Genomic DNA, 288,358 nt, shown 5'->3' on the forward strand with positions numbered 1-288,358 from the left:
TTTACAATAGGATTAGCAACACATTTTTGGTAAACAACAAGAAATCCTGTGGCACCTTATAGACTAACAGATATTTTGGAGCATAAGCTTTCATGGGCAAAGACCCGTTTTGTCAGATGTTGCAGGACTTCTGGTTGTTTTTGAAGATCCAGACTAACTTGGCTACCTCTCTGATACATTTTTTGGTGTGAGCCCTAAAGCACAACTGACTGAAGATACTTGACTGGCCCATGGGATTCATGGTAACCTGGTATTGCAATGTATCTTGGTGTAAGGAGCCATCTGTCATTGAGATATGCACAGCTGGGTGGCAAGACAAAGTGGAGTACCTAAGGAGATTGGTTGTCTGTTGTTCAGTGTTAAACTGGTCAAGTGCCTGAAGAATTTGCATTTAGTGCAGTTGATGGGTGAAGCCTAAGCTTAGAACTCATAACCAATTTGGTATTTGTGCCCTGTTTTTTTAAACACAGTCTGCCCTATAGTTGGAACTGATGTTTTGAGGTCCCCCCTCCCCTCGAGAAAGCAACAAATATTGCTTTAGTGGCTGGATCATAACAATCTACTGAAATGCCCTCCCCACCTCTCACAAATATGTTTTTTCTCTTCAATTTCCAGGCACTTACTCTGGATATTATATAGGTCATTGTTACTTTATGGATAGTGTCAGTACTATGGCTGGATACTACTGGAACGATGCTGCAAAAATGTATATTTTTCAGCAAAGAAATCTGAGTGAAGTTTTTTGGTCACTGGCAGTGAATGACAGAGACGCTAATGGCATACACCAATCAGCTTGCATTGTGGATGCCCTCATTCCATCTGTTTATGGTCTACTATATGTTAGCACTCAACATTGTTAGAGTTATTTAAGGGAGCAATGGAGTGGATGCTTGCTAAGAAAAATGTAACATTCTCCATAATTGACTAACCAAGCAGGTTAGGAAATGGATTTTTAAGGCCTGTAATACAGAAAGATCTAAATGTGGCTGGACGGACCATGAGAATCTAGAACAAATTTGTATTATGTATCCCAATTTTACACCCACTGTGAATTTGCCCACAATTTCAAATCTGAGAGATATTTGTGATTTTTCTAACAATTAACTGTGCAAATAAAAATTGTGAACACATTTTCACCCATAAAATAAAAGGCCCATTTGAAAATCAGCTGCATATATTTTTAGCAGTATTGTTGCTGAGATGATCCCAGGCTAGGAAAGGGTGAAAGAGAGGTGCTATGTCTACACTACATGATGAAGTGGAATTTAAAGCTGTTTGCTCAATTTTAAAATGTCACTGTATATACCATTTGGTCAATTTAAGGGAGCGCTCAGATTGATATTATAACATAGTCAAAGCAACTCGATGTAGCATTCAAGTTCAAATTTAAGAGTTCTAATTAAGCTAATGTGGAAATGCCACGTCTTGAAATCAACTTTATTAGCCTCCCCTGCATCCCATTAGGGCCATGTCATGGAGTTAGAGGGGGTTGTCACTTGAAGGGCCAGTTGAAACGATCCCTTCCGTTCAGTGACAGCAAGCCCCCAAAAATCCTTGCAGCAGAGGGAGAGTTCTCTGGAGACACCTCTGAAGATAGGACCTGTGTTCCCTGTGAGCTGAGTGCTTGGACAGCCAGACAAGAGGTCCAGGTAACACCAGAGCACCCAGAGCTACCCAAAGCCAGCAGCATGTGCTTGCATGGTACTACACATGGCTTGGTGCATGTAAAATTTATTCCACCAATAGATGGAAACAACAAGAGAGGACACTGGATAGGACCTGGGTATCAGGCCATGTCTTTTAGTGCCTACATGAAGATTGTACATGTCTATCTTCAGGCAGCATTGATTTAGCTGCATAAAAGGGATAACCTCAAAGTGTGTTGTGACCATTAGCCAAACATATTTCCAACACTGTGCAAGTATCAGGCAATTCTGAGTACATTCCTGTGCATCAGACAACTCAGAAGACGATAACAGTAGTACCAGTATTGTTTTAATGTATTTGATTCAGTTGTGCTTGCCACAACACTAGCCATGAACACAATTAATTGGGATTCCATAGTGATCTTCTCTTGCCAAGATTTATCCAGTAAATTCTGTTATGCTAGATACCAAGACTATTTATATTACAGATGTATCAACAGAAATGAAAATAATGTACAATCTTGAGGTGGGGTTTTTCAAAAAAGCTTTATTTTGGCCTTAATTCTAGTGGCAATGAGGTCAGTGGTAAAACTCCAAATCCCTTCAATAAGAGCAGACTTTGGCCACAGGTGAGTGCTTTTAAAATTCCCCTCTGCTATATATAAAGTTTATGGGACGTGCAGGGGCAGCAGTGTATTTTCGTAAACACTTTTAACCCAGTTAAGTCTCAAAATATTAACATGATCTTAAATTCTCACTCACAGTAGTAGTCCCAGCCATGAAAAGGGAAACATTGGGAGAGTAAGGACTGAATGTGCATAAAAATCTGTAGGATGAGCCTTATGATAGCAATCTATGACATTTTGCATCCCTTCCTATAGCTGCTCTGCAAAACACACCATTTCCATCTGCTTTTTACCCCCTGTTGAAATTGTGATGGATTGCGAGCTGCACTGTAATAATTTAAGACTAGTTATGACTAGACTATAATAATTGGCCTGGTTATTGGGATATTTGCTGCATTAATACTATTAGGCTTATTAAGACACAGTGGCAGAGCTATTAGCTGTGATGATTTTGCCTCCTCTTCAGACAACCTACAAAAAGGGTCCATGAAGAGAGAGGAGCAAAATAACTCTGGGGGACTAAAGGACAGAGGTCCTGGCCCCTCCTCCCAGAGAAGGGCAATAAGGCTGTGTCTACACAGGCACAAATCTTTGAAATAGCCATATTTCAAAGATTACTAATGAGGCACTGAATATTCAATTCAGTGCCTCATTAGCATTAGGATGTTTCCAGCTGCGGCTCTTCACAGGGGTCCTTTTTGAAAGGACCTGTGACGATGTGCCGACCTACTCCGGGTCCTGTGGGTGCGCGTGGGGTGTGATACAGTGGGGGGAGTCGGGTGGCCCGGGACCGACCACCCCACCTTTATAGCAGCCTGATATAGTGTAGCAGCAATATGTGATTCAGTGTATCTACTTTAAAACCTAGGTTTCCACAGTATTATGAGTACCAGGAACAATAACACTCCGATTGTGAACACCACAATGCCCTGTGGCTGTTCTAAGTCCCAATAATTCTCTATACAGCCCCAGCTAGTCCAGCTAGTGGTATTTACCGATAGTGATTTATTCATTTATTCGTAACTACAATTACTTAACACTTGTTTTATATATATATATATATATATATATATATATATATATATATATATTTATTTATTTATTTATTTGGCATAGGCTAAACACTAGGTTACATATAGCTGTATATAATTACATGTGACTTACCAATAACATCCAATGCTCCCACATCTCACCAACAACTACGTTACAGCGGCCCTTCAAGTCAGAGATACGGCTTGGTTGGGACCTTTCATGGTGGTGACGTCCAGGTGATCAGGCCGGGGTCTGCAGTCTGGACTGGAAGTTGCTAGCCTCCGCCTCATGTCCAGAAGCCCACACCCTTATTCCTGCTAAATCACCTTTTATACTGTTTCTTACTTGGGGGTTCAATACCTGGCCAATTAAAGCGTTTGTTACCTAATTTGGGCTTTCTATCCTCCCGGCCTGTCAGAACATGTTACAAGATTTCCTCTGTCCTTGGTCTTTTTCTGAACCTTCCCTGGGACCCTCTGATGTTGTACAACCAAGATGTTCTCTTTGGGGGGCTTCCAGCTACTAGCCCCAGCTGTTCTCTTTGGGGGCTTGCTATCTGCTTGTCAGGATGTTCTCTTTGGGGACTCTCCAACTACTTGTCAACTTTCTGATTTCTTTCTCCTGGCCTGACTTCAGACCTTCCCGCCGTTGTATGACAGCGTTCCAAGATGGAGCGTATGGTCATTCTGCCTTGCGAGTGAGGCCCGGCCACCAGGTGCTCGTGCTCCCACAACCCGCGCCTTTCAAAATCCCCTTATCCTGCTCAGTGAAGCATCCTAATGTTAATGAGGTGCTGAATATTCAATTAGTAATAGCATGGCCATTTCGAAGATTTGTGCCCATGCAGACACAGCCTAAGAGTTCAGGGGAACCAAACTCAGTCACAGGTACCAAGATGTAAGTTACAACCTGCAAGGTAGAAACAGCTGATACACAGGATATAGTAGCCCAGAATTGTGCCCAAGAGTGTGAGAATAGCAGTATTCTACTCCAGGATCAGTAATGGTACAGGACTCTCAGAGAGACCAGGTGAAGGAAGAGGTACAGCAAGCCCAAGTAACAGTGATAGAAATTTAATACCTATTTTATTTTTTCTATTACCCAGAAGTATTATCAAGAGTCAATCTACTGTGGTATAAAGTCTACATCTTTAGAGGTGGATTTTCTCTTACAAAGGAAGGTTATTGCCCAGTTAATCAGAGATTTATTCTCTCTGTTTGAACACACATGGTCTGATTGTGTGTACAGTCTTTGTTTTAATCCCTCCAATCCCTAGATATAAGATGTAAAATTGAATGACTTCAGCATTAAGTTATCCAAATTTATAAGCTCATGTTTTACAATTCCTTACCTCCATTTCAGGAAATAAAGGGGTAATTGAAAACAACATACATTATAAAATGACTGTAGTAGCCAGTCCCCAAACCCAACATAAAAACCCTTGGCTAGGAAAACAGTTAAGGAAAGTAGAAAACAGTTCATAAAAACCTTCTAAGTTTCTGTAGGTTGCTCAGGACCTCAAATCTGTCAGCTCATGTGGTGCCCTCAGAGAGGAATGATGAGTGATCCTGTGATATTGAGCCAAATGACTCAGAAGTGACAGGCTGCTGGCTGGAATGGAGTCTTCTGCTGGCTGGCTTGTTAATTGAGTCTGTGGTGTTCTTGAGTGAAGACCGGCACAACTCTGCCACTGGGATGGGCAGCTCCAAACTGATCTTACTGACACCTTATAAACATTTTAAGGTGGGAAAAACCCTGCTAGGAAGCCTGTATATTTTGTCCCTGGGGAAGAAACCCCACAGGATTCCTGACTGATCTGGTTATAACTGGAACATGTTCACTCCAGAAAAAGGTGGGAGGATTTAACAAACAGAAGGTCACCCGACCGGGCTACTATCTTATTTTACACAGTGGATTTCCTGCATTAACATATATTTAATTTATATTACAGAAAAACCTAGGGTTTTCAGCTTTAACATTGCAGCTGCCCTGCTGACCATTAAACTCACCTATCTGCCGCTACTCATCATGCACCACTGCTGCTCTGCTGGCCGCTAGTCACGCACTGCCATATCTCTCCACCAGCTGCCCCAGCGTTTGGGTGCTCACTCCTTCTGCCTTCTTGTGGTGGATTTGGCTTTGGGTAAAAGCCCAATGATTTCTACTCTCTCACTTAAGCTCTTGGCCAACAGTGCAGTTCAGCCACAAGAAATTTCAGCATCTGCTGGAGTAAATTTAAAATAACAAAAGAAATTCCGTACGCAGCTTATTTTATCTCTACCACTGAGACAATGGGGAGAAACAGGTTGAAGCAGTCTTACAACCAGCACCTGGTGGGCATGTAGCCTGGAGATTGAGAGTCCTGCTTGCTCCCCTCTTCCTCACAGAAGTCTGGCATGGAGCCCTTGTCTATCCAAGGTTCTACAAGCTGACAGTTGGGGTGGTGTGTGGAGAGTGCATGAGGGATCCTGTACCTCTCCCAATTCCCACCAGTCTCCCTGCACTCGTGGTCAGCACCACAGCAGCCAAAGCCTGTCCTGTGCCGCTTCTGGTGAGTGTGTGGGTGGATTCTTCTCTCCTCCAGAATGGCGCAGCACAAGGACAGTGTGAGCTAGAGCTGCTGTGCTCTAGCTTGTGCTGATCTGGGGCTGTACCACTCCATGGGAGGGGCAGGACCACCCCTGCAATCACTGGAAGTGGTGCAGTGCTCCCAGAGAAAGAGGAAGGCATGTGTGGGGCTTGGGGTGGTGGAGGATTGTCCCAGCCCTTCCCCACACAATGCCCCCCAACCGCCTCCCAGAGGTCCCCTCACCAGTCACCTCAGTGACATTGTCTTTGAAATAGGTTAAACAGTGTCTGTCTTTTCTGTATTCCCACAATAATTACAAGCATTGATGATCATACTTCACAATTCCTGCATTTACTATTCATATACTTTGTGACTCCACAGCAAGCTAATTGATTACAATGAACAAACACACCACTCCATCAGCTGAATATCTAGCAAATGTAAGCAAACAGGAGCAAACTGTATTTATGTGCACATGCCCAAAGTTTCATTCTTTAAACTGAGAGTGTTTCTCTCATTTGAGCCAGATTAAGCAAAATCTTCCTTTTCTGTAATTCCACAATAATTACTGACATTGCAATTAATATTAACACAATCTGAGACCCAACAGTCAAGCTGATCATGAGAAAAAGCACAACTCCATCAAGTTTCCATGTAACGAGTCTCAACACCAACACTAACTCCTCCCGCTCCCTTCCAATGCCACCTGAATGCAAAAATTTCAGCACACTGCAGGCAGGGTTCCTACTAGCCCTGGCTCTGCACCATTCCCAGCAGTGGACAGCAAATCCTTGCACCCCCAGGAAGGCCACCGGCTCTCTGAGTACTGCTCCCACTCTGAGCACAGACTCTGCAGCTACTGGTGGCTGGGAATTGTGGCCAGTCGGAGCTGTAGGAATGGACCTATGGTCAGTGATAGGACGCTGAGCCCCCTGGATATCTCCACCTAGAAGCTATTACTAGAGAGACCTGCCACTAGCTTTCAGGAGCCATGCAAGACCACACACAAGCTCCTCCCAGAGCCTGAACCCCATCTTGCACCCAAGCTCCCACCGGAACCTGCTTACAGTCCACCCTCTCCCACATGCCGATTCTCCCCACCCCAGCCCAGTGAAAGTGAGTGAGAGTAGGGGAGGGCAAGCAGGAAGAATGGAAGAAGGAGGGGATGTAGTGATTAGGGCAGGGCAAGGCTGGGACAAGAGCTTGGGGGTGAGGGCAGAGGGGAGTGTGCAGGTGTTTGAAAAAAAAATAAGTAAAAATGGGGGTCCTTGGGTTGCCAAAGTCTGAAATAGCTAAACCTCTTCTGGAGTACAAGTTCCACAGGCGTCTATCCTTTGGGTTAGTGTCTTCCTCCAGTCCTCCTCATCTCAATCTTTAAATGTTCCTACAGCCCTTTCTGGACTAGCCTTTAAACAGTCCCTCAATATTCAAACAATCCTATTTTTGTGATTTAGCTCCATGCAGCAGGGCTCACTCCCCAGAGACCCTTCACCTCTGTAGGCCTTCCTGGCCCCCATTCTCCAGCAAAGCCATTAAACATTTCAGTTCCCCTTCTGGAGGTGTATCACAGTTCAATAATCAGGCCACTTACCCAACAGCTAATGTGGGTAATCTGGGCCTACCCAGTACTCCACGTATAGGCAGGTGTCATCTGCCTTTAACTAAACAATCACTTCAGCTTCCCTCATCCACTTTTCTGCCCATCCCCAGTACATTCTTCACCTTTACCTCATGGCCTTGCCCTCGTGGTGTCTCAGCAGCCATCCAGTAACTCCTCCTTGTTGTCCTGGTCTCTGTCAGCAACTGCTCTGTCCAAGATCCTAGAGGTCCCTCTGCCAGCCAGAACCACAATCGTAACTCTGCTGACTCCAGGGAACAATTGCTCTCTGCTGTTTACTGCAGCTCCTTTTAAAGGAACCCTGCCAGGTCCAGATTGGCTATTCCCAGCCACCTATTTCTCTATAGCTGCATCCCACTTATCCTCTCTCAGTGACTTGAAGGACTTATTTCAGCTGTTCTCAACTACAGTGGGATGTGGTGGGACCCTGAGGCCTCAAGCAGTGGGCCAGGTTCAGCCTGTCACAGGAACCTTTATACAAGTCATATGAACTGGGTCAGGAGATATTGTTTCTGTTTCTTGATAGCCCCCTTATGATTCATGCCCTTCTTAGATGGAGAGAGAGATTCTGTGGTGAAATCCCAGCCATTAACTTCCACTCCACCATGAGGTTTTAGAAATCTGGGACAGCTCTGAAAGGCTTTTGACTGACGTGCTAAAATGACTTTTTCACACAAAGAATTTCATTGTGTAGGAGTCGTGTGAAAAACTAATGAACAGAACAAGTAGTAATGCCAGATCTTTTCAGTATTTTGGGCATCAGATTTTCTGCATTATCCTGAAATTATCAAAAGGTTGGAGACTGAAGATTTATCCACTACTCAGTGGTATGACATAATGAAAAGTCTGAGATCAATTAAGTTGACATCGGAAGAGATGCACAGTGGAAAGTGACTTCGAAAGATGCCAGATAGACAGGCTTCTAATTGATAAAGAACACAATCTAATTCTGAGGTAACTCAGCAACGAGAACACGAAGAAGTGGAATCACAAGACTTCCAAAAGAATTTTCTCAAATTTTCATATCTGTGGACATTGGGAAAGAGGAGGGGAGATACTCTTCTTAGACACCTCTCTGGCCCTCGTTATTATAGTATGTGAGTGCCTCACAGGCTCTCATATATTTATCCTGACAACCCTCCATAAGTGGAGAAGTGCTGTTACCTCCATTTACAAACTGGGGTGGAGGCACATTTGACTCTCTCTTGTAAGACTGAGATAAGGCAAGGAGCTGAAACCTGGTCTCTCAAGTTCCAGGCTAGTGCCCTAACCACTGGGCCATCCTCCTCTAGATCTTCAGCTAGGCAAAACTGTTGGGTTTGGTTTGTTGGACTTTGAAAAACATTCTTCTAGCTTTCATTAGTATGTCCCTCAGAGTTTTATTACAGAAAGGAGAAAGAACTCACTGATAAGTTCTGTTTCACTTGCATAAAGACCTTGAAAACCATCAGCCAGACCGTGAGCTGGATTGAATAGCATATTGCCAAATGACTTCCAAAAGCATGCAAAAAAAAGTCAATAGAGATGTGCCTATTTTTACCAACCAAAGCATACTGCAGAAAGAAATACAGGCAAAGACAGAAGGACAAAGCACTGTGGATTTTTCAAGTGATTTAGCAGTCTTAGTGAAACTAACTTTGATCTTTATATCCCTGTGGCACAACTTAAACATCTCTTACTTCTCCCTCAGTTTTGTCTTGAGTGTTTTTCCAGTTTGTCCACTCATGACAACGTGCAATGTTGAAAGAATTCTATCAAGCACATGCCTGCCTAAAGACCAGCACAGAGCAGGTCCTTAGCTCTTTTGTTTAATACTTCAGGATCCAAACACCCATGGCAGGCAAGCAGTAGATTGAATTCAAGAAGCTGGTGCTGACATACATGGACAATAAAGTCAATTAGTCCAGGTGTCTTAGTACACAGAGGCTACGTCTACACGTGCACCCAACTTCGAAATAGCTTATTTCGATGTTGCGACATCGAAATAGGCTATTTCGATGAATAACGTCTACACGTCCTCCAGGGCTGGCAACGTCGATGTTCAACTTCGACGTTGCTCAGCCCAACATCGAAATAGGCACAGCGAGGTAACGTCTACACGGCAAAGTAGCACACATCGAAATAAGGGAGCCAGGCACAGCTGCAGACAGGGTCATGGGGCGGACTCAACAGCAAGTCGCTCCCTTAAAGGGCCCCTCCCAGACACACTTTCATTAAACAGTGCAAGATACACAGAGCCAACAACTAGTTGCAGACCCTGTATATGCAGCACGGACCCCCAGCTGCAGCAGCAGCAGCCAGAAGCCCTGGGCTAAGGGCTGCTGCCCACGGTGACCACAGAGCCCCGCAAGGGCTGGAGAGAGAGTATCTCTCAACCCCCCAGCTGATGGCCGCCATGGAGGACCCCGCTATTTCGATGTTGCGGGACGCGGATCATCTACACGTCCCTACTTCGATGTTGAACGTCGAAGTAGGGCGCTATTCCCATCCCCTCATGGGGTTAGCGACTTCGACGTCTCGCCGCCTAACGTCGATTTCAACTTCGAAATAGCGCCCAACACGTGTAGACGTGACGGGCGCTATTTCGAAGTTAGTGCCGCTACTTCGAAGTAGCGTGCACGTGTAGACGCAGCCAGACAGATCTACCTTAAATGTCTCTGAAGAAACTCTACATCTGTTTATAGAGAAGACAAAGACACCACTGACCACAGAAGAATGTTTTTTTTTTCTTCCAGCTCTTTGCCTGGGACAATATTAGCCACACTGGATCAGAAACTAATCTACAAAAGGCAGAATATTACCTACACATTTTGTGGGAAGGTAAACTCCCTTGGACTTGTAGAATTAAGTACACTGTGTGCTGGGAAGAGAATCGCTTTCAAGCACTCTGGCACCCAGCTTAAATCCTAAGGTGCTCAATTTCATGACCTCTATTTCCATATGTGTATGTATGAACGTTCTACATTTTGCCATGCTATTATCCAGTCCTTTTCAAAATCCATCTACAGGCGCTCACAGCAACTTGAGATGGCAATGAGTTCCACAAGCTTACTGAACACTGTGTGAAGCAGTTTATTTTTTATTTGTTTTAAATTTACTTGTCATTAACTTTAAGGACTGACCCTTGGTTTTCTATTAGGCCGCGGCTACACTAGCACCCCCCTTTCGAAAGGGGAATGCTAATGAGCCACTTTGGCAGATGCTAATGAGGCGCTGCCATGCATATGCAGTGCTTCATTAGCATAATGGCAGTGGCGCGTTTTGAAAGTGCAGCTTTTGAAATGCACACCACCTATGTAAATGGGGGCCTTTGGAAAGGACCCCCTGGATTTTGAAAGCCCCTTCTTCCCATTTTGTTTTGGGAAGAAGGGGCTTTCGAAATCCGGGTGTCCTTTTGAAAGGCCCCCATTTACACCAGCAGCGTGCGTTTTGAAAGAGGAACTTTCGAAACGTGCAAGGCTGCCGTTATGCTAATGAGGCTCTGCATATGAATGACAGCACCTTATTAGCATCTGCCAAAGCAGCTCATTGGCATCCCCCTTTTGAAAGAGGGGTGCTAGCATAGCCATGTCCTTAGAGTTTAGTGTGCAAGGGGAGATGCCGCTCAGTTTGCATGAAGAATAATGGTGAAGGACTGCTGAGAGGTGCAACAGACCCTTGTTTTACATGGCTTCATGGTGCATGAAACTCACATTAATGAGTTTTGCACAATGTGAAGCTGCTTGGCTGTCAGCCTGCCTAGCTACCCGCAGCTGCGGGCAGCTGGACAGGTCAACAGCTCCTTCTCCTGCCTTCCCAGAGTGGAGCTAGGCATTGCTCTGGGAAGGTAGGGGGAAGGCTTTTAAGCTCAGCAACTGCCTGCCCCTGAGGGCAGCCAGGCAGGCTAAAACTCCCTGCCCCGGCCAAAGGCACTGCGAAAGCAGCTGCCATGGGCACTCCTGGCCCCTTAGCCCTGGGAAAGTGGCTGCTGTGGGCACTCCCGGCCCTGAAGCCCTGAGGAAGCAGTGGCCACGGGCGCTCCCTGCCTGGACCCATGGGGAAGTGGCAACTGCAGGCACCCCTTGACCCCCTCCCCAGGCCTGAACCCTTCCCCCAAGCCCACTCCAACTTATTCAAGGTACGCGAGGGTTGTGTGGAATGCAACCCTCGCGTACCTCAAGGGTTTACTGGAGTTAGTGCAACCTCAGGCAGTCATTTTCAGGTTACAGGTTCATGTACTGAACATTCAACCCACAAATAATCTGCATATTAGGCAGGCCTGCATACCAGTGACTTGAAGGTGTTTGTGTTTATGGATAACCAGAAATTCCCCAAGTGGCAACAATGCCCATCCCTTTAATCATCAAGTCAACAAGCAACTAATGAAAAGGAACTATGCTGCCTAAGTCCATAGCAGGTACACATACATCTCATAGAACTGGAAGGGACCTTGGCAGAACCAAGCACCATCCCGGACAGCCTTTTTTTTTTTTTTTAAATGACCCTTTGCCCCCCAGACTGCTAAATGGCCTCCTCAAGGATTGAACTCACATCCCTGGGTTTAGCAGGCTAATATTCAAACCACTGAGTTATCACCCTGCCCCCCACCCCAGAAAGGGCATTCATAACTACAAATGTGTTTATAATGCAAGGTCCGCTGTAACCCGTTTCTTAAGGACACACAGAGAGGAAGTCTCAGTCATTCCTGTTGTCTGACCAACCTACGTTAGATTTACATTGGAATAAAAAAATAAAATTGAAGATGTCAAGGAGGCACAAACTTGTATTTCTAGGACTCAGTACTGCCACAGACCCTGAAAAACACCCCATCATTGCCTGCTTCCTGTTAAAATGGGAAACCGTCAGCAGTGGTTTTAATGAGAATATCTATCATAACATTTCTGTAAAAAGTCTCATGATGGCAATAAATCCTAGCAGTGCTATTAAAAAGGAAATTAAATTTAAAATCCAAAATATTAATAAACTAATAAGTCCGAGACAAACGATTGAGAATATTGAGTCACTGGTGCCTTGGTGCCTTAATTTATCACTGTCTCCTGGTGGTGTGGTGGCTCAACTTACTCAGTGTTTAGCATCTCACAGAGGCAGGTGTTGTGAAATCACAGAAGCAGAGAATATTTTTTCTCCTTCTGCCCCTGTACACAGTTTGGAGGTGAGCATAATCTAGTCCTGTCAAAGAAAAGAAAACAAACTGATTCATTTCTCACCCTGTATTATCGGTACTGCTCTCCCTCTTGCCTAAAAATAAGGATTCACATTTTCTGAACTGTATGTGGTGCAGGACAGAGATGTAGGGATATTTGAATTTAGCAAATAGCTTGATTTCTGATGAATTTTACTGCTTCTTTCACCAAGGCAGGGATTTTGGGATTTACAGTTGTTTGTTCTACAGATCCGGATGGAAATGATAGGTATGAATGCTATGTAGAGCATCACTAAAGTGCAGTCCAGTTGACTGGCAGGAGAACCAATTAACTCATATTGGTAAGGGTAGAGCTCACCAGATCATTGGACCTTCCACAAAGGTTACTTACATATTTTCCGTAGAATTAAGACCACTATTTATACAACAGTGCCACAAAGGAGAAAAAGAAAAACTGTACCCTGGGAGTTATTTGTACATTGGCCATAAACCTCATAGCTTTATTGCTTCCAATACATCATGCATGAAAAAATTTTGCACTGCAGAAAGGGAAATGTATACTTTGTGTTATTGCCTTGGAAGCTAACTTTTCAAAGGGCACATTTGCGATAAAAAATAAAACAAAAATGATCAAGAGAAAACAGGAGCAAATAAATGATGGATAATATGACACGTAACAATGAGGGGTGGGATTTTCAACCATGCCTACCTCAGTTAGGAACTCAAATTCCTTAGAAATCAATGGGAGTTTTGCTCCTAATTCACTTGGGCACTTCTGAAAAGTCCCACCAGAAGAATATAGTTTCCTTTACCAACTGCAGGGAAGTCTATCCACAAATGTTAAATGAATAAAGATAATTTTATTTTACTTGAAACAAATACTAAAAGAGCAGCAAAAACACATGTTCAGAAGGCTCTCAAAAGCAAATATGTGTTTGAAATCAATTCAGCTTTCAGTTGGTAGATATAAAGCACAGAAATTTGAAACCCATCTAGTCTAAGCACAAGAGATGAAAAATGTTATTTATTTGTAACTATAACACAGATACCTGTGTACTTCCTACTTCTTATGTAGTAAGTGTTTGAACTCACCTGTTCTCATGCCTTAGGCAAGTCAGGTCTCACTTTGTCTTACATTTTCACTGCGGAGACATCACTCATTTTATATATCTATAGATTTATATACATATATAAATTGTTATTCTGGGGCCAGATTTACAGATAGCCTTATTCAAAAAACAGTTTTATCAAACTCAAAGCATTATGATACAGAATAAAAATACCAGAATCTGGTCCATCACTCAGGGAATATATGGATATAGATGGGGTCCTGCACATACAGGATCAAGAAACTGATAGGACCCAACTCCTTGTGGCTGCAAGTTTAATTTTGGTGCAGTGAACAAAAGAAATCATGTCAACTTCTTTACATGGTGATGAGAGAAAGAATTTTGCCAAGGAGTGCACTGGTTTGTTGTTCAGCCATCTATATTTTCCAGCATTTGGATCTTATGCAAAAGTATCTGGAAAATTAGAGTAAATATTTAACTGACATATTTTCTTTTCAATATGTTGGATTCTCTGGTTGCAGTGAGATGAGCCTATACCTGACCCTCACTTTGCAAATGTTTATGGAAAGATTAATATTTCATTATTAATATGGAGAAGTTACTTATCTTGTGCAGAAACTGGAGTTATTAAAGATGTTTGTCTCTGTGGTGTGTGTGCGTGTGCATGCATGCACCTCACCAGCCTTTTATCAGAAATTTTCAGTAGTAGAGCCCATTCAGGTTAGGTGTCCATTCCACACTTCCTGGTGCCACATCCTGAAGCCATATAGAGCTGCACAGGAAAGGTGTACTCACTTCTTTGTCTACTGCAAACTCCTGAGAGGCAAAACTCTGAAGTAGAGGGGAAGGAGGGCTGGTAGTTGAGCACCCATAAGGACAAACATCTGAAAGAACTCCAGTTACTAAGTCCATTCATTAACCTCTTCTTTGAGTAATGTTCCTAAGGACTGCTAAAGGTACTCCACTTCAGGTGACTCCCAAGCAGCACTCCTTGAAGGAAATGGGAGCTTTGGAGCTGGATCTAAAGCTGACAAAAGAACTGCAGATCTAACAGCAGCATCTGACATGAAAATGTGTAGCAAACCATAGGGTTTGATAAAAAAAATAATAGGAACTGAAGTCCAAGCTGAAGCCCTGCAAATTTCAGGAGGTGGTGTATTTTTTTTAAATACCATAGAAATAAACTGGAGTCTTATAAAAGTCCAGTTTGAAAATCTTTGGATGGAAATGGTGAATCCTCTGTAGGTGTATGCTAGCAAAACAGTCTGGGAAATTTTCAAGGTGGGTTTGGTTTTGCCCTGGTAGAAGGGTAACATCCAAACTACAGAGGCTAGTTTTCTCCCTGATCTGATGTGCTTTTTGGAAAAAGACTGGAAAGATGGATGAGCTGATTGATGTAAAAACTGGAGAATACATCAGGCGGAAACTTGGAATATGTTCATAATGATACTTTTTCCTAAAAGAAAAATGCAAAAGTGGGATGGGGAAAGGGGAGAGATCTGCCGTTAGCACTCCTAGCTCTCCAACTCTTCAGGCAGAGGTGATGTCCACCAAAAAGGCAGCTTTCCTGGACAAGTGTAGTAGAAGTTGTGTGGGGAAAAAAGACAGTTACTTACCATTCTGTTGTTTGTCAAGATGTGTTGATCATGTCCATTCCAAGTAGGTGTTCGCACAGTCATCGAAAGAGTTTTCTCCCAATAGCATCCATAGTTTGACTATGGAGACCCCTAGATTGGTGCTGATATGTCACTGTATCTAGACCGCCTCCCACTGACACTGCCCCGCTCAATTTCTTCTTGACGAAAATACTCAGAGAGGCCATTTCTACACATGCCACTTTCTCTGAAAGTGACATGCTAATAAATGGCCCAAAACATTGTAATGAGGTGCAGATGTAAATTCCCCATACCTCATCAGCATAAGGTTACATGATTTGGAGTCTGGAAGATACTCTTCCGGACTCCAAAACGTGTAGAAGAGCAGCCCCCAGGGGGCCTTCTAGAAGGAAATCCTCCTTCCAGAGGCCCCTTCTTCCCCAAAATTTTTGCTATTCATTAGCATATTTTGGGCCATTTATTAGCATGCCACTTTCTCCAAAAGTGGCTTGTGTAGAAACGGTCAGAGGGGGAAGCAGGAGGGCTCTTGGAATTGGCATGAACAACACATCTTGAAGAACAGTTACACTGGTAAGTAACCATCTTTGCTTCAAGTACTTGTTCATGTTGATTACAAGTGGGTGACTCCCAAGTAGCTACCTAGCAGAAGGGTTGGAGTTCACTGATCTGCCATCTGTAACACTGCTCTTCAGAAAGTGGCATTGTCCTGGGCATACTGATGGATTGCATAATGTGATATTCAGGTACATACAGAGGACCAGATGGCTGGTTAGCAAATATCTTGGATGGGGATATGAGCAAGGAATGCCATTGAAGAAGCTTGAATGTTAGTAGAATGAGCACACATTCCATTGGACCATTATTAAGCAGCTCATAACAGTTGTGGATACAAGCTGATTTATAAAGACTGAATGGCCTCCTGACCCTGGGTAGAATGCAGAAATTGCTGCCATATACATCTCCATGGAAGCTACTGAAAGTCTCTGCTGTTTCAAATGTAGAAGGTAGTCCAAAATTAAGAAATAACAACTGCTAATTATTTACATAATAAAGGAAGAATAAATGCTTGCTTGGGGCAAGAGTGAGGGAAGTTCCAACAACTATCACTGGTGGTAAGAAGGAATTGAGTGGAGAGGGGGGATGGCTAGCTGTGGTCTATATACAGTGACATAGCAGCGCCACTCTAGCGGTTTCCACAGCTGACCAACAGATGCTGCTGGGAGAAAAAAAATTCCAACAACTGTGCATACATTGCAGTCACCTAGCTGGAATCAACATGAGCGAGCACTCAAAAAACACTCAATCAGTTCATTCAAGAGATTAGAAAGGCATCTCCTGCGGGGCTGATAACTGATCCCACCTTTCTCCAGTGGAATCTTTTGCACTGTTGATGATGGTGGCATAAAGTTTAATTATGGAAAATCTGAGGTTAATTAATTATATTTGACAATCAGACAGTCTAGGTCCCACCCAGAATCTTGAGAGAAGGGTCCGCTCAAGTTGTCAACTATGGCATTTTGAGCATTTGGAAGTTAAGAAGCTGAGATGAGGATGTGATTGTTTATACATTGGGACCTAGTATTATTGCTTTGGCACAAAGATTAATGCAAAACATGTAGGGTTTGCTGTCTCAAGACTGACAGGTTGATCCCTGATTAACCCCACCAAAGCTCTCAAGTATTTTCTGTCACTGTTTCGCAAGGTAGAGTACCTCATCCTCTAAGTATGGCCAAAATTATGTGGCCACACACACACACACATCTATACAGTTAGCCATATATTCTTTCTTGTGTCCAATTTACAAAGTAATACAGATTGCTCTGACTCAGTCCTTCTCATTATTTACCACTTTTCCCAAATTCAGCTCATCTGCAAATTTAAATCAGTGATTTCATAAACATTAAATAAAAATATAGAGCAGAGGACCAACAACAAATTCCTGCAGGACCCTACCAAAATACACTCTTATTGTCAATTTCTCCATTAAAATTACATTTTTATATTTATTGAACATTGTGCCTTTACTGCATGATCATTGATAACACTACCATTTCCATCTAGTAATGGCTCAATTGTCAGGATTATTTTTGTTTCTAATATATTTTAGAAAGCATATTAGTGTCTTCAATGCCACTGGCCACAGAATTCAACTTTTATTCTTTTGCTTCTCTTATCAGTTTGCTACAGTTTCTAAACTCTGAAATATATTCATTAACATAAGCTTCTCATTTCTTCCATTTATTATATATTATTTTCCACAGCTGCCCTTGTTTCCTATCTAAACTACTCATTTTTGAAATCATTTTCACCTCATTTATTCAACTGTGACTTTTTGGGCCATCTAGTAAAGTGTTGTTAAATTTGGCTCATAATTGTTTTTGGTGTTGTGAAATTGGACCTATTTAAACACCAATACTGGCATGAACTTGATTTGTAACGTTCAGCCAGAATAATGAATCATGAGCACTTGTATCTAAGTTACCCTTTTATGTTATTTTTTTTTTTAGTTCTTGAGTAGGATGGAAAACGTGGAATATAATTTTACAATTTCTTTTTAGTGTTAGTGAAGTTGACACTTGACACTACAGTAGAAAGGCAAGGCTTAAGTTGACAGTTATGGGAAAGAATTATAGCTTCAAATACATGGGAGGTTTATGGAGGCTTCTTTGACAACTGCTCAAATTTCTGATAAACTGATTACGATATCACTCACCATTGTTTAACAGGATTCCATTATCCTTATTTTATGGAGCAACTGCTGTCTTGTCAGAAGAGAAAAAAATGGAAATCGTTTAGTTCATTTTGGTAATATTTCTGAAAGTTACTTGACTTGAGGTAGTGAAATATCCTGTACCAGGTGTTTGCTTCTTTGTTTGGCTTAATGAGCATAGCTGAAGGAAGAGATACATATCTTAGAAAAGCCTGAAAAACAGCATCTTGGGAAGCAAACAGCTTGGATTTATGCTGTTAAGATAGGAAAGATACTTTACATATGTACTGACAAACTGCACTACCAACTTGTTGAGTTAACAGCTGTTTTCTGCAAACGTCATGGGAAAAACAAAACAGAGACCTCTCCAAGTTGAGGATATGCCTGTAGGATGACAAGGAGAAAACAATACCCACAGCTTTAGGATCATGTTAATTATGCTATTTTAAGACTAGATTTTTGGAAACATTGATATGTCTTTGAATAGCTGCAGGCATGAATTGCTCTATTTCCAATGTGGATCTTTTTATTTCTCCGTGACAGCACTGACACTGCTCTCTTCTGCTTCCAGACAAGAACTTGAAAATCAGGGCACCAAGGGACTGAATTATCCCTAACAAACTTCAAGAATTAAAAATCAAGCTTTGTCAAAATTTCTTTACAAGTCTGGCTGCTCTAAGGGTACCAGAGCACAAAGCAGCTGTATTTTGTCATGTTAGCATTCTTCTGATCACTGAAGGCCATTAAAATTTCTTCTCTTCCAGAATACTGCCTTGTTGTCCAAAGAAGGATGCCACAAGGCTTTCCCCTATTCTTTTGGTTTGATTCAAAATCCTGCTGTCAGTTTGATAGAAGCAAAGTTCCATACATCCACCCAACGATGGATGAGCCCAAGTGGGTGCTACTAGCATGAGTGTGGCCCGGCCTACCTAGATCTTGTGTAAGACCTTGGGTATGAGCACTGTGGAGGGAAGGCACAGAAAAGAGCTCCCTTCCATTTGATACAAAATGTGTCACCCAGTGATTTGCTCCCTAATCCCTCCTTCAAGCAATAGTAACTGCACTTCTTGTTGCGACACATGGCAAAGAGGTCCACCAGCTCTGGAAGAGGAGATGGAGAACCCCATTCATGGACTGGGGCAAAATGCCTCCTCAGGGAATCTGCTGTGGTATTGTCTGTGCAAGGTTAAGTAAGATGTCACAAGTGTGATGTTTTGAATACACTAGATCCACGGTCTAATGGCTTCTGCACCTAGGGATCAAGATTGTGCTACGCCCTGACAATTGATATAGTACATTGTCACAATATTGCTGGTAGGTATCTTGATTGTGGTGTTGCAAATGTGCTCACGGAAGTGTTGGCGGGCATGGAAGGCCACTCTGAACTCTAATAGGTTTATATGCAATACGACTTCTTGGGCTGACCAATGGCTTTGAGCTGACTTGGTACCCATGTGAGCCCCCCAGTCTAGAAGGGAGGCATCTGTGGTGATATGTATCATAGGCTGTTCTTGGTGAAAGTGTACACCAGCCAGTAGGTTCTCTCTCTTTGTCCACTGTGTGAGAGAATGACAGACTTGCAGAGGAAGGGTTACTGATTTGTGCAAACTGTGTTTGGTGTGGTCGTAGATGGAGCTTATCCAGTGCTGCAGGCTGTGAAAATGAAACCTGGTGTGTTGTACTACATATGTGGTAGTTGCCATATGGCCCATCAATTTCAAGCACATGATTATGGGAATCGTGGGGCTGGAGGTGATGGCGTGTGTTAGATCTTGAATAACTTGAAATCTCTGCAGAGGCAGGTAGGCTCTGGCAGAAATTGTGCTGAGCCTGGATCCTATGAATTCAAAGTCTTATGAGGGATGCAACAGATTTTTTGGTCGTTGATCAATAGCCTGAGGTGATCAAATGGCTTCCTGGTGATGGCAACCATCCTGGATGTCTCTGATGGGCACTGGCCCTTGATGAGGGAGGGGATAGGGAAATATGACCCTTTTTCAACATAAATGGGCCATGACTAGGGCTAGGGTTTTAGAAAATACTCTGGGCATGGTAGGGGCTAAAGAGTAGCACCTAATACTGAAAATGTTCCATGCCCACTGTGAAATGGAGCAACTGCCTGTGTGCTGGATGGATTATTATGTGAAAGTATGCATCCTAAAGGTCAAGGGCATTGAACCAGTCATTCCATTCCAGTGCTGGTATTAGGGAAGCGAGTGTCACCATCTTCAAGTGTCATTTTTGAAGATATTGATTCAGGCCCCCAAGGTCTAGTATCAGTCTCCTCCTGCCTATTCTCTTCTGCATGAGGAAGTAGTGGGACAGGGTAAGTGGGGCGGTTCGTAGGATGGAGAAGAAGAGAATAGGGTAGGCTTTGGCTAAATTATCAGTTCGCTTTTTAAAGATGTTTACAAATTTATCAGGAAAAGTTAGTCTTCAGCTATGATATTGTTCTGAGAAAACACAGCACTCAGCCAAGCAATTCTCTGTCTTATTCTGACTGTTTTTGGGTCACCACCCACTGCCTCTCTTCGGAAAGGAATTGGTGCTCCAGCCACTCTGCCTTGGTTTCCCCAGTGGAGTTCTTGTGATCTGGTAGCTTATGACTCAGTCACCTGGCTAAGTCTCAACAGAAGTTTCACTTTCCACTGAAACACAATCCAAAGTCAAAATCTGAAGGAAATCACAAAGTAAAGGTGTTTTTATCCCTGGGATTAGTTCTCAGCTCACTTGAGGTTATTTATTCACCCACACTCTGAGCTCTGCTCTTAGACCACCCCCACCAACGCTTTGCTTAGCTCGAATGCTGTCAGCAGAACTCTATAAACACAATAGTCTGATGTCAGGCACTTTTTCCGTCTACAGAAGCTCTGTCTGGCCGCAGTTCTATTCAGTCAGGCTTCTCTCCCCAAGGAAGGGCACTGAGTGAGATGACCCCCTCTCTAAATATAAGGGATGGGACCGATGGAGTTTACAACAGTCCATTAACTCTTTTCAACGCATGTAGGGTTTGTAAACTCCCTTCTCACATGCATTTAAATGTATTCGCTACCTTGAACCCTCACCACAGAAATATAAACTGTTCTAAAATATAAATTTTCTTTTAATAACTTTCAAAAAAGCTCTCTGGGTTCTTAAAAACATGAACAGTGTGTGAACAAATGCAGGCTCTGGAACACACCACTGCAGACAGACAGAAATGGCACCTCAGAGGTGACAACTGCCCCGCTAGTGACAGAATCGGAAGTCCAAAGGTGACAGTTTAAATGTCAAACTTACTAATTATTTTGCTGATAATTTTAGCAGATTTAGCTAACATACATCTCTCATGATAACAAAATATTAATTTTGTACTCACGTCTCCACTCCTGATATGCTAACACATTCAGTTTCCTAAGTGGAACAACTTCTATGATGCAGTTAGCTATTTTCAATAAAAACAAAACAAAGCAAAAAACAAACAAAACAAAACACAAACAAAAGCCTAGAAACAGAGTGGGAGTCATGCTAGTCTATACACTATCAAAATAAAAAGCAGTCAAGTAGCACTTTAAAGACTAGCAAAATAATTTATTAGGTGTGCTTTAAAGTGCTACTTGACTGCTTTTTGTTTTAAACAAAAGCCTGTGATATAGTCAAAACCTGAAAATGTTAGGACAATATGAAACATTAAATTTAATATAAAGCTAACACATAACAGAAGCTACTGTACTGCATTTATTTTTCAATATCCTATTCAACAGTATGTGTACACATTCATGTTCCCCTCTAATTTAAAATGTAAATGCAATTTCTGCAGAATTTCCACTGTTGAACCAAAGTGCACTGGAATTTGATTTTGGTTTGTTGTTAAGTGGATGGGGCATGGTTCATAATAACTCAATTGCTTCTTAGTTTGTGGGTTCAAATTAGGATGCTAGTTTTGATTTTCGAGACCTAAATGGGCTGAGAGATTGCTACTTAATGCACCTCCCTTTTGTGACGCACTGCCAGTCAGCACAGGTGCCCAGTTTGAACCTATCAGTGTTAGAGGGCGGAGGGCAAGATGGCAAGGCAATCTCTAATAGGCCCACCAGGTGCCTTTGGCTTCATATCTTCCCATGGTTTGCAACAGCCTGGGTTTGTCAGCCTACAAGGAGGACTGTGAAGACCCACAGCCTCCTTCACTCCTTAGGATTTGAGTGCTGGGCAGTGTGTCTGGCGATGTCACGTCCACATGAATGTTCCAACCGCATTGTCATTCTGGGATGGGAGGACCTTTCTGTCTCAAAATTCAGAGGTAACTTCCTGACAAACACTGTGAAAATTAAATTTCTATGAAACACTGCAGTTCTGCCAAAATGGCATTTTAAACTAAGTTTTGTCAAAAAATTTTCAACCATCATAGGATGAAGAAATAAAAAAAAAAATCTCTTCAAACGAAATATCAAACCTTTTAAAAACTCTAAATTGGTTAAGGTTTGGATTTGTTTATTTGATCTGAACTGTCGCCCTTATTTATATGTAAACTAGGAAGAATTATTTTGGGCTACAGTCTATGTATAAGTAATCACAGAGTATTTATGGCTGTTACCCAGGGCTGAAGGATCATTTGATACACTAATATGTACTGCAGCAGTTTAATGAGGAGATAAATACTGCTTTTCAAGTTTTAACTTAGAGCATCCTTGCTTGTGTGGTTGCTTGAAACTCAAATCTTTTTTTAATTCATATAGTAAAAATTCGAAGCAGTGGGAGCAGAACAGTAGGCAGGCACTTTTGCTACTCCACCAGCAAATCTAAGTTTTGTCTCTCAAAAAGGGATTATATCAGTTATGCATACAAAATACATTATCTTCCCCACAATTAGATCAGATTGAGTAGAGGAATAACTTTTCTGATAATTTACATTAGAAGTTAAAATTTGTAGCAGTGCATGTTAGAATTTTTGGGGGAAGGAAGTGGGGTGGTCTGAAATGATCTTACTGACAGAGGAACTCACACCATACTAACATACCATAATATCTTCAAGCATCCAGATAAAGGACTCTATTAATTGGAAAGGAGGGTGTGTTGCAGGGTCCATGTGGACAAAGCATTTTGAATAATTCCATTTAGTTAACGTAAGGTAAATTACCTTAGTTTCTTTGAATATGCACTCACACTGATGGCAGTACAGGGAGCTGTAGCCTCACAAGAAAGTGGTTCGATTCCAGAAGTGGAAAAAGTACCCAAAATGTTACTTGAGTAGAAGTACGGCTGCTGGGGGGCAGGATGTACTTAAGTACAAGTCGCTGGTATCCCTGTGGAAACCTACCTGAGTAAAAATACATGCGCATGCACATGCATGTGCACAGATGTCACATGTTTATTGTACTCAAGTATCCAGAAAGTGAAAGCAGCTGCATTTTTACTCAAGTAACTGTTTGGGTACTTTTTCAACTTCTGGTGGATTCTCATCTAAAAATTGTAGGACAGCCCAATCAAATTGGGTATCTGATCTACGTGTAGCTACAATGGAGTACAGCTTAGTAGACACATGAACAGACCCTCAAATAGCTGCTCCACAAATCTGAAAAACAAGAACTCTGATACAAAAAGCTACAGATGTTAATGGATTCCTAATAGAATATGCCCTAACTCAAGAGGGGAGGGACAGTTTGTTCCATGCATAGGACACTTTAGTATATTATAAGATCACTTTGAGAGCTTCTGGAAGGAGCAGCCTAGCCATGGATACGTTACCAAAAGCTAAAAAACCAAAACAAACCCATGACCAGGTATAGGGAGACAAAACCAACCACCACAGGTGATTTTCCCCAATCTTTTTCCCCAAAGGTAAAAAAAAAAAAAATAGCTCTGGGGTAGAGGAACACCAAGGCTCAGGGCTTCCCCCCCAGAACCAGATAAACTATTCTGGGAGCCTGAGGCTAGTACATGTTATAGATCCCTAGAGTCTTAGGTGGGGCCAAAAATGAGTGCTTCATTGTGCAGGAGGGGCTGCCAGGGAGCAGGCTGTGGGTGGGAGTGCAGGGTTTGGGCAGGATATAGGGTGCAGCAGTGGGGTTGGGATGTGGATTAGAGGCAAGATGTAGGAACAGACTGAGGGTTGGGATGCGGGGTCTGGGTGGGATGAAGGGTGAATGAATGGGCTGGCCTGGTGAAAGTCTAGGTGTGAGGGAGGGTACAGGAGGGTTATGGTGGGGGAAGTGCCTGATCAGGAAGGAAGGTACAGGAAGGGTCTGAGGTGAGCGGTTTGGGTGGGACTGGGACCAACAGGGGTGGAGCCTGCAAGCCAGCACAGGCAGCAGCTCCCCTGCACTACTGTTAGGGTGCACAGCTGCTTCCTTCCCCTGCCAGGGAGCCTGCGGCTTGCTTTGATTCGGCCTGTGAGGCTCAGGGCTGTCCTCCACCCCCCACAGTGATCTACTCAAGGCACCTACCATCTTTGGAATCTTTCTGTTCCAGTTAATTCAGGCTATTTACAATAAGCCCCTGAGATACGCGCATACATGTGTGTGGGGCAGTGCAATGGGGGCAGGGGACAGGGCATGACCGTAAGGAGGGTAGAAACAACCTGGAAGTTTGGCATCATGCAGACTCTGCTAGGACAACAGCTCCTGAATGTGAAGATTGTCTAAATGGACACGCTAGCTTGGTTTGTATGCAGCTGCAACAAATCTTCAAAACGGTTGGTGAGTGAAACAATACCACTGCAGATGTTTCAAGGCAAACCAAACCAGGCAACTCTACTTTCAGAGGAACTTCTAGAGACAGGCCCCTGCTGTGTAAACTTATCTCAACAATTCCTGAATAGGTCAGTCATGTAAATACAGCTTCTCATGTGACCCTGCAAGCAGTGGCCATTTTTTCACAGAAATGTTTCATTCTCCGAGATCTCAAAAGTGATGGTTCATAATACAAAGCCTTCTTTGAGGAAGATATGCTGTTGCTGACCTAGAGTCCAAAATCACTCCTCTCAGCTCAATCAGTAGAGGTGAGAGTGTATTTGTTGCAAATGATTCAGAGGCTTAGGCAGGAAAACTGCGGGAGAACTTTGTGGAGTCTTTGAAGACCTGCTGAAATGGATGACCTTGAATCAACCACTCATGAAGATAAATGTGTGCGAAGAGCCTTGTTTCCTCAAGTAAACTGTTATCACAGGTAAGCATTTGGTAAATACTTGTGATGTCATAGACCAGTATTTATCAAACTTTTTTTTATTAAGTACCCCATTAAAAATAAGTACCCCCCAATTTCCAGTAATAATCTCCTGTGACTTTTTGTATGTTTTTGTAAGTCCCCCAGAATCCTCTCATGTACCCCTAAGGGTACGTGTACCACTGGTTGAGAAACATGGTCCCAAAGTAATCTGAGGTCTTGAAACAAGTGCCATTCAACCTTTCTCTGAAGTCAGATTTGTTTTGCATATCACCAAGTTACACCTCACTTAAAAATGACTTATGTAAAAATGTCACAGAAGACTACTACTGAAAACTTGCTGACTTTCTATTATCTTATTGTCAAATACTGTAGATGAATTAGAATAGAAATTAAAATTAGAATAGAAATATTGTATTTACATTTCAGTGTAAGGCGTATGAAGCAGAAGAAACAAGTCATTGCCTGAATGAGCTTTCAGGTTGTACTGACTTAACTAGTGTTCTTACGTAGCCTGCTGTAAAACCAGGGAAATATCAAGATGAGTTGATATACCCCTGGCAGACCTCTGTGTACCCCCAAAGTTACACGTATGCCTGGTTGAGAAGCACTGTCACAGACATACCATATGGTAGGACTGAGCTGGTAATGAAGCCACTGTCAATATCCGACTAGGATATGAAATTCCCCTAGACAAGAGATATTTTGTAGTAGTAGCAGCAACGAAGGGTCCTGTGGCACCTTATAGACTAACAGAAAAGTTTAGAGCATGAGCTTTCGTGAGTAAACTCACTTCTTCAGATGAGTTTACTCACGAAAGCTCATGCTCTAAACTTTTCTGTTAGTCTATAAGGTGCCACAGGACTCTTCGTTTCTGCTACAGATCCAGACTAACACGGCTACCCCTCTGATATTTGTAATAGTAGTCGTAGTAGTAGTAGTAGTAGTAGTCGTAGTAATCCTTCAGTCTGCATAGACTATGGATCGCGCCCTTTAAAGTTTCAATTGAGGACTTCATTTACAGCATCTATTGTGACTATGAAGACCCACACGAGAGTGACAGTCCTTGCTGCATCTCTTGCAGATGTAGTGGGTGTCTGGCAAGTCCTTATTGTGCTTTCTGTGCGCTCGCTTCTCCTCTGCTAGCTGTCTGATCTTCATCTCGCCCTTCTGAAGGCCCTTGTGTAACCCCTGCCTCCATCTGCTGTGGTTGTCTGCTAGTTCTTCCCAGTTGTCCAGCTCGATGTCTACCTCTCTGAGGTCTCTCTTGCAGACATCTTTGTAGCACAACTGGGGGCGTCCAGGAGGTCTTTTGCCAGAGGCTAGCTCACCATACAGGATGTCTTTTGGAATCCTTCCATCATTCATCCTGTGGACATGGCCACGCCAGCGGAGTCGATGCTGCCTGAGGAGGGTGTGCATGGTTGGGATTCCAGCTTGCTCGAGCACGGCGGTGTTGGTCACTCTGTCCTTCCATGATATTCCAAGGATGCGCCTGAGGCAGCGCAAGTGCAAGACATTCAGCCTCTTTTCCTGGCGAGCATACAGGGTCCAAATCTCACTGCCATAAAGGAGGGTGCTGAGGATGCAGGGTCTGTAGACTTGCATTTTGGTGTGAGTGTACAGATTGTTGTTATTCCACACTCTCTTGCTGAGTCTGGACAGAGTTGTGGCCGCTTTTCCGATCCTCCTATTTAGCTCAGTGTCCAATGACAGGGTGTCAGTGATGGTGGACCCGAGGTAAATGAACTCGTGGATGACCTCTAACGTATAGTTGTTAATGCTGATTGATGGGGATTCAGCAACATCCTGACCGAGTACGTTTGTCTTCTTTAGGCTGATGGTAAGCCCAAAGTCCTTGCACGCTTTGGAGAACTGATCCAGCAGTTTTTGAAGCTGGTCTTCTGTGTGAGACACTACAGCAGCATCATCTATGAACAGCACGTCTCTGATGAGGACTTCTCGCACCTTAGACTTAGCTTTCAGCCTTGCAAGGTTAAAGAGTTTCCCATCAGATCTTGTGTGCAGCAAGATGCCCTCTGTTGGAGATATAAAGGCATGCTTCAGGAGGAGTGCGAAGAGGATCCCGAACAATGTCAGAGGAAGCACGCATCCTTGTTTGACGCCGCTCCTGATTCTGAAAGCATCCGATAATGCACCGTCATATTGGATGGTTCCTCTCATGTCTTCATGAACGACTGGATCATCTTGAGTAACCGTGGAGGACAGCCTATCTTGTGGAGCAGTTTGAACAGACCATCCGTGCTGACCAAGTCAAAGGCCTTGGTGAGGTCGATGAAGGCTATGTAGAGTGGCTTTCTCTGCTCCCTGCACTTCTCCTGCAGCTGCCTTAGAGAGAAGACCATGTCAACGGTAGACCTCTCTGCGCGGAATCCGCACTGCAATTCGGGGTACACCCTCTCAGCAATCTTCTGGAGTCTGCCAATGCCCCTTACTTACATGCATAGCTGTCTTACAGGATGGGCAGGTTTCTGAGTTCAGCAGACTTACCAAGATAGAAAAAAGAGTTATACTCCTATTTCTATTTTTTTTCCCATCATGGGCTGAAAAAGAAGCCTAACAAAGAAATACGAAAAAGTACAAAACCCCAAAACTCTATTAGCAACTGTGAGAAAGCACAAGTACACTTTGTAACTCAATCTTGTTGCGATCGACAGTAAGAAGGAACTGTCCAGCAACTGGGGCTGGTCTGCATTTTATACCCTCTTGAAAAGCAGGGAGTGCAAAAATTAAGGATGCCTGTGCAGTAGAATAGATACAGAGGAGAGGAAATCGGATATGTGCACACGGGAATATTGTATCAAAAGAAATGTGGGGGTGTGTAAAGCAGAAGATAATTGGTTTACATTCTTGCTGCTTTCAGCTGCTCTGTTGAGTCCAGATGAAAAGGCCATTGTGCTTTGGCTGGTGTATACTGCTCAGGTGTCAGCTGGCCATTAGAGAGTACACCAGTAAATCTGGCAATAAAAACTTAAAAATCAATGGTTAATATTTCTAATGATTCAAAAATATGGAATATCTTGGTAACACTGTCTTTCCATTTCTTACTTAGTGGTCATACACTTAATTTGTAATTTAAGAAAAACCCTAAAAGAATTCTCATACAAAACCTACATTATGAATAAGTTAAGTACACATCATCAATTTAGAGTAAAATACATTACACAGATGTTAGAATTACTGTAGGTTGTCAAAAATTCATGAGGGTTTTGTATTCAGAACCTCATGAATGTTGAATTTCGTGAATGTGGGGGGGGATGAGTGGGACTTGGAGCCCTGGGAAGTGGCAGCTGCCAGTGCTTCCCACCTGGGGCCCTAGGGAAGCGGTGGTCACTGGTGCTCTGGCCCCGGAGGCCCAGCAGCTGCCAGCACTCCCACCTGGGGCTCCAGGGAAGCCATGGGCACTCCTGGCACTAGAGCCCATGGGATGCCGTGGCAGCCACCAGCACTCCTAGCTCTGGAGCCCAGGGAAATCACGGCAGCTGCCGGTGCTCCCGGCCCTGGAGCCCAGGGGAAGCTGCAACAGCCGCTGGTGCTCCTGGCCCCGGAGAAGTGAGGCCACTTGCAAATAATTGAATTTGTGAATGTCGAGACCCTACTGTATAGCCAAGTCAACTATTATAACCCCAAAAATTCAGAGTTTAATGTACTTAAAAGAAATCCTCACACGGTGAAGTCTGGGAATGCAGTTAGGGACACCACATAATTTTAATGCTTCTTTGTAGTGATAGTGTTGTAAAAACCAAAAAAGAATAGCCTAATTTAGGACCACAGTCACTAAAATCATGGCGCTCAATTATAATAAATGGATATTATATGATGTTACTAAAGTGAAGAATTAATGTTTGGATGCATTAGCCATGCACTTGTATATGTAATGGATAGAGAATTCTTTAAAGATTAACACCAACTCTGAAGTTCCTGTGTTTAGTATGCTTGGTTTTGGAATCATTTTAGTATTTGCAAAATATAGTTTATATTAAATTACTAACACTCAACTATAATTCCATTTTAATATCTCTATTGTCTCAGGGGAAGCATGTATAACACCTTAGAAATTTCTGACAAATTAACTTTTCAATTCTCCAGGTACAACTTTGAAAAGTTAATAATATATAAAATCAAGGGATTCTGACAAGTTACGACTTGCAATTCATCTCTGAGGGAGCATGGTTACACTATAATTTGAATTGAATAGTTGTGATGCTATAGGACTAGGTGCACTAGGCCCTTTGTGATGCCCTAGTGAAGGCTCCACAGTGCTACTACAATCTACCCCTCAAAAGGAGCCGTGAAGGTGCACCCATCAGGCCCACAAGAGGACAAAATCAAAGATTAAAAAATGGATTTTATTTAAAGTGTATTTTTTGATTTCGTAAAAAAAAAAAATCAGTGATAGTAAATGTCTCATTTCAAAGAAGTTACAATTAAATCTTATTACAAACACGCTACACCTACACCCCCAAGCTCTGTCTACGCTGAGCTGTAGCGTCAACAGCTTGATGCAAAGGAGGGCTCTCAAAAATGCAAATGGATGCTCATCGGCATATTCACATGGATAATTTGAATTTTTGCATGATCACCCTGCCAGCAAAACGCAAGCAGTGTAGATAAGGTTCTGCCGGCAAAAGCCCTCTTTGTCAGTGCCCCCTTATCCCTGATTTTCTAGGCATAAGGGGCTGCCAACAAAGAGGGGTTTAGCTGGAAGAACCATGTCTACACTGGTTGTTTTCAGCTGCAAATATGCAAATGAGCTACATGAATATGCAAATGAGTGGCCATTTGCAATGTTGTCAACCCTCATTTCCATCATGCTGCCAGCAGCTGGCCTGAATCTAGAAGCAGCCAGAATGTCATAAAAGTGAATTAATAGCCCTAATCTGTCCAGCCTAATAACCAACTCTTGCTTCTTGAAAATTCTGGGCTTTCACTTTCAATCTCTGCCGCACACTAATATACTGAAATACAGACACAAGCTGGAGAGAATTGTTTTTGTTCCGTGCTTATGTGGTGGTGGACCTGAGCTAAGCATGGCAGAGGAGTTAGTCAAGACACTATCGTCAGACAGCTAGACAACCAGCAGGAAAGGACAGAGACTGAACGAAAAGGAACAGTGGAATGCATTGGGAAGAAAAAGGGAAGACATTCAGCACACACATAGCTTCCTATATTCCCCTACATTTCTGCCACAGAAAAACTGTGATGGCTTCACGGTGTAAAAGCGACCCTCTGCAAGAATATTTTGATGAAATTGGTTCCCTGAGTAAAAGACGAAAACTTGTCAAGTGTAAGCCGTGCAAGAGGAAAATGCAGGACCTAGTTGCAAGAATAAAACGTTGTAACAAAACTGTTTCTTGGGGAAATATGGTGTGGATGAAGAACAAAGTGGATTATCTTTGCAATGAATCATTCTTCAAGATTCTCTCTATGCTTTTTAGCATAAGTATGATTTAATAAATTCCCAAGCTAGTTGCTATGCTGGATGTTGCTAGAAAAAAAGTTTAGCTCAGTTAATTCTTATGGCTTGTTTAATTAATATAAACAAGAAAAAAAGCTGCAATAAAACTAGAGTTGCCAGGTGCCTCTGAGTGTTTTTTAAATTTTGTATTACATAACAAATGCCTCATTTTTGGAATATTATGGTCACAGATATGCCATAACTCTACAACCACATTCACTTCAGCATAATTTATCTTAGCTAAAGGAACCCCATACTATACTTCTTTCCACTGAGGTGTATGCCAAAATCAAGTGTACTCTAAGCACACCCACTCAACTTTTCTGGTAACTTGGAACCAGATGTGCATCAAAATAAGAGTGGGAATGGGGGAGGTGAGAGCTGTTTGTGGAAGTTTTAAGTGTTCTGAAGACCTGACTGTTAGACTTAACAAAATCTGAACATTTTAAGAGTGTAAAAATGGCTGTCAGCAGGTAACTTAGGATACCACTGCAATTGTAAATGTGAAACATTTATGTAGCACTTAAGATTTAGATCAATAAAATCTAAGTGATACTGTGTTTGTGTGCATATTTTCTTTCTTACCATTCCTAATGTACTGCTGCTACATCTGCAGGGTGACACAGGTAATGAGTATTATGTACTATTTCATAAATAAATAAATAACTTACCTAAAAAAAATTACACAACGTGTACACTCTTAGATGATGTAAAATGCTGCACTAAGTTATAAATTAACATATTTTAGTGAACAGATTTATACCATTGTTTGAAGAAATGTGAAACAGTATCAGTGGGAAACTATTTAAATCAATAATGTTTGTTTTGGTGATTTCCACCATGATTTAAATGAAGCCACCCTGTCCAGCCGTGCTTACAGAAGCTGCACAGAAGCTACCAAGGAGGCTTATGTAAAAGGAAATGCAGGGCCTTAGCATATCAGTTTCTGGATGGGATCAGAGCAGCAAGGAAAGGTGCTCCTTTTTGGTTAAGGAGCTCAAGGGACTACCAGATTTGGTGGGAGAACATGAAAACTATAACCCCCAAAGTAAGGGATGAAGATAAGAGAGCAGGTGGGAAGAAGCCCAGAGAAATAACAGCAATGCATTGAAGTGAATGTCTGCTATTTATAAGGTCCCCGAGTTGGAACATGGAGTAGTGGGAGAGTCCAGACTCCCCAGTGGTCACTGGTGAAGTGGTGTAAATCCCAAGGAAAGGCACAGGCTTGATTGGAAATCTGAGTGAATGGCTGACTTTAAATTGTCCACAGGAATATCACAGACCCTATGGAGGGCAGAAAAAGAGTTCATTTATTGCAAGTATCATTTGACTTATTAAAGGAGGTTCATTTGGACTTTGTGACTTGGCTAGAATGCTAAAGACTTGCCCAGTGAAACTGACAATGTTCAAACCACCCCAAGAGCAGGAAGAGGCCTGCAGTACCCCACACATCAGCAGGTGCTGAAGAGGTGAGCACCTTCCTCAAATATATGCTAGTACTATACAACAGTTAAAAAAAACCTGCTAGCATATGAATTCAAATGGCTTTAGATACAGGCACATCAACCAACAAGTAATAAATAACAAACGACACTTCACATATATAGCTACAAAATCCTCAAAGAACCAAAAGAATAAGCTTCACAGATTAAAACTTACTGTCTCCTACTCTCCACAAACAACCAAAATGTAGAATGATTGTTGAGGCGTAATCAATATAAACAAAGTGAAGTACAGGAAACTAAATAAATACTTATTTACACTATCTGGCTTTTCTTTCATATTCTGCTTTACACCACGTTCATAAAAGCATGCAGTTCAATTTTTTAAAATTAACTCTGCATCATTGTGATAACTCAAATATTTTTGAAATCCTAGCCCAGATTAATAAAATTGAATTAAAAATGGGATTTTTCACCCAACTGTCATTTCTCCTCACATTGTTTTTAGTTCTTGTTAGATTGATTATGCTATCAAGGGCACTCCCTGCTTTACTAACTCTCATGTAAATTTGTAAAGTCAAAGAAGGAGGAAGCTACTATTGTCTTACACAGCTGCTGCTTAATATTAAATTAAAATGCTGCAAGGAAACTAGTGACAGGAGATTGCAGTGATATTAACTGAATTGCAGGGAATAGCAATCAGCATCTGATGGACCGGTGAATTCACAGGCTCTGATTTTGCTCTCCCATTGATGTAAAATCAAAATTGGAGAACAGAAGTGATAATTTTTCACTAAGATATTGCTATCACTCTTTCACAAGAAGGCAAAAGAATGTGTTTTCAACAGGAGATGCTGAGCTCTTCTGAAATCTAGCCCCAGTCGTGGGTGATGCGTACTTCTGGTTCCAATTCTACAAATGATAACCTCTAGAATAATTACAATTTAAAAATAGACATAATAGCTTGAGGAAATGGAAATGATGCAGTTTGCTATGTACAGATGTCAGTAGGCCAGTATAAGATAGAAACATTAAGGAAACATATAATTATGGATTTACTACATCACTCACTTTACTACATGAAAATGGAGCCACATGCATTTTGATGTCATTGTCCACTGAATGCCCAGTCAGACTGTTATGAAAACATAACCTCTTATGTAGCACTTACTAAAGTGAGTTTGGAATTCTGAAGTCACAAACCTTTTATTTTTAAAAAATGTTTTTCTATATCATTCAAACTTGAGGATTAATGCAATTAGCTGCATTACATGTGAAAGATCAGCACTTTCAGAAACATTTTTAGCAACTAAAAGCTGTGATAAAATTTCCAAAAACTGTAATTAAGTAGTAAGTCTAAAAACCACACACTACATCCAGTAATACTGACAAATAAACTTGCACTTTATATATTCCTTACTGGGAAAATACTCTTTAATATGAATTTTAATACACACTTGAAATGTGTTGTGGACACATCTAGAGAGTTAGCTGTAAGAATTTTTTTTTTAAAAAGTTCTGGTCTGCATCTCAAAACTGGACCTGATGCTTAAAATATATTCACAGAAGAGAAAGATTCATTATGAAAACAAGCAAACAAACAAAAAAATAAACCAAAGATATTCCCAAAATATTTAAAACAGTTTTCATGGCAGATTCTCTTGTCTTCTCCTTGCATGAAGTACCAATTGTTTGTAAACAGTTTTCAAAAGCATTAATAGCTTAAGGGAATGTTTGAATCACAGTTCAGAAAAAATTTCTCCCATGACGAGGTACCACATTGTTACACAGTAGTTTCATGTTTCCATAACCCAGTCCTAATGTTGCCTGTACTGTCTGCAGTGAGCAGGGATCCATCCTGTTCACTGCCTTTAAGTTGTCCATTCTGAATGGCTAAATTTAAGCCATATGATTTTTGCTGGCTTTCAAGTTCTACTACTATTGGTTTCCTCAAAACTTCCTTTCTGTTGTTTGCAGCAATGGGATTTTCAGAATTTTTATTGCTTTTCGGAAGTGTACTGCAAGCATCGCTACTATCGTGTTGGGACTGGTTATACTGGCGCTCTCTGTATGCTAAATAGGCTCTTCGACTTCTTGAATGTCCTTCACTATTGCTTTGTCGACTTTTAGACAAGCCATTCTGTGTACTTCCTTCCACGCTAGTGGGGACATCATATGCATACTCCCTCAGCACTGTGAGTCTGCTTGTGCGATGTCCCTTACTTCTGTTTTTATGATGCCGGCTTTGGTGTCCATTTGTCCGAAACTGTATTTCTAATGGAGCCACGTGCATTTTGATGTCATTGTCCACTGAATGCTCAGTCAGACTGTTATCAAGCTGAGGACCTGTATTTGCTGGTAAAGAAGTAGAATGGCACTGGGCTGCTGCAGCCTGTATATTAGTTAGCTTACAACCTTGAGAAGAATTTTTTAGACTTGATGCACTCTTATTAGTGCACGAAGATTCTGCACTGCTGTTGGTACACTTAGGAGTCTCTCCATTAGTCCCACTGGAATTGGAGGGCTGAACATTAACTTGTACTGAGTACGTGCTCCTTCCAGGACAGCAAGCTGTTATCCAAGCATGCCTGACATCTTCTCTATTAACACAATGATGCATCATAAGAAAGGCACTAAGGGTTAAACATGTAGCCCCGAAAAAGCAACTAAGAATCAAATCCATAGGATAATACAGAGAAACTGCCAAGGCCCCAAAAATCCACAAAGTAACGTACAAAAACAAAGTGAGGCTTGCTCCCAGAAGCTGAGCTTGAAAACTGTGTTCATTCTCCAAAGCTGATGTGGAAACTAGTGACACAGATACTGAATCTGGATGATTCAGCTCTCCATGTTCACTGCTTGCTAAACGCTGCTGTTCTTCAGCTTGCTCTTTAAGTTCAAATTTTCGTTCAGGGTGTCGTTTCAATTGTATAAATATGCTGAGAAAATACATGCAGTTTATGAAAATTATGAAGCTAGCTGGTCCATAAAAGGCTCCCAAGCTAGGCTCCCATGTCATCCAGCAACTGGAAAACAAAAACAAAAAGACAGCTCATCAAAATAGCTGCCATCTCAGAATTCAGAATTTTTAAGTATAATATTGAACAATTTAAATAAATCTTGGCTAGGTGGCATGTCTTCCAAAATAATTCAAATCTAATCTTGTTTGTTCAAATACCAACCAAAATCTTATAACAATTTATTACAATCAAATATCCAATACTTACTAGGGTGCATTAGGCCTGCTGCCATAATTCCTGATATTAGCTGCTGCTGTTATTCCACAAACTATGACAGGGATTCCTCCGCCAATAAGGTAGAATCTAACAGTAAAGACAAAGACATTAATGGTTCTTCCAACAGCTTAAAGAGACTATGTAAGTACCATAAGCTAAAGACCCTTAAGAAAAAAGCTAATAACTAGGTATCATCCACCTGAAAAATTAGACACATTCCCATGACCTTAGGGACATTAGATTGTGGTTTGCTGAGAAAGTAAGGTTAGTCACAGGTAGCTGGCTGGCAGATTGGGGCTTCCTCACAAACTTTAGGTTTCCCTCAATATTTCCTGTAAACTGAGCACCTGGAAGGCCATCCAGGAGATTAAAATGCCGCTCAGCTGACTAGCAGAATGACCACAACCAGCAGTTTTTGTTTCTACTGGTGGCCAACATAAAATTTATTCCAGGTATGGATGGAAAAAAAATGAGAGAGAACATTCGTTTCCTTCCTGCGTTCACTTGCTAACAATTGATGACATCTTTCAGACTGGGAAGAGTCAGGATTAAGTTACTTCAATACATCAGTCCCAGGAGGAATTGTCACAGAATCCAGTAGCAAACAAGACTACAGAGAGCCAAGGTGGTAAACTATCAACGTGGAGAAGCTGCTAATCTTTCATCTTTTCTTGCTTTTGGGGTGTTGTGTTCCATTTGTTACTGGCAGACCAACTGTATCTGACAAGGAAGTATATACTACTGTATATAAATTCTCAAGCATTTGCAATTTTGGCAAGTCTTGTTCTTCAGAAAAGGAAGAGCACCCACACGGAGTTTGTTTCTGGCACAAAAAATTGGTGAAATAGTTCAGTTAGCCGTGGGTATGCTGTGGGACTTCGAGGAGCTCTCTGGGAAGGAGCTCTCAAAGAAACAGGAAGGATAAGAGAATGGGTGGAAACAGGGAAGCTAATAAGGGAACAGACAGAGTAAAGGGGCTCACGGACTCTATAACTCCAACTCTTAAGCCATAAAGCGGTATTCTCTTGCTCAGCATTCTTCACTGGCTTCCTGTTTGAATTTGGTCCAAAGCAAAGCCAACTTTTTATATTACACGACTGTAAACAGTCTCATCAGGCTGTAGCCCTCTAAGAATGCATCTATACGACGATAAAAATTTGAATTTAAGGCAGTTAGCTCAATCTTACCATCTGACTGTCTTCACTGTAAATACCATTAGCTAGATTTAGGGAGCGCTATTACGGATATAATATCATTGGTAGCTGCTTAGTGTAGGGTCAAGCTCAAATTCTAAAGTTCGACTAAAGGCAAGTATGGAAGCACCACATCTTAAAATTGAATTTATTAGCCTCCAGAGGTGTCCTGTATGTGCTGGCTGCTGCTCTCCAGGTGCACAGGAAATAGGTAACAGGAAGACCAGGAATTTCAAATCAGGACCAGGGAGCCTGTGGCTCTGAGTCATGTTTGTATGAGAGGCCAGGAAATGTCTTTCTGTCTTTGCTATTAGCGCTGTGAGCACACCTACCCATTACAAATAGCCCCAGCATGGAGTTTGTGTTTCTGTCTTGATACTTGGTGTATTTTTCTGCACTGCCTGGTGCCAGAAGCCAGGCTGTTTTGGAGGCTGTGTGTGCATAAGTAGTCAGGAAACTTCAGCCGTTTACATCAGTGCACATTCCCTGTTCCTTCCCCGAAAGGTACCATGCACTCAGGGGTCCTTCCTCTGCTCAATCATATCATGCGGGTAGCCCTCGACCCAATAATTCAGTTGCAGAAGAAAGATTTCAGTCAACTTTGCTACCTGGGCTGATACCTTACCATTCCTTCTTTCCAACTGGAAAAATGGATGTTTGCTTAACATGGGAGGGGAATAAGGACAATGCAATGTGGGAAGATGATGTCAAAGACCAGCAAACATACCTGGACTGCCACACCGATGAGGGAACTGTGAGATAGGTTCCCACAATGCGCTACTGCAACAGTCGATGTTTGCCAATTGAGTGTGGGATCAATAAATTGACTTTGTGAGGAGCATTTCAGGAGGTAAAGATGGTCAAAATCAAATTTATAAATTCCAAAGTTACAAAATTGATATTATTAAATTTGATTGTATCTCATAATGCAGATGTAGCCTCAGACAGGCTCTCACTGACAGACTTGCTGGTGACAATGCCCCCGTAAAGATCGGTCATTGAATGAGCCCAACTTGACTACATTCGTCTAAGAAGTGAGAACCACCTCTTCAAAAAGCATCCCCCACAAAACACCACCATATTATAAATCTCACAATGTTGAGAAAAGTAAGGAGTCAGAGGCATAATAAAAAAAGACAGAAAGGAGAGGAAGATAAGAGAAAAAAGGAAGAAAATTGTGAGGAGATTCATTAGATCAAATGAGAACATTCCGAGTGCAAAATGTATTGATAAGTAGAGCCTTTAGTGATCATGATGCTAGAGGCTTTACAAACACTAGCTAATTTCTCATCTCAACATTCCTTGGAGTTAGGTATTACACTTGAACCTCCTTAATTTGGGTAACTGTAATCCAGGAAAACTTGTGGTTTGGAACCCTGCATGGCTGGAGCACCATAGTGACGACTTAAAAAAAAAAGTTTCAATACAGTGCAATAAAAATCAAACACACACACCATGCCGCCCAGCACAAATTTAATTTATGAACATGAGAAATGGCAAAGTGTTATACTATACAATTAGTGGTTCTCTACTTAATTACCTACTTTCAATAATAAAAACAAAATAATATAAATACAGTGCATGATGACATGTTATACATGTACATTCATCTATAAAAACAAAAAGCAGTCAAGTAGCACTTTAAAGACTAGCAAAATAGTTTATTAGGTGAGCTTTCGTGGGACAGACCCACTTCTTCAGACCATAGCCAGACCGTGGGTCTGTCCCATGAAAGCTCACCTAATAAACTATTTTGCTAGTCTTTAAAGTGCTACTTGACTGCTTTTTGTTTTGATAGTGTATAGACTAGCACGGCTTCCTCTCTGTTACTATTCATCTATAATAGTTTGTACATATAAAAACATTAGTAATACAGTTCTTTTTTAAGCCTTCATTTCCCAAGGTTGCCAGATTAAAAAGGTTCAAGAAGAGACATTTTAGTTAAGATTTTCAGAATTAGCTTCTAATTTGGGTTTCCAGGCTGTAAAGTAGCAGCCTGATTTGTAAAGTTGCTGAATGTCTGGGGACACAGAGATCATAGGGAATATGTATAGAGCGGAGAAGATCATGAATGCAGACACAGAGAAAGGCCTAGATAAGAGAGGTAAAGGGATAGCCATGGCAACAGGAGAGGTAATCGAACAGATGGTTCCAGAAGAACAGAAGATCAGTAAGTGGATTATGTAGGAGTTGCAGAAGTTGGTCCAAGAGGAGAGAGTGCTGAAGATCAGAAGGGATGTTTCCAAGAGGGCAGAACAGCAATACAGAATGAAATGCAACGAGGCAAGAAAAGTGGCCAGAACGGATAAGGAGGAGCAGTGTAAAGATACAGAGAGGTATTGCAGCGAGTGTTAAGACCAGGGAGGTCTATAAGATGATCAGAAATATTAACAGGAAGTGGCAGCCGAAGCAGATGGTGATCAAAGACGAGAATGATGAGGTGCTCATGAACAAGGAGAAGGTTGTGCAGTGCTGGATGAAATATTGCACCGATCTGTACAAAACTCAGTTGGACCCAAGTGTCTCAGAGAGGCTGATCAAAAAACACAAAGAGATATCACCACTAAGCAAGGAGAGTGAGACTGATATTTTGAAAGAAGCAGCAGAAAGAGTAGTGAAACGACTAAACAACAACAAGAGTCCTGGAAATGATAAGATCTCAGAAGACGTAGTCAAATATGGCAGCAAAAGTATGATTCAGGAAATACACCATGTAATATAGTGTGGAAAGAAGGTAAGGCACCTAAGGAATGGACAAGATTCACGCTAGTGACAATACACAAGAAAGGAAGTGTGTTGGAGTCCAAGAACTACAGAACAATTGCCCTAACAAGTCATTTAGGCAAGGTGCTGCTGCTGCTGATACTGAGAGAGAGACCCTGAGATTGCAGATAGGAGGACATCTAGGGGACGAGCAAGCGGGATTCAAGAAAGATAGAAGTAACATAAAGCAGATAGAGGCACTCAGATTGATAGTTGAGAAACCTGACAAAAGAACAGAAACATCTTCATTGATTTTCAGAAGGCAGTTGACAGCATAGATCAGACAGTGACTTACGCAGTGTTGGGGTTGTATGGAGTAGACAGCAGACTGATACAGTTATTGGAGGATATCAGCAACAATGCAGAGGCAGTGGTGAGAACATGCAGAAAGCTGGGAAGTTGGTTTAGCACGAGTAGAGGTATGAGACAAGGAGATCCGATATGGCTGAGTATCTTCATCATGCACCTACAGTGAGCGATGGATAAGATCAAGGAAGAGGTAGAAAGGATATAGGTGCATGGGATGAGAATTAACACCTTGAAATTTGTGGATGGTATAGGAAGATGAAGAAGATGAAGAAAACCTAGTGAAAATACTGCAGGTGTTAAATGAGGAAGGGAATTGGTTGGCCTGATTATGAACACCAATAAAATGGCATTTAGAGATAAGGAAACAGGAAGGAAGATAAATGTAGATGGGATCTAACTAGAGAAGATAGAGAAGTTCATGTACCTGGGGAGCAACATGACATATGGTCTAGATTGTAAGAACGAAACAGCGACTAGAACAGCGAAAGCAAGAATGAGTTTGAAGGTGATGGACAAGATCTGGAAAAGCAAAGCAATTAGCTTAGGAACAAAAGTGAGCATCTTGAAAATGTGTGTATTCAGCAGCATGTTGTATGATTGTATGGATGTAAGACATGGGTGATAATGACAGATTTGAAGAGAAGGCTATTGGCATTTGAGGGGAGTTATTATAGAAAGATACTGAGAACAGGATAGATGGAGAAAGTCACCAATGAAGGAATTATATAGGAAGATACAGCGAAAAGAGAACCCATTGTAGAAAGTTATACAACAGAAATTACAGCTATTCAGATGTATCTGCAGAATAAACAATGAGCAAAAAAGTCAAGACTGTGGTATTCAACATAATGGACGGTTTGAATAGGAGAGGCAGACCCCACAGAGAATGGGTAGTTGATATAGTAGATTGGTGTGGAGCTAGTCTGCAGAAACTAAGGTGCTCTACACTGGACAGAGGAAGAAGGAAGGAAATAGTGAGGGAGGCATCAGATACCAAGAGGCGCTGAGCCCATGGTTGCTGTTGTTGTTGTTGTTGATGATGAATGTCTACGGCTCTGACTGAAGTTACAAGTAGTCGGTCTTGGGTGCTCAGCATTTCTAGAAGCCAGGTCACTTATTTAGTTACTTAAGTATGGATTTGACTACCTAACTTCAGATAGCTGATCACTAGTCTAAATGCAGAGGACTCTTGGTGGTGTCAACAGAGCAGTTAGTTACCTCATGTCATACTAAGCCAGGGCTGGGCAAAATATAGGCCAAATGCTGCTGGATCTGGCTCATGGGCAGAGTGAGAGCCTCAGGCATGCTCCCTGCCTGCCCCACACCTGTGCACTGCAGAGAGCACCTGGCTGCAGGGACCTGTTTGTCTGTGAACAGCTGTGAGCTTGGGAGCAGAGGGGGAGAAGCTTCATGTGCTGCTCCCACACCCTACAAAAGTCGACCCCACTCTCAGGCTCACCGCTGTTCACAGACGCACATGGCCCCTGCAGGATAATCTGAGTAGTCTGCTGAAGCATGGCAGGCAGGAACCTACGGGGCTAATGGTTAGGAGTCACCCAGGTAAGCTTCTCCTAGCCACAGCCCATCTCTGGCATCCTAGCCCCAGGCCCCTCATCTATGCTCTTCCCCCCTTACACTCTGCACTCTAATCCACTAGCCCAGATCACAACCACCTTCCTGTGCTAGGGTCGTAACCCTTCATCCACTCCTGAACCCCAGTCCTCTGCTCCAGATCATAACTTCCTCTCTCACTCAAACTCTGTCCTACAGCCCACACCCTCTGTACTAATCCCTTAGCACAGGAAAGATTAGAATTTGGGACTAAGGCCATGTCTACATTAGCCAGAAGATCGACCCTCAGTGAGTCGATCTTCCTAGGTTTGATTTCATGTGCCTGGCAGGGACATGCAAAATTAACCTACTGGGGTTGTTAGTCAACCCCTGTGCTCTTCACTGCTGTGAGGAGTAAATGAGGCTGATGGGAGAAACTTTCCTGTCAACCTTCCTTAGCGAGGCTGGCCAGGTAAGTTGATTGCATGCAAGTAAGTCGATTCAAGCTATGCAATTGACATATATAAGAAATGGAAACTAGGACAAATTACAAAGGATGAATATAGGCAAACAACACGAGCATGCAGGAGCAAGATTAGAAAGGCTAAGGCACAAAATGAGCTCAAACTAGCTACAAGCATAAAGGGAAACAAGAAGGCTTTTTACAAATACATTGGTAACAAGAGGAAGACTAAGGAGAGGGTAGGGCCATTGGTCAGTGAGGAGGGAGGAACAGTAACAGGGAATTTTGAAATGGCAGAGATGTTTAATGATTTCTTTGTTTCGGTCTTCACTGAGAAATCTGAAGGAATGCCTGACATACAGAATGCTAGTGAAAAAGGGGTAGGTGTAGAAGTTGAAATAAGAAAAGAACAAATTAAAATTTACGTAGAAAAATTAGATGTCTGCAAATCACCAGAGCCTGATGAAATGCATCCTAGAATCCTCAAGGAGCTGATAGAAGAGGTATCTGAGCCTTTAACAATCATTTTTGGTAAATCGTGGGAGACGGGAGAGATTCCAGAAGACTGGAAAAGGGCAAATATAGTACCCATTTATAAAAAGGGGAACAAGAATAACCCGGAAAACTACAGGCCAGTCAGCTTAACTTCTGTGCCAGGAAAGATAATGGAGCAGGTAATTAAAGAAATCATCTGCAAGCAATTGGAAGGTGGTAAGGTGACAGGGAACAGCCAGCATGGTTTTGTTAAAAACAGATCATGTCAAACCAATCTAATAGCTTTCTTTGATAGAATAATGAGCCTTGTGGATAAGGGAGAAGCAGTGGATGTGGTATACCTAGACTTCAGTAAAGCATTTGACACGGTCTCACATAATATACTTATCAATAAACTACGCAAATACAACTTAGATGGGGCTACTATAAGGTGGGTGAACAACTGGCTAGATAACTGTACCCAGAGAGTAGTTATTAATGGTTTTCAATCCTGCTGGAAAAGTATAACTAGTGGGGTTCCGCAGGGGTGTGTTTTAGGACCGGTTCTGTTCAATATCTTCATTAACGATTTAGATATTGACATAGAAAGTACACTTATTAAATTTGCAGATGATACCAAGCTGGGAGGGGTTGCAACTTCTTTGGAGGATAGGATCATAATTCAAAAGGATCTGGATAAACTGGAGAAATGGGCTGAGGTAAACAGGATGAAGTTTAATAAGGACAAATGCAAGGTGCTTCACTTAGGAAGGAACAATCAGTGTCACACATACAGAATGGGAAAGGATTCCAGAAGGGGTTATAGTGGACCATAAGCTAAATATGAGTCAACAGTGTGACGCTGTTGCGAAAAAGACAAACATGATTCTAGGATGCATTAACAGGTCTGTTGTGAACAAGACACGAGAAGTCATTCTCCCGCTCTACTCTGCGCTGGTTAGGCCTCAGCTGGAGTACTGTGTCCAGTTCTGGGCACCGCAGTTCAGGAAGGATGTGGAGAAATTGGAGAGGGTCCAGAGGAGAGCAATGAGAATGATCAAAGGTCTAGAGAACATGACCTATGAAGAAAGGCTGAAAGAACTGGGCTTGTTTAGTTTGGAAAAGAGAAGATTGAGGGGGGACATGATAGCAGTTTTCAGGTATCTAAAAGGGTGTCATAAGGCAGAGGGAGGCAACTTGTTCTTCCTTGCCTCTGAGGATAGAAGAAGAGGCAATGGACTGAAATTGCAGCAGGGGAGTTTCAGGTTGGACATTAGGAAAAAGTTCCTAACTGTCAGGGTGATCAAACACTGGAACGAATTGCCAAGGGAGGTGGTAGAATCTCCATCACCGGAGATATTTAAGAAGCGGTTAGATAGATGGCTTTCAGGGATGGTCTAGAAAGTGCTTGGTCCTGGCATGAGGGCAGGGGGCTGGACTTGATGGCCTCTCGAGGTCCCTTCCAGTCCTACTCTTCTATGATTCTATGATAGTTAGAATCATGTATCTGCAATTGATTTACCTGCCGAGTGTAGGCCAAACCAGACTCCCAGTCCCATAATATTTGCAGCCTAATTAAATGAGGCACTATAGAAAAATCAGAAAAGATACAGTTCATGTCCCAAAGAGCCTCCAATCTAATACAGAAACTTGGAGCGATATGGAAAAGGAACAAACAATAAACAAGGTAGCCAGATGGCCATTGGCAAATATAGTATCACAGAAACATGGAGCTGAAAAGAAACTCAGGAGGTCATCTAGACCAGCTTCCTGACCAGAGGCATGACCAAATATACCTTTTCCATGTTTGAGATGCGTTTGTTCAACTTACTTTTAAAAATCTACGATGGTGGAGATATCACAACCTCCCTTGGAAGCCTATTCCAGCACTTCACTATCCTTGCAGTTAGAAAGTTTACCTAAGGGCTAACCCAAAGCTCCCTTGCTGAAGATCAAATCCTTTACTTCTTGTTCTACCTTTGTAAATCTGGAGAGCAACTGACCACAGTCCTCATTACAACAGCATTTAACGGCTACGTCTACATGTGAAGCCTACATCGAAGTAGCCTATTTCGATGTGGCGACATCGAAATAGGCTATTTCGATGAATAACGTCTACACGTCCTCCAGGGCTGGCAACGTCGATGTTCAACATCGACGTTGCGCAGCACCACATCGAAATAGGCGCTGCGAGGGAACGTCTACACGCCAAAGTAGCACACATCGAAATAAGGGTGCCAGGCACAGCTGCAGACAGGGTCACAGGGCGGACTCAACAGCAAGCCGCTCCCTTAAAGGGCCCCTCCCAGATACAGTTGCACTAAACAACACAAGATCCACAGAGCCGACAACTGGTTGCAGACCCTGTGCATGCAGCATGGATCCCCAGCTGCCGCAGCAGCAGCCAGAAGCCCTGGGCTAAGGGCTGCTGCACACGGTGACCATAGAGCCCCGCAGGGGCTGGAGAGAGCGCATCTCTCAACCCCTCAGCTGATGGCCGCCATGGCGGACCCCGCTATTTCGAAGTTGCGGGACGCGCAACGACTACACGGTCCCTACTTCGACGTTGAACGTCGAAGTAGGGCGCTATTCCTATCCCCTCATGGGGTTAGCGGCTTCGACGTCTCGCCGCCTAACGTCAATGTTAACATTGAAATAGCGCCCAACACGTGTAGCCGTGACGGGCGCTATTTCAAAGTTAGTGCCGCTACTTCGAAGTAGCGTGCACGTGTAGACACGGCTAACATGTACCACTTCCCTCTCTGTTTTCTTAAGACTCAATAAGCTCCATTTTTAACCTTTCCTTATACATCATAAGAACATAAGAATGGCCATACTGGGTCAGACCAAAGGTCCATCAAGCCCAGCATCCCATCTGCCGACGGTGGCCAATGCCAGGTGCCCCAGAGAAGGAGAACAGAAGACAAGTGATTTATCTCCTGCCATCCATCTCCTGCCCTTGTTATGAAGGCTAGGGCACCATACTTTATCCCTGGCTAATAGCCATTTATGGACCTGACCTGCAAAAATTTATCAAGCTCTTTTTTAAACCCTAATAGAGTCCTGGCCTTCACAGCCTCCTCGGGCAAGGAGTTCCACAGGTTGACTGTGCGCTGTGTGAAGAAAAATTTCCTTTTATTAGTTTTGAACCTACTACCCATCAATTTCATTTGGTGTCCCCTAGTTCTTGTATTATGGGAAAAGGTAAATAATTTTTCTATATTCACTTTCTCCACACCATTCATGATTTTATATACCTCTATCATATCGCCCCTCAATCGCCTTTTTTCCAAACTGAAAAGTCCCAGTCTCTCTAGCCTCTCCCCATATGGGACCCTTTCCAAGCCCCTAATCATCTTAGTCGCCCTTTTCTGAACCTTTTCTAATGCCAATATATCTTTTTTGAGGTGAGGAGACCACATCTGCACGCAGTACTCATGTTGTCTAGAACTTTAATAATTTATGCAGCTTTCATCTGAACTCTCTACAATTTGCCCTCATCCTTCAAGTGTTGTACACAGAACTTGACACAATTCTCCAGATGAAGCCTCATTAAGCAATTAGTTCTTTTGTCTTGTGCACTGCACTCATGTTAATATACTCCAGAGCATTAACTTTTCCTTGCAACTACACAAACTGCTGACTTGTGTTCAAGCTATGATTCACTACAACTCTGGGATCCTTTTTATGAGTAATACTACCTAGCTAGTTTTCTGTATTTTGTACTTGTGTAAAAATATAATCAGGAAGGCCAAAAAAGAATCTGAGGAACAGATAGAGAGTCATAACTAGCAATTTTTTTAAAGTACATCAGAAGCAGGAACACTGCTAAACAACCAGTTGGGCCACTCGATGATCGAGATGTTAAAGGAGCACTTAAGGATGATAAGGCCATTGCAGAGAAACTAAACGATTTCTTTGCATCAGCCGACATTCCCGAACCTGAGCAATTCTTTTCAGGTAACAAATATGATGAACTGTTTCAAATTGAGGTGTCATTAGAAGAAGTTTTGGAACAAACTGATAAACTAATCTGTAATAAGTCACCAGGACCAGATGGTGTTCATCCAAGAGTTCTGAAGGAACTCAAAAGTGAAACTGCAGAACTACTAACCATAGGTTGTAACCTGTAATTTAAAACAGCTTCTGTTCCAGATGACTGGAGGATAAATAATGTGACGCCAATCTTTTTAAAAAAGGGCTCCAGATGTGATCCTGGCAACTATAGGCCAGTCAGTCTGATTTCAGTACCGGGCAAACTGACTGAAACCCTAGTAAAGAACAGAATTGTCAGGCATGTTGATGAACATAATTTATTGGGGGAGAGTCAACACTGCTTTCGTAAAGGGAAGTTGTACCTCACCAACAGATCAGAATTTTTTGAAAGGGTCAACAAGCACGTGGACAAGGGGGATCCTGTGGATATGGTGTACTTAGATTTCCAGAAAGCCTTTGACAAGGTCCCTCACGAAAGGCTCTTAAGCAAAGTTACCTGTCATGGCATACGAGGGAAGGTCCTCTCTTGGATTGATAACTGGTTAAAAGATTGGAAACAAAGGGTAGGAATAAATGGTCATTTTCAGAACGGAGAGAGGAGAATAGTGGTATCCCTCAAGGGTCTGTGCTGGGACTAGTCCTATTCAATGTATTTATAAATGATCTGGAAAAAGGGATAAACAGTGAGGTGGCAAAATTTGCAGATGACACAAAACTTCTCCAAATAGTTAAGTCCCAAGCAGACTCTGAAGAGCTACAAAAGGGATCTCAATAAATTGGGTGATTGGGCAACAAAATGGCAAATGAAATTCACTGTTGATAAATGCAAAGTAATACACTTTGGAAAATATAATCCCAACTATACATATAAAATGATGGGGTCTGACTTAGCTGTTCCCACTCAAGAAAGAGATCTTGGAGTCATTGTGGATAGTTCTCTGATGACATCCACTCAGTGTGCAGTGGTAGTCAAAAAAGCTAACAAAATGTTGAGAATCATTAAGAAAGGAATATATAGTAAGACAGAAAATGTCATATTACCTTTATATAAATCCATGGTACGTCCACATCTGGAATACTATGAACAGATGTAGTCGCACCATCTCAAACAAGATCTACTGGAATCTGAAAACCTTCAGAAAAGGGCAACAAAAATGATTAAGGGTATGGAATGTCTGCCACATGAAGAGAGATTAATAAGACTGGAACTTTTTTGCTTGGAAAAAAGACAATTAAGGGGGGATATGATAGAGGTATATAAAATCATGACTGGTGTGCAGAAAATAAATAAGGAATTGTTATTTACTCCTTCTCACAACACAAGAACTAGGGGTCACCAAATGAAATGAATAGGCAGCAGGTTTAAAACAAACAATAGGAAATTTTTTTCCACAACGCACAGTTATTCTGTGGAACTCCTCGCCAGAGAATGTTGTGAAGACCAAGACTATAGCAGAGTTTTAAAGAGAACTAGATAAATTCATTGGGGATAGGTCCATCTATGACTATTAGCCATGATGGGCATGGACAATGTCCCTAGCCTCTGTGTGCAAGAGGCTGGAAATGGGGGACAGGGAATTGATCACTTGATGATTACCTGTTCTGTTCATTTCCTCTAAAGCATCTGGCTTTGGCCACTGTCAGAAGACAGGATACTGAGCTTGATGGACAGTCTGACCCAGTATGGCTGTCCGTATTTGATTATTCCTACCTAAATATATTACTTCACATTTGTCCTTACTGAATTCATTTAGCTAATTACAGATCAATTCTCCAATTTAAAGATAGGTTTAAAATTCAAAACAACCTTGACAAAGTGCTCCAACCCCTTATAGCTTGATGCAATCCACAAATTTTATAAGCACACTTTCTACTCAAAGAATTAACAAAAACATTGAATAGTACCACACCCAGGATTGATGCCTGCAGGACTCCAGTAAATATATCCTTCCAGTTTGACAATGAAACACTGATAACAGTAGATGAATCCACCTTACAGTAATTTAACTTAGACCACACTTCCATAGTTTGTTTATGAGTACATCAAGTTAGACTATGCCAAAAACCTTACTAAAAATCAAGACCACCATGTCTACTGCTTCCATGCTATCCATTACATCAGGAAGTCTGTCAAAAGTTGGTTTAGCATGATTTGTTCTTGACAAGTCCATGTTAGCTATTACTTATCATGTTACTATCCTCTGGATGCTCTCAAATTGATTATTTGATAAACTAGTACAGTATCTTTCCAGGAATTGATGTAAGACTGACTGGAACATAATTCCCTGTTGTTCTCCCCCGGCACCTCTCCATTCTTTCTTTTAATGAAGAAATTCTCCACTGACTCTATGCTCTCACCTAGCAGCATCCAAAAATAATGCTTTCTATCATCAATGGTTGGCTAGAGATGCGGGGTGTGCTGCTTCACCCCCTGGATTGAAGTGGTTTTTCATCATATACAGGGTTTACAATTTGGTAAAATGGTTGCCAGTACCTCCACTAGAAAAAACTGTTCCAGCACCCCGAACACAACCTCCACTTTCTGCTCTATATTCAACATTAATTGTTTGGCCTTGCTTTTTTCCAACATGTATATACATTTTTTAAAAAGTCCCCAAATGGGTACTCTACTGCACATACTTCTTCCTTTGTCAGAGGATGAGAGAACAGGACAGATGTTAGTTGCATTGCTTAATGCTGTACTTGAATGTGCTTGCATATTAGGATGAGATTTTTATTTACTGATTTTAAAAAAAATTTGCTTAACACATACTCCAGCAAAACGAACATTTGCCAACTCTAACATTAGTTACCTAATAACTGCCTCCTACATTCTCTCACTAAATACTTCTTGGTTAAAACTTTGCTGCTATTATCATATAGGACCTTATCCAAACTCAAACTAAATACAAAAACTATTCTGATATAAGCTGTTGACTTATCAAACAAATTTCTGGAATAAATGCTTCATCGGACTTTATATGGAAACTTACCCAATCAACTTCTGCCACCTTGTGGAGAATTCTGGGCTAGCAAAGTTTAATTAATATTGCTGAGTTCAGTCAGTATACCCCAGTAATAAAATATTTAAATATTAGATTAAAATAATACTTCCAGGTAAACAAGACAGTATAATTCACCCAAAGCAAAATTGTAGGTCAGTAATGTTAGATGACCTGAAGAAAATCTTAACTGAAATGAAGTCCTGTAATTTTCCCATTTACCAATACAGAGGATTTGCTGAAGAGTTTCTTCTTGAATTGATTTTTTTTTTAAGTGCAAGTGTTTAACACACAGGACTAGGAGTCAACTTCATGATTGCTTAGGGGCCTATATTAATAATTTGGAAACAGCTTTGAAAGCCTTGCAACAAAGTTATTGTAAGAATGGCTAATACAGCACTGGGTTAATGGAGGTTTCCCAAGGTATTTCCCCTTTCATTCAAAGCACCAAAAATGATGTGAAGCCTGCTACAGAATTTCTAACTGCAAGACATAAGCCAAAGCAGAGATTAAATAAAACAGTGGTCTCACCTGAGCATTGGCCTAGGTGGAGGAGGTGGCTCATCAGGATCTTGACACCTCTTTGCTTTTCTAGTAACTTGCTTGTAGATGTTCCGAGATGTCACCCCCAGCCACAGTACTGTGGCAAGAGTAGAATAATGCAGAATTATCCCAACCTTGAGAATAAATGTTAAACACACAGGCTTCACTAGTTCAGACAAAAGAAGCTTTTTATGATAAGTTATGTAAAATCCAATACACGTGAATTGTTAAAAAGTTTATTCTTCTAAAGAATATTTTTTATTATATTTTATCATGGCTTAGTCTTAAATGACTAACCAGTTAAAAAGACTACTCCTTACATAAATAGATTGCAGTAACATTTGTTATAAACCAAATGTATTTTTATACCTTATGCAACATACACATATTAAAATATTAATACAATGTTACAGTCACATATTTAAATACCAAAAAGTGATGGAAAACCAAAAGTAAGGTTTTCCTGGTAACTATATTTTATACATTGCATGTAGTGGGCCAAAAGTGGTTGGCTAAGAAGCTAACCCAATGCTTTTAATGCAAAGTACCCAAGAGCCACAGTAGATATATTTGGATAAGAATTCAATGGTCTTAATAATTCAACAACAGTTTCACTTAGAGTATGAATTACTATTGGGGAAAACAGCTTAATTCAGACTTTTTGTATTTTCAAATCTAACATTAAAGTTGTATTGTCTGTTTGCAATTCATAAAATTTAACTTCCTTGGGTGGTATTTAAGGAAGAGAAAAAGCTGCCTGCGCTCACAAACTTTGAAGTTCACACTTTTATTGAAATGAACAGAGTGAAAGGGAGCAGATTTCAGACATCATTTTAGTGACAGAAACAAAAAATAGGTGGAAATGTAATACGCATAATTTGCAGGAAAACTGGAGTGCGAGCATGTGCATGCACCTGCACAGCACCCTTTTTCTCAGTATGTAGTGTACATATACATGTAGTTCCCTTAGCACAGGTATAAGTAGCAGTGCAGACAGTGAGGCATAGCTTTGCTGAGTAAAGACATATGTAAAGAGTGTAGGTATGAAGCTAAGTATACACCCTATGTGGTTCTTTGCAGGTACATCTTTTTGTCCTACACTGCTTTTTTTGAAGCAGTCACACTGCTTCCTTATTGCTGGAGCCTTTTCCCACCACAGGAATAGACTATGGAAATAGGGAAAAGCGCTGGGAGATGGGAGGCAGTGGGTAACTGCTTCAGCAGGTTCCTGCTGTTGAAAGACTACCCCAGCCAGTGAGAGAGAAGGAAAGAGAGACTGCAGCAAGGCATGTGAGGCAGCAGCAGGTGAAGGCTGTTTTTTTTTGAAAACTGAACCTACACTGTCCTTTTGAATTGTCAACTTTATCTATAGGAAATTAAAAAGCAAATGCATTGTGAAAAGTAAGTAATTTCTTTAGCCACTCCAGGAGTCACCAGGAGCTGTCTAGGTAGTCAGAAAAAAACAATGAGAAGTCCTGTGGCACCTCAGAGACTAACAAATTTATTGGAGCATAAACTTTCGTCAGCAAAGACCCACTCCATCAGATGGATGGAGTGGAAATTTCAGAGGAAGGTATGAAAAAGAAGGGAGTACCAATCAAGAGAAAGGCCAGAGTTGTCAAGGTCAATTCTGTAATGGAAGATATGGCCCACTTCCAGCAGCCTATGTGGAGATGTGAACACGAAGAGAGGAAAAACTGTTTTTGCAGTTGTCCAGCTATCTCCAGTCTTTGTTCAATCCTAAATTATGGTGTCAAATTTGCAAATGAATTCTAGCTCTCCAGTTTCTCTTTGCAGTCTGTTTTTAAAATGTTTTTTTGTTGAAGGATGGCTACTTTTAAATCTTCTTATGCTTCAATAAATCTTTTAATCTATAAAGTGCCACAAGACTTCTTGTTGTTTTTGTGGATTCAGACTAACATGGCTACTCCTCTGATACTAGGCATTCAGAGTGAGCTTTAAAATCGATTTAAGAAACAGAAATGATTAAACAGAAAAAAAACAAGAAATACTCTGTTGACATGGATACAAGATGGCATGTTATTACAGCAGAAACCCTGAAACTGCCTTAGACATGACCTTGTGAGTTAGAAAAACTCAAAACCTATATAAAATGAACAGGTGAAAAATAGAGAATAGATTAAACTGGTTTCTTATTTATTAAAAAAAAAAACGGTCTTGGAGTGGAAAAAAGATTAAAAAAAAGGGAAGGAATGAGAAGTTACTTTTTTATTCACAGTAGAAAAATAGAACTGTAGGGCTGGAAGGAACCTGATCATTTAGTAGAAAAAGGTAAAATATTCCACTACTTTTTCTATGTGGCATAAGAAATATATGCGGTTCTTGAAACAACTTATTTTAGAATTGATAGCCTTTAGAAATAAAACCACTACATTAAGGAACTCAAGAGACTATCCCCAAAACTTAAAAAAAAAACTAATATGTACTTCTCTTTCCCCTGACCCATTCCTGGTAGGTAATCTTCCATTTTTCAAATTGGCTCAAGTTCTCGCTCTCTTATGAGTGGATGAAGATATACAAAATTCTATTCAAAGCCAAGATTTATTGCTGTTCTGCAAATCATACACAGGAATGATGAAGCTGGTAATGTCTTTGTTCAAATGGAATCAGGCACACATCTAAAAAAATCCATGCTTTGAATATATAACACAAAATTTAAATATTTTCCATTTCCTCTTGCTAATTAAATTTTCCCTTTGTCCTAGCATTCTTAGCAGAAATCCGGGGGAAATCAGAGAATATTTGTATTAAGATGATTGTAATTCATTATTAATAAAGCTATGAATTGTGTATTTACATTTATTCACAGTTTCTTACACTACTAATCTTACTTGTGTATTTACTTACTGCTTGACAGATGCTGGTGCTTTTGGTCTGAGTTATACCTCCAATAAACATCACACAAGTCAGGAAAATATGGAAGCTCAGGTTAACCAACATATGCCAACTTTTAATACTGATCCTGATCACACTGTTAAAGAAAAGTATGTTAATTTATATCATGTAAAGCTGCTTGCTTATCTTTCAGAATCACAGTCTTGGCTCCAAAGTATATAATCTTTTCTGAACATTACCTAGGTATGGCTATACACAGTGCTGCAACACGTAAATACTTTTAAAAACTGGGCCTCAGTTCTAAATATGAGTTTATTTCTTTATGTACAAGGAGGAAAGAAATGTAGGCATACATGGTAGTAAGGGCTTAGTTGTCAAATCTATTTCCATTTAATCAGATATTTGCACCAACAATTTGTATGTAGGAGCAAAATATGGAGATAGAATTTTGTGATACAAAGTATGCAATCAAAAAGGAGGCATGGCTGCAAATATGAACTTTAGTATACAAAACACTATTTGTGATAAAGGTATGTATGAAAGGCATATATGAGATACATTTTCTAATAAGTTAAAAGATAATACAGGACTATACTCTGACCTGTGTACGAGTCTGAAGCAGGCCTTTTAAAACAGATTTTGATGGGGGTCTATATCATATGCACCTGGGCTAAGTAATTCTTAACTTTAACATATTCATAGGCTTCCCAGAATTCAATAATTTTTATACTATTACTCATTTTTAAGCATGTTTTTCAATTTTTTTCTCTATTTACACATTCACATTTGTGGGAAATTATGGTGATTGTCAGATTAATACTCAAGGATAAGAGCCACAGATTAAAGCAGATAAAGTTTTATAACCATTAAAACAAATGTGTCAACAGCGCATCAAAATATATAAAATAAATATTGAAATGCTACCTTAAATCAAAACGTCAACTTCTTAAGTAATATTTTTCTGACTGTGCCTATTGACAAACTTTCATCATCAAATGGAAATACTTTTGTTTGTTTCTTTGTATGTGTGGGTACCATAAAATTGACTCGTACTGCAAAAAATCAAATCCTTCCAAGCCTATTTATATTAATGTGTTCTTGCGTTTCCATCTAGTAAGTCTAAATGTAAATGTAACTTGAGATCTGCATTAGATAAGTCTCCATTGCTATTACTTCTTACCTATGGTGGTATATATAGCTGACTATGATCACCAGGAGGCACATTAGCAGTACAACAGAAGTAGCATAAACAACTGGATGCAAAAGAGCAGCTGGTTCGGTATACAATTCACCGCTTGCTAAATCCTGAAAGGAAAAAAAAAAGGTGGCATTAGTTAGATTTTTTTTCTCCCACTTTGGTGATGGGCAAAAAAGATAACTGGGACATTCATTTTAAAATCCAATATATATTTCAAGTCATATAATAAACACATAGTCAAGTCTGAAAGTCACTGGCAGTTCAGTATGAATGAAACCATAAAAACATTAACACTTTAATTAAGTACGCAAATTACAACGGAGCTGTTAGAAATTTATTATTTTTTTGGTAAAATACACAATGATATTCAACAAGGTAAATGGAAAAAGGACTTAAGACTTTCAGACCAGCAAGACACCTGATCAGAGATTAACATTCTTAATTCCCTGGAAATGTTAACCATGGGCTATACTGGCCTGACCCATTTCCCAATACCCAAAGATCCTGGTTGCATGATGTACCACAACAGCTACTTCATTGCCTGATCCTTTGACTGTGTTTATAATTCCCATGTCATATGAGTCTTGCAGCCATGAGAACTAAAAGTTTTAACTCCTTTTTATCTTTTTTCCCCCCTCTTATTTTTTGTCATGTATTTATTAGCTGGAAGATGACCTGGTCTTTTTTTTTATTTTAGGGTGAGACTGAGTGCACATATGTACTGATGAATGTAAAGATTCCAGGAGAAAGCATCAGAAAGAACAGTCCCCAAATGTAATCAGCACCAAAATGCTGTGTTGTACAATCTTTGAATATGGTGCTACATGTAAATATCCACAGAAGACAGGTTGTTACCTAGCGTTAAAGAATTATTAAGTATTCACTTTTCAGGGTACCTTGTTAAGTCTATTTTTGGGTTGTTGTTTTATTTTTTAGAGGGGTGGGGGTGAGTAGACTAGCTTATCCATTACAAATGAGAGAAGGCTGGTTAATTTACTGAAACCGTACATTTGAAACACATGGTTGAGATACTGTATTCTAGTGTGGATACGTGTGTACACATGTGCACAGGGCCCAAACATTCTGAAAGTAGTATCTGTAAACTCCGATGTTTATCTAAATCAAATCCTTGATATCTGTCCATCACCATTACAGCCTTAAATAATGGCACTAACACAAACAACTAATTTAAGAGAAGAAAAAAAAAATCACACAATCCTTCTTCCTAAAAAAGAAAGGCAGAGCTGCAAGGTAACTCTGAACAAATTAATGCCAATTTTGAGAAATACCCCGTACCATCAAAATACAAAATTACAACAAAGCTCATTGTAATATTTCCTTATTAAGTTGTGCTCAGGCACTAAGGCTCAAATTCATAAATGTCATTTTCTAGCTTTGTCACCTTAAAACTTTTGCAAATATTTTTCCAATAGAACCTTAATTTTGTGTATGTACCTAATAGCAACAGTGTTCCAATTAATCTTAATTTGTGAATTCAGAAATCTAATCAGATTAATGGTCTATGCAAATATACACACTGTTTATCTCCTTAATTTCATATTCTCCAGTTGGCAGAACGATATTAAACTTTGAGAAAAATCCCTCTTTGAACATAAACAGAAAAAGCCTAAATAACACATTTCAGGTTTGAAGAAGAGTCCATTATATTTTACGGGACTAAATAAAAGTTTTAAAAAAAAGAATATTCAATTCTAGGATTATAACAAATAAAGCTGAAAACAATACCTTCAATGGTTCAAAAATAGCAACTTTTCATTTAAAATCTCTCTCATTTAAAGGGCATCACATACAATTGCATTATGCCAAATCCTACTGAGTTCCCCTGCACTCTTTAAAATTTTGTATTCCACTACATAATTGTAGCCAGACAAAGTCTCCCCCTTACAAGCCAGCTTGCTCGCTGCCCCCCGCACTGAGGAGCACACAGGGCATGGAAACGGCTGCTGACAGCCCAGTCTTTGATGCCCTCATTGAGGCCCAGATGTGCTAGCTTATCGTGACCCTGAGAAACAGAAAGTACAGATAGAAGGCTAACAGGCCAAATTGTCAACAAGAGGGGGAGGGGGGACCCTCAAGAAATCACCCCAGCTGGCACTGATGAATTTGATGACCACACAACCATCCCAGAAGGGGAAATCTCCGCCCACACAAAAAGAATGTCCTGTACTCTCAAATTGCTTATCTCCTGTCTTACAAGTACAAATTAAGTAAGAATTGCCCTTGTAACAAACTGGCGTCACAAAGACAGACCAGTATGATCCGGCACCATAGATAAGAAAGAGAATACGTAACCCAAAGGGGTATAAAAGATGGGTCCAGCAGAACTCTAACTTTGAGTGCATTCCACCAACTACCTGCTGGTCGGGTCAGGTGATTGCCTCCCGAGGTCCACAACTGGGGATGCCCAACCTCGTATTCATCTTTCCGCGGAATTGAGTGACCGATCCGGGTTGGCTACGCTGGTATCGAGAGACGCAGAGAGGGTAAGATATACCCAAGCTAGGTTTCCGTTTTTTTGTGCACAGCTAAAGAATTAGAGCTCTGTAACTAGACGTCGTTGTATCAAGATATCATTGTGTTAGATGTTAACAGATATCTTTGTATTGGATTGTAACGTAACTTGTTAACACATGTACTTTGCTAGCATATAAGAAGTAGACAATAGCCTTTTGTAACCACACGCTTATAACTGTAGCTTAATAAACTTGTAACCAGTTAAGATCCAAGCCTGATCCTGTTATCCTTTTGTCACTGCAACACAGCCGGCACAACAAGAAGAACTTTAACCGTTTGGTTACTACAGCCTGGCCATAGGAGTGCTAGCAGCTCCCTGCTCTAACAGTAAAAAACTGGGTTGTTTAGGACCCAGGGGAGTACCTCACCGCACATTACCCGGCCACCAGCTAATAATAATCCTCTAAAATATTTAATAAAAGAAAGTTTAACTCTTTTAAAACAGAGTAATAAAAAGCCACCACATATTTTCATGCACTATTTACCTAAATGATCCCTTTTCCTTCAAAATATGGTCTGGAATGTCTGACATTCCAGACCCATATGGAACATCTCATATGTAATAAATACTGAAGACACCGCTATGCAATTTTATTTTATAAGTGTAACTTCTAAATGTTATTTATTAGTGACACTTCACCTGATTTCCTCTTATATTGATGTTCTCAATTTTATATTCCAATCTATACTGTCAATTGTTAGAGAATTGCTCTTCTGACTGGCAGGAACCAACAGAGCAACACAAGGAAGCAGATAAGTAGCATCCCTGATGCTCTGTCAGAAACAAAATTTATTATTTCACCTTGCCCTCCCCCCCATAAAGTGATATCTTGGGATAGGCACATTTAGGAAACATAGTAACTGCTTGCTAAGTTTCTGAGAAGGAGCCTTCTGAGAACAAGCAGTTACAAAAAGCCTATGAACAGGAACCTCCCTCAACTCACTGTTTCATTCCTGTCATTGTATTTCAGAATCAGTGTGATCATTTTCCTGAGCTCAATACATGAAACACATTCAAATTAAAATATGTGTAGGAATGTCTTTAACTAACACTGTACTGCAACTTGTTTAGTAATTGTGAAACAATTACTTCTCTGTATTTTTCCTGAGAATTTTTGATACCTGATGAAACTAAAAACCTATATATTTTAGAGAGCATCTGTCTATCTGTGGTGCCACATTTGTTCAAGCACTCCACTCAAACCGTAAGAGCTATGACCGCAAAAATTTGGTATACAGATTCCTATTATCCTAGCTTAAACCAAGATAAGGGTTTGGTTGTGCCTGGAAAGTGGGAAATGCCTGTAAAAGCCAGGATTGTTCAGAACATGGAAAAGGAGGGGCATTGACAGGAGGAACAACATACTTCAGACTCAACATTGGGGGTAGCAAGCACAGGGAACAGCAATACTGCAGTGTGACTGCTAGGGGCAGCCACAGGAGGAAAACAGTGGACACATGGAGATGGAGTTCTCAGCCCTGCCTGCCTTCACAAGGGTTAGGTGCTCACTTTGCATCCCATGGGGGGAGCCCTGCTGCTCCCCCAGACCCACCTCACCAGTGGCACCTCCTCCTGACATGCTTGAGCCAGGAAACCTGGCCTTGTCCCCACCGCTCAAGCTCACACCATGGCTGGTGAAAGTGGCGCAACCCAGCCCCACCCCTCTGCTCTCACTGGGCCTCAGCCCCCAACCTCTCCTGCCTACCACTCTGGCCTCTGCTGCCAAGACTGGGAAAAGAGACGTGTCCCAAGACTGCCCCCCCAACATTCTGTTGGGGGACAAGCACAAGACCTGAGAGGCTACAGAGCTCACCCCAGAACTCAGGCCATGCCCAGGCCCAATACTGCAGCATGGCTCCAGTCCCCATTGTCCCCCTTGTCCACCTCTCCCCAACCCCAGAACTATGGCCCAGCTCTGGCCCCCACAAACACCACTCCACCAAGCTCATGCTGGGCCAGGGAAAGCAGCCCAGCCTTGGCCCCTCCAGCTCAGGCTGGGGCTGCCATGGCCTAGGTCTGCTGGATCTCATGCTGGGAGCCAGGGCCTGACTTTGGAACACCCCTCTTGGGATAGGTGGGGAAGCTGGAAGCCACTGACCAAACTGGCCCCCATCTGAAGTCAGGTAGGAGGAGTAGGAGCTGCGGCCCAAATCAGTCCCCCCAACCCAGGGACAAGTGGGGGGAAACTGTGGGCCAATCTTCCCACCTCTCCCAAGAATAGGCAAAGGGCTGGGATTCACGGCAATCACCAGGGTCCCAGTCCAGAGACAGGTGAGAGGGGGTCTGGGAGCTGTGGCCTGACCTGCCTCACAACCCAAACTGGCCCCCAAGGAGGGGGCCTGGGAGTCACACTGCAAACCTGCCCCCAACTTCTGAGGACGGGCATAGTGGGGCTGGGATTTTCAGCCTGACCCACCACCCCCATGTCCCAGAGATAGGCAAGGTGGGCACAGCAGCAGAAAAATAAAACCTTCAGTTAAGGACCAAGTAAAGCTGGGTCCATCTTCTAGTCTGTAATAAATATCTTACCATCAAGACGGCATAGTTACTGAGGGAGTAGCACTGAATGGTGGTAATGTTTTCATCTGAAGAGATAATGTGACATCCATCAGACTTCCATCCTCCCTGTCCATTGAGTAGATCAAAGTCCCACTGTGCTGCTACAGCATCTGCTCCATGAGCAATACGTCGCAGTGTCACATTAATAGCAATGTGGCGACTGGCTAGACTTAAACCATCTGTTTGGGGGAAAAAATAAAAATATGAAACTGATTTTATATAAAAATATTTAAATGTTAAATTAAACACACTACAAATATTAATTCTGGGTAACATCTGGTTCTTAGAGGTGTGCTAACAAACAACATTAGTATACCACTTGAATAGAATTTCAGGGATTGGGTCTCTAAAGCTTTACTTTTTTTCAAAGGTCAATAAAATGTAAGAATTACTAAACACAAACCTATCTTGGTGAGAATTACTGGTGTTACTACTGTACGTCGTTTCCCATTATCTGCCAGATTTGTTGAATTTCCTGTTGCTGGGAAAAGTTTTCCATTGCGAAATGCAATAAGTTGAAGCTTGTAGATGGACTCATTTGCAGGCCTGATTTCTCTTTTCTGCTTTTGTGTAAAAAGGGAGGGTGGCAGCTGAATAGATGCTTCAACAATAGTGTTCTATAAAAAACAGATGATTTTTAGTATTATTAATCTCTGAATGAAAAAGGTTTTTTTTTCTTGTCTTATTTTGCTGCTCCTCTAATTCAGTGTTGTTTCCCTTTCCTCTGACCAGTGTCTGAAGCAGTTTGTCCAGAGCTCAGGATTGTAAATTTTATGCTTAATTATATTTTATTTTTTTATAAGAGAAGTGTGTCCAATAATCCACCAAAACATGCTTTAAAAATCTTAACACACTCTTTAATCTGGAATTATTTGCTAATAATTTTTAAGATGGTAACAGACTTTGTGTACGGTTACCTTACTGCTAGCCAGTAAAGCTCCCATTTTTAATATGCATCAACCCTGTCTAACCTGGCAGTTGAACAACTCTCTACCAACCTCTGCCCTAGACCGCAACACCCAGCTTGTCCCCTATCTGTTCTCGTCCTCCCCCCAAGTGCACCCCATCCTCTCTCTTTCCTTCCCTCCTAGCGCCTCCTGCACGCTGATTAATGGCTGATCCACACCTAGTGAGATGTGCTGGGAGAAACTGAAAGAACTGATAAGAGGGCCCCTCAGTGGGCAAGAGGCACTGAGGGTTGGGGAAGGGCAGGTGGTAGTAGGCACAGCAAGTCAATAGAGAACACAGGGGGGAAACTGGACCAAAAAGCAAACAGGTATAAGTGGTAATAGAGAGGATGTAGAAGAAGTGCTGTGATGGGTGCAATGGGGAGCATCTGAAACGGGGAGAAGAGGGTAGGACAAGGCGCAAGGTAATCAGAGAGTTATGGGTGAGGTAGTGGTGAGAGAGGCAGGAGAAGAAGGCAGGGTTTAAATGATAAGAGATGTGAGGGCCGACTGGGAATGGAAAGCAGCGAGGCAGAGGGGTCTGAGAGTCTAGCACAAAGGGGAGAAGACTCAGCTTGGCACAGCAGAGAATAATCGGTACAAGAGTCAGTTATAGAACACTCTGGCATCTTGCTCTGTGTTTCTTAAAGGATTGCCCATATTCATTAAGAGGTCCCCCTACAGCCTTCCCCATCCCTCATAATTCAAGCACTGGGCATTACCTGAAATTCTGTACATTAGGTATTGGTATAGTACATATCTACAGTGAAGCTCTAATATGTTAAGTAAAAACGGCAAATTTATAAGCTACAATGGTGTTTAATCACAAATGTATTTTTCCATGGTGTGAGTGTTAAGTACTTTACTCTGTAGATAGATGAATTAGTCTGTCAATCTTATTTTCTAGTTTGTACTCCTTCACACTGCCAGCACTGATCTAGATGCGTATATGTCCTCAATCACCATGATTTGAGACATGCTTGTTTAACTAAAATTTTTGGCACGCAGTTTAAGTCAATGCATCTTAAGGTAACTTATTTTAACTTGAAAAATTAAGCATAGCATGAAGATAGCATACCAAAAGCAAATCTACTGAACTTTAAAAGAGGTCATGGGGTAATTCAATTTCCACACTGGTGAAATACAGTACAAAGCCTTGTCTGCACTACATAGTTTTGTTAAAAAAAGGCCAGCTAAAGCAACAAAGCAGCAGTTTGGACACTGTCATTCTTCATGTCGACGTAATTGGATCCCCCAATAACCCACATGCCCACGATGACAGTTCTGCTCACTGTTTTGAAACTGGCTTCCTCATCAGCATGTGCCCTTTCCCTTTCAAAGCTTTGATATTCCTTAGCGTTGAGAGCTCACAGAGCTGCTGAGGATGCTGCTCCCAGTACTGAAGCAGCTTGGGGAAATCTCAGAGGGAATCACAGGACCATTAATATGGAAACTGCAGAATGCTGCATTGGAAGGAGGTAGGGAAAGACTGCTGCGCTGTGCAAGCTCAGGGACTGCTGCTGCAGGGTGGTGTCACTCTTCCCCAGGATTTTTCTCAGGCTGGTGTTTGAACTTAAAGATACAGCATACTAACACACACTTCCCCAACAGACACACTGCCTCCCTCACCCGCTTCTTGTCACAAACTCCTCCGCAGCTCCACCTACTAGTTGAAAAGTGATTGGCTACATAATATGATGCCCATGGGATGACAGAATTGAGAAACCTGAATCATGTGATGTTGCACTCATCTCAGGAAGCATCACAAACTCTTCCATCAAAGCAGACTGTGGCCAGCTGCACAGTGGGATAGCCACCCACACCGCACTGCTATCTTTGTCATGTGGATGTGTTCTACTGACACAAAAAACATAGTGTGGGCACACAACAGTGCCATATCTTATATCAGCAAAACTATATAGTGCAGACATAGCTTCAAAGTATGATTTCTTTTAAAAGCAGACATCTGGCCATTAAGGATTGTTCTTGACCATTTAACCAAGAACACAAAACCAACTTCTTTATTCCTCTTACAGCTTTTCTAACATTTTTCTTAAACTTTTCTGTATTACAACACAGTAAGAATATTTTAACATTAGAAACTTAAATTTAAATTGGCTTCCATAGAAATTAATCTCAAATAAGTCTTCTAAGTCAATACAGAAACAATGAGTGTCAGACCTTTAGTGCCAAACTTGATAGTGTATTTGAAACATTGCACTTAAAGCTTAGTTGCTTATCTAGGTTTCCATCAAGATCTCTTCTCCCAAAGTCAGTAAGTCCTATACGATCTGATGTAGCCACTTTCTGAAACACAGTGCATGTCATCCCAGTGAAGCCAGTTGCCTTTATTACATATGCCTCCAGAGCAATATTTGGAGAGTACTGTGACAAGAAAAATCATGTAGACATTAAACAACTTTGTTTATATGTAGTATAACCTTTAAGGATTCTGCACATTAATTTTATACAAATACCAAAAAAGCATTCTGTGTAACTGTCAGAGTAATTTCACCAGAATTTTTTTTTTTCCTTTTAGGAATCCCAAATATTCTATACCTCAAAGCACAAATTAGACAATATCAAAATCTATCTACGCACAAAATTTCAAAAAATCCAGAAATGTTTACTTCAAAATAATGGAACTTTATGCTTACTGTTGAGTAAACTTGAGCCCCATTTGCTAGTCGATACATAGCAACTCTCTGTAAACACTGCACAATTCTAGTGCAAGATTTGGCTTCTCTCTGTGACATCCACAAAACACGTTCATCAGCTAACATAATGTTACTGGCAATGTCTACCATCACATCACCAAGCTAAGAAGGAGAAGAAATAAGAAAACACCATGTCAGTTTGGGTCATTCATCTTTTGGCACATCAATAAGAAGCATAAGATCCTTTTTGGGCCAAAGTTATTGGAAAACCAATATTACTGTCAGCATCATTAAAAAAAGTTGCTTCCACAACAACCATTATTTGTTGAGTATGAGTTACTGGAGCAGTCTTCAAGAGTTAGATACTTATTTCAAAATTGTTAGTGTGAATATGTTTTGTTTCCCCCTTCTGTCAGTTAAATATAAGACTATATTCCAAATGAAAAACAGCATGAGACGTTTAATAGGGAAGGCATCAACATGAATCTAGTCAATTAATGAAAAGTAGTTTTGGGAGTTACTCCTGATCCCCCAGCCACTGCTAGTTTTTGAAGTTTTTTCTCTCTCTTGCGACAACCTCCTTGCCACTTCATCCCCAGGGGCCTGGAAATTTTACTAATGTCAAACATATTTCTTATGTTTACTACTTCTAATCCATACCCACACATAAACATATACCATTCTTAACTATGAACATTGCAAACAACTCTAAATTTACAGGTACAGGCAGCTGTGTGATTCAAAGGAAACAGCGACACAGCCTATATACAAAGTGCTGTCAGACGAACAAAACAAAAAAAATGACCTCTTTCAGTTACTGTAATCTCAGGCGTTACTTGTACAACAGCAGGTAAGATGACAGCAGTGTGATGTTTAATCTTTTCAACAAGACAGACATTACTTGGAAGTGACAATTTGCAGCACCTTTTCCACTGCTGTGCTAGGGTATTATGCTGCAAGGTGCTGACCACCCTCAACAGCCAGTGAAGTCAGAGGCAAGACGGTGGAACTCAATACTTAGCAGGATATAGGCCTTATTTAATAAATATTTCTGAAATCAATTAAAACTAAGCCAAATGGATAAAACGCTTACTAATTTCATTGTAAAAGACACCACTTCTTATACCATTGTTGTTAAACTGATAATTTATTGTAAAAGTCAACAAGAAATTCCTACAATTACAGGAATCAAACTTCTTCTCTGCATAAATCATGATTTTTTATTATAAATCACACTCATCTGCTCTTTCGGCAATATCACAAAGAATTTGCTTGAAATGTTTCTAAGCTCTGATTGCAATGCACAGGTTTAAAAACGAAAAAACAACACATTTTCATTTATACAGACCTCTCCAGTGTTTCTCCTCCTAGCAGACACATGGCACTGAAGAAGCTATTAATCTTACAATTCATGTATTCTACATCTTTCAGATTATTCTGACTGCATGTTGAAAAACCACTTGAAGCACATTTCTGATATTTAACAGATCAATATTTTAATTAAAACCACATAAGCATTGTGTAGTAACAGCTGATTGATTTAAAATTTTGTTCTAATTTAAAATAAAAAAGATTATTAAACATATTGACTACTCATGACAAAGAATCACTTGCACCCTTACAACATACTAACAAATCAAGCACAAGTTTTACTAAATATGGTTACAAAGCAAAAGAAACAATACATCATCTAACACTAGAACCTCAGCTAGTATTAAAACACTACCTATGAATTTAATGTTGACGGTTTTATCACTTTCAGTGCCTTCAAGTAGTGGCAGAGTGACACCAGACTAATAATAAATCATTGCTGAAAAACAATACCCTTATAAAATAATAGATCACACACAAATCCATATTTTAGGTTAGGTACCTAAGCAAGCCATTTTATGAATTACTATTTTAGTGATTTTACAAAAATATGGAAAAATTAAATTTAGGATAACTTAAGAGAGCTATCAATACAAAACGCAGTCAAGTAGCACTTTAAAGACTAGCAAAATAGTTTACTAGGTGAGCTTTTGTGGGACAGAGCCACTTCCTCAGACCACAGCCAGACCAGAACAGACTCAATATTTAAGGCACAGAGAACCAAAAACAGTAAACAAGGAGGACATTCTGTCAATGACCTAAAGGTATGTGTGTTACTGAAGAAGAATTATCGCACCGTTCTGGAAAGGGAAGCAGCCGAGCTGGCTTTTATATTCAAATTTGGCACATTAACACATGATTTAAATCGTGATGGGAACTTTGAGTCACTATAGGGGCTCGTCTGCATACCTGGATCAATCTAATTCTTGACCTTCCCCCCCCCACCCCTCCACTCTCTGATTTGCTCACCTTGATTATCTTTTTCTGATTTGTCCTCCTTGCTTACTGTTTTTGGTTCTCTGTGGCTTAAATATTGAGTCTGTTCTGGTCTGGCTATGGTGTGAAGAAGTGGCTCTGTCCCACGAAAGCTCACCTAATAAACTATTTTGCTAGTCTTTAAAGTGCTACTTGACTGCTTTTTGTTTTGACAGTGTATAGACTAGCACGGCTTCCTCTCTGTTACTATTTAAGTGAGCTATGTATTTAAAAAGGAACTGCAGTAGGAAAATCCTCCTAAGAGTTTTATTGGGAATTTTTAGACTGCATTATTTGTTTGGAGTGTACATGAGATCGGAGTTCAGTTTTGGCCAAGTTCCAAACTGTTGCACTATGGGCTCCAACCTCCTAACATGCACTGAAAAGTTAGATCGAAACCACAGTTTAGCAGCGAAACATAGAGAGCTTCTACTCATTCTCCCTTTTACAATGAGCACTTTCCAAGCTATTAATCTCTTATATCCCATAAGATACAATATGATTGAAAAACCTTAGCAACAAAGCTCAGTATTGAATAAAGCAAGGACTATCATAGGGGAGAAAGATAAGTCTTGTTTTATTCATTACTGAGAGGATCTCTGAGGTTTTCATTATTCATCTTTTATATAAAAATCTGATGAAAACCTGGGTGACCCCACTCAATATTAAATAAAACCAAACTTACAATACCTATCTCTCTACTCCTCTGCTGACCACAGACATTGTAGGTCCAATGAATGCTGCAGGATTTCAGCATGAACACAAAGTCTGACCATGGGTGAGCAATTTCAGGAATCTATTAAGCAAAGGAAAAGAACTGGAAATCTGAGCTCTGCAACCTAACGTTTAGAATATTTACTATTTATTACAGGTATTTCTAATAAAGCAAATATTTCATCCACTTATCCTGCAAATGGCATCAAATATTAAGTGTACCTCTTTGTACTTTTCCGCAAATCTTCCAAATTTTTCAATCATTTCAGCCACAAAAATAATATCCATTTTATCAGAAAAATTTGCTGCTTCAACAGTGTAAGCCAAAAGCTGTCTTGCTGTTGCAACTGCATTAGTAAGGTTGAGTGGCATCTGTAAAAAGAACACATACAAGAACTTTAAAGTTTTTTTTTTCCAATATAAATAAAACTTAGGAGAATAGTCACGTTTCAAATTCTAGACTACTGTAAAACAAAAACTTATTTTTACATAAAGCACAATTAATAAATTCACTTACTTTGCTCATTTCATGTGTTTATAGACACAGTTTTCCAAAGTTCTTAGTGCATGAAAGCTATGTTTCACAGTTTGACAAGTTAACAGAAAGCTATTATATAAAAACAACAGAAAGTGCACTTCAAATTAACGAGAAGCTCTTCCTAAAATAGAAGGTGAAGATCCCAGTCCATGCAGGCAGACTCCAGCATCCTCCCAGAGTTCTACGGACTTTCTGTAGCATTGAACAGTGTCTCACCTGCACTGTTCTCCTTGCAGCATTGATGCCTGTACAAGTAGACTGGGAAGCAGTTCACAAGCAAAAAACAGCGTAGTTTTAGAACATAACAACAGATATCTTTAGGTATCAGCTGCCATAATGCATGATCCAAAAAAAAAAAAAAAAAAAGTTTGAAGTTCAAATACTGAATAAAATCTCTGGGATTTTCTTTTGTACATCAATACATTGTTTTTTACATTAAAAGACCACATTCATGATATGCAAATCACAGTACAATGTATATCTATGGATAACTCAATATTTCCATATTTTTCTTAAGATAAATTCTCTAACACAAAACTAGATGTAGCAGTCATATCTGGACATTCCATTTCATTCAGCACTTCCTTCTGTTTCACAGCCACACCAATATTTGATCTGGCATTTGAGGTGGCTAAAATCAGGAGGCACTTCACAAAAGGTGGGAGTGGAGCTAAGATGCTGGTGTGTGGCAAGGACACTGGGAGGCACTGGGGGCTGTAGTGAGTGGGATGTATATCAAGGCTCCTGGAATGCATAAGGGACCTCTCACTGCAAGTGCAAGCTGATGGAAGACTGCTGTACATATGGTGTGAGAGGCATCTGTTTCTGTGTATAGCAAATGTCTGGAGTAGAAGCTGCTTTGCTAAATAGTCACTGTCCATCCTGTGCAGGACTAGCAGCAGTGGCTGCCCAATTAAATTGGGGTCACAGTGCCACTCAGGCGTGCCCCATTCTGCCCTCTTTCATCATGGGGGCAGCTAGGCCAAATTAGAATGAAGGTATGGGGGAGACCCACATTTGCAGAGGGAACAGGAACCCAGAACTATTTAATCTTGCATTGAACATCTTCCCTACATTTCACTTCGGTTTTAGATACTAAAATTAACAGTCTTGGCAGAGCCAAATTATTTTGTGCAAAAAATGACCAGCAAGTTTGGCTGACCTACTTAAATTCTCTTACACAGAAAAAGATGATAACGTTTAGACTATTTCTTCTGTAGGCATAACTAAATCAAAGGGCGAAGTTAATCACCTCAGTGCAGTGACTGTCATTCTTCGTTTGCATAAGTGGCTTAATCTAATTCCTGACTCCTCCCCCCTGCCCCTCTACTCTCTGATTTGTTCACCTTGATAATTATTTTTTCTCATTTGTCCCTGTTACGTAATGATAGCACTGCTACTACAAGAGAAGTACCCCATGTCCATTGGTGTTCAATTGTATAATGTTCCATGAGCGTGTCGTGAGAAGACCAGGTAGCTGCTCTGCAAATGTCATGGAAGGGGACCTCTTGAAGGAAGGCTGCTGATGTTGCCACAGCCATTGTGGAGTGTGTCCTCGGTGGTACTGGGAGTAGTACCCCTCTGGAGGAGTAGAGCCAAACCATACACTAAGTTATTAATTTTGCTATTTGCTGGGACGATAATGGCTCACCATTGGACTGATCAGTGAGAGACATGAGAAGTCTATCAGGTTTCTCAAATGATTTTGTTCTGTCTGTATAAAGGACCAGCACCCTCTGCACATCCAGGGTGCAAAATGATGCTTCCTGAGGCGAGGTGTGCGGTTTAGGGTAATAGGAGGACAAGACAATAGGCTCATTTACGTGAAAATTTGTGCATATTTTGGGAATGAAAGTGGAGTGGGCCTCAGAATCACCACTTACTTATCACCATAGAGCCGAAATTTCACTGACTGTGCATGCAGAGGTTATGGCAAAAAGAAAGGCAATCTTCCTACTCGTGATTTGTAGAGGTACAGTTGCTAATGGCTCAAACAGTGGTGCCATAAAAGCACTATGAAGGAGAGGTCCAGGTCCCAGTTGACAACGATGGTGCAAAACGGCAAGGCCTTTAAGGAATTTCTTAAACTGTGTTGACACTACAAAATTTTATCTACAGAAGAGACCTTCTGTTGACAAAATTAGGGAGTGTCCACACTACAAATGCATTCTGTTGAGAATCTGTCAACAAAACACAACCGTTTTCCGCGACAGTTACGTCTTGAAAAAGATTGAGGCATAGCACTCTGTAGACAGAAAAATAGTGTAGATGCACCAGGGAACCCTCTGTGCACAGAAAGGACTTTCAGTTCACTTGGCAGCCCTGTCTATAGAGCTTCCTGTTGACTGTTCTGTTGACAGAAGGCTGAGCAGTTTGGCTGCTCTCTGTTGACAGAGGTCATCAACTGGGAGAGCCCCTGTTAGTCGTGGACGTTTTCTGAAGGCAAAACACTGTTGACAGTAACTTCTCTAGACAGAACTTTGTAGTGTAGACCCAACTTTAATGGTGGGATGTGCACAGAGAGAATCCTTCAATGGGCTGAATGAAGGCAGTGAGGGCGGCGAGATGCACTCAACACCACCTGCGCCGGTCTCAAGTCTTTTAAACGTAAGATATAATCAAAAATTCCATGCAAAGGAGCTGATTGTGGTTCTAGGTGATGCAAGGAACACCAAAAAGCTAACCTGTGCCATTTGGATAGGTAAGTGGCTCGAGTATTCTGTCGATGACTGCGTATCAAAACCTCTTTAACTTGGATAGTAACAGAGAGGAAGCCGAGCTAGTCTATACACTATCAAAACAAAAAGCAGTCAACTAGCACTTTAAAGACTAGCAAACTAGTTTATTGGGTGAGCTTTTGTGAGACAGACCCACTTCTTCAGACCACAGCCAGACCAGAACAGACTCAATATTTAAGGCACAGAGAACCAAAAACAGTAAGCAAGGAGGACAAATCAGAAAAAGATAATCAAGGTGAGCAAATCGGCAGTCTCCAATATGGTTTTGTCCAGAGGGACAGCAATACTTGAGAGCTTTGCGCAGGAAGATTTTTGAGGAGGCGATGCCACTTCTGTTCTACTTCAGCTATTTTAACCTCTTGGCTGAGGGTGACATGTTTGAATAATTCATTGAATTGTTTAGTATCATTGGGTGGGGAAGCATCTCCTGGTATGGCAGCCTTGTCTGGGAAGGAAGAGGATTGATTGGTCTGGGAAACAGACACTTGCTGATTGTCATTGTCCGAAACTTGCCACTCCCCCAGCTCAGAGTGTTGTTGCAGGGAGGTAGGACGGTGAATTGATGATGATGGAGCAGGAACAGGTGACTGCGTAGATGAAATAGAGGCACAGCGCATTTCCCCTTAAAGGTGACCTCTGGTGATATGATGAACTATATGGAGAGTAAGAATGGTGACAGTCCTGGTAAAAATAAGATCTGGCAGGGGAAGAGTATGTGTGGTAATGTACTCTTCTATAGTGATCCCCAGAAGATATGGATGAGGAGATTTCGAGCGCACAAAAGGAAACCTGGGCAAAGGAGAAGCTGAAAAGTGGTGTTGATGATGCAACATCTGCGGTCTGGGTGGGCTTAGAAATGGTGAAGGCAGCCTACCAGGTGGAGAGTGACATGGTATGTATTGAGGCGGTATGAATGAATGCTGTCCTGGAGATAGAGAGGTTGCCAGTGAGAAACTTAAAGAGGGTGAATGAGGGGAAGGGTTACTGGGTCTGGTCTTAAAAGTGGCTTTGCAGTGTTCTGTAGGAGGACATGCAGCCACTCTTGTCGCCAGCCATAGAGTGGGATTGGCATCAGCATGGTCTTTGGCACTGGCGGTTCCTGTGGTGTGGCTGAGTCTCTCGGCGCCTTGTACTTTGATGCTGCTGGTGCTGATCCCAGTGCTAATGCCTCTGGGGACAGCACCGTGGTAGATTTCTTTCTGGCTTTCATGGCCGAAGCTGATTTCGATGGAGCCAAGTCAGAGCCTTCTTATGGGACTTCTCTGAGCTTTCTGATCTGCTCTGCATAACTGCAGGCAAGGATCTCTTTGGCGATGCCAGGATTTTCTTGGGTGAGATCTCCAGAGCTGATGATGCCAGTCTTTTATGCAAGGGACCCTCCAGGGAAGTCACAGCCTCAGAGGAGGGCTTTGCCAATAACATATGCAGCCTCATTTCCTGGTCATGGCGGGCTCTCAGTTTAAAACACGGTGTACATTTTTGGGGCACACGTGCGCCATCCAAACATCAAATACAAGAGGGTGTCCATCCAATACTGGCATCGTCTCATGACAGGTCTCACATTTCTTGAAGACGGGAGATCTGCATATAGCAGTAATTGAACAGCAATTAATGCTTACAAACAAAGAACTATATCTTTTCTTTTTTTTTTCCCTTTAGTGAATGAATGGAAACTTAACGGTAGATAAGAAATGTTGACTAAGCTGCAACTAGTAACTTTTTGCTTTCAACTTTTTTTTTTAATACGAAGGGGGAAGAACTAAAAACATCTAAATGAAGACAATAACTATCAACAAGGCTCTAAACGAACAGTATCGCTCTGAAGGATCCCCGTGACGAGAGAGGAGAATGTTCCATCTGCAGCCTGGGGCAGCTGAAGAGAAACTGGTGGGAGCCAGACCATGTCACTAAAAGGGCACAAATGGCAAGAGGCGGCAGATGCGCATCTGCACTCCAGCTGACTAAGCGCTGGAAAGTCCTTCGTACTGCGGTGCCGGGACAAGCCCAGCACCTGATGCGGAGCACCCATGGGGACCATTAGAAGAAGAACTGAATATTAAGGTAACATTTTTCAATATTCCTTTAAATTTTGATAGAACAGAGAAAATCATACATTTTAAACATGGAGAAATTTGATTAGTAATCCTGCTTTTCTTAAGATATCCCTGACAATCCTTTTCACTCTGGATTTCAAGTTTTCTAACATGAGACTGGTAAGACTCTCACAAATCATGAAAACATATTGCCTTCAAAGAGCAATAGTAGTAGAGTGGATTATAAACCAGGATCCCTACCCACATATATGTGCCACCCACTTAGTTTACTCGCTGTCCTTGGAACTTGTAGACTGAGGTCAGCAACCTTCCAAGGCAGAATGCTGAAATTTGACCTTGTGACCTCTATGTGCGATCCAAGTGTCGGTGACACTTTTTAAAGACACTAGTAGTCCTACTTACAACAGCTTCATTAATAAATAAATTAAGATGAAGATATTGATCACTTAGGTGTTGATTGGTAGCATTAAGCTAGTCTTTTGCTTATCCATGTGTGGCCTGGCTCTTGGTTGCATGGGGAAGGAGGGACGGGACTGAAGTTTTTGCTTCTCATGCTGATGAAAATTGGCTCGCGTGCCACCTTTAGCATGCACGCCAGAGTTTGCCGACTCCTGTTCTAGGCAATTACTTCTTTACTTATGCAAGCAAAAAAGAGTTAAATTGCTAGGTAATGTACTATTTTTTTCTATAAAGGTAGCTCCTTAAAAGCCCATCTACAAGAACTGGTACCCCAGTATCCTAAGCACTGTATAAGCAGTCTGAAGCTGTCCAGATCCTTACAGCTCATAATCTAAACAGATTATTAAAGAAAAAAAAAGGGGGAGGAGAAAGAGGTATTATCATCCCCATATTACACAGGGGAAATGAAGCCAAAGCCACACAACCATTAAGTAATTTTTTCCCCAAAGTCACACACAGGAAGTAGGTAGTAAAGCAAGAACTTGAACTCTAACATCCAGAATTCCAGAAAGTGGTTTGTTGCTAATTTTCTCATACCACAGTATTGGTAACACCCTTGAACTACAGTTACAGATTGTGCATGAGTTATCACATAATATTTGTAGAAGATTTGTAGCAGACACGACCGGAGTGCCATGCAGCATACTCTGGATGGCTCTGAGGGCTGTCAGTGGGAGGGGAAGAACAATGTAATACAACACACATCAGGCAACGTTGAGGAAGGCTGCTGTCAGCCCCGCCACTTCCACCCAAGGCACTGCCCCTTGTGGGAGCATGGAGCTGCATCCCCTACTCCTCCTCTCTCCCGCACCCAGCAAGTCTGCTGGCACCATGGCCATCTATAAATGTTTATAATTCATCAATATTCATGCAGTGATATTCCAAAGTTTCAGTATGTCTTTTGAGTGTTAGGCATAATCAGTTACAACATTCTTACAAAACACTGGTAACAAACAGAGAGAGTATGTAAAGAGAACCATATTAACTCCTGATTAGAAGTTGCAAATTCCTGATGGCTACTGTCATTTAGCACTGTTTTTCCTAACAAAGTGCCACCAGTTTTGCGTGGAATCACTGTCATTTAACTAAATATGAGTGACACTTCACAAACATTTACAATGGTGTTAGTTAACTCTCAAGAATTGTCAAATCAACTCAACTACCATAGAACAAAACACTGCATTGTATACAGGGCTTGAAAGAGTCTCAAAATCTTTATAAATAAATAAATAAATAAATGAGCAAACAAATTAATAAATAAATAATAGCCTTTTTTTCAAACAGTGATATTCCAAAAGCCCATGTGATTAAATTGGAGACAAGAGCCACAAGAGTAACTCAGAATTCTGTAAGCCTGACCTAGAGCTATGCTAAAATTGACAGATCTTACAATCTGGGGAGAGAAGTTGTGACAGGATGAATTAGGCCCAGAGGCCCGTTGCTGGAGGCATCAGAATCCTTGAACACTCATCTCAGGAAAGGAGCAGAAGAAAGGTCCTCCAAGAAGACTAAAGTGACTTGCAAGGGAGGCAGCAGGGAGCTGCCAATCAGACTCAGCAGACACACACAAAAGGAACAGAGGGATAGTGTGAGTTCAGTGTGCTGGTTGGGACTGGGGGAGCAAGAAATGCTCCTTAAATGGCTGCAAGTACTCAAAGGGATGGACAGATCAGTTGCAAGCAGGGACAGGGGGAGCCCAAGAATAGCTTCTACCCAGCTAGCTGTTGGGAGTAAGTAAGCAGTTATTAGTAGGAGCCAAAGGAGACAGAAGGTGGAGGTGGAGCTTGGTGTGGACCCAGAGAAGTGGATGGGACTGTTTCCCCCTGTCACCAGCCACTAAGAGGAAGTAACTACACCTAAGGAAAAGCATTAGAATTGTAGCACCACAGAGATGGGGAGCTGTAATGAGAGTGACTCAGCAGGAGCTGTGGTCAGTGAACTGAGTCCAAGATGAATGGCTCATCAGGAAAGCTGGTGTCACTGAAGACTCTACTAGAAGTAAGGAATCCCAGAGAAGAAGCCCTCAGGGAGATTCTGAAATCTGGAGTAGGAGCCTTGCAATCTAACCAGGTCAAGGCAGACCTCAATGGATTGGTTAAAGAGTGATCCCAGAGAAGGCTTCAGGACACTGGGGACATTCTGAATCATTTACCCTGGAGGGGATTTGTTTAGTTTTGCTTATCAACTGTACGTGACTCAGTCACAGGGATGAGTCACTAAAGTGCTAGATGAGTGCCGCAGCTGACAGAAGGAGGAAACTGAGAAAAATGGCAGGAATGCACACACTCAATGACCAGGGGTGCTTAAAAAGGTGAGTGTGAGTGCACCCAATAACAGATGCTGCCCAAATTCTCCAAGTTACAAAAAAAAAATCCTATGGCCTCTGAAAGGAAAGTTAAACCAAATTCTTGCATAATCCCACAGGCTCCAGTTTTAAGCTCCTAAAAAAGACATGATCAGACAAACGGTGTATACGTTGATCCAGAAAACAACAGATATCCATTGGCAGGTGGAAGACAGATACATGTAAACTTTATTTTCATTGAAGATCTTGACTGAATTTATTTTAAAAGTTTCACAAACAATAGAGAAATACAAATTACCTGATTAAACATATACAGGACTCGAGTAACATCATTTGCATATTGGCACCGAGAATAGTCCTCTTCTGCCCAGAATCCTCCTCTGTCACATCTGCGCCAAGCTCTTCTCTCATCCTGAGAGTTGCCAGGATATATCCCACTGCCAGCAGAGTAACGAGTACACAGTAGGTATGCAGTAATGCCTGCCAATGTTCTAGGCCACCTACAGAGATGAAGGCAAAAGATTAAACAAATTTACATGACAAGTGGAAAAAATTGAGTATATAAAAGAACTAAGCACTATGGCACCAAATAAAAAGGACACTTCAGAATTAAATATCTGCAAATTATTTAAAAGGGCGTATTGGCTAGCCTTCAGTATTTTTAGGCATTCTGTGTTTGAATTTATTAACAAAAATGAGTTCTAATGTTAGTATTCTACTGCTTTTATTCTTTTAATCAATCTGCACACTGGAAAGAAAGAAAGTGTGATACAAAACCTCATTAGAAAAGATGGTAATTTTGCTCCAAAAGAGAATTTGCTCAATTTTTGTGGCAAGATTTCTAGGTTAATTGGACATTACGTATACTTGGAGATGCTCTGCAATTTTTCCATTTCCCTGATCATACGTCCACATAACTTTCAGATTTACTCCATCTTTCTGCTGATATAACAAATGGGGTTTAACAGGAACCTGTTTTGGGACTGGTTCTCTTCAGTATCTTCATCAGCTATTTAGATATTGGCATAGAGAGAGTACACTTATTAAATCTGCAAATGATACCAAGCTGGGAGACGGCTGCAACTGCTCTGGAGGATAGGGTCAAATTCAAAATGAACTGGACAAACTGAAGAAATGGTCTGCAGAAGATAGGATGAAATTTAATAAGGACAAATGCTAAGTACTCTACTTTGGAAGGAACAATCAGTTTCACACAAAGAGAATGAGAAGTGACTGTACAGGAAGAAGGACTACAGAAAGGGATCTAGGAGTGATAGCGGAACCCAGGCTAAATATGAGACAACAGCATGAAGCTGCTGCAAACAAGCAAATATGTTTCTGGGATGCAGTAACAGGAGTTTTGCAAGCAAGACACAAGAAGTCATTCCTCCACTACACTCTGTGATGATTAGGCCCCAGTTCTGGGCACCATATTTCAAGAAAGATGTGGAGAAACTGGAGAAGGTCCAGAGAAGAGCAACAATGATTAAAGGTCTTGAGAACATGATCTATGAGGGAAGACTGAAAAGAACTGGGCTTGCTTAGTTTAGAAACGAGAAGACAGAGGGTACATAATAGTGGTTTACAAGTACCTAAAAGAGTGTTACAATGAGGAGGGAGAAAAACTGTTCTCCTTGGCCTCTGAGGATAGGACAAAAAAACAAGGAGCTTAAACTGCAGCAAGGGAGGTTTAGGTTGGACATTAGTCATCCTGATAGTCAGGAAGTTTCTCCTAAACACAGAAATAAATGGCCTAGGGAGGTTGTGGAATCTCCATCACTGGAGATATTTAAGAGCAGGCAAGACAGACATCTACTGGGGAAGAGGGTGCTTGGTCCTGACATGAGGGCAGGGAATTGAACTCTATAACCTCTTGAGGTCCCTTCCAGTTTTAGTGTTCTATGATTCTCAGCTGCAGCTATAGACAGAAAATTCAAAGTAAGCAGATAAGCAAGTGGAGCAATACTGTGTATCTACACTTTTTATATTCTATAATCATGCCAATTTTTGCTGTCACAGTGAACAGAAACATTTTTAATGTGAGAACCACTTCATCTACATTGACAATGAAAAAGAAAAAGAAAAAGAAAAAGAAAAGGCTTCCTTGGAAACAAACATGTTCCATACCTATAAATTATTTGTGATCATGCCCCACCCACACAAAACTTCCTCCAATCTTTACTTTTTCAAAGCATAAAACAAATCAGATAACACAGAAAAATTAAAGGGCAACATTTTATTGCACTGTTCATTCACTCACCGTATCAAAAAAGGGAGTCCAAATCATGAAATACACAGTTCGACAGTCAGCCTAATTAACATTTCCATCAATACTAACAAGGGAAGATTTAAAAACCATGAAAAATACCTGGCATGTCAATATCTGAAGGCCATCAATCCAACAAATAAACTCAATTACAACATGGCCCTCTTGTAGCCATGTTCTGCACGACCTCTTTGCTCTATAGGAGAAATGTATTATCAAAAGCCAGATACATATTATTTAAAATAACTGGCTAATTTCAGGGAAGCTCAATAAATCATCAGACAGAAGATCCAGGAAACTCCCTGCTAGTGCTCAAACTGCACACAGGATTTGGGATAAATACTAAAGAAATTATTTCAAATTCACAGAAGCTACAAGTCTACAAAGTTCTGAAGTTTAAATTCAGTTGGAGAGTACAGAGAAAAGTCACAATAAGATGAAATGGCATTTCCCACTCTGTGTGTGAAAAATATGCTGCTAATTTGTAGATAGGGATGACTCAGCTGCAGCAAAGCTAGCAAGGCCAGTAAGTGTTCCATAACCAGAAACGAAAGTTTTAATGCACCTTTAATAACCTGGGGAATAGGCATATCTTTCTCTATTTATCCTACAGCTAACAAGAAGACTGGAAAACCTATACTGCTTGATTTTAACAAGATTCCTAAAATATCATTTATTGATAAAATAGAGAACAATATAAACGTCAAAATTATGAGTTTTTAAAATGTGACAGATCACAAAACAGAATTTAAAGTAGGAAAAGTGGACTCTGTTTTCTGAGTTTATGTCTTCTTTCCCAGAAACGAAATTAAAATATTTACGAGTGTAAAATAAAATATGCTCACACACACAAACACCAATGTAAAAAAAAAAATAAACAAACAAAAAAACCCCCAAACTCTTAACATTTGTTTATAAATAATACATTGTGCTTTAAAGATGACCTAACATTTAGGTACTTTTTGAAAAAGGTATATTTAGATTACCTTCTTTGAAATCCATTAGGCCAGTCAGTCTTCAGATTTATCATCTTTAGCACATAATAATTTTCAAACCAAATTATCTTTTATATTCCAGATATATGAATGCTGTCATCTTAAAACTATTTTGAACAGATGAAGGTTTTACTGACACATAAAAGCTGGTATATATTTTGATATACCAAAAACTGGTATACGATTTACATTAAATAGCCATGTGTAATAACTTAATTCAAAGTTGTTATTTGAATAAAACACACTAAGTAGCATTTATTTATGTAAAAGTTGTATTTATGAAGATAATATTGACCTAGTTGTTACAAAATCACAGGTCAACCAAACTACCCCTAAGGCTATGTCTAGATCACAGCGCTTTGTTAACAGGAATTTTTACTGGAAGATATCTTCTGATAAAACTTCTGTTGACAGATTGCAACCCAACAGCCAAGTGGATCGCAAGTGCGGATCTCAAAGAAGTAGCCAACTAGAAGCACAGCAGACAGGGCTGCCTGATGTCTTGGAAGACCTGTCTGTTGACTCCCCCGACCCGAAATGTCCAAACCAGCTTTCTGTCAAAAGAGCTCTGTCAACAGAGGTGTTATGCATCATGGGAAGTGGGATAAGACTGTCAGCAAAGTGCTGCATTCTGTTGATTTACTCTTGACAGAACGCCTTGGAAACCTGGATGCTCTCCAGGTTTTGTCGACAAAACCCTCTAGCACAGGTAAGTAGGTAGGCATCCGTAAGTCCCAGAGGACTATGGTGTGCTGTTGCACCTGGGGTTGGATCGAAGGCAGCAGCTAGTGTGGCTGTAAAGTCCGATTCATGAGTGACAGTCTTTTCTGCACAGGGTACAGGAGAACCTTTCCCCATGACTAGGTATCGCCGCAAGGCAGAGGAGGTTTTAAATCAGAGTTTCCTTCTCCTAGGTGGGCGGCCTTCCCAGGCTAACGAGTCCCATCTGCCCAAAGCAGCTGGTTTTAAGGCGCCAGTCACCCGCCTTCGCCCCTTCTCCTGTCAGTGCAAACAGTTTTGCCAGGTTCAGAAACTAAGCCACACGTGAAGGCCAGGAGCTGGACTTCGGTTGTCAGAGGCTATTGGAGATGCACACCATGGGAGCATTTTATAGATAGTGGGAGCTTATCCCCGCTACCACCCCTGGCTATGACAACCCTTGAAACTAGTCATGGGAAAGGCTTCGGGAGTAAACCCCAAGGAAAAATCCAGAGATGGAGCCCCTAAGGCAGTTTGAGGTTGTGCTCAATCTCACTCTGGCAGCTCCTGTGACGACATTGGTGCCAAGCTGTACTGGCTTTCGCCTTTCCCTTGGAGTACATCAGTGGCGTGGAGAGAGGGAACCTGCTGCTGGGCATCAGCTGGTTCTTCAAACTTACTTGCCCAGGCCTGCGCCCTGGAGAGGACACTCCGGCATCGCTTTCTGAGAGGTGACACAACATGGCAAGAAGCAGTTACTGGTATTAAGACACTGCACTCGACTGACGTAGAGTGAGGCGCCAAGGGTTGCTTCCGACGGTGGGAGAGGTCTTCGGATCTCACTGGGCAGCTACCGCCTGCCTCAAGCTGGGCAGCCCCCAGCCAAGTAGGTGCTGCCTCGCCACAGTCCACTTGCTCCACTGGGTGTGTGAGGCTTAGGGAATCACCAACAGGTGGCTCATTAACCTTACACCAGGCGAAACAAACAAGCAACAAAATAATCCAGCCTTCAGCCTGGGCACGTGGAGTGTAAGGACCATGACTCTGGGCCTTACAGAAGACCTACAGAGCATTAGTAACCCCTGGAAGACAGCAATCATTAACAACGAGCTGAGAAGACTGCGGATGGACATTGTGGCCCTCCAGGAAACAAGGCTATCATCCTCTGGATGTCTCAGGGAGAAGGACTTTTCCTTTTTCTGGCATGGGAAGCCTCCAGAAGAGACCAGGGAACATGGTGTTGCCTTCGCAATCAGAAACAGCCTAGTTGGCTCAGTCATACCACCAAATGTGGGAACTGAGAGAATGCTGAAAATCCAGCTTCAAACACCAGTGGGCATGGTCGACATCTTCAGCGTCTGTGAGCCTACTTTAACTTCTGCCCAGGAAGTTAAGGACAAGTTCTATGATGAGGTTAGCATTGCCATCAGTGAGGTACCTTCCCATGAGCCGCTATTCATCCTTGGCGACTTCAATGCCAGAGTTGGCAGCAACCACCACAGCTGGCCATCCTGTCTGGGACAGTTTGGAACTGGGAGGATGAATGAAAACGGACAGCTCCTCCTTGAACTCTGCTCCCAACATGACCTCTGCATAACCAATACCTTCTTCAATGTCAAACCCCAGCACAAAGTTTCGTGGCGACGCCCAAGATCAAAACATTGGCACCAGCTTGACCTCGTCCTCACCAAACGCAGCTGTTTAGGTAATGTCAGGGTGACACGTAGCTACCACAGCGCAGACTGTGACACTGACCATTTGCTCGTGTGTAGTAAGGTGTGTGTCCAGCTGCAAAGATTCTTTCACTCCAAAAAGGAAGGGAGGCTGCGCATTGACACTGGCAAGACTCGTGACCCTTCAAAAGTATGCAAGTTTGCCCAAGCACTTGAAGAGGCCTTGCCCCGCCCGGAAGACACTAATATCAGCAAGAGATGGGAACAACTACGGGACACTATCTATAATACTGAGATATCTACCTTTGGGAAGAAGACAGTCAACTCTGCTGATTGGTTTGAAGCCCACACTGAAGTGCTGATGCCCCTGATTGAGAAGAAGAGACAGGCACTGGCTGCATACAGGTCCTCTCCCAGTGAGGTGAACCTGCAGGCGCTCTGGTCTGCTTGGAGTCAAGTGCAGTAGGTTGCTCGGTGGTGTGCCAACGATTACTGGCTCCAACTCTGCTCCAAGATTCAGCAGGCCGCAGACACTGGTAACATGCGAGGAATGTATGATGGGATCAAGCAGGCCATTGGTCCATCACAAAGAAAGACTGCCCCACTTAAGTTGGCTACAGGTGAGTTCTTGAAGGACAGAACCAAGCAGATGGAACGCTGGGTGGAACGCTACTCACAGTTGTACGCCAGAGAGACTGTAGTTACAGAGAGAGCCCTGAATGCCATTGAGCCTCTGCCCACCGTGACTGAACTCGATGCTGAGCCCACCTTGGAGGAACTCAGCGACGCGCTAAAAGCACTCTCTTCTGGAAAATCCCCAGGGAAAGATGGCATTCCCTCAGAAATCCTCAAATGTGCCAATGGAACCCTAGTTTCAGAGCTGCATGGAATACTGTGCCAATGCTGGAGAGAAGATATGAGGGATGCTAATGTTGTTACTGTCTACAAGAACAAGGGTGACAAAAGCGATTGTAACAACTATCACAGCATCTCCCTTCTCAGTACAGTGGGGAAGCTATTTGCATGTGTTGTTCTCAAGAGGCTCAATGTTCTTGTGGAGAGAGTCTACCCTGAGTCTCAGTGTGGGTTCAGAGCTGAACGGTCCACCATAGACATGGTTTTCTCTGTTAGGCAACTACAAGAAAAGCGCAGGGAGCAGAACAAACCTCTGTATATTGCCTTCATCGATCTGACCAAGGCATTTGACCTCTTAGCAGAAAAGGTCTGTTCACGATTCTGGCTAAGATCGGCTGTTCACCAACTCTGCTCAGCATTATTATGGCCTTCCATGAAGGCATGAAGGGTACCGTCGTATACGACGGATCCACATCCGAACCCTTTGAGAATCTCAGCGGAGTGAAGCAGGGGTGTGTGCTGGCTCCAACACTGTTCGGCGGCATCTTTGCAGTTTTGCGCAAATATGCCTTCGGAACTGCTACAGAGGGCATCTCTCTCCGCACGAGAACAGACGGCAACCTCTTCAAACTGTTGAGGCTTAGAGTGAAGACCAGGGTGCTTACGAAGTGTCTAAGGGAGTTCCTTTTTGCTGACGATGCAGCTATTGCTGCTCACACTCAGCCGGAACTGCAGTCACTCATAACTCGCTTTGCGGATGCATGTATGGAATCTGGCCTCACAATCAGCTTCAAGAAGACCCAGGTGATGGGCCAAAACGTGGGTAACGAGCCATCTATCAACGTGTTAGACTACGAAATGGAAGTCGGCCATGAGTTTGTGTACCTAAGCTCAACTATCTCGGACAACTTGTCACTTGACAGCGAGATCAACAAGCTCATTGGAAAAGCTGCCACAATGTCCTCCAGGCTAATGAAGAGAGTATGGGCTAACAATAAGCTCACTGTACACACCAAGGTGCAGGTCTACACAGCCTGTGTTTTGAGCACACTGCTGTACGTCAGTGAAACATGGACTTTGTGCTCAAAACAAGAGCAGTGGCTCAACACATTCCACATGCACTGCCTTAGGCGCATACTCGGTATCTCATGGCAGGACAAGGTCCCCAATAGCGCAGTGCTTGAGAGGGCAGGCACCGCCTCCATGTTCACCCTTCTCAAACAGAGACGTATGTGCTGGCTGGGGCATGTTTCACTCATGATGGATGGCCGAATACCGAAGGACCTCCTCTTCGGTGAACTGGCATCTGGAAAGAAGCCGAAAGGGCGACCTAAATTGCTCTACAAGGACACATGCAAGCGTGACCTCAGCGCTCTCTCTATCAGTGCGAACACCTGGCATTCGCTCGCCTCAGACAGGCATGCCTGGAAACGGAGTGAAGGAAGCTCTTGTTATGTATGAAACTACCTTGGTGAAGGAAGCGGAAGACAGGAGAGCCCTCAGGAAGATCCATGCCCGTGATACCAGAGCAACGTCAGCCTACTGTTGCTCAGAGCGTGGAAAGGACTGCCACTCCCGGATTGGATTGCCCAGCCACAGAAGACGCTGCTCGAATCAGTCCAACTGGGGCGCAAACCCATGATCCCTCGGGATCGAAGGATGCCTACTATCTACAGGAGAACACTGAGTCCTGGTTGATGGACTGGGGGCGGGACTTCCTCAGGGTTCTTTTCTCGTCTGCTTGTTGCCTGAGGTTGTCTTCATACTGAGACAGTCCTTTTTTCACCCGTTGCTTCCACAGGCATCGATCGGTGGCAAGCGTCTCCCAGGTGGCAGTGCTGATGTTAGCAGCCTTCAAGTCACGCTTGCACACATCTTTGTGGCAGAGATGAGGTCTTCCAACAGGCCTGGTCCCTGTCGCCAGTTCACCGTAGAGGAAATCATTAGGTATGCAACCGTCCTGCATACAGGAGATGTGACCTAGCCATCGCAGGCATCTCTGCTTGATCAAGTGTGCATGGTGGCAGTCCCTGCTCGTTTGAGCACCGTGTTGCTGGTCACCTTGCCCCGCCAGGAGATTCCCAGGATGCATTTCAGGAAATGCATATGAAATGAGTTGAGCTCTTTTCATACTTGGAGCTCAGCGTCCAAGTTTCGCAGCTGTACAGGAGGGTACTCAGCATGCAGGCGCTATAGACTTGTGCTCTGGTGTGCTCTGTGAGTTTCCTGTTGGACCATACTCTTTTTGTTAGCCTGGATAGTGTGGTGGCAGCCATTCCAATACGTTTGTTAATCTCCTTTCAAGGGAGAGGTTGTCGGATATTGTGGAGCCCAGGTAAACAAACTCATGGACAACTTCCAGCTGGTGATCGTTGATGCTTATGGCAAGCGGATGGTTAGTGTCCTGATTCATCACTTGTGTTTTCTTGGTATCGATGATAAGCCTGAACTCTGTGCAGGCATCCGCAAAGCGATTCATGAGGTGCTGCAGTTCCTCCTGTGTATGAGTTGTAACAGCTGCATCATCTGCAAAGAGGAAGTCTCATAAGCACCTTGTTTGCCCTTTGGTCCTTGCTTTTAGCCTAGACAGCTGGAAGAGCTTGCCATCAGATCTCGTGTGAAGGTAAATGCCTGTTGTGGCTGAACCAAAGACATATTTGAGCAGGATGGAAAAATATTCCAAAAAGTGTAGGGGCCAGAACGCAACCCTGCTTCACTCCACTGTGGATACTGAAAGGTTTGGAAGTGGATGCATCATAGACAATGACTCTCTTCATGTCCTCGTGGAAAGATTTGATGGGTGAGCAGGGTGAGGGGACAGCCAATCTCTTCCAGAATTTGAAAAAGACCATTTCTGCTAACAAGGTCAAAAGCCTTGGTTAGGTCGATGAATGCAATGCATAGTGGCGTTTGCTGTTCCCTGCACTTTTCCTGCAGCTGCCTAAGGGAAAATATCATATCGATGGTAGATCTTTTAGCTCTAAACCCACACTGTGACTCAGGATAGACTTGTCCTGCAAGGACTTGCAGCCTTTTTAATACTACCCAGACACAGAGCTTTCCAACAGTATTAAGGAGGGATATACCACGATAGTTGTTACAGTCGCTCCTGTCACCCTTGTTCTTGTAAAGAGTGACTATGTTGGCATCTCACATGTCTTGTGGTACCTTCCGCTCCTTCCAACACTGACACAGCAGCCTATACAGTTCTGGAATCAGGCTGCTCTTAGCACACTTGAGAATTTCTGATGGAATGCCGTCTTTACCTGGGGCTTTCACAACTGCCAGTGCATCAAGTTCCTGGCTGACCTTCAGCGCTGTTGGTACATTGTTGAGCTCTGACAAAGTTCCAAGGCACCTAATGACGTTCAGTGCTGCTTCTGTGACAGTGCTCTCCGAAGCATACAACTCTGAGTAATGCTCCACCCACCTTTCCATCTGTTTGGAGCGGTCCTTAAGGATCTCTCCATTGAGTGCCTTCAGGGAAGCAATCTTATTTTGAATTGGTCCAATGGCTTCCCTGATTCCACCATATATGCCCTTTATGTTGCCATTGTCTGCACAGGTGTGGATTCTGGAGCAGAGCTGAAGCCTGTAGTCATTAGCACAGCGCCTGGCTGTCCTTTGGACTGTACCACCAGTGGCCCTGAGTATCTGCAAGTTCCTCTCACTAGGGGATGTCTTGTATGTTGTCACTGTGAGCCGCTTCTCCTCAACGATGGGCAGCAGCTCTTCTGAGTGTGCAGTCAGCTGACTTCGTCTGCTTCTTACCAAAAGTCGACATCGCTGTGTTGTAGATGGTATCCCTAAGGTATGCCCACCTTCCGCTGGCATCTGCACTGGTTGGGCTAGGAAGGGCCGCATCGAGGGCACGGGTAAACTGTGCAACCCTCTCGGGGTCTTTGGTCATACAGAAGTTGATTCGTGGCCTACCTGCATTCTTTGTTCGATACAGACTCCGAGGTTGAAGCCTGATCTTGCTGGCAACGAGTGAATGGTTGGAGTCGCAGTCTGCACTATGATAGCTGCGAGTCAGCTTGACGTTGCCCATGCAGGTGTGCCTTACAAGCTGGTGCCAGTGTTTGGACCTGGGATGACGCCATGACACACTGTGCTGGGGCTTGGTCTTGAAGAAGGTGTTGGTAACACAGAGACTGTGCTGGCAGCAAAGCTCCAGCAGTCGCTGCCCATTCTCATTTAACTTACCAACTCTGAATTGCCCTAAGCATGTGGGTCAGCTGGAATGGTCAGCACCAACTCTTGCGTTAAAATCCCCAAGAATGATCAGTGGCTCGCGATTTGGAATTTCTTAGATTGCGATGCTGAGCTCATCATAAAACTTGTCCTTAGCTTCTTGGGAAGAGGTCAATGTTGGAGCATAGGCACCGATGTTGTTGGTCAGGCCTGCAGATGTTTGCTCCTGGAGTTGTATAAGCCTTTCCGAGTGCCCTGTGGGTGGTGTGATGGAGCCAATCAGACTATTCTTGATTGCAAAACCCACACCGTGCTCTTTGGTCTCACTAGGGGGTTTTCCCATCCAGAAAAAAGTGAAATCTTTCTCCTTTAGACTGCCGGAAGATGAGAGTCCTGTCTCCTGAAGGGCGACAATGTCCATTTTTAACCTTCTCAGCGCGCCATTGAGGGAATTTTATAGTCTATGGGAGCTTATCCCCACAACCGCCCTCGGCATGACAAGCTTGGAACCCCTCTAGCACAGACATTGCCTAAATGAACCAACCATACTGACTGTAAATATTCTTTATCCTATCTTGCATATGCTATTTTCTGATGAGGTAAGAGCTGCATTTCAATTCTACTACTTCAGTCTTGAAACTAACTCAAAGCAGAAACAACCACTTCCAACTATACTCTACCTGTCTAAATTATACAAGAAAATTCACCTAGGAACATTTACAGCCAACTGCTCAGAATAATTTCCTCTTTGAGCCAAAGCTTGATTTCCATTTAGTCTCAAAAGTGAAAAATTCCTCTTTATTATTACTGCTTTAGTATCACAAATGAAAATCTGCTATAGTAAACCCCTGGCAGAATTAGAATTTCCTGAAACCCTATTTCCTTCCAATGAATTCCAGAGGGGTAAAATCCTATTACAGGGAACAATCAGTGAGCAGCACAGGTTAATTTAATGGAGTACACTTTAAAATAAGCCTTTGCCATCTGTTTCTACTTCTAATGGCAAATCAGAAAAGAAAAATTCACAATTGTCTCATAAAAAAACATAAGTGATTTAAATGACTGTGTATGTTCTTTAATGAATAGAGCTTGCATCTGTTCAAATTTCTTCACCTTTCAGTCTAGAGAAAGGAAGTAAAACTCCTGTTCCCCAATATAATACATTTCTCCTAATGAACAGAAAACACTGTAAGAGGAACCTTTTTACTCTGTTCCTTTATTTTCCCATTACACCACAAAAACTGAATTTATCAGTAAGTCCATTAAGAATCCGACCATAAAAATATCCTTTAGACACTATTTATGTCTCAAACTGTGAATTTTAATCAGTGAAGTACCATTAGACATTGTAAATGATATATCAGAATTTTGGTTTGAGAAATACAAATAAATCCCTTTACCCCTAGTTAAAACAAAACAAAACAAAACAAAAAACCTGTTTTTTTTAAAAGAAAAAAGTCTTAAAATTGTCCGCCACTTACTCCTTTATATGTATCTCTACTTCTTAATTTTTTAAAACTGACAAATACTACAAAAGAGTTTTCTATATGCTTGCATGACTGTAGTTATGTTGGGAGTTAATGGAAACCCTTAGCTATAAAATATTAACACTGAAAAACAGTGAGTCTTGCATGACTTCAGCACAAAATAAGGAGGCAAGGTAAGACTGAGTAACTCAACTGATGATAGTAGTGCAGAAGAAAAGAAACTAAGAATATTAAACTAAAGTACCAGTCCTGCCCTCACACCCCATAGAAAAAAGTTTAAAATGCTTCCAGAGCTCAAATTTCACTCTGTGTTTTATCAGGAAGGATAAAGACAAGAGAAAGAGACTGACAGGAAAGTGAACGAATGACACAGCAACATGCACCAAAAGGGTGTGATGCACACAAATAATACTGCAAAAAAATGTGAGAACAGGAGATTACTTACCTATAATTGCAGGGTCTTTGAGATGAGTAGTCTCTGTTTGTATTCCAAAGACGGTTATAAGCATGCACTCAGAGCTTAACGAAGTAGTAGCATCCATAGGTTCATGTGTGCATTCTTACATTGCCTCATGGTTTCACCCATGACAATAAAGGACGGGTAGACTGACAAAATCTTCAGTTTTTTTCTACTGCAGCTCTACCACCATAGGGGAAGGAGGGTGAGACTGGAATAGAGAAGGGGACCACACATTTTGAAGAACCTCCAGTTACAGACAAGAAATATACCCTTCTTTGTAGAATCAATCACTAAGTCATAATAAGGAAAGTGTGCATGGAATGCTGCATGACTGCTTTACGTATGTCCATAAGAGTCACACTGTAGTGTACTGTGGTAGTGCTCTTGTGGAATGGGCCCATATCCCATCTAGTGGAGACCAGACTACTAACTGACAGAAGACTGTAATGCAACCTGAGACCTGCTCTGAGTCTCTCTGGGTAGAGATAGTGTCTGCTATGACAAAAAATATTCTAGGAGACTTACAGAAAGGCTTGCTTCATGTAGCTCTCTTTTTTTTATCCAGAGACATTGAGGGTGTGAAGCCACCATTCCTTATTTGAGACATGTGGCTTGGGAAAGAGAGTTGGCAAATGTATGGGCTGGTTGAGGTAGAACAGAAAACCATTTTTGGTAGAAATTTGGAATGTAAGAACTCGACTGAGTGGGTGGGTATTTACATATAATGCCCTTCCCAAACTGGTAGTCAAAAGGTGGGGTAAAAATAAAATATCCCTCCCCCAGAGGGCTGAAAGTTCTAATAGCTGCTGCATTCATCCTGATGGAGTTGATCGGTAATCCTGAGGACTTCAGATACAGATACAATAAATAGCCTATGAGCATTGGGCTGCAGACAGCTTAAGAGGCAAGACCTGTCCATGAAATGTGCTCATTTAGCTTAGTAGAATTGTCTTGTGGAATTTTTTTGCTACTGGAGAGGATATCTTGTACTGCCAATCAACGTTCCTGTGCTAGTGGAAGTGTGCACCAAGTATGTGGATTGGGTGCCTGAGTCTCTGACCTGTCCATGAAATGTGCTCATTTAGCTTAGTAGAATTGTCTTGTGGAATTTTTTTGCTACTGGAGAGGATATCTTGTACTGCCAATCAACATTCCTGTGCTAGTGGAAGTGTGCACCAAGTATGTGGATTGGGTGCCTGAGTCTCTGACTGTATTGTCCATGCAGCTTGAGAAATACTGGTGGCAGAAATAGAGGATGTTTTGAACAATAGAGAAAACCAGAATGAGAGGCTGAATATAGTGATCAGAATCACCATCACCCCCTCCCAGAGTTTGTGAACAATATGTGGAGAGCGCGGCAGGAAAGGAAGATGTAACCGATCCATTTGAACGAATTGAAGACCACAGCATTGCTCAGTGAATGGGCACTGAGTACGGAATGTACTTTGTGTTGGTGTGAAATACAAAGAGGCCTCTGAAATTTTACCAAATTTACCAGAAACATCCGACATTACCACATCATGCAGTTCCCATTCATGGTCACCTGCAAAGTTCCTGCTCAGAGCATCAGCAATCACATTCTCCATCCCTGATAAGAGGACACTATGGGCAAAGAACCATTTCCAGAGACATACTTCTGTGGCTGAGAAGGGAAAAGCAAGTTCTGGCTGAAACCAACAGGTTGGATGTCAGTGAAGGGATCATGTCCAATAAGGTGTGGAACCCATCTTTGGCAGATAAGCATACACGGAGGTTGTATTGATGAAAGCTCCATTGACCTGGAGGGATTGTGTAGGATGTAAAGATGATTTTTCAACATTTACTCCCAGTGAGAAGAGAAGTAGAAGAAACATGGATAACAATATCCAAACCTTCTTTGGGATTGTACCACCCACAGCCAGTCGTGTAGGTAAGGGAATACAAGGACTCATTGTCTGTGTCTAGACTAACCCCCTCAACTTCGAAGGGGGCATGGTAATTAGGGTGTTGGGACATTACTAATGAAGTGCCGCAGTGCATATACAACACGTCATTTGGCTAAATCTCCCCTGGGGCAACTTCAAAGTGTCAAACTTCGAAGTGCTGGTTTGCTTGTAGCCGTGGGTACTTTGAAATGCCTGAAAGGACTACTTTAAAGTCCCTTTACTCCTCTGGGACTTCGAAATGCCGGCTTGTGAGTAGCTGTGGGTCAGCCACAGGTACTTCAAAGTGCCCATGCTACTTCTGAGCAAAAACAAATGAAGGCAGAAAGGGCAAGCTTTTCATCCTGGCATCTTTGGTATAATCCAGTATCCAGACAGGGGTGGTGGGGGAGAGAAGGTTGGCAGGAAACAGGGGAAACAACATTGCAAAGTCCTTAATTCTTTAAAAATTACTAGAATCACTAAAAGAAGTACAAAATCAGTAAACTTTTCACTGCGTACAAGAATAAAAACAGCTTTCCTGGGACACCTGGAAAGTGTTTCACCAGTGAAAGAAAAGCAATAAGGTCTAGCTCAGATTATGCAGTGGTGGGAAGGAATTCAAGAAATGGCTGGTCCGCCCTGCCCTTTATTATCATCTCAGGAGAAACCATGAGGCAATGCAAGTGCATGCATGCAGACCAACAGACTCTACTACTTTCAAAAGTTCCAGCTCTCGGCATACGGTGCATGTCCTCTCAGTGTAATACAATACAAACCACTGCCAGAAGAACACGTAAAGATCCTTTATATAAGCTTACAAAGGGATAGTTGTAGCATTACCACAGTGCAAGTACATTAGAGCAAGCCTTTAAACTACAAAACAATTTAATTTTAAAAGGGGAAGATTGAGATTAAAAGCCAACAAAAAGACAGAAAGCCACAAATACATTAGGCATCATGAGCGAAATCTGATTCCATTGACATTGATGGCAAAACTCCCTCTGTTGTCAAAAGAATTCAAAATTTCATCCCAAAATGGATTAATGAGGTGAACTAAAATAATTTCCTCATGCCTATGCAGTAGAGGTTTGATTCCGATCAGTGTTCATGTTGTACTTTCAGTCAGTACCTGGCCCAAACTGGGGACGCTAATGATTCAAACACTGAACCAAATTAGGCGATGAATCCTTATGAAAAATGGTAAGGTCTTTTAAATTGAGGCTCTCTACCTGGAAAGTACACTCTGAATATGCTGAATGTATTCAGGTGAGGAAAGGGGAGAATCTTTACAAGGGGGGCGTGGGGGAAACCTTACTGTGTATATGTTACCCATGTCAATGAATGACTAGCAGAGCTGATTCTTGCAGACATAACAGGTACGGAGATGGCATTGCGCATATGACTTTAATGGATTTCTGTTAAGCTTACATAGTATTATACCAAACTCATTGCCATCTATACATTAATCTGTTTGCTACAACATGGTATGCACATTTAACTGAAGATAAGACAGGATCTCTGGATAGCTCTCTCAAGCATCCAACTCAGGAAGGAATTACTCGCTCTCCCCCCACCCCCCCCGCCAAAAAAAAAAAAAAAAAACCACCACCACCACCACCACAACAAACCACCCTATCCTACCAGGCACATCTGCAACAGTAGTATGATGCAAATAAGCAATATTTCACTCAAAATTCATATAACTGTATAACTGAATAGCAACTTAATCATGGGGGTAGGGAGAAAGGTGATGGGTTTACAAAAGAAAACTACTACTAGCAAGTACCATTTAAACCAGCCTAAGTTAACGAATCACAAGAGAGAGCTCTTTGTCAAGAAAAACAGCGATAAGAAAATTAACTCTAATAAAAATATACGTGCCAACAACATTTTGTTTCTCACTAGAACTACTGTAGGAAGGTGCAAAAGAGAAGTCAGAAAAAGAATTAACTTACATATAGGAAATCTAATTGTGATAGCTGGCACCTCCAGAAGTAATGTGTTGTTAGAGTGACCAGCAGCATAAGAGATCGGAAAAGGGAAAACAGGTGAAAAGATAAGTAAAGAATAAAAACAAGATAGACTGTAATAACTAACACAATGGAAAACTAGAGCTACCACTAGCAGTACAATTATTGTACTACTTAAAAGGACCCAATATTTTATAGCACTATTGTAGTGATTTCATACATGGGAGATAATTAAAAACTTGTAAGTAGAATGCCAATACTGAAGACAAATCTTGGATTAGCTGTGTTCCAAGTTTAAGTTACAAGCCATTTCTAAACATGTTCACTAAAAGGTATATTTACATATTTAGAATATAATACTTTACCATCAATTTATTTTCTAATGGATTTACGCAATATTGGTTAAAAGTCAACAATATTTCACAGTATCACTGCTTGGATTTTTTTCATCCATATGCCACTTTGGTATAATTGAAACTGTAAGAACGTCTTATATCTCATGCAGGCACACACACCAGTAAGATGCCTTTTAATACAAGCTGCTAACTGAAAAGCAGAATCAAACAACACCTCATGAAACAATTTGTTGCCACCAACCTGAAATCTCCTTTATTGTTGACAACCCTCTCTGGAAGGCAATACTGTGCAGAGCTCTCCAATACTACGATGTCTACAGTTCTCGAATTATTTCCACGTCTGGTTTGCACATGACAACCCCAGTTGCCAGTGGATCCAGCTTGAATGTTTGAGATAGTTAAGGCACTATGAAGACAAAAAAAAACAAGAACAAAAATAAAAAACAAAAACTGAACTTCAGCAAAATGCATGAGAAGTATTTATGAAAAGGGAACAGTGCTCAGAAAAACCAGAGAAACGGCAGTTCAGTAATGTGACTGTGAACGGACTTACCAATACTAGAAACCAACCACCCAGGAGCCCAAGAACTAATAATTAACTGTGGCTGAGATCTAGGTTCTGTAGTCCATCACTCTATGAAGGCAGAACTATTTATTACAGTTACAGATTGGTTTTGCCTATTTTTAAGTTTGTTGGAAGCTACAAAAAAATTCAAAATGTAATTTTTAGTTTGAGTTGATCTGAATATGAAAACTCCAGAAACAAATGTGGTAAGCTGAAAATATTTGTTTTGGGTCCTATATATTGACTGAGGAGAGGAGGACGTGTAATCATAAAGATAATTACTTATAACGGTTGTTCTTCAAGATGTTGGTGCAGAAGTGTTTTCCATTCAGATGTGTTTTCACAGGGCACCAAAGCCAGAGAAATTTGTATAACATTACTTATGGGATCATGCTCACTATTAAAGGGCAGAGCTATCCTGACCCTCATCCTCTTGTTTCTTTTGCACAGAATGTCAAGAATAGAGATTCCAACACAGAGAACAAAAAGTGAGTCATAGAATGCACATCTGAGGTCACATCAAAGAAGAACAGTTATAATATAAATAGGTAAACATCTCTGCTTCTTTGAGGGGTTGTAGTGATATATTCCAAGCAGCATTCACAGGAGTATTCGCAAGAGTGGGAGCTTGAAGTCTACTTAAAAATGACTGCAGGATGCCCTGCTCAAACTCTGTATCTGACCTAGACACAGCAGACACTCCAATGACTGGTAAATGTATGCACAGATGCCCTGCAAGTGTCCAAACTGAAAGATTACTGAGGAATGTCATCAGCAAGCTTTGGCCCTTATTGGACAATCCCACAAACTCCAGAGAGGCATGATCTGAGCTAATCCATATGCTGATGTAACATGGGAAGTTTACTGGGAGTCCCTCAGATCTTTTCTACTTTGCTTATCTAGAGCACCTCTAATTTTCTGGCAGACCAAAAAAGAAATAAAATCCAGATTTTGTCACTCAGGTTCCTTTATTTGGACTAGATCACTTGAATGTATAGAGTGGGTTCGGGCATATCACACACCCAAAGTTACACAGAAAATCTCTTCCTTTACATACATCTACACATTATATTGCATCAGATGTTTTGGGATTGGACTGGTTATTTTGAAGGAACCAATCTGTGTGCAACATGCTCTGCCCATGCATTATTTACACTCAACCTATTTGCCTCACCTCTACACTTTTAATTATCTTGTCCCTTGTTAATAAAGGGAGAGCATTCTCTTGCTATTCTTAGCTAACTCAGACATGATCTTTTTAGCTTACTGACCATGGATTTGAACAGCAGACCGATCATGGGAATCAGGATAGTACTAAGGTCTCACAAAGGAACCGGCTTTTTGACATGAAGGTGGATATGAATGACTCCCCACGGAAAATGATCTTCCTTTGGATAGGCAGATGAAATGCAGAGATCGCCACTAAATGAACCCTCAATGACCTGACTGAGAGAAGACTGAGGGTATAAAAGGTACTTCATAATGTCCAAAATGAAGGCCAGCATTGGTTGAATTCTCTAAGCAAGCACCCAGATGAAAAAATACTTCCACTTGTCCAAATTAGTCACCCTACTACAAGGGGGTCCTCCTATTAAGCAACACCCTGCTGAACAGTTTCTGAACAACAACATTTGTCATCTAGCCATGCAGGCTTCCACCTCATGAGATGGAATGTTGGATGCAAAACTCAACTGTGATGTTGTGTATGTAGCTCAGGGTGACGAGGAAAAATACAAGAAACCACATGAACAGAATGAGTACGTCAAAGAACCAATACTACCTAAATTGCACTGGACCAATGAGAATCACTTTCTTTTGTTGAAGCTGGTCCAATATGTATAAACAATTAAATGGTCATTGGAGGATGGAATTGAACTTGTATGATCTAACTACCAAGTTACATAGGGTCATTCACACTCTCTCTGGCCCAATGATTGTGATTGCCATTATGTAATATTGTCTGCCAGGGTTTTTTCTCTTAACCCCCTCACTGCTGTAAATTTACATATTCACATCAATAAGAACCAAGAAGAGGCTGTTATTTGCCACCAACTACTTCACTAAGCCATATAAACTAGGACATGGTAGTTGGCTGGGTTTACATGGAATTTACCTTGCAATCAATGAGCAATTATGAATTACGCTCTTTTCAACAAAAATACCCTGAGATTCATCAGTTTCAACAATCTTCCCATCCTGATACCACAACACTTGCATGTCTTGATCAATATACGAAGCCATGCACTGGAAGGGCAGACTGTCTCCTTCAAAGACAACCTGACGATGGGATGGAGTCATGTAGAAAGATGGTAATTCAAGAGGAGGTTCTAGAATCCAAAAGAAAGACAGACGGACAAATAAAATAAATAAATACATAAATAAATAAACACACAAAACAAAAACTTTAAATACTAGATACTATGCTTTATAGACCCAATCTGACAAAAATGCCTTTTTAATATTCACTCAAATAACATTATTTTTTTATCTGAAATATAGTTTGATATAATCAGATCTCTATCTTAGGTGGCTTTTTAAAAAGAGCCGAAAAGGATTTAAACTGTATCTCATAACAAATAAACTGTGTTTCACATCAAACCACACCTTCAACTGACCTCTAATGGACTAACTGTATTTTTCAAAAACTGTGTTTAGTCACTCTAGTAAATTACAGAAGCTGTTTGCCAGCCTGATTTCAGAAAAAAACAGACATACAAGTAAAACAAATCACATGCATTTATATACTTCTTTTACAAATACTAAACCACCTTAATTCCAAGTGCTAAACGTTAATATTAAGATTTGCAGATAGGTAAACTTAGGCAAATTTCATGAGATCCCACGGTGAATTAGTATCATAGCTACAGACAGAAACCCACAGGCCCTCACTCCTAATTCTTTGCTGTATGAACAGGAAAGAGAGGACAACCCCACTAGTACTCTATTTTTCAAGTAAGTAGTCAAGTTAATCTGCTTATCCTGGTTTTGAGAGGACTGCTCTTCCAAAAATGAGAACGCTGTAAGATCATGGTCTTACTCAACAACTATCTCTCTGCTACCAGAGCCAACAAGGCAGTCTGAAGACTAATGTCAGTCTGTAGTGATTCCCTCTATTAAACTGGTCCACAGTCTACAGAAGTGCCAAATTGAAGGAAAGCTTAAAAATAAAGGATTGGCAACATACTAAATAAACCCAATATGCATTAATTATTACCATAATTTATCTAGAATTCTTACCACATGTTAGAAACTCCTGCTTAACTGATGTTACTAGTTGTGACTGCAGTGTCTTGGGATAGGCACATTTAGTTTCACGTACTGTTATATTTCTTTCCTTTAACCACTGATACATCCACATAATGTTACAGTCACATAGAAGATAATCAGTCTGAAATTCTCTGCAATATGCAAAAGAGATAACCACAAGAATAAATGTAATATTAATTTGTATGCTTACCTTATTACTTTTAGAATGCCTATTACAATTGACTACAAATTTCCTATAGAATCATAACGTAGAACTGGAAGGGACCTTAAGTGGTCATCTTCATGCTGAGGTGGGATTAAGTCATGAGAGTCAAGAAGTGTCAATATTAGCAAAAGTTAAGAATAGTATTCAATATTATGTGTATACTGTGTGTGTTGACATGATTTTAGTTAGCTGGACGACCACATATCATAGGTGTGGCCAAGTTTCCCATGTCCCATAAAGTTTGTTTACAGCTACCCGTCCTGGCTCTCAGTGTTCTGTGCTGCTATTTAGCTATAATTTATCCCTTATCCCTAAATGTCTTCTAAGAGCCAAGTAAGCAGTGGAAGTGTTCATAACATGCTAGACAATATTGACTTCCTGTAGTACAGCAAATTCTCTGATCTGGCACCAGTCAGGTACCGAATGCGCTGGACAAGTGAGTTTCAAGCTATTTATGGTTAAGATACGAATTAAAACATATTATTTGTGCTAGTCACTCAAATGTGTTGCCTGTATCTCATTATGGACACTACTTGTGTGACTGCATCTTTAATCCTCCATTAAAAGAAACACCGGTAATTTCTTTTTGATTAAAATCGGTCTCTTCCCATGATTTCTGATATTCAGTGACTCATAAAATCCTCTCATATTTTTAACAATACTTTGTGGTACTGAGATAAAAAAAGCCCCATTCAAATGTCTGCTTCAGTCAGCAAATAATAATGCAAATATAGTTTCAAAAAAGGGCCCCTCAGACTAAACTCATTGGTTTCATCTTTTTGTTAAAAATCTCTATATAATATGTATTTAATTATTTCACTAGTAACAGGGAATAGTGCTAAAAGATTACGCAAGTCAAAGAACAAATACATGACATTGAAACATACAATATTTCCAACTGGCGAATTCTAATTCATACCTTTTCGGCTTTAAATTTGTCAAGTTTTAGAGAATATTTTTCTTCATTTGTAAAATAAGAAACAGCAGTCAAAGCATCATTTAATACAAAATAATTAGCATATATAGGATGGGATTTTCAAAAATTCTCCATGCTAGGGTTACTCTGATCCTTCTGACTTCAAAACAAAGAAGAATTAGGCAAACACTGAGTACTTCTGAAAATTCACATTCAAGGTATATTTACACTCATAGGAAGATCAACGCAGTGGTGAGGGTTTGATTTAGTGCGTCTAGTGGGGACACGCTAAATTGAACTGTCATGGTGCTGTGTCAACCCTGGCATTCCTGGCAGTTGTGAGGGGTAAGGGAAGTCAACAGGACAAACTGCCTGCTGTTAGGACAGCAGTTAAAATCAATTTTAGACAAATTGACTCCAGCCACACAATTCTTCTAGGTGGATTTGCATATCTAAAAATCAATTTTAACTCTTAGGCTGTGTCTAGATTCAGTCTGGCTGTCAGCAGCATGATGCAAATGAGGGTTCAAGAAATTGCAGATGGCTGCTCATTTGCATATTCTCATGACTCACTTGCATATTCATGGCAAAAAACAAGAAGTGCAGATGTGGTTCTGAGGACAGAAACACCCTCTGTGCCAGCCCCTTAACCCTGAAAAACATCAGGGACAAGGGGTCTGGTGACAGAGGGTGTTTTTGCCCACAAAACCACTTTTACACTGCTTGTTTTCTGCTGTGAATATGCAAATGAGCAGCCATTTGCAATTTTGTGAACCCTCACTTGCATCATGCTGCTGGCAGCCGGGCTGAACCTAGATGCAGCCTTAGTGTAGAGTCGAAACCTCTGGCTTGAGAGTGTTTTTCATGTTCAAACTATGTCTAAACCTATTCTGCACTTATATCAATCCAAGCCTACTCAAAAAAAGATAATGCTATAATATGTTTAACAAATAAAACAATATCTGAATTGCCAACACCTTACTGGGCTAGGACTGAACATGTAGATTTGTCAGTTGTGATCAAAAGATTTTTTGCATTAATTTGCTTACTTTGCACTCAAAAATGCCTATGGACACTCATCGAGATTACTGTTTTAAACTGTTTTTTAAAGTTGGTGAGAGACTTAACTAAGCCCATACAAATTAAAACCAAAATTAGTATTTACTTACAAAGATTTTAGTGAGTTAAGATGATCAAGGGTTCCTTGCGTTAGCGAAGAAAACAAATTCCCTGACAGATTTCTAGAATATAAAATGGTAATTTTAAAGTTGTTTCATACTTAAACAATGCATTTGACTATAAATTGTGTAATTAAACACAAATTTCCTTTCAACATGTGTTTTCTTATGTTTAAAAAGTAACTTAAAATGCCAATCATCAAATGAAGACATAAGAACAGTCCTTAAAATGAGACTTCACAATGTGAGCCCAGTGGCCCCCTTAGAGAACCGTAATGCAAAAATTTTCTCACATTCTTGCCTTTTATTTTAAAGTAACAGGAGTTTGAGAGAAATTATTCTTATCAAATATTTCATTTTTTGTTTAAAACAAGAAATAACATGTTGAAATATAAACCAGAAAAAAATTAAATTGTATTTCAAATCAGTGTTACCAAAAGTTGCAAGAAAACATACTGCTCCGATATATCATTTAAAAACGCAAATGAACAGCAAACAAGAAGTTCACAACAGAAAGCTTTTTTCTTCAGCAGTTCATCTAAAAGTGCTACAGAGACATCAAGCATCACAGGGGAGTGTTCTCTGTCTCTGGCATACAAACTTTTTAGACACCTCTAACAAAAAAAAACAAACAATACCCCAACTCCCAAATCTTTCCCAAGAAAATCTCATCAAATTTTTCACAGGGATAACAGCCAGCTTGAGGCTCTGTGATAAATGACAAAAGTTGAAAGAGAATGTGGTGATGAAATGTTCTTCAAGGGAAAATATATACTATAGACTGTGATCCTTTTTCTTCTTTCCTATATTTTCCAAGAACACAAATGTAGAGGAGGCAGCACCAAACAGGGCCCGGGAATGGTTCTATTTCTTTATTCTCCTATTGACTAGCCAACTGATTGACTGTAAGCAAGCAGTATTGCCACTATGGCCATGATATGGCAACACATTTAAGCTTTCACTCAACTTCGCAGACAGTATTCCAATAAATAAAAAAATTAAATGACAATTATAAATTCCCTTCCAAACACATACAACAGAATTATACTTACAATCTAACAAGATTTATGAGTCCTCTAAACATATCTGCATTCAGGCAGCCTATTTTGTTGTTACTTAAGTCGCTACATGGAGAAAGGTGAAACAAATATTAATTGTTTCATTTAATCATATTATACATACACAGACCAAAGAAGTACAGAAAAAGAAATAGAAAAGAATGGTTCTCATGTTAGGATCTTCCCGCCCACCCCCACCCCAAGTTTCAGACAGGGGCAATTTTTTATAGATTATGCATAAATTAAAGAATATGTATAATAGGAAAGTTGGCAAAACCTTAATGAAGTGGTATTAACAGCACTGTAAATTTCACGGACTTATTAATAACCAGGGACTTGGTATTCATTGATGACCTTTTAAAAACAGTCATGAGAAAGTAGTTCTCTATATTTCAGAGGAATATTCCTGATGATATCAAAGCTTTGGATGAATATGAAGCCACTTGTGGCTCAAGACATAACATACGGAAACTGATAGCTCAATTACTGCTAGAAAATATCTTATAAACCAAGTTATGAAAGGTTGGCAGGCTGCATATAGCTGTCCAAAGCATGATTTCAATCAGCAAAGCAGTTCTGAAAATGGAAACAAAATTTCTTCTGTGGTCCTTCAATAATTTCTATATTAAATCTCCTCAAATGCAGGAGACAACGATGCTTTTGCTTGTTTTAAACTGCCAACCCCACAAACTTAACCTGGAATCTGAAAAAAGAAACAAAAAACAATAAATAGATACTTACAGTCTTTTTAGAGATGGTAGCCCCATAAAAGCACCTGGATCTATCTTACTAATAAGATTATTCTTTAGGTCTCTGTTAAAAAATGTGTAAAGAGAAAGGTCAAATTATAAAAGTCCTGAGAAATGGACATTTTTATATAGAACTGAAAACCTTTAACTTGGTAACAAGATTTCTTCTGACTTATTTGTCAGAAAGCACAAAATGTATATTTAATTTGTCTATCATTTTTGAAAATTTACTCATTACTTTTGAAACTTTTCCACTATAAGGAATGTAAATATTTTGTTTTCATTTAAATATGCCATCATATTTTTTTTTATCATAGTGTAAGGTAGGAATCTAAACTATTACATAATGTTCATTAGACTTCATATTAACCTGCACTGAATAGTACATAATGTGATTTTTCTTTTCAGCTATCTGAGGTTATGGTCACACTATGACAAATTCAAACCTACTAATATAGATTTTGTAATGCTGGATTTTATAAATTCAAATTTGAGTATCCTCACCTTCCCACGTGCTCCCCATAAAGTTGACTTATTGCTGCCACACTCAATTGGCAAACATCAACTGTTGCAGCAGTGCATTGTGGGAACCTATCCCACAGTTCCCTTATCCCTGTAGCATTCTGGGTAAATGTTGCTGGTGCAGCCTGGGGAAAAATTTGCCCTGCAAGTAGTTGTGGGTATTTGACATCATCTTCCCACATTGCATTGCCCTCATTCTCCTCCCCTGGTAAGCAAACATCCATTTTTCCAGGTGGAAGGAAAGAAAAGTAGGTCATCAACAAAGATTGCCAAAGTACCATAAACCTCTTGCGTCTATAACGCAAACTGTAGCTATAACTGAATTATCAAAGATTTTATAAGAAGCAGCAGGTGTGTGTCTTCTCAACTGGCCCTCCACCCACTTTCCCACTCCCTTGATTACATCTGATCCCTGAAAATAATACAGCGACAATGCAAAACTTGAAGAAAGAGTAGATAGCAAAGGTTTTGAAAAAAAAATGGTGAGGGAGGGCTTTAGGGTTCCCAGTTCATTACACAGATTCTGTGCACAATCTATGCCTTCTCAACTGGCCCTCCACCCACCCTTCCCTGCCTGAAAGGTTACAAAGTTAGAACAAAGACAATAGAAAAGGCTAGGAAAAAAGGGCCATTCTGTTAATGACCTAAAAGTTTGGATCTTACTGAAGGGAATTTGCACAACAGTTTGGAAAGAGAGGCTGCTGAACTCTCTCTTGTATTCAAATTTGACACATTAACACGTGGTTTTCACTGGGATGGGAATTTTCTAGGTCACTATAGGGGCTCTTATGTATACTTAGCTTTATCTAATTCTTGACTCCTCCCCTGCTTCTGCCTTTCTACTCTCTGATTTGCTCACCTTAATATTTTCCTGATTTGTCAGCCTTGATTACTATTTTGGTTCTCTGTGCCTTAAATATTGAGTCTGTTCTGGTATGGCTACGATCTGAAGAAGTGGGTCTGTCCCATGAAAGCTCATCGCCTAATAAATTATTTTGTTAGTCTTTGAAGTGCTACTGGACTGTTTCTTTTTTTTGTTTTGATAATATATAGACTAGCACAGCTATCTCTCTGTTATTATTTTATGAACGTTTTGGTATTTTGATATACATTACCCACCCGGATTTAGAATCCCAGCAAGTCTGCTGCTTGCCTGGAGCTACAATCTGGGATATTAGAGTCTCTGCCAAAAATTGTTAAACCTGTGGACTATTACTCCTTCCTACTTCTCCACGTAGGAACCAATGATACAGCTAAGAGCAACTTTGACAAGATCACGGCAGATTACATAACCCTAGGAAGGAAGATCAAGGAATATGGTGCACAAGTGGTGTTCTCGTCCATCCTCCCTGTGGAAGGAAGGGGTCCGCATAGGAATCGTTGAAACACAGAGGTAAACATGTGGTTGCATAGGTGGTGTAGCATGGAAGGATCTGGTTTCTTTGACCATGGGATTCTCTCTCGTGAACAGGGGTTGCTGGGAAGAGATGAGATCCACCTCACGAAGAGAGGAAAGAGCATCTTTGTGGGCAGGCTTGCGAACCCTGAGGAGGGCTTTAAACTAGGTTCATTGGGGGAAGGTGACACAAGCCCTGAGGTAAGTGGGGAAGGAGGAGAGAACAATCAAGTGGGTTTCCTGGGAGAAGAGAAGAAAGTGGGCCAATTGGCCCCTTGTGTAAGGTGCTTGTACTCTAATGCCAAAAGCCTGGGGAACAAACAGGAAGAATTAGAGGCCCTGGCACAGTCAAAGAAGTATGTGGTAGTTGGAATAACGGAGACTTGGTGGGACGATTCGCATAACTGGAGCATGGTCATGGAAGGTTATAAACTGTTTAGGAAGGACAGACAGGGCAGAAAAGGAGGAGGAGTTCCGCTCTATGTGAGGGAGCAGTATGATTGCTCAGAGCTCCAGTATGAGGAAGGAGAAAAATCCAGTAGAGTGTCTTTGGCTTAAACTTAGAGGCGGAAGTAACAGAGGTGATGTTGTAGTTGGTGTCTGCTATAGACCACCAGATCAGGGAGATGAGATAGAGGAGGCTTTCTTCAGGCAGCTAAGTGAAGCTTCCAAATCACAGGCCCTGGTTCTCATGGGAAACTTTAATCATCTGGACATTTGTTGGGAGACCAATACACAAGCACATAGGACAATCCAGGAAGTTTTTGTAGAATGTTGGGGATAAACTTCTTGGTACAAGTGCTGAAGGAACCAACCAGGGGCCATGCTCAACTTGACCTGCTGCTCATGAACAGGGAAGAACTAATACAAGAAAAAGAAGTGGGAGGAAACATGGGTGCAGTGACCATGAGACCATAGATTTCAGGATCCGGACAAAAGAAAGAAAGATGAGCAGTAACATACAGACTCTTGATTTCAGGACAGCAGACTTTAACTCCCTGAGAGAACGGATGAGCAGGATCCCTTGGAAAGCAAAGATGAAGGGGAAAGGAGTTGAAGAAAACTGTCAGCATTTTAAAGAAGTCTTACTGAAGGCACAGGAACAAACCATCCCGCTGCATAGTGAGAAATGCAAACATGGTAGGCAACCAGCTTGGCTTAACAGGGAAATCCTTAGTCAGCTTAAATTCAAAAAGGATGCATACAAGAAATGGAAATGGGGATAGTTGACTAAGGAGAAGTATAAACATAAGGCTGGAGAATGCTGGGCAGTAATCAGGAAAGCAAAAGCACAATTGGAACTGCAGCTGGCAAGGGATGTGAAGAGTAACAAGAAGGGTTTCCACAGGCATGTTAACAACAAACGGGTTATCAGAGAAGGTGTGGGGCCGTTACTGGATGAGGGAGGTAACCTAGTGACAGATGATGCAGGAAAAGTTGAAGTACACAATGCTTTTTTTGCCTCAGTCTTCACAGACAAAGTCAACTTCCACATGATGGTCCTAGACAATGAAGTATGGGAAGGTGGAGAACAGCCATCTGTAGGGAAGAAACAGGTTCTGAGCTGTCTAGAAAAACCATATGTTCACAAATCCATGGGTTTGGATTTAATGCACCTGAGGGTACTAAGGGAATTGGCAAAAGTCATTGCTGAACCTTAGGCCATTATCCTTGAAGACTCTTGGTGATCAGGAGAGATCCCGGATGACTGGAAAAAAGCAAACATAGTGCCCATCTTTGAAAAAGGAAAGAAGGATAATACAGGGAACTATAGACTGATCAGCCTTACCTCAATCCCTGGAAAAATAATGGAGGGAATCCTCAAAGAATCCATTTTGGAGTACTTGGAAGAGGGGAAAGTGATCAAAAGTAGCCAACATGGATTCACCAGGGGCAAGTCCTGCCTGACTAATCTGATTAGCTTCTATGATGAGGTAACAAGCTCTGTGGACATGCAGAAGTCAGTGGATGTGATCTACCTTGACTTCAGCAAGGCTTTTCATATTGTCTCCCACAACATTCTTGTCCATAGTTAAGGAAATATGGATTGCATCTTTGGACTATAAGATGGCTAGAAAGCTGGCTTCATGGTGGGGCCCAACGGGTAGTGGTCAATGGCTCAATATCTGGATCCCAGTCGGTTTCAAGGGGAGCGCCGCAAGGCTCGGTTCTGGGGCCGGTGTTGTTCAACATCTTTATTAATGACCTGGATGAGGGACTGGATTGCACCTTCAGCAAGTTTGCGGATGACACAAAACTAGTGGCAGAGGTAGATACGTTGGAGGGTAGAGAGAGAATCCAGAGTGACCTGGATAAATTAAAGGACTGGGCCAAAAGAAATCTGATGCGGTTCAATAAGGAGAAGTGTCAAGTCCTGCACCTGGGGTGAAAGAATCCCAAGCATTGTTACAGGATAGGGACCGACTGGCTCAACAGCAGTACGATGGAAAGGGACCTAGGGGTTATGGTGGACAAAAGGCTGGGTATGAGTAAACAGTGTGCCCTTGTAGCCAAGAAGGCTAACGGCATACTAGGGTGCATTAGGAGGAGCATTTCAAGCAGATCTGGAGAAGTAGTTATCCCCCTGTATACGGCACTGGTAAGGCCACGTCTTGAATACTGTGTCCAGTTTTGGGCCCCCCAGTATAAAAAGGATGTGGATTTGCTGGAGCAGGTTCAGTGGAAGGCAACAAAAATGATTAAGGGGCTGGAGCACAAGACCTATGAGGATAAGTTGAGGGATTTGGTCTTGTTTAGTTTACAGAAGAGAAGACTTAGGGGTGATTTAATAGCAGCCTTCCACTTCCTGAAGGGAAGCTCTAAAGAAGAGGGTGAGAAACAGTCCTCTGTGCTGTCAGATGGCAGAACAAGGAGTAATGGTCTGAAGTTGAAGACGGAGAGCTGTAGGTTAGATATTAGGAAAAACTAATTCACCAGGAGGGTGGTGAAGCATTGGAATGCATTGCCTAGAGAGGTGGTGGATTCTCCATCCCTTGACGTTTTTAAGTCCTGGCTTGACAACGTCCTGGCTGTGATGACTTAGTGCAGGTTGATCCTGCTTGAAGCAGAGGGCTGGACTAGATTACCTCCTGAGGTCCATTCCAGCCCTATGATTCTGTGATTGCAGCTTAATTTGAGAGAGAAATAATCTATCTGGCCAGTATTTACATAATTTTAGAACAAACAACTGCAGAATATGAACTCAAAAAATGTTCCCAACTGCTTATTTACTCGGATTTTTGGCTACCGACCAATTTAATCTAAAACTTCTCATGTTATTTCTCTGAGGAAAAATTCTGGCACAACTAACATCAACTGGAGCGTACTTATTGACTTCAGTGGGACCAGGATTTCATCCTGGAAGTCTAAACCCCATGTAGTCTAAATATATAGCTGTATTTATTTTGATTAGTCACGGATTTTATACTTTTATTTTTAAAAGTTTGCTCATCACACTGGGGCTACCAACCTGCTGCAGCAATCTAAAAAACTATAAATCTGGGGATGGAAAAGAAAGGGAATCCAAAATCCCCAATTAAAAGAAAGGACAGGGAGAGAGGAAGAACAGAAGTAATCTCCATGAGCTACTGCACTGATGAACATTCTGCGACCAAATAAAGGTGTATATGCCTCCAAGAAAGAGATATAGTCTCTATAGCACACATATATGCTTACATGTAAGTGTGAGTTTTACCAGAAGATGATTTCCTGGTAAACTGAGGGGATCTCTTTTAGGCAAGAAGGTCTTTGTAGTTTGCCGCTAAGACTCTAAGGTTTCATGAAGCATAACTCCATGGAGTGCTTTTTCTCAGCTCATAGGTTTCGATTATCTTTCCTAATGCAATGATTAGGAGTCCACTCTCTCTCTAAGCAATAGTGGGAAGAGACACGCAAGGGTCTGTAGGACTATACAGCCAGCTTCCCTGAAGGATGCTGCTAACTTGGCTACTGATATGTTGACAGATACGTGATGACTACACACCATCTGTCCATCACCCAAATCTTGTACATGGAGAACAGGAGGCATTTATTCTGTCAATTGTTTCTTAGTTTTATTTTAAAACCACCTCTATATTATTTTAGGTACATTCACAAATGATGATGATGATGATCATCATCACTCGTTGCCAAGAATGATCATCTTCCATGGTAATTGTGGATCCTCAGGTGACTGATGAGGCCTGTCCTTGAGCTGTAAATTCAATTAAAATGAGGATAGATGTGTCCAGGTACAGCAGAAGGCTGTTGACCATGACCAGGGGTCTGCAATCAAAAGCTAGTTATAAAAATCAATATTTCAAGAGCCGCAATGCATGCGAATACAAGACAGTCCTTAATAAGTAACATCAAACCATACTTTCTGTAACCCCTATTTTAAGAACAGTGCACACATAATGATTCATACCATTTAGAAATTTTAAGTTACTTTCACCCTGAGTTGGAGAGCAAATGGGGAAAAGGCTCTTAAGCAGGAAGGAGCAATGATTGCATCAACCCTTCTCACCATTTCTCAACTTTTTCTTTTTTAAATAAAGTACCCACAGCCGCCCACTTTAACCCAATCCTCACTCCCCTGCTCCACAGCCAGACAGCCCAGCTCCCCCTCCACAGCTTTAAACTAATCCACTTCCCTTTCTCCAGACCCAGGCACCCTCAGCCCCCTCACCCACTTTAACCAATTCCCCCCATGCCCCTCCTCCAGAGCCAGGCACCCCCTGCCTCCCCAACCCCACTGTCACCACTGGCACATGCTGCTCCCTCAAAGTGCTGGGGCAGTACACGTGCGCATGGCACTCCAACGGCTCCAAGCATTTTATTGCTCAAAGAGCTGCGTGCAGCTCGGGTGTGCGTGCCTCCCAGACTTCTCTCCTATAACCCAGGTTTGGTAACCTGCCAGCTGAGTGGGAAGACTGCCTGAGGCAAGCTCTGTGGCCAGGTCTTGGCCAGGGGGCTCTTGTCAGGGGGGCACAATACAGAGCCACAGAGGAATCAGAGGCAGCAGCATCTGGAGCCACAAATGACTCCTTAAAGATCCAGTTGTTGCTAACCCCTGATCATAACTGAAACCAGTTCTCCTTCCTCCTACACCTCTGTCATGTGTCAGTATCTGCTGCGTGTCAATGTCAATATTACACTAAGTTATCTTTCAGAAAGAACTTATAATGCCTCCATTGTCCTCTTATATAACAGTACTCTTCTTTGCACTAAGAGAACAGGACCTCTTTTGGTAGGCAATGGTCTGGCATTCGGATAATGTGACCAATCCAGTGGAGATGCTGACCGATGATCTTTGCCTCTTCCAGAACACTAATGTTGCTGCATCTGTCTTCCTATTTGATCTCCAAGATCACAAAATCATAGGGCTGGAAGGGACCTCAGGAGGTCATCTAGTCCAGCCCCTTGCTTCAAGCAGGATCAACCCGCACTAAGTCATCACAGCCACGACCTTGTCAAGCCAGGACTTAAAAACGTCAAGGGATGGAGAATCCACCACCTCTCTAGGCAACATATGCCAATGCTTCACCACCCGCCTGGTGAAGTAGTTGTTCCTAATATCTAACCTACACGTCACCCTCTTCAACTTCAGACCTTGTTCTGCCATCTGACACCACTGAGAACAGTTTCTCACCCTCCTCTTTAGAGCTCCCCTTCAGGAAGTGGAAGGCTGCTATTAAATCACCCCTAAGTCTTCTCTTCTGTAAACTAAACAAGACCAAATCCCTCAACTTAGCCTCATAGGTCTTGTGCTCCAGCCCATTAATCATTTTTGTTGCCCTCCGCTGAACCTGCTCCAGTACATCCACGTCCTTTTTATACTGGGGGGCCCAAAACTGGACACAATATTCCAGATGTGGCCTCACCAGCGCTGAACAGATGGGAACAACTACTTCTCTAGATCTGCTTGAAATCCTCCTCCTAATGCGCCCCAGTATTCCATTAGCTTTCTTGGCTACAAGGGCACACTGTTTACTTATATCCAGCCTTTCATCCACCATAACCCCAAGGTCTCTTTCTGTCGTACTGCTGCTCTGCCAGTCGGTCCCCAGCCTGAGATCGTGCAGAAGCTGTGTTGGTGATGCCTCTTAAGGACTTTCAAGTGATATCCAGAAGTTGTCCAGGTTTCAGACCCATACAATAATGTTCAGAGAATAACGGCTTGATAAACAAGAAGCTTGATGTCTATTTGAATGTCATAATCTTCAAAGACCCTGTGCCATAAACGAGCAATGGCTGCACTGGCACAGCTCATATGGTATTGGATTTGTGCATCAATATCTGCCTTAGATAAGAGATGATTCTAAGGTAGAGTAAATGATCAACATTCTCCAGTATTTCTCCACAGATTTTAATAGATGGACTATGTGATACCTTATTTGGAGATGACTAGTGGAGCACTTTGGTCTTCTTGATGCCGAGTGTGAAACCAAGATGTATGTAAATATTGGCAAACACATTCAGGATCATCTGAAGATCTTTCTCAGAGCAGACAAAAACTGTGTTGTCATCAAAATGCTAAAGTTCCACAATATATGTGGTGGAAATCTTACTCTTGGCTCTTAGCTTGCTAAGTCTGTACAGCATTCTATCCATTCTATAAATCATTTTGATGAGAGCTGGGTGCTTCCCAGCAATTAGGGAACACAAACATGGTTGGAGCAACGATGCAGCCCTGTTTGACTCCTGGTTGTACTCTGAAAAGAAGTCCACAACAGCAAGGCAGATGGAAGATAACTGCAGAATGGAGATGAAACTATTGTGTTATGTTATGACAGCTGCGAAGGCTGATGAAGGCTGCAGCTGCAGTCATTGTGGTGTCCACGTCATTGGTTTCAAGCCCCTCTATCTGTTTAGGATAATGTGGTAAATGTTATGCACCAGTCTCCCCACTTTAAAAGAAGTCCTGCACAAACATCTTCCAGTTTTGGGGGAACAATATTCACAAATGCACGAAATACAAATAAATAAAACTATAGACAAGGTACTACCTTTCCTTCAATGTCCCATATCTACCTTAACTGAAACTTTCCCCATTGGAGGGAGAGCACCTAGGAGAACAGGTAAGAACATACGAACAGCCACACCGGCTCAGACCAAAGGTCCATCTAGCCCAATATCCTGTCTTCCAACAGGTCAATGCCAGGTGCCCCAGAGAGAACAAGAAGAAGAGGTCAACAGATCCATCCCTGGGGCCTATTCCCAGCTTTAGACAAAGGCTAAAGACAGCATTCCTGCCCATGCTGGCTAATAGCCATTGAGGGACAAACCCTCCATGAATTTATCTAGTTCTTTTTTGAGCTCTGTTGAAGTTCTGACCCTTACAACATCCTCTGGCAAGGAATTCCATAGATAGCTTGTGTGTTGTGTGAAGAAGTACCCCCTTTTGGCATCAGGGTTAGTTTCTTGACATATTTATGAAAGTCAGGTTTTACTCTTTTCAGCACGTGATTAAGGGCCAAAATCTTTTTAAAATGAACATACGGCATTTTCCAGTCTTTCACAGACCCTATCCAGAACATTCATGCTTAGCCTGAGGAAAGCATTTAATCATTTGCTTATATCCACCTCTATTGCACTTAGGAAAGAACATGCTTAACTTTAAATATTTGCTTAAATGCCACTGACAGTGATGAAAAATACAAGAGCAGAAATAATTTTAAAAACTACTTTAGTTATTTTTCACAACCATGTTACTTTTTCTTTTTGCACTAGACTAGTTTGCAGCTAAACTGCAAAACACTTTAATTTATACCTTGCTTTAATTTGTGTTTCTTATGCAATTGCAGTGCTATAATGTTTAGGCTGCAAACACTACAGAGGAATATTGAAATCCCCCTGGGGAAGAACAAAACAAAACAGAAACCTTTTAGATTTTTAAATGTGTGAATAGTGACTAGACTCCTGTTGGCTAGGTATGTACTTCAAAAACAGAAATGTCTTAACTTAGGACTTAAACTACATGAGTGTCTTAAAATAATAATTCTAAACCTCTTATGTGGTAACATAGCAGTTAATTACATCTCACTAAAAGTACTAACAAATTAGCTGTCAGTACTGAGTCAATTTTGTGATCTTGAAAAGTTAGAAATACAGAAGTTCTCTCTGAAAGATGCTGAATTACCCAGTTTCTGTAACTGTCACAATCTCCAGGTTCAAGAACAGTTTCCAAATAAAGATATAGCAGTGATAAAAAAAAACAAGAGAGAGAAACCACATTCGAACCATTCTGAGATGAAAGAGTCTTGTCAGAAGGCACTGCTTTTCTTCTTATTAGCGAGGCTGTTGATAAATGTATTTACAGTCTTAGCTATAACAAATGAGACAAACTACCACATTTAAATATTTTTCTTGAATTAAGTTCAGCCAGAATGGGTACAATTATTTTAAAATAAAATATTTATTAACCTAAGTACATTTTAAAATAAATACCATACAACATTCTGGTAAAAATCTATTTTTAAAAAAACAGACAAACAACAGTTGATATGATAAAGAAGGAAGTGGTTCCCTAACACTTCTGTGATTCCATTCTACAGCTTGAACCTCTCTCGTGCAGCACCCTTGGGACCTAACCAGCGCTGGATGACAGAAGGTCATTATTGCCTAGCACATTACCAAAACTTCCCATTGTTTACTGGGCTCTTAGAAGACATTCAGGGATAAATTGCAGCTAAATAACAGCACAGAGCACTGAGAACCAGGACTGGTGGCAGTAAACAAACCTTAAGGGACCATGAGAAATTTGGCTACAACCATGATAACCAGTTGTCTGGTTAACTAAAATCATACTGGATTATGGAGGTTGCCAGATGAGAAAGTTCTGGATTAGAGAGATTCAGCCTGTATAATCTTTTTCTTGGTTGGAGCTCAGTGACACACAGAAAAATCAGCCAGGGGCCCACACACAAGTGAAAAGCAAAAACCAAACTAAACCAAAACCATAATTCATTGGTTTTTAAGAAGCAAAACAAAACAAAAACCATCTCACTGACTAGGCTTCCAATAAGCAAAAAATCAAACCAAACCAAAAAATCACTGACCTGGCTTCCAACAAGTTTGCACTGTACCAGTGTGGGTAGACGGAGGAGCAGGGCTCAGAGACTTGCTGTGGGGCTGAAGTGTACTTGCTGGCTTGCTCCACTCTAGGGGGAAGCTCCAAGTTTCACCGTGGGCTGAATCCAAGTCAGCTGAGGGCGAGATCCAACCTCTGGGCCACAGATTCTCCATCTCTCTGACAATACCATGTTGCCAAACCTCAGCTTTGGTTCATCAATTTGTCTGCTTTCTCTGTTGCAAGAGGGGAATTGTTTTCGGCTAACTAAGCTGCTCTTGTGTAAGTGGCTCATATTTCTTGGCTTATCTCCCTTAAACACAGAAGGCTGCAGTGAGAGTATCCAACAGAATTTTGGGTGTTGAAGGGCTGACTATGAGCAGGAGTCTGCACCTTAACTCGGCCACTCCCAGACCTGGGCTTCAGTTATTAGCATAAGCCACACTTCTGTGGAACGTACTCCTCCCCTTCCATCAATGAACGCACTGCAAGTGTCCATCAATTATTGGGTTAGATTCCTTGCAACTGAGGAAGTTTTTCAATATCAGGAATCTGGGCATCCCATTGTCCACAAGTGTTTCCTCTGGCCAAGGCAGGCAGGAGAAAAACCCTTCTTTTTTGAGGCATTACCAAACACATGTAAATAAGATTAAAAAAAGGGCTTCCACGGAAGCTAAGATTAGAAAATCTAAAGGGAATTAATGATCTGTGAACCGACATCTTTAGCTCAGTCTTTAACTGCCACGGGAAGAGCAGCACACGTGGGACACACTGCTACCAAATTTCTTATCAGCAGCAAAGGGATGTGGACGCTGGAAGAACGATGTTATCAAGGAAAAAGCATTTTAAATGTGACCCCAAAGAACTGCTAGAATTCCAGTGGATGTCTGTCTGTTGCTAATAGCCTTGGAGTAGTTTCTAGTGTGATCAGCAGTTCCTGAATCATACAGTGGTACAAAGTGCTGGTATTAGTCAGGGAAACTGGTGGAGATGAAGTGCTGAAAAAAGTTTGTCCACCACCACCTTAATGCTACAAATACATTAGAGAGCTATACCAATGCAGCCGCACCGCTGTGAGACTTTTCATGCCAATGGGAGAGAGAGAGCTCTCCTGCTGATGTGGTACAGTGCACACTGCCAGTTATTCTGGCAAACCCTATGCTGTTCAAGGATTTGGTTTTTTCACTCTCCTGAGCAACTTAAGTTTTGCTGACGTGAGTGGTAGTGTAGATATGGCCAAAGAAACTTTGTCTAGGAATGGGAAACTGAGGGTAAGACAGTACTTAGCATAATTGCCAGAATCTAACAAAAGTGCCTTGACCACAGACTACTGAATTATTCAAAGAAATACAAAGGTTGTCTCATGAGATACTAAAGGTGGGGTCAAATAAAACAATGACTTTACTGTGGTCAGTCTTCAGTTTTCCCTAAGAGATATGTACAGTAACTAACCTCAGTATCTACAGTATAACCAAATTAAATTGACTGAAAATCTAGAATTTTGCAAACATTTATCTGTTTAAAAACAATGACTGAAGCTATCCCTGATTAGTGATCTTGTCAGCAGAACAGAAGGACTCTTTGCAGTAGACAGCATCTGTGCAAACAGCTAGGTATGATTAGTCAACTTGCAACTGCAGAAAGATTTGCAGACAAAAATTTAGCAAGTGCCATAGTCAGAATGGGTCTACTGGTCTATCACAATGCTACTGTAAAGGCTTTATTGAACTTGTGGTTGAAGCAATAAAGTGTGATTCAAATCACTTATTTTCCAGTCTCCTACCTCGTACCCCTGAACTCAGGGCCAAAGTTCATTACTGAACCAAGTTATTGCATGGATAATATTGCAATCAAAGTACCTTGAAATAGCTAATCCAAAAAATATCAAGAATATTTTAAAGTAGGTAATCCAGATGCAGATCACATAAAACACTTCCATGGATATACACTTCAGAGAAACCATGGTAAAAGAACAAAACCGCTTTGCTCATTTCAGTCACAGCATATGATTTCAAGAAGTTATTATGGTCAAAACTATTCAAGTTCAGAGCATGTTGTCAACCAGCACACTTCAGGCTAATCTCCATTTAGGGTTCATCAGGCAATCTGCAGATTAAAGTGACTAATAGGTATAGTGGAAACAGACATTATTTAGGAGTCACTGAATCAACAGACAAATATAGAAGAACTCTTGTTCACTTGATCCTCTATTAGCACAGAAACCCAACATAACCAAACAGACACAGATCTAGAAGTGTGAAAATTTTCTGGAGAACACTAGATGGTGCTGCAGTATTGTATTTTCCTATGCTCCAGTTACCCGGATTTTTGATTATCTGATCTGGCCCAGTCCCAATTAGATCATATAAACAGGGTTCTGTTGTAGTATAATATCCTATTAAACCCACTGATGAAGTACTCTACCAAATTTACCTCATTCTCCTTGAAAAAAGTCAAACTCCAGAACCAAATAATCTGAAGGTATGTCTACACTGCACATTCCTTACAGAATCGTGAATGCTACACGGTATATGCCTTCAGCAAGGGTACACATACAGTGTGGGACAGGTTAGGTGACAAGAGTAAAAATGTGCCTGAAGCCCTAGAATAGATACATTACACAGCTCTCCACAAGTCTAAGCAGTATTGTGCCTGTCCACAGGAGGGTAGGGGTGGAGGATTGCCTACTGGCTTGCGTGATTTAAAAGGGTATAGGGCTCCCGGCTGCTATGCAATGGGGCTCAGACAGGCTTTCTGCCCTTCTCCATGCTATGCTGTTCTCAAAAGTAGCTAGCACCATATCTGTGCTGATGGACAGGAGGGGTCTTCCATGGAGTGCCTGTGCCTCAAACAACGTATTCCCAGCTCACATTAGCTGGACAGCATGACCAATGCAGTCAGCAGCTCACTGGGCACCAGCCTGCACAGGTGCAGCACTGCCCAAATATCCACAGGACATTGTAGGTGCGGGTGCTCACTGACTGTTCTAGCCAGGGGCCTGGAATTGCTGCTGACAGGCTTGCTCCTGTCTACACAGCAGGGAAACAATTTGTCATCATAGAAGCAAAAGGGAAAGTGTCCAGCAGCTTCATGCTACTAGAGTCTCTCTCTGCCCTGTCTAGTACACACCAGTGTGGGTGTGGCCATGTTTTTCCCCATGTTGTAAAGCTACACCTATTCTACATACCACCACTAGGAGCACAGACACACCCTTAGAACAAAATGACTATAAAACCTTGAAAATTGGCTACAAGGAGTAAAGCTTCTGCAACTGGTTGTCTAACAATGAACCCAATAAACTCAATCCCCATCATTCCTGTCATGTCCCAATTAATACATTCACAATTAGTCTTCCTCCTAGTGTTCTCCAGAAAGAGGAACTAAAACATTAAAGCAACATTCACCCCGAAGACGAGTAAGTTAATGCCTATGCAAAAAGACTGGGCAAAAGAATTCTCACAAATAACTGTCCATTCACACTCCACAAGCCCAATTTTTCCTTTTCAAAATGAATATGAACACTGCAACCATTAACACAGTTCCACTTTCTCTTGCTATTTAATATATTCACTGAACTCCACACTTATCCATACATAAAAATAAGCTATCTCCTTCATTCTCAATATCAGAAACAGTAGCCGTCATTTATCGTTGAATGGAGAGACGGATGAGAGCGTTTAAGCTCCATGGGCTATAGGTAGGGTCTTAATGTGGATATAAATGTCTATCTTCAGGTAGACATCAGGATCCGCAGATCCCCTGGGCTCTACTCCCAAGAGCCACTGAAATGAATGGAAAGAAGCATGGTCCTGTTGCACCCAGGCAGCTCCTTCTGGCAGCACAGCTGCACTGATCCCAGGCCTGCTGCCAGTGGGGCTATACAAATGACGAGATACCATGGCTAGGGGCAGTGCAGCTGCGCTGCCAGGAGGAACTGGCAGTGTGGGGCAATGGCTCCCAGGCATGACGGGACCAAAATCCTCTCTGCTGGCTCTTGGGAGTAGAGCCCTGGGGAGCTGGGGATCACAATATGCATTCATGGATATCCACATCCACGGCTATCCGCATCGACAGGTAAACATTTCTATCTACACAGGGCCCTAGCTACAGTTATGGACAGAGGTGAAGCTGGGTCGCTGCTGGACATAGAGGACTTTTACCTATTTTCTTAACCAGATTTTAAGAGAGAACCCATTGCTCCCACTCGTAACATACACATTTTAATCCGTCTATAGCGAAAACTTCAGCAATCACATACATATCATACTTTTCCAATTTTTAGCAACATAGGATTCCCTATTTTAGTCACTAAAAATCATAGAAAATTCGGTGCATAAATAGATCTGTCTTGTTCATTGGATCAATATAACTGTATTTTTAAATATGCACGTGTAAGGCTTACAATTACTATTTTCAGTAGCAGAGGTATCTTAAAAATAGCTCTCATATTCAAGAATGGTTTACGTCGAATCTTGTAGGATATCACACTGCTGTCATGAAAGAAGCACATACTGCACTAGACCTAACTTTTCATTCAAATATAACAAAGTTCTTTATTTTTGGCAAAAATTACTACCATTTGTTTCTGAAGTAATAGATTATATATATATATATATATACACACACACACACACACACACATCATTTTTTATACTACTAAAGTCTCTTAGCAATTTACTTGCAAACACACAGCTATTAACAAAGAACTGATAGATCTATCTGAAGCATGTTATAACATGTGTCTCACTGTAGTGTTTGAATTTGCAAATAATGAATCAAATCTACTTTTTTATAAAAAAAAAATGAGGCATCATTGCAGGCTGAGGCAACAACAGGATTCTAGAATAAATAATAGATAAATTAACATAAAAAATATCCTAGAACTTGGATGATTTCCACACAAGTTATGTGGGAGTAATTCACCCCCAAAGTGGAAACCTGCATACCATGTTTCATCCAAGATAAAATTATGACAGCCAAGTTACAAGTCTCAGTTATACAGTTTGTGCAGTTTATAGAAGAATTACTGAATCATCTTTACTATCATGGTACCAGCAAGCAGAGCAAAATATCAGAATAGCACATACCCTTTCTTGATCCAGAAGGTGAAAAGGTGCTAATGTTTTAAAAGCTTCATGATAAGGAGCCAAATTAAAGGTTACGGTGAAATGCTACCATTACAGTTTTCCAGATCTGTGGCTAAAGGAGGACAAGGGTCTCTAATCCAAAATCTAGACAAAAATTCACAAGCAAACTGAAGATCAAATCATGAAAATACTTTATAAATTGATCCAATTATTTTACGTCAGTATTTCTTTTATTCTGCAGAATGAACATGTAGATAACCGAACGGCCTCACGCACGTTGCTGCTATAGGCATGTATGAACACAGAATGGTGTACAGTATCTGAATATGAGCCACATAAATTGCCTTAACCTGGACAATATGTCAGAAGACCACCTTGGCTTAACCAGGAGATTTTGCACGATCTCAAAATAAAAAAGGAATCATACAAAAAATGGAAACTAGGACAAATTACAGAGGATGAATATAGGCAAACAACATAGGAATGCAGGGGCAAGATTAGAAAGGCAAAGGCACAAAATGAGCTCAAACTAGCTATAGGCATAAAGAGAAACAAGAAGGCTTTTTATAAATACGTTAGAAGCAAGAGAAAGACCAAGGACAGGGTAGGCCCACTGCTCAGCGAGGAGGAAGAAACAGTAATGGGAAACTTGGAAATGGCAGAGATATTTAATGACTTCTTTGTTTCTGTTTTCACCGAGAAGTCTGAAGGAGTGCCTAACAGTGAATGCTAGTGAAAAAGTGGTAGGTTTAGACGATAAAATAAAATAATAATAAAAAAAAAAGTTAAAAATCACTTAGGAAAGTTAGATGTCTGCAAGTCACCAGGGCCTGATGAAATGCACCCTAGAATATTCAAGGAGCTGATAGAGGAGGTATCTGAGCCTTTAGCTATTATCTTTGGGATATCATGGGAGACAGGAGAGATTCCATAAGACTGGAAAAAGGCATATATAACGCCCATCTATAAAAAGGGGAATAAAAACAATGCAGGAAACTAGAGACCAGTCAGTTTAACTTCGGTGCCAGGAAAGATAACAGAAAAAGTAATGAAAGAAATCATCTGCGAACACTTGGAAGGTGAATAGTAACAGAGAGTAAGCCGTGCTAGTCTATACACTCTCAAAACAAAAAGCAGTCAAGTAGCACTTTAAAGACTAGCAAAATAGTTTATTAGGTGAGCTTTAGTGGGACAGACCCACTTCTTCAGGTCTGGCTATGGTCTAAAGAAGTGGGTCTGTCCCACGAAAGCTCACCTAATAAACTATTTTGCTAGTCTTTAAAGTGCTACTTGACTGCTTTTTGTTTTGACTTGGAAGGTGGTAAGGTGATAGGGAAGAGCCAGCATGGATTTGTAAAGAACAATGCATGTCAAACCAATCTGATAGCTTTCTTTGATAGGATAACAAGCCTTGTGGATAAGGGAGAAGTGGTGGATGTGGTTTACCTAGATTTTAGTAAGGCATTTGATATGGTCTTGCATGATATTCTTATCAACAAACTAGGCAAATACAACTTAGATGGGACTACTATACAGTGGGTGCAAAATTGGCTGGATAACTACTCAGAGAGTAGTTATTAATGGTTCTCAATTCTGCTGGAAAGGTATAACAAGTGGGGTTCCGCAGGGGTCTGTTTTGGGATCGGTTCTCTTCAATATCTTCATCAATGATTTAGCTATTGGCATAGAACGTATGCTTATTAAGTTTGCAGATGATACCAAGCTGGGAGGGGTTGCAATGGGCTTTGGAGGATAGGGTCAAAATTCAAAATGATCTGGACAAATTGGAGAAATGGTCTGAGGCATACAGGATGAAGTTTAATGAAGACAAATAAAAAGTGCCCCACTTCGGAAGGAAAAATCAGTTTCACGCATACAGAATGGGAAGTGACTGCCTAGGAAGGACTATGGCAGAAAGGGATCTAGTGGTTACAGTGGACCACAAGCTAAATAAGAGTCAACAGCGTGATGCTGTTGAAAAAAAAAAGCAAACATGATTCTGGGATTCATTAACAGGTATGTTGTGAGCAAGGCATGAGAAGTCATTCTTTAGCTCTACTCTGTGCTGGTTAGGCCTCAGAGTATTGTGTCCAGTTCTGGGCACCGCATTTCAAGAAAGATGGGGAGAAATTGGAAAGGGTCTAGAAAAGAGAACAAGAATGATCAAAGGACTAGAGAAGACCTATGAAGAAAGGCTGAATGAATTGGGCTTGCTTAGTTTGGAAAAAAGAAGATTGAGGGGGAACATGATAGTGGTTTTCAGGTATGTAAAAGGGTGACATAAGGAGGAGGGAGAGAAAACTTGTTCTTCTTGACTTCTGAGGATAGAATAAAGCAATGGGCTTAAACTGCAGCAAGACAGGTTTAGTTTGGACATTAGGACAATGTTCCTGTCAGGGTGGTCAAACACTGGAATAATTTGTCTAGGGAGGCTGTGGAATCTCCATCTCTGGAGATATTTAAGAAGAGGTTATATAAATATCTATCAGGGATGGTCTAGACAGTACTTGATCCTGCCATGAGGGCAGGGGGCTGGACTCAATGACCTCTCAAGGTCCCTTCCAGTCCAAGCATTCACTGATTCTAAACTTTAATAGTGGAACAATACAAATTGTACACAGAATGATGTATGGTCAAAACTAAAATGTTGCACAGAAATGGAAATATTCTGTTTCACAAAAATATTTTCCTGACTAAAACAAACAACTTTTGTTACTGCAGAAGTAAGGTTGCATAGGAATGTGTTACATACCTTCCATATTATGGAATGGACTCAAATCTCTCAAAAAAAGAAATTCAGAGTTAAGGTGCAGCTTCCCACAAACTTATTCTACCCTCTTTCATCCCTGCTCCCTTTCAGGGAGAAATCTAGTGCCTGTTGTGAGCAATATTAAATTCAATCTTCTATCTGTTCACTCACCAATAGTTTCATCATCTGTATGTTTAAGGTTTGTGGGGATGAATTAAGCATTTTTAAGTTTACCTGAAATGGACAGATATTTGATGTCAGTATGAGATGATGTGACTGGCTACTTTCCTAAATAGTCTGCAAAGATTAAAGAGCCATACTCTTCAAAATTTCTTCCCCTGCTTCTTATAAAAAAATATTTTGCCAGCCCTGAACATCCACCAGCTACTCTTCTTGTCTTGAAATCATCAACATCAGCCTCCTCCAGAGAAGAAAAAGAAAATACTGCATTTAAACAGGAGATGAAGTGCTTCCTCTTCACCGCATCAGTGACATAGTAACATACAAGAGAGAAGAAATGGGAATCAGAGAAAGGGGATCCAAAAGAGGGTAGGAGGAGGAAGAGGAGGCCCCATCACTTTGGGCAATTTTTTCCCCCCCAAGAAATTAACATATGCAGTTTATAGGTCAATGAACCCTGCATAACATATTGCAGCTAAAACTGGGAGGGGGAGGGGAATTCCAGGCTGCAGAAAAGTGTACACTCCCATCCAGACCTGTCTCCAAAGAGAAGGTAAAAATAACTGCACACTGGTACCCTAATAAGTGTGTGCCTGCACACGCACGCGCACACACACACACACACAATTATTCTTAGCTTGTCCTTAGCCACCTTTTTTAAAAACTTTCTCAGATTAGGACTGCAGTAAGAGGAATGGTAAAGAAATTTCAATTTCACATCATTGTAATCTAAACTTCCCAAAGAGTTTTCCCCAGCACTGCTACAGAATGAAATTATAGCTATGTAGTCATTTTCTATCAAGTGCCATGCATGTCTATGGTATTGTTATAGAAATCAGTTTTGTGCTCTTATTATTCCCCCTTCTCCAGCTAAGTCTCATAAAATGACTTTCGCAAAACTCCCTCTGTAGTAACTGACACTGTTGTTTAACCTTCACAGAGAAAGACTATAAATTATGTTGATCGCTCAGTTATGAAATAATTCTTTCGCTGAAGCAGATATGGCTGCATAATTCCTACTACTAAAGATCCTATTTAAAGATAAAATGTACAAAACAAGGTACGTAATACTTAAAATATGCACACAAAAACGTAATGGTAAATTAATTGCTTTAAAATAAGTACTTACAATCTTTCAAGAAGACTTAATCCAGAAAAGGAACCATTCTTCAACTCCAATATTTTATTGTTACTCAGAATCCTGCATAAGAATGAAAAGCAGAAGATATCAGAGGAACAACTATAACATCTGCTGAATTTTATTCTTTTTTCTAAGCAGGATGATTGTCTTTTTATCAAGACACCGGAAGAAAAAATATAATAAAGGTATTGCACAGTAATAACAATAACAACACCCATGGCCCCAAGAATCAGTGCAGTCTCCCTATGTTAGGTGCCCTGATATGAAGTGCTTATACCTTCAAAAGAGAGAAATATGAAGTGTTGAGGAGGAAGAGTATACTATCAAAGACTGTAAATGCAGAGCTTTGGTAGCAGTTTATTTGATTAGGAATTTATGAGTTATGGCTTTCTGTGATTATCTAAGAAATAAGGTAGCATTTGCTCAACAAGTATATGATTATTGGTCAGATTTTAGTGTCAATGGTCTCTGATTAAATTAAACTGTTACATGTGGATGGATAAAAGTACAACAAAAAAAGAGAAGTTACTCACCTGTAGTAACGATGGTTCTTCGAGATGTGTCCCCGTGGGTGCTCCACAATAGGTGTCGGGCTCGCCCGGCACCGCAGATCGGAAATCTTCCAGCAGTTTCTCCTGGATCGCGCATGCGCCAGCGCGCGCCACCCCCCCTGCGCGCCCCCGGCCGTGTGCACGATCCGGTCCCCACCAGTTCCTTGACCAACCGCCTCGGATGCTCCTGAAAAACACTAGACAAAGATCCGAAGCGGGGAGGATGGGCGGGTGGTGGAGCACCCACGGGGACACATCTCGAAGAACCATCGTTACTACAGGTGAGTAACTTCTCTTTCTTCTTCGAGTGGTCCCCGTGGGTGCTCCACAATAGGTGACTACCCAGCAGTAACCCAAGTAAGGAGGTGGGTAATCGGTTGATGTGCAGCTTGCCCCCAAGAGGACTGCTGTCGACAGACGGGTATCCTCTTCGAATACCCGAGGCAGGGCATAATGCTCGGCGAAGGTGTCGTAGGAAGACCAGGTCACCACTCTACAGATGTCTTTTAATGCGATGCCCTTGAAGAAGGCTGTTGACGCCGCCACCGCCCTGGTGGAGTGAGCCCTGGGCGGGGCCAGCAAAGGAGCAGTTTGAAGCTCGTACCACAATGTGCTAGAGATTCTGTGTGAAGAGAGACCTTCTCCTTTTGACCTGGGAGAGAGAGAGACTAGGAGCCTGTCTGTTTTCCGGAAGGACTTAGTTCTGTCTATGTAGAAGGCCAACGCCCTCCTCACATCCAGGAGATGCAGGCGTGCCTCCGTGCCGGAGCTGTGAGGCTTCGGGTAAAACTATTGGCTCGTTAAGATTGGACTCCGAAGAGACTTTTGGAACAAAGGCTGGGTGCAGCCTTAAGGTTACCGCCTCCTTCAAGAATACTGTGCAGTGCGGCATTGCCATCACTGCGGCGAGCTCACTCACCCTGCGGGCTGACGTAGTAGCAAGGAGGAAGGTTGTTTTTTTTTTTTTTTTCATGTGGGCTGCGTCTACACGTGCACGCTACTTCGAAGTAGCGGCAGTAACTTCGAAATAGCGCCCGTCACGTCTACACGTGTTGGGCGCTATTTCGAAGTTGAAATCGACGTTAGGCGGCGAGACGTCGAAGTCGCTAACCCCATGAGCGGATGGGAATAGCGCCCTACTTCGACGTTCAACATCGAAGTAGGGACGTGTAGACGATCCGCGTCCCGCAACATCGAAATAGAGGGGTCCTCCATGGCGGCCATCAGCTGGGGGGTTGAGAGATACTCTCTCTCCAGCCCTTGCGGGGCTCTGTGGTCACCGTGGGCAGCAGCCCTTAGCCCAGGGCTTCTGGCTGCTGCTGCTGCAGCTGGGGGTCCGTGCTGCATATACAGGGTCTGCAACTAGTTGTTGGCTCTGTGTATCTTGCACTGTTTAATGAAAGTGTGTCTGGGAGGGGCCCTTTAAGGGAGCGGCTTGCTGTTGAGTCCGCCCCGTGACCCTGTCTGCAGCTGTGCCTGGCTCCCTTATTTCGATGTGTGCTACTTTGCCATGTAGACGTTCCCTCGCTGTGCCTATTTCGATGTTGGGCTGAGCAACGTCGAAGTTGAACATCGACGTTGCCAGCCCTGGAGGACGTGTAGACGTTATTCATCGAAATAGCCTATTTCGATGTCGCAACATCGAAATAAGCTATTTCGAAGTTGGGTGCACGTGTAGACGTAGCCAAGGAGACGTATGGGAACTGTGGATAATGGTTCAAAAGGTGGACCCAATAGCGTGCTGAGCACCAAGTCCAAATTCCACGAAGGTGGAAGCGGTTTCTGAGGGGGGTACAGGTTTACCAGCCCCTTCTAGAACCTGGTAACAATAGGATGGGCGAATACCATGGGCCCTTCCTCTGTATGCTCAAAGGCTGATATAGCAGCAAGGTGGACCTTTAGCGAGGATGAGAAAACCCGCCTCTCTTGAGGTCCAATAAGTATTCTAGTATTACAGGTATAGGAACGTCAAGGGGAGCTAACTGCTTGGCGGAACACCAGGCTGTGAATCGAGTCCATTTCTGCTTGTAAGTCCTCCCGGTGGAGGTCCTTCGGCTACATTCCAGGACTTGTTGTACTCCCTCCGTACACGTGCTCTTTAAAGAGCTGAGCCATGGATTAGCCATGCTTGTAGGTGCAGACCCCTGAGCCTGCATGAGTAAGTCCGGTGCCACCGGTAGAGGGAGCGGTGGGCAGTCCGACATGCGCAAAAGCAAGGGAAGCCATTGCTGCCGATCCCAAGTGGGACTATGAGTATCATGCGAGCTCTCTCCCTTTTGGCTTTGTGCAAGACCTTGTGGCAAACAGATAGGTCTGGGGAAACCCCCATGTACGAAAAATGCGCCGTAGCAGATCGGAGCGGATCTGCCATTCATGCGTGATTGCAAAGCGCCTGCTCAGCTGATCTGCTTTCACAGTGTGAGCGCCCAGCAAGTACGAGGCTTTCAACGTTATGTTGTTGGCGATGCACCAATTCTACAATTGGACTGCTTCCACACATAGGGCACGGGATCGTGCTCCTCCTTGTCGATTGATGGAAAACATAGTGGAGGTATTGTCGGTATTGAATCCCGACTACTTTGCCATGTAGGTAATCTGGAAAATGTTTGCAGGCGTTGAACGCTGCTCTGAGCTCCGGCATGGTTACGTGCAGTGTCTGTTCTGCAGGGGACCATAGCCCTTGCGTTACCTCATTGCCAATGTGCGCTCCCCATCCTACGTGGGAGGCGTCGGTAGTAAGAAAAAAATAGAAATTTGTGGTTGGTGAAAAGGCACCCCCACTAGCAGATTCTCGGGGTTTTCGCACCACGCCAGGGATCTGCGCACCTCTGTTGTGGGCGAAACCACTCTGTGGACAGTGTGGGATGCTGGTTTGTAAACGCTCACCAGCCAATGCTACAGGCTTGACACGTGCAACCTGGCATTCTGTACCACAAACATCGCTGCCGCTGTATGGCCCAGCAGCTGTAGGCACGTTAAGACCGGCACAGTGGGGCTGTATGTAATGACTTGCACCAGCGAACTGATTGCGTGGAAGTGGGCGTCGGGTAGGTACACCCTTGCTGTGATAGAGTTTATGCGTGCCCCTATGAACTCTATATGTTGTGTGGGTTCGGACTTTGACTTTGCGAGGTTGATGACTAGGCCCAGCAAAGAAACGTGTCCGCTGTGACGCGTATCATGCATGAGACCTCTGCCTTCGAGGTCCCTTTTAGCAGGCAGTCACCCAGATATGGGAAAAATAAAAACCCCCTGTCTGTGCAGGTAGGCTGATACTACTGCCAGGGTTTTGGTAAAGACTCTGGGGGCCGAGGAGAGGCCAAACGGAAGAACCCTGTGCTGGAAGCGCTCCTGGCCAACCGTGAAGCGGAGGAAGCGTCTGTGTGCCGGGTGGATTGTTATATGAAAGTAAGCATCTCGTAAATCGAGTGCTGCAACCCAGTCTCCATCGTCCAGTGCCGTGAGTATCAAAGCAACTGTGATCATCCAAAACCGTCGCTTATGCAAATAACTGTTGAGGCCCTGAAGATCTAAGATGGCCTCCAGTGTCCTGTTTTGTTCTCTGGTAGGAAGTAGTGTGAATAAAAACCTTCCCCTGGAATTATTCTGGCACTCTTTCCACCACCCTTACCATTCCTGAGCTCATGGGAATAAGGGGACTTCGAAGTAGGCAGCGCCCTTTCAAAAAGGAGCCCCGTCTGGACGCGCTGCGTGGCGGCAAGGAGCATCAATTTCGAAGCGCGGCTGCCGCTCGCATGCTGATGAAGCGCTGAATATGCATTTCAGCGCTTCATTAGTAAACTTCGAAATGGCCATTTGCATGGCCATTTCGAAGTTTGGGGCACGTGTAGACACGGCCAAGGTGAGTCACCTTCTGCTTGAGCCTCGCCTCGTGGCAGCGTCCCTGAGATGAGGCCTGGTGGGAGGCTTCGTCGGTGGAAGCGACTGGGAGGGGATCGTGTAACCCATGGCTATGATCTCCAGCACCCATATGTCTGTGGTGATCTTTTGCCATTGGGAGTGGAACGGTCTGAGGTGATGATGGAACATGAAATGAGAGTGGCATTGAGTGAGGGTATTGATAGTGCAGCCCCCAACCTACCCATCAAACTTGTTGCCTTTAGGCCTGACCCGAGGGCGTACGGCTTTGTTAAGAACGTCGCCTAGGAGTTCTGTACTGTTGCCGCTATTGATAGCACCCTTGGTCGTAGCCCCATTGATACTGAGCACGCTGTGGTTGTAAGCGTAGCGTCTTTGCTGAGGGTAAAAGTTTTCCCTCCTGTATGGGAGAGTATAAATGCCCGAGGTTCTAAGTGTAGCTCTCGAGTCCTTAGTGGGGTGAGGGACTGAGTCGGTTGAGTCCGCAAACAGCTTTTGTGTATCAAAGGGAAGGTCCATGATCTTCGCCTGTAGTGCCCTCGAGATACCCGATGTCTGGGGCCAGGATTCTCTACACATGACCACTACTGTAGCCGTTGAACGTGCCGTCGTGTCCAGGGCAATCTGGACTCCCGTCCGCGATGCTGCGTAGCCCTCTTGAACCATCGCCTTTAACACTGGCTTTTTATGTTCCGGAAGTGAATCCATGAGGGGAGTAAGCCCGGAGTAATTATCAAAATTATGGTTTGCTAGGTGTGCCCATAATTTGACACTCTCAATAGCAGGATAGGAGAGGAATATACCTTCCTGCCAAACAGCTCTAGCTTCTTAGCATCTTTGTCCGATCCCCTGATTTGTACTGAGAAGCCTTTGACCTCTGCTGGGATGACCCGACCACCAAAGAATTTGGTTGTGGGTGACTGAAGAGGAACTCCATGCCCTTTGCCGGGATGAAGTATTTCTTATCCGCTCTCTTGTTCGTAGGCGGAACAGAGGCCGGAGTCTGCCATGTAGTAGTGGCTGACTCCAGAATGGCTTTGTCCAGCGGAATAGCAATTTTGGATGAATTTTGGGTCTCAAATTTTTCAGGAGTTTGTGATGTTTCTCCTGCACCTCTGCCGTTTGAATGTCTTGCGTGAAAGCCACCCTTCTAAACGGCTCCTGAAACTGTTTAAAGTCATCCGGGGGAGAGACGTCCCCAGGGGCCATGGCCTCATCTGGGGAGGATGAGGAGGAACCACTAAGGTAAACCTCCCTTGAACCCTTGGGTTCCTGCAGTCGATGATACACTTGCTCGCCGGAGGATCGTGAAGAAAAGTCTCGGGGTTCTAAAAGTAACTCCCCTTTAGACAACTGTGTTTCCGTCCCTGATCGGGAGTGCCCACGGGGGTACTGAGCGGCCGGGGGGGTGGGACCTGCCCCTGGGTGTAGGCCTGTGGTTTGTCTGTGTCCAGCCTGATAAGGACGACCATGGCAGCACGGGCTAGGGTCCGGGGATGGAGACCTAGACCACTCGCGGGGTGTGTACCCCTGATGTCTGGGACAGCGAGACCTCCGCAACGACACAGATAGAGGTGGAACTGGCTTGTGATAGTACGCCAGGGGATCCAATCCCAGAAATGGTGAAGGTGGCCCAAGCCATGGTGACATTGGTTGGAGGAACGGAGAAGGAGTTTTTTTTTTTCGGATGGGCCGGTGGAGACACAGGCCTTCGGTGCAGCGTGTGTATCACAGGGGGAGGGCTTGGTGTTAACAGCAGCGCAGCCCTGTCCAGAGATGGACTGCGGTGCCGGGTTTTTGATGTTGCCTTGCCCCTCCACTGCGGGGCCGGCACCGCCCCCTTCCGCGCCGGGGATCTCGGCCCCGCTGTCAGCGCCGCGCTCAGCACCATCAGCTGCGGTGCCGCGCGGGTATCCCCCTCCGGTGCCTGCTGGCTCTGTGCCTGGCAGCACTGCACCGCTGGTGCCGTGGGGGTCTGTGCCACCTGTGGCGGTGCCGCCGGTTCCAGCGCTTGCCTGGCTCACGCTCTAGGCGCCACACGTGCCGGCTGTGGAATAATCGGAGGCTCAGCCTCTGCCACGTGCGCTGCCTCGCTGCCGCTTGCCTGAGTATGTGGCTGGTGGCTGTGTGCTCCGCTCGTCCTGCTCGCTGCAAACGCACGGCAAGGATCAAGCCAGGGAGAGTTTCCTTTGTTTCTGCGCTGAGGGGGTGAGAGAGAAAAACTGCCCTCCTCTTATGCAACCCAGAGGGCCCTTCTGGGTGAGGCTTCTCCGGCAAGTCCGGCTGGAGAGCCTTATCAACAAGAGCATTTTACGCCTCATCGCTCTGTCCTTCCTGGCCCTGGCTGTGAGCTTAGCATAGTGAGAACGCGTCTGGGTAAGCTGTAATTCCCCCAGGTGTCGGATGCCTTCGCTATGCCCCACGGAGGCCGGCATAGCTTCACGGCATGACTGCCGCTTTTTAATACCTGAAGAGGCCATTGCGGTGAGTCCTTTATTGTTAATAGGGTACTTAGCACTTAATTTGTGCCTTTCCACCCCAAACAGTGATCACCAGCCTGCGGGGCAGCGGGCGGCCTAAATGGCCTTCACGTCCACTCTTCTCTTCTTCACTCCTCTCTCTCTTTTTTTTTTTTTTGCTGATATTCTTTGTCTTTGCTTTCTCTCTCTTTTTTTTTTTTTGTTTAATAACCGAAACAACAAATTACACGTGGGAAAAAAACACTAAGTAATCTGACTCTGGCCTTAGCCTGAGTGGATTCCATCTGCAGCCGATGGCGGTTGAGAAGGAACTGGCGGGGACCGGATCGCGCACACGGCCGGAAGTGTGGGGGGGGGGCGGCGCGCGCCAGCACATACGTGATCCAAGAGAAACTGCTGGAAGATTTCCGATCTGCGGTGCCGGGCGAGCCCGACACCTATTGTGGAGCACCCACGGGGACCACTCGAAGAAGAAGCATGCTTCCTCTGCCCCTTTACATTTGCCTGCAGCAGCCAGCAGGTACTCCATTCTTCACCCCACAACACGGTTTGCAAGTTCTGAGGTGATTCCCTACCCTATGTCCCTCTCCAACCAGCATTTCTTTTCATTTTCCATAAGTCACCCATGCCAGTTCTGCTGTGCTTTCCCCATCCCATGTCCCTGTCCCCCAGCATTTCTTTTCCACTATTTCTTCGCATTTTCCAGGACTCCCAGGCACCATGTGGCTGCCAGGCTCTGCTGGGCATTTCCCCTCCCATATTCTTTTCCCCCACCATTTCTTTGCATTTTCCAGGACTCTCCAGCGCCACACAGCTGCCGTGCTCTGCTGGATATTTCCCCTTCCACACCACTTGCCAATCACTATTTTGCTTCAGTTTTCAGGAATCCTCCAAGCCTCATGGGGGGAGTCCTCTGCTGTGCTTTTCCCTTCCCATGTCCCTTTACATGCAGCCTTTCTTTGGATTATTTTTTTTCTTTACATTATTTTTATTGTACATCAGACCCCGCCCCAGCCATCCATTTGTCACTGCCATTAGACACCCAGCCAGGACACCTGGCAGCTGCTCCTGCTTTGCAGACCTTCCCATTCCCACCAAAAGACGAGAACTGCGTATAACTTACCATGCCCACAAAGCACTGTGCTGGATAAGTGATGGCAAGTGAGATATTGTAAAATGCAAGCTTACTGTCCCATCCCTAACAACACGTGTCCTTCAAAAGTATACTTTCAGTGACAGTACACAGAAAGACCCATTCATTGCACTTTAAAGCACATTATGTGAATTGTATCTTAATTTTGACCTTAATTTTCCAGTCCCAGCGCCCAGCATTTCAGAGAAAACCAGAAGACAGAAGAAATGCAAACAAGATCTGATCCTGCAGTACACAGAAAATACAGAGGCAGAGCACAAGAACACTGCTCAGTGGCGTCACAGTACAGCTGAGTGGCGCCAGAGTCATGTAAACTTTAACGAGAGAATGCCTGACCTCCAGCAGCAGCATTTGTCAAAGATGAGCAAGTCTGTGGCAAAGGAGACTGGGGTTGCAGCAAAGCAGACCGAGGCCATGGCAAAGCTCATAACAGCTGTTACTGAGCAGACAGAGGTTCTGCACTCCGTGCTTCAGCTGCAGAGGAACTCCCAACCCAGCAGGGCAGCAGCTGGTACCCACTGGTCAGAGTCCCCTGAGGAGAGGTCACCCACCCCCTGTCATCATGGTCCCCAAATGTGTGGGGGGGAAGGGCAAGACTATCCTGCTGCTCCAGCCTCAAGGGCCACTGAAAAGGCTCTTCAATCACCCTTGCGAAGGCTTCTTTTCCTGGTCACTCAAAACTCTCCTCCCACCAAAATAAAATCATTGCTTTGAGCTCAGTGTCATTTCTTGTCCTGCATGGGGATGGGGGTGGGAACACAAATCAAAATGGGTGGGTGCAGGGAGGGTGAGTGCTGCTGAAGGCACAGCTGGCCAGTGATATTCCTTACTCTGCAGCAGACGTGCAGCTGAAGAAACCGGGAGGGGGAGTGCTGCTGAAGGCACAGGTGGCCAGTGATACTCCCTGGTCCATAGGAGATGCATGGCTGACGGAACTGAGTGGATTGGACAGAGGGGGTGCTAAAGGCACAGCTGCCTGCCACATGCATTCTATTTCCTGCAACTTAACCCCCTCCCACCAGTAAAAGCATTCATTGATTATGGCCCGGTATGATTTATTGCCATTATGGTATAGAAATACAGAGGTAGCATGTGCGTTACAGATCAGTCATAAAGCTGGATTTTAAAGTGCCCCTTATTGCCGCAGCATGAGTGTGGCTACTGGTGGATGACAGTGTTGATGGTTGTGAGTAAGCCCTGCCTACTGCCTCCTCTTCAGGATTCCAGATAGATGTGAAAGTCTCCCACCTTGATTCACATATGTTGTGCAACACAGTGCATTCTGTAATAATGGTGGGGACATTAACTTCAGAAACGTCCAAACAAGTCAATAAACATCTGAACCTCGCTTTTAAATGTCCAAAGGCGCATTCCACGGTCATTCTGCACCCGCTCAGTCTGTGATTAAAGTTTTCCTCTCTAGGGTCCTGTGTAGGTTTTCATCAGGCAGGGAAGCAGAGCTGAAACAGGGTTGTCCAATGTAACAATGGACATCTCCACACCATCAATTTTGATTTTCCGATCAGGAAAAAAAGTTCCATTTGGGAGCTTTTGGTACAGACCCGAATTTTACAATATGCATGTGTTGTGAACATTCCCTGACCAGCCAACATTGAGATAAGTAAAACAACCTTTGTGACCTACCAACCCCCTCATGGAAGTACCCCTTTCGATTAATATACTCTGATGCCAGGTGGGCCAGAGCCATGATGGGGATGTGCGTGCCATCTATTGCCCCACCACAGTTAGGAAAGCCCTGGGCAGCAAAGCCATGCACTCTGGCCTGTACATCTCCCAGGGTCACAGTCTTCCTGAGGAGATGCCAACAGATTGCACAGGCCACCTCTGACACCACAGGCCCTGCTGCAGATCTGCCCACTCCAAAGTGATTTGCCATGGACCAGTAACTGTCGGGGGTTGCAAACTTCCACAGAGCAATTGCCACTCACTTCTGAACCATTAAAGCCTGCCTCATTTTGGTGGTGGTGTGCTTCAGGAAGGGTGTCAGCACATCACAAAGTTCCATAAAGGTGGACTTGCGCATGCGAAAGTTCTGCACCCACTGCTGGTCATTCAAAACAATGTGGTCCTGTGAGTGTGTGCTGGTCTCGAGTCCAAAACCATGACTCCACTGTCAGCAATGCAGTCATGACAGACACCAGCTCTGAGTTCTTGGACCACAATTGGGAGATTTGCTCTTCCAAACCACCACTGCCAGCAGCAGCACCATCACCACCAGGATAGCTAAGTCATTGAGCTTTAGAACTGAAGGACAAATTGTGTGATAGCTGCTGTGGTTGCTGAAACCATCTGTACTATGAGTTGGAGCATTCGTGAATCCATGCTTGCGCTGGAATGCTGCAGCAGGAAATGGTGTCATCTTCAGTTCTTTTTACATGAGATTAGTGATACAGTGAATTCTGAGATTCCAACATGAAAAACCCACAAGCAACTGTGACTAAGGTACTGTGGGATAGGTACCCACAGTGCAGTGCTCACTCTGTCGAACTTGCACGGTGCAATGTAGATGCAGAGATTCGACAAGAAAAAAAGGTGGGTTAAATTTCAAGAAGCTTTGTAGACACTTTATTCAAATTCATAATATTAAGGTTAAATATTAGAATGATTGTATATCGAATTTATCTCCTTGTGTAGATGCAGCCTGAGACTAAAAAGAGCCCTATCCTACATCTGCATTTATTATTTTATATTATACATTATGTAATAAATATTTTCTACATGTAGATTACAAATACCTTAACAACAAATTATGTACAGTGTGCCTGTATGGGTGAGAACACCTTCCTTCTCACTTAGCGTGAAAGGCAAATCATAGTATTAGCTATAAAACTACAAGTGCTAGGAAGTCTTTTAATTTAATTAGTAGTTCTGCCACAAAATTGTTTATTCCAATATAAATGGCTTTCAAAACAGTTCTTGCAGAACTTGAAAATTCGTAATTTATCAGAATCATACTCAAGCCAGATATGTGTATTTCCCTTTCCTAGTTTAATTTTGAAAGTTTGTTGCTCTCTACTTAATACAATATTTAGTTATAAAAGTTATCTCCAGAAACTCTGATACAAAGCAAGCTCACAAAATGTTGGTGAATAAACATTCCTCTCAGGTCAAAATGGAAATTTCATTAGAGACTGAAAATTCACTCCACCACAATAAATAGATGAGTGCTATCTGATCCTTCAGTGTTTTAGTTTAAGTGTTAGTTAAATAGCTTCTACCTGTTGTGATTGCAAAGTGATTTTCCAAAGGTGAACAGAAGTAAAGCCACATTGTCCAATATGCTCCCCGTTTGCCACATGCGACAAACAGGGCTGCGGATTGTGGTGAATGTGGGGCACTTCCACACATATGACCCACCATGTGGCAACAGGAATGGAAGTGATCCTCTGATTCCAGCACAGTTCCAGCCCCGGGGCGGTTCCAGTGAGCAACCCGCAGGGGTGGGAAGGGCGACGTGTGGCACCTGGCTGGGAGGCAACATCCAGTGGCAGAGGGACTTTGGCGATCCATAACATTTGTTTGGGATACTGCTGATGAAAAATTAATGCAGATTGGTATTCCAAAGTTTGCAGAACTTCAACTGTGCTTCTCAGAACTAACCGAACTGAAGCAGGGTGAAAACTGACCAGTTTTGTCCAGTTTCACTGCTATTCTTCAGAACACTCGGTCAAGTAGCAAAACTGGGGGAAAAAACAAACAACACTCAGATCAGTTTCACTCTGATGCTGGTTGGGACAGCTCTGGATAGCACAGGAGACAACATCTGGATCTATTTGCTGGGGAAAAAAAATCCAAAAAGGTAGACTAGAGGAAGAATAAATTAGCAGCAAACATCTACCTCAGCAGTAAGAAAGTTAATGAAGCTACCCCAAACACATCCTGGAAGCCAAGATAACTAACTGTATATTGTAATGGCAGAAAACCCATCCCTTGCACTTTGGCAGGGTGAAGAGAGTGAGGAAAGATTATCTGTTCACTACAGGTTGTTCCTCTCTAAACCAGGACACTCTGGTCCAGGAACATATGCGGCCTAGAGATTTTCCTGGACTAGAGAGCCCCGGGGCTGAGAACCTAGTAGCAGGAGTGCCAGAGACTGGGAGCCCTGCCAGACGAGTCAGGGCTGAAAGTAGGGAAACCAATGGCTGGGAACAGAAGCGTAACCAGCATCAGGGAGAGGTGACAAAAGACTTCCCTGGCTCGGAAAATTCCCTTGCTTGAGATCGGTCAGTTCCTGAGGGTGCCAGACCATGGAAGTCAAACCTGTAACTGGGAATGGGGCTTGAGATACAGAACCAAAAGAGAGAGGCACCCAACACTAAGCTTGGAATTGGCTTTTGCTTATGAATATCAAACAAATGTATATATGACTCCAAGGGCAGAAAATTACTATTTAGGCATGTTTTTTGAATCGAGATCTTTAAGGTTAAGATAAATTTTGGTATTGCTAAGGGCAAGACTAGAGCCCAATTAGTGATTTTAACTACACAGTAGCACAGAAAGATCCAAGACTACCTAAACCGCAAAAAACAAAAACAGATGAATTTGCTTTATGAGAGAAAAAAAAACCTGACCTTTTATTTCTGTTACTTGACAAACCAAAATACAGGTTGAACCTCTCTAATCTGCAACTATATCATCTGATGAACTCTGTAATCCAGCATGATGTTAGCCAGCCAGACAACCACTTATCATGGGTGTGGCCGAGTTTCCTGTGGTCCCATAAAGTTTGTTTAGAGCTACCAGTCCTGGCTCTCAGTGTTCTGTGATGTTATTTAGTTGTAATTACCTCAAACGTCTTCCAAGAGCCCAGTAAACAGTGGAAGTCCTGGTAATGTGTTAGAAAACACTGCCTTCCTCTCATCCAGCAAATTCTCTCACCCGGCACCGGTCAGGTCCCCAGTCTGTCAGATGAGAGAGGTTCACCCCGTACTAGTACAGGTATTGGCCAGCATACTATTATGAGCATAGGACAATCAAGCAAAATGAGTATTTCTTACTATGGAGCTGACTAACACCCTGACATCAGTTTTCAAAGTTCTTCGCTGGGAAACCAGCTAGAGGGAACTTAAGCAGCAAAACTTTATATTAGATTTGGCTGTTACATGAGGAAAAGGAAAGGAATGTTCTGTATCAATATTGCCAAATTAAGGAAAAAATTTAATATGCATGAGTGTGGCTGAATTAAAATAGAGCACAGAACTCATGTTTTGTGTTGCTGTGTGTAAAGCCTATGATCTGAAAACACAGTACAAAAATAATTCCCCTTAATAAATAACTGCCACTTATCTATATGCTGAAACAGGGTTTTATTTTGCCTGACAAGGACTATGAAAAAACAAGGCTCTGAAACGACTATTTTCAGAAAGTCGGTAGGCACATGAATAATAAAGCCAAAGGTAAGAGTCCTACTCTTATTGAAAGTCAATACATAATACATGGACTTGCAATGAGCGCAGGGCACATACTTGAAAAAGCTTCTCCCTTGATCTCATATTTATCTTATGTGCTTGAAACAGACAGTAAGTGCCTTAAGACTGAGATCCTTTCTTATTTTCTGAAAGAACTGTCACTGATACTTGCTTGCTATAATAAACGTTACCAAAAAAGTATTAGTCCATCTAACAAGTCCTTAAGACCTTGAAAAAAAGTACCAAATTTGGGTCCTAGGTTGCAGAAGCCCTCAAACTATAACTAGGAATGGCTTTGTAACTAGTGTTTACTTCCACACATGAACAAGTATTAGATTCATAAGAGGTTCCAATTTACATACTGAACCCATAATTGCATTTGTAAATATCATGGCCCAGGGTTTCAACCTGCCCTTCCAAAAATATTCACAACAAATTCCCTCAGGTACTCAGACTGCATCTTTACTAGAATGTGCACAAATCAGGAAGGGTAGTTTGTGAAAAATTAATTAATTTTAATTAAATAAGTTAATAGCTAAGCCAACAGGAAGACAAACACCAACAACAGAAGTCAAACAAAAACAGGTTTTTGATTAACAGTAAACAAATCAGAAAAATATTCTAGTCAAGACTAGCAAGAAAACATATTCTGATTTGCCTTGGTGGGGAAGAAGCCATTTGCACAGGACTTGCAACTTTCAAATTAACATCTTAAAATGTAGGGCTATGTCCACCCTACAGAGATCCTTCGAAAGAAGCTCCTCTAGAGAATATATTCAGAAAAAACTCCTTTCGAAAGTGTGTGTCCACACACAAAAAAGGGGATCGAAAGATCAATCTGCTCCTTCGACAGAGAGAGTTCATGCAGCCCCTATTCTTTTGAAAGAATGGGCCAGGGATCCAAAAATTCCAGCACCATAAGGACTCCTCTTTTGAAGAAAGGGCCTTTCAGAATGTCTACACATGCTTTCTTTCAAAAGAAGCTTCGAGAGAAGGCGTTCTTCCTGCAACATAAGTGGAAGAGGGCTTTTGAAAGGAGCACCACATTCTTCTGATTTACTTTCAAAAGAATGCTTTTGTGTCTAGACGCTCCGCAGGATCTTTCGAAAGAGCTCCCTTCTTTTGAAAAATCTTTTGAAAGAATTTGCTAGTGTAGGCATGGCCTAGGTAATGAATGTGTCTCTCTTCCAGAATGATGACCCACTCAACATAGCTCTCGAAGAAGACACCATAAAACTATTTTCTAAAGTTGAATTCAAACTATACAAAATTAATAAATCTTTTTGTTTCCTGATATTATTTGTGAAACAAGAGCTCAAATGTACAAACATCTGAATACTTGTTGCAGGTTAAGTGGCTCCGTGGAGTGTGCTGAAGGAATTGCAACCAAATCCAAGTTAGTATTTTTCTCTGTAGATGATATTAGATGCTCAAACAAAGAGGTTTACGTAGAATCTAAGGTGTTTCATCACATTTAAAAATGTAAACTTAAAAATGCAGTTTATAAATTGGTATTAATATCTTCAGTCTATATATTATTTGAAGCATTCAGAAATGTGGCATAACAGAATACCATAACAACTTCAGCTCAAAGTTTTCTTAGCTTTTAGAATTTGTAACTATTGATGCACAATGAATGTAGCACTTGGACAACAATCTGTGATAAATAATTCTAGTAAATTATTAACTTAATTTTCATGCTTTTAAAAGGAACGTAATTTTTGAATTTGGTGAGTAAGCATAATTTAAATATTAAAATGCTCTTACAAACATTGGTTAATGGGCATCAGCTCTCTTTCCACCCACCAAATTTCATTTTGGTTCTTTGAAGCACAGCTCTATTCTAAAAAGTGACTCCATAATAGCAACACTTTGTGTTCCAGCTGTTCAGTTTACTAATGGAGGAACTTAAATGCCAGGCTTGGAAACTCAGCCATGGTTTTCTCTTTCCTTTTATATACCTTGTGTTAGCAAAAATAGAATCCAGCTCCTCCTCCAATACTTGTATTGCCTTGGTAGCACTGTGGGGGGGGAGTAAAACAGGTTGTTTCCAAAAAGCAAGGCATGAGTGATACAACTACCATTTCTAGCATACCAAGACAATAAAAATTAAGTTTTAAGAGACAGCAGTAAAATGTCTAGAAATATTATATTATAAATATTATTCATAATTTACAATGAATTTTAGCCACACAACCACATTTCAATATAATTAAATAATTAATAAAAACTAGGAATTTAAATTTAAATTTTTAATTTGCCAATATAACTCATATTACAAACGAGCTACACAAAATCTTAAAGGCCTACATAAAAATAAGCACCACAAAAAAGTAAAAAGTTTCTGAACATACTTGTTTAAAAACATGCAAATAACTGGTGGTTGTGTGACTTTTGGCACAATAATTAATGATCCACTAAAACACAACTCAAGAGATACAAATGATGGAATGCTGGGAAGGAAACAGACTAAATCAGATCATTTCACGGTGAGGAAATATGCTCTGAGGGACTAAGACGTCTCCTATCAGCTCCCCGCCCCCCAAAAACATCAGAATTAAAATCTATAAAAAAAACAAAAAAATTGTTTTCTGCTGAAAACAGTAAACACTCAAAAAATCACACTCTTTCTCGAAATTATCTTAGAAAACCTATGATTTATACAAGTATATAAGCCAACTGGCACTTCCTCCAGGCTTTATGAAAACTGGCTTATGAATATGCATATCTCAAAATATATCACGTGTCAATTTTAAAATTATAATATAATGAATGTATATATCCTATTTTAAACATGTATCATTCTTCTATGAGAAGTTAGAAATATTAAGTGTAGATCTGTTTATAATTCTAAATGTGATAATGAGGGCCATTACTGATGAAGAGGAGACTTAATTGCTCAGTGATCAAGTAAAAAAAAAAAACCAAAACCTGTGAGTAGTCTTGTTTGCCCTGTAAGCCCAAACTGTGGTTGCTCCTCGAAAGATATGTGGTCAGGACATCTGATGCTGAAACCCATTTTAAATCTGATACTTTTCCACTAAAGGTGAGAAAACTTTGAACTGAGTGCAAAAGAATTCTCACCTTGGGCAAAAGGGTATGGGGACCAAAAATATGGACAGTCATCAGCTGCCAAGAGGACCCACACACACCCCTGCCCACTTATCAACTAATACGCCTGCTGGGAACATTTAAGACTAAATAAGGGGAAGGATCAGGCCTAAACTTGTGAAAGAGAAAAATTTCAGATAAACTGTTTAGGGTAAGATTTTGCATGTAACTAATATAATACAATTAGCTGGTGTTATTTTTTTTAACTTAGTAATTTACTTTGATTTGTTTTCACTTGCAACCACTGAAATCCTACTGTTTATATGTAATAAAAGCATTTTTGTTCCTTATCAAGCCCAGTGTATAAAATTATTACCAGGAGGAGGGAGGGAAGGCAACCAAAGTGCATTTTTCCTTTTCATTGATAAATGGGGCTGACCTTATGAACTTCCTCTATGTAAAACTTTTATACAGAGTAAGGTGAATTTATTTGGGGTTTTGGTCCCTTCTGGGGGTTGGTTCCTGGGTGCTGAACAACTTATAGATGAGCCAGCTCAACATCTGCGTGGCTCTGCACGGTAAGGAGTGGTCCCTTTGCTGGGGGAGACCAGAGCTCCTGGCCCAACAGGACAGGGTGGTGGAGAGCCCCAGAGAGCAGAGTACATCAGTTGCTTGAGCAACACACACAGGGACACCTCAAGGGTATTTCTCTGATCTAACTTATCACACCAATGTTTTCAGGTTGGTGGTGTTTTTACCTTGTAATGAATTACTATCAAAGGCAAAAAAGAATTATTTATTGTGCAGAACATGCAGGCCGTGTCTACACTAACCCCAAACTTCAAAATGGCCATGCAAATGGCCATTTCGAAGTTTACTAATGAAGCGCTGAAATACATATTCAGCACTTCATTAGCATGTGGGCGGCTGTGGCACTTCGTAATTGACGTGCCTCGCCGCTGCACGGCTCGTCCAGATGGGGCTCCTTTTCGAAAGGACCCCGCCTACTTTGAAGTCCCCTTATTCCCATGAGCAGATGGGATAAGGGGACTTCGAAGTAGGCGGGGTCCTTTCGAAAAGGAGCCTCGCCGGAACGAGCCGCATGGCAGTGAGGCGCGTCAATTTCGAAGTGCCGCGGCTGCCCGCGTGCTAATGAAGAGCTGAATATGTATTTCAGCGCTTCATTAGTAAACTTCAAAATGGCCATTTGCATGGCAATTTCGAAGTTTAGGGATAGTGTAGATATGGCCGTAGAGTGCTTGGTTAACAGTGGACCCTTTTTTTCAAACACTGAATTGTTACCAATTGTTGCAACAGCCTTACAACAGTAGGTACTAGGTTTTGTTTTGTTTTACTTAAAAAGGGGCGGAGGGGGGGAGAGAGATAATCCTTTTATATACCGGAATTTCACAGTTGATAAACTGAATTGATTTTAAAATCTATCTACTCAAAAAAAAAACAAAAACAAAAAAAACCTTGCTAGTAATTATTTAGCATGAATTACACAAAATCAATAATACAAACAAAAACCCTAACTTAAAAGAACATTATTCAGGTTGCCAAGTCAAGTATTCAGAAGTTGGAAATACCAAAATCAAGGTTTATGTGAAACCTTAATTAGATCCCCTTGTGCACATGAATTATGATAGTCCTTAATTACACTATTGCATGCCTTTTTCCACAGGCTGCTTGATTCAATCAGTGTACAGGATTGAGATTTAATGAGCAATGATTCAATATTTTGTTTTCTCCTTGCTGTTCAATATGTCTCCCCATGCCTTATTTACTGCACACTATTCAAACCATTCACTGAAGAATGAATTATTAATATACTGTCTAATCTTAAAAGCCCACACAAAAAGTGCAGCTCACCATACTACAAATATATTAAACAACAAGAGTCAACATAAGCAAGCTAATTTATTTTTGTTTTGTTTTTATTGTTCCTTAAAACTAGAGCTTGGAATTTGGTGCACTAATTCATCAAACATTTACGTGATGACAGTATGAAAAAACTTTCCTTGATTTAAAATTAAGCAGAAAATAAACCACTCACAAAAGGATTTTCTGATATCATATCTTCACAAACTAAGGGTCTGATCTTGCAAATCCTTATTTATCCAGACAACCCATGATTTCAGTAGAATCAAATTAATACTGACTAAAGAATATTTAAGATTATAAAGGTTTACAGGATCTTGGGCTGCATCTACATGTGCCCCTTCTTCCGGAAGGGGCATGATAATGAGCAGCCTGGAAGATGCTAATGAGGCATGGATGTAAATTTCCCATGCCTCATCAGCATATGGCCATGTGATTCAGAGTCTGGAAGAAGCTCTTCCAGTCTCCCAAATACATGTGTAGACATGCGGCCCCTGGGGATCTTCCAGAAGGAAACCCTCTTTCCAGACGGCCCCTCTGTCTCAAAATTTTGATGAGCAGCCCAGAAGATGCTACTGAGGCATCTTCTGGGCTACTCATTACTGCCCTTTAACTACTATTTTATAAATAAGGCAGAAATGGCACTTGTCTGATCCCAGTTGTCTAGGATTCTATCTATGCCTTGATATAGAAGTAGTGATATGCACTAACTTTTTAATCCCAGGCTAATTTAATTGTTTTCTTCATGTAATTATCTAATCCATTAAAAATAACATTCAAGGACTTTTAACTGTTTGCTATACTCTTTAAATGGTGAACTACTGGGAAAAGATTAACTCACACCATGTCTTCACTATTTTTTTTAATGCACTGAATAACTAATGTATATTAGACACCCCACTGTAAAGTCTCAACAGAGAGAGAAGCACTGCAGATTTTATGGAAAGTAGCTATGCTAGGTGAAGTCAACCACCAGTGGGGATACAGCATAACTTTGACAAACTAACTCTCTGTAAATGCTACAGGTGGTTTAGCACCATTAGGATTTTACAGTGCAATAGCTAATATACTTTAATCAACATGTGAATAAATAAAATAAAAATAGCATTCATACAAACACCCTGGGTGGGAGCAGCAAAAACAAAGCAACAGATCTAATCTAGTCCATTGATTCATTTGAGTGGTCCATCTGATACATTTAGATGTTAAAGAATCTAAACTTTCATTATATTAAGAAGTCTCCCCTTCATGATAGCAAAGAAAACCTTCCATATATGAATGAAGGGCAGACAGCCTGAAAAGAGAGGTATAAAATTCTCTGTCCTTTATTAATGGGTCATGAAATCTAGTTACACTTTTTAAAATGTTGGCTTAACAATTTAATTGCTTATTTTAGTAAATTCAGTGGAGAAGGAATACAAATTGTGAAATTACTATAGGGAAGCAATTGCACAGGGAGAAGAAACAGCACAACGAAAGGGCATCATCATCATCACCATCAATAACCGTGGGCTCAGCGTCCATTGGTATCTGATGCTTCTCTCACCATTTCCTTCCATCTTTCCCTATCCAGGGCAGAGTGGCTTAGAATGGTCTGGCTATGGTCTGAAGAAGTGGGTCTGTCCCACGAAAGCTCCCCTAATAAACTATTTTGCTAGTCTTTAAAGTCTTTAAAGTGCTACTTGACTGCTTTTTGTTTGAGAGTGTATAGACTAGCACGGCTTCCTCTCTGTTATATCAGACAGGCGGATGTGAGCCATCATGGATTTTATGAAAATCGGCAAGCGTCTCTCTTCTCAACTGGCCATCCACTGACTGTCCCACCCTCCCTTGATGACATCTGATCTCTGAAAATAACACAGGGACAATGAAAAGCATGAAGAAAGAGCTGATATAATTTTTACTTATTTACGTATTTATTCAAAAAAATAGAGTTGCTGAGGAAAGGGGTTTTGGGTTCCCAGTTCAATATACACCTTCTGTGCACAGTCTGTGTTTTCAACTGGCTTTCCACCCATGCTTTCCTGAGTGAAAGGGTGCAAAGTTAGAAGAAAGAGAAAAGAAAAGGCTAGGAAAAAAAGATTTTTGTTTTCTCTCTTCACCACACAGAAATAGCCAACATGGAAGATGTCAGCAACGCCCCAAAAATCTTTGCCATCGCAGGAGACTTCCCCCTAGAGGCAACTAGCCTTCCAGGTCCTTGTTGGGACAGAGGATGGGGGGGTTCATGGGGGGGCGGTTGAAGTAGTCCCCCAATGTGGCAGCAAGCCCCCAAAAATCTTTTCCACCCTTGGAGCCCTAACCATGCACAAGCCAAGACATGGTGCTGCCTGGCAGCATGGTCAGCACTGACAGGCAGGAGCGGCCTTTTATTGGGTTAGGGGCATGATGTGACCGAGTGTGGGAAAGATCCTGACTGCATGGCATCTGTGGGGGAAGGATGGGAGACCCGCACAAATGTAAACTGCTGAGAAGAAGTTTTCAGCCTCTTATGCAAGTAAACCCCCCACAACAGCCTTGCTCCCATGTGGTGTGGCAGGGCAGTGGCTGGAGCCAAGCAGCACAGAAAAAAATACCAAGTGTAGAGACAAAAATCACAAATTCTGTTCATGTGCTCCCAGTGCTAATAGCTCAGGCTCTCATACAAACATGACCCCACAACCAGGGGCTTCCTGGTCCCGATCTGAAATTCACAGTCATCCTGTTACCTAATTCCTGGGCACGTGAAGAGCAGCATCCAGAGCGGAGCACTGTGGATGACATACAGGACGCCTCTGGAAGCTAATAAATTTGATTTTAAGAAGTGGTGCTTCCACACCAGCCTTTATTCAAACTTTTAAATTTGAACTTGATGCTACAGCCAGCAGGTACTGATAATATGATGATATCAATTCTCTTGCTCCCTAAACCAAGCTAATGGCATTTACAGTGAGGACAGTCACTTGTCAATATTGAGCTAACTGCCTAAAATTTGAATTACTCTCACAGCGTAGATATATCCTAAATCTGAGCCATTAAATGCTGTCAAATAGATCCCAAAATATTTATTATCATAACAGTTATTTCCTCTGAAGTGTGGACTTTTACTATACCTTGAACAAAGTATCTGAAGCTTGACTAAATAACTGAATATGCCAATTTGCATCTTTAGCCTACAGGCACTTAGAAATGTGAATTGTACACCTGACTTCTGTGGGATTACTTCATATGCACAAAGCATGTGTTTTTAGAGTCTAACAATTCTAAAGCCATCTTATCCTACCCAAATTACAACAGCTGCAGATTCAAATACATGCACAGACCTTCCAGAGAATAGTATCTTGTCATATGCAGATTTTACACAATACCAAACTAAGACCACAAGAAACACAGAATGATAAAAATGACTCTCCTTTTTTTAAAGTGGCTTAATATTAATCTATCCATTTTTATCTACACTTTATTTACATTTTATTGCTAAAAGAAAGTAAATATGCAGTGCCAGCTATTCTATAAACTTCTAGCAGACTTAAATATTGAGTCTGTTCTGGTATGCCTATGGTCTGAAGAAGTGGGTCTGTCCCACGATAGCTCACCTAATAAATTATTTTGTTAGTCTTTAGAGTGCTACTTGACTGCTTTTTTGTTTTGATAGTATATAAACTAGCATGTTTTTCTCTCTGTTTCTAGCAGACTTGTTTGTATTTGGAATAAATCTGAAATTGTGAGCTTTGTTATTTTTGCTTTTGTTTAAAAATGAACATCTAGTACTCAGTGCTTTTTCTCTGATAATCTCAAACACAATGTCATATTTAGGGTATACTTCTTTGGTTGTAAGCCTCAGTAAGAGATCAAAAGCAAGCCAAGTGTGAAAAGAAAACAGATGAATAGCATTAAACGTGTTTTATTTAGCACTGACACATTACAATTTGAAACCCCATGTTAAATGACTTGATACTGGGTACTAGCCATAACTTTTAGTCTTACACCCAAAACAAATAACAAAGGACTTTTCCCCCCAAACATTAAACTCAAGCACTGAAAACAGGAAGTCTCTGCACATTTTCTGTCACACAAACAAGTTCTTCATTACAACTACCAATACAAGTTCTCCACTAAAACTACCAGAACCATGACTAACCCCTACATGATTTTCTAATAGCTGCCCCTTTAAATTTAGGAGGACTTCCAACCTCAGCCCAGCCCCTAAAGTGCTAGTTTACATCCAGTTGCTCTAGTCTAGACTGCCTCCGCGCTCCCTCGTAGCTGGTGAGTAACATTAGCCTCCTCTGTTTTCCTTTTGATTTATTTCTGAGATGAGGACATATCCCAGGAGAGATGCTCTACTCTTGTGAACTCCACAACCGACCTTACACGTTTCTCCTTTGCTGAAAAGCAGCCAGCGTCAGGAACCCAAACACGCGCATAAATATTAAATAACAGAGAGCTAAAGATTGCAGGGTTAACAAATAAAACCAAACTTGCCCCCTACACCTCCCTCCAGGTGGGCGTGTTCCCCGGCCCCAGCCACCGCTACATACAGCTGGGGCAATGGCTGTGCAGACTGGCCTTCCCCAGGCAGGCGCTTACCGCGGTACTTGGCAGGGCAGCCCACTGGCCCGGGGCGCCCCGCCGGAGGCGGCCAGTCCGCCCGTACTTACAGGGTGACCGTCCTATTGGGCAGCGCCTCGGGCGGCAGGACGCGAGCGAGGTCTAGGTTGCTGCAGACCACTTTCCCCTCGGCCGGGGACTTGCCGGAGCTCCGGGGGCGCCCGTCGTGTTTGCATCCCGGGGGCAGCGAGGCGCCACCGCTGCCGAGCAGGGCGAGGAAGAGCAGCGCGAGCAGCAGCCGGGACTGGGGGCAGCGGCGCGGCATAGCGGGGAGCGCAGCGCCCGTCTGGGGGCTCCGGGGGCGCCGCGGGGTGGGGAGGAGGAGTCTCCGGACCGGAGTTGCTCTTCCCCGCGGCCTAACGCGGCCGTGAGCGCCCCGAAGGCGGGGCCGGGGGCGGTGTTTGTGCCGCCGCCGTGAGGTGCCGGAAGGCGGCGGGCTGGAGCCGCTGCCGCCGCATCCCCCGCTTCGCTTTGCGGGCCGCCGAGGGGGTTTCGGGCATCGCCAGCTGCGGGCCCAAAGCCGCGAGTGACAGCGCCGCCCTCGGCCGCCGCCGCCGTTGCAGCCCAATGGCCGAGCAGCGCTCAGCCTCGGCGGGCTGCCTGGCAGCCAAGGCGCAGGCGCCGGTGGCGAGCAGCTGCTGCGCAGGCGCGCTTGCCGCTGGGGAGCGGTGGCTGCGGGGCCCGTGGCGATGGCGGGAGGGGCTGCGGGCACGCTGGACGCGTTAGAATTGTTCCGCCCAGTGCCTCTGCGTTGCGGAGCGCTTGGGCCTGGCGGGAGGCCCTTCAGGCTTTCCCGAGTGCGTCGCTACCCTGCCCTCGGTGACCAGCGCAGCCCCTCGGAGCCCCAGAGCGGGGGAGGCGGGGGTTGCTCGGCGCTCAGGTCGGGGCAGAGGGGAGGGGCGATCCCGGCTCCTGGGCGCCCTGTTCTGCGGTCTTGCTCAAAGACTTGACTTCTTCACCGGGCGCTTCTGTTCTGGCATCACCCATGGGTGCTGGACACGGGGTGCTACTGCCCCCCCCACGCGTTAGAAACGGTTTCTGTCAAATACAGGGTCAGTGGCTCTGTAACGCCACTATAGAAACTGTTCTGCCTGCACCTGTCAGCTCCTTGCTGCTTTAGATGGTGTCTCTAGAGTACTCAAATCCCATTAAAGACTAAAACCCTTCACCACCTGCTCACGGCAGTGGGCGAGCACTTAATCTTTTCACGGGGATTGCAGGGATTTGATTTCATTCCCAGCCCTCACTCACTGAGGGATAGCCTGTACTTGAAGTAGTGCTGCGATGCCATGGTTGGTACTACTTAGTGAAGGTGCTACCTCTGTTGGCGTAGGTGCTGCCTCTCCCTGAAAGGCAGGAACTATGTCGTGGGAAAATTCTTGTCGACCTAGGCGGTGTACATCCAGAGTTCAGTGGGTATAGCTATGTCACTCAAGGCAGGTCTACATTTAAATTGGTGCAACAGTGCAGTTTCACCAGTGCAGTGCTTCAGTGAAGACAAGAGTAAGCTGATGGGAAAAGTAGTCACTCCACCTCTAAGAGACTATAGCTTTTGTTCACTGAAAAAGCCTACCTGTTAACATAGCACAGTTTACACCAGAGTTAAGGGGCGGGGGGGGGGGGTGTTGACATGTGATTTACCAATGTATGCTTATGGTGTTGACCTTGTTTAGGGTGTTCATACCCTAATTCAAGATAGTTATACCTACATGTATTGGCAGTGTACATTAGGGCTATTTAACTCATTCTGTTGGTTTCTCTGTGCTCCAGACTCTTCTTCTACCCAGTTTGATTTGTCACTGGGCTATATTGTCAAATCAAATTTTAAGCAGATTCCCTCAGTGAAGTTACTAGGGCACTTATTAAGTTACTGCAGGTGGTATAATCAGAATGGCTATACCTACACTAGTGATTTTTTTTTAGAAGGCCTGGTGGGGGGTTGGAAAATCCTGCAGAGCATCTACGCACAAAATGTGTGCTTCCTATATTAAATGGGGAAAATGCAGTAGTTTTTACAGCAGCCGTCTTCCTCTCTGTATGAGGAAGAGTGCCCTTTTCCAAAATATTGTTTTTGGAAAAAAAAAATGTGTGTAGATGCTCTGGGAGCCTTTTTTTTCGAAAGAGCAGTCCTCATGGTGCCCATTCTTTCCAAAGAGAGGGGACTGTGTGGATGCTCTTAATCAAAAGAGCAGATCAGTTTTTTTGATCTGCTTTTCTGTGTGTGCATGCGCTTTTTCGAAAGAAGTCTTTTTCAGAAAAGATCTTCTGGCAGAACTTCTTTCAAAGGATCCCTGTAGTGTAGATGTAGCAAATCTGTTTTTGAGATGCTTCCTTTTTTTTTTTTTTTTTTTTTTTTTTAAACCACTCTCCGCTCCATTGCTTACTCCCATGCTGGTTCTGATCGTGTATCTTTTGCTGTTGAAGGAGCATCAAACAACACTGTGCTTCGTGTTTGAATGGCAACAGAGGGTATTATCTAAGTCTCCATTACTATAGTAACTGATTACCTGAAGCCTCTATGTATTTATGCTCAAGGTCCTTGTTTGATAGAGGAATTGAGGCACAGAGACTCAATATTGCCAATCCCAGGTGTTTAAAAAAATAGTATCCAAAAAAGTGATTGGGCTTTTTAAAAGTGTATCTTGTTTTCTTTGTTTGACGACATCAAAACACTCCAGATCCACAAACCAGTTAGTCAACATTTTAATGGTAACAAAGAGGAAGCTGTGCTAGTCTATGCACTATCAAAACAAAAAGCAGTCAAGTAGCACTTTAAAGACTAGCAAAATGGTTTATTAGGTGAGCTTTCGTGGGACAGACCCACTTCTTCAGACCATAGCCAGACCAGAACAGGCTCAATATTTAAGGCACAGAGAACCAAAAACAGTAAGCAAGGAGGACAAATCAGAAAAAGATAATCAAGGTGGGCAAATCAGAGAGTGGAGGGGTGGTGGGAAGGTCAAGAATTAGATTGAGCCAAGTATGCAGACAAGCTCCTATAGCGACTCAGAAAGTTCCCATCACGATTTAAACCACGTGTTAATGTGCTGAATTTGAATATAAAAGCCAGCTCAGATGTTTCTCTTTGCAAAACGGAGTGATAATTCCTTTTCTGTAACACACATACCTTTAGGTCGTTGACAGAATGCCCCATTCCATTAAAATGTTGACTAACTGGTTTGTGGATCTGGAGTGTTTTGATGTCTGTTTTGTGCCCATTGACCCTTTGTCTAAGGGAGTTAGAAGTCTGTCCAATATACAAAGCACCTGGGCATTGTTGGCACATGATGGCATATATGATGTTAGTAGAGGAGCACGAGAAAGTGCCTGTGATTGTGTGAGTAACCTGGTTAGGTCCAGTGATGGTATTTCCAGAGAAGATATGTGGACAAAGCTGGTAGCGGGCTTGGTTGCAGGGAAAGGTTCCAGGACTGGTATTCCTGGGGTATAGACTGTGGCTGTTAGTGAGGATCCTCATGAGGTTGGGAGGTTGTCTGTAGGAGAGAACAGGCATGTCACCCAGGGCCTTCTGGAGTGTAGCATCCTGATTAAGGATAGGTTGTAGGTCTTTAATAATTTGTTGCAGTGGTCTGAGTTGGGGGCTGTAGGTGATGACCAGTGGTGTTCTGTTCTTGGCTTTTTTGGGTCGATCTTGGAGTAGCTGGTCTCTGGGTATTCGTCTGGCCCTGTCGATTTGTTTTTTTGCTTCTCCTGATCTGCTCTGATCCAACTGACAGAGACCAAAAACTACAAGAACTTTACCAAATATTCATAAACCTGAATTACCCACCTGGGTGACATGCCTGTTCTCTCCTACAGACAACCTCCCGACCTCATGAGGATCCTCACTAACAGCCACAGTCTATACCCCAGGAATACCAGTCCTGGAACCATTCCCTGCAACCAAGCCCGCTGCCAGCTTTGTCCACATATCTTCTCTGGAAATACCATCACTGGACCTAACCAGGTTACTCACAGAATCACAGGCACTTCCTCATGCTCCTCTACTAACATCATATATGCCATCATGTGCCAACAATGCCCAGGTGCTTTGTATATTGGACAGACTTCTAACTCCCTTAGACAAAGGGTCAATGGGCACAAAACAGACATCAAAACACTCCAGATCCACAAACCAGTTAGTCAACATTTTAATGGAATGGGGCATTCTGTCAATGACCTAAAGGTATGTGTGTTACAGAAAAGGAATTATCACTCCGTTTTGCAAAGAGAAACATCTGAGCTGGCTTTTATATTCAAATTCAGCACATTAACACGTGGTTTAAATTGTGATGGGAACTTTCTGAGTCACTATAGGGGCTTGTCTGCATACTTGGCTCAATCTAATTCTTGACCTTCCCCCCCACCCCTCCACTCTCTGATTTGCTCACCTTGATTATCTTTTTCTGATTTGTCCTCCTTGCTTACTGTTTTTGGTTCTCTGTGCCTTAAATATTGAGTCTGTTCTGGTCTGGCTGTGGTCTGAAGAAGTGGGTCTGTCTCACGAAAGCTTACCCAATAAACTAGTTTGCTAGTCTTTAAAGTGCTAGTTGACTGCTTTTTGTTTTCTTGTTATGTTTTCTGGCTTCTTGCCTTTTGGGTATACTCAGGTTATGTTTTCAAGCTTTTTTTGTGCAACCATGAAAATTAGAAATGTACGTTCATTATTCTAAATTACAATTGAGACTTTTATCTAATTACTTCCCTTCGGCAGCAGGGGTTTTAAGAAAAACATCAATTCCCAGGACATTTTCAAAAATGATGAGAGTTGGCAACATTTGCTTATACAGACTCCTACCCCACAAGCCTGGCAGGTGTTTACATAACAAATACAGGGATACAGTCCCTAACCAAGATGTCATTTGGAGCAGCTGCTATTCTTACATAAGAATATTGGGTAAGGCAAAATATCCTGTTGCACACAACAATGCAGAGCTGTAAATGCTGACAGAAATGAGAGCTGCCAGGATCAGGCTCTCATTTGTATTCTATAAGGTGGATATAAAGTTAAAAATAAAAACATTTTTTAATAAAAGCATAATTTGAATTAATATGGAAACAACGTTTGCTGATTAATTTTAAATTTTAGATCTAACCCAGTGTATGAAAGTAGTAGTAAAAGCTGGGATTGGGCCAAGGAGGGACAAATAAGATCATAATTCTTACTCATTTATGATGTTGTGTACACAATGCACACATATGAATAGTAACAGAGAGGAAGCCGTGCTAGTCTATACACTATCAAAACAAAAAGCAGCTGCTCTGGTCTGGCTATGGTCTGAAGAAATGGGTCTGTCCCAAGAAAGCTCACCTAATAAACTATTTTGCTAGTCTTTAAAGTGCTACTTGACTGCTATTTGTTTTGATAATGCACACATATGTGTAAGTATAGTGTTACAGTCCGTCTCAGTTAACAGTCTAGTGTCTGACTGTTAAATGTGCAACTTATCAGATATTTTGTTAGGTAGTGCTTTAAAGACTGACAGAATATTTATTAGGTGATGAGCTTTCGAGGGGAAGACCCGCTTCTTCAGATCTGGAAATAATGCTGAAGATGAACTGGCATGATGAATGTATAACAGAGAGATTGGAAACAAAACTCTCGTTTTTGGGGTTTTTTTTTGTTTATTTGTGTGTTTGTTTTCCATCACCTAATAAATTATTTTGTTAGTCTTTAAAGAGCTACATGACTTTTTTTGTTTTGTGAAGATACAAACTAATGCGGCTACCACACTGCAGATATTTTGTTATGCCTCCTATTCTTATTACAATAAGCCTCAATTTAACAGATTAATGGGGGAAAGGGAGTGTCTGTTAATACCAAAACTCCATTAAATCCAAAATGGTTATACTGTATGATGATACACTGACCTTCCCAGCCCATCACTCCTATCCTCTGCCTCCCTTCCCTTTCCCCCTCCTGCCCCATTCTTTTGCTTACACCTCCATTTGCCTCTCTCAATTACTGCAAGAGGAGCTGTATGCTGTCCTCACTCCTTCCACTTCCTGTGGCTCTCGGTGCAGCCAGTGCTTCAGCTCCTTCACCCCCCTGGCTCCAAGCACCACTGTAGGCAGTGGCAGCTGGGTGCCAACATGCTCCACGTACATAGGGTTGAGGGTGGAGAGCTCCCATGTGCCCCACCACAGCCCCCTGCCCTCCCCCAGCACAGCCCCCCTGGCCCTAGTGGCCCCAGTGTCAGCTCTGGTGAGTTGCTGGCAATTTTGGGGTGGTGGAGGGGGAACCTGGCAGACATCAGTTATTTCTGAAGTCTGTAAACTCGTTCTCCATTAAATTGACGGTTTATTGTATTTTATACTCTTTCTTGAATGCTCTTATTCATGCAAATGGTTTTAACTTCTGTCCCTGACAAGTTTACCTTTTCATTCATAATATAGGAAAGCACATAAGCACATGTTTAAGTCCCATGGTAGTCACTTCAGTACTTACTTAAAGTTAGACATAACCTTACATGCTTTCCTGAACTGTAGTGTGTGTATGTATGCCTCTGACAGTAAACTTAATATGGCCCAAACTCAACTCATTTTTCCTACCATATAATCTCCATTCCACTCATCCTTTATTGCTGTTAACAAATCACCATTATCCTTGTCACTCAGGTATCTAAGTGAAGGAGTCATCTATGACTTGTATGGTCTGTAGGTCCCTAACCATTGTATTTAGTTTCTTCTTTATTCATTTAGGCTACATCTGCACTAGCCCAAATCTTCGAAATGGGCATGCAAATGGTCATTACGAAGATTGCTAATGAGGCGTTGAAAAGCATATTCAGTGCCTCATTAGCATTCCATCAGCCACGGCTCTTTGAAATTGCCGCTTTTGGCTGCCTCGTGGCTTGTCCAGATGGGGCTACTTTTTGAAATGACCCCAGGAGTTTTGAAATCCCCTTATTCCTATCTGCTGATAAGCATGTAAGCATATGTCTAACTTTTTATGTCTAATCTGCTGATAGGAATAAGGGGATTTCGAAGTTCCTGGGTCCTTTCGAAAAGGAGCCCCATCTGGATAAGCTGTGTGGCAGCAAAAAGCAGCAATTTTGAGAGCCACAGCCAGCAGCATGCCAATGAGGTGCTGAATATGCATTTCAGCACCTCATTAGTAATCTTCAAAATGGCCATTTGCATGCCCATTTTGAAGATTTGGGCTAGTGTAGATACGGCCTTATTTTAAATATCTATTTTCTCAACTATTTCTGTACCTTTCAACTATACTAACTATAAAAATCTTGTTTCCAAGATAGCAAGAATGGGGCAGACCCTCTTTGAAAGAAATAAGTTCATTGTTTAAACAAAAGAGAAGTCTGCTAGCACTTCATATCCTTCATATGTCCTTACCATCAGGAGAGATAAACAAGTGCTCACTTATCTTCTTTGGTGATTTCTGTCCATTCTGCATTCTCACTGATTCTTTTCTATGCTGACTGCTCTCCTTTTCTTTCATCAGCTCGGGGTCTCACATCCCTGCTTTTTTCCTGAGCTTCTATCGCCTTCTTCTTAATAATTGTTCTTGGCTTCTCTCCTCAAGGGAGTCTCTGGGCTGTCATTGCCCTTATTTTCTTCTTTTAACTCATGAATCTTCCATCTACAGCATTCCACCACCTCTTTTAAGAGCACATCACCCACTATGTTTTTGCTTACTTCAACAGTTGCCATTAAAACACAGCAATGTCTGCAGCACCATAGCTATTTATTATTAGTTCAGAGAAATAACTGGCAACTTGTGGCACATGCTAACCTTTTAATAGCAACCACTATGTCTGAATAGCAGTAGAGAAGAAAAAAAAAATCACTTTGATATCATATCCAAAACCCTGGAGCTTTATAGGTATAGGTTATAGAACTCTGTCCCCAACTCTATGGATGGTCCAACTAAAGGAACAGCCTCAAACTCTGAAACTGCTCCCTCCCCCTCCACAAAATGCAGGGTCTTTTAAGTAGTGGCCATCGCAAATCCTGCAGTTGTTTATAGAGAGACAAGGTTGGGAGAAGTAATATCTTTTATTAGTGGATCAATTTCTCTTGATGAAAGAGACAAGTTTTTTAAGCTACAGAGAGCTGTTTTTCAGGTTCAGTAGAATTTGGTCCAATAAAAAGTACTTCAGCCACTTATCTCTGTAATAGCCTAGGATCAACACAGCTGCAAACCTTAGATGTAGAGTCATTCTCCCTGATCCTACATCTATGTCACAGGGTTAGAGAACTCCTGAAATGCCAACTGAATGACTATATGAAGTAGTATCAGAGAGGTAGCCATGTTAGTCTGTAGCTTCGAGAACAGCAAGAAGTCTTGTGGCACCTTATAGACTAACAGACATTTTGGAGCATAAGCTTTCGTGGGCAAAGACCCGCTTCATCAGATGCATGAATGAGATCTCATGCATCTGATGAAGTGGGTCTTTGCCCACGAAAGCTTATGCTCCAAAATGTCTGGTAGTCTATAAGGTGCCACATGACTTCTTGTAGCAGCAACGAAGGGTCCTGTGGCACCTTATAGACTAACAGAAAAGTTTAGAGCATGAGCTTTCGTGAGTTAACTCACTTCTTCAGATGCTGGTCCTGGAAATCTGCAAGGCCAGGTATAAATAGGCCAGAGCAAGGCTGGGGATAACGAGGTTAGCTCAGTCAGGAAGGCTGAGTTGTATTGTCATCAGTAGATCTGGAGGTGTGAACTCCGAGGGAGGGGAAGCTGTTTTTGTATTTAGCCAGCCATTCACAGTCTTTGTTTAAGCCTGAGCTGAGGGTATTGAATTTTCAGATGAATTGTAGCTCAGCAATTTCTCTTTGGAGTCTGGTCTTGAAATTTCTTTGCTGCAGGATAGCTACTTTTAAATCTGCTACTGTGTGTCCTGGGAGATTGAAGTGCTCTCCTATGGGTTTTTGTATATTGCTACGTCTGGTGTCTGATTTGTGTGCATTTATTCTTTTACGTAGAGACTGTCCAGTTTGTCCGATGTATATGGCAGAGGGGCATTGCTGGCACATGATGGCATAAATTACATTGGTAGATGTGCAGCTGAATGAACCCACGATGGTGTGGCTGATCCGGTTAGGTCCTGTAATGATGTTGCTGGTGTGTATACGTGGGCAGAGCTGGCAACGAGGTTTGTTGCATGGATGGGTCCCTGAGATGGAGTGACTGTGGTGCGGTGTATAGTTGCTTGTTAGGATTTGTTTTAGGTTGGCAGGTTGTCTGTGAGCAATGATAGGTCTGCCTCCCAAGGCCTGTGAAAGTGTGGGATCATTGTCCAGGATGACATATGCATGACTTCTTGTATATGAAGTAGCTTTTAGGACTATTGTAAATCCACATTAAATAGACAAACGTTTCAGCTATTTTGTGATTCTTTATCAACCCATATCTGTGTCAAAATACATGTTGACAAAGCAAGTGTTCTTCAGAACAGTCTGGCAGAACTGATGCTATCGTGCATAGATATAGCCTTGTCCTGCAAAGCAGATTCTCAACAGTCAGCAATTCAGTTTTGTAAAACATTTTGAAGATTCTTAAGGAATACATTTTGGAAATCTTTAAAAGGAAAGTAATGATGTCAGTCACATACTTAGAATGCTCAGGTTTTGGTTGTTATCAGTAACGCGTCATTGAAACAAGAATTGGTATTTGAAATTGTATAAAATAAAAACTGAACATCTTTACAGCAGTTCTTGTGGAGGAGCTGCTAGTTGTGAAGATATTTGTGTTTTCCAGAGAGCCCGAGGCTCATTCTGGTGGACACAGTGAAAAAGGCCATGTGAACCACAGAGTCATAGGCATGCAAAGAGTCCATCCAGTGAGGATTCTAAGTTGAAATTTTAGGTGTGGCACTGCAATTTGCTTTAGTTTGTATGTGCTCGTGGTTTATGACACTTTTAAAAGTTCCTTTCAGTAAAGAGTGTCCTCATCTGCTGGCTGCCAAAACTCCAGGGCCATGGGAGACCTGCTGAGATGGACCCATCACTTAAGGGTGAGGTGCACCGGCACGTGAGGAGCAGCATGAGAGAGGCACCTGAAAGGGGATGATCTGGGGACATTCTCAAGCACTGAAGTTTATGGGACTGGTGGGCCAGGGGCATCAGGCTACCGGAGGCTTTGGAATATGACCTACATGTAAACAAAATCAGGTTATTTCAGACTAATGGCTCCAAATTTGTCAAAGATGTCCTCCTGCTTTTGGATCCCTTCCTGGAACTTCTTCAAAACAGTTCAGGACACTGCAGTTGCTGCCCAAATTAACCATTAATCTGACAGAATTATCTTAACTGTTGTGAATGGGACCCAGAATTTACTTTACTTTAATTATGTATTTTCATTTTTTGGAATTGTGGATTGAGTATCTCAGATGCTTCAGTACCAGAATGTAACAGTTGCTGGGACAAAGGTCTGCAACAGAAGTGGCTCACATGGACCTTAAAGATCTCTATGAATGCCAGGATCATTCACCCCAAAAATGGCAGGGCTGCACACGTCTTATATCCTTCATTTAGGAATACCTCTCTCTTTTTTACTCCCAAAGTTAGCTATTTTTAACTATTTTGAAATTCTCCCACTTTAATTATTTAAAAGTATTGACCTCAAAATAAAGAATCATGAGGTTGTAAAATGTGTTATTTACACGAAAGGAAGAGATCTAAAAGTGTTTTTGGATGAATTCGTGTTGCTCATTTTGCAGCTTTGTTACTCATTGCACTCCATATTTGAGAGTTGGCCAGCTGAGGCATGTGCAAACATATGGAGGAGGATACTGGAAAACTGCGTGTGAAGAAAATGATTGAATTATATTTATAAACGTTAACTACACTGAGAATATCTAATTATTTATTGTAAAAGTCATAATTAGTGTACAACAATCCTTAAAAATGATAAGAATAAGAATACTCTACCCTATCTCTGCGTTTGCTTTAAAGTAAATTTATTTTAAAAGCTGGACATTCAAAAATACTGTAATTTGAAATTTTACTAGATTTGCATAAACTGTTATCTCTACAAGATACAGAACAATACATCCAGCATGAAAAGAGAGGGAGGTGCCCTTTACAGAATCTTACATATACGTTCACTCAGCTAAAATATTATGTAATATACATTCCAATAAGGTATTTTACATATTATAACTTTCATTTTAAGGTCTTCTGAAAACAATTGTTCTATTCGTCAGTAAAAGCAGTACATTGTCTGTGCACTTATCACATATGGTTTATAAAGTAATAAAGAGTTGATGGAAGTAGAAGCATTATATATTCCTTGTACCCAAAATTATATTTGGTTAATAATACAAGCAATAGCCACAATATGTACAATTGCAGAAAGAAAAAAAATTAATTGAAGAAAATCAAGGCTGACTATTACTAACACATCAATGCTTATACTTGAGAAGAAAGGAAGTTTGGAAGGAAGGAAATGGTATTCATAGATAGTGGTGATTAGATTTTGCTGGATGGGAATTTGCATTATGATGTGAAAAGGGCACTTGAAAGAAAAGGTGTCTGATGCTTAAGAAGTCAAATGACTCAGAAGATAAATTTTCCCAATGATCTTCTTTGAAGAACCTTTCTCATCGCCTAATCCTGTCACCTTAGATTTTACAGAACATTATCTCTAGAATAGTCAAAATTTCACTACTGAATAAAGACCCACAAAACTAGAGATTTCATTATCATTATTTATCACCATCTCTGGCTCAAAAAGGAAAGTCTGAATGAACAGAATTTTGGTTTATATGTGTCAGATACTAGTTAAAGAATGTGAAATGGAATATTTGGCTAGCAGTGACAAGAGGCAACTTACACCCAGAGCTTAAGCAGACAACAGCTATGGTTTGGGAGCACATCTGCAAGAGCAGATGGAAGGAGAAGGCTGAGAAGAACCTTACGCTCTGACACTAGGCAGAGAAAGGTAGCACAGTAATTGCCAACAGGGTGAGGTGAAGAAAACAAAATGGGAAGTGACTGCCTAGGAAGGAGGACTGTGAAAAAGGGATTTAGCGGTCATAGTGGACCACAAGCTAAATATGAGTCACAAGTGTGATGCTGTTCCAAAAAAACCAAACATGATACTGGGATGCATTAATAGGAGTGCTGAGAGCAAGGCACGGGAAGGCATTCTTTCGCTTTACTTCGCACTGATTAGGCCTCAATTGGAGTACTGTGTCCAGTTTTGGGCACTGCATTTCAATAAAGACGTGGAGAAATTGAAGAAAGGCCAGAGAAGAGCAGCAAGAATGGTTTAAAGGTCTAGAGAACGTGAGCTATGAGGGAAGACTGAAAGAACTGGGCTTGGTTAGTTTAGAAAAGAGAAGATTTAGAAGGGACATGATAGTGGTTTTCAAGTACCTAAAAGAGGGTTACAAGGAGGAGGGAGAAAAATTGTTTTCCTTGGCCTCTGAGGATAGGACAAGGAGCAATGGGCTTAAACTGTGGCAAGGGAGGTTTAGGTTGGACATTAGGAAAAACTTCCTAACTGTCAGGGTGATATAACACTGGGATAAATTGCCTAGGGAGGTTGTGGAATCTCCATCACTGGAGATATCTAAGATCAGGTTAGATAGAAATCTGTCAGGGAAGGTATAGATGGTGCTTGGTCCTGCCATGAGGGAGGGGACTAGACTCAATGACTTCTCGAGGTCTCTTCCAGTTCTGGTGTTCTATGATTCTACAAAATGCTTGGAGAAAGAAAACAACAGAGAGAGAGAGAGAGAGACTAAAGGGAAAGAAAAACAGAGTTAAGTACCATAATACAAATGCACACTGTTTAATTATCAAGTAAATGTTTATTAGAAATATGTTTATTTTACTTACCATAAAGAGGAGTTGAAGGACGAATTCGGTCATAAAGTAGTGAAAATCCATTTTCTGCCAACAACTTGGCCAGCCAAAGTTAAGCCCTGAGGTTAGCATGGGTATCTCCTAAATGGATGGAATCTGAAGAGGATGGCAAAAATTGTGAATTTTGCAGTGTATGTCTGTCATTTCTGGCATCTTATAGGACAGTGGTTGCCAAACCATGGTCAGTTCCCACCACTGTCATCTGTTCACCATTAGTAGTATACAGAGAATTGGCTGGTACATGGTACTGGCTTTGTTTCTATATAACAACTGCTAAACTGCATTAACAGATGCAAAAATTATACTAAGCTTTTCTCTGGGGCTTTAAAGTAAACCATAGTTATGAGATTTATGACAACATCATGACAGTTGGCAACATTGTTAACCTTCCATCTTTGGTCAAAGACATGTTGCCATCATAACCCATAGAAATTTTCTTCTGGGAAAAAAGAGCTTATGCAACATTCGTAATAGGCAGCAGTAAAACTGACATTACAGGTTTGTCTCCCCAAGGCTGTGTCTACAGTAGCAATTCGTTTTTTTCAGAAAAGCTGGGCATTTTTCGAAAAATCCCACGGAGTGTCTACAAACAAAATGCGCTCTTTTGATCTGAAATTGAAAGAATGTGGCCCTTTTTCTGGTGGCCCTCTTCCTCTCCCAGATGAGGAAGAGTTCATTTTTCCAAAAGATTCTTTTGGGAAAAAAAGAGAAAAAAGGGTATGGGTAGACACTCCACGGGCCCTTGCTTTCGAAAGAGCAGTCTACATGGTGCCAGATTTTTTGATTCCCGGCCCTTTCTTTCGAAAGAGCAGGGGCTGCGTGGATGATCTCTATCGAAAGAGTGGATTGATCTTTCAATCTGCTTTTTGTGTGTGGATGCAGTCTTTCAAAAGAAGTTTTCTTAAGAAGAGCTCCTCCAGAAGAACTTCTTTTGAAGGATCGCTGTAGTGTAGAGAGTGCCAAAGAGAAACAAACTAAAGTATCATATTTTAAATCAGAATCGTCAACCTAATGTCTTCTGCATTACGGAAGCTTATTCAAACTGATATAAAGTAATTTTTGATCGGAACTGCTGTATATGTGCTGTGCAGTAGCCAATGAACTCTTTTTGTGATATGGGTCTCCCAAATAATTCACTACTCCTTTTTTTCCAAGAAAGTAAGATTCTAGGACCCTGTAGTAGAAAATAAGTGTAGATTTTTTTGTTAGCGAGAAACCCATTTCAATTAAAAGTCCCAGGCATTTAATGTAGACTTCATAAAATAGATATTACATATAAAATAAATAAAAACTACACATTAAGGGATATTTGGAGAATGTTAAAAACTCTACAATAGGTCCATATCAATTTCACAGTTACAAATCTATTCCATAGTTTTTAGTTCTTGGTGAATGTTTAATAATCAGTATTCAAATATCAAACTTTAACTGTCCTATTAAATCTAAATTAATTGTGGTTTTGGGAACATTAATTTAAAAGGTTACCTATCTTCCCTGCAGATCTGATCTTTCTGTGTCACATTTTTTCATTAAAATTAGTGTTAAAGACTCTGTGTAAATTTGTTTCATGTTTCATTTAGAATATAGTTAGCAGGCACTCTGAATACCTGTGAAATCACATTCTCCCAAGCTTCACTGCTAATAGAGACATTAAGATTCTCTCCTATTGTCTTCTAGCATAATTAGCATTACCTGGTGGTAATAAAGACTTCACACATTTGTTTAAAAAAAGGTAATCCCTGTTGATTCAGGAGCTGGCATTCAGCAGTTCATCAGGACTAGTGAGTGAAGATCTACCTCTGGGCTATGCACATTCTGAATTTACAAAATGGCTAATTTGCAGCAAAAGATCAAAAATTGGAAATGTAGTGAATATATTAATTTTAGTTTGGCTAAACGAATTAGCATCACTATGACACAGATGTGTTGTATCCCTTGCAGTTCTCTGCCTAATATGCAGCATTTGAAATTCTTGGACAATGGTGATTACAATAATTTTGACTCAGTCACATTTACTAAAGAATACACATCAGTGTCAGTGATAACTTGATATGGGAAGTAAGTTGTTTCTTCTGAGGCAAGAAGCAAGATTTAAGACCTGCGGGGACTGTTATATCTAGTCTGACCTCATCTAATTACCTTTTTCCTGAGTCCAGTAACTTGTCTGACTAAAGCATGGATGTCTTCCAGAAAAATGCCCAGATTTGATCTGAAGACATCAAGAGATGGAGAATCCAGCACATTTGTTGGTAGTTTGTTCTAATAGTTATTCATCCTCATTGTTCAATTATCCCTACATGACCTCTGAGGAGAGGCTGAGAGATCTGGGCTTATTTAGTTTGCAGAAGAGAAGAGTGAGGGGTGATTTGATTGCAGGCTTCAACTTCCTGAAAGGTGGGAGGAGGGTCTGGAAGGATGGAGAGAGGCTGTTCTCAGTAGTGACTGCTGGCAGAACAAGGAGCAATGGTCTCAAGGTACAGAGGGAAGGTGTACTGCAAATGAGGTGCTGATATGTATATTCAGTGCCTCATTTGCATAAGGGTGGCCTGATGTTGAAAGCACCCTTCCTATTTTTTTTTTTTAAATCAGGGCATCCTTTCAAACAAACCCCAGCTACACAGCTATTTTTAGTTTGAAATCAGCACTTTCGATGGGCCGGGTGGCTGCCATTATGCAAATGGATTGCTGAACATTCATGTCAGCCCCTCATTAGCATGTTGAACTGCTGTGATTTACATGCCCCTTTGGAAAGGGAGGAATAATGTAGCCATGGCCTTACACAGGTAAAATTGCTTCCCTCCTCCATCTTGCTATTCCCATGTTTATACAGCAACTGATCATATTAGTCCTTTTTGTCCTGGTGATATACCGAGGATTGACTTGCTTGCCCCAGTATGACCCCTAAATCCTTTCCAGGATCAATGCTTTTCAGGACATAGTTCACCCTTTTGTAAGTATGGCTGGCATTGTTTGTTCCTAAACATATAACTCTGCATTTATTTGTAGTATTTGTTTTGTTTGAATGAACCCAGTATAGCATGTGCTGGGTAAAAATGTGTGAACATTTGCTTTGTTCTTTATTAAAGAAGCAATTTATAGCACTGTCGTAGTTATAGCCAGCATTAAACTGTGTGCACATAGATTGCTCTCTTGGTGTCTCAGCAGAATTCTTCCCTCCTGTTATGTTTCTCTCTAAATTCCATGCAGATTGCTACACAAGTGTTCCTGAGCACTTTGTGTAACTTTGTCCTCATCATTTATTACCATTTGATCAATTTTGTGTCACATGCAAATTTTATCCACAGCAATAATATATGTCTTTCTAGATCATTGATGAAAATGTTAAATTGTATTGGGCAAGGACCAACTGCCAAATCCCTGTAAAATCCTACAAGAAACACCTCATTTAGTGATGATTCCACATTGATTTCTACTTCTTGAGATCTGTAGTTACCTGGTTCTTTATCCATTTATCTTGTACTCTATTTATACAGTATACTGGTAATATTTTAATCAGAATGTCATGAGTTCAAAGTTAAATCGCTTGTAAAATGTCTATTCCTTTTCACAGTTTCCTTTATCAACGAACATTGCAATCTCAAAGAATAAAAGTATGTTTACTTGACAAGATGTATCCTTCATAAGTCTACATTGATTGGTATTAATTGTATTCCTGTCCTTTAATTCTCAGTTTGTTGAATTCTACAGCAGCTTTTCTAATGGCAATTCACCCAGCCTATAGTTACTTGGGTCATCCTATTTCGCTTTTTAAATATTGGCATAAAATTAGCAATCTTCCAGTCTTCTGCAATTTCCTCATTAGTCTAAGATTTATTTAAAAATTAACACCAACATGTATCTTTTAAGATACTTGGACTTCCTGATTTGAAAATGTTTATCCCTGCAGGTTGAACTCTATCATCCAGCACACTCGGAAGCTGACCAGTGCCAAATAAGAGAATTTGACAGACTCCGGAAGGTTGATATTGTCTAGCACATTGCCAACACTTCCACTACTGGCTGGGCTCTTAGAAGACATTAAAGAATAGATTACATTTAAATAACAGCACAAAACACTGACAGCCACAACTGATGGCTGTAAACAAACTTTATGGGATCTGGAGAAACTTGGCCACACACGTGATAAGTGGTAGTCCAGCTAACTAAAATCATGCTGGATTATGTTGGAGAAGAGAGTTCTAGATTAGAGAGATTCAACCTCTAGTAAATGATATCTAATATTCTTCTTACTTATTAATGGTTTGGAAAATACACCACATGCCCATGTGATACAAGTACATTATCCTGCTTCTGGAATAGAACAGAAATATTTATTGAACACTTCTGCCTTTTCTGTATCATTAGTAATTTTACTGTCTATTAATGGGCCCGTGATGTTGCTAAGATTTGTTTTGCTGCTAACGTACTTTAAAAGCTTCCTTCTTATAGTCTTCGGCCTTGCTAGTCATGGCTTTTTCCCTGGTGGGTTTAATTTCCCTTATCAGTTTTCTACACTTCATAACTTCATGTTTCATGTAAAGCCCCAATTTCCTTTAGAACACTATCCCAGTTACCGGAATGGAGAGGACCTAGTACAATGTTGGAGTGGTTTCTTCTGAAGGACTTGTTGGATCCACTTCTGACAGGATTTGAGGGCACTCTGTATCTTGCAGGATCAGCCCTACAGCACTCTCTAGTAGTAGTAGTAGGCATCCTTCAGTCTGCATAGACTATGGATCGCGCCCTTTAAAGTTTCAATTGAGGACTTCATTTACAGCATCTACTGTGAATATGAAGACCCACACGAGAGTGACAGTCCTTGCTGCATCTCTTGCAGATGTGGTGGGTGTCTGGCAAGTCCTTAGTGTGCTTTCTGTGCGCTCGCTTCTCATCTGCTAGCTGTCTGATCCTCATCTCGCCCTTCTGAAGGCCCTTGTGTAACCCCTGCCTCCATCTGCTGCGGTCATCTGCTAGTTCTTCCCAGTTGTCCAGCTCGATGTCTACCTCTCTGAGGTCTCTCTTGCAGACATCTTTGTAGCGCAATTGGGGGTGTCCGGGAGGTCTTTTGCCAGAGGCTAGCTCACCATACAGGATGTCTTTTGGAATCCTTCCATCATTCATCCTGTGGAAGTGGCCAAGCCAGCGGAGCCGATGCTGCCTGAGGAGGGTGTGCATAGTTGGGATTCCAGCTTGCTCGAGGACGGCGGTGTTGGTCACTCTGTCCTTCCATGATATTCCAAGGATGCGCCTGAGGCAGCGCAAGTGCAAGATGTTCAGCCTCTTTTCCTGGCGGGCATACAGGGTCCAAGTCTCGCTGCCATAAAGGAGGGACAGCACTCTCTAGACTAGGAAAATTGGTAGTATTCAACGTTAGCTAGTACATTTTAATCACTTAAACCCTAGAGCCAACCTCCCACTTACAGAAGGTGTTAAACGGGACAGGGAAATATGGGGGGAGAGGCGGCTCCTCCCAGCTCCTCCAAACCCCTGGGAACTGGGAAGGAGGTGGCAGCTGCCCATCCTCCCCGAGTCCCTGGTCACAGCAGCCCGCAGCGCTCCCGAGAGCCTTGAGGAAGGAGGAGGGACTGGGCAGCCGTGGCACTTTCCCCCTGCTTCCTCAAGCACCAAGGAAGCTGCAGGGGCAGGGCAACCACGGCGTTTCCCCTGCCTCTTCCCTGAGCCTCAGTGGCAGGGATGGGGCAGCTGCAGCTGCTGGCAGAAAATACAGGACAATTAGTCCCTTTTCTAAAATACGTAGGGACACGTTTTTGGCGTCCCAAATACGGGGCCATCCCGCCAAAAACTGGACATATGGTCACCTTAACTCTCATTAATGTTTTAAAACCTGTTAGCCAAAATATGCAAGCTAACACCCATTAAGCACTATTTTCCTAATTTAGGCAAAATCTAAGTCAACTTTTTTTCTGTTGCTCATCTGACATTAGCTACTGCACTAGCTAAAAGATCTCTGATTGCTGCTACTCCATTTCTCACTGTAGCATTTGTAATTTGGATTGCTGCTCTTTCCCTCTAAGCCACAGTATGATCTATAATGTTTTTATTGCATTTCTTTCCCTTCCTTCCTCAGCTTCCCTACCATCATCTTTCCCCTTTCAAATTAATTCTGGATCAAAGTCCCACTTTGCTAACAGAATACTTTTTCTAACATTTACTGCTGTGTATTATAAACTTAACTCAACTCCTTTGCCTCTGATAGCCAATGAGAAATTGGAATTATGTGCCCATTTAGCAGTAGAGGAAAAATTGGGGAGGTGGAGAAAAAAAAATTATAGGCCACTAAATTTAACTTCAATACCTGATAAATTACTAGAACAATTAGCAAAGCAGCTGCAATCACTGTGTAAACACATAGAAGAAAATACAGCAATAAATAAATTGTTAACATGTTCGTAAAAAACACAAATCAAGTGAAACCAAAGTAATTGGTTTCTTTGATGCAATAATGAGCTTAGTGTGTAAAGTAAAAAGTAGTAGACATAGAGTAACTTGACATTAGTAAGACGCTAATATTGGTTCCACATGACATTTTCAGAAGGAAACTAAATAAATGTGGATTAGATGGAACCATTGTAAAATGAATACACAGGTAAAATAAATCAGACATTGAGAATGGTTATGAATTGTTCAGCTGTTAGTTCAGAGGAAGTCAAAAGCATTTCAGATGATCAAACACCATACAAAACTCAATTTAGCACTGGAGTATTTTTACAGCATTTAACATAAGAAACACCTAAAGAAAGAAATGCAGTAGAATGCAAAAACTCTAGCAATGGCTTAGAGCCAAAATTGCTGTCAGTTTTTCCTGGTATGCTGCATTTCTTTATTTAGATATTTGATTTGTTAAATATTATAAAACCACCTAAAATGAGCTTTGGTGAGCATCTGATCATCTAAAATGTGTTTTTACAAATGACTTTGATTTTTGCTTATTTAAATCTGCTTCCATATAAAAATAGTTTTGTTTGAATTAAGGTTTGTGGCTTTTTGCTGTGACTAAGTAGGGACAAAGTATTTAGCGGAATAAGATTAGTTTGGATGGGTTGTTATATTTTCATTAACAGGTGAACAGAAAGTACTGTTATTTTTTGGTATTATTGTAGCACTCAGGTGTCCCAGTCATGGACTGGGAACACCATTATGCTAGAGGCTATAAAATCACAGAACACGATTATTTTCCCTGCCCCAAAGAGCTTAATTATGTAGCAAGAATAATAGATGACTACAGACAGATGCAGGGAGTACAAGGAAACAATGAGACAATATGGGTCAGCATTCTAAGAAATGGTCTCAGTATATCAGCTGCCTAACAACTGTCACATTTATTTATTTAGTTAGTTATAGAAAAGGGTAGTTTTGAGTCAAATAATGAGTTAGCAGAATGAAAGAAAGAACACTAGTCCAATCTGAGGATTATAACAAATATTTTAAAGATTAGAATTATATGTTTCATGGGGTGCATAAAAATTGGAGTAAAAGATTTAAATCCATAGGAAAGTGAATGAACAAATTTGACTAATCAGGGTCATCAGATATTTTCCATTGCAGGCACAGAAACTAATAATATAATTAGGTTTGGAAGGATTAGATTTTATGAGTCAATGTCAGTAAAAGTGGATTTCACAATCAAAACAATTTTTATCAATAATGAAAATGTACAGATAGGCAAAATAGGACAAAATGTTGATTGAGAAATATTAGGGTTTAATTTAATTACATTTATTTTTATATTTTGATATGCGATGTTAACAATTTGTTTGTAACCATAATAAAGCTTAAATTTACTGCCAGCCCCAAAGTTTGTGTCTCTCACCTACAGAAGTTGGTTTAACAAAAGATATTACAAATTGAACCTCTGTAATCTGGAACTCTCTCATCTGGTAACATCCATAATCTGGTAGGATTTTAGCTAGCTGCACAACTACATATCATGGGCATGGTCAAGTTTCCTACAGCCCCACAAAATTTGTTTACAGCCACCAGTCCTGGCTCTTAGTATTCGTTGGTGCTAGTTAGCTAATTTACCCCTAAATGTCTTCTAAGAGCCTAGTAAGCAGTGGAAGCGTTGGTAATGTGCTAGATAATATTGACCTCTTGTAATCTGGCAAATTCTCTTGTCTGGCACTGGTCAGGTCCCAATGATGCCAGATTAGAGAGGTCCAACCTGTACCCCCGCCCCCACACATATGCATACCCATCTTGTATCTCAGAAGGGAGATCAAAACCCACTAAATTGCTAAACATCATTTCCTGCAGTAATCTGAGATTCCCTTATGTGTTTCCTTTCTGGGTACTGACTTTGCCTAATTTTTTTTAGATCAAAGTGCTATGATAACAAGCAATTTTTTATAATTCATGCTTGAGGGTATGAGCCAGTCTCCAACTGTGGGCATTTAGAATAGACCTACAGTAGGGGCAAATCATCCAAGATCTCCATAGATCTTGGATCTCTAACGTTTTTATATTTTCCTCTGAGCATCTGCTACTGGTTACCGTCAAAGACTGGATACAGATGGAAGTTAAATCTGATCCAGTCTAGTAATTCCTATATCCATAACTGATCACAAGTCTTATTACAGTCAAATCAATGATGAAAATCTTTAAGAAACTTTGTAGTCTGATTTGTGTGAATGATTTTCTTATTCTTTATCCTTATTTTGCAAAGTTCCCCCACAAAGTTTCCAACAGCTGTCCAAAAATCCACACTATTAAAAAGATAACTAGAAAATGCTACTAATTTTTGACCATGTGACTGCTACTATGCAAGATACAAATGTAAAAACTGTGCCTGATTCAAGGTGTTCACAATCTTTTTTTTTTAAGCTCACTTGAACCAAAACAGCATCCATTGCCCAGGCAACCACTCTCATTGAGCCAGGATATTTTAGTCAAATTTATACTGCTGTCATCCCTCAGAAAGTGGCTTAGCTTCAATGTTTGGAGCACCACATTTGTCTGAAAACATACCCTCATTTCATCCACCTCACCCTGAATTCATGTTGCTCTATACAGTTAACTACCAAATTTTTAGTCTCTTGGGAACTGTGTAATTGAGGTACAAATCTTTTGTGTGTATCCTAACAGTCAACATAACCAGGGACACTTGAGATGACTGTGCTTAGGCTATGTACACACTACAGCTTAGGTTGGTGCATGTTGTGTCGTTCATGGTGTGAATAAGCCATTTGCTAAACAATACAAATGAAATCAACTAAGCATGATATAGACAGTGCTGTGGTGGCAGGAGAGCTTCTCCAGCTGACATATGTACTCCTGTACCACTGTGAGCTCTGTAGCGTGGACGGAGGCACAGAATTTTTTCAGTGATAGGCTATCATAACTGGCACTTGCTTCCCCAGTCGTCTGGCTTAGCCAATGCAACTTGACCTTCAGAGCATGCTACAAGGCCCTTCAGCTTCCAAGCTCTCTCTAATTGGGTTGATTGGTATTACAGCAATCATATTATTTTGGCATAATCGACTAAATCCACTGTTGACAATGCTATTGTTCATTTATTAACCTTGCCTTCTGTCTATAACATACCTCTTGAGCACAAATATGAAAATCAGAATTCTTATTTTAGTGGCTTGATAGGATGTACAGCTGAAGAACTCCTTGTTCCTCTAAATGCAAATACTATGAAAATCACTTTTTCAGCAATTAAAGAGCATTAGGTAGAGTCTCAGTTAAGATATATTTACCTCTAAAAATGTATTCATCATTCTCTTCAAAAGTAAAGCCCTTCAGCAAAATGCATATAGTTGCCAGCAGCTTTAGTTAAAGCTAAAATTAGCCATGCTGATTAAATGGATTTTGCATAACCTTAACCATTAATCCTTCATATTGGTCTTTTGCTTTGAAAAATATTGAAGCACCAATAACCTAAAGGTGTCTTACTGAGTTACTTTTTAATGCGATTTAGCTAAGATTTAAACCTTTGTATTGTTGTTAACATTGACACCTTCTTTTAACAACAGCCAACCACCTCTTACATCTACTTGACTAACAAAATAGACCTATTAATTTCAAGGCGAGACTAGCAGCACACGCAGAGCAGATAACCTAATTTAAAGACCAAAAAGCATATTAATGAGAAGGAATTACAGAGGCCACAATAATATATTCTTCAATTTTGCCATTCTCAATGTAGAGCGTTCACTTAAAACTTGGAAATAAAATTTTCCCTCCAGCTAAGTTTGCTGTTTTCATGTGGTGAGCATAGGTCCCTATTTTCTAATGGCTAGCTTGTCCCCTTATTTGTCTTGGACAAGCAATGGAGTAAACCCCAAATGCTGGCTTCCCTGGAACAGAAACTTGGGGTCAGAACTGTTGTCAAGCACAGTTCCTGCTATCCAGACACTCTCAATGAGCATGCAGGTGGTGGGGAAAATGCCGAGCTTTGGATCCCCTTCCATCTGGATATCAGAAGGGAATTAAATCACTCCCATTAAGGCCTGTAGTGACATTACATCACCCTAAACCACAGAAAGAGGGGAGCAGGAGAGGATGAAGGATGTCAGAGGGCACAAATCCTCTTAGGCCATGTCTATATTACTTGGAAGATTGACCTGCTCAGTGTCAATCTTCTAGGGTTCAGTTTCACGTGCCTGGTAGAGACATGCAAAATTGAACTATCTGGGGTCGGCAGTTGACCACTGTACTCCTCGATATTGCAAGGAGTAACGGAGGTTGATGGGAGCATTTCTCCCATCAACCTCCCTCTGTGAAGATGGCCAGATAAGTCAATTGCAGATAAGTCGATTCAAGCTATGCAATTGCCAAACTAGGACTGAGTATCTACAATGACTCACCTGCCTAGTAGAGCATGCCCTAGAGTGGTGCAGCTTGAGCAGTTGCTCCTTTTTCAGGCTATGCCTAATTTTAGCTCTGTCCGAGTCTGAAAGCTGCACAGCTCTCTTAGTAAGAGACCATTGTCAATAATGGTGTCACTTCTCAAGGAACATCTGTCACAGACAGTGTCATTAAGGAGTTGCCATATTCTTGACAGTTATTTAGTTATTCTTGGAATAACTACAAGCAGGACTGCGGCACTGAGTCTCCTTCACCTTAGACCCCTGTAGAAAATGACTAATAGTGAGCTATTGCAATTGGGATTGTAGATTATAGACCTCAAGTTGGTTTTGCCAGTCAGGAAAGTTGAAGAATTCAGTTAGCAAGCAAATTATTGATTAATTGAGCACTTGGTATTCTTACTTTTATTATCAGTTAGGCTTTCCCCCACCAGGCTTAAGCATTACTTCATTAATTTTTTAAAAATATCACTTCATCAGCAATGAATTCAAATCAGATGACAGTTGTGGGTTTTTTTTATATATTTAATTAATTAATACAACCAGCTGAAAACATCCAGCATCATTTATCATGTTATGTTTTGCAGAGTAACTGGCCAGTAAAATTGTTTTCTTTGAAACTAATGATTCCACGGTTCAAAGGTCAGTTCAGTAAGCTGTTAACTGAACTAGAGGATGTTCTGACTTTTTCCCTCTCTTTTCAGTGGGTGGCCTTGTGCATGATCCATGATTATATCACAAGCCATCGTAATACTCTTCCTTTTTTATCAATGGCAGTCTGCTCCTACATAGATCATCTTTATCCTGGTAATGCTACTGCTTTGATAATATAGCCGTCATGCGTAGTGGCTTCTAAAATGAAGGCTGCCTAAATATTTCCATTCCATCCTTTTTTCAATTGCTTATATTCGTATCAAACTTTTGTATTCTAAGAAGGATGGCTCAATGGATAGGGCACTGGACCTGGGATATCTGGGTCTGTTCCCAGGTCTGCTGCTGATCTTCGATGTGACCGTGAACAAATCTTTTCCCCTTCATGGTGTAAATCAGTCTCTCTCCACTATGCCCTTTTGGAGGGTGGGAAGAGAGTGGTACAGGGATTGTGTTGGGCAGGAGCTAATACTGAGCCAGAGAGCCTGAGTGTCCTCTCTTCCGTTGGATTGTGGAGATGCAAACTGACTTGGGGAATCTGTGGCTTCTGAGGGCAATAGTCCCTGCTTGTTGCAGTAGTTTCTTCCTCTCTCACCCCACTTCTGGGCTTTTCTATGGGACAACTTAATCCAGCCTCTTGTTCTTATTTAAAGTAAAACACATAAACACTTATGATATGATTTACATGTTTCTGTAAACGTGAAAAAAAATCTGTTTTAAGGGGTGACAAAGAACTGGAAGATAAAGGGCCATGAAGTATTAAATGAAGAATCAAGATCTTGCCAGCAACAGAGGAAGTTGGAATGAAACTAACCAGAACATCTCATGACATGTATGCCCCTGCTTCATTGTGTTGATATTCCTAACTTTCCTAGGACAATAATAGTTTTGTTAAATTTCTCTCCTTGTATAGCCATTTACAAAGGCATGCTGAATGCAGTAATCCTGCTCTATAACAATTGGAGCTTTTATGAGTGATACCACATGACAGTGTATGCTGAAAGACACATATATCTTCAGTCTGTTTAGGCATTAGGCCAAGACGAATTCTGTAACTATTAGAGAAAAATAGATGTCTTAAAGTGTACATACACCCTCAAGTCTTCAAAAAAGCTTTAGAAAAAATCTGCATTCCATGCAGTTGCCTTGAATAGATAGTTCTGAAAGTCCTGAGAAGGTGTTTAAAAACTCACTAAGATTAAGCAAACTTGCATACCAGCGGTCCTGGCAGTATAGCCATGCTAAATCAAACCATCCATTTCAGTTTTGCAGAGGGAAATAAGTTAATAAAATTCCTATGTTTTAACATGACTCTGCTTCACTTAATGCTTCGTTTCTCTTCCTTAGGACCTAATCCACTTTCCATTTAAAATCAATGGAAATGCTCGTGTTGACTTCACTGAAAGGGTTAGCACAGATTCTTATCTCATCCACTTTCCTGACTGGAGCACCTTCATTCTGTTTGTATGAAGGTTATTGTTAAGGAAGCTGATGCCTTTCTGGGATATGTGAAGCTATATAGACGAATAGGAATTTAAAGGAAGAGATTAGAAAAGACAGAAAGAGGTGATTTAAAAGAGCAACATGACTTGCAGTTTTATATAGTAGAAAATGTTGATGAGATTCAGTACACTTAGAAAAGCTTTTTCAGGGCCTGACAAAGAAGTATTTACACAAGAGCTCATCACAGGTCTGACGTGACCTGGTGCTATTTTTCAACCCATATATTTGAAGAATGAAGGCTTCATGAACTATTCCTTTGTGTAACAGACATAAACATATTTTTCTGTTACTATGTTGGTCCACATTGTCTCTGTGCCTAGATTTTTTCTCTTCTTACTTCAGAAAGGTGTTATAGGTGTGTCATAAATAGATACGGTTGCCTAAAGCCTTCTATTATAAGACCCTGTTTTCAGTTGCTTATAACTTTTAATCGTTTGGCTGAAACGTCTCATGCCAGGGGTCTGCCTAAGGATGTATTTTTATTTGTGGGGCAAGGGAGGTTTAAGCTAAAATGCTTTGGCCATTTCTGACAGCAAGAATGAGGGTGAAAGTCAAGGGTATTATTTTGTCTTTCCTAAAAAAAAACCAAAAACCCAAATCCTTTAAACATTTTGTTGAGGAGCTTTAGTGCCTCCATGAATGTTAGCGAAGACTTGAAATTTTGCCATCCCTGAGAAAATTCATCCAAATTTGGCCAAAATATATGCCTTTGAAAAAATCACAGATGAGACACTCAGTTGAATGCTACAGTTAAGCAGCATGGTATACCAAAGATCCTGTTTGCTCCATCCCTTTTCAGCTGCTATGTGTCAGCTGGATGGTTTATGTACTATCCCCACAGAAAGATTAAGCATGCTCAATCCCTGGATGCAGGGGCTAAGCAGGACTTCCCATGAGTGTCTCCCCTTGCTGGAGCTCAGTCACCATGAGAGAGACGGAGGAAGCAGCCTGAGTGGAATGCAGAAGGGGGAAGTGTGGGTGTGTGGCTGGGAAGAGATGTGAGATGGGATGCCAGGAGTAGGAGCTTTGGAGAGAGGGAGAATTCAGGGCCTGGAGCTAGAAAGATGGTGCTAAGGGTACAATTAGAGGCAGGAAAAAAGGCACTGTTTTTGGTTTGGGAGTTTTGATTTGTTTTGTTTTTTTGACTGCTCACAGGCTTGAGATCCACACAGAGTGGAGCAAACTAAATAGTTTTATTTACAGGGTTACAAGTACACACTCTGCTCTCAGTAACAAGCTTAGCTCAGCACATACACATGCATGCATGTGCAAACAGACTCAGTCTACCAGAGTCCTTTGCTGTGCCTCTTGGAGGACCCATGCACCACCTATCTGACCATGTATGAATTAATACATCAGTCTGTCTGTCCACAAAAGAAGTCTGGGAGTGCCATTATTAATGCACCTACTTAATAATGGTATGAGGACAGGTCATGGGTTTTTTCCACTCTTTGGGTTTAAATCTTCTTATATGTCTGAGTGAGTGTTGTTTGCTATATTTGTAGGCACATCTGTAGTGTTGTCTGGCAACTATGCTTGTGATGGTTGTAATTGTGTTATCTCTGAGTGGCAGTTCTAAGGGCTTGTTTCTATTGCGATTGATATTTGTGTCACCTGCCATCTCAGTATCAGGGGCTATGTTTTCCTCATCAGGTGTGATTGCACTAATAGGAACACACCTCAGGTTTCTGCAGTTTCACCTAAATTGTCCATTCTGTGTATTACATTAGACCTGGCTTGTTCCGCTAGTTCAATTACTGTGCTGGAGTCACTGACACCTTGAACTTTGCATGTTATGCTATTAGGTTTTTGTCATTCTCTTTGTTACTGCCAGAGACCAGGATGTCAACAATGATGATTCCAACCTCTCTCTGACCCTCTAGTATTCTGTGCACCTTCTTCTGGGCTACCTTTTGTGTAGGTGATATACCAAAGGGCATTCTTTTGAAGCTCCATCTTTGGAATGAAATACTGAAAGCAGGTAACTTGCTGCTCTCCTCATCCAGTGTGCCAGTATCCAGAGTGAACAGGTAGTACACAGAATACATTGGCTATGCATCGCTTATGAGTGATGTCACTAGAGCAGGTAAACCATAGTTCCTGCAATAAAGCTTTGTTGAGGTCTCAAGGGCATATGCATATCTGAATCACACCAGTGATTTTCCTATCTACTGCAGTCATCGAGCTAATGCATTCTGATGGTCACGCCACCTTCCCAAATACACCCAATTGTTTCATATGCGGGAGTTTCTTATCCACTTTGGGCCTCATTGTTAATGGTAGTCATCAGGAAGTGCATGCTACCAGTGCTACACTTGTAGACAGTTTGACTTTGTGATATCCCAGTAGACATCCCCTCCACCACCTCTCTTGGAATGCATTGCCTAGAGAGGTGGTAGATTCTCCATCCCTCAATGGACAAGGTGGATGTTGATCTTGCTTGAATCAGGGGGCACGACTAGATGACCTCCTGAGGTCCCTTCCAGCCCTAGGATTCTGTGATCCCATGAGTTCAAACAAAGAAGGAAATCTTTATTTAATTTCCTCTGCTGTGAAACATTCTTTTATTGATTCCACTACCATAAGGGATTTTTACTGAGTTAAATGATTTGAAAGCTGTCAATCCCAGTACTGGTTTTGCTGGTATGTTTAATACATAAAAATTTAGATTTTGAAGTACTTCCCTTGTACCTGCATTAACATTGTCTTTCCCCACTATGTGGAATGGATGCTCTGTATATCTGATAGTCTTGCTGACACACAAAATATTAATGCCTTCTGATATTCTATATTAGAGATGTTGTTTACTTGTGCCCCAGTGTCAGTTTTCAAATTTAATAGATATTTCTTCTGGATCCGTTAAGATAGTTACATATGTTTCATCAGTGTCCTTTTCCTTATTCTGTATTGGAGCCAAAAATAGAGTAACAGCTTTGTAATGAAACTTGTCTCCTTGAAGCTCTTCTTCGATTGGATGAATTGCATGCCCCCTATTTTTCTGTTGGCCTGAATAAGGCCAACAATTCTCATGAAAAAGTTGTTTGTTTTGTGGTATTTCATTGTGTATTTTCTCTACTTTTGAACATCCCTCTTGCTTTGCATGCTGCAATCCATGCTACTTGCAAAGTTGCTGTACTGTGTTTTTACACATGCTTCTCTTCTCATGCCGTGTGAGACTGGATTCTCATGGTCAGTGAAAGTAGAGTCAGAGCATAGGCTCTGACTCTCTGGGTGCTTCAAAGCTGAAGGGCCCATGGAAAAAAGCCAGTGATTGAACATCAGCCACCACTGTCAGAGGTCCAATGGCCCCTGAGGATAGAGTTTTGTTCAGGGGTGGGCAAATACTGGCCCATGGGTCAGATCTGATTTGCCAGGGTTACTCCCTGGTGGTCTCTAACTTCTATATTTATCTGTGACTCCATGCGTATCAGGCAATCAACACTCTTGCGGGCTGTGGATTGCCATTTATGGCCAATGGGAGCAGCAGTCTGCACCACTTTCCCCTGCTCCCATTGGCCACAAATGGCATTCTGCGACCAATGAGAGCTGTGATCACCCCAAGCCTCTGGAGGCACAGTTAAATATAGCAGCTAACTAACCCTGACTAACCCTGGCAGTCCAATGCTTTTGTATTTCCCATTCCTGGTCTTGGGGAAAGGAGCAGAAAGGAGGCAGGAAGGGGTAGAAACAGCATGGACCTTGGAGGAAGGGATGGAGGAGGGCACGGTATAAGGGCAGAGCACGCACCCAGAAAAATAAAATTCAGCACCTGTGAATCAGAGGTCTCATTCCCTTGAAGGATTGTTATTGATGAGAACACAGGGAACACAGGAAGGTAGTAAAGTGGAAGCAATGCAACTACATGGACAGAGTGATGTACAGTATTTAGTACAATCCCACCTGTTCAACTTAACTGCATTCAGCTTCACTCTTCACTACCAAAACATAACGGCAGCAGTGGAGCCATGTGTTCTCTGCAGTGCAGTAACTGTCAGCATTAGTCATAGAAGTCATTCTGAAAACCTGTGAAGCCTGGGATTTTGCAAACACAAGCCTAACCTGGAGATGAACCAGGTGGAAGGAGTTTGAGCTGTATATAGATCTGGCTGTTAAGGAGGACAACAATTGCAGGAAAGCAAAATTATTCTACCTTATTGGTGAACAAGGCAGAGAGCTACACTACTGTGAAGCTCACCACTGCCTCAACCCTCACAGCAGTCCCGAGAGTGGGTAAATGAAAAGTGGCTTACGTTAGGACAACATTGCATGGAATTTGACATATTCAACCATGTTAGCCGTGTGTGCAAAAGATGATCTCTGAAGGATTCAGTCTGACTTGTACAAGAGGGGAAGGACACATCAGACAGAGATTACCACATTACAACTCTTTCTTTGAATCGTAGAGCATAACATCAGTACAGGTCATTATAGAGCACAGAGAAAGAGAACATGAGGCCAGCCCCACAGGGAGAGAGAGAAGGTTTCACAGAGAGAGAGATTTTTGGAGTTAGAGACATGTGACAGGGATACACAGGTAGGGTGGTCAACGTGTAGTCACCTGTTGAAGAGACCAAACTATCTTAAAGACTAGGTAACCAGCTGAGTCTGTGGTAAAGACATGATTCCAACTCAAATATATGCTAGCAATAGGGTTACCACCTTTGAAATGCAAGAAACTTGGCATACACACCCCTCCTCCCCCCCACAGCATACAGATAAGACACATAAATAAGATTGATAACATCATTGGTAGCAAACAGAGGTTTTTTTAATCAGCACATTTTGCCAGCCAATCTTTATAGTCTGTTTCATTTAGCCAATTGTTAATGAATGTGTAGTTTCTGACGCAAGCTGTTTCCCCACCCTTACCCCCCAGTGGGCATAGTGGAAGCATTTGCACCATCATCCTGATCATCCATCATTAAATATGACTCATAAGTCTATTCATCCTCATGTGACTCAGACCCTTTCTCACATACATGGGCTTGCATGTTGATGGGCAGACAGCTCTTTGGCCAGGGGTTCTAACTCTGGTTTGGTAAGGTAGGGAGAGATCAGTAAAGCGCCTCTGCTCCGCCATGGCTTTAAAAAATTGCTGTGATACGTACATGTCACTGGGTGCTGGCCTGATAGCCAGACCTCATTACTGACTGGCCCAATCTGCTGCATGACTTCAAAGTGGTCCTGCCATTTAGCCAAGAGCTTGGATTCTGTTGAGGGCAGCATGATTAGGACCCAATCTCTGTTTCCATGCTCCATAGCCTGGCCCCCTTGTTATACTGTTTTACCTGTATCTTCTGTGTGTGCCTCAGGTTTTCTCTGACAAAGGTCCCTAGCATCTGAAGCCTCTCTCCTAATTGTAGCACATAATGGACAAGCCCACTTGCCTGTGTCTCTTAACCTTCCAAGTTTTTCTTCAGAAGGTCAAGGATGGCCTGGGGTTGTCTCACACATAGGAGTTTGAAGTGGGAGAAACCCATTGGCTCGTGGGGTATTTCTCATAAGGCAAACAATGTTGCAGGTCCTCTTCCACAAATTTGTATAGCATGCTCTTCAAGGTCTGGTTAAAATGCTCCACCAGCCCTTCAATCTGGGGGCAGTATAGGTAAGCTGTGAGGGCTCGTATGTCTAAGAGATGCTAGAGGTCAGTTATCAAGGAGAAGGTCATATTTGTCCCTTGGTCAATTAAATTAAGATTTCACAAGGTATTCTTAACTAGATGAAGACACAGTATATCTTAGGCGCAGAGGCAGTTTGTAATGGAACAGCTTCTGGGCACCTGGCTTTTCAATCCACAATCACAAGGATATACTGGTATCTGGAGGTACTCATTTCTAGCAGTCCCATCAACTCAAGTTCTAGTCACTCAGATTGGAACCCAACAACAGGAGAGGGATGAGGAGAGTTTTTGGCAGTCCTTTCGGGCCAGCCAGAAGAACTGTTGTGCCATGCTTTGAAGGGCTCTTTCTTTTTAGAAGTGCATTGCCTACAGCGCCAAATGAGCAAGGCATAAATTCTGAGGAACCAGCAACTGATAAAGTAAGTCTAATTATTAGTCTATAGCTCCTCCACTAGCCAATGGAGGAGGTCTTACCATATTTCAGATGTTCATCTACCTTTTGATCTCTGCTCCCAAATGCAGCTAAATGTAGGGTCCTCTCATTGTTCCCATATAAAATCACCATCACATTTGAGCTCCGTCTACACATCATTGAAGTTGTCCATTTGAGTAGGTGGGGGAACTGGAATCTCAGCAGACTCTGAGGGTCCTTCTGCCAGGTCATCATCCCAGTCCCTCCCAAGTAGTCCTTTTTCTGTCAGCCCTTTTCCTTCTCCTGTCGGAAGGTACTGGGCAGTGTTCCCTGTAAACTCAGTGCTCATACGGCCGTTCAGCAGGGATTCAAATACCACCAGCTGATTAGCAGAGTGCCCACTGCTACTTATTTTGTTTCTGCTGGTGATGCATACTCATACATGCTGTGGTGCACATAAAAATTTATTCTGCACATGGATGGACAAAATCCACAAATGGGTGAAAAAGATTGGAGGGAAGATTGGTACTGGGCTAATTCTTGCAGCAATTTTAGGAACCACCAATCCCACCCAGGTAGGCTAGACTGGGGATCTCGCTGACCAAGAGGTCCATTGTTCAGTGGTATATCTCCAGCATTACTCAAGAGGTAGGATAAGCGTGTAGATTTCCATGGACACATTGTATATGAGTGGCTGTGCCATCTGGCTCAAGGTGTGGTACCAGCTCACCTTGTGTGAAAGTATGGCTACAGTCAAAGACAATCAGCACAAAGTGAGGAATCCCTTCTATAAGCACTGAGACTCTGAGTTTCCCAGGGTCCTTCTTCCAAGCTGAGGGGCTTGACTACCCAGACCTGCCCATAACTGCCATCCGTATAGGGGCAATTATGCTGGAAATGCCTCTCTTGATCACATTCATAGCAGTGGTCCATTCCACCTTCATGCAGTAAGTCAATTCTGGTCCGGTCAGCTCTACTTCCAGTGGGGCTGGGTGGGGTTTCCTCACAACTGGACAACCTTTCCCCCAGGTTACTCCAACTTGTGTGGTTGGGAGTCCATAGATTTGGTTGCCAGGTGTTGCATGGTGGTGTCCATGTATCCACTCCTTCTACCCAGAGAATCTGGGTGAGCTGTTCAGAATTAATGCTTCCACCACATGAATGCCAAACTGCCTATTGGACTCCAGCCATAGCCAAGTGTAGTCCTGTAGACATTGCAGTGCAGCTCATGGTCTAGCCACTTAAAGCTACTGTTCCCAGTGGAAATGCTGGTGGTATGTCTTGGACCTGATACCAGTCTGATCTAGCATACCCACCTTCACTTTTTAATAATCCAGAGCATCCTGGTGGATGCAGTTAGCTGCCTGGGCTGGCCCCATTAAGGAAGGGAGAAGGAGCATGACTCAGTGTGCTTCAGGCCTTTGAGCAGCAGTGGGCACCCTCTCAAAAGTCTTGAGAAGGCCTCAGGATTATTCACAGCCCCGTCTTCATGAGCTGTAGTGGAAATCTTGGGATGGGTGCACTGAAGAGCTGACTGAAGGCCTGCCTGGTCATAGCTATTATTTGTTGGACAAGTCTTTCCTTTTGGGCTTGATGCTGGATGGTCAACTTTCACATAATCCCCTGTTGCTGGCTAGTAACAGGCTACAACAGCTGCATGTGTTGCCCTTGTTGCTGTACTTATGTCTCCTGGCTTTCTAGAAGCCATTTCAAAATGTCTGATTCCATGCTTGTGTCCACTAAATTCTGATTGCTGAAGTGCCATGATGGTCCAATGGAGAACTTTCCCTTGGCTTTGCTTATTTAGGCCACTCCTCAGGCCTGCAGTTGCATCCACATTCTCCTCCACGTAACAGGATTACAGGGCTCTGTCCAGCATGGGGCATGTGAGCCCTGTCTCCCTTAAGGTATGGAGGGGGCCATAAATAGCCTGCATTTATGTCTCTGTAGCCGAAGTCAATATACTCGCTCTTGTCGTAAGGACAATGTGGCCTAGGCCGTATCTACACCAGCCCCAAACTTTGAAATGGCCATGCAAATGGCCATTTCGAAGTTTACTAATGAAGCACTGGAATACATATTCAGTGCCTCATTAGCATGCGGGCGGCTGCAGCACTTCGAAATTGACGTGGCTCACCACCGCGCGGCTCGTCCCAACGGGGCTCCTTTTCGAAAGGACCCTGTCTACTTCGAAGTCCCCTTATTCCTAGTATTCAAAGTAGGCGGGCTCCTTTCGAAAAGGAGCCCTGTTGGGACGAGCCGTGCGGCGGCGAGCCGCGTTAATTTCGAAGTGCCGCGGCCGCCCGCATGCTAATGAGGCGCTGAATATGTATTCATTAGTAAACTTCGAAATGGCCATTTGCATGGCCATTTCGAAGTTTGGGGCTAGTGTAGACATAGCCCTAATGTTCAAAGTCAATAGATATGCCATGGACAATAAGGCGTAGTGGCCTAAGTCAATATCCTTACCCCAGTCTGCAGGGCAGTAAGGCCTAGCAATTCAATGTGGGATAAGTGAGCCGCATCGCACTTAGGATGTAGGGGCAGGGCTTAAGTAGCTCACATTTATGCCTCTGTAGCCAAAGTCAATATACTTGCCCCTGTTAGAAGGGCAGTAAGGCCTAATGACCAAAGTCAATGTGTTTAGCTTTGTTAGCAGGGCAATATGCCCCAGTGGCCAAAGTCAATAGATTTGCCAAAGTGAGTAAGGCCTAGTAGCTAAAGTCAATAGATTTGTCATCATTGGCAGGATAGCAAGGCCCAATGGCCATAATCAATACCCCCACACACAGAGCAGTAATGCCCAGCAACTCAAACCAATAAATTTGCCCCAATCAGCAAGGTAGTAAGGCCTAGCGGCCAAATGACCTTGTCTGGGGAAGGGGCCCATCACAGACTAAAAGGGAGGTGGGGGTAGCCCAAGTAAAAGAGCACGTGCCCTCCTCCTCCACTTGGCCCCAAACCATGGCCCTGGTAGTGGCAATAGGCCATGCCACAGCATCAGCAGGCATCCAAACAAATCTGTCTTCTGTGCTGTCCAGTACACTAATTGGGCCACTATGTAATTCCCTTGTTTCCTACTATGATTCCTGCTGCTGCATTCTGGGTATCTCTGCTGCATGCAAGTTACCTGCTCTGTGCTGGCCCCATGTCTCCAGCTCCCATGGCCTCAGGCCTTGGCTGCTCCTTGACGAGAGCCTGTGAAGCGCATCCTTCCTCTCCAGTGGCCCAGCACAGCCTAAAGCAAATCAAACAGAGGGCTGCAGCAGCTATTATATGGCCGAGTCACCAGAAAGAGAGAGAGAGAGAGAAATGGATGCAAAGAAAAAACAGTTCAGCTATAAATTCTACTTTTCATTCTACTATATGTTTATAAACGTCTTTAGTACTTTATCAGAAGAGGAGAAATGTGTATGATTTCATCTTTACTATGCAACCATTCAATTTTCTCTGAACTGAACTAAAACATGAGGAAAGATCTAAAGAACTGAAATTGAATGAGATATCGTATTCATCCAAGTGACTTTTTTTGTTAAGTAGACAACCTCTGTGATGATAAAGAGGTCAGTGCCACACCATTATACATACCCATATCCTTTAATCTTTTTTCATTTTTGTCTTTGAATCACGCAAAAGACAGCCATGTCAAAGAATAGAATGAATTGAATTATTTTCTTCAGCTTTTATTTTGTTTAGCTTCAGGGTCAGGCACGTGTTTTGTGATAATTGCAGAACGTCATCATCATCATATCCAAACATCACTGCACATCTGTAGTAATGCTTGGAACAGCAACAAAAATATATAGCATAAGTTATTTGAAAAATAAGCGGTATTTATTGGATTTCAAATAGGTATTTGGGTAACTTGGTCAAATTAAAGTAGTGCTGTGCTACTTATCTCACATTCCTGGTGCTTGCAATAGTGCTTCCTAATATTTTGCAGGATAAAAATGAAGAGCACAATAAACAGGTATTTCTTGCAAAAGCAAACAAATATTTACTACATAATGGCATAGCACAAATCTTTTGAAATGTAGCATCAACTACTCTCTCTTTATAGAGTGCTGCTGCTAAATAATTGGTAGCATGATATTGCTGATATTCAGAAGTGAATTTTATGTAAATAAACATACTCACATAATGGGATTGCTTAAATCTGACTGAGGGTAGAAGTAAGTATGTTCTCAAGTGATCGTCAGTGTCATGTGAAACAGTGTAATTAGAAATAACATTGATATGAGAAAAGAAAACAAAAGATACATTTTACACCACTATAAAAGTAAGTGTCACTATTTATATCTACTTCTGAAAACCAGTGTAGTGATTTTGCAGTAAATGTACAAAATGCTAGAATCATTCTTATTGGTTATAGTCAGAGTTTTCGCATTGCCAAATCTATCTTAGCAGGTTCCTTTAACTAATATAACTAAATGTGCATTACTTGCAATTGAAAAATATTTAGGTAAAACATATAAATGAAATTATTTAAAATAGAAGGGAAGATCTTTTTTTTTCGTAGGCTATTAGTCTTTGGTGAAGGAAGCCAAAATTTCAGTAGTACTCTTTGCATATCTCTAGTTTGGGGAATAATTTTGTATTAATATAACATATTTTGCATTCATATTGAAGCAGTTCCTAGCTAGCTGAGATTGGGGTGCCATTCTTCTAGGTCCTGTAAAGACAGTCCCTGATTTGAAGACTTTACAATCTAAAAAGATAACATGGACAAAAACATGGAGAAGGAACAGAAGGCTCAGAGTTCATATAGCAAGTCAGTGGCAGGGCAGCATCTTGATTCCTGTGTCTCAGGCTGCTTCTACACATGCCACCTCCTGTCCGAGGTGCCATGGTAATGAGACAATGGGAAGCAGGCTAATGAGGTGCTAGCGTGCATATTCAGCACCTCATTAGCATAATGGTGGTCATGCAAATTTCAATGTGCAGACTTCAAATTGCAGATTTACAGTGTAAATGGGGGCATCATCAAAATAAGCACCCCACTTCGACATCCCTTGCTCCCACAAAACTAGATCAGAGTAAGGGAATGTCAAAATGGGGCGCTTATTTCGAACCTGCCCCCATCTATGCTATCAATCCGCAATTCAAAGTCTGCACTTTGAAATTCATGTGGCTGCATTATGCTAATGAGGTGCTGAATATGCACGTTAGTGCCTCATTAGCCTGCTTTGAATTGCCTCATTATCATGGCACCCCGATGGGAGGTGATGTGTAGAAGCAGCTTAAAGCTATATCTACATTACCTGGAACATCGACCCACTCAGGGTCGATCATCTGGGGTTTGACTTCGTGCGTCTGGTAGGGGTGTGCAAAATCGACCGATCAGGGGTTGACAGTTGATCCCTGTACTTCTCCCTATTGTGCTTCCATCAACCTTCCTCAGTGAGGACAGCCAGGTAAATCAAATTTCAGATAAGTCGATTCTAACTACACAATTTCCGTCGCTAGAACCAGGTATCTGAAATTGATTTAGTTTCCTGGTGTAGACCTGGCTTTGGACTAGAGTTTCTGCCAGTGTTTCCTGTAAGCTGAGTGATTGTGAGGCTGCCCAGGAAAGATTCTAATGCTGCCCAGCTGACTAGCAGAGCACTTACAGCTGGCAGCTTTTCTACTGGTGATGCATATCCTCATATGCCTCAGTGCACATTATAAAATATATTCTACATATGGATGGAAAATTAGAGGGAACATTGGTCCTATTCCATAAAACATACTACCTTCTCACACAAGTGATCAGCTTGAATCAATGTCTGCATACTCTAAATCTGCGCAGGGAATGTGAGGGCACTACATAGAACTAAAACAGGACAAGGACTCAAAGGAGAAAAAAAAAAGTTGCCCCAAACACGAGCTGCTTCTTATCTGTCAACAGAAGTGAAACTTTCCTTCCAAAACGAAAAAGCAGTCAAGTAGCACTTTAAAGACTAACTAAATAATTTATTAGGTGAGCTTTCGTGGGACAGACCCACCCACAGACTCCCCGCCTGCCTCAGCTCTCTGATTTGCTCACCTTGATAATTTTTTTCTGATTCGTCAACTTTGATTACTGTCTTTGGTTCTCTGTGCCTTAAATATTGAGTCTGTTCTGGTCTGGCTATGGTCTGAAGAAGTGGGTCTGTCCCACGAAAGCTCACCTAATAAATTATTTTGTTAGTCTTTAAAGTGCTACTTGACTGCTTTTTTGTTTTGATTGTATATAGACTAGCACGGCTCCCTGTCTGTTACTTTCCTTCAAAAGTGATCAGCATGGTAACAGTGATACATACTAGCTCACATTCTGATGAGTGCGTATGCTATCTAAATAAAACAATTTCAGTCTTTTTTCTTAGTCACCAGACATTTAAAAAAAATATTGTAGAACACAAATGAAGCACCCAATGAAATAGGTATACATGTACAAATGTTCAGTAAAGCCCAAACCCCTGCCCTCCATTTCTGTGGAGATACTTCAGCACTGACATCTATGCTCCAGTGTGGTGGACTGACTCCATCACCTGCCTGTATAGGTGACAGCTTTCTGAACTGTAAATGTGATCATTGTCAAAAATGAAAATCCAAACACAAATCATGAACTATTTGTATGTGTGGTGTGCCTGCATATCATATAGAGAGCAAGTTTTGAAAATCTGGACCAAAACATGGACATTTTTTATATTTAATTCCTCATTCTTTCCAAGCAAAGAATTAAATATCACATTCTTTGTGATAATCCAAAATCAATGACTTTGATTGTCAAAGTGCTAGGCACCCACCAGATCCCAACTGGATCTTAGTGTACATCTGAAAGTCCTAGGAGAGGAATGAATGAGCTAACGGCGCTTTTAGGCACTGTTCAATGATAACTGTAACAATGTATGATATTCACATCTTTTTTTCCTTTTTTCCAGAAAGGAAAGAGGACTCACTCAAATACACTTCAGGATTTTAGGTCTCCTTATATACTTACACCTGGAAACATGTTGGCTGTAACAGGTTTCTAAGAGGTCATCATAACTGGATACAGCACACATGATTAAACACATCAGATACTTTCCTTGAGAAGTTATATCAAGTTAATTTTCTCATGTACTTCTACCAACTGCTTGTGCATGTTCAGAAGACCTAAACAGCTATTTCATTCAGCCTTAGGAAATCACATTGGCCCAGAGTGCAGTATTTTCTTTTTTGTTTCTGTTTTTGTTTTTCAAAAGAGAACCCTTCTTCCCCTGGATTCTGGAATGTTTTGCATGGAATCTCAAATCTGTCAGCTGTACTGTACATTACTGACATTTTTAAAATGACAATTCATTTTTGTTTTTATGCTTGATCACTTACAAGACAGACAATCCACAAGTCCTAGAAAACAGGAAAATCCTAAGTGAAAGTAAAAGGATGTATCTCCTCATTCAGGGCTTTGTGTTTGATATCTATGTATAAGTATGACTCCAGACCAAAACACTGTTCTATCCAGCAGTGGAATATTATTGTGGCCATAACAATGACCAGCTTTTGAATGGCCACTTTAAAGCTTTTCACATAGAAAATTAACAGCACAAAACAACTCATTTGGGAATACCAGTCCAAGGACTATCGTGCCTTGTGAAGTCTCACTACTAGCAAGGAATACCACTTTGTGGTCCTACATTTAGCATTTGAGAGTCCATGCTTGAACATGTACAGTTTGTCAAGTGTTACTGAAAATCATACGGTGTGTTGTAATTAACATTAGTATAACCTCCCTCAGCTTTTCCTATCACCCTCCACCTTCATGCTCTCTTTCCATCATGGATAGGCGGTCTTTGCATTTGTATCTCCTATTTCACTGAATACTTTCTTTCAGCTCTTTTAACTTTTCTTCATGAACAGATCCCTCTATCTGCACAAGAGTTTGTTGCTTTTTTCCAGATCGGGGTTAAAAACTTTTCTGAGAAACATGCTCAAATTTGACCTTTTGACCTTGATGCATGGTCTCAGTGCCAATGATACTTTTTAAAGTCACTAATAGTCCTACTTATAAAAGTTTCATTAATGAATTAAGATGCAGAGCTTTACTGTTTAGTTGCTGCTTGGTTAGCATTAGCTGGTCTTTTGTTAAACTGCAGGTGGCAGGGCTTTGAGCAAGCTCCCAGCTGCATGGGGGAGAAGGTGGGGGGAGGGAGGGCAGAGCTGAGCTCCCAGCTTCTGTGCCAATGAAAATTGGCTCATGTTCCACTCTTGGCACCTGTGCAGGGGGTTGCTGACCCCTGTGCTAAATGTTCCTCCTGGTAGTATGTTTTCCTGCCGATAAGCTGTTTTGAGCTAAATACAGTACTCCACAAGGTCTGCTCAATGTGCAAGATCTGCATTAAAATGGGTCATTACTTCCTGACTGTGTGACCTGACTAGGAATACCCAGCCTAAAGTTTTGCTGACCTTTGTGCTGCCGTACTGGATTGAAAGGTCATGACTAATTTCTCAATATTTTTATTTCTAATTCCCTTTTGGCATAATTGCTCTCCATAGGTCTACTGCTCCCTAAATATTTTTCTTTTCTTACCCAGATATCATTTTGCCATTTTCCAAGCTGAATCTTATTGTTACATTCTGCCCATGTTTCTAATCTAACTCTGCCCCTTTGTATTTTCTTCATCTTCAGTGGTGTGCTCAGCTCCTCCCATTTTAATATAGCTGCAGATTTCATTAATGTAACATTTACTCCCTCTTCTAGCTCATTACTGAAGCTATTAAACAAAATTAGAGGTAATACCAATCTACATGCTGCGCTGAACAACTCTCCTCAGAGTTATTGTTTATTATTACTCTTCACTGCAGACAACAGCCGTGTCTACACTAGCCCCAAACTTCGAAATGGCCATGTAAATCGCCATTCTTCTTCGAGTGTCCCCGTGGGTGCTCCACATTAGGTGTCAGGCTCACCCGGCGCCGCAGATCGGATCTTCCAAGCAGTTTCTGCCGGACCGCGCATGCGCCGGTGCGCGCCGCTCCCTTATGCGCTCCTGGCAACGTGCGCGATCCGGTCCCCGCCAGTTCCTCTTAACCGCTGTCGGATGCAGACGGAATCTGACTAGGCTATGGCCAAGTTAGCGTATTCAATGGTTTTAGCTGTTTTTCTTTAAAGTTTTCAAGTTCTTAGTCTATTGTTAAGTTAGCCAGTTGTTATTTTCAAAAAAAAAATAAATAAAATAAACGAGAAACAACAAGCGGGACGCAATTCAGTCCTGTCCTAGTAACAAGTGGAGCACCGGAGGCCAGGAGCCAAGGGCCATTAGCCCTCCTGCCGCAGCAGGCTATCCAAGAGGGGGAAAACAGTACAGAGAAGGTGCTAAGTACCCCATTAACAACTAAAAGACTCACCAACAATGTCCTCTTCAGGATTCAAGAAATGTGAGTCTTGCCGAGAGGCAATGCCAGCGTCTGATGGGCACAGTCACTGTATAAGATGCCTTGGGGAGTCCCATGTCATGCGGAAATGCTCCTTCTGTGCAAAATTAACAGCCAGAGCAAGGAAGGATAGGGAGATGCAGCTTAAAATGCTGCTATTCGACAAGGCCTTCCAGCCAGACGTGCCAGAGCGGCCGCAGCAGGAGGGACCCTCCGGGGCCCATAAAAGGAAAGCTGCCTCCCTCACCCCATCAGCTCAAAAACGGAGGAAAGTCTCCCCAACCCAATCCCTGCCGGCAGCAACAGCGAGCGAGACGGGAGGAGCGCACAGCCCCCAGCCACAGCAACAGCTGATCGGCGGCGGCACGGAGAGCCACGTGGAGGCGGCTCAGCCTCCGATAATCAAACAGCCGCCCCGCACCGCAGGCAGGGCGGCGGCTAAACAAGCGCTGGTACCGGCGGCACCTCAGGCAGCGGCACCGACCCCCGGGGAACCGGCGGTGCAGAGCGTGCAGGCACGCAGCCTGCAGGCACCGGAGGACACCGCCTGTGCGGCACCGCCCACGAGCGTGCTGAGCGCGGCGCGGACAGGGCCGAGATCCCCTGCACATCAGGGGGCGGAGCCACCCCCTCAAGGGAGGGGGAAGGCTGCACAGAAAACAAGGCACCGCAGCCCCTCTCCAGACAGGGCTGCAGAGTTGTTTTCTCTCAGCCCTCCGCTCATGCTGCAGACTCCAACTAGAAGGCAGGGGTCCCCCCTAGCCTACCCGGAGCCCCCCGTCTCCATTTTTACAACCAGCCTCGCCCTGGCTGGGACCACCTTCACCCTTCTTGGGGTTTGAGCCGCTGGAGTACTATCACAAATCGCTCTCTCCAGTGTCCCAGGTCTCTCAACGATCTCGCTCCCCCAGACGCAGGGGGTACGCACCAAGGGAGTGGTCCAGGTCACCTTCCCAAGAGCAGTGCCCATGCTGCCATGGTCGTCCCTATCACGCGGGGCATAGACACCACCGGCAGTCTACCAGGGAAAGATCCCCACAGACGGTCCAGTATCCCCGAGGGCAATCGCGAACAGGGACAGAGACTCAAGTATCTCAGGGGGAACTGGTTGTGGAACCCCAAGATTTTCCCTTGCAAGCTTCCAGCAAGCGGATGTACCATCCCCAACAGGAGCTGGAAGGGTCCAGAGAGGCGTATCCTAGTGGTTCCTCGCTCTCCTCCCTGGACGAGGCTACGGCCCCGGGGGACATCCATTCTCCGGACGATCTCAAACAGTTTCAAGAGCTGTTTAAAAGGGTGGCCTTCACGCAAGGCATCCAGACAGCAGAGGTGCAAGAGAAACACCATAAGCTCCTCAAAAATCTGAGACCTCCGGCCTCCTCCAAAATAGCAATACCGCTTGACGAAGCAATCTTGGAGACCGCCACTATGATATGGCAGACCCTTGCGACTATTCCGCCTGTCCACAAGAGAGCGGACAAGAAATACTTCGTGCCGGCGAAGGGCATGGAGTTCCTGTTCAGCCACCCACAACCAAATTCCTTGGTGGTAGAGTCGTCGCAACAAAGATCAAAGACATCTCAATTCAAGACGGGGGAACAGACAAAGATGCTAAGAAGCTAGAGCTGTTCGGCAGAAAGGTCTACTCCTCCTCCACACTACTGTTGCAAATGGCAAATTACGCAGCGCATCTAGCGAACCACAATTTCGACAACTACACTAGGTTAACCTCCCTCATGGACTCGCTTCCAGAGGACAAGAAACCGGTGCTCAAGGCCATCGTGCAAGAAGGCTACGCGGCCTCGAGGATGGGAGTTCAGATCGCCCTGGATGTTGCGGACACAGCAGCACGCTCCACGGCTACGGCAGTGGTGATGCGAAGGGAGTCCTGGCTCCAGACTTTGGGTATACCGAGGGACCTGCAGGCAAAGATCATCGATCTTCCCTTCGACTTGCAGAAGCTGTTTGCTGAATCAACTGACTCGGTCCTTCATCCCAGTAAAGATTCAAGAGCCACACTTAGGACCCTGGGGATTTACACCCCTCCATACAGAAAGAAAAAGTACTACCCTCAACAAAGACGTTACCAGTACCAGCAACAGCGTCCCCAGTACCACAGGGGTTACGAGCAAGGGCGACATCAACAGCACCAGCAGTACAGAACTCCTAGGCGACGTTCCCAACAGAGCCGGGCGTCCTCGGGGCAGGCCAAAGGCCACAAGTTTGACACACAGATCCAGGACTGCGCCATCACTACCATCGCACAAGGTCATCTGAAGCGGTTATTCCACCATCGCCTCTGACCATTCTACGACCAGTGGCAAAGGATCACCACAGACAAATGGGTGCTGGAGATCATAGCCACGGGGTACGCCATCCCCTTCCAGTCGCTCCCACCGCCACGACCTCCACCCAGGCCCCACCTCCCGGAGGCCTCCCACGTAGCGAGGCTCAAGCAGGAGGTAGACCATCTCATGCTCATAGGGGCAGTGGAAAGAGTGCCGGAGCAACTGCAAGGGAAAGGGTTCTACTCAAGGTACTTCCTCACGGAGAAGAAGACAGGAGGCTGGAGGCCCATCTTAGGTCTTCGAGGCCTCAACAGGTACCTGCGCAAGCAATGCTTTCAGATGACCACAATCGCCTCCATCCTTACGGCACTAGACGATGGAGATTGGTTCGCAGCCCTCGACTTACAAGACGCGTATTTCACATAACTATCCATCCGGCTCACCGACGATTCCTCCGGTTCATGGTAGGCAAAGAACATTTTCAATACAAGGTCCTACCGTTTGGCCTCTCCTCGGCCCCCAGAGTCTTCACCAAGACCTTGGCAGTGGTATCAGCCTACCTTCACAGACAGGGGGTATTTATATTCCCGTATCTGGACTACTGCCTACTCAAAGGGGCCTCGAAGGAGGAGGTACTATGCATGATACGCGTCACAGCAGGCACGTTCTCTTCGCTCGACCTGGTTATCAATCTGGCAAAATCAAAGATAGACCCCACACAGGACATAGAGTTCATAGGGGCAAGCATAAATTCTATTACAGCGAGAGTGCATCTACCAGAGACACGCTTTTGGGCCATCGGCTCCCTTGTGCAAGTCATCACCTTCAGCCCTACGGTGCCGGTTCTGACATGCTTACAGCTGCTGGGCCACATGGCAGCAGCGACGTTCGTAGTACAGAACGCCAGGTTACACATGCGCAGCATGCAGCACTGGCTGGCGAGCGTATACAAACCGGCAGCACACACCGTTCACAGGGTGGTGTCGCCCACGACAGAGGTGCGCAAATCCCTGCAATGGTGGGTAAACCCCAAGAACTTGCTAACAGGGGTACCCTTCCACCAACCACAAATATCGGTTTTTCTTACTACAGATGCCTCCCTCATAGGGTGGGGAGCACACATGGGCGAAGAGGTGATGCAAGGGCTGTGGTCCTCCACGGAACAGTCACTGCACATAAATATACTGGAGCTCAGAGCAGTGTTCAACGCCTGCAGACACTTTCGAGACCATATACAAGGCAAAGTAGTCGGGATCAGTACAGACAATACCTCCACCATGTTTTATATAAATCGGCAAGGAGGAGCTCAGTCCCGTGCCTTATGTGCAGAAGCAGTCCAGTTGTGGAACTGGTGCATCGCCAACAATATAACCTTGAAAGCCTCGTACTTACCAGGCGCTCACAATGTGAAGGCAGACCAGCTGAGCAGGCGTTTCGCACTCACGCACGAGTGACAGATCCGCCCCGATCTGCTATGACCGATTTTTCACGCATGGGGTTTTCCCCAGATAGACCTGTTTGCCACTCAACACAACAAGAAGTGCCCTCGATTCTGCTCCAGGGCAGGACTGGGATGGGGCGTCCCTGGGGGACGCATTCATAATCTCCTGGAGGGGCCCCCTGCTTTACGCTTTTCCTCCCACAGTGCTGATCCACAAAGTCTTGCAGAAAGCCAGGAGGGAAGGAGCCCGAATGATCCTCATAGTCCCAACATGGGATCGACAACAATGGTTCCCCCTACTCCTGCGCATGTCGGACCATCCACCGATGCCCCTTCAGGTGGCGCCGGATCTGCTCACGCAAGCCCAGGGGTCCATAGTGCATCCGCACCCCCAAGGCCTGCGACTACAAGCGTGGTTAATCCGTGGCTCAGCTCCCTAAAGAGCACATGTACGGAGGAAGTGCAACAAGTCCTAGAAAGTAGCAGGAGGACTTCCACCAGGAAGACCTACAAGCAGAAATGGACTCGCTTTACGGCATGGTGTTCTACCAAACAGCTAGCCCCCCTTTCGGTGCCTATACCTGTAATATTAGAGTATTTACTGGACCTCAAGAGAGGAGGACTCTCACTATCCTCGTTAAAGGTCCACCTTGCCGCCATTTCGGTGTTCAGACACGAAGAGGAAGGGCACACGGTGTTCGCCCATCCCATGGTTACCAGGTTCCTCAAAGGGTTGGTAAACCTATACCCGCCTCGGAAACCACTTCCACCTTCGTGGAACTTGGACCTGGTGCTTAATGCGCTAACGGGACCGCCGTTCGAGCCTTTGGCCACGGTTTCCCTCCACCTCCTTACGATAAAGACGACCTTTCTTCTTGCAATCACGTCAGCTCGCAGGGTGAGCGAGCTTGCGGCAGTTATGGCAACGCCACCCTGCACTGTTTTTTCCAAGGAGGCGGTAACCATACGGCTGCATCCAGCCTTTGTTCCCAAAGTTTCTTCAGAGTTTCATATTAACGAACCTATTGTTTTACCCTCGTTTTATCCAAAGCCTCTTAACTCTAACAAAGAGGCGCGCCTACACCTCCTGGATGTGAGGAGGGCGCTAGCCTTCTATATAGACAGGACCAAGTCCTTCCGGAAAACAGATAGACTCCTAGTCTCTCTCGCTCCCAAATCGAAAGGAGAAGGTCTCTCTTCGCAGAGAATCTTGAAGCACATCGTATCCTGCATAAAAATGTGCTATGAACTCAAAAAGACTCCTTTACTGGCCACACCCAGGGCTCATTCCACTAGGGCGGTGGCGGCATCAACAGCCTTTTTCAAGGGCGTTGCGCTAAAAGACATTTGCAGAGCGGCGACCTGGTCATCCTATGACACCTTCGCCAAACATTACGCCCTTCACAGGGTATTCCAAGAGGATACCCGTCTCTCGACAGCGGTCCTCTCGGGGACAAGCTGCACATAATCCGATTACCCACCTCCTATCTTGGGTTACTGCTGGGTAGTCACCTAATGTGGAGCACCTATGGGGACACTCGAAGAAGAAAGAAAGGTTACTCACCGTAGTAACGGTGGTTCTTCGAGATGTGTCCCCGTGGGTGCTCCACTACCCGCCCATCCTCCCCGCTTCGGATCTCTGTTTAGTGTTTTGCAGGAGCATCCAAGGTGGTTGGTCAAGGAACTGGCGGGGAGCGGATCGCGCACGTGGCCAGGAGCGCGCAAGGGAGCGGCACGCACCGGTGCATGCGCGGTCCGGCAGAAACTGCTTGGCAGATCCGATCTGCGGCGCTGGGCGAGCCCGACACCGAATGTGGAGCACCCATGGGGACACATCTCGAAGAGCCACCGTTACTACGGTGAATAACCTTTCTTTTCAAAGTTTACTAATGAAGCACTGAAATACATATTCAGCGCCTCACTAGCATGCGGGCAGCCGCGGCACTTCGAAATTGACGCACCTCACCGCCGCGTGGCTCATCCCAACGGGACTCCTTTTCAAAAGGACCCCGCCTACTTCGAAGTCCCCTTATTCCTGTGAGCAGATGGGAATAAGGGGACTTCGAAGTAGGCGGGGTCCTTTCAAAAAGGAGTCCCGTCGGGACGAGCCACGCGGCAGTGAGCCGCGTCAATTTTGAAGTGCTGCGGCCGCCCGCATGCTAATGAGGCGCTGAATATGTATTTTAGCGCTTCACTAGTAAACTTCGAAATGGCCATTTGCATGGCCATTTCGAAGTTTGGGGCTAGTGTAGACATGGCCAACATGACATATGTTCAAACCATTTTGAATTAAGTTTTAAGAGCAGTATTTTCAAACACTTACGTGACACAGACCAGACTTCAGCTCTTGCCCAGGCTGCAGGCATTAGCTGTGAACTAACAAACTCATAGCCAAAGAACAGATCTGTTTACCTGAATGTTAATTTTGCTTAAAATAGGTCCTAGTCTTATAAGAATGTATTTAGTGCTCAAACCCTAGGAAGTGCTTGCAAGTTGCTTTAGGCATTAATCTTACTTGTAACATCTGTATTCTGTGCTATAAGAAAATATGTAAATTTTGCTTTATAACTTTGAAATTATTTGCTCAAAACATGTGAATCCAGGCACTGGAATCATCCCCCCACGCCACCCATTCCCAAGCATTATCAAAATCAGATGGGCCAATACAAAGGATTAGCCCTACTGAACCTTGGAAATGCTACCTGCAAGGAATCTTATCCTCCTAACTTGAAAGCTTAATGAAGGAAACAAAACAAAGACATGGGAAAAACGTCCATTCTTCTTTGATGTTTTGGACTCTGGTAGGGTTAGGGACTCTAAACTCAGGCAGAGATCCCCAGGAATTAATCTTGTGTCTGCCCTGAAAGACACATTTGAATTGACAGATGATTGCAACTGTACCACAGTTAGGATTTTGGTAATAACTCATTTGTGTGCATACGTTTGCTTGCTTTAACCTGTACATAACTCTATTTCTTTTTCCTAGTTGATACACATTTCAATTTTTTTAATTAATTTATTTTTTTTTTATACTGGATTGGATACAGGCTTTGTCTTTGGTTCAAGATCTAGGATACCAATTGATCTGGGGTAAGTGTCTAGTTTCTTGGGGCTGGAAACAATTTGAATATTGTGTTATTTGTGGTATAAGTCCAGTGTGGCTGGGTGGCAAGATAAACTGAAGAGTCTTAGGGGACAGTCTGAGACTACACCATATGACTGGTATAAATCCAGGAGTCTGTATCTGTTACTCATTTGGTGAAATCTAATGATAGAACACACAACGCTGTCTGACCTGAGGTAGGCACTAACAGTCATGGACCACTCCAGGCAGTGTGACAACTATAACATATAGTTCCTGCTTGCCATTCACTTATTTATTTTTGTGGATACACAAAAAATTATTTGGCAGCCCCTATGATATTCAGTAACTTTATTTTCTGAATGTTTGTTCCATTGCTTTACCAGGGATAGAAATTAAACTTGAATGGCAATTTTCATCTTTGAAAGACATCTCAGGATCTGTGAATGTCTATATTCAACAATTTCAGCAATACAGTCTTGCTTGTGGGTCTATTCCAGTTTTGAGGAGAAGAATCTTACATTTATATACTGAAGTGCCTGATGAGAATTATTGCTTTTAAATAACATAATTAAATATGTTAAATAAATGTTATTTTAAATCCCATAACCTGGGATTAGAAAAGGCAGTCCAGACAGGGACAGTTCATTTTAAAGAAGTTATATCTTTATTTATAATAACCAGTTTGGCCCAACAGTATACCGAAGGAAAACTCTGCTGCCTGCGTCATAGGGTTGTCTCTAGTTAAAAAGCAGCTACAGCTGCACACTGTAGCACTTGAATGAAGACTCTACCTATGCCAGAGAGAAGGCTTCTCCACTTCGTGCAGGCATTCCCGAGAGGCAATAGCTGTGCTGATGGGAGACACCCACTCGTCACCACAGCACTATCTACACTGGGATTTAGGCAGTGCCTTTTTTTGAAAAAAAGAGGAGCTGGTACTCAGCCAGCTCCCCACCCCACATACGCAGCCAATCCCATGGCTGGGGCTGCCGAGGTTCCAGTACCCAGTACCGGCAAGTATTGGCTGGAGAGAGGCTGGAACAATTTTCTACAAAATAGCACAGGGGCGAGAAGAGACTGTCTCCTAGCTCTGCATCTCCCTGTCCCTGCCTACTTTTCTGATCTAGTCTGCTACATCATCATCACCCCCACGTCAGCCTGATTGGTGAATGATAGCAGCTTCAGTGTCCTGTTTATACACTTCTACCCTGCCTCAACGGTGTCCAGGCCCCTTTCCCTTTTGTATCTCAGGCCAGGTCTACACTAGGGCAAAAATCAATTTAAGATACAGCACACAACTCCAGCTATGGGAATTGTGAAGCTGGAGTTTACATATCAGAAATTGATTTTTTCCTGCCATCCTCACAGTGGGAGGTCAATGGGAGAAACTCTCCTGTTGATTTCCCTTACTACTCATGAGAATACACTAAATCAAACCCCAGAAGATCAACCACCACGTCAATCATGAGGTGAGTGTAGATGTAGCCTCAGATATCAACCTTGAACTGGTTCCCCATGTCACTGCCTTCCATGTGTTTGGATCTTCCTTAAGACCCTCCTCTTCCACAATACCCACAAGAGTCAATAGTCATTCTTTCTTAACCTATTTTGTATGTTTTACACAACTGCATATTCTTATTCCCATGAAAACTATATGCCATCTTTCCACTAACATTGTTGAGTTTCCCACATATGGGTTGGGTCTACACAGACCTGTAGTGCCAGCAGCCTCATGGAAATGAGCAGCCTCACAGCTGCAAATGGTTGCTTTTTTTAGGCATAAGGAGCTGGCGACAGAGTGGGTTTTTGCCGACAGAGGCACGTCAACATGGTTTGTGTACTGCCGGCAGCAGCCTCCTCTGTCAGGGAGCGCTCGTGTGGCTATGCTAATTAACCAAGTGATTATGCTAATGAGCAGTCATTTGCCATTGCAAGACTGCTCATTTCCATGAAGCTGCTGGCACTACAGGTCTGTGTAAATCCAGCCATGATGTCCTATGAAATTGAACTGTGTGTTCTTTGGGGCAGGGACTATGTACAATTTACAGTCTTTGTGAGGCACTTAGTATAATGCTGGTTTTGTAAAATTAAACATAATTATTCTGATTTGTGCACACCCTTTAATCAAAGTTTATTATGATTCATTGTGAGTTTTGTAGTTCATACCTAATGTTTACCTTCTTGGATGTTGCAAAGTGCTATATGGTACTAACAACTGTGAACTTAAATTAGCACTTTAAAAATTGTCTCAGTATGTTTCTAAGCATGCTGCTTCTATAGAAAGAGTTGCTAATCCATTGCCTCAGTTTTTTCCCCATTTGTAGAAAATGTGTAAAGGAGAATGGATGTTTGACAAAACCATATGTTGGCACATGCTTTTGGAACATGTTTGTATGAACTTCCTCATTCTCCTTTGCTTCCTTTGGATTTAATGGATATCACCTCTAAGGGGCAAGCAAAACTTCGAGAGATAGTTGAGGAAATGCACTCTTGCTGTGAAACAATTTATTTTACTTTGCATCAGCATAGTCTGGCTCTGTATAATGTGCATTCTTGGAATTAATTCAACTGTCCTGCAACCTTATACTGACTTTTTCTGCTAGAAGTTATTTGTTTTGCTTAAAAAACAACAGCAACAAAACAGTTTTGGTAAGTGATTGCACATAACTGAGTATATGGCTTTTCAGACAGTATCAATTTTTTGTCCAATTTACAGTGCTAAATAAATGCGTATTAATGTACATGATGTACTGCAGTGATAGAGCTGTTTGGAACAGATCCACATCTGGAAAGGTTTATAAATCAAAGGATAGAGGAAATGGCAAATAATGTAACACAAAATAGAAGCAGAAAGAGTTTGGTGTGACAGCTGGCATCTGGATTTCTCAGAGAGCATATATTGCGCAGTGGTCCAATAAAGGGGGATACTGACCTACGTGTAAATCAATATATGCTTGTTGTAATCCAGAGAGGGAAAACAGCTCGTGCAGTGCCTGAAAAATTAACTGCAATGGGGCCATCTAGTGTGCTGTGTTTGAAGTTTCACACATTTCACGTAGCAGGGCCCTTTATACTTTCAGTGAGGGAGGAAGGAAACCTCCCAGGGGTGTGAAAAAAGCCAGAGGACAGCAGTTTAGAGTGTCTTCCTACAGAGATCCTTTTCATCGTCTCTTTGACACAGGTGCCCTGAATACCTAACCTCAGCTAAGCAGGGAAACAGCTGTAACACAAACCTGATAGTTACTGTTTACTGTGTGCTGCAGTGTGAGCAGACCTGGCCTGGCCTGGCCTGGCCTGGGTTACCTACAGAGTGGGGACTGGGAGGGAACTCAGTGCCAAGAAAAGAGTGGGGTGTAGGTCTGAGTGAATTACAGAATGAGGGAGGACTGGAGAGCTTCTGCTGTGTGGCTCAGCACCTTATTCAGACTAAGGAGGTCTCCAGGTCTGAGTAGTGCAGCAGCTTACACAGGCAGGGAAAGACAGAGGCCTGATCTAGACAGCCTGGTACCCTGCACGGGAAGGAGCTAATTGCAGGCAAAGCTGTTGTATCTTGGTGCACTTTTGCCCCTACCTTCTCAGCATGTGTGGGAGGCTGAGTTAAGCCTCTGTGTTCAAATCATGCGACATGCCAGGTATGGTTGCAGCAATTTGTCCTTCACAGTTTATTGGCTGTGGCTGTATTTGTGTTTGATACAGAATCTGCAGGGTGACCACCCCATAGGAGATACAGACTCACCAGCTAAATGGCTTCAGCTGCTAATGCCTCCTTTGCTCCTGCCTCTGGTGGCTGGGACCCAGAAGATGTTTCTTTCCCCAGTGGATTTGCTTGGGGTGCCGCTACAGCAGCTTATCAAGTTGAAGGTATCAGATTTCTATGTGCCAAAGGGCTGGGGGCAGGGGAGGGTGTTAAATAGTTTTAAAGCAAAGATGGGACACAAATCACCAAGTTTGGATGCTGAGGTATCCAATAGTGAGAGGACAGGAGACTCTGATTGAAACTGTTCTGGGGGATTTTTTTTTTCAAAATGATGTAATATCATGTTCTTAAAATAGCCTATTAAAATCTCCAGGATTGCTTCAGTAGTCACTGGGGGATTGGTGCCAATTCTGAGAGACTGTAGACCAGTCCTGGAGGGCTGGCAACCCTACAGAGCAGAATGTTGAAACTGTGTTTGGTGGGAGTGTGGAGGGGGACTTGTAGCACTTCTGTCTGCGGAACTTGTGGGTGTTAACAGCCACTGTGGGCAGAGAGAATATCACAGTGGACCAGTGTGCCATATTGTATCATAGACCACTGCTAGGGCCAAGAAAATAGGGCCTGTCTCCAAGTTATGTTGAAACTTGTTTCCTATATTTGTGGTCAGACCTACAACTAGGCCACATACTTTGACTCTTCTGGAAGCCAGCTCAATTAATGCTCATCATTGTCTCCACCACTGGAGACATACACTAGAGGATAAGCTGCTGCAGAACTTCAAAGATGACACACAGCAGAAAGATTGGTCGGTAGCTTGCCTCATTGTGAGGGTTGTTTTCAAGTTTTAGAAGGGTGATCACTTTTGACATCCTCCAGATCCAGGCTGGCTGCCTGCCGATGACCCATACCTGAGAACGGGAAACTTTCATGTTATTTGCAATTTTTGATGGACATTCCCAGAGATTTGTTATATATAAAAATCTATAATGTGAAAATACTGAACTGGGCACTACTGGAAATACCCTTGCCCCACTCAGCTGAGGAGACCCACTGTGGTGAACTCTCAAAGCCTAGGAACTGTGCAGCTTGTACCCAATGAAGGCAGTGTTACTGACTTGAGAGTTCTTGTGGCGCCCCAATTCTGCTGCTGTATATATCAAGTTACTCAGTGAATGAGGTGAGGTCTCAGAGCATACTTTATTTTTCTCTGTCAGCTATGTATTTATGCACAGTTCAGCCTACTTCACTCCATATATATTCAAAGTGCTAAAAAAATCATACCAATTGTACTCAGCATGCTCAAAATGCAGCTTTCAAAGGTGCATGACTCAGTCAAATCAAAATCAATTTTCACCAGAACACTCAAAGGCACTTCTCCTTACTGAGGGCCATTTCTATGCTAAATTTCAACTCTGTACTAGAGCGCTTAAAAAAGAGAGAGAGAGAAAAGCTGCAAGAATTTTTAGTAATGGTAGAAACATATTTTCTTCACTCTCTGTATGAGTGAGCTGGGCTACACTAAGCAAACATTCATCTTCTGGTGGAAACCAAGTTTGAAAACCTCAACCCAAAAATAGAAGGGTTTGGAAAGGTACAACTGAGTGAAAATAATTTAGCTTGGAAGAACACATAAAACCTTCAAAATATTGGCACTGCTATTCCTATTGCAACTTAATTTTTAAAGGAGAACTACTCCAGTGCATTTCATTGTATTGATTGTAAAGACTGAGGTATGTGCCTTGAAATATAAATGCTCCATCATCGGTGTTTTAAATATTTGAGGGCATATTGCTGTAGAGTGATCTGGCCAATGAACTGTGTGTATAGGAACTGAAATGTGTGACCAGCTCCAGGCCTTTATCTGTTCTCAGTCCTAAACCTGGCCTGGAGGTCAGTTCAGATCTGGTGTACCTTGCCTCAAACAGCTAGCCCACTCTGGAGTGCTCACACTGGCTCAAAACCACCAGGACGCTTACTCCATCTGATACCTGGCACACTCCCACTTGCTGAGTAGATTGGCTATAGAAAGTGGTAAAGTTTGTGCCAGCTGGGGTGTCCTACATGTCAGGGGAATTCTTAGGTGCCCAACAAGAGCCGTGCAAAGGGGCTTTGGTATGGCCCAGAACTGTGCACTGCATATCTGTTTATGGGCAAAGAGTATCTGCTTCTAAATACTCTAAATATATTATATAGTATAAAATAATTACTCTTTACTTCAAGTGTTTTCCTGCAAATTTTCTGCCAGAATAGTTTGAATCTTTACTTAGACTGTAACTACTACTGTCAAATACTACCTATGGAAAACTGTCAGTGCAATATATATATATTATACTGAAAGTTTTCCATAGGTAGTATTTGACATTAGTAGTTACAGTCTAAGTAAAGATTCAAATTATTCCCTGCAGGAAATTTGCAGGAAAACACTCGAAGTAAAAAGTAATATATATATTCTTATATAAAAAAAAGAATACTGCAGCACTGAGTCACTGTGTTGTAGGAAAATTTAAACTTAAGGGACTCCCGAGTTATTAGAGCTAAAAATGGACTTGGTGTGAGGCTCTCCCATGGAAGAGCTCAATTTACTGCATGGCCTTATGTAGCCACATTGGTGCTTGTGTGCCATTACAAAATTCTGAAAAGAACATGAAATATGGCAATGATCTTTCAGAAACTAGGCTATAGAAATGATATTAGAGATTCTAGCAACGCTTTAAATTAAGTGTCTGCAATATGCTTAACCTTGCATTAAACTTAAATTTAATAAGACAGATGTGCATTAAGTACTGAATATACTTTAGGGAGCAATTTCATATTGGCAGGGGATGGACTGGATGACCTCCTAATAGGGCTCTTCCATCTCTAATTTCTATGATACTAATTGATTATTAAAACACTTTTACTGAGGATTGATCTGTAGCTATTATATAGGTATTAATCTTACAGCCAACTGATATTTAATTTATACATGATTTTAACCTAAAGTGTCATTTTAGTTTTTAGACAGTGACCCAGGAAACATACATTAACTGGAGCTTTGAAAAATTTTGCTTGTAAAGGAAGCTGGAGAATTTTGACATATTCTGCATTTTGTGATTTAATTGTACTTTACAGGGATGGAGATTTCTAGGGCTTTTCACATTAAACATTTGCACATATTACAACACGGGCTTTCAAAGACTGCAATAACTCTCATACAGAAATCTGCATCCGCTCAGTTTAAATACTGGTATCTCAGATGCAGAACTGTCGCTATGCATTTTTGTGCCAGAGGCAAAATATTATTTATGCACCCCCATCCTCCAAATTAAAAAATGTCTTTAGTTTACTAATATTTATTTATGTTTCCTTCAAGAAAAATTCACAAAAATTATTAATTAGTATAGTAATATAACAAATATATTTTCAATTGTATGAGGAACATATTTACATAGATAAATAAAAATAACAATAAATAAAATGTGACTCTTAACAAACAATAATATAAATAAAGGAACATAAATAAATAACAAAATAATTCTAATATTTATTATAGTTATTGTATGCACCATTAGCATGGCAAACTCATCATAAAATGAGATTTAAAAAACTCCAGAGATCTTATTTCCCCTGTAAGAACAGACTCCAAACTACCGAAGGGCTAGCCAATGCCCAAGGAGGTGGAGGTGGCAGCAGTTTGGGATGAGGAATCCTGGCCTGAAGTGCCTGGAATGTAGAGCAGCCCCACCCACTGCCCCCCTCCTGGAGAAAGGGGCAGAGCCCTGCAGCCTGGGAGTGGAGGTTAACCCCTTAGCTCCCAGAAGCTGCCCACCCAGGCCAAGGCAGGGGCCAGCTCAGACAACCTGGAGAGAGATGGGGAGGGGCCTTGCAACTCAGCAGAGCTGAGACCCTGATTATGCTGCACCTAGGGTGAGAGCCTATTCAGCCCATCCTCATTACAGTGCTGCTCAGATGTCAAACTATAGCTAAATATTGAATTTTTAATATAGGGTTACCATATCAAAAGAGGGCACCCCTAAGAGAGAGTGTATCTGTATCAATATGTACCAACTCGTGCTGTTGGTAGATACTGGTACAGATATACTCCCTCTTAGGGGTGTCCTCTTTTTTGAAAGTTCAAAAATGGTAACCCTTTTTAATGGCAATTTCTGTACTCCAGTTTTCAAAAAGTGCTAGAAGCATACCCCAGCATAATCAAAATGAAGAACATGGTGCAAAGACTGTGAACATGTAGTGTAAAATTAATTTAGGGGAAATCTTAGCAGTTTTTCTGTGAACGTTTGTCTAAGCAAAAGGCAGAAGTTTCACAGAGCTTTGTTATTAATTCATGCTATACATGCCTAGGGCCATGGCTCATAATGGCATTCCTTTCTTCTTAACAGACTGTCAGGACTTTCAAAGGACATCCAGAAAGCCATAAGTGCCTATTTGTTGGATGTATTTCTTATATCCTAAAGGCTTTCTTTGATATGGACAGATCTTTTACATTCATGGGTGGGAGTTGCATTAACAAATACTTTTTGTTAATATCTCAGAAGATTCACGAGTATCTGATCTTTGGCTAAAAATAATCTGCAGTGTGTCAAAACCTCTGTAAGAGCTGTATGAAACAGATTTTTCAAACAGTGAGCAAAACCATGAATAAATGTGGAACCTAAAACAAATGTTCTGTAGCTTGAGAAAGCAAACTATTCATTTTAAGTGAGAGAACTGGAGAAAACCCTGCTTGATTTCTTGCAAGGTACTGACATTCTGTGCCTACTTTATGTGATATTTACATTCAACATATGTCTTTTGATGTCAAAAGTGTAATGATTCCGTTTTGTTTTTAATCAGGAGGCTGGAATGCAGATGGAAAGGGCCCTAATGTTTGGGACACATTCACCCATCAGGGAGGAGATCGAGTTTTCAAGAACCAGACTGGTGATGTAGCTTGTGGCAGCTACACTCTGTGGGAGGAAGATTTGAAATGTATCAAACAGCTTGGATTGACTCATTATCGCTTTTCTCTTTCCTGGTCACGTCTGTTACCTGATGGGACGACAGGTTTCATCAACCAGAAAGGCAATTGTTTCTTAAAAATAGAAGGTTGCAGCTTTAATTCAAGGTTATTGCTGCAGTCTGGCATAATTAATCCAGTATGCTATTCTGCAGCGTAGCTTTGAAATTGCAACTTTTTTTCAGAGTAATTATGGGATGATTTTTTTATAGGTTTGCAACAACTTCCTAATTAATACTCTAGATCCCCTTGGATAGCATGATCTTCTGGGATGGGAGGAGTATGATGTTCCCTACTATGTACTTTTTGTTTGCTCTAATTTTTTTTAAAAGTGATTATAAGTTTTTTCTATTTCATGGGATGGTGTAAAGTTACAATGAACCTCTGCAGAACTTGATAACCAGATAAGAGGAAAACTTTCTCATAGCATATAAATAAATCAATCAATCCCATGTTTGACAATAATGGTAAATGCATGTTGCTATTGTATCAGCATCAATTGCTGGCAATCTGAATTGCATAGATTGTCTAAGCAGGACAGAGTTTTCTGAAGATATTTAAGCAATATACTCCTAAAATGGCTGATGAGTGGGGATCTTGCAGGTCATTTTTATTATTTTTGTCCCTATAGTGGTTGAGGGTTCAGTCAGGACTGAGCAGGCATTGTGCAAGGTGCTATACAAACACACATGATAAAAAGAGACTACAAAGAGATCCATCTTAGTGTAAGATGACAAAACAGGAATAGGGTGGGAGGAAAGAAATGCAATATTCACAGACTGATCGAATTGATGGTTGGCAAATATGTTGGTCCGCATTGGTTCAGCTTTTTAATTTCAAATATATCTCGTGGGAGAATCAACGAGGGCAAAAGGTCATGGTTGAGTTAATAAACAAAGGAAGGGAAAGGCAGTATGGAATGCAGAGGACAAGGAGTGAGGGTGATGAGGACTGGAGGGGAGTGTGAAGAGTAGGGGAAGGGAAGCTGCATCAGAGAGGCTGTGAAGTAGAGTAGGAAGAGTGGTTTGACCAGCCATCCACAGAAGGAAGATGTCCCTCACAAAACAAAAGGAAATGGAATTGGATGAGGGCTTCCTCACCCCTTTCTTATTGCTGTCTGGACTCCACACTCATTCTACAATCTTTGTCCTTGGTGCAGCCTCCATCCTGGGTTTTACTTCCTCCCCCCATTCAAAAAAGGGAAGATTGGAAAGAGAACGAGGGGGCAAATTGATTAGCAAATTCCCTACTCCAGGACTGTGCAGCTCCGTACACAGAGCATGAATAATGTTCCTCTAAGGGTGTTCAAATTGCCTAACTTTGCCTCTACCTCTCCTGCATTCTGCGGATCACAACTGACTCCACAAGGACATGGTGGGCATACAGGAGCCATGAGAGTAGAGTGATGCAGCCACTGAAAGCATCCTTCCATAGTGGCCTGATGGGAAGGTTCCTTCCTGCCTCCACCAGAATTTCTATGCACAAAGCCTGTGTCATGGTACAGGCTTTCCCTGTTAGTTTGGATGGTTTTTGTGGCATATGGAAACTAAATTTTGCTGAGTATCCTTAGTTTACCCCTGAGAATTTCCTTCAGGTAGCACAGCTGGTGCTAGTCAGTTGTCACACAGCTGCCTTTTGAACAGGCTTTGGTATTTGGAAGTGCAGCTGGGGGATAGTGAGCAACCATAGAGTTGATAAGGAAAAAAGCTAACAGCATTTTAACCAAGCTCAAATAAGATTTTTGAAAATGTGCACTTGAACTCTCTTTTAAACAGCTGCCTGATTAATTTTATGAACTTTACATTTAGCAAAAGGGCAGTGGAAGGGCTTTTCATTTGGCAGGAACTCACTTGTCCAGTGCAGTGATCTGTTGAAGTAATTGTCACTGCATATCACGGAAAGGCCACTACTGTATCTTCTGTATAAACGTTTCTACAAAGAGCATGTGAAGAATTAGAAACTTTAAAGCCATGTCCTTTCAAATAAAACCATTCACATGAACTGGTTCACTATCAATTTCACACCTAAAACATGAGATATTTGGAAAACCTTTAACGTTTGTTTTCCAGCCATAAGGGGGTTTTCTTCTAAAGGAGCAATCTTATACTTTTACTCCTATAAAATGTCAGGTTTCAATCTACCTTGAGTTTATCGTTTTTATGTAGTGGTTATTTTTGTTTTGCTCTGCAGTTCTTTATCCCCTGTGATCTACGAGGAGTGAAATGTGTTAGCTGCAGAATGGCAGATTGCAGTGAGAAGGGAGCCAGCACTGGCAGACTGTGTGTTTGGCTTATTGTATCCAGCATGCAATTCTCTCCTGTACCTGACTTTAGCATTAGGTAGGACCAAGAGAGAGGGAGGCAGGAAAGAATGGAGAAATGGAGCCTGTATCCCTGGCAGAATGGGCAGAAACTGCAAAATCACATGGCAATCCACACCAACTTCACAGCTACGCACTCCGACTTTGCTCCAGACCTTAAGCCATCCCTCTCCCATCCAGCTGGTAACACAAAGTGCATTTTCCTCCTGCACCCTTGTTTCCAAACTGGTCCATACTAGAGTGCTCTCAACATGTGGTTTCCCCTTGGGACACAGACACACAAATTGCCAGAACCCTGTGTGCTGTTTTACTTTGCACTTTTAACTGACTGATGGGTACAAATGTAAAAATGATATCTTAGTTCATCATTGCTAGGTCACCAGATATTTCTTATGACACCAGTGATTGCCAGTGACATAGTTGCATTTCTCTTTTTGTCTCACACAAGCTTATAAGGCTTTTTCAATAATTAATTGAAATCTGGAAAATGGATAATTGAATCCTTTTAAAATTGCACTGACCATCTCCTATCAATTTCTGTGTAGTTTTGCTGTCTGTGTTAAAAAAGGCTGGTATACCAGCAAAGGACTTCTGCTTTCCCAGCTAAGGGCTAGGGGGAGAATCTCTCACTCCTGTGTGAGATGTTACTGATATGAATAGCCCTTTTGAAACCATGTGAATCACTGTTCACCAATGGGAGTAAAGGATTCACAGTTAGTTCTAATTGACTGTAAATTTGTACTTTGAAATTAATTTCTCAAGAATTAACTGAAAATTTTGATGAATTCTGCCCTCAGACATGTTCACGAATCTCCCCTAATTCTTGTGGGGTTGCAGTTAGAGTGGAAAAACAAACTGCCTGCCAAGTTTATTGTACACAAACCCATCAGATATTGCTGTGACAGTGACTGCATTGGCACTGGTTTATTCACAAGAAGATCCTCATTTAGTCAGGGGTTCTCAGTTTATTGCTGCATCAAGATGTTGGAGTACAAAAAAACAGTGTGGCTAGAATCTTTGAGACGAGACCCACCATATGGTATAACTTTGAAAGTAGGATAATTTTAAGGACTGTCTGTCAACTGACTATGTAGGTATTTTTGTCTACATTTTTTTAAAATGTTAGCAGACACTGAATCTGAAAACCAGTGCAAAAAATAGTTAGCATTATACCAACACATTCACTGTATTCAATACAGGGGGCTGATTAGTGATTCATTAACATTCTTTGTTACTATGTTAAAGTATGAACTCTCCAAATCATATATTGAGCTAATGTATGCCTTCTCTCTGCCATTGTGGTCGTCTTCAAACTGTCAAGTCTTATTCTTATTTAGGCTCCCACCTAATAAAACTTGAAGTAAAAATTTCAAAAGGGCATGAGTCCCATTTTCAAAAGAGATCTAGAAGCTTATGCCGCCTTAATGACTTAAATGAGATTTAGACTCTTCTGAGTGCCTAAATCACTTTGGACATGGAACTTAGGAACCAAAGTCCCGTAGGCATTTTTCAAAATAAATTCACATATCTGGGGCAAGTTCTTCAGTAATTCAAAGTTCATATTGTTATTTGGACTGCAATTGGGAAAGCCCAAAGTGAGATGGTTCTTGTGAAGGAGGAGGGTAACTGCTAGCCCATGTCTGAAAAAGTAACACCGGTTTTTGCATTTGATGCAATACCCATACTTCCAAGGAGGCTATTTAGTTTTATTTATTTCTAGTTAAACAAAACTAAAAAATGCCCATACAAAAGCATTAAGTGCCCAGGCAGCAACTTTAACTTCTAACAACCTCCCAACTGTACAAAAACAATCGTTAACTTAGCCAGCTGATAAAGCTCAGTAATAGAAAATCCTCATTCACTCTCCAGGGACACCCTTTCAAGTTTTGTCCCTGAAAGTTTGTCAAATAAAACTGTTGTTGGTTTCCCAAAAAGACTAGGTTCAGGCTATTTCAGACCAGGGGAGGGGTGTCAAGTGTCCTCACAGCGAGTGACCAACTGGTTGCCCCTTCTCTTCTATAATTACAGGAATCCAGCTTGAGGACCTCTGTTGTCTGCAGCTGTGGCAGAGTCTTAGGGAGAGAGTTAGTCTCTCTGGTGGGCTACTTCCAATCCACTTGAGCTACAAAACTTAAGACCAACGCAACCTAAATATCAATAGCAACTAGTGGAGAGCAACAAATGTTAAATAGGCCTGACAAGATATTCAATCTAGAAAGAGAACTGCTACACAGTGCCCCAGCTTCAGCCTGTAGATATTTATAAATTGTAGGATTAATTGCAATTGGCTAATTTGGAGTTGAGAAAGTCAGGGATAACAATACCAATGCCCACATCCAAAAGGAAATGGCTGACCCTTCTGATCAGCTACAAATCGTAAACTGCCTGCCTGATTACAACATGCCTTAATTTTGGTGAATATTGCACTTTTTGTTTTTTAGTGGCTGTATAGTTCTTCAGGGGAAAAATCCCTCCATGACACCTAGCTTTGGTACTGATCATACAATGCACTTTTTAAAAGAGTACAACCCACATTTAGGGCCAACTTTTTGAGAACTTCATTCCCATTCAACCATCTAAATGAAGAGCCCAATTTTTTAAGAGAGATAAGCATCCATCTGGTCCCACTGTACTCAGTGGAAACTCCTGTGCATTGCTTATTTCTGAAAATGTGGTCCTTTGGTACTTAAATGGCAGCTGTTGAATGTAGACAACTTCTGAAAATCTGTTCCTGTGGTTTCAAAATATATTTAGCAAATACCTCTGAGATGATAGGTAACCAAGAGAAAAATAATGCTACTGTAATAACAAGTTAGGTTTCTGCATTTTTAAGATAGTAAAATATGAACCCAACTTTTTTCTGTTAATTTTTTCAGGAGTTGATTACTACAACAAGATCATTAATGACTTATTGGCAAATGGTGTTGTGCCCATGGTAACCTTGTATCACTTTGATTTACCTCAGCATTTAGAAGATCAAGGAGGCTGGAGCTCTGATGCAATCATAGACACCTTTGATAGCTATGCACAGTTTTGCTTCAGTACTTTTGGGGACCAAGTGAAACTGTGGATCACTATAAATGAGCCTTATATTGTTGCTAAAGATGGCTACGAAAGAGGCATTGTGGCTCCAGGAGTAGTGGAACCTGGTACTGGAGCTTACCGGACAGCTCGTAATATGATAAAGGCTCATGCTAAAGCCTGGCACAGTTATAATTTGTTGTTTAGAAGAACGCAACATGGTTTTGTATCTATAGCTCTCAACTCAGACTGGGCTGAACCTCTCGATCCAACTTGTCTGGCAGATCAAGAAGCCACTAAAAGATATATGGCTTTTTGCTTAGGCTGGTTTGCTGAACCCATATTTATTAGTGGTGACTATCCAGACGTCATGAAATCCCAGATCTCTGCAAGGAGTGCAAAAGAAGGCTACCAGTCATCAAGGCTTCCAGAATTTACTGAGGAAGAAAAGATGATGATCAAAGGAACTGCTGACTTTTTTGCCCTAAATTATTACACTACTCGCAAAGTAAAGCACCAAGAAAATACACACAGTGAGCCAAGTGTTTCCAGGGACAGAGAAGCTGAACAAATAATGGACCATTCCTGGCCTCGTGCTCCTGGCAGCTCATGGCTGGCTGTCGTTCCATGGGGCTTACGTAAGCTACTGAAATATATTAAGGTACAGTGTGAGATTCACTTGATCATCCAGATTTTTAGTTACCTAACCACCACCAAGGAAAAGAATGTATGTAGTGCAATATAGGTGACTCCATTATTGGGAGTAGCAAAAAGCACCATGCAAGAGGATAAACAAATTGGCTTGGAGCTTTTTGTTTCATTTTTGCATCACCACTAACTAGAGATTTGGGCCGCGTCTACACGTGCACGCTACTTCGAAGTAGCGGCGTCAACTTCGAAATAGCGCCCGTCACGGCTACACGTGTTGGGCGCTATTTCAAAGTTGAAATCGACGTTAGGTGGCGAGATGTCGAAGTCGCTAACCCCATGAGGGGATGGGAATAGCGCCCTACTTCGAAGTTGAACGTCGAAGTAGGGCACGTGTAGACGATCTGCGTCCCGCAACATCGAAATAGCGGGGTCCGCCATGGCGGCCATCAGCTGAGGGGTTGAGAGACGCTCTCTCTCCAGCCCCTCCGGGGCTCTATGGTCATCGTGTGCAGCAGCCCTTAGCCCAGGGCTTCTGGCTGCTGCTGCGGCAGCTGGGGATCCATGCTGCATGCACAGGGTCTGCAACCAGTTGTCGGCTCTGTGGATCTTGTGTTGTTTAGTGCAACTGTGTCTGGGAGGGGCCCTTTAAGGGAGCGGCTTGCTGTTGAGTCCGCCCTGTGACCCTGTCTGCAGCTGTTCCTGGCACCCTTATTTCGATGTGTGCTACTTTGGCGTGTAGAAGTTTCCTCGCAGCGCCTATTTCGATGTGGTGCTGCCCAACGTCGAAGTTGAACGTCGATGTTGCCAGCCCTGGAGGACGTGTAGACTTCAATGTCGCTACATCGAAATAAGCTATTTCGATGTAGCGTGCACGTGTAGACGTAGCCTTGGAGACTTAGAGGTTTCTTGTTGCTATTATGCTTGACAACTCATGCTGAGTGTGAGTTACAATTTGAAATGACATATGAGGGTTCCATCATCTAGTGGTCTTCAGAAATGAGCTTTTGGATGCCAGCAGTCATGTTTTCCTGGCATGCAACCCATTGCTGGCAGTGGGACATGCTTTGACTACTAGTACCAAGAATTTAAGGAGCAGTGAGAAGAAGCAGATGATAATTCAGGAAAGATATTTTTGTGTTCTCATTAAAATAAGTAATTTCAGTGTCTTCATGGATATTTGCACAGATTTGCTCTTCTATTGTTAGTCATGAAAGGTCAGCACATAGAAAATTAAGTTAATAGGGTCAATGCAATTTGATGAAAACTAGTTTTGGATTGTAACTTAGAGAAGATAGAGGATAATGCACCTGATTTTATGGGTTTTTTACATCTTTTATGAATAAAACTTCTGCTCTCTTGTTCTAGGATATGTACAATAATCCTATAATTTACATTACTGAGAATGGGTTTTCCCAGAGGGACTTTGCTCCACTTGATGACACTCAGCGCTGGAAGTATTTCAGGCAGACATTACTAGAAATTTTAAAAGGTGCGTTTTTAAATTATGAAAGATCAATTGTGCAAACCTAATATAATTTCCCTGTGTGCCTATTTGCATTCAGCAATTGGCATTGATTCTTGAAGCTAAAACTCGCATAAGAGAGTAAAGTAATGTGATTAGAAAGAAATGTTTGGCAGAAAGGAAGGCAGAATATTTAGCAGAAAGGTAGCTTTAATCCTACTTCACAATCTTGGTATGGAATCAGATGAAAATGTTCATCACTGTGTGTTTTGGAATTGCACTCCTTTGATAGCTTCATAAAGCAAGAATGGTGGATTTGTTATTTCATATTTTATGGTCTCTCTGGTTTAAAAAAATGCACTTTTAAAACTTCATATTTTAGAGTCAGCTTTGCTCAATTTCCATAGCACCCACAACTAGGGGGCAAATCTCTAAAAGTGCTCAGCAGCCAGCAGCTGTCATTGCAAAGAATGGGAATTACTGCATATTGGGTATTTTTGAAAAAACTGGCCTTTAGATCTAAGATATATTCTTTATTATAGAATATGACCCTGTTGCATATAGCTTAAGGAAGACTGCATGTAATTAGCTTCATGCAGGGTTTGGAATGTTCACACAGTGAAATTCACTCCAGTGCAGAGCTCATGCATCATTTCAGTTCTGCTTTAGCCCTTAGGAGGGGATTTTCGAAAATGCTCAGTGCTGGCATAGCTCTTTTGAAAAATTATAGGTCTGCGTTCCTTGTGCAGGCTGTATGTTCTGGGGTGACCCACAGAGAGTCAAGCTTCCTGAGACGTATCAAATTAGAATGAGAAAGCTCAGTTCCTTCATGAATACTAATTTCCCTAACATGTTTGTTATATGTGAACACAAAACATGAAGCAAATACTATTTAACGTTAGTAATTTTGCAGCAGTTCCTTCCTCTTCATTTTACTTGCCTTTTGCCTTATCTTTTTTTATAGTTTCTTTCTTGAATCAGTTCTCATTGAAACATTAACTTCAAAAAAAGCTTCTATTAGTCTCTTCTCAACATCCTGCTCATTCCAATTCTCAGTTTGGGCTGACCATGCTGACTCAGCAGGACAGGGTTTTGTTTCTGCTCAGACTTCGGGAGAGGTTTGAAGAGATACACACTTAGCTCTCATACACTGTAAGCTTTTTGGGGTAGGGACAATCTTCCACCGTGAGCTCAGTACAGGAATACACTTTGGCCTAGATTCTCAAATGTATGTAGGCACCTAAATACTTTGAGTATATGGGCCTAAGCATGTGTGTAGTCCAACTGAAATCAGTGTACGTGGAGATATTGTCACAGGGTTTTGTATCCAAGGCCAGTAGGAGCACCTAGTAGTGATACTCCAGACTACATCACACGGGTGAGAATCTGTGGTTGCCTTGCCGATAGGGTAGTATCAGTAGTACTGTTATTCAAAGATGTGAGTCTGTGACCATCTTGCATAATGACTAGAATCTGTGGCATGATCACTCCACAACCAAAATCTATGGCCACCTTACTGAGCAGCAGGTTCAGTGGCAAAATCAAGCAATGGCAAAAGTCTGTTGATGCCTCCCCTAGCAGCTAGAGTTAGTGGTAATGTCACCCCACATTGAGAATTTGTGGCCACCTTGCCCAGTGGCTGGGGTCAGTGGCAATGTCATCCACTGGTGAGAGTCTGTGACTGAGCGTAGGGTAACCCAGGCCCATCCTCCTCCACCAGGTTCCAAACCAGGGCCCTTCAAAATGATAGTTCCAGTACATAGCTTAGGAGTGAGTGCTCTTATGCCAGTTCTCTGGGTCACTTCCTATCCCTGTTTCTGTTCCTCTGTCTGTGCCCCTGGAGTCCTCCTGGGTCACTCTTTCCCTTTCAGCCGAGGCTTGTCACCCTTGGCGTCTGCAGTTGAAAGGCCCATGTTCGCTTGGCTATGCAGTGCATCCCCAGTCAGATGGAGCCCCAGCGTCTTGTCTACAAGAGGCTGCGGGACCTAATTCTTCTCCTGTTCGACCCATCCAGACTGAGCTGAGTGGCTGCCTTTGAATTTTCCCTCCATTGGGAGCATGCCTTCAGAAATGAGAGGCTCTGGTTTTCTGCATCTGGAGCAACTTCTTAAACCTCACCTCACCAGTGTAGGATTGGTACACTTTTCCCAGTTATGCATGTGCATAAGGGCTGTGTTAAATCAATGCCTATGTTTGTACATGGCCAAGCATGTATCCCATTCTGCTTGAGGCCTCTGTACAGCACAACAATAGAAATGTTAACTACAGTAGAGCCCATATTTTGCAAATTAATTGGGACTGAGGAGTTCATAAGATTGAAAAGTCCATAAAACCAAACATCTCAGAATTATACTACCTAGACAGGATTTTCTAGATGGTGCACTGTATTGTTCCTTGCCTTTCCAACCATGGTAAGGTGATTTCCAATGCACTGAAGCCATTTGAATGTGAAACTCCCACAGTTGACTTGTTCTTCAACCCTCTACATTATGTGATTTTTAAAAAAGACTATTGACTTAAATGGAAGTTAGGTACATAGGTGCTTCTGAAAACCTGCATCTCTGGACCTCTACGTACCTTTTAAAGTCTGGCCCTCAAAAATATTAGTCTCATTCAAGGTCTGTGAGATTTAGGGTGCTCAGTGCCAAAGTCACTTTTAAAAATGAGACTAAGACTACAGCTACACTGTGCCCTAAACTCAAAATAAGACCTGCAATTTGTGCTATGCAAATTGAGTATCCCATATACAATTTGTGATATGCAAATTGCATACCCTATTTCAAGTGTATTTTCAAATAGGTTATTTCAGTGTTCGGTGCTGTCCACACAGCAACAAATGTCGAAATACTGCACTATTTTGAGGTATCCCTGAGTCTTCCCTCAATGAGGTGTACAGTGATGCTGAGATTGTACAACAAAATGTCAAAATACTGGGCGTGTTTCATAGATGCAGAGTAGCTATTTCAAGATACCTTAGTATCCCAAAATAGCTCTACGGTATAGAGGTAGCCTAAGGTTATTAAATCACACAGGGACTTTGGAAACTTTACTATGTGTAATCGTGCCTTCATGGGTCACCACTGGGAACACCAAATTCAGGTCACACTACTCAGAAGTGCGGAAGACATACTCCCAAATACTGTTGATTCTCCCATGACATACAGCAAATCACCACAAAAGTAAACTTCTGTCCCGCCACACTGGCTACCAAGAAGTCATACAAGCATTTTCCTGAGGTAGTCCAGTGTTATATTATCACCAAAACCAGTGGATTTAGAGATTAATGGTTCTTTACAACCAATCTCATCTAATAAAAGGTTCTTATGATCCCAAAGGACCAGCCATACATCCAGATCACTGTATAACTCTGATCTTAACCAAAAATCATGTTGTTCCCAATCCTTTACTGTCTAAAATCTAAAGACTTATTTAGATTAAAAAAAGAAAGAAAGGTGATACAGTAGTGAAAATTGGTGTTAGGAGTCAAATAGATAACAATAATTGCAAAGGTTTTTGTTCAGGCTTGTAGCAGTGATGGAATAAACTGCTGTCTTAAGTCAAGTCTCTAGTTACTTGCAAATCATTGGAAGGATGTCAGTTCCTCTGTTAAACACCCCCATTAGTAGAAGTCCATAGTCCAGATGTTTGAGCAGTAAGTAAGCTGGAGTAGGAAGAAAGGGAAAATAGAGGTGTTTCCAGGGCCCATGGGCAGTGGGTGAAGCTAGGGCTGGGGGAAGGCAACCTTCTGGCCCTGCTCATGCTGCTTGAGGACCCCCTGCTTCTGCCCAGGATCCTGAAGGAGCCAAGCGTTCCCTTGACTGTAGGAGCAGGCTACAGCTCCCCCAGTGAGAGGTGCACATCCACAGCATTTCCCCTAGGGTGGAAGCACAGTTGGAGGGTGAGCAGCACATGGTCCCAGCCCTGGCCCTAGCTGTGGCACAGTGCAGGAGGAGGGGGGCACACAACTCCAGACTTCCCTCAGCATGGGGAGAGTGAGCCCTCCCAGGCCTGAAGGGCACACAGTGGACAGCCCTCCTGGCCCTGGAGCAGGGACTGTGACCAGCCCCAGCAGGGCTAAAGCCCTAGGAGATGGGGGTGTTGCTCTGAAGGCCTGTTGGGGATGGGAGTTGAGTGTGGGAAAGGATAAGCTGGCAGTTTGGGAAGGCATTGACTTCCCTTGTCTCTTATACTTGCTGCCCATGCCAGGGACTTTTATATCCTTGGTGGGCATTACTTTAGGAGCAAACATTTTGAAATACAGATATAGAGCCAATACTCTTAACTTCAAGTAAGAAATGATAGACAAATACAAATGACATAACAACAACCCGCAAATTATAAGCTTTTCATAGTCACCTCTCTTGATAACCTATGAACAAGATTTGTTGCAAGCATATAACAGTGACCTATCTGGTCATATTTAATCAGACAATGTCACATCAAGATAGACTGAAAAGTAGACAACAAAAGGACTACTTAAGTCCAATGTTTTGGTTCCACTGAGATCCTAAAACTGCCCACTGAACTGCCACCTATTTCTTCAGGCACCTAAAATCCCCAGGTGGGATTTTACATTTCAACTGAGAGGACATATGAATCTGCCAGTGAGCATGTGCACAGTTAACTGAGGCACCTCAGTGCCTCGGCTCAGATCCAAACCTCAGTGGGATCCTCAAACTGGCATTCCTCTGCCTACCTCACCTGTGTGGTGAAAACTACGGGCATACTCAGCAGGTGCATAAACTGGGAGGAGATGAGGCTGCTGGCTGCTCCCTTGAGCCCACTGGTGAAACAAGATGTAGGATACCTGGGTTCAATGTCCCCTTCTGCCTGAGATGGAAGAAGGATTGGAACTTGGTTTCCCACCTGTCTGGCAAGTACCTTAAACAGTGGCCTATAGACTACTCAGTTGGGGGCTGCTCTCAATCTTGCCTGTTGAAACTGTTCCCCATAGGTACGGGAAGTAGGAGTGTAACTTTCCCTTGCCTGGGAGCAGGCTCCATTGGCCCTAGCTCCTGGTAGCCCCTCTGGGGTCCTGCTGGCCCTTCTGGCTTTGGCTTTGCAGCAATGACTTCTGGTCCATCCAGTCTGGGAGAGCTGGCAACCCTAGATGTGATCCTAGCTTGAGGCAAGGAGGGACACAAACAAGTGTATGAGGGAGGGGGAGGGGTACAGTTCAGCATGCCCACTCTAAAAATATCTCCAGCACCACTGCTGTTCCCCTCTGTGTAAATAATTACTCACAGGATCAGAGTGAGAGCGAATGATACACTAGCACAGCTGTCAGGGCACTCAATGGGCAGATTCATTTTTTGCGTTCTCTTGCATCAGTGTATAAAGGCAGATGAAACCACTTAGAATGGCACACAAGGAACTCTGGATCTTTATTCAATCCATTCTTTAAGTGATAGGAGTGAGTGAGAGAGAAAGAAGAGATCGGGGGTAGCTATAGACACAAATTATTATGTATTTGGAAAATCAATGTTTGAACCAATCAGATGTTTGTTTGTTCGAATTACTACCTAGATTTTATACTAGTTACTTTTCATGGTGTTTTGTGGTATCTTTATATTGCTGCTTGCTTTAATAAGTATTACTGTCATTCCAAAGCCTCAAGATGACGTAAATGAAAGTGTACAGAGAGAATATTACACCATCAAAATGAAGCAAGCCATTGCAGTTTTCTGTATATTCTGCTACTGAGTTGAGATGCCATGAAAAGAAACCACTTTGATCAATAAAGCAAAGTATTAGACGTAGTTAGATAAAATGCAAACAATGCATTATCTCTTGTGAAGTTTTACTAATATTAAATAAAAACAGCAACTGGAGTATAGTGTTATGGCTGAGAATTTGAACCCCCAAATATCAGGGCACAAAAGCTGTGATTTCTACAATACTTGTTATTCGGCCACACTGCATGTGTATGTTATGTTTATGCCCTAACACATCCATGTAATATTACCAACTTCATAATTTCTGTAGGAGTCTTGTCTTTACATATTTTGGTTACTCCGTTCAAATTCTCAACTGTAACATTAGTTATGTCAATTGAAGTTGCTCTTGTTAATAGATTTTTCCACAATTTTATATAATAATATCAATTTTAATTTGTAAATTTCAATGTACTGTACAGAGAAAAGTAAGCATTTCAATCTCAGTTTTGCAACTATAGAAATGGAGGCAGTGAAAGTGCAAATTTCCCCAGGTCAAGGAACATATCAGTGGTAGAACTAGAAACAAAACCTTGGTTTCCTGATTTTAATCTAGTGATGTATCCACTGATCTGTATGATGTGTGTATGTGAGTATAGTATATAACTGATATATAAATATTTATACACACAACATGCATTTTGTAATAAGCACACATTTGTTTCAGAGTATGATAGTCCAAATATACACAGTATATAAGAATGTCTTCATCTTACTGTATTAAAAATACTGAGTGAAAAAAGAAATCACATAATGTACCTCAGAGTAGCTGATCTGCTTAGGGAAGGGTAGAAGAGCCCCCATTTCTGAGTCTTTGAAAATAAACCTGGCAAAGGTATTAGAATATATATTGTAGGGCACATTACATCACAGGTAAGGGGATAAACAAGATATAAATCTTTCTTATCTTAGGCTGTATGATTATATAAGTCTGTGGGCAGAACACTTTGAAAGATTTGAGTTGGAAAAATACCTGTTTTACTCCTTTTTTCATGCTGGGATAATCAAAAACTAGGCAAGTGGAGCTTTGCCAAACTTTGTAAAAGAATATCTTTGGGAAGAAGAATTAAAATAAAAAAGAGGAGTTTCAATCTAAAGGGTAATTAAAGTATTCATATCTATAAATGCTTGAAAAGAAGGCTTCCGTCTCCATACAATTTCCTTATAACAGTTTTACAATTAAATGTGGTTTCTACTGATTATCCCCTGCTGGGAGGAATTTTTTGTTGTTGCACTATTTTATTTTGTAAAAGTGAAGCCTTTAAAGATCATTTTTACGGTAATTTTATAGTCTACTTGAAGTTTATGCATCCCTGGCTGTTAGTCAGCACATACACACAATGTGAAATTGGCTGGGAGCACCACAGAACCAAGGAATACTCTTTTAAGGAAAAAAAATGGGTGGAAAAGTTATGGGAGGGAATAAAATAAAGCTGGAGCAGAAGAGCTTAACAAATGGCATGAGAGGCATTTTCTGGTGGCATGCTCAAGGGGTTAATGTGACATGTAAATTATGAAGCTTCATGTTACACTTGGTCACATCCAGAGAAAAGAAAAAAAAAACCTGCGATGGTTGATAAAAGCAGGATTAGGATCAAACGTACATGTTACAATCTTTAATGGAAAGAATGCACGGAAATTTCCCCGCCCAGATGGTATTTGTTTCACACATTAGAAATAGGCCTCTGACTCTGGTATGTGATGTAGATGGCACAGTTTGGGCTGCCTGCCCACTACCGACAGTTCTGTATAAAGAAAATTGCAAATTAAATAAGGCTGTTTGTAAACCATAAATCTCTCTCTTCAGTAAAGCATTGTTTTTGCAGCTAAAGTGTTAGGTCTTGCCAGAACTTACTGGGGTTTGGGTGACATTTGGCACAAAATGATTCAATCAAAGAACGAAGTTTATAGACAATAGTTGTTGCAAGTGTTTTGGTGTGCTTTGGTTAAGCAACAACAAAAACTCTTCTATTAATAATGGGGGGGTCAGTTACAGGGGGCTTAATTATTTAAATATTTTACAAATATCAAAAGATCAAGATTTTGTGGTATAATAATATATAGTGCTTCATCTACTCAATTTCTTAATAAGAAACTTCATAAGACTTTTTTATGAAAAGCTTATATATATACACATATATATATGTAGCAGAAGTCTGCGCTTAATGGAGAAGAACATTTCATGTATCTATACATGGAATCACACTAAATAGCTGGTCTGCTTGAAAAAAAAGTAAATCGAGCTCCTGCCTTTAATGGAGCTCTAGCCTGGTGTAACGTAATACTGTCTAATTGGACTAATACTGCCAAATGAGTATGATTCCTTGTGTTTGAGCAGCTGAAGCTTCCATGTGGTCTTCAAGGTTATCTCCATGCATATTGTACTGCAGAAACCAGTCTAAAGGTTATCATGGAACGAATAAGCATGGTAACATTAAGAACCAGAGACCTGTCACAGCTGTCTAACTTATGTTCAAAAAGGGGGAAAAGCGTCTTTGGCATCTGACTTCACTTGAGAGTTACAAAGCATAGCCATCTTCTGATTGCATTTTTGTGCTGTGCAGCCAATGAATCTGGTCATGTGTTTCAGAATGATGGCCCTTTTCACACATAGTGCCCCAGCAGTTTAGAGTTGAAGTCCCCAGATTCTGCATTCTGTCCTTAACTCAACTTCTGTGGGTTTTGGAGGAGGGCCCCTCTGTTTCACAGAGCCAGAGTTTGATCTTAGGGAGTGCTAGGAACCTAATCAATTTCATCAGGCTTTTGCCAATAGGTGAGGGTTAATGACTGCATGTGCGTCTTGAGGCTTTAAGATTGAGTGCATTTTATAAAGCTATATAAAATATTCCTATGAAATCTACCCTTCACTTTTACCTCTTTGGATATTAAGGAACCTTTCAGAATTCTTCTTGCTTGTATACTTTTCCCTGCTAGTGTTAACCAGCCTGGTCAAGACTGGTGATTTGCATATTCCACAAACCACACACTTACCAGCAGTTCCATCCTCGTTTCCATCAACAACTTTAGTTGTCCATATTTTACAGTGTGCTAATATTTAGGAGAGTCCAGATGGGCAAACAGGGGATCCCTTGGACAACGAAGAGTCATCATAGTACAACTCTAAGTCTGATTGGCTGCAATATTACAAGTATATCTCATTCATTTCACCCTGCTCCTACAATGTTTGCCTTTGCAGCTGTTCCCAAACAGGCAGACTTCCTTATAGGCTCTGATCTGAGACTGCATCTGTCTGTTCCCATTTGCAAGTGTAGACTGCTGTGACTACTTACTCATTATGAAAGTGCAATATTGGGAGATTTTTTTGAGCACCCAAAGGAATTCTAGGCCCTTCTTCTCCAGAAAAGCAGGGAAAGATGTGCAGTACTATTGGCCCTTACGTGCCTACTCTTCTGATGCCCTTTGTAATGTATGTAGTCAGTGATAGGTTTTTAAATGATGTAATCACGTATTGTCTTGAGAATATAATGGTTTAATTTTGCAGCACTGATGTTTTAAAAGGGACTGTCACATTCACACACTTTTCAAGCTAGAACCCAGATAATTATAAGGTTCATGATTAGAGCTTTGGTCATTTTCTTAGGAAACTATTTCACAACTAATATGTACTACTACAAGAAATGTAAACAGTTACTCAGTGTTCTTTTGCCTTGCATTAATTTCATCCTTTTATTCTTACTTCTGCTCCCATGTGACACACTTACTGTCTCCCCCTCCTTTCTATTTACACCTTTCAGCTATTTGTAGACTGTTTCCTCTCATTCAGCCTTAGTCATCACTTCACCACCTGTACATATTTTTTTAGCTTTCCCCATAAGTCATTCTCACCATTGGATATTATGTATTTATCTTTCTGAGCTCCATCCAATTTCTCAATGTCTTTCTGGAAACATCATGCCCAGAACACAAGACAATATTTGCACCAGAGCTATGTAGAAAGTGACTGTTGCCTCATTGCTCTTCATGCAATCTGATTTTTTGCAAGCTCCTGTCTAATTTATTCTTCATTGTTAAAGTCAGCATTTTGAATTTAAATGCAGACCCTTTAATGCCTATTCAATCCACCTCTCCTCCATCTAGTGTGCTTAGCATCCTCACATGCCCTCATGCTCATAAGGACAAGCCACACTTCGCATTCAAACCTATTATTATACTAGCTTTAATTCTGCCCTCCTTCTCTTGCCCTATCTACACACAGTAGAAGAACCCTTATATGTTCTAAATAACAGCTTGATACCTATATGGCTAACATCTCCCTCCATGTATGGGCAACAGAACCTCATTACAGCAGTCTTCCAATGTAGGCGGGAGAGCCGCCTGTATTTTCCACACCAGGCCAAAACCCACTTGCTCTGGGTTTGAGACTCTAGCCCTGCCTATATTCCAGCTACATCAGGGTAGGTTAGGAAGAGATTCATATTATCTCCCAAAATACCTTAATTGTGCCTGTATACAAGATGTAATGACATTTGGCATGGCAATGGAGTGGAGGAGTAGAGGCAATGGATTTCTCTTGTGTGCTTATAAAGAGTAAAACGTCTTATTTGAGAGAGCATAAAATTAGCAGTGAAACTTTTAATTGACTATTACATGATGGTGAGACTTTCACCATGTTAACTTTGCCTTAATACCATTGTTTATTTTCTGAGGGAGTTTGTATAAAGATTGAAAAAAGACAGAAAAATGTCTGTAGGTCTCTGCAAAAACATTCATGTCCCTTCAAACTCTGTGTCTGTCATCATAGCTCACTTGTGCTTTTCATTTATTCTGCATCTTCCCCTTCTCTCAAGTCTTATGGATAGGGGCTTGTATAATGTACATTATGTGTACTATCCTGTACATGAACTGTAAACTGGAAATGGCAGTGTTCTGCTGCATCCATTTCATGTTCAGTTGTAGTCCTGGAAAGTCCACTTTAATTCTTTGAGCCCTAATCTACTGATCTTAAATCAGCTAAGCATGTGCACCTGTTCTTTCCAGTTGGAACTGGAAAGAAAGATTAAAATGATAGGAAAAATATCTTTACTTAAGCAAAGAGTTTTCCATAACCTTAGTTTTATTGATGTTATCTATATATTGATGTTATATAATATTGGGAGATGTTATTGAGCACCCAAAGGAACATATATAGTGATTTTTTTGTGCTGTTACTTGCTGGCACTGAGTGCAGGCACCTTGGAAGCCCCAGCTATTGGATGGGGGCAGGGAGCTGGCTGATCACTGGCTAAACTTTTTTTCAAAAAGCACACAAGCTGGGTCTACACGTGAGCACTCCATCAAAAGGGCAAAAATTGACGCGTGGAGGTCAAAATTGTGGCTGTCAAAAGGGAACCACCACAGGCTAATAGCAGATCGATGGGTGAGTCTGCACTTTCGAAGGGCCTCTGCGGTCTTTTGAAAGGGAGCATCCACACAACTCCAAGCTCTCCTTCAAAAGAAGGGAGGCAGGAAACGCCGCGGATGGGGTCCCATGGCGATGATGTATCCCCGCATCAGGATCTCCTGCTGGGGGACGAATGTGCCAGCAGAGCCCAGAGTTCCAGAAGGCCTGGGTATCGTGGGTGTGCTGGGTCTTCTGGAACTCTGGGCTCTGCTGGCACATTCATCCCCCAGCAGGAGATCCTGACGCGGGGGTACATCACTATGCCACTCTGCATGGTGGCAGATGCGGCCTATCCCCTGAAGCCGTGGTTCCTGCGGCCATACACAGGAGGCATTCAACCCGTGCCTCAACCATGCCCGCAACATCATGGAGCAGGCCTTTGGTCATCTTAAGGGGCGGTGGAAATGCCTCCACATGTGGTTGGAGGTTGGGTCCTCAATGCCTTGCATCTTCCACAACATTGTGGAGGGAAAGGAGGACACCTATGTGTGAGAGGGACAATGGGGCTGGCACCAGCTATGAGTAGCTGGGCACCACCTCCATCTGCCAGGCCCACCAGGAGAGCCTCCACATTAGGGAGGCCCTCAGGCAGGCCTTTGTGGGTGGCCGCCTGTGACCTGCACCCCCACCCCTGCCATCCCAATCCCCACCACTGCCCCCACCAGCACTGCATCCACACATCCACCACCCACCATCCCTCCTCGAGGAGCACAGCATGAGGGGGCATATGGAAAATAAACATTTATGCACAACTGAGTGGTATGTGTAACTATGTACAGGTGCGGGGGGACAGATGGTGTAGAGGGAGGCAGGGGGGCTCTGAGCCTGAAGGAGGCTGGGGGCACCTAACCTGGAGTGGGGTGGCTTGGTTGGGAGGTGGGGGCAAGCTCGGCGGGGGCAGTGGAAGCAAGCTTGGCGGGGGAGGCACCAGGGTAGGGGCCAGGATGTGCGCAACATTGGCCACATGCTCCTGGAGTGTCATGCCTATGCCCTCCAAGGTGGTCAGCAGCCTCTCCCATACTGCCCTCTGCTTGTCCATGTTGGCCTCCAGGAGCCACAGGTGCTGCTCAACCACCTCGGCCTGGTGGCAGCTGGCTGGCTCATTCTCTATCCAGCAAGGGGCTCTCTGGCTGCGGCCCCAACGGTGCACAGCATGGGTGGGACCTGGCCACCCTTAACATCTCCTGTGAGGCTCTCAGGGAACAGGAATGATGCTGGTCTCTCCTGACCCACAGATGGTGCAGCTGTATGGAGAGAGGGACAGTGTGTTACTAACATACTATGGCCTTGGGAGGGGGGTGGTCTGGCTGTAGGCCGCCCCTCTTGCAGGGTTCCCCCCCCCCCACGGGCTGGGCATCCCATCTGACAGCACAGCAGCTGGGGAACTTCTCAGACAAGTGAGCCTTCTCAGTCCGTGGTGTGTGGTCCCCAGGTGCTGTCCAGCCCCAACCAGCTGCTGCTCTGTGTGCGGCTCGCGGCGCTGTCTGCTGGGGACAGGTGCTGGCCATCTCCATCGGGGTGCCACTGGGCGCCATATACCAAGGCGGGCTGGCATATGTGCAGCCTGGGACCACTGGTCCTGTGCACGACTGGCTGGCCAGTGTGTCACCCTCACCCCATGGAGCAGGTGTGCACCCCACTGTGTACGTATCGGAGGGTCCCTTGGTAACGTCCAGGGATGCCCAGCTCCTGCATGCCCAGCTGGATGAGCAGGAGGAGATGTAGATTGTCAGGTTCCCCTCCTCACTCGACCACTCAGTGGTGCCCTTGCTCTCCTGGGTCCCTGCTACAGGCTAGTCCTCCGCCTCCGGCTGCGGCTCGTCTGCCGATGTATCGAGGACTGCTTGGGACGGGGAGCTGTCCCAAGCTCCCCGGAGCTCCTGGTAGTAGGGCCAGGTAACTGGGGCTGCCCCAGAGTGGTCGGCTTGGTCCCGGGCCTGGGCATAGCCCTGGCAGAGTTCCTTTACTTTGGATCATATTTGCTCTGCTGTATGCTCCAGGTGGGTCCTTGTGAGGAGGCTGCAAACTAGGTGGGCAAATGCTGCAGCATTCCACTGCTTAAAGTCCATTTCATGGAGAACCTCTTCCTCTTTCCACAATCCCAGGAGGTCCCTCAGCTCCTTCTCAGTCCATGAGGGGGCCTGATTTTTTCACCCCTTCCCCCAAGCCCTGGGAGCCATGCGAGGGCTGGGGGTGGGGGGGAAACTGGGGCTCCCACGGGGGCTATGTACTGGCCATCCTGGCCTGCTGCAGCTCCCAGGCTTTGCTCAGAGTGTGCACCTGGAGCTTGTGCTGGTCCTGCTCCTAGCACGCTCTAAGCTTTCTGCCACAGGGTTCCTGCGTGCGCGCTGCTTTAAAGCAGCTGGACGCAGGGATCATAGAGCCCCGCTGCTGCCGGCTGGAGCGGTCCTGCGCTCCAGCTGACAGGCATTCTGGCAGACCCCTCTGTCTGAAAAGCAGGATGTGGGCATCTACATGTGCACTCTTTCGATTTAGTTTTTTGAAAGGGGATGATCTTTCTGATACGGGATTGGGGTTCGGATTTCGACATCTGTGCCCCGTTCTTCCAATTTTTTTCCAAAAGGAGGTGTCGCACATGTAGATGTTTCTCTCATTCTTTTGAAAAAGGGCTGCATATTTCGATGTTTCATGTACGTGTAGACACAGTTACAGTGTATACATCAATTCTAAATGCTACGATAACATCAGGTATATCTGTTACAAAGGTAAGCCTTGTTCTAATGCAAGGGAGACCTTCCGCATCAGAGATAGATAGGAGACGGGAATATGCTGCATGGTTGCTGTTTTTTCTGAAGTATTCAGGGTATCTGCAGTCTATAGGCTGTCAAAAGACAGTCCTGTGTTTTAGCTGCCCTGACAGTAATAACCTTAGTCCTGCTCCAGAAGTGACCTCTCTTTCCCTCCTGGGGCGAGAAGTAGTTAACTCTGAGTACTGAACAGAGATTGCAAGTCTTGCAGAATTCTACTAATTGTGAGAGATTTTGCAGGACAGAAGAGTGGTTGTAGCTGAGCTAAAGGAATAAGATTCAGTTCAATATTTGCTGTGCTTAAGCACAATCTTGATTATTTGATCCATGGTACGTGGTACCAGATTAAAGAATGAAGTTGTGATGTGTCTTATTTAAACTGACTATCCCAAACAGAAGCTAAACAATAGACAGTTACATTAATACATCTATTGAAATCATGTTTTTTTTTCTTTACCAACTCAAAGCATGCAACCAAATTTATCTGATGATGTAATTTGGTACCTTTCTACTGCCATCAATAATTTACATCAGCAAAGAATTTGGCACATGCATCTCTTAAAAAAGGTCTTAATCTTTGTAGTTTCTTGCAATGGCAGTCTCCAAATATCAGAATTGGGTTGTATGAAGTCTGTTGGAATAAAGGCCCTATTAACAAGCATAGCTGTTTTGTTCAACTGGTAATTTGTTTAACAGGTTTCCACCGTAACTGCTAAACGATTTCACTTTAAAGGATGCTGTGAAAGTTAATTAAAAACATTCATTAGGGTTTTAATAATTCCTCAGAGGCTTGGAACTCAAATCTGTTTTCATACCAAAAATGATTTTTCTCTTGCCTTCCTGCACTTGGTGGTTTGTGGAATGTTATGGTAGGGCAGCTAAATGAGTGCTGCTAGAGTGCTAGCAAAGTTTTTGTCCCTTGCTTTTAGAAACAGAACTTTAATATATTTGATTGGCAGTGGAGGAAATAAAGGTTCTAAATTGATACCTGTAAAATATATCTGCTAGAAGGGGACACAAAGATAATACTGGATTGAATTCTGAGTGTTATTTGTTAGTGTCCCTTCAAGGAATCAGTTTTCATATTACTGCAGGAAAAAATGTACATATTCAACTATTCCGTGTAACCACTGAGGTGTTATGTTCTTTACTTTCATCTTTTCAGAAATGCAAAAGGAGGTATTCCATATTGTGGTTTAGCTAAATTTATCTGAACATCTAGGCACAGGGAATTCAATACATTAAGAAACTGGGCATCATTGAAATCTCTTCCAAGGAAGACCAATCTTTTATCGACTCAGTTGAGACATATCGTATTAGTTTGTTGTTTGTATATACGTAGAGCACTGCAGGATTTTCTGGTGACTAAAGTAACTGGGGAAGCTCTTCCTTGGCTTACACCACTACAATTCTCTTGACTGCACTGGAATTGATCATCATTCACCCCCACCCCTCAAGCTCAGAAGGAGGCTACTCTGGCATCTGGCCTCATCTGGCATAGCAGTCAAAAGTCAATTAGCAGAGGAATTAGCAAATCACCAATCCATAGCCCTGACCTATGAACAATCTGTCTTTAGCCTAGTTTCCTGGTGAGTATGGATAGCACATACAGTCGGTTGCTCTGACCCTTTGGTCAAGACAGAACGAGGAGCATGATTTGGCTAGGCAGATAGTAAATGCAGTCAGGCTCAATCCAGGGCGGGCAAGTACAACAGCAGTCTGTACACCAGCTCCCTGGCTGCGGAGACAGAAGACAGGCACAGGCTGCTTGGCTCAAAGTGGGTAGGCTGCCACTCCAGGGGTAGGGTTGACTCCCAGGTTAGGAGGTCCTGGGTTCACCTTGCTCCACCTTGTCCCAGCAGAAGGCCCTAACATGGTGGAGGCTTCTGCCACTGAATCATTGCACTCTGGCAGCAAAACTGAACTAAAGTCTGGTTTCCCTAGGCAATTTTCTACCACAGTCCTGGGCTAGGGCTCCATAGTCCAAGGACCTGCATCTCTGTGGGGTACTTGCCAGCTGGCAATTCTGGCAGCTTCATGGGCTCCTCGTCTGGAGGCAGGTCTTGGCACAACTCAGTCCAGGGGAGCAGTGACAAGGAAGATGCATCCAACTCATTCCCTGATTTTTGACCACTTGAGATAGTGGCTTTGCCTTTTAGTTTTCTTGTTCTGCCTTTCTGCATCCAGCATGAGGTCAAGCATAGCCTGGATCCCCTGAAAGAGGGCAAAAAGGGATTCCATGGCCTCACTACACAGAGTTGTAATATAATGTGGAGACAACTTAGTGCTTTACGTTATTTTTCAGACTGGATTCATCGATTTTGAGGCCACTTGAATGGTGACCTTAGGACAAAGTTGTGGTCTGCATATCACTGACACAACACATGGATGACAATCTGGCCCCATCACAGTAATGGGAATTTTGCCATTAAGTTCCCTGTGACTAGAATTTAGCCCCAGGTGAATATCCAATCTACCTCAATAGTTGTGCCATGTTTTCCACCTGTGCCTCACAAATAGAAATAAATATTTTTGACTTGCAGTCATTTGAACTTTTGTATAAACTTTCCATTGCTGGTGTTTACTGTTTCCTTCAAGGGAAGGACAAATCTATTTCAAATGTTTAGACATACTTTCAGAGTTAAAAATCATGATTCTACCCATGCTTTTTTGCCTGTGATACCCTTTTGGTAAAAATCCAGTTTTCAGCCAATGTTTCCTGAATGTAAATTTCTTCTTGGATCTTTTCCCTGTGGTTAGGTCTACACGAGATGCATCTGTGGACAGAAGTCACTGTCGGAAGGGATTTCCTGGCAAACCTTCTGTCAACAGATTATGTCTACACATAAAAGCAGATCGAAAGAGCAATCTGCTTTGTCAACAGAGAGCAGCCAGACTGCCTGGCCCGCCCTTGATAGACCAGCAGACCGGAAGCTCTGCAAACAGAGCTGCCCAGTGAACTGAAAGCCCTGTCTGTTGACAAAAGGTCCTGGAACATCCACATGGATGTTTCGTTGACAGGAAGCTGTCGAGAGAGGTGCTATATCTGAATGGGGAGAGGCAGAATGCTGCCAGGAGATGAGTTGAGTTTTGTTGGCAGACACTCAACAAAGCACATTTGGCATGTAGATGCTCCATGGGTTTTTCCAACGAAATCCCAGTTTTGCCAGAAAAACCCTGTCATGTAGACATAGTCTGTATGTTTTGATTCACTTTATTGAACACTTACATGTTGGCCATGATTACTGCTGATCTAGCTCTACTGTTGAAGTTAAAAGTTTTCCCCAGGACAGATTGGCTGAATTTTATACCTCTGGCCACGTATGTTGAGGTATCATAATGTACCTGAACATTAAAATGATATTGTTTTTCATTCTTTTAATAATAAACATCTATTTAAAGTAATATATATCTATATAGAATTTGTCTGTACATTTGATTTCTCCCTTTCCATTGCTACATGACTGATTTTTTTTTCTGGCAAGTGAAAGAGATTTTGTATGCAATAATGTTCCAGTTCCCAAAATTCTGGAGGAAAACATATTTAATAGTTTTCACTTTGCAGTCTAGAGGAATTTTATTTTTCAAGCAAGTACTGATTGCAGTTTAAAGAATACTGCAAACCTGAAAGCATTCCTTTTTGATTAATTACCATTAACTCATGCAATGAGCTCAAAAATTAATTATGATCAATCACAGTTTTCATCACACTGTAAAACAATAGAATATCAATTGATTACAAGTATTCACAATGTAAAAATGGTAAAGTAGTATTTCTTCATTCACATCGGCTATGCCTACACAAGCCACCCCATTTTGAAAGGGGGATGCTAATGAGACACTTTGGGGTATGCTAATGAGGGACTGCAATGAATACGCAGAACCTCATTAGCATAATGACAGCCGGGACACTTTGAAAGTGCCACTTTCGATCACACATGACTCGTCTGCACGGGGTCCTTTTTGAAAGGACCTAGCACACTTCGAAATCCCCCTATAACCGAATAGGAATAAGGGGATTTTGAAGCATGCAGGGTCCTTTCGAAAAGGACCCTGTGTAGATGAGCCACGCACAGCTGAAAGCAGCACTTTCAAAGTGCAGCAGCTGCCATTATGCTAATCAGGTGCTGCATATTCATTGCAGCACCTCATTAGCATATCCCAAAGTGTCTCATTAGCATCCCCCTTTCAAAAGGGGGGGCCTAGTGTAGACATAGCCATCATGTAAGTACTGTAGTGCAATCTCTTTATTGTGACAGTGCAGCTCACAACTATGAATACGTTTTGTTACCTAACTGCACTCAAACACAAAACAGTGAAAAACTGTACAGCCTACAAGTCCACTCTGTCCTACTTCTTGTACAGCCAACCTATCAAACAAACAGGTTTGTTTACATTTATAGGTGAATATGCTGCCCACTTCTTATATACATCACCTGAAAGTGAGATCAAGTATTTGCGTGGGACTTATGTAACTGACACTGCAAGGTATTTACGTGCCAGATACGCTGAACATTTTTACACCCCTTCATACTTTGGCAACCATCCCAGAGGACAGACTTCCATGATGATGATGATCATTAAAAATAATAAATGAATTAAATTTGTAATGGAATTCCTTGGGGAGAGAATTGTATGTCTCCAATTCTGTTTTGCCTGTGCTCTGCCTTCTAGCTCCTATTATAGTAGTCTGGGGTGATGACTCAGCACATTCTCATTTTAAGAATATTTTCACTGCAGATTTGACAAAGCACAAAGAAGGTACCAATGTGAGATTTCTAAAAAAATAGTTACAGTGCTTGACCCAAGGTTTAAAAATCTAAAGTGCCTTCCAAAATTTGAAAGGGATGAGATGTGGAACATGCTTTCAGAAATCTTAAGAGCAATACTCCAATGAGAAAACTATAGAACCCAAACCACCAAAGAAGATAATCAGGCTTCTTCGCATGGTATCTGACTCAGAGAATGAAAATGAAAATGAGTCTTTTTGCTCTACATTGGATCATTATTGAACACTATTGAATCCTCATCAGCCTGGACACACGTCCTTTGGAATGGTGGTTGAAACAGGAATGGGCATTTGTCTCTGGCAGTTAAATATCTTTTGGAGCTGGCTACAACAGTGTCGTGAACATCTGTTCTCACTTTCATTGACATTCACTGACATTGTCAACAAGAAGTGGGCAGCATAATCTGCTGCGAATGTAAATAACGTTTTTGTCTGAGCAATTGCCTGAACAAGAAATAGGACTTAGTGGACTTGTAGACTCTAAAATTTTACATTGTTTTACTCTTGAATGCATTTTTGTACATACTCTGCATTTGTAGTTTCAACTTTCATAATAAAGAGACTGCACTACAGTATTGTCTTAAGTGAATTGAAAAATATTTTTGCGAATATTTGTAATAAAAATACAATGAGCACTGTACACTTTGTTTTCTGTTTGTATTTAAAATCAATATATTTGAAAGCACGAATCATATCCAAAACATTGAAATAAATGGTATTCTCCTATTATGTGACAGTGTGATTAATCACATGATTAATCATTATTAGTTTTTAATCATGTGATTAATTGTGATTAACTTTTAAAATTGCTTGATAGACCTATTCCTTTTAATTAAAAGAAATGTATTTGGCTGTTGGTGGACAGCATTTGTGGCCTTGCAACAAATGATATGCACTTTGGCATGTAGAATTTAACTGTACTTGGTTCAAAGTTTATATGGAAACTGGACAAGTGCAAATTTGGATGCTCAAGTGGTGAGAATGTGAGAACTGCAATACTGGAAGACTTCACTGTAAGTAAGACTTGAAATATGTTTTCATATTTGATGTTGCCACACTAGGGAGTTTCCTTATCTTGCACACTTGAGTGCAGGCACAGTGTTGACAAGTGTACGGGCAAAAACCTCCCTGAGCACTTGGGAGACTGTGCAGGGGAGATTGAAGTGCTGCCCAGCTGATTAGCAGAGTGCTCACAGCACCTGCAGCTTGTAGCATGTGTTTATGTTGGTGGTGCACATCCACACATGCATTGGCACACACAAAATTTATTCTGCTCATGGATAGGAAAATTAGAGGGAACACTGATGACCATACCAATCATTGCTTAAAACAACTCCCGAAGAGTGTGAATTCATTAGCAATTACTGAGTATATGTAACCCAAGCACCTAAGGGTGTGGTTCACTGTCCCATAGAGTGACACCTAGACCACTTACATAGAGAAAGAGTCTCCTCTACAGCCTTATCTGAGAGCCAGCTGGCTTTTAGCTCATACTGTGGAGACTCCTGCACTATGCATCCCAGGTTTGAGTTCGCCTGTTGGTTTAAACCCATCCCTAGTGTAGTCTCAATGTTTACAAAAGTGTAACCTCTCCAATTAAATATTCAGTGCAGAATGATCCTGACTGGGAATCATCCAGTGTTGTTAACATGTTAGTAATAACCTCTTAAAAGTTGTGCACTCCAAACTAGGACAAACTTAAGTTGCTATGTATATAAACAAGGCATTAAAACACATCCTATGTCACAGGAAACACACATTGAAACTTGTCCTTAGTGGGGGCATTTCAACAGCCGGTCTATTTCCTTTCCCCTCCCCTACCAGTTCACCCTCACAACTGTAGGGGTTGATGGGCAGATTTCTCAGGTGTATTTGTGTATGTCATATCTGAAATTGAATGTTGCCTACTTGGAGCTTGAGGTCACATTCCTTACAGCAAGTAATTGCGTGAAGTTCTTACCAGTCATCAGTTCTGAGTCTTCACTATTCTGGCAGCACATAAAAATGCCTGGAGCTCTTTCATTGATTGCCAGTTAAGCCCCTAAATGGATAAAAGCTGGAGAATTCTAATAAACAGATTTATTGCATAGCATCCAGTGTTATTCCCTGCTCTTTTCTCTTATTAAGATGCAGAGTAGTTCATTGAAAATGTCTGCTTCCATGCCCACAAATCTTTTGCTTGTCTTTCACAGACTTTAGGTGATGTAAAGAAGTCAGTCTCAGAATAATACCTTAAAAATGTTTTTCCTAAAATTTTGCCTGGCATTCCTTATTAACCCTGCTGATTGATGCTTATGTATTTAACTTCACTGTGCTGCCTGTAATGGGAGAGAGGAGTTAAAGGAAAATGTGAAATATTTGTCAATAATATTATCTGAAGTCTAATTCTGCGTGACAGGAGATTTGGTGTCTCAGGGATTGACGTGGGCCCAGAGCCACAAATATTAAGACTCTATCAGGTTGTATTAGGAAGTCTTTCTTTGTAACCATAAGGGCTAGAGGGCTTATTAATTAAATAATAGTGTTCATTTTGAAGAATCTGAATCTGTTTTGGAGAACTAGCTAATGACAAAAAGTGAACTGGAACTAGTCTGAAGACTGGGAGCTTGACATCCAGGCTAAGATTGTTAGTGATATAATTTTTACAGGAGAGAACTCAGTGATTAGCAGAGAGTGCAGAATGCAAAAAGAAGTCCTATAGCATGTACATGAAGACATGAACTAAGCAGAAGCCTCATTAGCATCTGCTGAAGTGGCTCATTAGCATCCCCCTTTTGAAAGGCGGGGGCCTAGCGTAGCCCTGGCTGGAATAGAGCCTATTTCAGAATAACCATTGTGCATCTAATGAATCTATTTTGAAATAGGCTGTATGGTGTGTAGACACTGTATTTCAAAATAACTGAATGCTATTTTGAAATACATTTTTTGTGTAGCTGTGCTATTTTGGAATAAAAGCTATTCTGGAATACTTTTTCCAGAATAGCTTATTCAGGAATAACGCTGCTGTGTAGACATAACCATTGATTGCTGATACTGTTTTGAAGCATTAATCGTGTCAAATATATGGATCATATTGGCTCAAAGAATAGTTATATACTAAGCAAGTATATTCACATTCTTTTTCCTGATACGGTCCTGAAAGACCTTAGCAAAATTCGTGAATTGGTGAGCGATGACAGAGAGATTTGGGGAAGTGGGTTTACTATAGTTGGTAAAGAAACAATGGTTTGATAGAAGAAGGAGTGGAGGATCAAGGAGACTGGAGAAGAAGAGTTTACAGTGGTTCAGATGAGAGAGAGAGAACCAAGAGGTGAAACAAACTGTAAGCAGTGGGGATGAGGAGGAAATGATAGAAGCTAGCAATACTGGAGAGAAAGAACTGACACAATTTGGTGAGACCTAGAACTGAAGAGAAAAGCCAAAGGAGAAAGCAAACTACTCCAATCATGCAAGCTCCAGTGGTTTGGAGGGTAGATGTCAATGACAGGTAAAGCTGGAAACAGAGACTGCATACTTATTTTTAGCCATATAACCTTTGAGGAAGTGGTGAGAAGTCCAGGAAAAGAGATTACAGAGACATGTAATATAAGCCTGGGCCAGTATCAGGGATGGTGATATTTTTAAAAGTAATTAGCTTGAGGAGAAGAGAGAGATTATGGGAACAGACAGGGTCACCCAAAGGGTGACTCTGGAAAGGGTTGATGACAGACCCTGGGAAATTCCAGCAGAGGCAGGAAGGGAAGGAGAGTGTCAATGAATAGTAATAGTAAAGGCATTGTCAGCTAGGTGAAGGAACAAGTAGCTAGTGTCACAGAAACTGAAGGATGAGAGGTCCTTGTGGAGACGTAGGTGGCTTATGGTGTCAAAGGCAGCAGAGCTATCGAGGAAAAATGAGTACTGGGAGGTGACCCTACAAGTAATAGAAAATTAATGTAAAAAATGACAAGACAAATTAGATACTTGGCGGTATACCTAAAAGATCTCCTTTAGCTATTGTGGCCACCCACATTGGCAGAGTAATTAGCACAAGTTCTAGTTAGGGTGATTAATGGCATTATGGGGACAGAGAGATCTATGTCTATTTATAGCGTTTATGACATCATAGTATCTAGAAAGCACAGCAAAGATGAAAAGGCAGTTGCTATACAGTTGTGATCTGTTTTCTTCTAAATTGCTTAGGTGAGTCCAGTGTAAAAAGATATCCTAGGTAGGTAAAAGCTTGTGAGCCGATCAAACCTGGAGAAGGCCTGTGTAAAGAGATGTGACCTGGGCTCTAAAGGTAGTGAGAGTTGAATTAATCAAAACTGTTAGAAGTATGAGGTATTTGTAGTTTGAAACTGCAGTGACAATACCCTTTATTTAATGGTGGGAGGAACTATCTTATTCAAAAAAAAAAAAAAGACCAGCCTTTAATAGTCTGTGGAGTATAGAGAGAGAGCACACTTTAAGTAGGAATGTTGGGAAATCACGCTTGAGGCTTAAAAATAATGAGCTCCTAATGTGTTTTCTAATCAAAGTATCGGCATGAAATTCACTATTTGGAGAAGGTCCTATTATCAAGGCAGCAGTGTATCAAAAGTTCACCATGGATATTATTTTTGTGTCTCATCTTTTTATTTGACTTGCCTTCCCCTCCCCCTCCCTTTTAATAGTTTGAAGTCGAAAGCACTAGAAACACAAGAAGAAGAGTGCTTATCACATTTGTTCCAGCTTCCCTGGACCAACAGCCATCCCTGTCAGTCTTAGCTATCTTTGTGTGCAATGCTGTTTTGAGCAGAGATTTCATACACACGTTTCCTCCCCTCACCCCCAAGATTTAGGTACCTCATAAATCACATTGACAAGTCACATGATGGTGTTTCTTTCCCTGTTTTGTCTACCGGTTGCAGAAAGACATGTACAGTAGGTTACTCAGTGGTTTATTTCCTAACAATAGCACAGCCTTGTGTAGTTCACAGACTATGTCAGACTCATTCTGGACTGTAGCTAACCAGTTCTGTGCCTAAATATTTTTCTGTGACAAAAAGCAGAGGCATGTTCCCACCATTGCTTCTGAATATTCATGGATACTGTGGGACTAGTGGCAACTTAAAATGATACTTTTTTTCCTGTCCTTCCCTTTGCTTTACAGGCAAAACAGCATTTATTTTTGAAACACTGATTTTCTGTTACATTTTGTTCAAAAATTATGCAACTGTATAATTAATGACACACATAATTATGGTTCCAGGAATATGGAAGAGAGAAACAGATTAGTTTTGTTCTATCTATCCAGTTAAACCATCAAGGGAATCCAGGTTTTTGTACACTTCATTTTTACTTGCTTTTTGATTGTCCAAGTTATATTTGCATTGTCAATTTTCTTGCAATTTCTCTTCATATTCTATTCAAGGAAAGCACCAGCTAGCCAGACAAAATTATCACTTGATTATTTTTTAGCCTTTTTCTCTTGTGCATGTTGTTGCATGTTATGTGATCACATTTATGCACAACTTTGCATCTGTACTCAGCCTGACATATGTACTCTATGGAATAAGAGAACCTAGACCCTAACTCAGTAAATCACTTCGGAGGGGTTGGAGGTCATAGCTGTGAAAAGAAGCATGAACATTGGTTATGTTCTAGGTCTTAGGATTTTGTCTGAGAAGGAATTGTTTGAAGAATATTTTTCACTTTCTTACCTTTTCTATTTTAAGAAATTGAGACATTTTGCATAGTGAAGGTCTACACTGGGCATTGTCTTCTATTCATGTTTGAGCTAGCTTGGTAGAATGCAGCCGAAGACGCTCCTATTGTCTTGTTATAGAGAGGTCCATATAAAGTCAACTGTCCTTTTTGTAGTGTGGACAGTTGCAGAGGCTATGAAGATGTGAGACTGACAGCAGTGTATAGTACCAAACACTACATGATAATGCACTGTCATATCCAGCTCGGCTAATGCTTTTCCTTACCTCACTGGCTCGGATGCTGCTGGAATGGAAAGGCAGGCCAGTTCCATGAGCTAGTTCCCTGGCAAAGAATATATATTTTTGTAAGTTGGTAGTATCCTTATTTGTATAGTTTTTGCCCTAGCAGACACTGTCAAAAAGGGGAATATAAAATATTCACTTAGTCACAAGCTGTATATGTTCTACCTTTGTATGGTTACATTTGTCGTATTAATTTCAGCCATCTTTCTGGATGATGTCCGTCTTAAAGGATATTTTGTGTGGTCCCTACTTGACAACTTTGAATGGACTTGTGGATACAGCTGTCGATTTGGACTTTTCCATGTTGACTTTGAAAACCCAGCTCTCCCTCGTGTTCCTTACAGATCAGCAATAGAATATGCCAAAGTTATCTCCAAAAATGGACTAACAAAATCAACTGATGAGCTGTGATGATCTGCCTTCTGGTACCAAGAGCTGCCTCCTTTCTAAGAAGCCATAGGTGATAAAATAAAAATAATAGTTCAGAAAATGGTGACAAATCTGTGTGGTTTTATATAACCATTAAACTGACAGGTTCAGTGAGGAATAAATGGTTCTCTTTTTTGTATAAGCAGAGAGGAAGTAAAGTAATCTGCAAGTTATTTTGCAGTGGAGTTGGCAACTATGCTTTAAACTGTGTATTCAAAGGAACACTGTCAACCTCAAATTTAGTAAGTTTTAAATATAAGCTAGAAGTAGTTTCAACTGCTTGTGACTTTCTACCCCTCTGGTCATTTTACAGCCACCTTCTCTTGTCTTTATATCATTTGCTTTGTTCTGAGGCTGCAGGAAAGCCCCATGCAAATAGAGGAAAAGGATTATAGTGAAAACAGCTACACAGAATGCATTGACCAATGAAGAAACCAAATCAACAGAAATATAGATTTATACACACACACATATATACACACACACTCCACTTCTAATTTCTTTCAGTTACAGTAATTGTATAAATATGAGGCTAAATTGTGACTTGGGCTGCGCACTCATGCAGAGAAATAAGACCTTGTTTTGTACCCTTTTGCAGTGATACAGAAATCATGAGTTTGAGAGCACCCTGTGTTTGCTTGTTTCCCACCAAAACAGCTGGATGGGAAGGGGTAGGGGGCGAGCTGAACCCAGACTCCAAGTTTCAGTTCCAATCAGCACAGGTGAACTGGGTGAGGGTGTAGCCAAAAATGCTGCCCTCACCTTCCCAAGGAGAAGGGGAAACAGCATAGGAATGGCACCTCTCTGAAGCAGAATGCTTCCAGGGTTTCTGAACTAGGCTTTGTTCGGGCTGTACAAAAAGTACAATTTGGTGTAGGGTAAGTAAAACATTGTCAGACAGAAATGTGAATCTCTAAGTCGATAGTATCCCTTTAAAATGTATTCACATGGCTTTGAAACTTTTGTCAGTACATTCATGCTGTAACAAGAACACATCAGAGCCAAGGAAAAAAAGCCCCTTTATAGCAAAGGGTTCAGTGTACAATACCAATCAGCCTTCTGCCTCTAAGAATGGGGAAAAAAAAGAGTGGACATCACTCTTTACGAAAAGGAAGTGTTTGCAGTAGGAAAGGTAATATAAAAAACTGTAAACCTTTCCTAGAAATGAAACACACAGCTTTGATGCGTAGATTAAAAAGTTGTTATACTCCTACCCTTGATGCATGCAACATGCACCTGTTTGCAAAAGACGAGAAGTCTGAATATATACATGAGTAAGATTGCGGGCTTTGCTCCTTTTGTAGTTATAAAAGCCACATCTACTTTACCTGTTCCACTCTTACAACAATGCGCTCTGGTAGGATGAAGACTTTATTTTTCTGTCTTTGGGATTTTTATTGGGTATATAGGAAAAAAAAGAGAAAAAGAAAAACTAGTAACACTTTTACTCTGTGCCAAGCCTTTCATCCAAGGATCTCTTAAGTACTTCTGAAAGAATGGGGGCAGCAGGTATTATTGTTATTATTGTTTCCCATTTACAGATGGCAAAATAGATTAATGAAGAATAAGAGTTTTACATTCAGCTCTTGTATTGAAGTTAAATCTCACACATGCTCTCTCTTTTCTCTAGGTTGTCCAGCTTATGAGGCTCTAACAGGCAAAGTAAAATTTAAGTTGCAATAACATTTGAATACCTGCTTAAAATTATTTTCTGCAAAAAGTTAGCCTCTTGGCATTTGCCTTTACTGATGGAAGACTTGATCTCACCAACTGCAGTGAGGTTTGTTGCAGTGGCAGTTTTCAGAGGAAAGCTGGGATCACAGTTCTGCTCCCTTTTGGCTTGTCTCTACTAGCTCCCTACTTCGAAGGGAGGGTGGTAAGTAGGGTGTTGGGAGATTATTAATGAAGTGGTGCGGTGCATACACAGCACTTCATTAAGCTAATTCCCCCACCCCCCGCAGCAACTCCTTTGTGTTAAACTTCAAAGTGCTGGCTGCCATGTAGCCATGACTAACCTGCCGGTGCTTCTAAGTGCCTAAGTAACTTCGAAGTACCGGCCAGTTAGCCGTGGCTACACGTAAGCCAGCATTTCAAAGTTTAAGACTTCGGAGTTGCCACGGGGAGCATATGCATATGCAGCACAGCACTTCATTAATAATCTCCCAACAGCTTACTTACCGTGCTCCCTTTGAAGTAGGGAGCTAGTGTAGACATAGCCTTGCTGTTATTTTTCATTTCTCTGTGGAGTGAGCATCTATTATTCTTTTTGTCCTCTCTCTTCTTGTGCCTTGTTCTAACTTGCATGCATTTCAAGGAGCATTTTATTCACTTTCTTCTTGGCATTAGACATTTTTTTTCAATGTTCCAGTGTTACTAACAACGTTGTAACTCTACCACTGGCAGCAATATTGAGAACCCTAGTGTAGATAAGGCACTACAAACTGCCAGCATTTGTACTGCAGCATATCATAGACTGATACGAAATCCTTGTCTACACTCCCAGAACTACCATCATTGTGGCTATATTGGTCGCAGAGAGTGACTAGCATCTAGCACATAAGAGATTCTCCCTTGAGTTTTCCTTTTGTGTGCTTCAGCCAAGGAGATGGATCATAAACTTTTGTGGCTAATGTCTATTGCTCCATCAGTGTTATTTACAGCACTGGCATGTTTGAAACAAAGCATCCCAGGGGATAATCCAGAAGAGTCCTTTCAGTCAGCCTTCTTCCTGCAATTCTTTATTGAAAGAAAAGTCAGCTACAGAGAGTATGATCTAACATCATCCTCAAGCTTATTGCACAAGAAGGACTGTGTGCATCTCTTAATATTCAAGTTAGGTGAAGATAGGGCTTCAAGGCACATAATGATGACAACCCACAAAGTATAACTGCATCAGCATATTGATTAGTAACTAATCACTTCTGCATCGTGCTTGACAGTTCCACTTTTACACTGCATAAAAAGTGAAGTATCAGTGAGGTTCTGAGCAATCCTTTTTAAATATATGCATGCATTGTACAGGCTATTTGATTCAGTCGTTTTGGATCCAGATCCTTGAGCAGATTTATTGCAAGCTTCAAGTCTATCTTAATTTTGGTTTCCTGCTCTTGTGAAATGAGATCATTGGCTTCCCATAACAGGAAAGCCTTCATCTAATCTGGACAGGCAGGGCAGCATTATTTTCTACTGTAAGGGAGCCCTACTTGGATTTCTGGTATGTCAGACCTTTACAGCTGTGTTCATAGTATGCCTACCTAATGAACATCGCAGATAGGAATTCTAGAGTGGCATTATATAATCTTTCTGGGACTGACCAACTCCTCTTTAGTGAGGTATCTTTTCTTCAATTCTAGTTGACTCATACATCTGAAAACTAATACTTTCCATCCTCCATTTGGCCAGGTCTACACTAGGAGATAAAATTGATTTTGGATACACAACTCCAGCTATGAAAATTGCTTAGATGGAGTCGAAATAGCTAAAACTGGTATTTGCTGATATCCCCCCAACAGAAGGTCAACAAAAGAAACAGTCCGGTCAACTTCCCTTACTCCACGTGACTGCCAGGGTCAATGGCAATGATATAATAGTTCAATTTAGTGTGGTCCCACTAGGTGTGCTAAATTGAACCCAGGAAGATCGACTGCCAGCATGTCTATTTTCCAGTAAGTATATACATACCCTTTGTTATAACTTTCTCAGCATTTGCATATGTATGCTACAATAGCTAACATTGTCTAGTACTCAGCTTGCATAGATAGTAAAAATATGACACATTTCATTCCCAGGTTTTATAAAAAGCCAAAAAAAAAAAAAGATTCCTATCAGTGGTCCTGATCTTGCTATGTGCCACACACCTTATGGAATATGATATCTGCCCTCAAATCCCACTGACACTTAGTATATTGTTGAACTGAGCCCTGTATCACCAGGATAGTGTGGTAATGGTAGCCTAAAATGATAAGCAGGGTTTTCTTGTTTCTCAAAATTATAGTGGCTATGTCTACACGACAGCCCTATATTGAAATAAGATAATTTCTATTTTGAAATATGTTCTTTTAGAATAACACAGCCACACACAAAATACGTTTTGAAATAGCACTTAGCTATTTTGAAATAGCATTTCCGGGTCCATAGCACTATTTCGAAATCATGCCATTGGAACCTATTTGCTACGTCTACACGTGCCCCAAACTTTGAAATGGCCATGCAAATGGCCATTTCGAAGTTTACTAATGAAGCGCTGAAATGCATATTCAGCGCTTCATTAGCATGCGGGCGGCAGCGGCGCTTTGAAATTGACGTGCCTTGCCGCCACGCAGCGCGTCCAGACGGGGCTCCTTTTCGAAAGGGCCCCGCCTACTTCGAAGTCCCCTTATTCCCATGAGCTCATGGGAATAAGGGGACTTCAAAGAAGGTGGCGTCCTTTCGAAAAGGAGCCCCGTCTAGACGCGCCGCGCGGCGGCAAGGCACGTCAATTTCAAAGCGCCGCTGCCGCCCGCATGCTAATGAAGCGCTGAATATGCATTTCAGCGCTTCATTAGTAAACTTCGAAATGGCCATTTGCATGGCCATTTCGAAGTTTGGGGCATGTGTAGACACGGCCATTATGGCCTGTTTCAAAATAGGCATTATTGCTCAGGAAATGAAGTTTACTGGAATTGAAATCATGCACCTGCTATTTCAAATTTATTTAGATGCTGCCAAAGTTACTTCACTGTTATTTCGAGATAACTGGGCCACGTAGACATAAACAAAGGGTGCTCAGCCCTGCTGGTATATCAAAGTCACCTTGAGCCCGTTACATTTCTGGATGTTTTTTTGTGTTCACTTGAAGATACCCTGAGTGAGTTGGGATAGAGGGTTGAACAATTCTAATTTTAAACTCAATTTATTGTAAAATAGGATTGATTTAATTTTTATACTTTATCAGTTGTTATTTAATTTGCAGAATAAAAGTTCTTAAATCAACTTTACTCAGAACTAATGTATACTGTTTATTTTATTTATGTTTCTTACCCATTCTTCCTTTTTAAGTTTTACAGTGTCTCTTATTTACAATTTGCCTTCACCGCCTGTGGTAATACAAGAAACGAGTATTCTCTTGCTTTTCATTAGGACATTGGTGGAATGCTATTTTATTCTACAGGGCTTATTTACAAGTTTTACAACAGTATAAATGGGCAGTGCTTTTTTGTCCACAAAATAAATTAATAATTTTCATTGTAAATAATATACTCTTTCACATTTGGTCTACCAGGTGAAATAAATATTCTGAGTGTTGGCATGCAGGCTTACCGAAAGTGCAGTGACCATCTGCATCTCTCTGTTGGGCTTTAAAGGCCAGTTCTCCCTTCCAAAGATTTATAATACAAAGGGCAATTCGCTAATTAGTACTGTAAATTAGTGTTGCCATGAGGTTAAAAAAAAAAAAAAACCCTGACAGCCCCTGCAGTATTTCAATTAATGTTATTTTTAATTGCTTGTATTAGCATTTGAGAACAAGATTGATTAGCTTTTGACCGCCAAAAAACAGAACTTGAAGAAGTTGAATACTGATATGGAAGTTGTTAATTATACTTAAATATCCATAGGTACTGCACATAGAAATCTGGAAGGTCACAGTGTGTTTTATTTCTGTTTTATTTAAATGAAAACTTACACATTAGGGTGAGCCACATCTATTTCTCATATTCTCTTAATTGATCATAGAAATTAACATGTCCAAAATCACTTTAAAGCCAAAACAGCTTTACTGATGCGGCTGTTTATTGAAAGTAATTTTGAAGTTGCTGAACTTTAAAGTGATTAGTTAATTCTCAATCTATGATTAAACTGTCATGAGTTATCCTTTTTAAAGTCCCTATTCAGCAAGACATTTAAGTGTCTGTTTAGTCTGATCAAAGTCAATGGGACAGATCCTCAACTGGTATAAACTGTTAGACTTCCATTGACTTCAATAGACTGACCTCCTTTTGCACCAGCTGAGGACCTTGTTAACAGGATTTACCACATTCTTTGCAGGATGGGGGACTAAATCCTCCTACATGAGTGGATGGCCTAGTCATACACTGGGAGGTGAAAGTTCCTTGCAACTTTTCAGTGCCTGTCTGTAAATGAAGGACGTGACTATTGCCATGGTAACAAAGTCTGACGTGTTATTTGACGCTGTTGCTCTATCTTCTCTGTCATACTTGCATATGTCATCCTGTTGCATCTTGTCTATAGACTGTGTCTACAGTTCAGGCTGGAGTTTTAATTTCCAGCTTGAGGAGACATACCTCTGCAAATTGTAACTGGGCTGCTGACTTAACAATAGATCTCCAGGCTCTGCTTCAGTAGTGTGATACTGTAAGTGGATGTAAGGCAAGCACTTATGCCCCATCCCGTCCCACCATGGGAGCAATGTGAGGAGGGGGGAGTAAAACTTGCCACACTTCCTTATTGGTTTCTAACGTTTTTCATCTGCTAAAAGGAGGGGAAGAGGGGAGAAAACTGAAGATCCAAGCACCCAAAATGAAAAAAAAAAAAGTGTTTCATTTCCCAAATAATGAAAGACAGAAATAGTGGTCTAAGTTCAACTGAAACAAAAAATTGAAATTTCAATTTAAGCTAAAGATTTGTTGTTGTAAATTGAAAAACTTTTTAAAAAAACCCCAGAAATCAACATTTTCCACAAAAGTATTTGGTATTGAGAAAATTGACAAAAAGATCTCAGCAAACTGAGTGATTGGGCAGCAAAATGGCAAATGAAATTTAATGTGGGTAAGTGTAAGGTAATGCATGTTGGAAAAAATAACCCAAATTACACGTACTACATGATGGGGTCAAATTTAGCTACGACAGATCAGGAAAGGGATCTTGGAGTTATAGTGGATAGTTCTCTGAAGACATCCACGCAGTGTGCAGCGGCAGTTAGTAAGGCAAATAGGATGTTAGGAATTATTAAAAAAGGGATCGATAATAAGACAAAAGATATCATACTTCCCCTATATAAAACTATGGTACGCCCACATCTCGAGTACTGCGTGCAGATGTGGTCTCCTCACCTCAAAAAAGATATATTGGCATTAGAAAAGGTTCAGAAAAGGGCGACTAAGATGATTAGGGGCTTGGAAAGGGTCCCATATGGGGAGAGGCTAGAGAGACTGGGACTTTTCAGTTTGGAAAAGAGGCGATTGAGGGGCGATATGATAGAGGTATATAAAATCATGAATGGTGTGGAGAAAGTGAATATAGAAAAATTATTTACCTTTTCCCATAATACAAGAACTAGGGGACACCAAATGAAATTGATGGGTAGTAGGTTCAAAACTAATAAAAGGAAATTTTTCTTCACACAGCGCACAGTCAACCTGTGGAACTCCTTGCCCGAGGAGGCTGTGAAGGCCAGGACTCTATTAGGGTTTAAAAAAGAGCTTGATAAATTTTTGCAGGTCAGGTCCATAAATGGCTATTAGCCAGGGATAAAGTATGGTGCCCTAGCCTTCATAACAAGGGCAGGAGATGGATGGCAGGAGATAAATCACTTGTCTTCTGTTCTCCTTCTCTGGGGCACCTGGCATTGGCCACCGTCGGCAGATGGGATGCTGGGCTTGATGGACCTTTGGTCTGACCCAGTATGGCCATTCTTATGTTCTTATGTTCTTATGTTCTAAAATCACATAGTCCGAGTGTAAATATTTTCATGCAATTTTTTGACCAGCTCTGTTAAAACTGGAAGAGATTTTTGTCAATTTAAAAGCAGATCAGGGTAGTAGATTTTTTTTTAATATTAGAAACAATATTTTAGATTTAATTTGACCAAATAATGAGACTGTGATAATTTAGGTGGCTGAGGATCATGTAAGAAACAACGGCTGCAAGTAGACAAAGTTGCAAGAGTCTGTCATTAAGTTTTATATATATAAAGGAGCAAATTCCATAATCCCAGTTAACACACTAAAAACATCCACAACATAGTGCCCAGCACAAAATTTGTTTGCAACTGCTGTTGAATTTCTAGATGCAGTGCACAAGTTAAATAGGAGGGTACATTTCACTTCTAGAGAAGCAGATGATAAATCAAGCTAGATAGAATTAATAGTGTCTACTTACTATTTATATACCTCCCTTAGATTACCATATTCAGTAGCGATCACCATATTTTAGGATATAATTGACCTTAATGGCATATAATACAGAACACCATGTACAATTAAGCTTAAAAAATGTGATGAGGAAAGATGATAAACATGAGATTTAAACAAACTCATTCAGTTTTAAAAAATAAGGACCTTGGGGAATATTTTTAAAGAAATTGTATATGGACTAATACAATTTCAAAACAGTAAGCTGCATACTGATGCAAGTAAATGGGGCTCACCCATCAGAAAAGAACAACCACCTTAAAAATGTTTGGCATTTTCCCACCCAGCAACATGCTATTCCCAAGAAAAGAGTACTGACAATACTTGGGAACACGGCTTGCTTAGGTATTTTTTTCTTCAGTTTCTTTTTCAACGCTTTACATTTGGATGTCACTCATGAGTTCTGTAAATTTATCAGAATTGTGACACGCAAAAATTGGTACCTTAAACACAATTATTTTGTATTTGGTTACACTTTTATTGTATCTAAAAATGCAATAGGATTTTGTCCCTGTCGTGCCCCGCTTGCCACCAAAGAGAGATCTGTACCACAAAATGGAATAATTCTTACTCAGTGAATACCACAGACTTTAATTTGGACTTCCAATACCACTTTCTAGAATCTGTTCAATAGTTGTATGTTGGGCTGTAGTTCCCCCCAAAAAAGACAACATTGAAACTGCCAATTAGGCACAGATGAGTTTACAAGTGTACACTTGTGCTTCATGCAAATTTCCTGGCAAAATTCCACACGTTAAAAAGTCTTGAATAGAATTACTCCATAAAAAGTGATAATGATCATCTTACTGCTCATTACTTTCCCTAGGGTATAGAGGCATGAGCACAAAGCTGGCTACAAGGAAGTTCTCATCTCTCTTCCATTAGCTGACCACAATACTTAACAATATTATTTTGTTAGGCCACAGACAACCACTTCAAAGTAAGCAGTTATGATTTCCACTTGAAAATGGAATAACCAAGGCAGAAAGAGTTTTAGGTAACTTTTCTCACACAGTAAGTGCTTGTTAGAGATTTGACAGGCAGATTCCTAATCTTCAGTATCACGGAGGGAAATCTGTTAACATCTGTTTCTCATTTTATTCATTTGTATATCGAAGTGCCTGTGGCTACACGGCATGCCAGCACTTCAAAGTTTGACACTTCGAAGTTGCCGCAGGGGAGAATTTGCCCAATGAAGTGCTGCATGCGCAACATTCATTAGTAATCTCCCATCACCCTGATTACAAGTGTAGACGTGGTCTCTGTGTATGAACTTTTGATTTCCTGTATGTGTTTGGATTTCACTTGGGCTGTGTCTACACTAGCAAGTTCTTTCAAAAAATTTTTGAAAGAAGAGGCCTCTTTTGAAAGATCCCGTGGAGTGTCTACACACAAAAACCATTCTTTTGAAAGTAAATCAAACGAATGAGGCATTCTTTTCAAAATCACTATTTTTTCCCAATTTCGGGAAGAACGCCCCCTTCTGAAAGCTGTTTTTTGAAAGAAAATGTGTGTAAATGCTCCACAGGCCCTTTTGTTTCAAAAGAGCAGTCCTCATGGGCCTGATTTTTTGATCCCTGGTCCATTTTTCAGAAGAGTGGGGACTGTGTGGATGCTCTCTTTCAAATTCTTTTGATCCCCTTTTTTGTGTGTGGATGCACTCTTTAAAAAAGGTTCTTTTGGAAGAAATCTTCTGGAAGGGCTTCTTTCGAAAGATCGGTGTAGTGTAAACGTAGCCTGGCTGTTTAAGGGTTGTTCCCTCACTCTTTCACACACACTTAAGTCATTTACCCTCTCTGTATCCTCTTCTATAAAAATTGGGGGTAAGAGTACTTACTTCATAGGGCCCACCACAGTTGTGAATTAGAAAGATTCTTTGTAAATGTAACATACTATATTTTGGAGAGAGAAGGTGTTACCACAGTGAAGTTTGTAACTAATTTTCCATTCAGTGTATTTTTGCATACCCTCAATTCCAGCAAACAGGCTTGAATTAACCCAGACTGGCTAGTGTGTGAAACTATATCACCCTCTGGTTGCTGACATCCTAAAGTCAGTCATCCCACTATGACAAATGACTGTTCTCCCTAACCTCAACCTCTAGTGGTTTCTAGCTGGAGAAATATCCACAAACTCTAGGGCTATGGTTACACTGCAGCACTCTGTTCACAGAAGTCGCTGACAGAAAAGATCTCCCGACAAAACTGTCAACAGCGTGTGGCCACACACAAGAGCCAAATGGGAGAGTTCTCCACTCTGTTGTTAGAGCGGCCAAACTGGCCAGCTGCTCTCTCAACGAAACAGGCACCCGGAAGCACAGCAGACAGGGCTGTCCATTGTCCTGGACATCCTCTTTGTCAAAAGAAGGCTTCACAGAGCATCCAAACAGCTTTGTTTTGTCAACAACTATGTTATGTCTCATGGCCGAGAGGCAGAATGCTGCCAGTGAAAGTGCTTAGTTTTGTTAACAAACTGAAAGAATTTTGCTAATATTTTTATCCACCATTGTTTAAACAGCATGCCATTGCTCTGCTGAGAAGCCATTGCTTCCTGATTTTGTCTTGCCACTGGGAAGGAAACTTTGTAAAGAATGACCTTCTCGCCACATGTACTATATGCATGTAGAGACAGACCTGAGGAACCAATATGCTGAATATTACTTCTAGCAGTCTTATGATTTAGGACCTGCCACTCTAGGAATCCAACCTCAAGCCTTTTCATGTAGTTGGCTTTACATGCTTTTGTATATTAAGCCAGAGTATCATGCAGAACTGAAAACATTTTATTTACCACTATAGCCACAATAAATGAGACTGTGATGGGAATTTTACATTATGTTTTCAGTTTTCTTGTAAATGTGCTTTTACTCATAAGGTATGATGTACCATTCTTATTCCTTTAATGGACTGTGAATGGATTTGCTTGCACTTTAGAAGCAGTGAGATGGTGGCTTTAAGTGAGAATGACAGCTTTCATGCAATTTCATTTTTTACAGCAGACTGGGTCATAGAAAACCTTGCAAATCCTATACACGCTGATAAACCATTCTCCTATGATACTGCCTGATACCAGTCTTCACCTTATTGACTCTAAATTACATTTAATCCTGTTAGGATCACCTTTATTGAAAGACAAAGAAACACTTTGTGATGACACTGAAAAATGGTTCAGGAACTGGGAGACCTGAATGGTAGAATGTGAACCCTTTTAAAATATTGTAACAGAGTAACTTTACAGCATTGTCATGCTGCATGGGGCTTCAGCTGACAGTACTGGGAAGCTCTATACAAGTAACTCTTTTGGCACAGGAAGTACATTCGTCACCACACAAGATAATACATGATGTGTCCAGTGAGCTGTAAGCCATAGGCCATTCTGTTGGAGATGGTGCAATTTGATTCACAGAGATACCTTTCAAGGGAAAAAATGCTGTTGCTGTGCACAAATTAAAATAACTTGGCTGCAGGGAAAATATCTATATCAAAAACTTAAGGGATAGAATGCATAGTAATAGCCTTGTCACATTAATATCTCGGGTGCCATAGATATAGGAGCCTTTTATGACAGTTTACAGGGCCTCTTTTACTGAACATTTTTATTAGCAATTTATTCTGGTTTGTATACTAATTGGATGCATGTGAAAACTATACCAAAGCACACTTTGGTTCTTAGTGTGAAAATATAAAGAACGAGGTCCAGGTATTGCTTCTGTGGCAAGATTTATGCTGTCTGAAAACGCTATTCTTGCTAAATGCACTACAGAGGTAAGTTCCCTACAGTTTACCTAGAACATTACTGCTACAAATATTGTTTGTATCTTTGTTTTGTTATGACACAAAATTTATTGAACCTGATACCTCATTTTGCAATATATTAATTAAAAGCACTAAATGAGGTGAAAAGTCCCTCAGCACAAAAGGTGTTCGTTTTCAATATGACAGCATTCACCAGTCCCAAGGAACATAACAATTGAATAGATAATGTCACATATCATAGCATTATTCGGATTGTGTGATCTTCTTATTGATTAGACAGCACTTGCAAATTTAACGTTTATGCTACATTTCACTAATGCTTTGACAATGAAGTGCATGAGCAATGGTCTGTCAAATGTCTTAATGTTGTGCTGTGCAAGTAAATAAAGGCGCTGCTCATAATTGGAAGGTGGTAACATTTATTCTGGACTTGTACAATGAAATACAGGCTATGCTTTGTGCTTTACTGTAATATGGTGTTACAATGCAACAGCAAATCTTTCATTACCAGTTACTAGGAAATGGCTAAAATGTTTAGTTTCCCACCCCTCCATTGTAAAGAGAGGACATTTAAGAAAGATAATCAGAGAGATAGAATCATAGAATACTAGAACTGGCAGGGACCTCAAGAGATCAAATCCATTCCCCTACCCTCATGGCAGGACCAGGCACCAGACAGATCATCCCTGACAGATGTTATCAAACATGCCCTAAAATATTTCCAGTGATGGAGATTCCACATCCTTTCTACACAATTTATTTCAGTCTTTAACCACTGTGACAGATGGGAAGTTTTACCTGATGCTCGATCTAAACCTCCTTTGCTGCAATATAAGCCCATTATCCCATCATCAGAGGTCAAGGAGAACATTTTTTCTCCCTCTTCCTTGTACCACCCCTTTATTACTTGATAACTGTTAGCATGTCTCCTCTCAGTCTTCACTTCTCCAAACTAAAAAAATCCAATTCTTTCACTCTTCCCTCATAGATCTAGACCTTTAATTACTTTTGTTGCTCTTCTCTGGATCCTCCCCACCTTCTCCACATCACTTTTGGAATGTGGTGCCCAGAACTGGACACAATACTCCAACTGGTGCCTAATCAGAGCAGAGTGGAAGAATTATCTCTCATGTCTTGCTCACAACGCTCCTGTTAATGCCTCCCAGAAGCATGTTTGATTTTTTTGCAATAATATCACACTGTTGACTCATATTTATCATTATTGACACAGTGGTCTGAAATCTCAGTAGTTACCAACTACTTAGACGGCCAGCATTATATGCTGTTATATAATCGTGAGTAATATTCAAAGCGTTTCTTAGTAAAGAGACACAACATACTTTGTTTATGCTGTTACCCATTGTAGGCTTGAGCGAAAGGCCAAATAATTCTACTTGGGTTAAAACTGCTCCCCTGGCTGTGCTGTCTAAGCTCCTAGCAATGGTGTCTTAAGTCTGTTGACTAGGATGTGTTACAAGTGATTCCTTCCCCATTCCTAAAGGAAGCAAATATATAAGGGTAGTTTATTTATGTCCTTAGAACACTAATATGTGAAGGTGTGGCCAAAGAGGAGCACCTTGATGCTTGATAAGAAGGTGGTGCTCGCCCTATGGAAAAACTGATTCCTGTTTATTTTAGTAGTGCCTTAAGGTCACAAATAAGACTGGGGCCACACTGAGCAAGGTACTATATAAACACAGAGACACTGCCTACCTTAAGGGAATTCCAATTGAAATTGACAAGGCAAAAAACAGGAGGGGAGATAGAGGTGCAGAGAAGTAAAGTGACTTTTCTGAGGTCATATCTCACGCCAGGGGCAGAGCCAGGAGTATAAACTCTTGTCTTCTGAGTCCTAGACTGTTCTCCTACGCACTGGACCACGCCGGTAGGTTTGTTTGTTAGTTATTTGTTTTCCTAACTTCTGACACGTCATCAGTAGAACTGGTTGGAAAAGGGGGGAGTCAATGGAGGGAGAAGGCTAATTCACAAGTAATTATGATATCACTTGAAAGTCTGTAACTTTTGATTTGGAAATGTCATTGAATGACAAGTTCTAGTGCTTAGTTTTCTCTTATCCTAAAAATGCCTACTTGAGAGTCAAATTTTCATTTTATTTACATATGATTTTGGACTCTTACCTCTGATTTTATTATTTGCTATTTACTCTTAAAATAAAAGAAATGACCATCCTTGATTATAAACAATCGCATCCCCAAGGCCAGTTCAGGGGGAAAAAAAAATGCATCTGGACCCACCAGAGACTTACAGGGCCTGAATGTGATCTTAGTTAAGATGATGTGAATCAGGAGGAATCAAGAGTAATTATTTTGAAGTCAATGCAGTCAAGCCAGTGTATGAACAGTGAGGTTTGAATACATACAATTGCAGTTAGAATCAGGCCTCTGTTTTCCCACAATTCTGGGAAACAGGATCCAACTGTCCTAATTACAGTCATCTCTATGACAAATATGAAGGATGAAGAACCCTCTTTCTTTCATCTGTATATAATTCTAGGAATGATACTTCCTTCTAGAGTGATGAGCTTTTTGCATAAGGAAAATAGCTGAGGTTAGACAAATTAAATGGCGTAAATTGTGGTTTACTAAAGATCGAACTAAGCAATTTAAGCCAATTAGATACGTACGACACGTAATTCTACTATGTGCTTTATAAGTGATATTTTTACTCTCTTGACACAGTTTATACATTCGCTTGCTACAGCTATTCAAATGGGTTATGACTTTCTCTTCTAAAAACAGTAAAATAAGAATCCCTCAGCCTCTGGCAGCTACAAATGAGGTCCAATATTTTTACTGCTGTCAGCTACCCGGTGTGATCTATCTTTAGTCAAAGCAGCATACCAGCCATGCTGTGCAGTAGCTCAATAAAAAATATAAGATTTCAAGCCTATGCCAAAATTTTAAGTTGTATTCACCCTAGAGTCACATCTATGGAATGTGCTGGGAAAACAGCAAAACATACTGCTTCCTCTATGGGGTATCAAGGAATCCTTTATCTTGCTATTACCATTCATTGACCCTATCACTTTCAGATGATGACAGAAAATCATTGAAACTAAAGTTCCTACTGTCCAACAATGACAGAGGAAGCATCCCAGTGTATCAGTGGTCTCGTAGCAATTGTCATTGGGTACTGACAGCATGCAAAGTGTAGTGTCATCCTAATTATTAAAAGGTCCTTTAGACAAACCTGTTTTTCCCAGTGGTAACTGGTGTCAATTCTTTTATCAAGTTTTCTTTATTAAACTGAGAAAAAAATTCCACAGTGATGTGCATAGCATTTCATAGCATTCCCAGAGAAAAAGAACACAATAGCAAAACCCAGTAAAGCAGACTAAATGTGTCTCAATGAGAATGAGATACCTCATTCTCTTTTCATTAAAAAACTTCACATAAGGAAAGTTTGGCTCAGAATGTTAACACAAAAATTGAAAAGTGAAAGCATTCATTTTTTATCTGTATTATCAAAGGCTAGGGTTGGTTTTGATTCAGTCTTTCCTTTTTCCTGATGAAATGTTTCATGTTGTAATGTAATAGAATTGATAAGATCTGAGACACTGACTTTTAATGGAATTTCATTTTTTAAAAATAGGCACATAAAATGTTTCCATAATAAACTTCATTAGAGAAAATAGAAGATTGTATTATTTCATCATTAATACAAAGAGCTGGATAATTAGGATGATGTGATATGCAGATTGACTAAAATTCAACCCTCTCTGCACAAAACAGGAAACCGGGCCTTGTGTGGGGAGCTCTCCAGGGCTGAAGGACAGACTTAACACCCTAGTCTAGACTCACTACAGAGCTGCACTTTATATTCCCAGATACAATGACCATACTTACTACTTATGATCTTCCCCTCCAAAGTACACGTGTGAGACTTTTGTGCCTTTGGATCTCAGTAAATGCAGATCTAATAAGCCTGTCCAGGGGTCTGAAACCTGCAGCTCCAGAGCCAGATGTGGCTCTCTATGTACTTCTTTGTGGCTCCCAATACTATAATTTCAAAGTTAAAAAAAAACAAAACCTCCCTATTATTTCATAAACAGCCAACGTCTAAAAGCCCAACAACGAACAACTCATATCTAAATAGCAAAACTATATGTAATCGTGAAACATTGGGTAACTCCCCCTTTCATATGTGTGGTGCATTGTAGGATATGATACTGGGTCTGTATTTTGATTGTTGCAAGTCTTGATTTTGAAAAGGAAAAGGAAGCTTGCGGCATTCCTGCTATAAATGGCAATGCACATTTTAAGAAAGAAACTGAAATTAAACATGAAGTAAAATTGGCATAATTAATATAGGTTCAGGAGTGAAAGTCAGGAAGATAATGATACCAACACACACATGTAAAGTGTGAGGATATAGAATATGAAAAAAGTTTGTGACTGTCCTTCAGCAAACTTGTATCACATTACAAATCCTTTCTTAAAATAGGGGTTACAAAACGTATGATTTGATGTTATTTATTAAGGACCATCTCATATTCACATGTACTGTGGCTCTTGAATTACTGAGTTTTCTTAGTGAATTTGAAAAAAAAAAGGCTCTTCTTGCTATTTAAGTTGCCAACCATGGGGCTTGTTGCTACTCATTTTACTTATAGATGACTTGGATGTCTTCCCCTTCCTGGTTTTGAGGGCTGCACAGACATCTTTCATGGCTACTCTTATGCACTCTGTGAAGGGCTACTGCAGGATAAAAGAGGTCCAGCACACGCAGCATGTGACCCTCCTCATTTGGGGGCAATTTCATCTTAATTAAGAAATTACCTACATCCAGGATGAAGAACATTATGACAAAGCTCTTTGTTTTGTTGTTTTACAACTTCACCCTACTGGGGAAATCATTCGGGCCAGATCTCGAGGTGATGTGACTTAATGCCACTCCACTGCTTTCAGTGGCTTTAATGTGTCATGCCAAATGTTGTTGTCAAGGTCTCTATAGTTCCAGTCATGGCAGTTGAAATACTGTACATGTCAATGCCTCTAGGAACTAACCATTTTTTTTTTAACTGATAAAAAGAATAAAAAACTTGCAATCAATCTGAAACCAGTTTATTTCCATGGATACTGTAAACTGCATTGTTCAAAACTGCATTTTTATGAATGAACCAGTTTCTGATTTGCTCAAGTACAGAACAAATTAATTTTCTGATACAATCAGAATGAAAGGTAGTTTTTCAAAACTCAAAGGGCAAAATGCAGCTCATTACTCAGCATCTGTATAGCACTTAAATAGGACTTAACAGATGCATGAGACCTTTATATGCATTATCTGTATTGGAGCTTGATTAGCTCACTATGTTACATTAGCATAATTGTAATATGCAATGGTTTTTATTGGTTGGTTTATTTTTATTATTTCTATTATCTCACGCTGTTTTTGGTCATATTATTGATGAGAATTTAACCCTGTCAAGAACAGTATGCTCCTCAATTGTCCCTTATTTGTTTAAAAATTCCAGTCAATATGTTTTAAAATAAATGCTTTACGTGATTTATGTATTAACATTCCCAATACCTAGAATTCATGAGAAATCGTGTAATGATAAGCCAATGTGGCAGGATTTGGAGAAAAAATAGTCAAGTAAATATTTCAAGCTTCCAAATAGTTGGTATAATCAACAATACAAATGTTTTGAGAATGATGAAATGTGTCTCATTTTTCTTTCAAACTGACATGGCCTGAGATGGCTCTTGAATTCATTTGATGTTAATTTGGCTTTCATGGAATGCTGCATTGTCAGGTTTCTCCAAGTCTGCCAGGTAGCTCATTTATTTCGTTATCCTGAAGCTTATAACATGGGCTGCCAGAACACATGGCACAGGACTTACCAAACATTCCTGTACTAATGTGGCACACCCCAAAACTACCAGACCGGACAGCTTTCCAGTTGCAAGGACCCACAGTGCTCACAGGGCTTATTGTAGTCCAGGAGCTAGTCAAACCATCCATCTTCCCATGCTTGCAAATAAAGTGGAGCTTGAGTTTCTCTGCATCCCTGTTTCCCACAAGAAAAATCCACCAGAACTTCCTTTTGTGTATTCTTTCTGTACTCTAAGTAAGCACCTTTTATTGTCCCCTTTCTCTAAGACCCCATTCTTTAATATTTCCCCGATGGCTTATTGGCCTGTGTAGCTGTCCTTACAGATTTATTGTGAAGCTGTGTCTGCAGTGATATCTTCAAAGCCTCCACAAGGTGATAATACACTCAGTAAATCTCCCGGACATACCCATATGAAATGCTTCAATATCTAGTTCATTAATTTCTGTATTGTTGGGATCTCAGACTTGAACCAGTCAGCTGCCAAGTCTGTCAGGTGCCAAGCAAAGGAGAACAGCCCCATTCTTAGAGAAAGAGGGTCACCTTGAAACCTCTACTGGGCTTCTTCCTTGGAGATGCACCGTCAGTTTCATGGACTACCCCTGTAGCAATGTCCTCACCTCAGATCTGAAGAGTGGTTTGTGCCTGCACCAAAAGAGGCCAGACAGAGATCAGAGCTCTTACTGAGCTGCAGCAGCTACATGCTCTTAAATAAATAATTCAACTTCGGGGTCCTCTTGCGATTCTATCTTGGACAGAAAATGGCTGGCTTACTAGCAGTATCAAGAGTTAACAGCATCCTGAAACAGGCTGGTGCTGGAACAGTTTCCTCTGCCGCGCTGAGTCTTGTTGTGAGTCTATTGTTATCGGGGGTCTTTCTACTCCTTTGTAAATTGCTTCAAGGTCCATAGAGCTGCAGAATGCTGTCACCTTCTTGTGCCACCAGATATTCCAGAGCTGCCTCTACCTCCTTCACTTTGTGTAGAGGGTTGTAAAAATCCTATTTCCCAGACTAACATTAATGGCTCAGTCCCAACACCTCTCTGCAGCAGAACATGAAGGCATGGAGTTAGTGTGCAAACTTTCACTGCTTTCCTGCAGGTGGGCTTTATTGGTAGCAACAGACCATCTTAACCCAAAGCCTCTAAGCTCCTTTCTGAGTCTGGACATCCTCAGATCAATCCATGAATGGAAAATCTTCGTTGCGTCTGTGCCCATAGAGCTTCTCATACCTCCTTTATATCTCTATGGCTACGTCTACACGTGAAGCCTACATCGAAGTAGCCTATTTCGATGTGGCGACATCGAAATAGGCTATTTCGATGAATAGCATCTACACGTCCTCCAGGGCCGGCAACGTCGATGTTCAACTTCGACGTTGCACAGCCCAACATCGAAATAGGCGCAGCGAGGGAACGTCTACACGCCCAAGTAGCACACATCGAAATAGGGATGCCAGGCACAGCTGCAGACAGGGTCACAGGGTGGACTAGCGCTTCCGGGGCAACAGCTAGCCGCTCCCTTAAAGGGCCCCTCCCAGACACACTCAGCCTGCACAGCACGTGGTCTGAGGAGCCATAGGCACACAGACCCCGGGCGCCGCAGTCATGGACCCCCAGCAGCAGCAGCAGCAGCAGCAGCTAGAGGTCCACCCAGCCCTCCCGGCAGGAGCAGGGCTTGCCCTGACCCATGCCATGCGGGAGGCAGCTGAGCACCTCCTTGCCCCAGGGGAGGAGATGCCCCCAGGGCAGCAGGGCTCAACCCCTACCCCTGCAGCACCCCGCCCCCCCGCCGCCTCACACGCCGGCGGCTGTGGAGCTACCCCACCAGCACCGACTGGTGGGAGCGGCTGGTGCTTGGGGAGCGGGACGACGACCACTGGCTCAGGAACTTCAGGATGACCCGGCAGACATTCCTGGAGCTGTGCCAGTGGCTCACCCCTGCACTCAGGCACCAGGACACTGCCATGCGGTGTGCCCTCACAGTGCAGAAACAGGTCGGCATCGCTGTCTGGAAGCTGGCCACTCCGGACAGCTACCGATCCGTGGGACAGCAGTTTGGTGTCGGCAAGGCCACCGTCGGGGCTGTCTTCATGGAGGTAAGCAAACCCATGGGGGGAGGGCAGGGCAGGGGAGGGGAGGCCAGGGCAGGGCAGGGCATGGGGGCCAGGGCAGGGGGGCCAGAGCAGGGCAGGGCAGGGCCACGCACACCCTGCTCACCCCTCATTGGTGCTGTCCCATGTGCTTTCTCTGCAGGTTGTGCGTGCCATCAACGCCATGCTCCTGCACAGGCTCGTGAGGCTGGGGGACCCAGATGCCACCATTGCAGCCTTTGCCACCCTGGGCTTCCCCAACTGCTTCGGGGCTCTGGATGGGACTCACATCCCCATCCGCGCCCCGCATCACAGTGGAGGACGATACCTCAATCGAAAGGGCTGCCATTCTGTCGTCCTCCAGGCCTTGGTGGACAGCCGGGGACGTTTCCAGGACATTTACGTGGGCTGGCCTGGCAGCACCCACGACGCCTGGGTTTTCCGGAACTCGGGCCTGTGCTGCTGGCTGGAGGCGGGGACCTACATCCCCCAGCGGGAGATCCCTCTGGGGGACACCACCATGCCCTTCTGCGTCATCGCAGATGCGGCCTACCCCCTCCGGCCGTGGCTCATGCACCCCTACACGGGCCATCTCTCCGCTAGCCAGGAGCGCTTCAACGAGTGCCTGAACCACGCGCGCCAGGTGGTGGAGCGCTCATTTGGCCGCCTGAAGGGACGCTGGAGATGTCTCCTGACCCGCCTGGATGCGGGCCCCAACAACATCCCCCAGATTGTGGGTGCCTGCTGCGCCCTGCACAATTTGGTCGAGAGCAAGGGGGAGACCTTTTTCCAGGGCTGGGCTGGGGAGGCCGCCAGGGCACACGTCCAGCCACCTGCTGCCCCCAGTCGGCAGGTGGACCCCGAGGGGACCCGGGTCCAGGAGGCCCTGTGGGCCCACTTCGATGAACAGGCCGCGGGGTGAACTCTGCCCAGGCCCCCTACTGCCCGCCCCTTCCTCCCCCACACTCCTGCCCCAACGCCCACACCATGGAGCACCCCACCGCCCCCCCCCCACTTGTCCTGGACAAATGACAGCACGCACTTGTGGCTGAACGTAAATATTTTTTTTTCTTTCTGAAGCCTTTTTTTTTCTGACTGTAAATAAATATGTGAACCACAAACCAAAAACTAGGTACAAACGTTGAACAAAAGCAATATGTACAAAAATAAAACAATCCAAAGAAACAACTGTCCGCAATAATAAAAAGAAAACCAGGGAGGATAAAGGGGAGAACTATTTACATGGGGGGGACGGGGCAAACTGGGGGCCGAAAAAAACAGGGTCCAACTATATACAAGGGGGGGGCCACGTCCCGGGCCCCTTGCCCCTATAGCCCGGCACTGGGTGTTGGCGGCTGGGAGCCCCGCCGCGCTTGCAGCCTGGTCTGTGGCTGGGTGGGAGCGGGCTGGACCGGAAGGTACGGTGGCTGGCGAGTGTCAGGTGGCTCCAGGGGTCCCTCAGTGCTCCGGCCCTCGCCGGTGGGTGGCGGGGTGACGGCAGACGGGACGGCGACGGGCGGAGCAGCTGGTGGTGGGCTGCAGGAGCAGGCAGGGCGGGCGAGGTTGCGGCCGGCGCGGCATGGGGGGCCAGGTAGTCCACTAGGCGGTTAAATGTGTCCATGTAGGCCCCCCATGCCTCCTGGCGCCAGGCCAGCGCCCGCTCCTGCAGCTGGAGGTGCTGCTCCGCGACCTCCAGCTGTCGACGGTGGATGGCCAGCAGCTGGGGGTCCGTCGCCGTTGGCGGTTGGTGGCACGGGGTCCGCCGTCTAGCCCGCCGTGGGGCCGGTCGCTCCTTGGCCGAGGGGCTGCCCTGGAGCGATGGTCCCGGAGGGCTCTCCGGGATGACTGACGCCTCGCCGGCGCTCTCTTCCGGTCCTTCTGATGGTGCAGGTGCAGGACACAGGAGAGGAGGGGGGGAAGAAGAATGGAGACAGGCGTTAGTGTGGGCCCCGAGCCGTGGCCTTTGTCCCCCCAGCCCTGTGCTGCAGGTTCCCCATCCCCATCCCCGGGAGATGCTGCTGTGATGGATGGGGTTCAGGGGTCCCCCTGCCCTGCACCCTGTCCCCTGGTGGGAGCGACTCTCACTTCACCCCGCAGGGTCTGAGAGCAGGAGAGGTTTCTTAGGCCACAGATGGCCAGTTTCTGGCAGGAGTGATAGCACCAGCTGTCGGAAGAGACAGTCCTTCCAACCCGTCGTGGGGAGAAGACCCCAAGGGGGGCCCCTCTGGGATGCAGCTTTCCCCCTCCTCAGGCTGGCTGCCTTCCAGGTCTCCCTTCCCCTAGCCTCTACCTGTGGGCCCCGCCCTCGCCCCCCAAGTCCAAGCCAGCTCGGCTCCTCCCTCCTGTTTGTTCAGGGCAGAGGTGTCACCTGCCAGCTGTAGCCCCAGGATCCTCCTTTGCCCCTGGGAGCTATTCGGCTCTTGTTGCTCATATGTAGCCTGAGTCTCCCTTTGGCACTCCCCTCACTCCATCACATGCTGCTGCTGCAGGGTGTCCCACCCCCTCCTCCCGGGGACCCCTCGAGGTTCCGCTCCCCCCTGGCCCGGGGATGGGGCATGGCACTGTCATGCGGGGTGGTGGGGGGCAGGGGCTGATGGATGCAGTGCTGTGAGGGCCATGGCCCTGGTGTCCTTGAGGCCATGGCCACGTGAGCATGTGGGGGGCCCTGGACACATATCTCTTACCCCCGCCCCTCAAGCCCAGGGGTGTCCACCAGACGGGGTACCTACCTGTCGGTCCGCTCCCACGGTCCGGAGATCCCCGGGGGGGCGGAGGCCCTGCTGCTGCTCCAGGATGGCAGGAGGAGGATCTGCAGGCTGGATTCTGCGGAGGAGGAGCCCCCGTCCTCCTCCTCCTCCTCCTCCTGCCGCGATGTCCCGGGGTGGCCTCCGGGGGGGCCCCCGGGGTGCGGGGCTTGCCTCCGGGGCGGACTCCGTCTGCAGGGCCTGCTGGGGCTCGTCAGCCGAGGTGTCAAGGGTGGCCGGAGGGGAGGAGGTGTGCCGGGAGCCCAGGATGTCCCTGAGCTCCCTGTAAAAGGGGCAAGTGACGGGGGTGGCCCCAGATCAGCTGGCCGCATCCCGGGCCCGGGAGTAACCCTGCCGCAGCTCCTTGACCTTACTCCTGACGTGGTCAGGAGTGCAGGCAGGATGACCCCGGGCAGCCAGGCCGTCGGCCAGCCGAGCGAATGCATCTGCATTCCGCCTCTTGCTCCCCATTACCTGGAGCACCTCCTCCTTGCTCCAGAGCCCCAGCAGGTCCCGCAGCTCGGCCTCCGTCCAGGAGGGGCCCCGCTGTCGCTTCCCAGCCTGGCTGCCCTTCTGGCTGGGCTGGCTGCCCTGGCTTCCCTTGGGGGGGGTCCCCTGGGGGGGCTGCCGGGCAGCCATCGCAGCTCTGTGGGGCTGAGGGTGGTGCAGGCTGGCCGCGTGTGCAGGCTGCAGCCTGCACGTTCCCTCAGCTTCCTGCAGAGGAAGGGAGGGGGAGGGGACCTTTAAGGGGCCGCTCCACGTGGCCACCAGTGAGCTGAGGGGCTGGAGAGAGCGTCTCTCAACCCCCCAGCTGATGGCCGCCATGGAGGACCCGGCAATTTCGACGTTGCGGGACGCGGATCGTCTACATGGTCCCTACTTCGACGTTGAACGTCAAAGTAGGGCGCTATTCCGATCCCCTCATGAGGTTAGTGACTTCGATGTCTCGCCGCCTAACGTCAAAGTTAACTTCAAAATAGCGCCCGACGCGTGTAGCCGCGATGGGCGCTATTTCGAACTTAGTGCCGCTACTTCGAAGTAGCGTGCACGTGTAGACACAGCTTATATCTGCTACAAATAGAACAGCTGCTTCACAAAGAATGCTAAATCCTTCTAACAAAATGCAGAAAAGTAAGCACGTGTGGTGGCCAAGATGCCGTGACTTTGTCATGGCATTCATCTTCCAGAAGCAGAACACTAGCTGTCCACAGCGTATAATTCAATTAACATTATCTGTTATATTCTTCTATCTACAGAATTGCTCTACATAGTAAGTAAACTTATTCCCTGTTTACTGCTGCGATCCACTTCATAGCTTTATTTCCTATTGTCATCAATCTCTATCTTTTTATGTCATTTTACTTCTTTACTAGAAATCATATAATTCTTATCAGCTCCCATAGAACCTCATCCAATCCTCTTTTATTTTATATTGCATGGGGATATCAATATTCCATTCTTACATATATTTTTAATCTCAGACAATAGTATCGTATCATCTTTACTTTGACTCATAAAAGAAATGCAATATTTTAGTATGAAAACTGCTTTCTGATCCACATGAAAATACAAGTGATTTGATTTCTTTATTGTAAAATGGTTTTTTTTTTTCCTGCAATATCTTTAAAACTGACGAAACATTACATTTTTACATGTTTTTCTCTTTTAAAAATGGAGGTAGTGCTCAGGAAAGCTGCCACTTTGAACATACTGGCTGTGTCTACACGTGCACGCTACTTCGAAGTAGCGGCACTAACTTCGAAATAGCACCCGTCGCGGCTACACGCGTCGGGCGCTATTTTGAAGTTAACTTCGACGTTAGGCGGCGAGACGTCGAAGTCGCTAACCTCATGAGGGGATTGGAATAGCGCCCTACTTCGACGTTCAACGTCGAAGTAGGGACCGTGTAGACGATCCGTGTCCCGCAACGTCGAAATTGTGGGGTCCTCCATGGCAGCCATCAGCTGGGGGGTTGAGAGATGCTGTCTCTCCAGCCCGTGCAGGGCTCTGTGGTCACCGTGGGCAGCAGCCTTTAGCCCAGGGCTTCTGGCTGCTGCTGCTGCAGCGGGGGATTCATGCTGCATGCACAGGGTCTGCAACTCGTTGTCGGCTCTGTGTATCTTGTGCTGTTTAGTGCAAGTGTGTCTGGGAGGGGCCCTTTAAGGGAGCGGCTGGCTGTTGAGTCTGCCCTGTGACCCTGTCTGCAGCTGTGCCTGGCACCCTTATTTCGATGTGTGCTACTGTGGCGTGTAGACGTTCCCTCGCAGCGCCTATTTCGATGTGGTGCTGTGCAACGTCGATGTTGAACATCGACGTTGCCAGCCCTGGAGGACGTGTAGACGTTATTCATCGAAATAGCCTATTTCGATGTCGCCACATCGAAATAGGCTACTTCGATGTAGGCTTCACGTGTAGACGTAGCCACTGAGAAAAGAAGACTATTTAACAGATCACAAGTAACAAGTAATTACAATGTAAATTTCAGAGAGTGCTTAAACATTGACCTGTAGAAGCTACATGATTCTTCCCCTATTCCAGTCAGCGGTAAAACTCTCTCACTCTTAGAGTTTGTTCTTTCTTCTAAGCCTGGGGCAGTGCTTTATAGGGAATAGTATGTAGCTGTCTTTCCAGTAAGATATGGTGTGTGCACATGCTACTGAACAGCTGTTGGATGGTTATAGCTCTGTTACTGGGGTTGGGCTAGAATTACATCTATTGGTGATAGGTTTTGTATCCTGTTATCAGTCTTCCAAGTCACCCAGGCCACCAAAATTGTATTTAAAATAAGATTGTGGTACCATAAATGTTGGCTGATGTATGAGGAGTTCTCATTCAGTGTTCACATTGAGACTATAAACATTGGTCATATAGGAATCTGAAAATGAAGGATTATTTCAGTATAGATGATACAGTGACAATCACCATGGTTTCTAAAGGTGATGCCCAGAAGAAATCCTTGAAATTTTATAAACAGATGGATCATTTTTGCTTGGTTCACTAATGCTTTACAATTAACTCATTAACAGGTTTATTGCCAAAATTAGCAATAAAAAGAGTTCAGGAGCTTCGACCAAAAGCAATATTTTGCAATTACAAAGATACAAAACAATCTGCATGATAGTTTGGGGCTAAACACTACTTAGATCAGAATTTCACCTGCTGTTTTCAAATAAAAGTTGACAAATAGGAAGCTGAACCCTGCAGATTCCCTGTCATTTCATGTCTGAAAGCCTCAACTTTAATTAATATTGATTACAGGTAACAGCAACAGATGAGTGTAAAAGGCTGGTTGTATCTGTCCATCTTCATGAACAAAAGTACTCCCCAGATTAGGCTATAATAGATTAACTTCTTCAAAACTCCTCCAGTTGCATTTTTCTATGTCTGAGACCAAACATCTTGCTTTCCATGTTATAAATAACATTTGGTTTTAAAGTACATAATATGAGCTACGTCTACATTAGAATGCTACTTTGAAAGATGGTCTTTGAAAGAATGTCCTTCGATGTGTAGCACCTATACACAGGCCGGGGCTGGTGCCATCAATGACCACCATCAAAAGAGCCATGTGGCACATCGAAAGGGGCCATGCCGGATGTGGAAAGAGAGCATCTACACCTACCAGAGGCCCCTTTCAAAAAAAGGTGCCAGGGAAGGCTGCAGATGGGGTCGCAGAGCGGACAAGCCCTTCCAGGGCCACAGCAAGATGCTCCTTTAAAGGGCCCCTCCCAAACACACACAGCCTGCACAGAATGAGGCCTGTGGAGCTGTGACAAGCCCTGCAGACACAGTGCCCACAGGAATGAACATGTACCAGCAGCAGCATGAAACCCTGCTGGCTACCACCAGCGGAGCAGGCGCCCTGCTAGCTGCAGCACCAGTGACCACCTAGCAGCTCCTGGCACATGACCCCCTCAAGGGTCAGAAGGGGACGCCCCAGACCATTGGGCCCTCCTGCCCCCCCCATGTGCTCCACTGGCTCTGTAGCCACTCCACCTGCTCTGAGTGGTGGGAGCAACTGGTCGTGGGGGAGTAGGATGATGACCAGTGGCTCTGGAACTTCCGTATGTGGTGAAAGACCTTCCTTGAGCTCTGCCTGTGGCTGACCCCTACCCTGAGACACCAGAACACCCAGATGCAGTGCGCCTTTCCTGTCGAGAAGAGGGTTACGATAGCTGTCTGGAAGCTGGCCAATCCAGATAGCTACCATCCGCGGGACACCAGTTTGGTGTGGGCAAGGCCACAGTTGGAGCTGTCGTGATGGAGGTAAGGAGGCCTGGGCATGCATCCACTGGGGGAGGGAGTCGTGCACACCCTCAAGGGTGCCTATGTCCCCTCCCCGCAGGTGGCCTGGCCACTCAATGCCATGCTCCTCCAGAGGGTCATCCACGTCGGGGTCCTGGATGCGGCCATCATGGCCTTCAGTGCACTAGGGTTCGCAAACTGCTTCAGGTCCCTTGAAGAGACCCACATACCCATCCATGCCCCAGAGCACAGCAGAAAACAATTTATAAACAGGAAGGGCTACCATTCAGTGGTTCTGCAGGCCATGGTGGACAGCCGGGACCGGTTCCAGGACATCTATGTGGACTGGCCCGGCTGCACCCATGATGCGTGGGTCTTCTGGAACTCAGGCCTGTGCTGCCAACTGGAGGCGGGGACCTACATCCCCCAGAGGGAGATCCCGCTGGGGTACACCACCGTGCCCTTCTGCCTCGTGCCTGACACTGCATACCTGCTCCAGCCCTGGCTCATGTGCACTATACGGGCCACCTCACCCCCCAGCCAAGAGCACTTCAACAGCCAGCTCAACCCTGCCCACCAGGTGATTGAGTTTACCTTTGGCCACTTGAAGGGGCAGTGGCACTGCCTCCTCACCCGCCTGGACATGGGCATCTTCAATGTCCCCCAGGTGGTGGGTGCCTGCTGCACTCTACACAACATTGTAGAGAACAAGGGGGAGGCCTTCGTTCAGGGGTGGGCCAGCTACTGCCCCTAGCCGCCAGGACGAGATCCACGTGGGAGGCCCTGTGCCAGCACTTTGACCAAGGGCACCAGTGGGCACCACACCACCATCCCTGGTGGGCCTCCCACAAACCATACACTCCCCCCACCTCCTACACACTCCCCGCAATGAGCACATGGCACACAGAGGTTTGGGAAAAAGAAAACAGTGTATGACAAACTACTAAAACTGTGGCTAGAATGTATTTGTCAGCTGAACAGTGGGGATAACTATGTAAAGGAGGCAGGAATAACTATATACAGGAGAGAGGGGATAACTATTTACAGAGGGAGGGATCATAGAGCCTTTCAGGAGCTGGGCAGCACGTCTCCACATCCCAGCTGATTGCTGCCATGGCAGACCCTGCTCTTTCGAAGTAGCAGGACACGGAGCATCTACACACATTGTTTTTCAAGGTTAGACATCGAAATAGCACCCCATTCCTATTTTCTGGTTGAAATAGTGGTTTTGACGTCTGCTGCACCTAATGTCGATTTCAACTTCGAGGTTGCACACGGCGTGTGTAGATGCGTCACGTGCTACTTTGAAGTGGTCGAAGTAGCAGGATAGAGTAGGTGTGGCTGTCGAAGTAGCTGGATAGAGTAGGTGTGGCTCTAAAGTAGAAATATTAAACATGGGACATTTTAAACCTAATCCTTCACAATTCACTGCTGGTCTAGGACTGGCTTGGGAAGTGAAAGGTGAATACAGCCAAATTTTTCAAAACGAGCCAATGATTTTTGGACTCTGTTTTTGAATGCCCAACTGGAGATATCTTTAAGTACTCAGAAGTTTAATCTTCCTTGTGCAGATGATCCTTAATGTTACTTTAACATTCATTTCTTTTATTTGGAGTGGTACATCTCCTATGTCCACACATAGAGGCAGAAGAATAATTTGCCCAACAAGACATAAAGCTGTTGCTGTGAGTTTGTATGTAATAAAACAGCAACCCTATATGTGAGATGGGCTATACTTCACATTCAGAATGAACATAATGTAAAAAAACTCCAGTTTCAATTTTAAGTGATTTTTTAAAAATAGGGGATGTTATAATTCCCTAAGAAATAAGGTTTATAGCAACAGAAACATTCAGAGACCCTTAAATATAGCAGAATTAGTTGGCACTACTGTAATATACAATTTATCCTGTTTGATACTTGTTAACAAGGTCAGTGATCCATGAAGAAGAGTCTTCTTCGAGTTTTGATATCTGAGAGTTTAAATTAATGGTTTGGGAGTACAGTCTATTACTATGGGCTGTGTAGCTAGCAATCGTTTAAATTCAATATAAATGACATACAGATTGGGGCTTTCAAGGTGCCTAGTTGTACCTGTGATTGGCAACCAATCATTTCTTTCTCTTTCTCATTACACAATATCATCAAAAATACAAGTCTATAAGCTGTTTCCTCCGTTTACCATATGTTTGATATTCATGACCCATCTGCAACAAAAAAGGAGTAACTTGGTAATACTGCTATCAGTTCCAAATATGAAATAAGTGCGTACCTTAGTTTTCAATCTAGCCGACCTTTAAAGACTAGGAAAGGAGAAACAGACATCAGCAAACAGCATCTGAACCTTTAGGGACAGTTGATGTTATCCTATGTCTCTGTGGCCTACACTGTAATATAATGTTTCCCAAGAATAATACAGATATTATGTCAGTGAAACAGAAATCATAGAATGATGATCTGAGGATCAGGAAGAAGTAAGGCTTTGACCTTGAAGAGGTTTAAGAATGCCTCATGAACAACTATCTGGAAGATAATTAAAAGGCATTTTAGCATCATAAGTCCTGAAGAATGCAAGCCATCATCAGTGCACATTGAAGAGAAAAGATATTGCTTTTATAGCTGTGGAGCTTATGGTCAGAAGTGAAATGAAATATTAGAAATGTGACAGTTTTATAATAATTTTATACTTACTTACTGTAATTTTCATTTGCAGCTTTTTGCCTCTGACTATCTGCAATGGCATTAAGTATTTCTCACTGCAGCACATCCTGTAATATCAGAGACTTTCAGTGATTTTCCTTCTTGTCATTACAGTCAACAGAGAAGCAATGAGCAAACAGTTAATGATGTTAAAACGATGCAAATTATTCATCCTAACAATAGAATAGGAGATGAGAGTTCTCAAAGACATCAGGTTATCATTTAGTTTAACTTCCTATGTTAACAAAATTCTAAAGGATTTCTGGGATCCCAGACACAAGAGTCCCGGTGGGCAATTTTGAGCTGGGTACTAAATTAATAACTAGTTATTAATGCTGAAAAAGAGCAAGGTGAAGAGAAAAACAGAGAGAGAAGGAAATTAATGGAACATTTGAAATTTACTGAAAATTCTGGTGCTGTGTAAAGCAATGGCCCTTCTTGGAACATATGGGAGTCACAAGGCAGCTTAACTCATCTGAAAACATGGGGTACCTCACGTGTCTCCAAGATCTTCACTGAACATTTGCCATAATGAAACTGCAAACCAGTGACAGGTCTCCACTACAAATTTGTCAACTTTTGCTGCATGGAGGAGACAGGAGTGCAGAAAGGCCCATGTGGTTACAGTCGAGGTAAGTGCTTTTTTATTAATAACCTCGAAGTGACACAGATCATAAGCACTAATTCTGGGTATAGCACGTCCTACAATATTAACTATTACTGTGCCCTTTTAACATCTTTTCTCTTTCACTTATAGAAACACATTAAAAGTTATCTTTTTAATTTCCCTTATTGCTCTGATATCCTTTTATAAGGCTACATCTTCACAGTCAAAACAAGACTGTAATGGAATGTCACAATGGAATGAATGTGCAATCCTTCCTTATGAACCAAATATTTGTGGGTTTTTTTTGTCGTTGCGTATTTCCGTAGCTTGCATTGCAGACATAAACTCAGAGTAAAATTCATACTGAATAGATACAGATCCAGTTCTCACCTAGACCTTCATTATTTTCATTGTAAATTGGCCTGGAGGGACTGGCAACTTCGGAAGATTTGGTTTATGTAGGTCAGCTCTTTTTAGAAATCATTATGCCAAAAATATTTAGAAGCCTTGTCACAAAAGAAAAAGTATATTACCTGCAGTCTCCCCAAACACAAACCTGGAAGAAGGGACTTTGTTTAAACATTCAAAAACATTCACCTTTGGGCTAAGAACAAGCCTGGCAAATTTAATCTCAAAAGAATTTTTCAGAGAGCTATAAGCAAGTGAAAATGAGTTTAGAATGGATATGTGTGTGTAACCTTAACAACAGCCTTTGCTACGCAAACCCCATAATAGCATATAATCCATCATTAGGGATGAATTTGGCTCAGAGAGCAGAAGTGAGGCCAATCACAAATGAGGTGCTTTATTGGAGCTATGGAGAGAACTTTACACAGCGCCTAGTCACAAAGCAGCCAATTGTGCAAACAGATGCAAATGCACATCTCCTAGTAGAAAAATATAACACAGGAATAGCAGTTGGAGCTTTTGCTGAAACAGTCATTGAGACTTTCAGCAGTTACTTCAGGCATAGCAGGACTGAATCGCATCCTACCAGAGGACAGAAGTGGGTTTTGTATCCTGACTCTGTGTTGATGGTGGCATGTAAATAGCTCCCAATAAATAGGTAGTTGCTACCAACCCCTGATTTCCCCAGATATTACTTTCACCTGAAACATGTTCAAAAGCCTTTAGCACAAAGTCATCATTTGCTTTTATCAAATTTCAGTAAAGCCTTCATAATTGCATCCGGATAGCCCCCCATGTTCACATTGCCAGCTAGCTAGGACCAAAATGAAAGCCACGCAATTAATTTACATTCACTAGAAATTTTTAAATTGAGTCACTTGACCTACAGCTATCGTTGCTTTCTGAGATGCCAAATTAATCTGAAAAATACTGTAGAGTCTTGCATATAGATAAACTGCAACAAGTAGAATGCGACAACTGCAGTAGTCCCTCTGAGATGAGGAAGATTATTTCCCTTGATCAGTTTTTTATTGTTCCCTGCTGATAAGGCCCTTTACTACCCAGAGGGTATTTCTCTTCTGTTTAACAGAGACTAAAGCGAGCTATTTTTATCACTGAACAATATTTAGTTCTGCATAAAGAATATTTTATAATGTTTGTAATGCTTTGAGGTTAATGCCTGAGAGAAAGCCCAGAAGAAAGACTAGCTGTTCTCAATGTATCCGTTCATGTGGCTTCACAGAAACTTTTTGATTTCCTTTGTTTATTAATCTTTACATCTGGCCTCTGCGTTTTAGTGAACATGAATACCATTCTTATCTTTTATTTATGTCCGTGTTACCCTCAACACTGACAAACATTGCTAATTAAAGATGCATGACATTTATTTTAGGCCATGACAAATATGCTGCCAGCTTCTTCAGCTTGTAAACCATAGAGATGGAGTATGCTTAATCACATTAAGGGCTAAGGTAACAATTTCCATGCTGAACATTGGTTTCAATAGCCTTAAAGGTTACTACTCTGAACTGGGGGGAAGAAGCTGCAGTATTTTCCTTTCAACATTAATATTGCTTCATAGTTTTGACTGTATACTGTTTCCAGATATTTAGGAAAAATCAGCAGCCATGCTATTTAATATTTCTGGCTAATTGTAATTTCTACTCCTTACAAAAATGATGGCAATGGTCAGATTGCTGCCACTATTTAATATACTCAAGCCCATATAATTTTTTAAACATATGCCCAAAAATATTTTCAAGTTATTTTATGTAGTTTCAGAATTACAGTTTTTGTTTGTGTTGCAGCTTACGACAGCACAATGCTGACTAACACACAGAGATTGATTTGCATGGTGTTTCTCTTAGACATTCCAGACTGAGACAGATGAATGAGCTCTGCTGCATTTACCCACTTTGAGAAACCGTATGTTCAGTCTGAACTAAATCTAGGTAAAGTGTTTTATATCCAGCACCTCAGATATTCAACCACGCTGGATGGTAGAGAAGTGTCTTCCCCCAGCACCTGACACAGCTCCGTGCCTGCCTGCAGGGACTCTTGTCCTGCTCCTGCGGCACCTCCTTCCACTGCCAGCTGCACTGATGGGCTTCCCTTCTCCTTCGCCTGCACCTCCTTTTTCTGCGCTGCCTGTGTCAGAGCCTTGCCATGCTGCTCCTGCTCCTGTCATGCCTGGCCCGAATGGCGGGAGTTCCCCTACCCTGAGGTCAGTGCACTGCTTTCAAGCCACCCCTGGCTTCAGTGCAGCCATGCACTCGGGGGTGCTCATGGGAGCCTCTGGGACCCTGTACAAGCTGGAGCAGCCTAGCCTTGGCAGGGCTGCCTTGTCTAGGCCCCTGGCTTAGGGGTGTCCCACTGCCAGGGGGAGCTGGGCACACACTGCTCCCTGTGTGACCAATGGGTGGGAGAAGAATGGGACAGGGAGGTGGCTGTTAGCAGCGCAGCTCTATGGAGGAGGAGGCCTAGGCACCAGGATAGCACCCAGTGCTGGTTGTTTGAGGATTCTGGTAGACTGAATACTGGTTAATAGAGACTTTACTGTATTCTCTCTCAAAATTGTTTGCATTGAATGGCCCAGTCTCTGGAGCTTGCTTATCTAGGTAACAAACAATAAATAAAATTTACTTGGACTAGGGAAAAATTGATTCAACAGACTAATTTATTTTATTGCATTCTGTTAATTCTAAATATATTGCATCTCAATTAAATTTTTACGTTAGAAACACTGAGCTGGAAAGCTTTCTGGTCACATTGCAGAGAAATGTCAGGCTTAATGCTCATAAGGCATGTAACTGCTATGTGGTTGCCCTAAATGTTAAAACGAATGTCTTCAGTAGTGTTGTCTCCGGAAGTGTTTAGCCTACATATGGAAACTTGAAGGCTTGTTTCCAAGAAAATAAGAAATCAATTGCATGAGTCAGGTATATTCCTGTTGTATTTCTGTTCATTTACAAAAATCTGTGCACTTCATACCGTTTTGCTGACCACAGTAGAAGTGGTGGTTTCCTTGCTCAGAAAACCCCAAGTATGTCATTGGAATGCTCTCTAAGCCCAAAAGCTCTATCTCTTTGCTTTCTCTCAGAGTCATACCCACACAATTCCTAGTTTAGTGCCTCTAACATGCACAGGCTCCAACCCAAACTCCTAGTTCCTGGGATTTACAACCAGGGAAACCCCTTAGTCCACATAAATTAGCTCTGAGCTGCCATGCAGTTTTTGACCTTGGGTTGTCCCCCCATTGCCTGCAGTTGTCCTTATTACTTAAGGGGTTGAACATGAAGGACATTGCTTGGCAGACTCACCTGATGGCAGGGGTTAGCACTTTTCCTAAGAGCAGCAAAATTATGAGTCACACAAAGAATATAAACATGTAGACACGTTACAGTTCAAGTCCATGGGAAAAAATCGTTGGACACATCACACCTTTGTTGTTTGAGACAACTGTGCTTGACAGTGGGAACCTAACAAATGTTGAGGAAGGGTAGGAGGTCTCAGGCAGTATTGAGAGCAATAATCAGTTCAGCAGTGGTCTGATTCAAAGTACAAAGGTCATCCAAATAGAAACAGCCACTGAAGGTCATCTCTTTTAAAATGACATCCTCTAAATGATAAAGATCTTAGAGGGCAAATCTGAACCTTGAACATTAAAGAAACTGTTCTATACAGTTAAAAACAAAAACAGACTCAAGAAAATAAAAGTCGCAGTAAAAGACAGTGTCTCAGCCCATTATACTAAAGTGCCACACTAAGCTACTGATATTTAACCTATCAGCAGTCAAAATCCCCTCAAAAGAGAAAACTGCTGTCTTTTGGAAAGTCTCCTATTCCACTGCTCTGGCTGGATTTTTATCAAGACCGAATCCTTTCATTTAGACAAAATAAATGGAGATAGTCACATAATTGTGTTATTTCTCAATAGCCTTCTTTAAAAAGGAGAAAGAAATGGAAACTTGGTAGATACCAAACTATACATGGAAAGACTGTACAATATGCTGGGGAGGGTTGGCCTTTGATTTAGTTTAATCAGAGGGATAATGATGCTAGACTGCAGCTCTGTGAATGATAAGTCCCTCCCTCCCCCTATGAGGAATTAATATTATTCATGAAGGTTGAACAGAATATGGAAACCTATTCATGTAGCAATCAGAAGTTTAGAGGAACAGACTTGGTGGTAGTAAAATTAAAGTGTAACATTGCAGACAAAGGAACAAAACAACTGCAACACTTTAATTTTACTACCACCATATCTGTGCCTCTAAATTTCTGTTGCTACATGATTAAGGTTAAAGCTTCCCCAGAGCAGAATCTATAAAAGGATTTGATACAATCAGCAAGGTAATTATGTAAGACTAGTTTAAAAGGGAGTTGCTCAGAATTAGAAACAAAGCTCAAGGAGGCAACAAAGAGAGAATTCTCACTTCCTCTTCCTGTCAGAATAGCTGTCATCTCAATGGTGGGGCTGAAGGAGACTTTGTCCCCCACTTCCAGTTAGTTGTTTGGACCTGATGGTGAATGAATCTGTTTGTCCGGAGTCTGATGCAAAAGTCCCTGTGCATAGGTTGGTGGATGCTGTAGTGCTATCAGCCAGTATTGCAAGTCTTGTTCTAAGGTTTGTGGAGAACTGCATTGGTGAGGGATGGGGAAAGGCTGGGTGTGAGCAGAGCAGCAGTAGCGCTCTTACTGCAACAGGAAAAAGGGTATGCTTTGCCTCTTCCTGTTGTTGGGGTGCAGCTGCCAGAGGGAGTCTTGAGCACATAGGTCGTGGAACTGTGTCCCCTTACTCTGGGAAATGATTGTCAGGGTGTGCCTTCCTTTTCACACTCTGCATGGGGTCTTGGGGAGGGGCAGGACCATAGTGTCCTGAAAGGCCACCAGATAAGGAACCCTGTGCAGCAGTCATAGGCAGTCAGGACTGGGCTTCGTACCAGGGGAAAACCGTGCTACAGTGCCTCAGGAGGCATGTGTAATTTGGCCATGCTGCTGGGGGACACGGACAAATATTCTGCTCGGAATTTTGTTGTTGGATCTCTTGTTAAATATCTTTTGGATTCTCTTGTGAACACCTGTCAGGAAGCAGAGTATTTGACATCAGCTTTTTACTCTTACGGCAAAGTGGAATATTTCTGGGAGCAGTTTGGAATTAAGAAGAGGATGCAGGATTGAGATGAGCTAATAGCCATTTCCTTATCCCAACCTGCTATTAAGCCTGTGACAATTTTCTGCCTCAATGAAAATATGCATGAAGCAGATGTTCAGCACTAAGTTTCATGTTATGCTAAAATGTTGCAGCCTTCAGTTAAACTTTATGATCAGTTTAGAGTTTATAACAGCGAATTGAAAGGCATCATTTAATTGTTCCAGGTAAGTAATCAGTACAGCATCTTCCCAATGTACTTTATGTAGGTGTTTTGTGAGGTTCCTGTAGTTATCCTGGGCAGCCATGCGTCTTGTCTGACCTGTGGCTCTACAGAGGCTTTAGGTTGGGCTGTGGTTTGAGGAAGTGGTTTCAATACATGCAACACTGAGAACCGAAGGGACCTCATTAGATGCAACATGAGTGGAGGGGAAAGTGAATGTGTTATGGGTAGTCCCCCAGGGGATAGTACAATACAGACATCATATGTAGCCTTTTCAGGATCCTTCATTCTTCCTTGACATATCCTGGGTTATAGGATTACAAGTAGCCCTTTAAGGGTTGATGAAGTTCCCATTCTGAGTGTCAGGGTATCTTTGCCTTTGGGAGAAGGACTCAGGTGGTTCTTTCCCAATAGAAAGTTGGGAAAGGGTCAAGATGGGGGAGTGGGAATCACTCAGCAGGGTGATACAAATGGGGATGTGAACACTGGTAATAAGAGGGAAACTACCAGAGACAGCAAGAGTGAGAAACTAAAGAAGGAACCTCCACAGGCTCAGCTGGTTGTGCATGACTCCCAATCACCAGGAATGGACATGCAGTCTTCAGATAAGATTAGACTTGTTAGTTAGGGAGTTGCTCAACTTCAGGATGAGAAGAGTTTCTTGAAAGCAGACAGAGGGTTCAAGGAGGATGCTGGGATTACAGTAGTGCAGTGTGCCCCACAGCTGTCCAAACCATACAGAATTTTCACATTTTCAGCACCAAACAATTGTTCTGTATTAGACACTGCTGCATCGCGAAAGAACTGTTGGAGTTGGGGTCAGGATCTGGGGACTCTGTTCTCCCGACCTTTCCCTCCACCTCCCCTTTGAGATAATGAGCCAGTCAACCAGAAAAAATGCCCAGGAAGAGTGACTGAGAGAGAGAGAGGGAGAGAGAGAGCAGTAAGTCAGTGAGGTTAGTAGCAGTGACAAGGCAGTCAACTATTTGAAGACTCTGAATACTTATGATGATTCAGACTACAGCCTTTGTTTAGGTGACACTGAAAACTGCAGTGTGGAACATGCAGACCATCGTGAGTGTGCACCACTGGCAGATGAGCTTTGTTTTTGTAAAGGCAGGATTTGGCTGTAGTGAGGATCCAGGATACAAGACTATATTCTAGGCATGGTCTTACAGTAACTGAAAGGGATTGAAAGAGAGAAGTTTGGTCCAGAGCCCTGACAGTTATAGTGATAGTAGGGGTACTGGTGCAGAGGGTGGTAGAACTGCAGCCAGGAAAGGGGTTTTAGTGTCAGAAAGTGAGGAAAGATCTTTCCAGAGAGTTTGCTTTTCTCTTATTAATTTCTCAACAGTTGTTATTTTTAATGGGGAATTTTAATTGTTTAGCTGCTGTGACTGATGGAGCAAAGCAATCTAAGAAGTTATGAGCTGATGAAACTTATTGCAAACAGTGTGAGATGCCACTGGCTTAAAGGACTTTTTTTGCATCCTCGCTTAAGGAAGCAGAAGGCATTTACACTTATAGAGGGGAATCAGGTAAGGGTGTATGTGTGTGCTGTCTAGGGTTACCATATTTGAACTTTCAAAAAAGAGGACGCTCCTCAGGGAGAGTGTATCTGTATCAGTATCTGCCAACTCATGTTGTATTAATTTGTTATCGTGTATAGAGTACATGAATGCAATGTGAGTTGATAGATATTGATAGAAATACACTCAGTCCGAGGGCTGTCCTCTTTTTTAAAAGGTCAAACGTTGTAACCCTAATCAACGACTGGCTGATGTACATCGCAGCACAGCCTGCAGACTCTTCTAACTACTGCTTGGTCTGCGTTGAACACTGGGCATACAGAACTGCAACTTAGCTGGGGTTATTGGAAAAACAATACCATACTAGTTATTCAAGATAGTTACAGAGAGGTAGCTATGTTAGTCCGTATCTTCGCAAAACAGAACAGCTCTCATGGAGCACTTTAAAGACTAACAAAATACTTTATTACGGGATGAGCTTTCTTGCAACAGACCAACTTCTTCAGATCTGGAAATTCTGATGAAAATAAATTGACACAATGAGAATTTAACAGAAAGGTAGAAAAAAAAATTAAATCATAACTGACAAATCAGCTACAGAGGCCAAAAGGAGCAGGGGCAAAGCATGGGGAAGAGGAGGAAGAAAATTACTTACTGCCGGTAAGTGTAAGATATAGCAATTACCTTACACATTACAAAGACAGTTTCCGCATCTTTGATATTCGTAGTGATCTCAAGCAACTCACTTAATAGACACCTGCAGCAAATAATTTTCTTTATCCTCTTCCCCACTCTTCACCCCTCTGCTTCTGTCCTATGTAGCTGATTTGTCATTTTTCATTTCATTTTTGTTTATTTTCTAACTCTCTGTTATATATTCATCATGCCAGTTTACTTTCAGCACTAGTTCCAGATCTGAAGAAGTGGGTCTGCCCCATGAAATCTCAACAGCTAATAAATTAATTTGTTAGCCTTCAAAGTGCTACAGGGCTACTTTTTTGTTTAATGTAGTTACAGTTAGAAAGATCAAAACTATCTTTATGCAACAAGAAACATTTCAGGAGTTTTATGCATCTCAGCTAGAACAGTGGAAATTGATAAAGTAGATCCTGGTGATCACTCTTCATGTTTTTTAAGGAATGTATACAACTGATTACAAGAATTATTTAACCTTGCAGAGCCATTTCTGAGCTCTTCCAAGTTGACTGCAAGGCAGAGAACACATCAGAATAGAAGTATTAGGGGAAGTTAAGAAGGAAATGGTTCAATGTTCAAGGGGAGAGGGATCACCTACATTTGCAAAGGACTTTGGAATAAAAGGTGGGGTAGTCTCCAATGATATGACAGGATGATATGAAAAGAGAATACAGCAGGGGATTGTGGAGTTATGGGATTTTAGAACCAGGCATGTCTGCAGGGACATGGATCTTAGGTTGGGGCTAGGTCAAGAATATTACAATGAGCTCTTTTGAAGACAAAGTTCCATTCTTCCTTTCTAGCAGAAGAATTGCAGCTTTTTCAACACTCGCAGATGAGGAATGGAAATTGCTGGTGAGACCAGTAGAAGAGGTGGAGATTCACACAACTGTCTTGTCACTGACAGAGGGAACTTCCACACACGTGGACAATTTGACAGTAACATTTTATCAGAGGTTTATAGATCCTCACTCTGTGGTGCTCTCATGTGCTTTCAGTTATGCCTTGATTAGATGTACACTGGGATGCTCCTTTTATGAAGAATTCCCTCTTCCAACAACCGCCACCCTGCCACAAGGGAGATTTGAAGGAAAATGGGAGGCTTACTGCCATATTGAACTGTCTGTCTTATGCAGTTGAAGGTCTTGCTGTGGCAGATTGCACAGTTTGGAGGCAGTTTTGAAATTGTGTGATGGTAAAAATGAGCAGTAACAGATTTATTAGGTGATGAACTTTCATGGGACATGTTGTATCTCTTTTCACGGAGTAAACCTATCTTATTTATGGTTGATGCAGTCTCAGTATGGCATTCCTCTAGTTTATTATCTGCTACAGATGTTGTATATTTATGTAAATGAGAGGGAGTGGCTCTACAGATGGATTCATAGGTAAAGCCAGGTTGTCTCTTGAATCCCTTGTTATTTTGGTTTTCTTTGGGCTTGTTATTCTGGACAGTGTATAACAACAAGGCATGGCAAGGCTCAAATGTGCAGATGAAGGGGGATAGGAATTCAATTATTCCAATATTTCTTTTTTCTTGGAGATGATGTTGCAGTGTTAGTGAGCACTGAAGAAGAGAGGGACGTACTTCTGAGACCTTACATACCTATTCAGTTGCAGGCTGTTGATGTAGCATGATGAATGTGAAGAAGAGTGGGGATATCCTCCTGCAGAAGAATCAGTTTTTACCTTGGCAAGGAGCCAGGAAGCTTGCAGTGTATTTTCTTTGAGATTTTTGGGATTTGTCAATGCACTGGTTTTACATTCCTGTGGCAGAGCCACTGGTCCGTATAGTTTTCAGGCACATAGGGATGTATTTGAAAGTATAGCTCATGCCTTTTTTGTAATAAATTGGAGAAAAAGCATTAATTTTTTTGCTGAAATGGAGATCGGCATGGGGACCTATAATGCCAGACTGACCAAATTTTGAAGACATGCAGCTGGGGTTAGGTGCTGATTGGATGGCTTCTTGCTTTCTGAATTGTGATTGTAACTGTTATGAGTTTTACTTTGAAATGTTGATTTAAATGTACATGAATGGAGGGGAGTGTGGTTAAAAAGAAAGAGAGAATAATGGCCTTGTTTTTTAAAGATAGGGGATGTGAGGGTGAAATAAGCCAAACCCTCAAAAGCATGACAAGAGTTTTGAAAGTGCTGCAGATGAGTACTATATTGCTTTTGGTTAAAATAGATGACCTACCCACAAAATAAAGCTAAAGGGCAGCATTTGCTGTGGTTAATAACATCAGAGAAAAGGGAATGTTTAGCTGTAATAACGAAGGCTACATCTACACGTGCACCCAACTTCGAAATAGCTTATTTCGATGTTGCGACATCGAAATAGGCTATTTCGATGAATAACGTCTACACGTCCTCCAGGGCTGGCAACGTCGATGTTCAACTTCGACGTTGCTCAGCCCAACATCGAAATAGGCGCAGCGAGGGAACGTCTACACGCCAAAGTAGCACACATCGAAATAAGGGAGCCAGGCACAGCTGCAGACAGGGTCACGGGGCGGACTCAACAGCAAGTCGCTCCCTTAAAGGGCCCCTCCCAGACACACTTTCATTAAACAGTGCAAGATACACAGAGCCAACAACTAGTTGCAGACCCTGTATATGCAGCACGGACCCCCAGCTGCAGCAGCAGCAGCCAGAAGCCCTGGGCTAAGGGCTGCTGCCCACGGTGACCACAGAGCCCCGCAAGGGCTGGAGAGAGAGTATCTCTCAACCCCCCAGCTGATGGCCGCCATGGAGGACCCCGCTATTTCGATGTTGCGGGACGCGGATCGTCTACACGTCCCTACTTCGATGTTGAACGTCGAAGTAGGGCGCTATTCCCATCCGCTCATGGGGTTAGCGACTTCGACGTCTCGCCGCCTAACGTCGATTTCAACTTCGAAATAGCGCCCAACACGTGTAGACGTGACGGGCGCTATTTCGAAGTTACTGCCGCTACTTCGAAGTAGCGTGCACGTGTAGACGCAGCCTATGTCTGTATTCCTTCAAAAGCTGGATAACCATCAATGGCTTGCAGTCTTCCTTGTGCTGGTATCAGTTTGATCTTCATTTTAGGATCAAATTGTCTAAATTAGGGCTCTTGAAGCTGAGTGCTCAGCTTAGCATCTCATGCACAATGAGATTTAAAGGAGCCCTCTCAAGAAGTGATGAGCTCAAAAGGAATATCTTCTCAATTGTAATTAATTGTCTTAGGAAGCCATTCATCACTCTGTCAGGGAGAACTAAAACCCATACTGGGACAATTTCTACCAGACAGAAGCCTGGGACAGAGAAGTGCTGGCCCTAGCGAATAAAGGTGTTAAGCTTCCTTACCAGCCAAGGACATCAGGGAAGACTGGGCATCAGCTGAGTGACAACAAGCAGAGCACCTCTGAGCTGTCAGTCAGGAAGGAAGGGAGATGCGGAAAGGTGAAGAAAAGCAATAGAACTGAGCTGCCAACCTCAGGGGAGGCACATATGGTTGCTGTAAGTCATGCAAGCCGGGAGAAGGCATTGCAGATCTACACACAAACTTTCAGCAAAACAACAATCTGTTTTTTACTGACATTTTGGTGCAAGGCTGCTTATTTCTGAACAACAAGCTCCTAAACATGGCAGGTGTCCTCTGAAAAGTGAATTTTTTTCTGCCAGGTGTTGATAGCAGCAAGAAGGATGCTGTTAAAATGTCTAGTTGTTAGAAAATAACTCAAACCCATGCAAAATCTTAGTCTTATAACACCTTTCCTGCCTCCATCACCTTTCACCTTTCAGCAGTTCCTTCCCATATCCATTTTGAACCCTAACAAAACCCTACTACATTCGTCTTCCATTTTGGTCAATTTTACGATCATAGTATTTTAAAAAAATCCTAACTTGCATGGTTTCAGCTCTAAAAATCTGAAATTTCATGGTGTGTTATTGTAGAGATCCTGACACAAAAAGGAGTTGGGTGGGGTGGGTTTTTGTAGGCAGACTGTGGTACTGCTACCCATATTTCCATGCTGCTGCTGCTGGTGAAACTGTCTTCAGAGCTGGGCAGCTGGAAGGCAGTTGCTGCTGGCCAGGAGTCTGGCTCTGAGGGCAGAGCTGCCACCACTAGCTGCAGTGCAGAAGTGAGGATGGTGTAATACAGTATTGCCACCCTTACTTCTGCATTGCTGCCTGCAGAGCTGGGCCCTCAGTCAGCAATCACCACTCTCTGGCCACGCAGCTCTGAAGGCAACAGTGTGGTCAGAAGGGTGGGCTGGTGTAGTATTGCCACCCTTATTTCTGTGGTGCTGTTCTCCAGCTGCCCACCTCTGAAAGCAATGCAGAAGCAAGGGTGATAATACTGTGTCCCTGCTAAAATAACCTTATCACCCCACCCCTGCCCCCCGGTGCTCCCTTTTGAGTCAGGTCCCCCCAGTGGAATCTGTATAATAGTACACAAGAGATGAGATTTTGTAGGGGATGTGGGAGACCAGATATCACAGCTTGTGATATGATTTCCATGGCCATGAATTTGGTAGGGCAGTAGACCTAAATGATGGAATTTTGGGGTTGGGGGCACAGAGGTACACAGCCAGAAAGGGGACACTTCTGTACTAGAAACAATAATAAAAGATTGAAAGCTAGAAAATGAACACCCACTTGTATGTTTTGCAAAGCACTTGCCTGACAGTTAGCTGAGAAAACCTTTCCTGATTCTTCAAGCTACTTGGCCCTTTCTTTCTAGCACAGGCAGAGATCTATTTAGCTGGCATCTGCCTTGAACTTCATACATCATTGTAACTGTTTTCTTCCCAGACTGTCTGCTACTTAAGGGATAATAGGAGGGATGCTCTGTTTTACTAGACTATAATCTGATTCCTGCTTGAATCAATTACAAGGCTGAAGGGAACCTGATGATTGCCAGAGAAAATGGGGCATCCCTCCTATTGTGTCTAATATACTAGAAGTGAAACAATAAAGTTTATTTTTGGATACAAAGTTAATTACACAGAAAAATCAGCTGCAATCCAGCTGATGAATGCTGCTCTTAAACACCCAGAAGTACACCCATTTAGGCCTGTTATTTCCTATTTGTAGGAATTAGGGTCGCTATAAAGTTAGCCGATCAATTTCATCCTAATTGTTCCCTTATTATGGAAAGACATATAGAATGGGGCTAATACTCATGTACCTACCTCAAAGGAGTGTCATGAGGATTAACTAGTTAATGCTCTTATAGCACTCTGAACACGTTAAGTACTATGTAAATGTGATGCATTATTAAGTAATGATTAGAATTAAGCAGAAGTTACCTAAAGTGGTACTGCAGAGAGATTTCTCATCCATCTTACAATCATTTCCTCTCCCTTGGGATGAATCCCAAGGGATGAGGGGACAGGCTGGTGCAGGAAGATAGTTTATACACACCTGTAGTCATTTCAGTAATTCTGGCCTCATGGCTATCTCTGTCTCCATCCCATAGGTAAAGAAAAGGCAACAGAGGATTGATCTAGAATTTGTCTTCCAGCAATGCAATGTACAAGTTAGATATAGATGCAATCCAAAAGAGAGGTAGGGTGTTACAAAATGGAATAATTGATTGTAATGAAGACTCTCACCTCACAGGAAAAGGCGCTAGATGATGTGTCAGGATTTACGGATGTAAACCTACCAGGTAAAAATAGGGCCAAATTCTGCCTAATAAGGCACATACTTCCCAGAAAACCTGTAGAGGGCAGAATGAGCATGTGACAAAACCTGGTTTTACTGCCTTCATTGGTCCTCTATAATTAATGTGATTTAGTGGTGTGAAGGGAAGCAAGTGTGGTGCAAATGTTGAAACACCTACAAATGTGCTGGCAGCTAAACTAAACAGTGGCAGTACTCACAGCACTCCATGCAGATGACTGCTTGTAGTGTCTTTCTCAGGTGAAACATAGGGGGTGCTTCTACATTAGCCAGCTACTTCAAAGTAGCCAGCACAACATCGAAATAGCATGCATCGTGTCTACATGCGCCGTGTGCTATTTAGACATTGAAATCAACGTTAGGCGGTGAGACTTCGAAATCGCTATCCCCATCCAAAGATGGGAATAGTGCCCTACTTCGACGTTCAACGTCCAAGTAGGGCGTGTGTAGACAATCTGCATCTTGCTACTTCGAAATAGCGGGGTCCTCCATGGCAGCCGTCAGCTGAGGGGTTGAGAGACACTCTGTCCAGCCCCTGTGGGGCTCTATGGTCACCGCATGCAGCAGCCCTTAGCCCAGGGCTTCTGCCTGCTGCTGCAGCTGGGGGTCCATGCTGCGTGCACAGGGTCTGCAACCAGTTGTCGGCTCTGTGGATCTTGTGCTGTGCAGGGCAAGTGTGTCTGGGAGGGGCCCTTCAAGGGAGCAGCTTGGGGCTTTGCTGGCCCCTTATTTTGACGGGGAGCACTTGTGTGTGTGGACGCTCCGCATTTCCTTCCAGGGCGGCTCCTTTCGATGTTCCCTGTCGCTACTTTGACGTTGAACGTTGATGGCACCAGCCCTGGAGGACGTGTAGATGATACGCGTCGCAGTAGCCTATTTCGATGTCCTTACTTCAAAATAAGCTACTTCGATGTAGTGTGCTAGTGTAGACGTAGCCAGGGTTCTCTACATTACAGGGTGTGTGTGGGTCATGTGTGCACATGCCTCCTTTGATGAGGAGGTAAAGGGGAAGAAGGGCAGGGCATTTCTATCTTAATACCTAAAATTGAAATCAAAGTGTATGGATGTGGTAGAGGGTTGGTGGCAGAGTATTCACAGGAAATAAACTGATGACAAAGTCAAAGAATATATCAGAAAACTGTCCTTTGATAGAGACAGGATGCATCTACGCTAGGAACTAACTTTGAAGTTAACTTCGAAGTTAAGCACTGCATTGAAGTAGCCAGAAGAGAGTCTACACACATTTTCCCTTACTTTGAAGTTAACTTCTAAGCAGGGGAGCCAACTTCGAAGTCCTTATTCAATTTCCAGGAATAGAGTAGTGCTCTACTTCAAAGTTTAACTTCCAAGTAGGGTATGTGTAGACGCTCTACTTCCAAGTTGCTTACTTGGAAATTGTACTTTGAAGTAAGCAACTTCAAAGTTATTTTTGCAGTGTAGTCACAGCCGCACAGTCCAACAGCAGCTCTGGGTTGGTTTCTTTGTTTGAGACCCTCCACTTTTATCAAAAACTGTATACGCTGGCCAGAAATTTTTGAGAAAATGAAAAAGACAGCATGACGTGCTCCTGCCATACTTAGCTACATCACAGGAGCAGGTCATCAGAGCTTTGAAATCCAAAGTTAAGAAATTCTGTACACAGTTATACTGTAGCTAGGAATGGCAGATAGGGGCCATTTAGCTTAAAGAAAAGAAGGTGAAAAGTGAGAAAATTCACCCATCATTGAGATCAGGTGTAATGTCTTGAGGCCTTTTAAAAGCAGCATGTGGTACTCAGTATATCAAAGGCTACATTCTCTCCCTGAGCAAAGGTGGAGTTGTAGACTGGGAACTTCTACAATGGCTGGGAAGGACCCACCCCCAAGACAGTATAACACCCATGCCAAGATTCCAGGGCAGCTGCATTTCCCCTTGCAGAGCCTCACTGATCATGGCTTCCAGCTGCCATCAGCACACTGCCAGAGCAACAGTTTTATGCAGAACCATGGCCTGTTGCCCTCCATTGCAGAACACTCATGGTGCAGATGACTTTGGTGCCATTCGTGCTGAAGTTGGTGGGGAAAGAGCAGTTTTACACTGATTTAAGCAGATAGGTTTTTTTTTTAACATAATCGGCTTACTTTGGAAAACAAATATTCTCATACTCTTGTCTAAGTGTTTAATTATCCTCATTTTTAGCCACTATTTGGCTTCACTATGTTTCTGTAATATATAGATTTTATGAGAATTCTCAATCCCACTGTATAAAGTGCTTTTTTTTAATGCAAGTCTTTTGCAAGTCAGAAATATTAGTAATTAAATTCTCTCACACACACCAGCGTAAAGCAGAGGGAGAACATCCCAATTCTATCAGTGCCGGTGTTAATTATTTTAGGCAAGCTGTCATTTATGTTTTCTAAAGTGGATTTTGTTCTTGCAGTCAGGAACATTGCTTAGTGCAGAATTAATTAATCATTATAAATATAAAACCTGCAGTATCAGCTTCTGCGTTCAGTAAGGTTTCAAGAGGCAAGGTTGAAGGAGTCAATAGGCTGCTGTGGGGAATCATAGGTTTTTCATCTGATACAAGGACAATTAAGTTGCGCACTTAATCTTTACAGGGTCACTTATTTCAAGTATCATTACAAAAATACCTTGTGGTAACTGAAAGTTTCTAGTATACAATGTTATTAAAGAAATGCCTGCTGCATAAAAGATTTGGTGGTGGAAATAGCTGGAAAAGTTATATTTACTGGAAACCTAGAAATTAGCTTTAAAAGCATCTTTATTGTCGTACCTGTTCAAGAGGGGGTCATTGATATAGTCACAAAAATTGCCTTAAGAAGTACAAGCCTACACAAATAAAAATAATAAAAATCCAACCTTCACTTACCACATTAGAAATCAGACCTGGTGAGGAAAAACGGGCAGTAGAAGTGCTAGAAAAGTCCAAGATAGATTGACAGCTCAGTAAAACAGGAACTGATATCCTCTTGGGATTTCATCTCCATGTTTGACAGACAGGGTGCTGGAATAGCCATATTTGCCTACCTTTTTCTCCTAAAGAAACTATGGAGCCACATCTTCTGTCATTGATCATAGTTCCATTGACAGGGATTGGCACTCCTTTACACCAGTGTTATCTGGCCCATTCCATTTCCTCCAACTGGAACGAAATGAACACAACACTCATGATGTGCGTCTTTTTATCCCGAGATTTTGATTTGCCAATGTGTAACTTTAAACAGCACTGCTTAGGCTGGAGCCAGGGAGGGTCAAAGTTCTTCTGTAGCAGGAGCCTTTGAATCCAGTTTCATGTATTTGACCTCCTCTTCAAATTTTACTTGCTATTTTTCAAAGGCACTTTTTCTACATGTCTACTGTACATATCTGAAAGACATGTGTCTGCCAAGGTAGTCCATAGCATTAATTATGCAAGCTTCCCCATTTTATAGTTTATTGTAAAATATTATTTCACTATTTGTATCACTACAATTGTTTCTAATGAGATTTTAATTGATTTTGAATCCAATTAAAAATCCCTATTTTAAAGCACACCTCAGCTGCTGCCACTTTGAATCTGTGCCAAGCTGGCAGACTGTAACTCATCATGTCATCATTTAAATGTCTTGCTGCAGCGCTGGCTTTAGGGATTTGGAAGTGACCCACATTTAATGCATTCTCTTAACTGTTGTAATGGTTTTGGAACTTACTGATGCTGAAATATTAAATATACCCACTGCAGACCTGGTTAGCAAACATTTTCTATATGGTTATGTTATTTCAGTTTTGCCTTTGTACATTAGTTGACAAATCATGCAGATTTGAGGGTGAAAGTTTGTTAATTTCATTAATTTTGGTTCTGTGTTCTTGGAGGTTGGCCTAATCTCAAACCTATTTCCAGCCAAGCAGTCCCAGATTTACAAAATCCCAGTCCAATCTGGATCAAGTCCACAAGCTGACCTCTTTCTTAATAAATGAATGTAACCAAACCCCCAGTCATAATATCCCTGAACCAGGGATTGTTTGAGTTGATCCCAACCTCTCAGTTTAGGCCCCCATGTCATTTCATGTACCACTAGATAAATGTGTGGAGGATAGATCCATCAATGGCTATTAGCTAGGATGGGCAAAGATGGTGTTGTTATCCCCTGTTTGTCTGGCTGGAAATGGGCAATAGGAGATGGATCACTTGGGTTATGTCTACACTACAGCGATCTTTCGAAAGAAGTCCTTCTGGAAGATCTCTTCTGAAAAAACTTCTTTTGAAAGAGTGTGTCCACACACAAAAAAGCTGATCAAAAGAGCATCCACACAGCTCCCTCCCCCACTTGCCGCCCTTTCAAAATACAGGCCGGGGTCAAAAAAACAGGTGCCATGAGGGCTGCTCTTTCGAAAGAAAGGCCCTGTGGAGGTCTACACACATTTTCTTCCTAAAGAAGCTTTCAAAAGGGCACGCTGTTCCTCAAATGGGAGTGGAAGAGTGCTTTCGAAAGGAGTGCCACATTCTTTTGATTTACTTTAGAAAGAATGCTTTCTGTGTGTAGATGCTCCTTGATGATTACTTGTCCTGTTCTTTCTTTCTGGGGCACATGGCATTGGCCACTACTGGAAGACAGGATACTAGGCTAGATGGACTTTTGGTTTGACCTGGTATGGCCATTCTTATGTTCTTACTTTTTTTCTCACCACCCATGCCCAAACTGCTTATCATGCAAGATTGGGGGAGATTAAATGTCTGTACTTGATAATAATAGTAACAAACATTAGTTGGTTTATACATGTATTAATCCTTTAAAACCATTGAAATAAGTTTCAAATATACTTATCTGAACAAAAATATGACACTTTATTGCCCCCACATTGAAACAATAGGCTTACAGTCCCAGTGCAGAAAGTAACAGTTCATACAGCAACATCATGCACCTTTTGCTGTAACTGCTGCTGCTGCTGAGAATCTCTGCTTGTAATTCCGTTCTGACTTTCCCAGAACAAACCTTTTATTAAACAAACAAACAAAAAATCCAAAAAGTTAATTAAATAAATGCTGTCTGGATTCTAGGGGAAATAGGAGTAGGCTATAGCCTGAGGATATTAAAACTTACGGAGAGCAGCTTCGAGCAATATTGCATAATCTCAGGAAGAGCTTTAACCTTCAGACAATAGTTCTTCATAGCTGGTCTCAGATCCAGTCAACATTTTGCATTTACTATGATATTCCATGCAATATGTCTGCTTATTTTACTGTGGGGGAGAAGATATAGTAAATATATTTAGTACTGCTGAGCCCCCAAGAAGTGCTAAAGAGTGTGACCTGACGCTGTAATCTTTTTCTGTCCTCATCCCATTCCTTTCATTCCATTTTACCATCTCCTCCCACACTCAATAAATTACATGGACAAAGAGATTGCAAGATGTATGGGAACATGATTTTCCTATTTGTACTGTGAAAGCACCTGGAACACTTTTGGCATCAGATATTAGAGGGAAGGGTGGTTACTTAAGCATGTACTTAATTGGCAGAATTTCAAAGAATCCTTCTTTTCTGTGCTCAGGGTCCTGAGAGCAGCTCAGTCAGCAAGAGCCAAATACCATGTTTACAGAAGTATCCAATAGGTAGTAGGCATCCTTCAGTCTGCATAGACTATGGATTGCGCCCTTTAAAGTTTCAATTGAGGACTTCATTTACAGCGTCTATTGTGACTATAAAGACCCACACGAGAGTGACAGTCCTTGCTGCATCTCTTGCAGATGTAGTGGGTGTCTGGCAAGTCCTTATTGTGCTTTCTGTGCGCTCGCTTCTCCTCTGCTAGCTGTCTGATCTTCAACTCACCCTTCTGAAGGCCCTTGTGTAACCCCTGCCTCCATCTGCTGCGGTCATCTGCTAGATCTTCCCAGTTGTCCAGCTCGATGTCTACCTCTCTGAGGTCTCTCTTGCAGACATCTCTGTAACGCAACTGGGGGCGTCCGGGAGGTCTTTTGCCAGAGGCTAGCTCACCATACAGGATATCTTTTGGAATCCTTCCATCGTTCATCCTGTGGACGTGGCCAAGCCAGTGGAGTCGACGCTGCCTGAGGAGGGTGTGCATGGTTGGGATTCCAGCTTGCTCGAGGACGGCAGTGTTGGTCACTCTGTCCTTCCATGATATTCCAAGGATGCACCTGAGGCAGCGCAAGTGGAAGACGTTCAGCCTCTTTTCCTGGTGGGCATACAGGGTCCAAGTCTCACTGCCATAAAGGAGAGTGCTGAGGATGCAGGCTCTGTAGACTTGTATTTTCGTGTGAGTGTACAGCTTGTTGTTATTCCACACTCTCTTGCTGAGTCTGGACAGAGTTGTGGCCGCTTTTCCAATCCTCCTATTTAGCTCAGTGTCCAACGACAGGGTGTCAGTGATGGTGGACCCAAGGTAAACGAACTCGTGGACAACCTCTAACGTATAGTTGTCAATGCTGATAGATGGGGATTCAGGAACATCCTGACCGAGTATGTTCGTCTTCTTTAGGCTGATGGTAAGCCCAAAGTCTTTGCACGCTTTGGCGAACCGATCCAGCAGTTTTTGAAGCTGGTCTTCTGTGTGAGACACTACAGCAGCATCGTCTGCGAACAGCATGTCTCTGATGAGGACTTCTCGCACCTTAGACTTAGCTTTCAGCCTTGCAAGGTTAAACAGTTTCCCATCAGATCTTGTGTGCAGCAAGATGCCCTCTGTTGAAGATCCAAAGGCATGCTTCAGGAGTGCGAAGAAGATCCCAAACAATGTCGGAGCAAGCACGCATCCTTGTTTGACGCCGCTCCTGATTCTGAAAGCATCCAATAATGCTCCGTCATATTGGATGGTTCCTGTCATGTTTTCGTGGAACGATTGGATCATTTTGAGTAACCATGGAGGACAGCCTATCTTGTGGAGCAGTTTGAACAGACCATCTCTGCTGACCAAGTCAAAAGCCTTGGTGAGGTCGATGAAGGCTATGTAGAGTGGCTTTCTCTTTACAACACGGCCTTGTCGGTGTTTGGAAGAAGAGCTAGAAACACGAACGACTGGTTCAAAGCTAACTCCGATGAGATGATTCCAGTCATTGAAAAGAAGCACACTGCACTCCTGGAATACAAATGCTCACTGAGCCAGAGTACCCAGCAAGCACTTAGAGAGGCCAGAAGAACAGTACAGCAGACAGCCAGGAGCTGTGCCAACAACCAGTGGCTCCAGCTATGCAGCAGCATTCAGACTGTGCCGACTTTGGTAATCTCAGAGGAATGTACGAGGGTATGAAGAAGGTATTAGGACCCACCCAGAACAAGATGGCACCTCTGAAATCCAAATCTGGTGAAGTCATCGCTGACAAAGCCAAACAGATGGAGCGCTGGGTTGAGCACTACTCCGAGCTGTACTCATGCGAGAATGTTGTGGTTGACGCAGCCCTCAATGCCGTCAGGCTCCTACCAGTAATGGACGAACTGGACCAAGAGCCGACTGTGGATGAACTGAAGACAGCCATCGACAGCATTGCAGCTGGAAAGGCCCCTGGTCAGGATGGTATACCACCAGAGGTAATCAAATGTGCCGCGGACACACTCCTGGAACCCCTGCATGAGCTGCTGTGCCTGTGGTGGAAAGAGGGTGAGGTTCCACAGGATATACGTGATGCTAACATTGTAACGTTGTATAAGAACAAAGGAGACAGAAGCGACTGCAACAACTACCGTGGAATCTCCCTCCTAAGCGTCACTGGTAAACTGTTCACTCGTGTCATCCTTGGCAGACTCCAGAAGATTGCTGAGAGGGTGTACCCCGAATCGCAGTGCGGATTCCGCGCAGAGAGGTCTACCATTGACATGGTCTTCTCTCTAAGGCAGCTGCAGGAGAAGTGCAGGGAGCAGAGAAAGCCATTCTACATAGCCTTCATCCAATAGGTAACCATATGCATAAATGCAGCAATGACTACTTTAGCATGTGCTTTTTAGGATTTTCTTGAAATTTGGTCCACTCTTCAAGTGGTGGTCCTGCTGTAAACCTATGCAAATCCACTGTCCTAGAGCTTCAATTTTTATATCAGAACTGAATATAGCTCCATGTATCTCTTCTCCCCAAAATATACATGTGTAACTGATGGAAAGAAGAATAGCTGTCAATGCAATTACTCGTAACGATAGCACAAATTCAGTTATGGAGTTACTAATGTGCCTAAATTAAACAAATCATATCAAGAAGGAAAAAATATATATGGCATAGCTATGTTTTTTTAAAGTCAGAAGTTTTATAAATTGGTTCTATAGGGCTTGCTCAAAATAGAATAATAAAAATGTATTGAATTAATATAACTGTTAAGCTGTCTGACGACAAACATTGGTAACCACCAACTTAACAGGTAACTGATGTGGCTGAAGCATTTAGACACCTGATGGCAATCTTTCCTTAAATCTAATGTAGTATGATTTGTGCCTCCTGCGGTTCGGGAACGTCTCAGGTATAACATAAGAGAATTTAATTCAGTATAGCATTCTTCAGACGAAGTATAACAAAATGTCTTTTACTAAGTGGCAGAATATAGAGAGAGAATGCTTCTCAGTGTCAGGTTCAATGGTTCTCATGTAGTCAGCAGATGAAAAACTGACAAATTGAAAGAGTAAAAAACAGCTGAAATTATAAAGCAATAAAGATGCTGTTAAGCATTTTTGCAGCGTTGCTGGAGTAAAAGGAGAATGGGAGGCTGTTGCAGGCGGAGAGAAGGAGGGAATGATGAGTGTGGTTTATATTTTTTTAACTTACTAAGGTGAACGAAGGCTATGCCTGGACTGTGTTACTTCTAGAATATAAACAGATGCAGTTTAGGCCTGATTTAGGTCTGAATGTGCATTAAGCCAAATAAGTATTACTGCTGTGCTAGGAATAATAATTTTATTATTTTTTCCAGAAATGATGTGACTGTGATATACACTTTACCTTTCCCCTGTGTGCAGGCTTTTCAAATGTACCAAATTTTGCAGCATGCTGCATCTTCAAAGCTGAAAGGAAGGGTACAAGGAAAAGGAAGCTGCCAGGAGAGCATGGAGTCTGTATTTTTTGACTGAGACTTCATAACTCTTCCCTACAAGGCAGTTAGTGTTAGCTTCCCTTGCTTTACAGATGAAAACAATGGAAAGGTTTCATAAGATCACGTCAGCCAGAGCTGGAAATAGAAACCACATCTCTAGTAGGGCAGATGCATAATTATTTTTATAAATCCGAATAAGTCAACTCCACCTACAAGCTTTCCCTCTGCGTATCTTCAGAAGTAGACATTCAGTTGCCAAGAACAAGAGTTTTACTATTCTAGGTGCATGTGACATTGCTATCCCCTATATTCACCAGTCACTAGAAGAGCACTTACCCACATTTAATTTTTATAAAGCATCAAGAAAACTTCCTTCACAAGAAAGTTTCTAGTTAAAACCATTATGATCAGTCAGTCAAGGTGTGATGCATCACAAAATGCATGCGTTGCACATTTTAGTAATCTGCCATCTAGGTCAATTGCTGGTATCTAACAGTGGGGCACATGCAAATTGTGAGTTCACAGGGTCTAAAGGCTGAGTAACACTTCTACAGTTCCTCTGTACAACAATCACACTATGGCAGAAGTCTGCACAGAGGATTAGTAGCATGGAGGACTCTGATCAGAGTGCTTGCCACCAGAAGTGGGCTCCTACCAGAAGTTAAATGCCACTGCCCCTTTCTCTGGTCCCTGTGTTGGGGGTTTGTGTCAGTGGTGGAAGACTAAGGCTTTGGTCAGGCATTTTGAGGCAGCTCTCTGGCTGTTTATTTCTCAACTGGGTATTTGTAGTGGGGTGAGTTTCCCACTCTTGCAAAGACAGGGTTAAGGGAGGCTGGAGGGAGCCTGTGCAGCATCCCCGCCCAATGATTAAAAGGCTTCTGGGGGAGCCAATCAGAAAGCAGCCTGTATATAAGGAGCTGCTCCAGCAGAGGGGAGTCAGTTAGTGCCTGACCAGGGAAGGTGGAGGATCAGCTTCAAGTAGGAGCAAATACTGCAGCAGAGCAGAGTGGTGGTGGACAGAGGGAGGCGCTGTGCTGGAGAAAGAGCTCATTCCTTCATTGACCTACAGGAGGCATGGTGGCAGTCAGGTCAGCCTGTGACAGTATTATGCCATTGGATCACTCCCAAACTTAGCTTGGGGGCATTTTGGAGACAAGTATTTTATCTTATAAAGAAATGCTAATGAGGCCTGGTCCATTTCATTGTTTCTCTTTACTCAGCTATCACTTATTCTGGCATACAGTGATGATGGCATTGTGGATGAATGCTTCCTATATTAAAATCCTCTCAGCAGACAGGCTGAAGGGACACGTGTAGCTGAAACTGTCTTGGAGCTCTGCATCAAGTTGATTTTTAAAAAAAAAAAACAAAAAACAAAAAACAAAAAAAAAACAGATTGTCTTGTTTTCTTTCCAAAATGACTTAGTGTATGTAAAGATGTAAGGTTGCTGTGAAGATTTCAAAACCCAAACTTGTCTCCCCTAAGGAAAAATTCTTTGATCTGCCTGACTTGGAAGGATCAGATAGCAGGTGCAGTGTTTCTGTAGTGCCTGATAGGGGCTGAGAATGTAGCGTGCAACTGTGAAAGACAGAATATGGCAAAAATATGGGATCTGTAGGTAAGAGATATGAGTATTCCGGTGCTCCTTAAGATGAGACACACCCTTTGACAGAAGAAGAGCTAAACTGTTTTGCTAAAGTTATTGTGTCTTTATTTATAGTTTATCCAGGATATCTTACATTTATGTAAATGTAAAATAAGTTTCCTGTCGAGGGCTTTAAGTGTGTCAGGGCCTGTAATTATAAGCTATACACACTATATTTCAGCAGCATTCAAATAATCAGTTGTGTGGGAACTTTGGTGCTAGTGAAGAGATGGCTCTCATGAGTTAGAACTAAATGAAAACTCTGAAAACAGGCACATTTGGAGAAATTATTTTGTAATCAGGAAACGGTATAATGACATCTGTTTATGACTGTTGCAGTTAGTCAGGGCCAGGTCAACAGCTCAGGTCTGTCTTAAGCACTATAATTGTGATAGAGGTCAGTCAATTAATTGTCCCAATTTATGTACAGTTAATTTGCATATTGCAATTCTAATAGCTGAAACAAATCTGTAGTAATTGTGTATGTGAGTGAAGTGATTTGATTGGTGGATATCTTTATTGGTACACAAGCAAATACTGGATTGGCTCCATGACCTTGTCTTCTGTTATATCTACCTATTTTAACTAGTCTTAAATTGTAAATTCTTCTGGTTAGGGATTACCTCTGTTACATGTGTAGTACCCAGAGGCACTGAGACCTCATGCTAGGGTGAGTGAAGTCTCTGCTCTACAGCCTTGGCTGAAAGCCAGCTGGCCTTTAACTCATGCTGTAGAGCCCAGGGCTTTTGCCTTCATGATTGCAGGTTCAATCCCTGGTGCTAGCAACCCAGGTCTGTCGTTGTTACAATGGGGGACTTGTCCAGGATGAACTGCTGGAAGGTCTTAGAAGCTTGGGACATGCTTCTTCAGCCCAGGGAAGCATGTAGTATCCAGAAGCACTGAGACCTCATCTGGGGTGAGTGAAGTCTCTGCTCAACAGCCTTGGCTGAGAGCCAGTTGGCCATCAGCTCATGCGGTAGAGCCCAGGGCTTTAGCCCCCATGATCACAGGTTTAATCCCTGGTGCCCGCAACCTGGGTCTGTCAGCATTACATGTTTGTACAGTGACCAGTGCAATGAGGGTTATGTCTAGGCACTGCCACAATATGAATAATGTAAAAAGTAGTTTTTGTTTTTTAAAAATCTGGATGTGTATTATTTAGGCAAGTCTCCTGTTGGCTGAAGAGGAAATTGCCAGAGTAAACACATAAGGACTTGAGTCACTTTCATTAGTATTACCATGTATGTTAGAATCAGACCCTTGAGATGTCATTAGGGACTGAGATCTACATGTAAACAATTGGGTCCACAAAAACAGAGGTGCCAGAATTAGAAGCCACCTCTTAAAACATGGGTTATATGCTGCACTAGCTATGTGAAATGCAAATATTAAACAGACAGCACAAATACAATCTGTCACTTTTTTTTTTTGTACTGAATTTGCTAGGTTGGGAAGGGAATTGTTTTCCCACCAGTCTCAGCAGCTCTGGGTAAAATCTGGGCACTTTCATTATATGAATGATAAATACAGGATCTACTCTTGCACCCCCTATTCACCTGTCCAGAATCCTTACCTAACATTATTTGATCTTCTTTGTTTGAATATCTACAGGATAGTAGCTTTGTGAAACAAACTATAGAAGGCTAGGGGAAATAATGACTTAATTGATAAGATCTGCTTAGCAGGAGTATGAACTCTGTTGTGCAGTTGCTGTGAAGGGCTATTCATTGTAAGCTATAAGGACAGCTGCAGCATATCCAGTTAGGAAGAATCACTAAGTCTGTAATACTTCATAAATCCCAGAAGAATAATTTCAAAATTTGATTGCCTTTGATTTGTTTTTAAATGTATGTTAGACACTCATCCACACAGATCTAGGTTCTTAGAAAGTACTTCTCGTCCTCCACCCATCCCCCACAATCCTTCATAGTATTTCCATGAACCCAATGAATGCCAAACTAATTTGTTTCTGTTCATAAAATGTACAATGTTGAACTTTCATGAATACTTACTTGGCAAATCTTTTCCTTATAACATATCTAATTGTTCTGTCTTAGAAAATAATTTTTAAAAAATAAAAATGCTTAAACACATAAGCAAATTAGTGAGATATTAAAGTCTGAGCTATTAATTTCTTTTCATATGTGAGTGAGCTGGTTTTTCATTTGTTTTAATTTTCTGTGCTTCGGGGGAAGGAGAAAAGAGTATTGGTAAAACAAGTATTGGTACTGGTAAAACAAGGCATCTAAACTTCTCTAGAAAATGTTTCTATTCAATACTGAAAAGACATGTCTTTCTGGATTTAACTAGATTTCTTATTCTTCCTGCTCAAAAAACAATACAATAAAATGGGTGCAACATGTCAGACTTTTCAGTTTATCATCCAGCTGTTGCAAAAACATCTAAGTTGACTTCTTTTGTCCCAGGGAGTCACCTCTCTACTTTCTACCACACACAACAAGTACCTACACAGGGAAGAGATTTCCAATAGATATTTTGAAGTCAGATTTTTAAAGATAGTTAGACACCTAACCCCCACTCAAATCAGCTATGAATGCTTAAATATAGAAGTAGTTGTCCGCATTCAAAAACATGCTTTGGGAACAACCAGTGCTCAAGCACTTCACAGAAGAAACCAATTAGGGATCCAAGAGTCAGTTTTATGCTCCTATTGGAAACCCAGAAGTATAGCCCTCCTTAGCTCAGATACAAATCTGAAAAACTGAGGTATAAAGTGCTGCTTTGGATCTTTCACTGTAGTATCACTACCTAGCCACAGCTCCCTGCATCAGATTTTTCACCTGCCCTGGATGTGGCTGACAGATTTTTCCCTTCCCACATATCTTGGGTGTCTGGTTATGTCTGTCAAAGCTCCCGGTATGTATTATGCCATTACTTTAGTTTGTGGAGAAGGACTTGCTATTTTTGCCTTGGACATGGGCTAGCTTCTCTGAAAGGAAATGCAGTCTTATCTCTGCTCTGACATCGTGTGAGTTTTCTCCCATAACCTTGGCTTCCTGAGTGGCTGTTACTTGGCCTAGGCACTCAAGAAGGTTCTCTCTCACAAGGGTGAATATTCCTTATTGCATGAATTATGTGGACTATTACTACAAATCACAAACTCTTCACAGAATACTTTGTTTACCCAGCTGACAGCCCCTGACTACTGTTCTGCCATGCTTGG

The 288,358-nt window shown here is 42.4% G+C and overlaps 2 protein-coding genes across 4 annotated transcripts; one reads left to right on the forward strand and one right to left on the reverse strand.

Moving 5' to 3' along the window:
- Positions 1-31,826: 31,826 nt before the first annotated feature.
- ADGRA3 (adhesion G protein-coupled receptor A3) lies at positions 31,827-141,995 on the reverse strand. 2 transcript variants are annotated; one of them, XM_074992552.1, is made up of 19 exons: positions 141,514-141,995; positions 118,438-118,509; positions 98,318-98,389; positions 97,571-97,642; positions 96,510-96,581; positions 94,190-94,350; positions 93,066-93,279; positions 90,629-90,793; positions 73,827-74,028; positions 65,657-65,806; positions 62,375-62,536; positions 61,899-62,102; positions 59,174-59,387; positions 58,741-58,949; positions 53,658-53,782; positions 52,490-52,613; positions 49,610-49,755; positions 35,319-35,414; positions 31,827-35,117 (listed from the first exon to the last, which is right to left on the reverse strand). In XM_074992552.1, the coding sequence occupies exons 1-19, from the start codon at positions 141,726-141,728 to the stop codon at positions 33,875-33,877; spliced, it is 3,918 nt and encodes a 1,305-aa protein (XP_074848653.1). In that variant the 5' UTR covers positions 141,729-141,995; the 3' UTR covers positions 31,827-33,874. The 2 variants fall into 2 exon arrangements, with proteins under 2 accessions (XP_074848653.1, XP_074848654.1); XM_074992553.1 differs by lacking the exons at positions 96,510-96,581; positions 97,571-97,642; positions 98,318-98,389 and having other exon boundaries at positions 31,828-35,117.
- On the forward strand, positions 141,095-232,619 carry LOC142012420 (cytosolic beta-glucosidase-like). Of its 2 annotated transcripts, XM_074992555.1 has the most exons (8): positions 141,095-141,121; positions 189,470-189,512; positions 193,204-193,368; positions 198,038-198,265; positions 203,397-204,202; positions 205,558-205,681; positions 230,495-230,755; positions 232,355-232,619. In XM_074992555.1, exons 3-7 carry the CDS (start codon positions 193,251-193,253, stop codon positions 230,704-230,706), a joined length of 1,488 nt encoding a protein of 495 aa, XP_074848656.1. In that variant the 5' UTR covers positions 141,095-141,121; positions 189,470-189,512; positions 193,204-193,250; the 3' UTR covers positions 230,707-230,755; positions 232,355-232,619. The 2 variants fall into 2 exon arrangements, with proteins under 2 accessions (XP_074848656.1, XP_074848655.1); XM_074992554.1 differs by lacking the exon at positions 232,355-232,619 and having other exon boundaries at positions 230,495-230,950.
- The last annotated feature ends 55,739 nt before the right edge of the window (positions 232,620-288,358 follow it).

Source organism: Carettochelys insculpta, chromosome 4 (genome assembly GCF_033958435.1).
Source record: "Carettochelys insculpta isolate YL-2023 chromosome 4, ASM3395843v1, whole genome shotgun sequence".
Taxonomy (NCBI): domain Eukaryota; kingdom Metazoa; phylum Chordata; order Testudines; family Carettochelyidae; genus Carettochelys; species Carettochelys insculpta.

Bases quoted from the DNA above. Each gene is read 5' to 3' on its own strand.
- ADGRA3 (XM_074992552.1), bottom strand. From the start codon at position 141,728: ATGCCGCGCCGCTGCCCCCAGTCCCGGCTGCTGCTCGCGCTGCTCTTC. The intron at 74,029-90,628 runs GTTGGTGGCAAC...TCATCTCTGTAG, and splicing joins AACAATAAAGGAGATTTCAG to GTGGCCTAGAACATTGGCAG. The intron at 35,118-35,318 runs GTAAGTATTGGA...TTTGTTTTCCAG, and splicing joins AGCAGGCCTAATGCACCCTA to TTGCTGGATGACATGGGAGC.
- LOC142012420 (XM_074992555.1), top strand. From the start codon at position 193,251: ATGGCTTCAGCTGCTAATGCCTCCTTTGCTCCTGCCTCTGGTGGCTGG. The intron at 193,369-198,037 runs GTATCAGATTTC...GTTTTTAATCAG, and splicing joins AGCAGCTTATCAAGTTGAAG to GAGGCTGGAATGCAGATGGA. The intron at 198,266-203,396 runs GCAATTGTTTCT...TAATTTTTTCAG, and splicing joins AGGTTTCATCAACCAGAAAG to GAGTTGATTACTACAACAAG.